Source organism: Chaetodon auriga, chromosome 6, assembly GCF_051107435.1.
Source record: "Chaetodon auriga isolate fChaAug3 chromosome 6, fChaAug3.hap1, whole genome shotgun sequence".
Taxonomy (NCBI): domain Eukaryota; kingdom Metazoa; phylum Chordata; class Actinopteri; order Chaetodontiformes; family Chaetodontidae; genus Chaetodon; species Chaetodon auriga.
The window spans coordinates 14444078-14732435 of NC_135079.1; the positions used below are offsets into that span (position 1 = coordinate 14444078).

A 288358-nucleotide genomic window follows, 5' to 3' on the forward strand; every position below is an offset into this window, starting at 1 on the left:
TCTTTACTTGGTACAAGAACCTTTCTTGTTTTCTCAGAATGAGATTTGTCACACCTTGACCCATAAAACAGATTGTTTATCTTGAAAATTAATTTAAGCTCAGAAATAACTTAATTAACTTTTGCGTTCACCCATGTGATTGTTGAAACTCATGTGGCGCCATCACCAGACAGATGGGCCTGACAAGACAAGATGAATTTGTCTATTATTCACTGCTAATCCATCAGACTCAGGTAAACTAGATTGCTGATGTTTTACATTGTGAAGGAGCCAGTTATGTAGCATGCAGTTGGTATATTCTCTTTGCAGTCTCACTGTCTGGCTTATTCACCCAGCAGGGAGAACCCAGATCTAATTTGCAGGGGAATTTTGATATTCTAGATTTGATATTCTGTCCTGATACATTAGATAACAGTAAACCTAAAGCGGTGGACTTTTAGCCACATAACAAACTGACTCCTTCGATATTTAAGAGCATACATTTGAGCACAAGTGAGAACATAAATTATGTATAACTTAATTTATGATACAGTTGGTCTTCTGGGATTATAGATAGCTCCTCATGAAATGGATTCCTTTCAGTATTATGTAAGTCTTAAAAAGTGTTTTCAGCAGCTAATCCTAATACCTGCATAATGCATAAAAATGCATTAAAATTGCCATCTTGTCCACAATGAAGTATGGGGGAAGACAATGAATGTGATCTTAAAAGTAAATCTGAACACAGAAAATGTTGTATGTGGTAATCAATGTAATGGATTGATTTGATTCAAATTCAGTGGGGAAAAGGACTCTTACGTTTCTGTTGAGTGTTCCTCTGTTTGTAAAAGTTGCAAAATCTAATTAAAAAAATAGTGGACTACATTTTAGAGTGTCATCTATTCTCAAAAAGTGAATATATATATATGTATAATTTTAAACTAAGAATGAGTTTCCTCAGAATGCTCTGCTTTCATGTTCTGCTGTGTTTTCTTGTTTTCATACTCTTTCTAACCTCTCACCTTGCCCTAACCTTCTCTACTCCTACTACTTTTCCTTTCACTGATTTCTTTTCTCTCATGCTTTCTCTGCTCTCTCTCACCCTCTCTCCCACCTACAGTGCACTCTCTTCTTTTCTTAATCCTTCCCTCTCTCTCTCTCTCTCTCTCTCTCTCTCTCTCTCTCTTACACTCTGACTGTGCTGTCTGCCTCAGCTGTTCTCAGTTGCACTGTGTGCCTTGTGCTGTGGGGACTGGGCAGAGCTGCGCTGAGTGGGGCTGAACTAGTCCAGAGCAGTGTTAAGTAGAGAGAGAGAGAGAGAGAGAGACAGAGACAGAGAGGGATAGATAGAAAGTAGGAGCGCGAGTGAGTCAGTGCAGATTGTGCTTACAAAGCAGACTGGATTAACAGCTGAAACAAACTGGACCTGTTTTTCTCTCTTTAGCTAAAGGTGGAGACGCAGCGGCAACGTGGATGGCTGCTTAGACAGAGCTTCATGCTGCTTAGGCACAAGGACAGAAAGCTATGGCAGTCGTACCCAGACCCTCTCACTCTTCCCAGCATTTAGTATGGTTAAGATCTCTTATTTGTGCTTAGTTTGGCTAAGTTAACTTTGGACTTACTGGTGTTGGAGGCTCACTTTGCAGTGACATTGACCCATAACCCCAACTCTGCTTCGCAGGTTCTGTGTCCCCTGGAGTTGGACTCTAATTTTGGCTTTTGACCCCTGGAACAGGAAAGGGTTTTTTGATTTGGCAGGGGACGAGACCTGCTGAGAACCAGACTGGACTGACCCGCCAGCATTTATTCATAATCACTGGACAGCAGGAACATTTCTTCTACCAGCATTTCTTCTGCTACACCAGATCTGAGACTGAGAGCACTGGAGGCGTGTATTTGAAGGATCTTGCTGGCATCTATTGCCCCAGGACCATGGGCTCTTTCTGGGGCAGCATTATGCTGCTGTGTGGGGTGGTTCTGCTCAGGACGGAGGGCAGCAGAGCCCAACAGACCAAGAACAATGTCCCCCGACTAAAACTCTCCTATAAAGGTGAGTTGCTTGCGTTTGTATTGTCTGCTATAAATGATAAATCTCTTACTGATTCAGTGCCTTACTATTTTGTCTGAGCTTATGTATGTCCTAGAGCCTTGCCCCCCTGATTTTGTAGATTCCTAAACTACATATGGTGTACTGTTACGGTGAAGTGGGTACTAGTAAAGCAGTGTCTACAGAAGTTGTAGTAGCTGTGATATCTTACATATCCCTGTGAGGCACCTGTAAAAATACAAAGTAAACACAGTTGAAAGAAGCTGATTTTTTACAAGGCTTGTTGAGCTTTATGGCTTATCAGGTGTATGCTCTGGGTGTGTGACGTGTGATGTGCGTGATCATCTGCATGTCTCCAAAGCCAAGTTCCCATTTAACGTTCATTCAGCCATGCAGATAACTCTTCCAAATATAGTATCTGTGTTCTGTTACATTCAGTATAGCTGGAAAAAGCAAAAAAATGTGTTGTTCTCATGGAAACATTGTGGAAGTGTTAAAAAATAGATGGTACTAAACTGGTTCAGCAAAACAATCAGCTGGGACTAATAAATAGGAATTAATAATATATAATTCACCCTCATGCCAAGAAGAGAGCAGTTTAGTGGAATTCAGGAAAGTAACTTCACCTGCCAAATCAGAGGAAGCGCTCATGTCTAAGTGTTTATTAGAGACGTCTGTCTCTGATGCAGTCTCTCTTCCTGTCTCCCTGTCCCCATTTTGATCAACTGCTGTTGTCAGTATTGCAATGAAAAGTGGTGCCAGACATGGACTCCCTGGCAGTTGAGCGTCATTTATCCCCCTCTCCCTTTCTTTTTTATTTTTTCCTGGATGTCATTTTTCCGCTCCGTTTTTTCCTGCATGGTAATTATACTCAGGATGAATGGTGCAGGTCTGTTTCAGCAGATGGCTTTCCCAAAGAGAAATGCTTCTCGCTCAGCACTGGGAGATCCATAATTATACACACAAGCATGCACATACACACATACACACACACACACACACACACACACACACACGTGCACGCACACACACATAAATACATGGCCATCTGTAGATAGCTAATGATAACTGTGAGCATATCAGTCATTTAAAACAACATGCTGTCAGTTTGGTGAAACACGCCCATGCAGTGATATCTCTATTAGGTGTCAGGCCTTCAGGTAGCAGCTTGGCTGCAGTTATTTCAGTTATTTGACTGAAAGCTCTACATTCAATAATTCCATTAGATCTCATTCACATTTAGACTGGTGGGGACAATGTTTGGGATCATCCCTGGCTGAGGACTTCCAGCCAGATGACAGTGGGGAGGTATCATTTCCATGCCTGCAATGTGGTAGAAATATTATTCATACAATACTGTAGAATTTCATCAAACATTATCCACTGTAAGTCCCATTAGGCAAGTGACACGGGATTACTGCATTATGAATCATTTATATCATCATATAAATTATTTATTACCCCTGTGATAGGTGAGGCAGACTCAGATTTACTCATGGAGAGGAAGAAATCAGATGATTCACTGTGGTGAATTGCAGAACAGTACTCGCCTGAGAAGTTGCCCTGTCCTGAGCAAGGAAGGTCTCATCTGTGGCGCATGGGACTGTGAGGTGCAGGAACTCTGACCCCTACAGGTCACTGGGAATACAGGGGAAATCTGTGTGTGTCCAAATGAACGTGTCTGTCTCGGTGCAGGCGTCCACACACTTCCACATGTTTTTGACTCTACTGAAGACTTCACTCCTATGAACACAGTGGGGAGGTGTTTATCTTGAAAGCGTGAACCTGACCAGCAGCCTGCTCCATCACAGTATGATCCTCAGTGAACACCATTAGGGTCTCTCAAGCATTACATATTCACTTTTCTAACCAACCAGCACACACATACACACCCACACTCACATCCCAAACCTCCCTTCTTTGAAATCTTTGAAAGGCGGGGTCGAGGCCAGAAGGGCAGTGGAGTAGGGGGAAAGATAACAATGGTACCCCATGGCTACCTAAACATGAGCTAAGGTCCAACTGTATCAACAACTAAGTGACTGGGTGATGATGATGTAGCGGGAGGCCGTAGAGTTACAGTGCACCACAGCACCATAAATAGTCACATCACATATGTTGTACTTCAACATAAACTGATATGAGATTGATTCACACCCCGGGGGAAATGGATGCACTAGGGAGTAAACAGAAATCCATATGGTTTGCAAGTTTATGAGCCACAAGAAGTGGAACACACGTTGTTTACTGTCCAGGGAAGGCAAGAGAGGGTACTTTAGTTTTATAGGAGGTGGGTGTACAGCCAAAAGTGCTCCTTCACTTCGACCTGTCCACCTCTTTCCTGAGCAGAGCCAAGGGCTTGCGCACAAGCGCACACACATATCCACACAGACGTACGGGCAAATACAGTCACAGCAGCCCAGCTGAATTCTTACTCTTGAATACCAAGTAGAGCCAAGAAAACTGAAACTACAGTCTGAACTTTTTGGTTTTGCTCACAAAATTCCTCTTGTATGTTCAGCTGTTTTTGTTTTTTGTGTTGTGTTTTCATTGCGGTTTGGATTGACTTTTAATCACTGTTGGAGAATGGAGAAGTTCTCTTAAACTCTTTTAATCCATAAGCACGTTAAGAATCTTCGGAGAGGAGTTGGGTTTCTTATGATGTGCACAGTATAAACTCCGGCTGGCCCTGAATGGCCATGGGAAGGTATCCTGTGCACCCTGGAGGCTTTCTCAGGTTTTGAATTGTCGATTCCTCTCCAGCTGCAGGCGTGTTCAGGATCTGTTGAGCAGTGTTCAGTAATTGTTTGACGTCTTTCTGCAGGAGCTCTAAGAGGAATCTTTGTAGTCATTTGACTAAGTCATCATCTCTACTGGTTGCAAAGTAAAATTTTCTGAAGAATAAATTCACTTTTTTTCACTCCGCTGAATACGTCATACTCACATAATCTCCAGTGCATATGGCTATCGGCTGATGAACAGGCATTGTGTGACACACGACTGGACAATATGGTTGAAGCCAATGTCATAAAATCAGTAAGACCATTTCCAAATATCAATACAAATCACAATATGGCAAATGTACGTAAAATCACATTTAAAATGATCAAACTAAAACGCAGCGAACTTTGTTCCATATGACACATTACATCGGACAAAACTCAACAAAAACTGGGCTGTAACTACATTTAATACGGAATTATTAATTCCAACTACAAATGATTTTGTAAAACAATAACAGAGGTGACGATACATGCCTATATTGAATCATTGCCCTGCTGTAAATACACAACTAATTCAACTTGACACTGAACAAATTACTTGACTGATGAAGCTTTGTGCTGTTTTCCCTCAGGCACGGATGAATCAGAGACTGAATACACTTTAAGCGACACACTGCTACGTTGTGTTTTGCCAGTGTGCGATCACACACTCAGTCATGAGAACGGCGAACATCAGTGAAGCTACTGAACCGGGGCCAAACAACAGTGTTCCCACATACAGTGCGGCCACACGTGGGTTATTGTTAAGATGTGTTTCTGCTTTTTCTTAGGAGGCACTTAGATAACACTTCCCGTGCCCTCCAGTCGAGAAAGAGAGAAAGACGTAGAGAATGTAGGCTAAAAGAGTTTATTTTTATCAGTCTCACATGGGACTGTTGATTCTTTGCATCCATTCCATCTGCCCCCTTATTTCACTCTATCGCTTTCTCTCTCACTTTCCATTTTGCTCTCTCTGTCCTTCAATCACAGATTCATTGTTAGAGAATATAGTAGTGGTAAGGCAGAAAGAGGGATTGAAATAGACAGAAAGGCAGTTGGTAAAAGTGTTTTTTTTTTCCAAATAAATGGAGGGGCATGAAAGAGAAAGTAGGCAAAAAAAACAGCTGTTGAAAAGTGACATTTGCTGGATTCTTGACAGGCCTCTTTCAACAGTTAACGGGAAAAGAGAAAATTTGTAAAATATGGCAGGGCAGCAGCTGACACCTGTTACAGCTCACATATTTGCCTATTCACCTGTCTTTATGTCTCCGACTCTCTGCCTGCCTGTTTGTTTGTCTGCCTGAAAGTGTCTGTGCCTCTTTTAATACATGTTCCATGAGGCACAATATTAAACAATATTATTCCTGTGAATAATTAGTCACAGAGCTTGCAGTGTGTCAACACTGCTCGGATGAAAACTTGTTTTTTTGGTTTGAAGTTCCAGGTTCAACAGGAGAAAAATGTTGCTTTATCCATACGCAAGGTGTCAGCCCATTGTATATTTAACCAGAGGGGACACCAGTTCAGACATGTATCGGCTGTTAGCCCTGGCGTAGCTTGGAAACATCCTGTTTCTAACACACATCACATGATGCTCCATAAACATACGCACAGATCCACACACACAATACCCATAGAGTATCTATCTCTGGATGAATAGCTTTTAATAACTTAGCAGTAGTCTCTGTTGAATGGTCTGTTGCCATGGACACTACTCCCATAGACAGTTTCCACAAACCAGAAGATGTGTGTATGTGTGTGTGGTGGGTGGATGTGGTGATGGTGGGATGTGGTTTGAGGAGAAGTGAAGTGCAGTCATTGTGTCTGTGCAGTTATCCTCCTTGACACATTGCTGTTTATCAAACAAGCGTGTCATGCTGCGGGCAATTACTTCTTTCCTTTAGATAAACAGATCATATACAAATTAGACAGACACACTGTTTGTGTTGTTGCTGCTTTATGTTAAAGACCAGGAGGGCTCTTTCCATTTTGCTTTTCCAGGTGACTCACCAATGTGCAATTTTTGTGTGTGTATAATTACCTTGCTGGGTGTCAGGTAGTAGGAAAGAATTTGCTACAACATGCAAAAATGTAAGTATTTCCGAGTTCTGTGCAACAAAAGTAAAAATATTATTTGTGGAGGATGGCTGTGCTCTGTCTTCTTCTTTCCCTCCCACACACAAATGCAGCCTTTGTGCAGGTGAAAGAGGGTCAGGGGTAGCAGGTGGGTGTTATTGTGCTGTCAGTGAAGGGCTTACAGTGGATCCACTAATGATTGATCACCAAGGCTACAGAGGAACATAAATCTAGGACACATCTTTGGATTGGGCTGAGCAATACTGTTACTGCAACTTTTTATGACCTTGAGCTTCTTTCCATTCTGAAGACAGTGGCTGTGTTATGTGCAGCCCAACAATCCCTTTAAAAAATAAAAGTACTAATATACCAACATTGTGTCAAATCAAGCAGTAGTTACAGACACATAGAGACACTTCACACAAGCTGATATTGTAAATATCTGCAGGCTCTGAGGGAATAGTAATTAAAATCGTGTTAGGTATTCATAAAACTGCTTTGGCTTGAGTTGCGATTGTATGTCTTACCAGCTTTTCGGTTTGGAACCAGTCCCATTATTTATGTGTCTGAGTGGTTACAGACTAGATCTGTTCAAGAACACTTTCAAATCCTCATGGACTTAGTAAGGCAGGTTTAGATGTCAACTTCTCAGAAGACTTTGGAGAGGAGAGCCTGTCACACTGTGCCATTTAGGTGACTAAATCTCTGCCCGTCAGTGCTGAGGCACATGAAACCAGCTAAATCGCCTTGGTAATGGCAATAAAGACAGGATGTCAACCCATTGTACATTACCATCCTGTGTGTACAGTTAGTGTGCATGTGTCCATGTCCATTTACATCAATGCATTTATGTGAAAAAAAATAAGGTTTGTGTTTGACTGAATGTCAGAGCCAAAATGTTACACGAAGACAAGAAAGTTTGTAACCAGAGCCCAGAGGTTCTCTGTTTTTTTCCTTTCTCTTCCACAGCTGTGTCTTCTCACCTTTTAACATTTTTCCTTTTTCAAATCCAGCTTAGTTTTCTTCCCATTTATCACTTCTTTCTATTTTTCACTTCCTGTTAATGGCTATTGTTACCAGCTTACAGGCTCCATAAAGTGAATACTTTTAAACTCAGCTCTCCAAAGCCTAAAGTCCAAAGTGAATTACATTATAATACAAAATGTTGATTTGATATGTGTTTCATTGTATTTGTATGTATTTCCATAGTATGTTTTCTTTTATTATATCCACCAGTGATTTTTCCTTTTATTTTGATGATAAAAGGTGAATGGTTGATAGTGAGTCTACAATTATTTCTCATGTTGCTTTTTCTCTGCAGTCTCCTGTCATTACACAAGACAAAATTGGCCCACAAATGGATCTGAAATTAATTAAAAAAACATTTTTCATGCTCACATTACAGCTGCCAAAGTTTTGTTGGACAGCTTCATGACCTACGTTTTAACCTGGAAATTATTCAAATTTGCGAGTTTATGAATGAGTAAAAGCATTCAGTGTGATGCCCTCTCTTCTCCAGTTTTCTTTTCTTTTATCCCAGCGTTGCTCCAGCTTGTGTCCTCATTCTCTCGGGTTCTGACACACTTCATCGGGGAGGGGGGGGCATTTTCCTCGCTAAAACATTCATGAACGTTTTTGTTATTTACTCCCTGAGAACGACTGAGAGAGAAAGAGACAGAGAGAGAGAGAGAGCACCAAAGGAACCAGTTTTCCTCTGCTCCATAACTCTCCACCCTTTTGTGTGGGTGGTCAATGGGAGGGGGTCATAGGGTGGTTAGACTTGGCAGGTGAGAACAAAATGTGAGAAGGACAGAGCGTGAATGTGTTTGTGTGTGTGCATATGTTACAAAAAAGTGTGATAATGCCATAGCCATAATGCCACCTTTAGAGGTCGTTACGGTAATGAGATCCTCAAAGTCTGTTTGTGACAAGTTTGGCTTTCCGCTGTGAAAGCAAATGTCGCTTCTTTGCCAGACTTGGCAGACCATTGCATTACACTGCAAAACGTGAGCTGTAGCCCATAGTAACGTGTCCTAATTGCTGATGCGGTTTAGAGTAATCCAGCAGTTTGAACTATGAAATATTAGCAGAGTCATATGACATTACATATTCCTCCCAGTTTTCCACTGTGAGTGTACCAAGTTCTGCTTGGCTGCTCTGGTCAAGGTCACATCCCCATGCAGACAGTTTGATCACTGGCTCCCAGTGCTGGTATTACCTGCCCAGTCCAATTTGGCTTGGCAGTGGTTTTCACTATCTGTCAATTGCCTTGCTTGGCAAAACTCTTAGTCCTGAGATCATTTGTAAAGGGAATGGAAGCTTTTACAACAACAACACAACATCTACAAAAAATAAAAAAAAAACACATGAAAAGCAGCGAGGGAGGCTTTGACACAAGAAAAGAAGCGGGCAAGTCTATTAGGGACGTAGCCAAACATTTTCTAATGTATTCAGTCTACCCTCGTGGCATAAAGCAGTGATCCTCAAACTGTCAGCGTATGTGGAACATTACAACTGAGCAGGCAGACTAGTGAATAGAGAGGTGAACCTGTGGTCACAGAAAATCTAGGTGGTTGGAAATGTTGAAAGCTTTCTAAAAGTAAGGCTGCGTTTTTCAAACAGACTCTGGAAATTTAATAGAATAATTGAAAGACATCTCGACCTGGTGGATTTTTCTTCAACTTTCGTGGTGCCCGCAGTTACTGTGATTTTCACAAAGTGATTATCATATTATGCTGATCATCATTTTTCTTTCCATTTTTCTCTGCAGACATGTTGGAGTCCAACAACCTTGTGACGTTCGAAGGCCTGGCCAACAGTTCGGCTTACCACACCTTCCTGCTGGACGAGGAGAAAGGGAGACTGGTGGTGGGAGCCAAGGACCACATCTTCTCTTTTAACCTCCTCAACGTCAGCAGAGACTATGCACAGGTGAAACCGATGTTGGATTTTCAGTCAGTCTTTCTGGTGGTTGCATCCAGTCGCAGTATCCATTTATCACCAGTGTAAGTCTGTTTGCGTTGCTGACCGACTTAATATCTCCTTGAGTGTGCATCTCCATCCAGAGTGCCAGTCAGGGGCTCAGGTATCTTGGGAACTTTCTTTTCTGTTTCTACAGAAAAGTGCCTCATGAATATTTCAGACCAGGGCTGTCGCACACGATCACACGCTGTGCCAGGCATGTTAGCTGCTCTCTGCACACCTGGATGAATAATGGAGTAAACTGAAACAAAGTGGATAACAAATCGCACTGTGACCTCTACAACCCTCACATACACACATGCGTGCACACAAGCTGTAGTTGTATAGACTCACTCTGTAAAATTGATTTTTGGAGAGAGGGTGATTCTTCTCTAACATGTACAGGAACTGTGTTTCTGTTTGCAGATCCCCTGGCCAGCTTCACCCACCAGAAGAGATGAATGCAAGTGGGCAGGAAAAGATCTCTCGGTAAGAGCTAAAACCATCCATTTTGCAAGTGGGTGTCAGCAGTTTGCCGCTCCACTCCCACAGATGTTTGGAAAATGTCTTAGTTCTCATGTACTATGAAAGATGTGCAACTCTGTAGGTCTCGAAGTAAACCTCACTAGTAGCTGCACTGGGATTAAATGGAATGTGTGCTCCATATATATGTCATTTTAATCCTAGATGATTTTTTTTTTTTATCTTTCAATTTGTTGTTTATACCCGTGTGTTGACATAGACAATCCGTCATATGGACAACACACCACCAAGGTCACCATAGGTCTCATCATAATCTCAGAGCCAAGATTGAGACCATCATTTGACCTTAATCACTTATCAAGCCTCTGGACACTCCACTTAATAGAGTGTGGTCCGGGAAATCACTGTGCTTTCTGCCAGACCCTCTGGTATAACAGTACTGCATGAATAATGACTGCTGTCATATATTCAGGGATCACAGGCATTAGTGTTCCCATCTTATTAAACTGTAATTTTCCATGTTTCTCTCTTTGTGCTCTGACATTTCTGTGTGTTCGTAAGTCCAAATCTTTTCAGGTATTCTCAGACTAACCTCAGGGAGCACATTAAAACTGGACACGGCCTTAATTGGTTTGCTTTAAAACTGATCATTTCAGACAGAATAGTTTGCAGTATTTGAAGTGGAAATACTAGATTAATTTAATTTGAATTAAAGGATTTGGTGTCACCCAATCAGAGTAGATTATTGTGGCTGCCTTTTAGGACTTACACTGCATCAGTTTAACTAGTCAAGTTAAAGTTTTCCCTAAACTACCTAAGACCCACCTTAATGAAGAGCATTCTTCTCATCCTGTGCTCTGTAGTAATATATTTGAGAACAAAACACAAACACCTAATCATCTGGGTAATCTAAAACTGTAATTGTTTTGGATAATTACTTATTAAATTCAATTAGCTCAAGCTAAGACTGGATCTGAAACAAAAGGAAAAAAAAATGCTCCAGGGCTTCTTCAGACTCTTAACCTCATTCAACCCTTGCATGACAAGCCAAGCATCACATCACCCCGTATCTGGCCAAGTGCAGTTTTAAAGCAGCTTGTATGGCGTGGTGAAACTCTGTGTTTACACGCTGAGAGGTTGTCTCTGCTCCCTGTGAGCTGTGTTACGAATTCTGTCTTCAATAGGGCCTAAGGCAATAGGCTGCAATGTGAAATCATGGCAATGCTGTTTGTGCCTCAGTTCACTGCCTGGGCATTGGCCAGAGCGGGGCTAGCTCTCATGCCCTTCTACCCTCCCCTATGGCTGAGTTGAAGCGCCATGAAGTCCTTTGTGTGTTTTCTGTAAACATTGTGGCAGGGATGAATAAGGTGCCCTGAGGGGTGGTCTTTCTGTTATAGAATCGGAGGAGAGTGAGAATTAAAGGGAGGTGGAAAGAGATGGAAGTGAGTCCAGTGATGCTCCCTGATGTACTGTAAGCAAACACTTCTGGAGACGAAGCAGAGGGGAAAGAAAGGGATGGATGAGTGTGAAAGGTGTGAAAGTGCACCCACAAGAGAAAAGGGAAAGCTGCAGTCATTCGATGGCCTCACAAATGTGCACAAAGTGCATGCCAATTATGAAAATCCTTAAGCAAATTGTTGACCAAGCAGCATAAGGGAAAACTGAATAGCTGTTAAGGGTCGACATTTTGTCTGTGCTTCCTGCTGCACATGTAGTTCCATATGTCTAATTCTTTTCCTCATCTGAGCCATATGCAGAACATTTGCTTATTGAATTGTGAGTATGATTTTTTTAAAAGATGTCTACACACTATTAATGATGCTTTAAGGATTTTATTACCAAAGACTCAATAATGTGTATGACATGATGGACAAACCTGTGTGGTTTGAGTCAACTTGTTTCCATCATGCTGGATATTCAGAGGTATGACAGGAATCACAGTGCAAAGAGATCATGGCGATACTTAAATGTTGATTACTGGGATAAACTCGGCCACGCGGGCCATATGAATCCAAGGAAAGACAGCTGCTTAAATGACAACAAAAGCTTATACTAACAGAGGCTGTTTTCTACTGATGACCCAGTAAAGCCAGATAAACTTAGTCATGCATAATTTGTGGTGCTATTCTTTTTTTTTTTTTCTTCATGTTTTTTCTTTCTGAATATATGATGACACATTCAGTTTTATTTGAGGTCAGGTCTGCTCAGGCACGTGCTGCCAGAGCACGAGGAAATGTGCCATATGGCAGTGGAGCAATGCACACAACCCATACAGATGCCTGTTGTGCCACACACACAAAGACACACACAAGGGAATGATTAAATAAACTACATCTGCAATATTTCAAGTGCTAAGTAAGTACGAAGCATTTAAGTCAGCGAGTCCAGAAAACAGTCAGTCAGTCCAAAAGACAAGTATTAAGAGCCCAGCAATATGCAGAATCAAGAAAATCACTTCTGTATTCTCTAGTGACAGAGTGACAGCAAGCTAACGCTGGTCTGCATTACTCGGAACAGGATTATTATGGTTGACTTTTATTGACTTCTTCTTTTGTTATTCTGCAGTCTAATTCCCTCCTGAATGGATTTCACAATCATTCCATGGGAAATTACACAGCTCATGTGCATAAAACCTGTGAAACGCGTGATGAAAGATGTCACAGAGTTCAGAGAGACTCAAGTGTGTCAGGGTGGATATGGGGCAGGGAGTACAGGATGTACATGAAGTGAAAAAAAATACAGAGTCATGGATGAGAATGTCATTAGTCCGGTCATCATATTATTTTCAGAAGTATTACTCAGCACAGCGCTGGGGTTTGTAAGCCATTCTCTGGGGAATTACAGTAGATTACAGTAAGCTTCGCTCTCCCTTATCATCACAGATCTCTCTATTTAAGTATTGGATTTTCCTCTGTGACATGTGCCCTTAGTGAGGTCTGAACTTCCTATTTATCCAGCAGTTTCACCACTTTTTTTATCTAACCCCAATGTCCCAGTGCTATCACAACTACCTTTTGGACAACCATGACCCTACAGAAAACCATAGCTTTAACATCCTCCTTCATTTGTTCTCTGTCTCTGGTCCATCAGAGGGAGTGCTCGAATTTCATCAAGGTGTTGCAGCCCTTCAACCAGACCCATCTGTATGTGTGTGGGACAGGAGCCTTCCACCCTGTGTGCTCTTACCTGGAGGTGGGCAAGAAACCAGAGGTAAAGGGGATATAACATTTTCTTTACTGCCCCCACTTGTTGCTAAGAAAAAAAAAAAAAAAAAGCATGTTTGTGCTAAGAAATAAAAGCTGCTCTAAGTTTCATATAGTAGTAAAGTTTAAGTATTTAAAGTTGTGAAGGATCGTGTCTGGTTGGGTGTGAGTGCATTTGCTGTCTAATAAATGATTTGCTAAGTACATAAAAATGGTTACATTCAGCAAAATGAGGTGGAAAATTAAACACAGGGTTTCATAGTCTGTGGGATTTCCAATTCATCACCCTAATATGGAACTGCTGTATGTGTATGTGTGTGTTCACTTGAGTATGAGCAAAGGAAATTGCTCTCTTCTCCTCCAAATGTCACTGAGTCAGACTTATAAATGTGCGTTTCCTATTCATTAGCGGGCTATTTACAGACAATTAGAGGCAGGAAATTTCTCTGAGAAAAGCCATCTACTGCATATAGATCATAACCTACAAATGTGATTTATCGTATGGGTTTTCTGCGAGTGTCAAGGTCACCAAGTCACAGAGAGTGATGAGATTTATTGTGTTCATTCTCAGTGCCTGGAAAAAAGGTTTAAAATTGCAGCAAGTTTCCACAGATTTCTCCTTTTGTTTACTCCATTGTGTGGCAAGGTCACATACTGACTTCTTTATATAACTGTCTAAAGCAAAATCATGCATATTAAGGTACATATTTAAAGTAACTTGCTGACAGCTGCACTTTGCATCTCATTTTGCAGTGATTCACTATGAAACATTTGGAAACGTCATGCTTTGGACTAAATTTTTACACACCTTTTTTGGGGGGTCTTATGAAATGCTCATGTTCATAAAATACTACAGTTTTCTCCCAACTCAGATGTCATGCTGTGCTGATAGCACAATGGGTTCCCCAGAGAGAATATTCATATCCACGCTCTTTTTGCCTGTATAATTTGCATCCTCAGTGCCAGAAAATAAAGTGAATGCCTGCATTTTATAGTTCACTACAACTCCTGTGACTTTCTGTCTCCTAATGTCCAGGACAGCCTGTTCAAACTTGAGCCTCACGTAGAAAATGGCCGAGGGAAAAGTCCCTATGATCCCAAGTTGCTCACTGCCTCCATGCTAATTGGTGAGTTTAAGACCGGATGTACTGTGCTGTTCTGTGTGTTAGAGCTAGGTCATATAAAAACCTGGGAGTCCTGAAAACACCCTTCGCCTTACTCTTTCATTTCAGCAGATATATAGGATGTAAAATAAATGTGAATAACAGTACAGGACACTCCTCTCATTCATTACCAGTGGATCTGCTCTGTAGTTTGTATTTACGCACTGGGAACCCCTCATTGGCAGTACTGTAAACTCTATTTCAATCTGAACTGACATCCTTTAAGTGTTGGGTGTGCATGGCAGATGACACTTAATTGAATTTTCTTTGCAGTGAATCCCCATTTCTGGCAACTAAAGCAGGATTATGCGAGCATGTCTTTTGTCTCTACCCCCAATTATTGCCAGTCACATTGTGTTATATCACACCGTTTAACCTAGCAGATGGCCATTTTCCAGCCCATCACCTCTCATCTTCTCTCCCCTTTCTCTCTCCCCTCTCACCAGCATTATTATGTACTCCCCCTGTCTCACACCTCTGTCCTGTCCCTCCTCATCTGTCCCTCCATCCGTTCATCCTTCCCTTGTGTCCCTTCTCAGCCCTGCCTACTGTGTTAATGTCAATTTCACACTCCTGATGTTCATCACGTCCATCACTGTGTTCTCTCAGGACACCAAGTCTACCTGTCCTGCTAAGCCCCTGTACAATTCCTCAGACTAGCTCAGACTTTGCACCTGCAGCACTGGGGAGAAATCTTCCCAGACTGTTTCTTCATCCAGTGTTGTAACACTAACAAACAAATTCCTCTTACTGTTAGATGGGGAACTGTATGCCGGGACATCAGCTGACTTCATGGGGCGGGACTTTGCCATCTTTCGCACACTCGGGAAGCATCATCCAATCAGGACAGAGCAGCATGACTCCCGATGGCTAAATGGTGAGGAAAAAAAAGAAAATTGTGGCTAAATCTTTGATCATGTTCATGATTCATTTCAAAAATACAATACTTTTTGGCTTCTTGGTTTTTGAAAGCAACTCTTGGCTGGTTTACATCCTATTCTGTTATTCCCCCATTTTTTTTTTATCTGTATGCTACCATCATGTCTTTAAATTAGTAGCTTTAATATAGCTTCCCATTTTTATGCAGATAACACTCAGCTGTACTCATATGCCAAGCACGATGATCTCAGCAAACTAATCTAACTAACTAATCTTAAGGACTGCGGGGACATGGACTACGGACCAGAACATTTTCTCAATTCAAATGAAAATAAAACTGAAGTCCCTTATTATTGGCACTCCATTGATCCTGCAGCAGTCTCTAGGACTTTAATCAAGCTATATTCAATAAGAATTCAATTGTCTCATTTTATTCTTGTCTCCATTTTTCTGCTCATAGCAAAAAATCATATTTTATCTTTTGAAACACTGATACATGCCTTTGTGTCTTCACAACTATTCTCATTCATTATAATCATGTTTCAGCCTAGGAGCTCTATCTTGTCTGCAGGAAATTGCTCAAAATATTGCAATCTGTCTTCTAACAAAGACAAAGTGCAAGGAGCACATTACTCAAGCGTTGGCTTCTCTCCATTGGCTGCCAGTGGAGTTTGGAATTCAATATAAAGCTTTTGTTATTCAGCCAAGCTCACATGATGTAGCCCCTGAGTACATTTACCAGTTGTCACTGTATAGTCTCCTCAAATCTAAGGTTGGCTTTGCAGTACCTACTGGATTTTTCCAGTACTGGGCTTAAAATGACAGAAATTTCTCTCCTGCTAAAGTGCTAAATGAATAAACACTGTGAGACAAAACAGAATTATTGACTCACATGTCTTCCTTTATCTCGATGTGTGTGCCTATGCCTTGCAGATCCCAGGTTTGTGGGTGTTCATCTGATTCCGGAGAGCGATAACCCAGAAGATGACAAAATCTACCTCTTCTTCAAAGAGAACGCTATGGATGGAGAGCATGCTGGGAAGGCCACACACGCTCGCATTGGACAGCTCTGCAAAGTACGCATACTCACATTAGCACACAGCCACATATCCAAGCAAAGGCACACTCACACAAGCTGGCTCCCACAAAGGAAAATTCACACACACACAAAAGGAGAGAGACAAAGACACACGCTCTTTCACACAGACATTATGTGAAATAGCTTCTGTATCTGGAAAAACACTTGACGGGTGTCTGAGTGGCTTTCATAATGGCAGGATTCAGGGGCTGTTATCTGTGATTATTTTTAGCCTGCTGAAGAGTGGGCTTTGTTGTGTGTGGTACAAATGCCCCTAAAGACAGAAACCTGAGAGAAATGTTAAATGTCACCAGAACCTGAGAGGCAAAGACGCTGTCAATGGCACCACTGTTATCTTTGGCTTTGGCACTGATTGGGTCTGCTACACCCTCCAGCTGCAGGGAATGGTAATGTTAAATCGCTGTCCTTGTATCAGCTTTCACGTTCCAAATCCTATTCTTGTTCATTAAGCAGGAATCCACCCAGCTGACTGCAGATCAGTGAGCGATGTCCAGCCCCAGTCTCCCATTTAACTGCATATCGTGCCTCTGTCATAACAGCCTGATTGCCCAGAATGTCAGGAATCTGCTGTGCTCCACACAGGACAAGCCATCCATTATGCAAGATATGCGTTAATTTGGGCCTATGCACATTTGGTTGCATTCTAATTCATAAATCAATACCGAGTGGGATACGTTTTTATGAGCCAGCACTTTGTGCCTCTGTGTTTGCGTGCGATGCTCTCGAAAACAAACACTATACTGTGAGGCACAGACACATAAGGGCGTGTGCTGGAACATACAGTACTTCTTCACACCATCTGAAAATCCGTTATTCACCATGGGAAAAGCATTTTAAAGAGGCAAATATGGATGTACAGTTGATTGACAAGCTTGTTTAGTAATTAGGAGAAAACACATCCCATACGAAAATTTCAACGAAAAGTTTGTCATATAGTCTGCTTAATGTGTTTTCAATAAGCTTTCTGGAGTATATCTTCTAAAATGAGCTGTCAGTGTGTTGTGTGTAAGCTTCACATCTATTTAGTGGAAAGAATCTGTCAGTGCAAGGGCTATTAAAAACAGATGGTAAGTTTCTTCGGGAAATGCATCATCATACAGTATGACCAACAAATGCCACCATTTATCATAGAAGCTCTGTATTATATTTGAGATATTACCTCATGATTTGACCCATTAACAGCCTTACAAGCTGTCTGTTGCAGCTTTGAAAGAAGTTGAAAGCTTGCATATGTTCTAATCCGGACGTCTCTAAATGTTCCTTAATAAACTCAAGTGCAAGTTCAAAGTTTTATGAACGTAATGTTTAAGTTTAATTACCAGTTCTCCTGAATGACCAAGCTTTGAAAGGCTTCTTCCACTTCTTTCCATATCTGCTTTATAATATGAAGGATAAGATTTTAGTATGCTTTAAAAGACATAAGAGGGGGGAAATGACAGCATCTCTGGCATAGGGACGGCAGTTCTCATGCTCTATATCCAAGCAGCAAGAGAATGCCTCACCTCATTCAGCCAAAGGGTAATGAGGCATATATTCAGAGCTCAGCAGCAGAGTATGAAATTAGGCAATAAAAGTCCTCCATTAACATTATATATCTGATGCATTTTCTTTTCCTTTTCACAAAACATAAAGCTGCAAATAAACACAAAAAAATAAAGAAAGCTGTTTAAGAATACTATGATGTATTATTACATGCTAAAGGAAGAGGTGGAAAGTTACTGTGGAAAATAAAACGTTGATTGTTGTAATTTCCAAATAAATGAACCTCCCTGCTGAATGTCTTCATGTGATCTGTCCAACAGAATGACCTGGGAGGTCACAGGAGTCTGGTAAATAAGTGGACCACCTTCTTGAAGGCTCGTCTTATTTGCTCAGTGCCTGGCAGTAATGGAATAGACACACACTTTGATGAACTGCGTGAGTGATTGCTCCAGCGCCATAATAAAACGAGTTTGCACGTTATGTCCTGAAGATGAAATGCAGCCTTTTCAGTGGAGAATATGTCTGTAATATATCGTGTCTTCACTTTCAGAGGATGTTTTTCTCATGAGCACAAAGGATCCCAAGAGCCCTATCATCTATGCAGTATTTACTACTTCCAGGTACTGTGGATGACATCAAAATACTTTTGGTCACAACTGCTGATTGCATGACCCAGATTTTAAAAAAGAACGTGCCCTTTCCTTATAAGGCTTATTATTTCTTCCCATTAGCAACATCTTCAAAGGTTCAGCTGTGTGTATGTACAGCATGACAGACATTAGGAGAGTCTTCCTTGGTCCCTACGCTCATAGAGATGGACCCAATTACCAGTGGGTGCCCTTCCAGGGACGTGTTCCCTACCCACGTCCTGGCACAGTGAGTACAGCGTACTCTGTGTTATGATCTGAGCTTGAAAGTCAATTCTCATTTATGTGCGGTAATGTAAGTGTAATTTTCTTTTCTCTGTAGTGCCCAAGCAAGACATTTGGAGGATTTGATACAACCAAGGACCTTCCTGACGAAGTGGTTACCTTTGCCAGAAGCCACCCAGCCATGTTCAACCCTGTCTACCCCATTAACAATCGGCCAATCATAGTCAAAACAGATGTGGACTACCAGTTCACCCAGATAGTGGTGGATAAAGTAGAAGCAGAAGATGGCCAGTATGATGTCATGTTCATCGGCACAGGTATGCATACTGTATGCTGTAAAAAGCAAATTGTTGAGTAAATTATTAACTGATTGAAATAGATAGGTATATACAAAATAATAAATATTAACTCAAGACATTTTGCATTCATCATGTGCTAGACATGGGGACGATACTGAAAGTGGTGTCCATCCCCAGAGGCTCCTGGCATGACTTGGAGGAAGTCCTATTGGAAGAAATGACTGTTTTCAGAGTAGGTTATTCTCTTTTCACCTATATTACTTGTCCAGGTTAAAGAGTTTTCAAATCAATCTGATCTACTGTGATTTTGTTATTTTTTACAGGAGCCAACAGCCATAACAGCAATGGAGCTTTCAACTAAACAGGTATTGATTGTGCTTTTTATGGCATGCAAAAGGGAACTATTGCAGAACAAAGCACTGTAGTCACAGAGATGTCAAGCTTAGATCAAGATAATTCTGCCTCTTTAGGAGAAACATAAGGAGAAACATATAGAGATATGGATCATAATGAAAAAAGTAACTACTGTTTTTGCATGTGTGCATCTGAAAAACCTGTCTGTTGGAGAGTGAAAGCTTTTCCTGTAGATGGCACACCTTAATGCACAGAACAAAGACGCACTTGTCTGCTTTTAAACACTTTGTGATGAAACACCTTATCACACAAAGATCTCAATTGTTGGCTTTTCAGCGTCAGTTAGCTCATCAACTTAAGTGGCAGGCACAGACAAAACAAGTCAGCTAATTGACAGGTAGGAGGGTGCTGAGCACCTGTAGCAGGATGGTCTGTCCACATTCCTCACTTTTATTGTTGCTTCTCTGAGAAACTTAAGCTAAGCCAAACGTAGGTACATTACTCAAAACACACCACCCATTGAGACTTAAAACCTGAATTGTTGCTCAGAAGATATCTGATATTGAAAATTGAGTCTTTCTCTCTTTTACCTGCACAGCAACAACTGTACCTGGGCTCAGACATTGGTGTGTCCCAGATGCCTTTGCATCGGTGTGAGGTTTATGGGAAAGCCTGTGCTGAATGCTGCCTGGCGAGGGACCCTTACTGTGCATGGGATGGCACCGAGTGCTCCAGATACTTTCCAATGGCTAAGAGGTACTGAATACAAACTCCACATTCATACTCCTGCCATTGTGTTTTACAAGCTGCTCAACACCTTGTACTCAGCAACTCATCAGCGCTTCAAAATATTGACCAGGTACTTTTGAAGTTTGCCTACACTACAATAAAATGCAATATGATACCTTGCATGTTATTGTATTCTATTGCATTGTGCTATTGTGTCAGGCTGAATTTGATTGCATGCTTTGGATAAATCAATACGTTCTTGAACGGAAACACGCTCTAAGCACCACACTTTGGATGTGATGCGTGTTCATCTGGTATATTTGTGCTCTGCATAAGGGCAACCTGCTTTGGATTTAAACATGTTTAACTTTTTGTTTAACATAAATAGAAGTGTTTTTACATAGATATTGAGGACATATGCAGTCAGACAATTCAGGGAGCTAGAGACAGGGCACACTTAAAGTGCAGGCTTTGTATATTTGCCAAAAACCCCTAAAGGTAAAGGCATCGTGTTTCTACGAGAAACCTCGAAATATAACCTGCCTAATTTGTTTACTGTAAATTAAAACCAATGGTAGTGATGTCTGGAGGCTGTCTGGGTGAACCAGGGGTGAGGTGGGTGTCAGAGGTTCGGTGGAAATGTGGTTGTAGTAGTGGACTGATCCGTATGTGTTCATGCATGTGTGCTCTGTGTGCAGCCTCCCACTCACAGCTCCATGGGGCTTATTGATTTGAATGTTAGCTGTACAGTATCCTGTTCTCGCTGTTAGTTGGACTCCAGAGTCCAACATTCAAAAATAAGAAAGCCAGAGGAAACTCTCACCTCGAATTATCAACATACCAGTGCTGGGTTGGAACAATGGGAAGCTGAGGGGGAGAAGTTTTCAGTTTGCTATGGTGTCTCCATAGTTTCTTCAATTGTTGTTTACAGAAAATATCCTCAAGCTTATGTTTGACACCGTACTTGAAACCCCATCTCTTTTGCATCTGCAACCCGGACCAATGACAAGCTGAAATGATTGATTGGGTTTGAATTCCTCTGTCATATTCACCCTATAATTAAAGCTTTACTACGATACTATGGGCTGCCTGCCGTTAGTTTATCTATTTGTGTTGGCCTCCGCTATTGCTGCACATCCAAACCACACTCACATACACACCTACACACACAAACTCCCTGAATACACATATTCTTTCTCTCTCACACACGAAGAAACCAGTGTGTCTGCTGACTCATGAAGGTGTTTATGTTTGTCTTTCTGCAGGAGAACAAGGAGACAGGATATCAGGAATGGAGACCCACTCACACAATGCTCAGATCTGCAACACCATGGTACATAAATGAGACAAATGTGTTTTACAAACTGCATATAATCAAGGCAGTGTGCATTAAACCTTTTTTTTATACATATGCTGGTTTTAGATCCGACATTATTACCCTGACTAATAACATATAATTTGCAAATGATATATTGAAGCAAATAACAATTTGAGCTTGTCAATTTTCCAACTGCATCACACAGAGAGCTTTTGCTTTGAGAATTTATGTCTTATTTGAACGTAAAAATGGTCCCAAAGCTGCTGCTGGCCTTTCCTGAAGCGGATGAATGCGTGTGGTGCTGTGTCTCTGCGTTTTATGTGTTTTTCTGGTGGTGTGAAGATTAGAGTCGGTCCATGTGAAGCTTATAATTAACATGGTCAGGATTCCTCCAAGTCTCCTCTCTGTCGCCAAGCCCTCCACTCTACTGCCCTGTTAGTGGTCTTAGGACTCATACTGCTCTCATTCTCTTGATTATACATTTCTTTCATTTAACTGAAAAGAATAAAAAAAAATTTATTGAATGCTGCTGATTTGAGGAGGAGGAACACACAAAAAATATGGTTACCTGTTGGTACCCACTCAGTAAGCACCAACACTTTTGATTGTACTTTTTAGCTAAATATTCCACATGCCAAACATAGCACTCTATAAAGAAAATAATTAAAGAAAAAAAAAAAAGTTATGGGAAAAAGAGGGAGCAACAACATACTGTAGCAAACTTTACTAGAGTCTGAACTGTTAAATTTACAACAGGATTGAGGAGATGAATAAGAGGAACACTGACCTTACAATGCTAAAGGGCTTGGACTGTATAGCACTGCACGAACTTGACTGCATAAACCACAGATTTTCCAGTTGCTACAATGACTGTTTCTGTGGTGGGATCTGCCTTATCTGCACATGATTGAGTGTGATAAGAAAAGAGATGGGAAAATGGGAGAAAATAATGTAAAATGCAGTAAAACCAAAACCAGGTCCTTAAGTTTTTTACATTTCAGCCAGAGAAAAGCGTTTTATGCAGAAAATCTCAAAAGCTGGCTGTAAAGCTGTCTTTGCCTGTAAAATAAATCAGCTGTCACATTAAGCTGTTACCACAACTTTAATACCTCTGACAAGGTAGAAAAATAATTCGCTTTTACAAACTTGTTTGACTGCTAATGTATTCTTGATTTTTTTTTTTTTTTTAATCTAGATGAACTAAGTGGGCAGACGACTCTCCTGGATAAATCTGTGTACGGTGTGGAAAACAGCAGCACTTTTCTTGAGTGCAGTCCGAAATCCCAGAGAGCCATGACATATTGGCAGTATCAGCACTCTACTGATGACCGCAAACAAGAGGTTGGCACTACCTCAGCATGCTCTTTGTTGGAATAGATTCAGATATAATTGTCTGCAGAGCACATAAATGGATATCTGGAACTTTATAATGAAGATTTCTTTTACGATGATTCAGTATCATGTTTTATGAATATAAAGAGCCATAGTTTATTTATTCAAGTGAAATACATTTTGTGTCATCAAAAAACCATGAGGCATAGCTGATTAGATTTTTGAGAATTGTTGAGTCTCATATCTTTCCACCTCTCTCTCTCTCTCTGTCCTTCACTTTGTCTCTATCGCGTCTGATTTCCTCATTCTCTAGATCAAATCAGAAGAACGTTTCATCCGCACAGACCAGGGCCTCCTGATTCGCACACTTAACAAGAAGGATTCTGGGATCTATCTGTGCCAGGCGGTGGAGCATGGCTTCATGCAGACACTTCTGAAGGTGACCTTAGAGGTCATTGACACCGAGCGCCTGGAGGATCTGCTACATCGTGACGAAGAGGCCGCAGCTGGTGCCCCTGCCCAGGACCGTTCCCCACCTCAAGAAACTCCCAATCAAAAGCTGTGGTACAGAGACTTCCTGTCTTTGGTCAACCACCCGACTCTGAACAGCGTGGACGAGTTCTGTGAGCAGGTTTGGAAAAGGGAGAGGAAGCACCGGAGGCAGAAAGCTCACCTGGTGCAGCAAGTACAAATGCACCAGCAGCACCAGCAGCAGCAGCAGAAGGCTGCGGTGAACCCTCACACCCACATGCATGCTCAAGGGCTGGCAGCCAAGTGGAAACACCTGCAAGAGAGGCAGAAGGGACGCAACCGCAGGACCCATGAACTAGAGAGGGCCCCCCGCAGTGTGTGACCTATAAACCTTGACTTTTAACACCCAAACCTGAATCCACACCCAGTTCTCATTCTGTAACCCTGATTAACTTACCCACCTTTCTCCGTCATACTGAGATACAGACTTCTTCCATAAAGAATGGAAAGAAAAGTTAAACTGGAAAAAGGTAATACTACCCTGATCTGCCAGCTGGTGCATTCTGTGCGTGGGCAGCCATGTTTACAATACGCGAGTACAGAGGACTGCAGGAACCAGGATGTTTTATCACGCCAGACCATTGGAGCATATTATCTCAGCTGGCCTCTGTGGCCTGAACACTGCAGAGGGACAGTGTCAAACAGAACAAGAGCTGCTTACATATACCCACCCTATAGACATGACTGCCTCCATGTTGAGATGGCTGTGTCAAAGGCATTGTCTCATGGCATGCTAGTTAGGTGTCTTTATCAGTGTGAATCTAAAGTAGATACCTAAAAATACCTGATAATATCTTTTCTACTTCACAAATATGAAAGAAGAAGAGGTGGGAGTCTACTAAAAACAGTGTGGAGAGTAAATGGACTTGCAGTGGAATTACAAGCACAAAATAATTGAAGCTCATGGAAAGCACAGGATGGGATATTTGGTCATTTTTGGTATTATAAATGGTTAGATCAGTCAACACGAGGAAGAAAAATGCCCAAGCACTGCAAGAAACTGGGAGCAACAGTCACCATTTGTCAACAAATATAATTATGTAGCTAAAATGTGTAAATACTGTATTCTATTACATCTCCTCATACTAAAGGGAATGACTTACAGTTGTCTTGTTTCTTTATGTTGTTTCCCCAGATAGAAATTTATTTAAGAAAAAGCATTTCAAAAGCAGTTGTAAACAGGGAGATTGTGTGTCTGTGTGTCTACGCCTTACATAAGCTTCCCAAACAAAGTCAGGTTTAATTATTCTATTTTGTTTATCTTTTTTTTTTTTTTTTTTTTTTTTTTAAATCATCAGATTCCTTCCATCATCTCAGTGTACAAAATGCCACACTGAGTTCTTCCATGTTCATTTAATTTGTATACACTTTGTTTCCACTACATGTGTATTTATTGATATATCGTTGTGTACATTGTGAAGATATTTTTCAATGTGCAGTCTTATTTTTCTTGCATTTTTTTCATTTGGTTTGACTAATTCAAATTACATCACAGAGCTTTTAACATGACTGTATTATCACAAATACTGTAGTAAGACTGGAGGTTACTTAATAATATTGCTCAATATTACATGCATCACATATCAAATGCACTGGCCAGGTGACCAGGTATCCATACTGTACATTTTTTCCACACTTATTGCCTCATATCATATTCTCCACAGGCAGTGCGGTGTAAAAACTTCATTTCAATGCATGTAACATAAAAAAAAAATCCTCTTTTTTCTGATTATAACAATCATTTATTGTACAATGCACACACACAAACACAAACCTGGAATGTAGCTGTGAACATTATGTAAATATAAATATTATGGTCTATGTTTGACAGATATGACACTGTGTACTAGTGCATGTGAATACTATCGTAGTGTTCCTGTTTTGCTATAGCAATGATATACTGGTGTTGTCACCGTTATTCTGTTGTTTGCTTATACAGTACACAATATTAACTATTTCAAAGATGTATATACTATTTCTGTTAGGACTCTAAACTGTATAATTGATAATTCCTGAAGTAGGTATTAATAAAAAGATGAACAAGATCTAAACATGATCTCACTGCGGATTTAAATGTCCACAGACCAGTTAACAACAATGAACAACAACATTGAACAATGTCAGTTGAGCATTGCAACACATCAGTATGTCAGATGACCTTGTCTGGTGAGTGTTTGCAAACCTCGTCTGCATTTGGAAGCCATGACGGAGGATGATGGGAAACAGCTGGAGCCGGCCAGCTAGAGAAAGCGATTTTAGGCAAGATGAGTGGAACAGTGGAGTTGTGGAACTTTCAGTAGAGATGGGGCACAAGATACGATCATCACTATACAGAGAAAGGGGCGCCTCACTGCATCTGTCATGGACATACAATGAAAGTGAGGAAATGAAGTGCTGCTGCTGCTGCTGCTTTTTGGCATCATGATGGTGATGGTGGTGATGTATTCTACTGATCTAATAAATGTCTCTTCATAAAGTGCTGGTTTCATTAAATCTATTTTTAATGTGGCCATGTCCTGCTGCTATCATGATATGTTGTTCGTGAAAAGAAAGGTTTCCTGTCGCGTAGATGATCAGATTAGATTTTGGAGTACCTTGCTGCATATATCTCCATAATAATGAGAAAAAGTTTGAGAAACTTGTATGACTTACCCTTAATATTGGGATTTATTATATTATGCTGTACTTGTCTGTAATGTCCTGACAAGTACTGTATACTGACATAGAAAAATGGGCTAATTAATGTTTTAATTAGCTGAATTAACATAACCGATAATATATTAAAATCAAACTAGTTAAAGAAGACTATTAGTGAGCTCAAGTGCCTCTTATAGTGTGTATTGAAAAGTGAAGCTGTGTAATATGATGCGCCTCAGGCAGTAGTGGAATTACTGTAAGTTGTTATTAAGACCTTGATGTGTGATGTGATGTGAATAATACATGAGATCCCCTACAGTTTCTCACTGAAACCCAGCTGCTGTATTTGCATATCAACAGGAGTTGGTGGCTGAAGATCCAGTATAACTTTGGCTTTCCAATCAAATATCAGTTCTCAGGGGTTTGAAAATACTAAATTTCAATTGGCCCTGCAACAAAATCTAAACTGTGTTTTACTACTGCCCTCTGGTGGTTGTCATAGAAAAACACAGAATCCCATACAGTACATTGGGAAAAAATTATTTCACATTTTCCATCTGTTTGTAAAGACTATAGCCATTGCTGTTGGTGCTTGGTATAGATATGGTAGCCCTGAAGCTGCAGTTGGAAACACAATAGACTCATAATAGAGCATCTGTTGACACCTTCGGTCACCTTTGATCCAAGGTCAAAGGTCAGTCAGCATGTGTCTCGCCTGGATGTTGACCTTCACCTCTGTAGTCAGTTCAACTGCTGCTGTGGGAGCTCAGGAGTTTCAGTCCTAACTGCCTCAAATGCTTCAAAGGGAACATTAGTGAGATGTTCTAGTGTTGATAGTTATAGAACACACACACACACGCATACCAACACACACATACACAAACAATAGTGCCATACATATATATGCGCATGAAGAAATAAATATGGACTATATTAATTTTTAGTGGCTTTCATGACATTTGAAATGAGCTGCTGTTGTTATTTAGATGCACCACTATATGTGAGCTGAGTGACTGTATGTGTGGGTATGTGTGTGCATGGCTCAGACATGAGATGCTCTTGACTATGGTCTGTCATTGCTAAACTTTGAAATGACAATATTACCATACCATACATACATGAACATTTTATGAGATTTTGCCATTGATATTTAGCCCTATAAACTGCAAATGCAGAGAGTACTTGAGCAGACACAGAGAGGCGTGATTGGATGGAAAACTGAACCATACAGTACATACTTGGGCTGTGTCATCATAGGGTCTAAGCAAAGTAAAGCTTTTCAGAGCTTTTGCTCATCTGCCTGCATACACAAAGGTCCTCAACAGGATTGCTCTTTGGCAGCGCACTCACACCTGCAACACAGAGCATGGCTGCCCTCTGGTGGCTGAGGGGATCTCTTTCAATACAGTTGAGCTTTACCATCCCACTTTGCCTTATGGAAAATTGCAGCTCCCCCTTTGACTCCCAGCCAAGGCCATGGATGAGTGAGAAGGGCCTCCCTGATACTCACACAAAGGACCACTACACCCAGTGGAAAAACTGACATGTGAGTGGCAGAGTGGAAGAGCAAGAATACAAGGATTAGGGAGAAGATGAGAACCTTCTTGCTGCTGTTTTCATTGCATTGAAACTTCTGCAAGATTATTAGTCAGTAAAGCTGTTTCAGTTTTGTTTCAAACTTTTTGGTAAGAGTTGCATTCATCACAGACACATCGTCACACTAACCACACTTTCAGTTATTACTTAATGAATTTAATTTATCAGATTAAAGAAAATCACAAGATTAGATGTCACGTAGAAACTGAATATTTGGAGGAGAACTTCAAAGAAACTTAAATATGATTACTCACCTTGCCTGTTTCTTCCTCCCGTATAGGCTCTTAACAAGAAAGGTGTGGATTAGGAGTCATCTGGCAGGCAGCTGAGTGAAGACACACAGGGCATTAGACTCTTTCCCTCAGACACTCATCATCTTTTACTGCAGCTGCATCCTTTACTGCAGCTATGGGGAAGAGACATCAGTGGATCCTCCCTATCAGGAGGCTTGGAAAAAGTGTAATGGAGCAGAGGTAGAGTCATTTATTTTACACTAGTGACAATAGACTGGGTCAGTGCTTCACGGGGCCCAGCAGGGTTCTGCTGGAGACACGCACACACATGGAGAGATGACTGGTGCGTTCCAGCTGGTCTGTTCTGGGTCACCGTGAGAGACAACATGTTGGTTTATCTGGAAGACTGATGGAAATTCCAAAATACATCCATATAGTTGTTGATGTTTGGATCATAATGCAAACCACAGACGTGGATACTCCCAACAGTTTAGCTATTTTCTTAAAGGAGGACACGCCACGCACGTGGAGACGTGGAGAGAGTTGCATCACCCTCAGAGCCTCAGTGCAGCCAAACACGAGCCACTCAGCCACAACACGTCTGACATTTACTCAAGTAAAGAATGACCCCTGACAGCATCCACCCCATTAGCCAGGCGAGAAATATCATTCATATGTCATAACTCAGTTCTGCCGCTTTATAGCAGAATGCGGTACTATCACAGCACTCAGCGAGTGAGGTAATGATCTTTTTTTTTTTTTTTTTCCTCCAGCTGTCACTTATCAACAGCTTGTAGATTTCTGGCAGTGTCCCTGCCTGCGTCATAGAGTCAATACTGGTGGTGGAAGTGTGTGTATGTGAGCGTGAGCGTGAGTAGGGAGTGGGGAGATATTTTCTGGAAAACTTAATTTTGCAGGCTGGAGGGGGGCGCTCACTAGATCATGGATGGATAATGCTTTGAAGCGTGGTCAGGTTCGTGTGTGTCTGTGTGCTGCTCTCCATCAGACTTTGGTAGCGTGTTCGTGTTGTGTTAGCATGCAGGGGCGCATCCCTTGCCTGGGGTAAAACTGAGGACAGTGTATTTAGCTGTGGCAGCTTGGCAGTGGTAGCGTTGGTGCTGTGCTGTACAGCTGGCAGGAACCTCGCGTGCCTCTCTGCTATGAGTGACAGCATGGCATGAGAAATTTAGACTTGTGGTATGACAAGACCTTTAGCTCATTTCCTATGTGGAAAAGAGCTGCTCAAATGTTATTTTTCATGTCGGTCACATGCACAGAGTCTACTTACTCTCATGGAATAAACGGATTGATATTATGGACATTTATTTCACAACACATGCCAATATAGCCTACTGTATCATAACTTATATAACCGCAATTCCAAAACAGCTGGAACGCAAAGCATATAACATATATATAGAATGTGACAATTTGCTAATCCCTTTTGACATAGACAAGACAATATATTTAATGTCTGACCTCCCTAACTTCATTGATTGACGTAAATATCTGCTTATTCTGGTGCGAGCAAGACGTTTCAAACAAGTTGGGACAGGAGCAACACCTAGAACACCTGTTTGGAACATTCCACAGGTAAACAGGTTCATTGGTAACAGGTCATACTGTCAGGATTGGGGATGAAAGGGGGAATGCTGGCAAATGACTGCATTTTTTTTAATTTATGTTTTGCACAGCATTTTTTCTTTTATTCAGATATTTGCCATTATTATTTTCATTGTTATTATTCACAATAAAGGACATGCAAGCTTAGCATACACACACAGAAAAACACTTCTAAACCTTATATAAATTGTGGCAGCTAAGCCATGACACAACAAAACTACACTATAATTTGTGGGCTAAAACCCCTAATCTGTCATCTCAACAGTCACTATTTCAATTTTTATAGTTCACAAATATAAAACTCATTCTTTAATCAGATGATCTGTCAATTGTTCTTTTTTTCCCCAACAGACACTTGAGTCAGTTTTTGAACATCTTACAGATCAAGTAAACAGAAGAAAAGTCAAGTCTTTTCTTTCTTCACCTTTACTAGCTCCACTTGACTCACTTCTCAACATACAATTACACTGGAATAAACTTCACAGTGAATGGTGAATCATTCAAGGTCTGTTTGTAAGCTCCTTGAATTGTTTATCCAGTGGCAATGATGTATAAGACCAGTAAGTCAGTGTATGTGTACAGCAGTGCAATATTAGCATTGCCAAGAATGGGAGTCTGAATGAACCTAAATGAGAATGTGATTGTGAGTGTTTATCTATCATGGTCCGCTGGATGGAAGACAATGTGGATGAGTGTGCATTGAAGACATTGCAAGAAAAAAAGTCAAATTCTGGTTTATTCATGATACTATGTTTTTGGTAAAGTGTGTTATTACACAAAAGAGAATGCAGAAAAAAGGTAAAATTAAGGAAAATATGGCTGATATCAGACTAAAGGCTTGGGAGGGGCCAACAAAAACAAAGCACGACAGTTGCTGAAAGAAGCTGGCCTTGGGCTTGACCATAGATGACCCTGAGATGGGTCAAAGGTCTGTGCACCAAAGAGCAGACGTCAATTTATCCTGAGATGTACGTCTTGGCCTGCCGTGCGTCTGACTTGTTGTTTGGCTGCTCCCTTCCACACTTCTAATCTGTAACTGAGTGAGGTCTGCTTAAGTGAGGGTTGGCTGGAACTTCTGGAACGCGTCAAGCGGCGGAAAGCTTAGCTCCGTGTCAGTCTGGCTCAGCCCTGCTTACTGAATATTAGAAAAAGATAAAGAATCAGTGACTTGTCATTTCAGAGCCGAACAAAAATGTGTCAGAAAGGCCTGATTCTCAGTTCTGTATGTTAATACACCATGAGCAAAGACTTTCCTGAACTGAATCCAATTTATAAAATTGCCAAAAGTTTTCAAGAATTTGCAAGTATACACAAATAAATCCCTATCTCCTGCTCCCTCCCATGTATGACCCCTTCCTCCATGTGAAAAATTTGTTGATGCAAGTTATGATAAATTAGAGACTTCACAGAACTTAAACACTCACCACCCAAATCCATCTCCGTCAACACAGTTTAGCCATTGCAGCCGTATAGAATGTGCACAAACAAACACTTTACCATTTATGTAAAACATTGTTATGCTATCTCAGTCGGGATGTAATTAAAACCTTTCTGTGGCATAAACAGATGTTTGTCAGCATACATTTGCATTTCTCAATCTACAGCACACAGAACTTTATGTGCTTACAAAGCAGCGCTAATGTGCCAAGAATGAGAAATGCACATTCATAATTAATTTCCTTTATGGCTTCCACTGTCTTCAATTCTCTTTCAAGCCGGAAAAGGAATAGCAACATACAGGAGTACATAAAAGACTGCCAGTGATCAAGTTTCACTCTTTTAGCACTCTGCAAATAAATTCCAAACACTTTATGCGAAACACGTGTGCTTGCTCAGTCTTGTTGTACTGATACAGTACAGCTACCAGTAAAATCATTGTTTTGGCCAAAGTTACAAAGGTTTACCTTTCCTATCTTGTTTGAAAGGAAAATTGTATGTTTAAATTTATTCTGCCACCTCTCTAGCTTTGCTTTCTCTCTACAATAGGCATCGCAGGACTAGAAGAATGCGTACATATGCCATTGACAGGTTAACACAGTTGATTGAGTATTTTATTAATCCCAGTGTGAAACTGTCTTGTTACGGCAGCCAAGTGATGTCAATCACAGAACAAAAAGAAGACAGACAGCATATGGACACAGTTCAAAGTGTAGTAAAAATCAGACATGCCACTGCACAGAGATCTGTCTGATTGTTAAAATTCAGGTGTGGGGAGGTTTTCAAATAGTTTGCTGGGCTGCAAGGCTTTGGTCTTGGACATTCAGAAAGTGGGTTGTTTTCTCAGAGTGCTTTGATTTATCGATAGCTGTCAGGACGCCGGGATAATTTTCAAGCAAAAGTGCTGTTTAACTGAAGCTTTGATTGCAGGTGTTAGATTCAAGCTGTTTTCTTGTCTAAATTTAACCATTAGCTAACTTTTTCATGTGGCGAACACATGAAAATAGCACATCTGTTTTCTGCTGTTGCCACGTTATCCAATTAGTGGTCGAGGGAAGAAATTTTCTCTGCCACCACATAGTCTACTGTTCACAGTTCATGCTGGTTGTGTGATGCCATGCTGATGAGCCACACTGGTGGCTCAAACTATGTGACCAAAAACAAGTGTGTTTTGTTCCAGGAAAAGTGTTTGTCAGTTGACATGAAGTCTTGACTGTTGCCTGTTTTTTGACTTTGAAAACCCAAGTGTTTACCTCCAGTTCCCCTCAGAGTCAAAGTGGATCTTGCCTTGGTTTTTGTGGCACTGTAATTATCGACACATGAACTGGCAAACAAAGGCGGCGGAGGTTGCAGAGGCATGAAACAATCACACCAGTCTTACTGGCATTGCTCTGAATAGAGCCACATTGACGTCAATATAAAACTGTAATTTATTAATGAGTTTATAGCTTGTGCCTCTATTTTATTTGTAAGAATTCAGTGAGATGGAAGTTTAGGGGACTGCGAAAAAGAGGCGCATATTAGAGTTATAGGAATTGTACACCATCATGGGGAATACTCTCAGTCAAGCCCTGTCTCATAGAAATAATGTATATATAGAAGTTATTAGCAACAGTAAATATGATCTGATTTTTGACTTAATGTCAACTGAATTACACTTTGTGACAACATAATGAGGAAATGTTGAATAATTAACGTACTGTGCAAGTTGGAGAAATGTGGATATTGAACGTATGTCCACTGACAATGCATTTCGTAAGCATAATGTAGTGAAATTGTTCTTCATATCACATAACATTGACTGTAGAGGTATGTAAAGACAATGTCACATTTTGTAGTTTTTGTCTGGGTCCCTGCCAAATCTGACCAGTGATGACATGCTGGGCCACATGGCGAGGTGGTGTCCACCAAATGATGTGGGCTTTGTAGATAATTGGTGAACTTTCTGGAGACACGGCATTCATCTCAGGAGCCGCTCTTATATCTAGAAATGTGACTTAATCTGAGTTTATTAGAGACCCAAAGCCATGACAACCCAGAGCTGAGACCGGGAGGCAGAGCTGTAGAACTACACACTTTGCTGTGTTTCCATAAGAGTTTAGAGTTTAGAGTATTACCTACCAATCACCCAAGCGAGAATGTGTCTGTTCAATGATTTCGTCATCTAAACCATCAACCTGTCTCAGACCCCATTGGCCGCTTGAAGAAATTTCACACTTAATTGGCACATCTTGACTTCATTCACCACAGTACCTTTAAATTAGATGTAATCAAACCTCTTCTTGAAAAGCCTACTCTTGATCCAGGGGTTTTTGGCAACTATAGAACAATATCTCACCTCGCCCGTCTCTCTAAAATCCATGAGAAAGCAGTTGCAAATGAATTGTGTGCCTTTCTATGTAACATCAGTTCATTGGAGGATTTCAATCAGGATTTAAGGACTAAGATCAGGAACAGGAATCAAGAACATCATAGCACCGACACAGCAGTTAGAAATTACCTTCTAATTGTATAAGACAAGGGACTTGGCTTGTGAAACTAACTGCTTTAAGTCCGATTTATCAGATTGATTTCATTTTGGACATGTTTTAAGTGATTCTTCCATGCATGCCGAAGTTCATCATGGAGTTCAAGGTCCTGTGCATGGACCAACTCTATTCACCCTGTATATGCTTCCTTTAGGTGATATTATCAAGAAGCACACCATAAACTTTTATTGCTGTGCAGATAATACCCAGTTATATTTATCAATGAAGCCAGATGAAACCAATCATTTCAGTACTCACATACACACTAAGCATGTATGAAGGACATTTCTGCTACTGAACTCAGATGATAAAGTTACAGTACTTGGCCCTGAACACCTTAGAAACTCACTATCTAATAATAAAGCTAGTCTGGATGGCATTGTCCTGGACTCCAGCACCACTGGAAGGACCTTGAAGTTATCTTTGATCAGGATATGTCCTTTAACTGACACATAAAACAAGCTTCAAGGACTGCCTTTTTTTTACCTGCGTAACACTGCAAAAATCAAGCACATCCTTTCTCAAATTGATACAGAAAAACTCGCCCTCACATTTGTGACTTCCAAGGTGAATTATTGCAATTCCTTATTATTGGCCTGCCCAAGTGCATCCCTAAAGACTCTCCAGCTGATTCAGAAGGGTAGCACTAACTGAAATTGTAATCTTTCCCCAACCTTAACTGAAGTGCTTTTGTTGCCTAAACCTAACTGCAGTCTGGACATGAACCCTGGATTCTGGTGTCACAGACTTGCACTTTGTAGAGTAAGACCGCCAACCACCCTGACCACCTCCCTGTGATTACGTTTGTCAGCACAACGTAATTGTGAAAGCATATTTGGTGTATATAAACGAAATTTCTAGGAGACAGGGTTGCTCAATCACTTTCTTGGCTTAGATGAAAAGATTGATGCCACTCTCATGATTGTATGGTAAATGTGAGGCAGCCAGCTATCTTAGCTTACCACAACGGCTGGAAATGAGGAGAACATAACCCCTTGTAAAACCACAATGTGTTGTTTTTGCCCTTTAGTTTTGTATGGATGAATCAAGTGAAAAATAACGTGTCAATTAGAGAGCTTTGGAGCTGGATTTTGTTACCTTTGGAAAAAGCCAGGCAAGCTATTTCCCCTTTTGTCTTTGTGCTAAATAAGCTAACTAGCTGCTGGCTGTGGCTTCGTATATGACAGACAAACATTAGACTGGTTTCAGTCTTCTCATCTAACTCGGTTAGAAAGCTGACAAGCATAGTTCCCCACATGTTGAACTATTCCTTTAAGATATAATACATTTGGCCCAACTGGGGAAAAATGCAAAGGCTGCCTTTGTTTTTCCAAGGTTACGATACTGCCTACCACATTCTTGTGTGTATGTGTGTGCGTACACATGTCTACACATACAGTATATCGGCTTACTTGTGTTTCTCTGGTATATGTCTCAATGTGATGTACAAGACTCTTGAAGGTTATTAATCAGGGTTGGGGAGAAACGTAAACTCAGTGACATCTGCAGATGGATTAACAGGAGAGTTGGACACAGGTCACTGATAATGCCATTCAAAGCAGTCAGAGTGATATAGTGCAGGTTAACAGGTTAACTGATAGCTCTGCCAGAAAGAACAACACATCTGTAACAAACATTATCCTGAATACCCTCCACCCGATTCTCATCTTCCCACTCACATTCTTACCCGCCTTTAACACATACTAAATGCCAAGCGATGGGTGCAACTGCAGCACAGTGAAACTCAAGGGTCATCTCACACCTCTGTCCTCTTGACTGGTAAAACCCGAATGTTGATGTGGAGGCAGTTTGGTACTTGTAGGAGGACAAAAATGCAGGAAACAACACTAGCTCATAATTTACTATGACAGACATACCAGCTTACAGATACACCCAAAGTATGACTCACACTCTTAATTCACGGATGTGGATGCTATATTTACTAAGGATTTAAGCATTTGGTCTCAATTACACTAATTTTGTTTTCACATTTCTTTCTACATCAAACAGGAGTTTCCCTTTTTTTACATAGTTGAATGTGTATTTGTCAGATTGGTTGAATAATTAATGACAGTGTTTAAACACCAGAACTGGCTTTTATTGGTCACAAACAATTCCATATTGGATTTAGGAACTCCTGAGCCACATCAAAGCAGACTGGGAGCAGAGAAAAGTGTCACAGCATTTCCCTTGTCGCAGCAGCGCATGGTGGTCTTCTGCCCTGGAGCAGGATGGGAGCGCTCTTATTCCGTTTACATGTCGCTATTCATATTTCATAGACATAGAGGTGTATGCATAAACATACAGTATGCATGACGTTTCACACACATAGATGGGCACCGTGTACATTTACACCCAGAGTCACACTGAAAAAAGTTGTTTTTCCACTTAGTGGAGGCAGAGGTTTTGCTTCAGCACATATTCAAAATGTTGTCTGAATTGATGCAATGTACAAGACCGTCATTTCCCCACATTCATTCAAACCCAACTGCTTTTCCACATATCCACCCTTGTGTTTAAGCTTTAGTGTTGAATGAAATGTGTGTGACATTTCTGCCTGTGAATAAATCACAAACCAGCAAGCTAGAAAAAAACAGCCGTTAAGTACATGTTGAAGGCAGATGTTTAGTCTGTAATTGTCACCATTATTATTCCATCAATCTCTATTTTGTCTCGTAACAGTGATCATAGCTGTGCATGTTTAAGATAAATTGTCAAGACAGACTAGACTATATCAAAAAAGGCTTTTCAAGTGGCCTGTTTTTTCAATCTTAAACTTTTTCACATAAACACATTCATGTCACTGTGCCAAGTATGACGGATGACAGTGCACAGGAGGATAAATGGGTGCTTCCACAGGTCCATGAGTTTTTTCGCTCTGTGCAAGAACACGACAAAATTCACCTGAGAGTACATAAACACAGACACACAATATGCATGCATTCATAAGCTGACACCCACACTGACACACACACACACCTGTAGATTATGTGACGGTTACCATGATGATGGATGAGGCCAGATGGTCATGTCCACGTATCACTCCAGAGGCGGAACCCACTCCTCCTCTTCACCATCTATAACTGCAGAGCACTGGCCTGGGCTGCGTTTCCCATTACTAATCCTAAGAAATATGTCCTCAGAGCCAACTCACAGGAAGCAACGAAAGCCAAAATGGTCACCATGTAGCTTTTTGCTGATAGCACTTTTGTAACCACCTGAGCATGGATGATACACTTTGGTTTTCTGGCACTACATTTGGCAAAGAGAGAATGTATTTACCACGCTTTGGTGCCATGGACAGTCATGCGAAACATGCACCTACTTAGGCCCTCACCTGAGGGTTAGCAACACTCAGTGGGAGAGATTTTAGGAAATAATGGAGTGTAACTGAACATATACAGACTTCTTTCCACTTATCTATAACCATATGTTAAAAGTGGTTACAAGTATGACTTCATATGCATGAAGGTGTTCACAGTGGGCTTCATACCATAATGTTCACACTCAGCAGACACAGCTAAGCCAACCATAACACACCTGGCTTCTCAGTCAGACTAGGCCTGCACCTCATCGGCCGCCGCCTGCCTCTGTCCCAGTTCATTCATCTGCGGTGAACGGTGGCTCCCTCTCACTGCGTGGTATCCCACACTGTGCAACATGACCTCTCTGATAGAATGTCCAAACTGCACAAATAGAATAAACATTTGTGTCTTGGTGAGGTTTTCTTACCTAGCCACTCAACTTATATCACATACCCTAATCACTGATGTACAGCTACCTGTCTTCAAATTCTGACTGATGGCTCCGTAGTCAGTTTGTGCCACAGGGATAAACTTCAGAGGCCATATGATAGCCACCTGTGTAAACGGTAGTATCTCTGGCTCTGAAACACTGGATCCTCAGAGTGCTGCTTCTGTTGCTGTGGGAGACAAGGGGCCTGACCTCTCTTTAGCAGAGGGGAGCCCTGCAGGCGGTCACTGGTAGACATTTGGTAACATACACACAGTTTCATGCATAAATGCATGTATGTATACTGACCCAGTAAAACCTTGCTTGCTTGCTTTAAATCCCTTTACCTCTTTCCTTTCTTACTCTATTTCACTGTAACACTTAAGTTGAGTGCACATAACGGTTATGCATGCATGCATAAACAGTGTGTATCTTGCCAGGCAGGGGGGTCAGGAGTGGTGTATATGTCTGTCTCTGTGGGTCAAACAGGAGGCGAGGGAGGCTTCTATGGAACAGGGGCGGATATTGACACAGCATTAACATGAATGAAAATATTTTCTGTGTTCAGAGAGCATGAAAGGAACACCGGCAGACATTTGGACATGGCCTATTCAAACAAACACTGGACATCAGCACTCCATCAAACAGTCTTTTCACGCACCTTCCTAAAACAGCACCTAAAAGAAGGAACGTTCATTGATGTTACAGGCTTCGGGTTATGTTTTGTGACCATGAATCTAATCATCTTTGAAATTTGACGCATTCACAGAGCTCAGATAATGCAGAGCAAGTATCTCTGCAGTGCACTACATGCTGAATAAATGTTCTAGGTGTTGGAGGAATCCCAGGGACCCATGTAAGAGGACAGAATTTCAATTTGGAGATGGACAGAAAGTCGTTGTATGGCTGCTGTATAGGAGGGCTGCCATGGGTACAAGGTATTAGTGCAGTCAGAATCATACTAATGGAAACATCAATGGTGGAAAGTACTACACAAATCAAGAAAAGGGGAGGGAAGCAGGGACAGGGGAGGGAGGGGTGGTTAAAATAGGAGTGGAAAGGTGGGGGATTGAGCTGTTGCTGTTGCTCTTTCTGGTTTCTGACTGATTACTGCTATTAGACCGGGTGAAGGAAGGAGAGACCCATTCAGTCACAGAGGGGCCAATGTGAGTGAATGGATGCTGTGCCTGCTGGCCTGTGTACATTAGCCTCTTTAAATGGCTATTAATCTGATGTAGAAGCTTAAGATATCGGAAATGAAAATCTTCCAGGGCACCTTTCATCAGGATGTGAGGCTAAAATATGCTCTTACATTAATGCTTGGGTTCAAAGTGACGAAATGGTGTGTCATAGTCCGTCAGATAGTGTCAGCTCCATGGGAAGCTGACATTGAACAGTTGTCTCACCCTCAACAACAGATGAGAGGCTATAATTGCACCAGGCAATGGAATAACAGAGATAGTATATGTTACGAGACCTCCACACACACAAAGTCCTTCTGTTCTGGCAGGGAACAGGTGCAACGTGGGAGTTGGAGTTATCAGATCTCAGGGTGGTGCAAGGGGGTGGGGGTGCAGCTGCTACAACCAACCGCAATCATTTCCAATTTCATATTACTGTATGTGTCTTAATTTATAGGCTCGCCATTTATTGATGGGTATACATTCACACTCGCATTCACACTGCATTCATCACTCTTTCATTTCTCTGCCTCCCCATTTAGCTATTCACCCTCTTTATTCAGTAAAATATGCCTGCTGCTGTCTGTGCACGAGTTTGTGATATTGTTGCAGTTTCATTTTTGCTGTTAATCAATGGAAAGATCCTAATTATGAACATGTTTATTGGGAAATGTTTTCATCATATCACTGTTTTGCAAATCAAAAAACCACAATGTGAACCAGACACAGAACAAGAGAGAACTTTTTTTTTTTTCTTTCGCAGACTTCCATTTTAGGGATCAGCATGACTTAATGTTGGTGTCACCACACAGTCATGAGAAAGAGACAGAGAGAAACAGATGGATGACAGAGAGCTTTACGGGAGACACACAGCGCTCTGCTCCGGTAACAGGACTCCTGTGGGACTTTCCTGTGGGGATATGTTCAAATTCAATTATGACTCCAGTCATACCTTTTTTTTCTTCTTGAGAGCGTGTTTCAGATTCAGAAAGCTGTGGACCTTGAGACAAAACAAAAGACTACAAGGACACACCACAAGACTGCATGTCAATGAGTTCAGCATTAATATTTTACACAATACTGACAATACCTGAATGCCTGAACTCACCAGGACTCACAGGTACACATGGACAAACAGTACTGGAAACAGAGACAGATTCTGAGCCATTCTGACAGAATACAGCAGCAGAGAAAGAAACACAAAAAAGTGGAAAAGGCAGACAGACAGGCACATTATGATACATTAAGGAAGGACGCACCGGACACAAGGGCAAACTAATAACTAGGTTTTACAGAACTGAAGAGTGTGGGAGATTGGGAGATAGACAAACAGAAGGACAGATTAAATGGGACGGGAGAGGAAAATTGCCATGAAAGAAACCTTGCACATAAAAATCCATGGTAACAGTGATAATGACTATCCACACGGAAACAAACACAAAGAGGGCAATAATTGAAAATGAAAGAAGTGCCAGAGTTAAGAGGCTGAAAACCTTGGCCCAGGTCCATGTTAATGCAGCGGAGGTGGGAGGTGGTGAAGGAGGAGGGGAAGGGGAGAGGAGAAGCAAGGGGTGGTCTGTAGAGTGACATGAGAGGCAGCGTTTCTCAGAGGAGCCAGGGAGAGTTTTACAGAGCCTGCCTGGGAGACACAGCGCACTTAATCCAACTGCCTGGGAGGGAGAGGGAGATCTCGAGACGATCTAGAGGAAGGAGGTGGCAATTTTCAGCCCTTCAGGCTGATATACACTCCCCACGTTAACAACCACACACACAGGCTTTTCCTCAGACACACCACACCATGGCAGGTGGCCTCTACCCAGATCAGTGGCTGTGGTAGGAGCCATCTTAACTGAGTCACTGAGGTTTGAGCTGAGGTTTGGATCCTCCCTGACTGCTCGAGCGTGAGCAGAGTTAGGAGCTAGAGCTTCACTTTCTTCCCCAGTGCAGAGAGACGGCACGCCAGGCACGAGGCTCCCCACTCCTCCCCTCTCCCACTCTGCCTTTTCCTGGGCTCCTGTCCAGAAAATGACTGGCTCCAGTGGACCCAAGAGGAGGTACGCAGCCTGAGGATACAGTACAACAGCTCCAGCCTTGCCTGCCTGCCTGCCTGCTTGCCTGCTGGGACAGACAAATGCATTGAGGTTTTACAAAGCAGCAGCTCCTTCACCTTTGTGGGATTCTTAGATTTGTTTCATTTTTTATTTTTGTCTGTCATCAGATCAGAAATCTGAGCTGGGCAAACAGACAGACAAACAAACAGACGGACTGACATATGGACAGAGAGCAGTGGGCACTGCGGCATGAATGTAGCAACTGGACTTCTCTTCTCCCTGGTTACTAAGACCAAACAAGCATAGTAGCCAGAGCACTATCCTGTCCACCGAGGTAGTGGGTGGATGCAGCTTTCAGCAGACTGCTATAGGGGAAAGCAGAGACTGTATAGAAGCTGCAGAGATACACCCAGTTGATCCACATTGTGGTGATCATCAGAAAAAGGACCAAGTAGACCTTTGCTGGATGGTTATGTCAGAGATCTCTTGTTGAATATTGCTTGCGGGAACTTGCACGGCAAAGAACTGTCTTTCTTTTCATGGACTTTGCTGTCCATATTGAGTGGGCTTCCAGGATTACGGTGTAGATGAGCGTGGAGTGTGCGTCTCAATGAGGATGGCAGAGTGCATGAGGACTGTGTATCTGACACTGATGCTGCTGTATCTTGTTCTGCTGGTCACGGCTCAAGCAGCCCACAGCATCTACCCGAGGATACGGCTCTCGCACAAAGGTAAGTGTGTGTTTCTTTAATTTACCTACTTTGGCAACAAATGGTGATGCTGCACACATTAAAATGCTCTGCTGTGATGCACCAATATAAAAGGCAAAGACAACGTGTTCAGGTGATGCTGTATAATGTGTGAAACTGTCCAGAATAGTTAATGCAGCCTCAACAGAAACTAACATTCTCTGCTCAGTGCCTTCATTGCAGATTGAGAATAAGACAAGTGTCACAGGACAGAAATTTTCACACTTTAATAGACCTCTACTCTCAATTTACAGCACCACTGCTATTACTTAAATGTTACTTATACCCATCTATACTGATTTAAGAAGTTATATCTGTCACTTTCAAATGTGTAAAATACAAGAACATACTGTATGTGCGCAAAAAAGTAGTGTCATCAAAGCAAAGTCAGAGCAGCAGCATCTTCTGTGAGTGAGCAAAGGAAGCCGCAGGTAATCAGTAACATGTAATCAGGAGGTCAGTGAAGATTTATGTTAAAGCCTGAGAGAAAAAGTCAGCATGCACATTGGATCTGAGACGACTGACTTCTGCTCTGACAGACTTTTTTTCTCTCACTGTTGATGTTCAAGGAGCCTCCTTGTAGTTTGTTTTGATCCCTTGGCCATGGTGGCTGAGAATCCACAATGTGTCTTTCTCTCATGCCATAGCGGCAGAGAGATGGAGGACTTTTTTTTTTTTTTTTTTTGGGCCATGTTTATATGTCTGAGAGAGGGAAAAGTGTTTGTGTGTGTCCCTTTATGTGTGTGAGGGAGCGTGTGATGTGGATGGGCATGCACTGGAATGCGGACTGATTGTTGTGTATCTCCTACAATAATGGGGGTTTTTAATCTTTTTTATCTTATCTAGATAAAACTATTGTGTAAACACTGCCTTTTTCTCACAGTTTCTTTGATCTCAATAGCAACAGAAGGTGATGAATCCACATAAGCCCGTTAGTCATGGTTGAATATAAGTGTGGAATTTGGTTGGTCAATAACTCATAAATACACTGCTGTGAGTCTGTTATGAGAGGTAACAAGTCTGGCTCCTCAGTTACATCCATGAGGGGGGTTTGTTGTTTTCCAATGAAAAGTAATGGCAATGGAAGTAGAATCTGAGTGAATTTGAAATAGGGCTGTGCAATATGACAATATACATCATGTGATGACAGAAAAAGGTGGAGAATTTCACGTTAATCATTTATTTTGTTGTGTCACAAATCGCACGAATCATTTCAGTCCGTACTTACATTTTACACCGAGATTTGTTTTGTTTGCAATTATAGTGGAAAAGTGTTTTCTATTTAGCTTTTCATATTTTACACATTAAATATCTATCTTTTATTAGATGCTAAAAGGAAAATTTGCAAAAAAAAAAAAAAAAAAAGGGCTCTAAAGAAAAGTGAGAATCAAATATGGCTAAGTTTCTATTCATATGTCAGGTATATAATTAAAAATGTAACAAGAAATATTTTATATAAACTATTTATTCATTGAATTTGCAGAAATTGTGCTATGTCATGATACGTATCGTTATCAGGATATGAAATGATCAGTATCAGGATATGAGAATTTGGTCATATCGCTAAGCCCTGATTTGAAAGAGTAAAACAAGAAAAATTGACTTTTTTCTACTTTGGCTGTAGTTCATACGTCAACAAACCTGAGCAGATCAGTTCTGATGTGCTTAGTCATAAATGGCACATCATTTTTTTTATGATCATGACTTTCACATATCAGCCAATTCATTAACCACCTGAGGGGAAAGCTACTACAGTGATTGACATCCCCCCATCCACCCCCTCTGTTTCTCTCTCTCTCTCTCTCTCTCTCTCTCTCTCTCTCTCTCTCTCTCTCTCTCTCTCTCTCTCTGTCTCTCTCTCTCATATCTGATACATGTTCTGGCTAGCACAGAGTGCTGTGAGAAGGCTTGGATCCTATCATTATGGAATGAAAAACATCTAAGCCTTAATATATGCCTCATGGGCTCTGCCAGTGAATTTTGCACACACCCTTGAGTTCACATAAACTCACACACACACGTATGTGCACAAGCAGAATAGCGTGAATTCTTCGCACACCAATGACTTGGATGAGGTTCAGGGAGATTGAGAGTGATGCAGTTTTAACTATTCACCCTTAGGACTAAGAAAATATTATCATAACATCTAGTATCAAGACAGAGTGGAAAAACTAGATTTTCCTGTTTGAGAGAAAAATTGATTAAGGGAAAGAAATGTTAGTTATATCAGTACAGAAATATTTTTAACCTGCATCTGGTCAGATGGGCAGCATCTGTGCTGGATCAATACAAATCTCAATAAATTGTCAGATCAACTTTCTCCTGGTTTCTGGGAATGAATTCCTCTGAGCACGTTGTCATGTGCTTCAAGGACGACCTTACTGCCATGTAGTATGAATCTCTGCTCGCTTTGATGTTGGCCACACCTCACACTTGGTGTGGAATGGTTAGTGCTCTCTCTTTCATCTACTCCTCATCTTCTTGTCTAGACTTCATGGACCAGTGAAGATTTTTCCAGATTTCCACATTTGTTTCACTTTCATCCCAGTCAGTCTTTCATTTGCTTACACCCCCAATTAACTCCAGTTCCAAAAGGTTGTTGCCTAAATCACACAGAGTATTGAGTTACGATGGCAGACTCGCTTTGGAGAGAATTGAGGCAAATAGCTTCCAAAGACCTTAAATGCAGGCTAAAGATGGTAATACAGCTAAATGCCTTGGACTTTTGGCCAATTAAAGTCCCTAAATCCTGGATTATTGTACATAGAAATGCCCTGCAGGGAGATGCGCTCGCCATACAACAGAAATTAAAACATGTTGTTAGTTTTGTTCTAATTTTTGTGTTTTTTGACTCAGATCCATGTGATTTGGTTCTGCATCATCCAAGGATCTTGGCAGCAGTTTCAGATCTCCAGGCCTGTGGTGGCCTGTGGAGTGAAATGAGCTCTTCTTTCAGGACAATCATCAATTCGGCTGCTAATGAAGCTGTTGCGCAGCTAGCATGTGTCAGAGTCCCGGCACGCTGCAGGTAGATGGCTGGGCTTATGTTGCTGCCTCTCCAGCACTGTCATCATGCTTGGCTTGAGCTGCAGAGAGTGTGATACAACACTTTTCATATTAGTGATGATCTAATCAGATCAAAGTCACTTCCAAAAACTCTTCACTTCTGCACACTTCAATATGACCGCTAATAATAGTTTGCACATTGCATTTAGTCACATTGATTAGTTTCAGCTCAGCTGTGATTTATGAGCAAATCAGGATAATGCATTCCTGGTTTAGTAAAACTTTAAATTTCACCGAACCCACATGATAGATATCTGTCCAGAGTTGCTCTGGCAGTATGCGCTCACAGGAACCATTATGTGATAAAGAAAACAGAGAAACATTAGAACAAATGTTTTTATGTGTGAGACAAAGAGTCTGTGTGCTCTCACTCCTGTTTGAAGGAAAAAAAAAAATCCCAAAAAAGTTTCCCAGATTCCTGAGAAATAACACGAGTTGGCAGGTTATTATTGCAGACAGGCTTGTCTCTCCTAAAACATGTCTGAGTTTAGCGAAAGTGTTCATGAGGGCAGCTATAGCGGACGCACAGAGTAAAACTTGACCATTTCAGCATGTCTGCCAAAGCCGTGTTTACATAAAGGTCATAACCGTTTAGTTTGTAAATATTTTCCTTCCGCAGGTTTGTGATGGTGAATTAACTTATTGTGATACAAAGCTGTTCTGACAGGGTTAACATCATACTGTATATGTTCACTTGTGTAAATAAACACATGCGCTTCCTCTATTTCAACGCAACATTTCCCTCATAGAATATTTAAACAGAGGATGGTTAAAGCACTTGACAGCTGAATTTACTCATATACTACGTGCATATACGAGTGTGCGAGACATACTGTATACTCTTCTATCCTTATATCTCCTATATTCTAAGAATGCGGGTGAATACACTGGTCAGTGCGACTCCTTTAGACTTTGCTTTCCCCAGCACTCACTGTAAAACTGTGAGATTTAAGCAGAAAGGAGCAGAGGTACATGCATGTGTGAACACAGGGATTAGACAGGTAGCAATTACTGACGTATGAAACCCCCTTTTGAGCTATAATTTCAAACCTTCCTCTCCAGACAAGAAAAAGCTCTCTCCATATATTTTACAACCGTGAAATGACGTGGCTGTAGGTGACTTTCTTTCTGAGGGTGAGATGGGGAATACCAGTATGGCCTTAAGTTGTGTCTGCCTGAAATGAAATGAAGGGGGGATTTTTTTTTTTTTTCTATATAAAACTAATGTGCAAAGCGAGGAGTTCCATCAAATTTCTTCCGCCTACATGTGCAGGAAACTTATAATTAACATTTAGCACATTGGATCGTGGCCATAGGGCAGTCACAGACCTTATATCAAACCACTGGAAAATGGAGGGTATGGTGATGATTAGATAAATCACACCTTTTAGGTCAGCGAAGGAAAATGATATTTTTTCAACCCCCGTCCCCCCACCCTCACCTCTCTCTCTGCCGCTCTCTCGCTTTCTCATTTTGCCTGTGTACGTCTCAGCCTCCTTTTCTCTCCCATTGTGTTATGTGTGTGCTCTCCTGTTCATTAATGAGATGTCCAGAGGGGAAGGCAGCTGGTGAAACTCTAATATCCTTTCTGACCTTTCCCCAGTGAAGGGACTAGGGAGAGGAGATGAGTTAAGTTTGTGAAATGGGAAAAGGAAAGAAGGAACAATTGTCTGAGCCTTCGGAGAGTATGTTGCAATGATATAACAGAGGGGAAAAAAAGAGGATGAAGGATGACAAGTGAGGTGAGCACTTGACACAGAAAATGGCAAGTAGATATTGTTCATTGTGGGCTGGGAGTTTAGAGCAAACCAAAGCTTGTTTTCCTCTATTTTGCCATCCAGAGAGGAAACAAAGAGCAGAACCGTTCATTCAGAAGGCTGCAGAAGTTGTTGGTTAAACTTAGAATAACATTCAAAGTGAAATAAACAGAAGAGCTAATGCATGAACAAATGTAACAAAGAAACCTGTATGCAATTTTAAGTTAGTTCAGTGAGCAAACCTCTTTCTTCTTCCACGCAAACTACAGTTCATATGAAAACAGGTCTACACTTTTGACATATACAGTAGCTATGCATAGGCACACAGTAAGCCACATCAATAAGTAATTCATCTGGGCTCTGAGGTCATGTATATGCATGGTTGAGGCATTATAGTTTGGACCAGATGGGGTTAGACTTTGATCAAATATCTGTCAAATGTGGAACATTCCTTTATTTGGAAAGCATATTAAAAGTTGACACATACTATTTGTGCATTTTGAAATTAAGAGCCATCAGTTCTCAAGGTATTGTCCTGATTTCTCACGTCAGTCAGGATACAGACTCATTCTCGGTCTTCATTACAGAGAAACATAAGTTGCTCTCTTCTCGAACTCACATCCTGCTCGGACACTCCATGTGGCTTTCATTTTGCTCTGTGACATCATTCCCCTCCCCACTCACAAGAGAATACGGGAACACAAGGCTGTATACCGATAATGGCATAACACCCCAGTTCTCCAGCTCCTGACCCCACCCCCATGGGCTCCACAGTCTCACTCAGGCCCCGACGGCATGAGGAGAACAGACTCCCCTCTTATTCTTGCCCCCTTCAACTCCAGCCCACTCTAATAATTCTCTTTGTTTCTGTTCCAGCACAAGTGCCATTACTCAATAAGTAACCCACCGTAGACTTATTTCTCTGGAAATTTGAGATTGCCAGCCACAAGTTTAATTTCAGACATGAAATGTGTGCTGCGTATTGGCAATAGATCAAATTATGATATCAAATTTAATTTGTGTTTCTAAGTTTGCTGGGGAATGTTTTTTTTATGAAGTCCCATGTGCATTTATCTTGCTTTCTTTGACTAAACCCCACTGTTAAGAGACTTATAATCAAAAGTCAATTACTACTGCACACACACAAACAAACACACACACACATACACACACATTGTTCTTGTGCAGCAAAACAATGTTTCCATACACGGATAAAGAGGAGATCACAACGTTTATTTTGATTTCACTTCACCAAATCTTCTCAGGAATCTCTCAGCACTCCTCAGACAGCCGACGAAAGTGTCTGTCTTGAGGGAGTACTTTTTCTCTGTGTCCTCCGTTTGATGTGGGATCACAGTAGGGCCATGTGTCTCCCTGGTCCAGTTGCTGATGGAGAAACCTCCTTTCGGCTCCTTAGCTGACGGCTAAGGAGCCCTCGCTGGCTGCAGATGGCGATAAAAAACTTGGAGAGGAAAGAGGAGATGGAGGAAATGCGGAAATCCCCCCTTTCCCTTCTTCAGTCTGAGTAAGGCTGCAACTGTCTGTGACTGGTGCACATAATGACAGAGGAGAAACCTTTTAAATAGCATTGTGCACTCTGAAGCATCTTTCAGTGTGTCAGTGTAATCACATTCACCAATTGTGTTTTACAGTAACTGTAATCAAATATAATTAAGCTGATTATTCAACACCTTCTTTTATTACGAATGTGATTATAGTTTACTCTCACATTTGTATATTGGTGGGAAATAAATGTACTTTCTTTCTTTCTTTCTTTCTTTCTTTCGGTCTTTCTTTCTTTCGGTCTTTCTTTCAATTTCAGGTTTCAAGTTGGTTACTGTTTGTTTAATTGCTTGGGCTTGTCATGGAAACATTCAAGTTCAGAGCTGAACACTATATATGCAAAATATCAAATATGTAAACAAAATTGTAGAATGAAATGTATCTGTAGTTGTGTTTGCGTGTGTTTGTGTGTGTGTGTGTGCGTGTGTGTATGTGTGAGAGGGAGAACTTGTGCATCTCTGTTTGCGGATGTGTGTCCATGTACAGCACATCAGCTGCCGCTCATCATTATTAACAAAGACAAGTGAAAAGTGGATGGAAAAAAGGGTTTGGCTTATCCGCTGTTTACTCCATCACTTTAAATAGCAGTCCACGTCTGTCATCTGAATAAGTGGTAGCAGATTTGACTTCACATAAAGAAGGAGCTGATTGTGTGAGAGCGGGGCCTGACACTTGTTTAAAAGCAGGACTGTGATCCAAGTTCAGCTTAACTTCAGAGGGAACTGTGAAGAGACCGAGAGGGGAGACGTGTGTGTGTGTGTGTGTGTGTGTGTGTGTGAGAGAGAGAGAGAGAGAGAGAGAGAGAGATAGAGAGAGAGAGAGAAAGAGCTCCAAGTGAGTGTGGATTAGATAATTACAGGAAGCATGTCTGAGCCCTGGCAGAACACCACTGCCACATCCCCTCGCTCTCTGCCACCTAGCCACCCGAGATCTAATGCTACTAAAACAAACAGTCGCTTGTCTCCAACAAAGAAATCTTAATAGCAACAAAATATACACAGTCACCCACTCCTCTGTGGATGCCTAATCCTACGTTAAACAAATAAAACCTTCCACAGAATCTATGCTGTTGCTAAGAGCAATCTACAAAAATGGGATAAACACTCTCTCCTCCTACCTTGGAGATCAAGTATCACTAAAAATACACAGATGCTAGGAAAACAAATCATACAGTTACCCCCTGCAACCCCGGCATGTGGAGACATCTTAGCATTATTTGAGGTAGCTGGTTGGTTTTGCAGCCATGCGTCTAGAGCTGATGGCTTTTCCTCCTCATTTAAAGGCAGTTTTCTGACGAGTAGAGTGTGCATGGAAGTAGAACAAATAGAGAGACAGTCTGACAGTCTGTGCAATGCTGGTGCTATAAATTTGATCACAAACCCTGCCTTGTCGGCTTGAATCTGTCACAGGGTTCAAAAGCTCTGCTAATGCACACCAGATCCCCCTTTCTTCTTTTACAAGGACACCCGGTCTAACCCGGTCATGTGTTAATGAAAGGTTTTCAGGCCAGTGCAACCCAGAGGAAAGGCACACCTCTGAGGCTTCACTTAGTTTAAATCCTTCACCCTCAACTGCTCCAGAAGCTCAGCGAGAGCAGGTACGGAGGAGCAGCCTGTCAGGTTCAATCGGGTAGACGCATCTGGCTGTGTTGCATGTGTGTACGCATGTTGTGTGGTTATTCTGATGAGTGTGTGTTTATATGTAATGACATTTGGTCGGCTGCTTCCTTTGGAGAGAAGGATTTCAAATCACCTACAGCAAGGCTGACAGGGAGTGGCTGCTGATCTCAAACGAATGGCCGATAAAGAGACCGGTTCCGTTTCCTGTCTGATAAAACTTGCTTCCGCCTGGAAAGAGACCACAGGATACTGTGCACATCAAATGTCCCTCCCATTAATCATAACATCTTTCCCAGGATTCATATCCCGCTTCTTTCATCGAAGCTTCTGCAAAGTGTCAAGGGTTAGCTGCAGTAGTCCTTAAAGCAATTTATTGCAACGTGCTGGTCCACGGGAGGTCGAGTTTGAGCTCCCTGTATACTTTTATGCCGTCTGCATTTTTACTGATGATAAAAACAAGATGTGTTATAGTTATATTCGACCAAGGCAACGAGGCGTAGCTGAATTGAGAGAGAGGAGGCATAGGTGCCACATGAGAGGAGGAGATGAGATGGAAAGATAACCCTGCTGTTGCTCTCTGCTCTCTTGGGGGAAGAATGAATCAGAAACACATGTTGCAATGTGCCCTTGGCCATGGGAGCAGTTGGGACTCAGACGCAGGTTACTGGAGAAGTTACAAATCCCTTGAGGAAGGGGTTTGGTCCAATTTGATCTTGCTGGTTAGTACAGGCAAGAAGCAAGATGAGAATCTGTGTTTGAAATGAAACTGTCTATGTCTAAGCAGCGAGCTATCCTTACCTAAATTGCAGACTTACATTGTGTTGCTATAATCATTTCGTCTTTTCTCTCTCTGTTTGTGTTGTTGTCTGTAGAGCTTTGGCAGCTGAACAGGACCTGGGTGTTCCATGGACATGGAGCATCTCTTCAGCCCCAGACCATGATGCTGGATGAGGGCCGTGAAAGACTTTATGTTGGGGCCAAGAATACTCTGTTCTCCCTTAGCCTGGACCGGGTTAACACTCACCAGAGAGAGGTAAGCCTGTTGTCATCTGTCCCTGCCTGTTAGGAAGTGAAACATTGAATTCACACACCCACAGGGCAACAAGTGCATGTGCATGTCTTCATATGAAACGGTACTTTTTTTTAATATGAGTCTTTTAATGAGAAACTGAGAAGGTGGCAGAATAACCCTGTGAGATTATTACGCGGTAGAGATAATGGTTGTTAGGTCAAATTTTCTATGCATGTACAAAATATTACAGAATTTTTTTTCTTTTTTATTTAAGGTGGAACAACACTATTTTAAATGAGTGCTTTTCTTTCAGATCCAGTGGGCCAGTACAGACTCTCAGATAGAGGAGTGTTTGATGAAGGGTAGGGAAAAGGTAAGGGGCACCCTCTACATGATAATATTCAAATAGCAACATTGAGAGCATCTCAATTGGTAGTATTGCTGAGGTTGATTTTCAGTGGGAAAGCTCAAATACCCAGTTGATAATGTGCATTATAGCATCATTAATTTATTATATGCTGTAGGTAGATAAATCCATGATAGAGAGACATGCTGTCAGTATGTATGGATTGATTTACATATCTCATTGTGCCAATTAACCTTTGTTTGACCTGAAGTATTGATGTTATTGATGTTGCAGTAAAAGCCTGGCATTTGCCATTGCACCATTTTCTCTGCTTGGCCTCAAACTGCCCTCGTGACCCCTCTCCCACTCACCCTCCCTCCTCCGAACCCCACCTTACCCACCACTTCATCTCTGTATCTCTTCCAACAGCCAGAGTGTGCAAACTACATCAAGATCTTGCAACAGTATAACCAGACCCATTTGCTGGTCTGTGGAACAGGAGCTTTTAACCCCATCTGTGCCCTGGTCAGAGTAGGACACACCGCGCAGGTGAGTCCCAGAGACAGAATTAGAGTTTGGCTTACCAACTAAATATTCAAGTGGTATTCAAAGGGTTCCTCCTGCCAGAGATCTTTTCAAAGTAATACAGCACATTGACATTATTTGACTGTTCATCCCTGGTGGATATTTCTAATCATGCTTTCTCTGTCTTTGTCTGCTTTAAAAACGGCCGTTGCCTGTAGTGAGCATCAGATTTTCCCTGCAAAGGGCTGGCAGCAAAACAGACGATTATTCTGATGAAAATGTTGCAGATTTCTTCATGATACCGTCAGCCAAATTTCCCATTGTGCCCCTCTACTCTACACTCTTTAGCTGTAGCCAAAACCTTCTTCGCACTGTTTTGATAATGTTTTTGCCAGGAGCTGCTTGAATTGTTAGTATAGCTTGGACAGCTGAGCCTCTAAACGTTTAGCATGTGCTGCTGTAGTTGAGTTCATCTTCCTAACAACCAATGAATGTGCAATGTGAGGTGGAGATGGGAAAGACTGTGAGTACGAGAGGATGGCATTTTTGTTTTCCTCGCAGCAAGAACTGTTTGTTGTGTCAGTCCCATTCCCCATTTGTATAAAAAAAAAAAGCTGACACCAGTATGCACGGTACAGGTAAAGAGGGAGGACAGGCCAGGTGCGGCTTTCTGTAGCAACAGGTTTGAAGTCAGAAAAGACTGATTTCCTGTCTCACTCAGGGGTCAGATCTAATGTGTGTGTGTCAGCTGCCTGAGTGAGATTGGTGAGTGTTTTGCGTGCATACTGGTGTCCATGTGAAATTGCCTGCAAACATCTGAGTGAGCATGTTTGTCTCCAGTATGACACCTATAACCCAGATGTCAAACATGGAAAAGTCCTATGTGTGAGTGTGTGTGTGTGTGTGTGTGTGTGTGTGTGTTACATAGTCAGCAAGTGAGGAGGGGAGAAGGTTTCCACCCTGCATTCCAACAGTGGTCCTTTAGGTCGACCAGTCCAGGAACCAAGCTCAACCATCTCTCATACCACTGGAATGCTCATAGACTGGGCAAAGCTGGATCAGTATAAGCAACCTAATCTCTCTATGAGACATAAATTTCATACTTGGTATATAAGATTACATCTAGTCTACAATTAGCATTAAGCTGGAGCTGAATAATATTTAGATAACAATAAACTATGATAGAAAATATTATTGTCAATTATCAAGCCAGGCACTGACTAACAGATCATGTGTCAATGCGCTGCCAGCCCGGACATACAAAACAGCCCACATTTCAGAGTACTGCTTGCCGAGTAATATTGATCAGAGCTACTTCACCTATTTTCCGTTTGGTTTTGATAGACCACAGTCCGTGATGGATGAGTTTAACCCAGAATTTGACTTCTGTAGTCAGGGTGGCAGTCACAGCACAGTAGGGTTCCTTGGCTACTCATAAATCAATATATGACACCCCCTCTGATCTGCCTGTGACAGTCATAAACACTGTGGTGGCCCACAGCATATGAGCTGTGGTTCTAGAGGGAGTTCAGTGTGTGTGTGTGTGTGTGTGTGTGTGTGTGTGTGTGTGTGTGTGTGTGTGTGTGTTTCTGCTACCCGCTGTGCTGTGTGTAAGAAGATCAGAGGAGTAGAAGTAGTGAACTCTTTGTGATATAAGAGCAGAGAATAATTGGTTCTACACATTCAGACAACAGTCCTTCATTTGGTCATCCATCACTCCTTGTCTCATCTGTCCTTCCTCCTCCTTCTCATCCATCACTTTCTGATCCCTCCTCTCTCTAATTCACTTCAATCTGTCTCTCCATCATCTACTGGGGTTTGTCTGGATGTCGCTAAAGCCTTTGCAAGGAAATACCTTTTGAGTGTGTGCCTGTGCTATTTATATTCATGCATATTGTGTATAAATAACTGTATCTGTGTGTGTGTGTGTGTGTGTGTGTGTGTGTGTGTGTGTGTGTGTGTGTGTGCTGCCCTTAGGACAGGCAGTTTGCTCTTGAAGAAGACAGTGTAATGAGTGGCAGAGGACGCTGTCCATACGATCCCAACAGTCCCTGCACATCAACGCTCTCCAGTAAGACACTGCTCCCTCTATCACTCATCACCTCACCATCGGCTGAGCTAAAAGCACAGTTGTGGGACCACAATGCATGTTTTCATTTCAGGTGGATGAATACATGCCATGCAGTACACTGAAGACATTTGCTCACTTTGATGACCTCGAACAAGTCAATAGTGCCATCTTGTGGTTCTTTTCCATGTCAGCATTTCAATCACAACAAATGAAAGGCTGCACTTTTAATGACATTCAACGATACACATTGTGTGTGTGTGTGTGTGTGTGTGTGTGTGTGTGTGTGTGTGTGTGTGTGTGTGTGTGCATAGGAGGAGAGCTGTACATCGGCCTGTACACTGACTACTGGGAGAATGACGGCGCTTTGTGTCGACTTAACAACCAGACCTACACGCGGACTGAAAGAGATGACAGGCAGCAGCTCAGTGGTTGGTGTATATTACAGGAAAATGACTACATTTCCCTTTAAATTCAACAGAGTTCAAACAGATATAGACTATGAGGTAACAAATCCTGAGTATGTTTTCAAAAATATATCAAAACAGCATGGCAGAAAAGAAAAGAAGATGCAATTCACGTGGGTTGTTCCGTAGTATAAATGTTTTGTATGTATATTCCTTCCTAAACCTGTTTTCATGATTGATGATAAAATTGAATAAGTTGGTTATTAGATGTTAGACAAATATTACTTTTAACAGATTCCTACCATAAAATTACAAGCTCATATCAGTCATTTGCTCTGGCAGGCGTACCTTTTATTACAAATTCTTCTCCCTACAGAGCCTAAATTCGTGGGGTCAGCAGTTATTCCTGACAACGATGACAGGGATGATGATAAAGTTTACTTCTTCTTCACTGAGCGGGAGACGGATGCTGAGGGACTGAACAAGGCTGTATATACTCGTGTTGGACGAGTCTGTGCGGTGAGAATACAAATGCCGTCGAAACATTTCTGGGCATGATTCAGCCAAAGTGTTGCACTCACATTCTGTGTGTCCCTCCATCTCTCAGAATGATCAAGGAGGCCAGAGGATGCTGGTGAATAGGTGGAGCTCCTTCCTGAAAACTCGTCTTATCTGCTCTGTGGCTGGACCAAATGGCATTGATACACACTTTGATGATCTCGGTAGGGCTACAAAAGAGACTGGACTGCTTGCATGCCACCACCTTTCCCAAGCTGTTAGGAGTAATCTTAAAACTGATTTACAGCAGTGCTTTGAGCTAAATGCTGATGTCACCATGCTAACATGCTCACAGTGACAGAACCAACATGATGCTGATGTTCAGCAGGTGTAATGTTTACCATGTTGACCAGGTTGAACTAACAAACATCAGCTCAATTCCACATCTGTTGTTTTAGAGGATGTGTTTGTTCTCAAGAACAAGGACGGAAAAAACCCAGAAATCTTTGGCCTCTTTAGCACAACGAGGTGAGTGGAGGACGAAATCAGTGTTTCATCATGCAGCCACAATTCTATCCTCCTTCAAATCAGTAATAAGACCTCCTTTTGCAGCGCGGTGTTTAAAGGCTATGCAGTGTGTGTCTATCGCATGGAGGATATCAGAGCAGCCTTTAATGGTCCATTTGCCTACCGAGAGCGACCTGAGCATCACTGGACACCGTATGAGGACAGAGTCCCCTACCCTCGACCAGGATCTGTAAGTCTTTAAGTCTCTAATAAAGGTGTGTTCATAGGATTACCCTTCCTGATGCACCACAACATTATGCATTCACTGCACTCTCTGTTAGATGGGTCTATGACAGACGAGCAGTGAGAGTGACAGTGTCTAGAGCATGTAGGACAGCTCTGGTGAATGTCAGCACTGTTGTCGCTACCTCAGCAGGTCATACAGGGACAGTCAGAGCCAGACTACAGCATGTCAGCTTTTCTTCTACATAGAGTGCCAGCGCAGTTAATGACCCTCTTCTGTCCCCGTCCCTGCCCCTTCCTTTACTCTGTCACATCATCATCTCTTTAACAGTGTGCCAGTAAGGTGAACGGAGGCGGCTTCTCCAGCTCGAAGGAATTTCCTGATGAGGTTTTGCGGTTTGTGCGTTCTCATCCCGTAATGTATCGTCCAGTCCTTCCCCAGCACCGCAGACCTGTCCTGCTGCAGACAGAAGCAGGCACGAGAAAGCTGACCCAGATCGCTGTGGACAGAGTCCAAGCCCAGGATGGACACTACCATGTTCTGTACATCGGCACTGGTACATACACTGTGAAGAATGAATTCATGCATGCTTCTGCTTGATGCAGAGTGCCATGCATGACTCAAAGTATGCATGTTGCTACTTGCAAATCAGACAAACAGGAGATGCTCTGGACATTTGGGTGGACAAGCACACGTGACGTGACATTTTGATGGCATGAAGTCATATATTAAAAAAATATATTTGTGAAATATATTGTTGGAGACACATTTCAAACTGAATTTTTGCACCAGTTGTGGAAAAAAAGAGAAGGGTTTTATGCAATTATCAGTAAAACTTTTGCCTATGTAACTTTACTGTCTTCTTCCATTAGATGACTCAGTGGTGCTGAAAGTTATCACCATCTACAACAAAGACACAGACACTATGGAGGAGGTGCTGCTGGAAGAGCTGCAAGTATTCAAGGTACTCTATTTTTAGGAACAGCATGTAAAAGCAAGTAGATTTTGTAACCAAGCAAATTCTGCATTTCACTGCATGCATTTCATAGTTTATTATTGGTGCAGTTACACAATAAGAGATCTTTCTCTTGGGGGGCAGAACAGACCCTTTTTTGAAATCAGTGATTGCTTTCCATCATGAAAGGAGCACAAGTATGATTGTGCAGACAGCCTGCTGGGAGATCTTCAGAATGATTTAAATATATTTAGATCAGTCACATTTGAAAACTAGCCTTCAAGCAGCGGCTGGTGACATTTTAATTAAGACCTGATTTGGGATGGATAGAAGCATGACGGGAAGCCAGTTTCTTTGTTAATCTGTCCTTTAGCATATCAGATTCAACTGATGCAACATCATTTTTGAACAACAGTAAAATGTTTCCTATTTGCAGGTGCCAGCACCAATAAGAGAGATCATAATATCTCCTAAAAGGGTAAGAGGACATCTGAATTCAATACTATTGTTTGTTCATGCAATACTGTTGTTTAGCCACAAGATGTTAACATTGCAACATTTTTCATTGCTTTGCATTGACATAATGTATGTGCTGTGGCCTGCTTGTGGCAAAGTAAAACAAGACACATATATAAACTTTGATTCCAAACAAACTTTGTCTTGCTATTAATGGTCCATGTTGGCTCCACAGCAACAGCTGTATGTGGGGTCAGAGGTGGGCGTGGCCCAGGTCAGACTGCATCAGTGTGACCTCTATGGCTCAGAATGTGCTGATTGTTGTCTGGCCAGAGACCCCTACTGTGCCTGGGATGGTCTCACCTGCTCTAGATACTACCCTGCTGGAGTCTACACCAAAAGGTACAACAGCACGCACACACACACACACACACACACACTCCAAGACAGGACACATCTTTTTCTGTTTGTGTGATATCAGCTCTTCACACCTTTACCAGCGCACTTCTGTGCCATCATAGCATTTTGCCCTGAATGTCACAATGCTCTGAGGCAGAGGTTTATCAAGTCAGTATCACAGACTCTGAGAGACATGCCAGCCAGGTGTTATGTAACGCCTATCAGTATGCACTTGATCATCCTCTTTTCCTCTCTCTTTGCTTTCTTTCTCTCTTTCCTTTCACCCACCTCTTGCTCTTTGATCACATGTTCAAAATTACTCTCTCTCTACTTCCCTCGCTCCCATTTCAGCAGACGATTCAGGCGGCAGGATGTTCGCCATGGCAACGCCGTCCAGCTGTGCAATGGGCTGCAAATTGATGGTTAGTGTATAAAATGACTCTGTGATGTGTGTGTATGGCCATGCTTGTGTGTATTTACCGGTATTGCAAAATTTTGTCAGATAAATAGTTGTGTGCAAGCAAGGAAATTATGCAGTTCTTCAGAAGCACCAGACTGAATATGAAAAAAAAAAAAAAAGAACTCCTCATGTGCCATTGCAGTTAGAGGTGAGAGAGGTCTGTGTGCTTGGCAGTAGACCCACTCTATATATATATAATGAAAGGTCATGGCAGTTCCTTGCCATGTCTCTCGCCTCACTGTCTTTTATGACGTGTGCGTGTGTGTTCATGTGTAGATGAACAATGGCACAGAGCGGAGGAGAGGCTGGTGTATGGCGTGGAGAGCAACAGCACTTTACTGGCGTGTGTCCCCAGATCACTTCAAGCTAAGGTCCTTTGGTTCTTACAGAAAGGAGGAGAGAAACATGAGGTGAGTTTAATGGACCTATACACGAAAAAAAAAATACAAATGTAAACGTGCTGAAGTAATATTGCACCACAATCGCAGATGTGAAAAGATAAAACATGCTGGAAAAACAAAAGTGGCAGGAGGTGAAGTGGTGAAACTCTAAGGGTCAGTTGATTGAAATCATATTTGGCACTTAGTCCTCGTACTCCACTCTCACTATTTTTCCTCTCACCCCTAGAGATCTGTCTAGTGATGCAGATAGATTGTGATTTCTTCTGCTACTTCAGTGCGATTGGGGTGAAAGTTCGTGGACCATCCTGAGTAACTGGGAATTGTTTCTTGAAAAGAAAACATAAAATCTTTCGATGCATAGACCCAAGGAAAATGTCAGTCTCCTCAACTGTACTTTTACTGGGGTAGTGACTCAAGCCTCTGTGCAATATGCTGTATCTCAAAACCTTGGAAAATGCATTTGAATGACTCAGAACTAACCAAGAACTGTTAAAATGTTTCTATCTCAGATATAAAGATGTAAACATTATATTTAAATATGCAGCGTATACTACAGCAAAAAGAAATCTGGACTGATTATACACCACACAGAACCTTAAGCACAGAGACACTGTATTAAGTGAACTATTGAAGTACTACCATCCCTTAATTTCCTTTACTTCCTTTAGCTCTTTAAGTTTTTTAATTAAAAATCTTCTGGGGAGAAGAACAAATGCAGCAGCAGTGCAGCAACTATCTGAATGGCTCAACTTAAATAATGGCTACATCAATGGCTGGAAAAAAATAATCACTTTTTTTGCCCTCCGTGTAGGTTCGAGGTGATGAGCGTGTTATCATGACCTCCTACGGGCTGCTGTTTCTACGAGTCAGAAGCTCCGATGCGGGCGTGTATGTGTGCCAGACTGTGGAACACGGATACGTGCACACATTGTTACGTGTCTCTCTACACGTGCTCAGAGGGGAGAGGGTGGAGGCAGCGATCCACCGGGCTAATGATGGGGAGGGAGAGAAAGCTGCAGCTCCGTGCCACTCCTCCATGAGCCTGCCACCAGGCCCGAGCATGAGCCCCAGGGCTCTGGTGCCATCCTCGGTCCCGGGCCCCCACTCCAGGCTGTGGTACAAGGAGTTTCTCCAGCTGATTGGCTACGGGGATGCCCAGAGAGTAGAAGAGTACTGCGAGAGAGTGTGGTGCTCAGATAAAAAACGTAAAAAGACCAAAAGGAAGTATGCTCCTCCAGGTGGCGAGAAGAGAGGGAAAGGGAGAGCAGAGGAGAATTCCCACCGAGCGCCAAGACACACCTTGGACACCTGAGGAGAACAGAAAGTGACTGCACATACACACAGACGCACACACACTCATACACACACACACTCTCTAAAGGTCAGACTCACTCAGTGTTTGCACCATGTAAAAGGCTTTCACTTTGCTTTCAACAAGAGTAGTAACAGCAGTGGCAGGTTGCCTAGCTTTTGTAGATACATTTATCACTTAGTAGTTGGTGATGTTTCCACTTGTTTTAAGAAGCAACATTTTGCCTTTTTGTGTGGGGTAAACTGATTATCTGGTGCAGACCCTGGGTGAATACTATGAATGTTAGTGTCAGTACAGAGCAGAGGACCTGGGAGGAGATGGATGACCGATTCAGTGACGTTGCCTCTGATCTGAAGAGACAGAATATAATATGTCAAATCCTGTGGACCGACCCAGCCCAACCCAGCTGCCAATCCAAGCGCACACAGAGACTGCTACACGAAACCTCTGCTCCACCTCTCATTCAATGGCTCAACGTGACAAAGTCTTACTGTATCTGTTATGAGAGAAAACAGCTATGTTAAAGGTAATGGCCTTCTAATCCTTTTTGGTAATATGATAACTTATTTTCTTGGTCTCTACTTTGAGTTCTGTAGTTGTTTAGATGTCGTAAACTGGAAAATATAGTGATGTTGTTTTTGTACAGTGAAAAATGCTTTGGGCTTTATGATACTGCTCATTTGATTATAATGTGGTCATGGCTGTGGTACGTGTGGTTCCAGTGGCCACAGTGCATACAGTAAGATGTTGCAATGCCACTATTATGGATATCTGAGGCATGTTTTAGTTATAATTATGCTCTCAATGGAAATACCTACTATTTAAGCACTTGTGAAAACGGTTACAATAGATGAAAAGTGGTCCTATCAGTGGATATTGTTATTATTGAGTGTCTACATTTACAATCGTGATCAAATGTACCAACAGTATTGTGTGTATTGTATGTTTTATTTATCTAAAAATGAGGGTAGTCTTTGCGTGCACATCACATTACTCACTCTCCCTTCCTCTCTCTATCACCTCTTCCTCCGATTTTGTTTGTCTGTAACGATGCTGCAGATGGGATTCATAATTACCACCACAAACAACAATGTAGAACACCACAATTTGCTCAGAAGAAAAAAAAAGACAAATAAACGTTAGGGTGACCAGCCAAGTGTGTCATTAGTCAAACTGATGAGTCAACCGCATGAACATTCGGTTAATTCTGAGACGACAGATACATCAAACAATCTGATGTTACTCTGAAATGAAATGTAGTAGCTGTGCTAATAATAGAGTGGAGGATCGCTTCTTTTTCCATGTCGTGCCTTATTGATCTCTTCATTTTGTCACTTTTTTGTCTCTACCACATTCATAATGTGGTAAAAAAAAAAAAAAAACAATTGTTTGGTCTCTGTCATGGCCTCATATCCTCTCTCACCAATGTCCTTGAACATTCTTCAACTATAGATTGGAAATACTTTGCTTATAAATACCTGCCATTAAAAGAAGATGGACCATCCTTCCCTGGTGTCACCTCTGTGGTTTAGCCGTCAATAATGAAAAAGTACACTGGGTGTCCGTGTGTGCACACACCCACGCACCCACACACACACACACACACACACACACACACACACACACACATATTGAGAGGCCACTGAAGAAGAAAGGAAGAGGTAGAGAGAGAGTCTTGTGCAGCAGTCAGTTTACAACAGAAAGAAGTGAGATATTTTCAGAATAATGCAATGGTGTGGTTTTAATTTCAGCAGGCAAATAAACATAATGTAAAAGAAGTTGCTTTGCTTGCTAATGTTGTGGAATGTGCCCTATGATGATGAAACCCGGAATCTAGTACAACCAGTAAGGACTGGTTGTGATTTTGTTTCACAGTGAGCTGGGATACACTGGGACGCCGTACTCATTCAAATTCTGTCTGGGTCTACCTGAGTCGGCAGGGTGCTGAAGGCATTTGAGAATGCAATTCATGCTGCTGATTTATTCCACATGGCTACCATAGCAACAGGCTCTGAACCAGTTCAGCTCCCCTCCTCATCAAAGCTCCCTCTCCTCTCTCTGTCAAGTTTTAACACTGTTACTCTGGCCCCTGGGCCCCTCTAGCCAATGGTCCCTGTAGCAACTCATACATCACCCTCTAATGTATGAGACTGGCCCTCTTAGTTAAGCTGCCTTCTTTACCTTTGGGACCAAAGTTGGCATTTGACTGCTGGATGGAGCTCCTGACCCTACCGATAGATGCCATCTGAGCATCTTTGGGACTACACGCTTGAATCTGTAGCTGCACATATTCGTCCCAAATCATACATTTCAAGGTTCAAGAGGTGACGTTTAATGTAACGAAGTGCTATAAATCAATTCATTGATGTACAAAAGGAGCAAAAGGCCAAAGGCCACACCATAAACAAGCTGCTGTTCATTTTTCTGTGACTGTGTGACGATGACCATGCGTATCCTTTTTCTCTACTGGCGTCCCTCTCCCTCCTTCCTGCAGGTCTTTGTTGTCCCCACACAGCGCAGTTTCTATCAGGAGCCAATGCACCAGAACACTATATTACAAGTTAAAATGTCAGAGGCAAGGAGAGGTTATGAGGCAGTAGAAAATTAACACTGGATGAACAGCAAACAAGCTTCTACAGCTAGTAACACTCCTCATGCTGTCACTACACACAGTATACTGCATGTGTACATGTTTCTGATACGTTTGCATGCAAGTCTTTATGCGTATGTCTGCGTAAATGAGGATGAAAGCCAGGCTGATATGAACAGATAGCTCTCTCTCTCTCTCTCTCTTTCCCTCTGTCCTTCCTCTGATTTAGGTTTATCAGTGACACGCAAAGCTAAACCTCATAAATACGTCTGAAGCACACCCCCATGGCAAAATGTCTCTTACTGTCATACCATTCACTTCATTTTTACTTCATTAAGTCTCCCTTTTTTTTCTTTCATCATGACCTCTAAGAATACATCAAATCCATGGAGAAATAAATTGTTGTTCATATTCTAGCTTCTCAGCATTCATATAGATCGTCACGACAGCAATGCTGTTGCACTGCAGTGGTTTTCATATTTCAGAAAATTCACCGTGCGGCATTTGCTCACATCTATGACCATTTTAGAATCATTTTTAGAGTACTGTTGTATGTGTTCAGACAGAATTTATCTCTAGATCTTGGCACATAGGTGTGACAAGTGGAGGTTATACATCAAATACAATACTCTCCGTATCGAAAAGTGATCCGATAAGCAAAGAGGAACTACTATCAGTTGTGACACAGGCAATAGCTTGTCCTGCATATAAGGTCTGGACAGAGGCTGCAGGTTTACATTTGTTAGCAATAAACATGATCATGACACACACACACACACACACACACACACACACACACATAAACAGATAAGCACACAAAATACAGGGAATCTGATATAATATAGACATCAACACACTGTACACACAAGCAGTGTGTCAACATGTACTGTGTGTTATCTCGCTGACACAGCTGTCACTGAGGTACATTTTTTTTCCACTCAGCACTCAGTACATTCAATAACCAGCACAGAGAGGTTGGACTGACCCCAAGCTAAAAATAATTTTGGGCTCATGTCTATTTGTGTCCCACATTTACCTTCCAAAAGCATACACGGAACCCACACAACCTAATAAAAATTCAGCCCATTCATTCAACATGATTCACTGGGCTGCACGTGTGCATGAGCCACTCCACGATATCCCCTGCATGTATAAAAGATGCCTACCACCAATCATCCTGTGATGTTTCCCACAGCTCACATACCTCACAACACACAAGAGGCACAGAAAGCAGGCGAGGGAGTGAGAAAGATGGGAGGCGTAGATCATCTGGCTTTTTCCTACTGCTGATAGCCAGGGGAAAGCAGAGAAGAGAGAGTGAGTCAGTGAGAGAGAAAGTGTGAAGTGATTGAAGCAGTGACAAGGAAACAGAGAGAAAAAGGATAGAACAGAGGAACTTGTACCCGGGGAGGTGTGTGACGTTAAGCTCTGCACTCTCCTCACCTTTGGGTTTTTCCTCTCATGAGACCAAAATGTCTTTGAATTATATCGCTGCCTTATCCTGCAACCTTAACTCGAAGTCTGCAAAGAGAAGTGGGACAGGTGCCTGATGCCGGTGAGAAACACAGAGCCCTAAAACGCAGTGAAAGCAAACATGTAGATAGGTATAAATTAGTAATGCTGTTTATCACAGCTAAAAAATAACAACAGTTTGTTGTCATTGTCATGAGTTTTTGTTTTTTGGAACGCATTTCCAACAGAATGTCTGAATATATATCCATCTGTGCAACTTTCATCTGGGTGGATGTCTCTGGGTTTGCATGCATTAAAGTACGTTATGTTCAGTGGAAGTTATGCAGATGCCGTGAATGTGTGACGCATGAACGCTGTGTCATTAATCTGGGTGTAATCACTACATTTGTGTCCCCGTGGGGGTTGTTCTCTCCTCTAATCCGTCTCTTTATCCCTGCATCTTTCTCGTTACATCACTCTGACCTTTGCTCTGTGGCAGCTCCGACAGCTGGCCGAGGCTGTTCAACAACAAAAAGCACGTGCAGTCAATCAACACACCATATTGACTCTACGTGTTGGGGGAAAAATAGGAAGAGCAGAAGTCAGAAAGTGCAGCACTGGGCACAGAAGGCTACACCACAATACACGTTCTGTGGTTTCACTGGAGGATCACTTTCAAAAGCATGATTATATTATACAGCCATATGAAATATGAATGCTTTGAGCTCCACACTCATGCAACATAGTAGCAAGAATTCCTCTATACTATTACAGGAAATCCCAAAAGATTTTTATAGCTGTAGAAAAGCATGTATTGAATATTCAAGGTCTTGCATTTGAATAAGTAAGCAAATATTGAAGGGAACCAGCATATTTGCCTGTACTGGAGAGGGTTGGGTGATGACTGAGCTGCTCTACTCATCTTATCAATATGCCCAATTTGATATTCTGTCTCTCAGTGTGTCTATATTTATGTGTATGTGTGGACTTAATTTTTTCAGTCAATAAGCGGAACTGCCCTTGAGAGCGGAAGGGAATGTCGAGGATGTTTGGACATCTTTCTGTCTTCAAAATCAAAAAATAATAATCAAAAAGTAACTTTTGAAGGACAGTGATATTTTAATGGACATGACTGTGTAGCTTTGACCCACTGTAGAGAGGAGATAAGAGATGAGAAAAACAAAGCATGAGGCAACATTTTATCCAACGCTGAATTTGCCAGGCTCCCTGACTCAAAGCTGAATTGGGAGACGCTGCCTAAGGCTGCAAGGTACCGATAGATGTTCCAACAGCAAAGGCAGAATTTCTCCCACAGAAAAAATAAGGATTTATATGAGTGATCTAATTAAAAGCATTAAGCAGATTGTTCATCCCTTATGACATTTTCAGGGACATTCTTCAAAGCATCTTGTAGAACACTTATACTTTGTAAGTGATTAAGGTAGATTTGACTCAAATACACCACTGATTAACTCTCAGCTTTGCTTTCGCTGCCCAGCTCTTGCTACATAGACGACTACCGTAGAAAAGGCTGTCAAACACAATCTAATTTTGCATTATCTGCCTCAACAGTGCATAAAAAGACTTCATCAAATGTCTGCATTTGCAAATAATATGCGTACAAACCGGTTATGCCTGTATGTATTAAAGTGTTTTTAAAGATTTGCTTGAGTTACTTTTTCTCACTGTCCCTCAACCAAAGCAATTGTATGTGCAGCACCAGTCTGAGCTGACAGCATTTCATGATAACACAAACAAGTCAACTATGAAATTAATTCCCCCAATGGAAAGCTACTATTGCAAAGGTATTAGATACTGTATAATGTGTATCTTTGTCTGTAGCCTATTACAAATTCTCTGACATTGAAAATAAACTCTTTCAGTCGTGCTGCCTGTTTTTCCATATCTGAGGTCAGTTATGGCTCAGTATCTACAAAGGGGGGTATGCTTTTCTGTATTCTGTCATTATTATACTACGCTCATTCATTCTGAGAGAGCGTTTGCAACTCATCTAAAATACTGTATTCAGAATTTTGTAACAAAATTAAATTTGCATATGATTTTTCATGCACACTATGATGTAAAATGCAGTAAGCAACATCACTTCTTTACTTACTGTTCCTTACTCTACAAAGGCAATGTGCTATTTGCATTTCTGCTTTCCACTGTAATATCTCAATCATTTTAGGCTATCTGTGTATCTGTGCAGTCATTGCACATCACCAAAAGTTTCCATTTTTATGGCATTCTTGTCATTTAGAAGTTAACGGTAGACATGAGTCTTGTTTCAAGTCATATACATTTTTTCTCGTTTCAACGGCAATTATGAATGCATGCATTTGATGGAAGTGGATCATGTCACAGTCCTGAATGCAGACGAGCACTGTAAATAAATAAGATGGAAGCAGAGTAAATGCATACATGTGCCCTAGTTCTTTCTACCCTGGTTATATATCTGTATATCAAATGGTGCTGGTCGATAGTAATACCTATTTCAATAGACAAACATGGCAAGCACACTATGGCATTATATTATACAAACAGCTGCAGAGACTCTGGGAGAACATGAACAGGCCTCATGTTTTTGCACTGATCTACACCTGGTAATTGACTTTGTACTCACAATTTAGCAACCCAGCCTGCTTGCACTCAAGTGGGGGATTTGCTGTATCCAGGTGTGGGTGCATGACAGTTACACTTGAAACTGAGCTGCATAAACTTGAAAAATGATCCTGAAAATGGACTGTTCAAAGATTTTATGGGCCACTGTTTTCAGTGAATACATCAGGCACCAATAACATGGCAATGTGTGTGCATTATAGCAGCAGGCAGCTGGGAGCCTGTGGTTGGTGGTGAATATTTGATGAGAGAATGGATCCTCTCTCTGGGCAGGTTGAGTACAGTGTGCATACTCAATCGCACACATACACACACATGCAGGCCTACACATATGTACACACACACACCAAGTGGTGCAGTTTCTTTGCTGTGCCTCAGTCTCATGCCAAGCAGGTGCCAGTGAAGGTGATATAAGAGTATTCTGCATAACTCATGATGAAAAGCACACCAGAAAGCGATGCCTCCTGCTCTCCATGCTTTCCATCTTAGAAATCATTAGGACACACTCTCATGCACACATGCAAGGTCATCTTCTCTTTTTCACCAGTAGCTTTCAAGTGGCGAGAGAGGAATACTAAGAGAGAGTGAAAGACAAATATGTCCAGAAATTGAGCAATTACAACTGCACTTGCGCATTCATTCATATTAATCTCTGCCACACTATTTGTAGCATGCCACACTTAGAGGAATGTACCAGTATTTCTGGATGTTTTAGCCCATTTATTACAGGCTTGTGTGATTTTTTTTCTGTGACACTGCAGTGCACACTATCCAAATAAATGTGCACTTTCAACCGCATTAGCATACTTTAACATAGAGGGGGTAACAAATCTCTGACAACAGAACAATCACATGTTGTGTTCATTTTGATAGACTAAAGCAAGTTTCAAGCCTTTGCAAGTATTTTTCATGCTGTTGTGAATTGAACAGAAGCATTCTAGTGGTAAAAACCATGTGAAGTATGTTCGTTGTAACATGCTAAATGCTAAGTAGACTTGAGAAGTGTGAACCGTTTAAGATATCGGCCTAAATGAGCTGGTTCATAAATTGTTGCTCACACTGACTTAGTAATGAGAAGGTGAATATAGGAAAAGTGCATGCCTGTAAACCTTTAGTAACAATACCATTTAATTTGAAATTTGAATTTCTTGGAAAGCAAAATATGCACTATGGGCACAGTATCTTCCTTCTACCTGAATAAAGTTTGCCTCTGACACTGTACACTGGGTAGGCAGGAGTCTTCAGGTAGTCTAAAACCCCATCTTCTTTTACACCTCTTCAATTATATACAGCCTACTGTCTGGACCTCTACAGACATTCTGATGTCCATCTCTCTGCCAAACAGCAAACAATTCTGTTCACCAAACAGCAATACACCTTGCACTGCAGGTAGACAGTCATTGTACATCTGTCTATTCAGTGGTTAGGTGAATACATTTGGTCGGTTTCAGTGATTTTCTGTCACATGGTTAAAATTTGGACTCCACAGACGTCCCCTGCCATAAAAAGGAAGAAGAGAAGACAATGTGGATGTGTGCAATTTCCGTTTATTTTACATATTAGAAGCTACCGTACAAATATTAGATGTGTCTGATGCAAGAAAGACAGTGAGGACTTTGAAGTCGAGGCATTTGCCAGTTCTAAGAAAAGCTTACATTCGTGTCTACCTTCCTTTTCTATTTAAAGCATCATTGAGACTCCTTGTCAACTCCATTCCTGATCTAACATCTGCTGGTGATTCTCTCATCTTTATAGCATTTATCAATTCTGTGTCCTCATTTCCATTCTCAGACTAGATATATTTTTATCCTGCAGACTCTTTTCTATTTTCATTCGCTCCCATCCCTCTCTCCCTTTCCAGCCTGACTCTGATCAGCTGTGATTCCCTGCTCACTGATTTGCAGGGTTTGGGGGCGTGAACTGAGCTATCCTTCGAATTCTCCCATGACATGGCAGCAGAGGGAGGGGCTGGTGGACATAAGGATAGAGGAAGTAGCGATAAGCGTGCACTGATGTCTTGGGGACACTGTTTCTTTAAGAGTATTTTTAGTAGGCAGATAGCAGTGGTCACTGGTCAGGAAAAAAAGGCTGGGTGGCTTTAGAGACTTATGAAGTGTTCCAGCATGATGCTGAGTGAGGAAGGAAGAAGGCAAAGCAGAAACCATGCTCCCATGTGACACAGCAGACTGCCAAGGCTTGGTAACTCTACCTGCGTATCATGCGCATTCTAACACAATTAAGTTATCAGTCAGTCAATTACGTTGTTGGAACGTTTATAATGTGTGACAAAGTACTGGATTGAATCCGTCTATGAATGACCAGGTGTCCAATCGAAAAAAGGACCCATGATGAACCAACTTGTTTTTTTCCAATATGCTTTACTTCATGTTATTTAAGCGCCAATTAAAGACAATCGAAGTCAATATATTGCTCCTCATATTGTCTTAATTATATCATACAAAACAAAACAGCAGATCTCATTACACAAGCTCCACCTTGTCTTAAATGCCGTAGCTGAAACCCAGTTTTTCAAAAGTCAGCTATTCTGTGTTATCATTTTGGTGCATTCCACCAGTGTTTTGCCTCCACCTAGAGAGTAGTGTTGTGAGTCCATATTTTTCCTCTCCTCGGGGCAGATATGTAAATTTAATGACACTGGCAAAGTGTCTGTGATCAAGTTACTGTATAGATTACATGGTGACCCTGCCAAACACACAGGCACAGAGACCTAGAGACCTAGAGAGGACGGCCATACACCTCCATGCAGGTTACCGCTCCACACTGCTCCGGCCCTGCTCCAGAGAAAACCATGCCGGGAAAAAACTGCTTTGCCTTCCTCAAGGGTCAGCGCCACAGGTGTGTCTTTTTGCAAACTAGTACCAAAATACTTTAAAAAAAAAGACATTTGTAAGTGACTGTTTGGCTGTTGTTGTTGTGGAAGCTGCAGTCTCATCCATGGGAATTACAGCTGAGGGAGTTGGAAACTGCTCAGCAGCATTATGCTCCAGTGTGTCGGCTTAATTAAAATGAGAGCGAGATAAGTACTGCTTCTGAGCTCTGTTTGTTTGAATGTGTTTGTGCACGAGAGAGCCAGCTAGAGAGAGAGAGAGAGAGAGAGAGAGAGAAAGAAAGAGAGAGAGAGAGAGAGAGAGAGAGAGAGAGAGAGAGAGAGAGATGGGTGTGTGGGTGCTGGGATTGGGCTCGGCTGTACAGAGAAGAATACAAATGCTGGTTTAATGTGATGTCTTTCTAATGGTGTATGCCTGAGTGAGCAGAAAGGCAATGCTCACAGGGAAGAGAACCACAGAGGTACCTGGTCAAATGTCAGGCAGGACATGCCCTCATGTCTATATTGATGTTTGGAAAATGGAAATCAGGTATAAGTACATTAATAGCTAGCATTAATGGAGTCTGGGATTGTTTCTTGGCAGCAAAGTGACTTGATGGTATGCACTGCTAGCAAGCAGGTCCTGGGTTCAAACCCACAGGGGTTTCCTCCCACAGTCTTGCAGGATAGGTGCACTGCAAACTCAACTTCTAAAAGGTCTGTAGGTGTGAATGTATTTGTCTGTATGTGACCTGCGAGGGACTGGTGACCTGTCCAGGTTATAGCCCACCTCCCTATAGGCTTCAGACACCCGAACCTTGAACAGGATAGGTGTCTTCTCATGGAGATCAGCTTTCAATTTCAGCTATACAGCGTGTACTAGAGTTCCTTTGTGCTTCATTTGAATGTAAACTGGAAGCATACAAGGTCTTGGAGAAGCCCTCAGGCCTATCATTGAACAGCTAACACTGTTTGGTAACACTCGTCATCATTAATATTCAACCATTATGTCAAGGTCTGCCTTTTCTAGATGTGGATGCTAAATGTATAGCTTAACAGACAAAACTGTCTGACTTGAAAGGATGTGGAAAGAAGCATATCACTACAAGCTTCTGGTAAAATAAATGCGGGCCTTGTGTCCCAGTTGGGCTGCTAAATCACACCACACAGAGGGAAGCAGAGCAACTGTTGCTGTTCATCTTTTGAATTTCCTGCTGAGAATTCGGTCTGTTTTCTTGGGAATCTGCTTGAATGGAAAAGAATAATAAAAAGAAAGATAATAAAAAAGACCTTTGAAAGGAATTTTTTATCTCAGTCCCTCATGCAAATTTACTCACGACACATGTGGTAAAGCCAGACAAAGAAACCCGCAGGTGAAACATGTTTTAATACTCAAGCTTTCCAAAATGTTCCCCATGAGCATTGGGGTCTGTCTTTACGAATGAGTGATGCTGTTAAAGTCTGTGATGCTTCAGCTGTGTGAGTGCGGGATTTAAGTCCAGCCTGGCATTATCAGAGAGTGCGTGGGAGAAAAAAGGATGGTGACAGTGGAGATTGTAGTTATTGCATTTAAACTGACAAGCGGGGAGAGATCAAAAGAAAAGAACATGATGGTAGCGCATCTGGTGATTGCCTGCTGTCTTACTGTCTTACATAATATTGTTGACTGACAAACACGACTCACTTGCGGAGTGGGATGAAAACAGTTTAACAACATCAAAAACATTAATGTTAAACTGATTTTTTTTTCTTTGTTTGCTGGCATGTGCTTTAAGGTAGCAGGCCAAGGGACCACAGTTATGCATTCTTCTCATATATCCATCCATACAAAACATACACTTACATCTCCCACCAGATAATATTTAATAATAGCATGCATTGACATAAGTTCTGTTCTAATACTGTGTAAAAACAGAAAGAGGATCGTCACTTATTATGTCCACTGAAATTATTTTTACCACCAGATTGTGACGATGAGGTAAATATAAGTAGTCTAAGATTACTTAAAGGATTTCCGGCCCAACTAGGAGCCCACAGCAAAGCTACAGCCGATATCCCCAGATGGAGATTGTGCTGATGAATGTTTCCTGTGTGTGTATGTGCGTGTGTGTGTGTGTGTGTGTATGTGTGTCTGCAACGAAGCCAAATCTGGCACTTTCCAAAGAGACCATAGTGGTTGTGCTGCTCACACATCACGCATGACGTAACTCTTCCACACGCCCACACACCACTTGCTCTCCATCCGTCCCACACATCTCACTCACGCTTAGAACATACTGAATAGGAATTTAGCTACTGTGTGTCGTGTGTAAATTTGCATGTGAGCGTGGGGACATGTGTCAGTTGAAAAAGTCTAGATTACTGTTGAATTATCTTTCTTATGGCAGATGGGTGATCTATAGAGGTGAGAATTGTTTTTCTTTATTCTACTTTGTGGTTCATTACCCTCTTGCTCTTAAATCAAGATTTCTAAACCTCTAGATTGTATTTTGGAAATCAGTTAAATGAAGTGTAGAATGCAGATGTTTTATTTTAACACCCACAGGAGTATACAATGTGCTATGTTCACTGTATGAGCTTTCTTTAGCACAATTTTTAAGGGTTTCCTTTTCAAGAATCATGGTCAGTTCATGGTTGGACAGACGTCTCGGCACTCATCTGCCTTGAGTTGGAAGGAGAAAGGAAGAAAGCCAGAAAGCCAGCAAGTTTTTTCTTTATCACTGTGACGGCTGCACAGGATAAGATTCCCCAGATTGTCTCTTTGCATCACATCTGGTCTGGAGAAAAACTCTTGTGGAAGAAATGTCAGAATTAGAGGGCCAGCACAGGAAAAGGAGAAAGGTTACAAAGACTGAAGAGGTGCTTGGTGCTCACTTCCTATTACATACATGTCTATTAAGTATTCTATAACTAAAATGCAACCTTTAATTCAGGTCCAAGAGGAAATGTCTAGACGGCATATGCACATTGCAAGAATTGATGCACACTGAAGGATGGCATCTACTAAGAATGTACTTGCTAATGCTAAATAAGGCAACATGTGATTATCTGTAGACAGTGGATGCCCAGACATTTGCTTTACAAGCGTATTGACTGATGTCCAAAACTGGAAGCTATGTGGTTTATATCCAGCATACTGCATGGTGTTGCAGCTCTGGAGCAAGTCTATATGGGAAAAGTAATTAATTTTTTTTTCTATACAGACAAAGACAAAGAAATATAAAAGGGCATTTTAATGAGAATTCTGAGATGTAATGAGCTGTGCTGTGTGCGCGTACTTAGACTCGGTTGAAGGATGGATGATGTTTAAGATATATATGATGGAGATATCCTCTCCGTGTATGAGTGATAATATTTCTGGCTTCATCATCTGAGGTATAGACATCTTCATAAGGACAAAGGGGACATGGTCAGCTCATTTTCAGTGATGACCTGGCATGCAGCTGTATCTACATATGTGAAAACATGGATGTGAACATTGAGTGCTAAATACAAGAAAATAGGAGACAGAAGTGTTTACAATCAATCCATACATTAAATATAGCGTGCCTCATTAGTGCTGTGTGTAAATGTATGTCCAGTGTACGCTATAAAACAGAACATGATAGATGGTATTCAAAGTGAACTGAATACATCTGATTCTCCTCTCATGGCTCAGCACACTTGCAGCTGAAATCACATTATCTCTCTATACCACTCATGATCACTGCAGTGACATTTCAGATATGTCAACGGCCGCTGAGAAAAAGTGGATCACGCCATGCAGGAGGGTAAATCTTACGGGCTTCGCCGGTGATCACACGTGACTCCGGGGAAATAAATCGCCTTGTCCCCTTTAATTTCAATTTCCGTGCGTGATATATATTATGATCACCTGTCAGATGCGGCGCCTGCGCACTGGAATGGGAGGCGGAGTGGATGCTGATCGCTCTCTATCCGCTGCCCTGTGCCCTCCATCCCACGGCGATCAGACAGACACGGACAGGGGATATCCAGGAGGTTTGGTCGAGGATAGGGAGTCAGATCTGCTGTTAAAGAAGGTACATTTCCCTTCGGTTTCACTGGAATACCGCGCTGCACTGTTTGACATTGTGACCGTGGAGGGTGAAGGATGCTCGGCTGCAGGATGGGAGGAGATGAGTGGGGGGACACGGAGCGGATAACAGATGGCATTTCGGGAGATGACAGGGATTTTGCTGGGTTTCCTCGCTGATTTAGGCTGCTTTCAAATAATTCACGACTGTACAACATTTAGACTTCCGAAATCTTAACAAGCTCCTGGTCAAGGGCACACAAATAGGTGATAATGTGTTTTTTGTATTTTTTTGTATTTTGTATTTTGTAAGTCCGCTCAGCCGTGCGCTCGGAGCTGTCACCTCGTACCCTCTGCGGACTACCATGTTATCGGGTTTAGAGTGGTCCTGTGTAATGCTGCTTTTTGCATTTCGACAAAACGCTTGGGATACACCAGAGCCACTTCACCGCTTCTGGGTGAAGCACTGCTGCTAGTGGGCAGAGCGTAGTAGACGTGCAAATCCAGCTGTTAGATTACATATACAGACAAATACTCTTCACAGACTTGTACTGCATTTGATGTTGGAAAGTATTCACCTCTCATGCATTATTTGATGGGCCCCTACCCGGATGTGCCTGCAGTTTCTCCAGAGAGAGCGCTAGATGTCCTGTGTTTACTCGTCTTTGCTGCTGTAAAACATGTCCTGCGTGAGATTTCTCACTCGGTGCCTTTTGGGTGATGAATGAAGAAAAAACCGAGGATGTGATTGTAGCAGAGACATTCTTTGACAGTGGCAGAAAAAATAGTAATCTGGACCTTTGAGTCCTGCTCGAATGGTCATTTGAATTGGGCTTGTAGTATCCTGAGCGGTGTTGCTGTGTATTGTATGTCTGGCTGAAAGCGATCTCTGAGGTTTGTGTACGCTGTGATCAACAGAGCGGCTCTGACCCTGTCCATGGTCCTGAAAGCAACAGTCTGCGCGGAGTGAATCAAAGTGAGGCTGCATCATTGATGGCATTCTCCGTGTAGAGGCGACGATTGCTATGCAAATGATGATCGTTTCAGCCACGATGACAGTAAATTCTATTTGTCAGGCACTGTAGTGTGTCACCGGCGCTGTCACATTTACAGCGTATTCAAATGTAGAATTCCAGTGTTGTAAAATGTGCAGTTTACAGATTTAGGTAAAGACGCACCCCTCTAAACAGGAGCAGTTAACCACATGATATTATGTAACACGTTGATACTCTCCTAAGTAGAGTTATTAAAAATAACTTGATTACAAATTTGTCTCAATATGTAAAGAGAGAATCAAAAACCCACCTTAAATGGTGAATCATCGGTTGAATGATATTAGGTTTCCTCGGCATCTGCATGCTACTCATGCTGTGCTGTTGCAGCAGGTTTTGTTTACTAGACAATGTATTGGCTCAGACAGATACTGTAAATGTGGTTCACAAATTCTCACACTCTCTTTCATTATCCCTCCCTCTTGTCTTGTTCCCTGTCATCTCACACTTCCTCTCTTTTTCTCATGCATTTAGGAAGCCTGATGTAGATGCAGAGCCACAAGAGAGCCCAGGGAGCAGCAGCAGCAGCAGCAGTAGCGGCAGCAGTGGGGCTGTAGATGCCCTCTCCACAGCTCCGGCCCCAGCCCCCCCCCAGGCCTCTGCGGGAGAGCCAGGACAGAGAGGAGACAGCCCCTGCTCTGACTCTGACAGTCCTGTAGATTCCAGCTCCTGGGAGGAAGAGGAGGAGGAGGAGGAGGAGGACGAGGACGAGGAGGACGAAGAGGAGGGGGAGGAGGAAGACCCCACTATGTTCTCCTCCAAATTCCTTAGTGGGGCCAACCCCCTTAATGCTGTGTCCTCTGCTGTGAATAAGTTTGGTTTATTTGGAGATGATGGGGAGGCGAATAAAAATCAGAAATCACCTTCCCAGCAAGGGGGGAAGCCACCTGGAGGGCAGCAGCAAGGAGCAGGTCCTGAAAAAGGCCCTCAACAGCAGCAGGGACCCCAAAAAGCAAGCCAGGGCCCCCCTATGCAAAAGAGCCAGCCATCTCCTAAGCAAGGATCGCCACAGCTGCATGGGAATGGACAGGCTGGAGCCCCAAACAAGCCTGGTGACCAACAAGCTGCTCCAAAGGCAGGGACACAGCCTGAAGCCCAGCTTAAAGGAGAGCCACAAAAAATTCCACCTCATGGTTCACCTAAGCCCGGAGCTCAACAACAGATTCTGTCAAAAAGTGGAGCACAGCCAGAATCTCCAAAGGTGTCATCACAACAACAGGTTCCACCTAAGACAGGAATGCAAAAAGCACCCTCTAAGACTGGTGCACAGCAGCAAGAACCAGCAAAGACAGGGTTGCAAGAGTCCACAAAGACTGGGTCACAAAAAACTGGCTCACAGCAAGGGTCACCCAAAGTAGGACAGCAACAGCAGGGGTCACCAAGAATTGGACAGCAACAACAGGGCTCGCCTAAAGTGTCACAGCAGCAACAGGGTTCCCCTAAAGTTGCACAGCAACAACAGGGCTCATCAAAGGTGGGACAGCAACAGCAAGGCCTCAGGACTACTCCCCAGCAGCAGGACTCTAATACGCCTGGGCCTCAGCAACAAGGCCGTAAAGGATCTGGTGCACCTGGCCAGTCCCAGGCAGGGTCTTCATCACCGGGTGTAACCAAAGCTGGAACTCAGTCAAAAGCAGTAGCCAAGTCCCTTTGTCCAGTGTGTAAGACAACAGAACTTAACATGCATACCAAGGAACCACCGAACCATAAAACCTGTACACAGTGTAAAACTGAAGTGTGCAGCTTGTGTGGCTTCAGCCCTCCAGACTCTGACGTAAGTTGTGGCTTAGTATTTTGTTTGTGTATCATTTCTTTTCTATATTCTTATGTTTTATATTCATTTCTTTAACACATAGTATATTACAATAGATTTATTTTAAAATATACAACACCTTTCTCAGCCTGTCTTGAATCAAGATAAAATGAACAAGGAATCATTCAATAGCAAAAGTTGTTTGTAATGTAATGTCACTTAACTATTTTTGTGAACTGTTTATATGTTAGAAATTGCATGTTTAGGTTGTATTTCTCTCTTGTGCTTTGTGGGATTTAGTAATTCATCATTGTCAAAATGTATGTATCTTATTTTTTGTATAGGGCCGTGAGTGGCTTTGTCTTACCTGCCAGATACAGAGAGCTCAAGGAACTTCTGAACCACTGGGACCTTCCATGAAAAAGCCCACGCCCAAAAACATTTCTGCTACTCAAAACCAGACACCATCTCCTGCTGCACCTGTCAAAAAAGAGACATCAGTACCAGGTTCACCTCAGAAAACGCAGTCTACAGTGGCAAAAGCGCCAGCTAAGGATGAAGCTACTAAAGGGCCAGAAAGTCAAAAACAGGCCAGCCCAGCATCTGTTCAGAAAATGACACCTGAGACCCAGAGATCAGGGTCTCAAAAGGCAGACCAGGCTAGTAAAACTGCACGCAAGCAAAGTGGTGCCACCCCTGCTCCCCAGCAGGAATCAGGAGGTTTATTTGGCTTTGGTGGTACTAAAACTGAAGCTACAAAGCCAGTAACTGGGAAGATGTTTGGTTTTGGTTCCTCCATTTTCAGTTCTGCATCTACTTTGATAGCCTCAGCTGTTCAGGATGAGCCTAAAACCACACCACCAGTTTCTCCCAAAATGCAGTCTGCAAAGGAGTCACCTGCGGTCCAAAAGTCACTGCAAGACAAGAAACAAGAGCAACCCCAGCAAGCAAAGGCCCTTCCAGCAGGACAGGACAAAGTGGACAAAGCTGCATCGGAGACTCCCAAGGCTGCAGCAGCAGTCTCCCACAGTGTTCCTAGAGCAGGCCAATCTGCTTGTCCACTCTGTAACACGGTGCTAAACATTGGCTCAAAGGATCCTCCCAACTACAACACCTGCACTGAATGCAAAAGCACTGTGTGCAACCAATGTGGATTTAACCCCATGCCAAACATGAAAGAGGTAAGACACATGTGATATTGATTAAATAAACTAATAAATGCATGAATGAATGGAGAACTGAAGAATGGGAGGAAAATAGATTTCAAAATTGGATCTCAAAAAGTTTACATCACTATAAAATTTTATAGTTTCTGAGGGAAATTGATTTTATTTCCTGAGTGATCTGATTGGTCCTACAAAGCATGTCTGTTACATTAGTGCCTCTGTGTCATACAGTACTGCAACATCCTTATGATACTTGTGAATGAAGCTCTTTGAAGCTGTTAAATTCCCTTTTGATGTTCAGAGTGGCTGCTTTCATTTAATTGTTTGGAGTGTTATTCCCAAATTGTATAACTCATTTGACGACTAGATGACAAAGCAGCACTCATTTTCAAGGTACAGTTCAACTTATGATGGAGGCATATTTTAGAAATATTTTTCTTCTCATGAAATTACATTAACAGATGAATTAGACCAAACAGAGTATTTGTATTCTCTGTGCAGACCTGTTAGAATGCTCAGTCCTTGGACAGAAGCTGAAAAGTTTTTTCATTTTTATTCCATGTTTTATTCACAGTGTCTCCAGTCTCTAAAGTTTGAATGTTGTGTTTACAAACAGTGACCGACTATTTCTACATAGTATACCTATAAAAACTGTATGCAAAAATGCAAGTACACATACACACCACATGCACACACATATCTCATGGGGATTGACTTGTAGGGAATGCCACATACAGGATAAATAGGCATAGCATGTTCCAGGCTATCTGACACACAAAGGGTTTGACACTTGACTCTGTAATTCAATGCACAGTTAGTAGGCTACCTTGCCAAGGACAGTCCAAGGCTACGTAATCTTGTGATACTGCTTAAACTACTGGGTGAAAAGGTGCTCTGTGAAAGTGGATGTTTTATCATGTATAGTTTAAACCAATGAAACATAAATTTTTATCTTAAGCTTACTTAAAGCTTAAGCTTACTTTTGCACTTTTATGATAATAGAATTAGTTGATCAAATTTAGCTTTAAGCACATTTAACATGTTATGCAATTTTATTTAATACTCTTTTAGACAGTGGATGTTGAAAAAAGCACAAATAAGGTCAAAGCCGGGTGGTGTGTTTCTTATATTTTATTGAGATTACGCATGCCCCATCAAGTCCTGCCTTCAACTAAATTGACGATTCTTTTTATTCGTTTGGGTGTGTTTTTTAATTTAGAGCTTTCATTATGGTTTGTTATTATTGAGGCTTGTATTTGTATAATTTGTTTATTTGTTGTGTTCTTAAGGGAAAGGAGTGGCTTTGTCTAAACTGCCAGGTGAAACGGGCTGCTGGTGGAACTGAACCTCAGAAAGACACAACTTTACAAAAGACTTCTGCACCAGGCTCTCCTCAGAGGAAAGTATCTACACCAGCTGCACAACCCTCCAAGGGTGAAGCTGCTAAACAACCAGACAGTAACAGAAAGGCCAGCCCAGCCCCTGGTCAGAAAACACCACAGGAGAGCCAGAAGACAGGTCCTCAGAAAAAAACAGACCAGACAAGCCAAACTGCACAAAAGCAGGGAAATGCCACTTCAGCTACACAGCAAGAGTCAGGAGGGCTCTTTGGTTTTGGTGGTCCTAAAAGTCAGACCGATGCTGCAAAGCCTGCAGAGTCAGTGACTGGGAAGATGTTTGGTTTTGGTTCCTCCATTTTCAGTTCTGCATCCACTTTGATTTCCTCATCAGTTCAAGATGAGCCCAAAACTACACCACCAGTTTCTCCCAAAATGCCTGCTGCAAAGGAGTCCCAATCCCCCACTGCCAAGAAACTAGAACAGGAGAAGAAAGTCATTTCCAAAGCAGGCCAGTCTACCTGTCCTCTCTGTAAACTGGAACTCAACGTGGGCTCAAAAGATCCTCCCAACTACAACACGTGTACAGTGTGCAAAAACACTGTCTGTAACCAATGTGGGTTCAATCCCATGCCAAATGTTAAGGAGGTAAGATAATAAGAACACTGTAGATTGTGAAAAATGACTTCAACAATGATTGTTATGTACATTATGTCTTTTTCATATCATTTGATTGGGATGCTGTGTGAAACATAAATAAAACAGAATGTGATAATTTTCAAATGAAAACAGTACAAGATAATATTTGTCAACTTAACATCAACTTAATTGATTTTTGTAAATATGCGCTTATTCTGAATTTGATGCCGGCAATATATTTCAAACAAGTTGGGACAATGGCAACAACAGACTGGAAAAGTCCCAAACACCTGTTTGGGACATTCCACAGGTAAATAGGTTAATTGGTAACAGGTGATAGAATCATGATTGCGTATGAATGGGGCATCCTCAAAGTTCATTTGCAAATGATTGCATTCTGTGTTTATTAACATTTTATACAGCATCACATTTTTTGGGAATTGGGTTTACGATCAATGTATTGTTAGAGATAAAATACATTCCATTGTACAACAAGACTGATCTAAATTTTGCTCTAATGTAGGTGAAGGAGTGGTTATGTCTCAACTGTCAAATGCAGAGAGCACTTGGAGCATCTGAGCCTCCAGGAACTCCAATGATGAAACTCCAGGCCTCACCAAATAAAGTCACCGTATCTGCCAATGCCCAAAATAAGGAAACTCCCCCTCTTAATAAACCTCAAAAGAAAGACATTCCAACAACTGCTGAATCTAAAATAAAGATGACCTCTGCACCAGGCTCCCCACAGAGAAAGCCATCAGCACCAGCAGAGCAGCCAGCAAAGGCTGAAGTAGTGAAAGAACCAGAAGGTATGAAACAGGTCGGCCTAGCTGCCGGTCAGAAAACACCACAGGAGGGCCGAAAGACAGGTCCTCAGAAACCACTAGACCAGACAAGTCAAACTGGGCAGAAACAGAAGAATGCTACCTCAACTACACAAGAGGAATATGGAGGGCTCTTTGGATTTGGTGGTCCTAAACCTCAACCTGATTCTGCAAAGCCTGCTGAATCACTGGGTGGAAAAATGTTTGGCTTTGGTTCCTCCATCTTCAGTTCTGCATCCACTTTAATAAACTCAGCTGCCTATGATGATTCCAAAACGACACCACCAGTTTCTCCCAAGATGCCTGCGACACAGGCAACCAAATCACCTCTTAGTCAGAAAGAGGAGCAGAAGAAACTAGAGAAAGTCCAACAGCCCAAGAGCTCTCCGTTGCTACAAGCCAAAGTAGAAAAAGCTCCGTCAGAGCCTTCACAAGATGCAGCTGCTTCCCCAGCTGTTCCCAAGACAAGCCAATCTACCTGTCCACTCTGTAAGGTGGAGCTCAACTTTGGCTCCAAGGAACCACCCAACTACAACAAATGCACTGAATGCAAGAAGACTGTCTGTAACCAATGTGGATTTAATCCAATGCCAAATGTGTCAGAGGTAATAAAGCAATAAATCACAAAATTTCGAAATTACAAAAACACATTTTGAAATTATAATAGAATATGAATTAAGGGAAATATCTAATTATAATTGAACAGGAACACATTATCTTTACATTATACATCTTGATATAGTTAAGTGATTGCATGCAAGTGATGTAAATGTTTCATGTTTTAATTTGACACATTTTCTTGTTGCAGGTAAAAGAATGGTTGTGCCTGAACTGTCAGATGCAGAGAGCCCTTAGTGCATCTGAACTCACAGCTCCTCCTGTGAAACCTCAGAATGCAGCTAACAAAATGTCTCCATCTGCAGTACATCAGAAAATAACAGCTCCTAATCAAATGGAAACTCTAAAGAATGAATCAGCAAAATCTGATGTACCTTCAAAGATGGAGACTACAGTCGCTGATACATTTCAAAAGAAAGGGAGCTCCACACCAGGCTCTCCTCAAAAGACACAATTTACAGCAGCAACACGGGCAACTAAAGTGGTTAAAGGACCACAAAGTGAGACACAGGCTAGCCCAACTCCAGGTCAGAAAACTCCTCTGGGTATCGTGGAGGCATCAGGCTCTCAGAAACCAGCTGACCAGACAAATCAACCCGAACTGAAACAGAGTAAGGTCACCCCAGATACACAGCAGGAGTCAGGAAACCTATTTGGTTTGAGTAGTCCTAAAACAAGACCTGATGCTTCAAAAACAACAGAGTCCATGACAGGGAAGATGTTTGGCTTTGGCTCCTCCATTTTCAGCTCAGCCTCCACTTTGATAACATCAGCTGTTCATGAAGAATCACGCACTACACCACCAGGCTCTCGTAAGATGTCTGCACCAGCACAAGTCTCTCCCAAGATGTCAGCCGTGCCCAGGATTTCTCCTAAAACGACACCGACAGTTTCTCCCAAAATGTCACCAGCAAGAGAGTCTAAAACTTTGACTCAGAAGCCAGAACTGAAGAAGGAGCCAGAGGAATCCCAACAGAGCAAGCAGGACAAAGCTCCATCGCAGCCACCCAAAGTGGTGACAATGTCCCATAAAACAGGTGAGGCCACCTGTCCACTGTGTAAGGTGGAGCTTAACATCGGCTCCAAGGACCCTCCAAACTACAACACCTGTACTGAGTGCAAGACCACTGTCTGTACCCAATGTGGATTTAACCCAATGCCTATAGGAGAGGTAAGTAAAGGAATACCATCCTCTGTGACCAAAGATAATAATTCTTTATATACAATATGTATTTACAGTCAGCTCATCTAAAATGATATATGTTTACTGATCTGTGATTTGTGACCCGTTTGTGATGACCTCATTGACCAGTTTGCTTGTCTAAATACCCAAGTTGTTGTGAATTCCTGCAATTCCCAATTCCAAAGCAACACATAACCAGATGTCTGCTGTATTTCAGGTGAAAGAGTGGCTGTGTCTTAACTGCCAGATGAAAAGAGCAGTTGGGGCATCTGAGCCCCTAGGGCCTCCCACAATGAAGTCCCAAACATCACCCAGTAAAGTTCCTTCACCTGCTGCAGTCCAGTTGAAGGATTCCTCCAAACCAATTACAACTCAAAAGAAGGACAGTCCAATTCCTGCTGTACAAAAGAAGGAGACCTCAGAACCAGTCTCACCACAGAGAAAACAGTCTTTGCCATCAGTGCAGTCAGGCAAACCTGATGCTGCTATTGCATCATCGAAACAGGCCAGCCCAGCACCTGATCATAAAACACCACAGGAAAGACAGAAGGCAGGTCCAAAGCAGCCACCAGATCAGGCAATGCAACCTGGATCTAAGCAAAGTGATGCCACTGCAGCTACACAGCAAGAGTCAGGGAGCTTCTTTGGCTTTGGTGGTCCTAAATCTCAACCTGATGCAACAAAACCTGCAGTGACTGGGAAAATGTTTGGCTTTGGTTCTTCCATCTTCAGTTCTGCATCTACTTTGATAACCTCAGCTGTTCAGGACCAGACCAAAACTACTCCACCAGTTTCTCCCAAGATGTCTCCTGCAAAAGAGATCAAGTCCCCTGGTGCCCAGAAGCTGGAGCAGCAGAAGAAAACAGAGCCATCCCAGCAGACCAAGACACCTCCATCAGCACAGGACAAATTGGACAAAGCCCAGTCAGAGCCCCCAAAGCCTGCAGCAGCTTCCCAAGTAGCTGTAAAACCCAGCCAATCGATGTGTCCACTCTGTAAGGTCGAACTCAATGTGGGTTCCAAGGATTCCCCCAACTACAATACCTGCACTAAATGCAAGAACACTGTCTGTAACCAGTGTGGATTTAACCCTATGCCAAATGAAACAGCGGTAAGACTAATTAACACAAATATATTTGTTTTTACAATTTCATTCTCTGTTTGACAGTTGGAAGACTGTAAAGAGTGACACCACATTTACCTTTTTTGAATGTGTCTCCTACTGGCTTTTTATTGTGTTCAAATTATGTATGTCTTTGTTCATTTTTTTCTGGAATATATTAAATTGGATTTTTTTATTTATTTAACTCTGAAATTTCAAATTAGTCCCTGTAACAGTAAGTAATTATACTCGGATTACCTAACAATTTATGATGGAACATTTTTTTTTCTTTCTTTCTTTTTTGTTTTTTAGGTAAAGGAGTGGCTATGTCTCACCTGCCAGATGGAGCATGCTCTTGGAGTGACAAAGCCCTCAGGAGTCACTTCTGTCAACTCTCAGATACCTGCAAAACCTCAAACGAAAGACATCATCAGCCCAGCTGAGCCAGAAAAGAAAGAGTCATCAGCACCACATTCACCTCAGAGGAAACTATCTGCAACAGCACAGCCAACTACAGCTGAGATTGCTAATAAACCAGATGGTCAGAAACAGCCCAGTCCAATTCCTTCTCAGAAAAGGCCACAGGAGTCCCAGAAAACAGCAGGGCCTAACAAAACACCAGACCAGACAAGGAAAACTGAACGCAAGCAGAGTAACGCCAGTACAGCGATACAGCAAGAGTCAGGAGGCTTCTTTGGTTTTGGTGGTGGTAAAGCTCAACCCGATGCTGCAAAGCCAGCAGAGTCAGTGACTGGAAAAATGTTTGGTTTTGGTTCTTCCATCTTCAGTTCTGCATCCACTTTAATTACCTCAGCTGTTCAGGACCAGCCCAAGACCACTCCACCAGTTTCTCCTAAGATGTCCCCAGCAAAAGAGATCAAATCCCCTGCTGCCCAGAAGAAGGACCAACAAAAGAAGCCAGAACCACCCCAAGAGACCAAGACACCTCCATTGGTACAGGCCAAAGTGGACAAAGCTCCATCAGAGCCTCCAAAGCCTGCAACAGTGTCCGAAGCCATTGTGAAATCAGGCCAGTCCACCTGTCCACTCTGTAAAGTCAAACTCAGTATGGGATCCAAGGATTCCCCTAACTACAGTACCTGCACTGAATGCAAGAACACTGTCTGTAACCAGTGTGGATTTAACCCCATGCCAAATGAGACAGAAGTAAGTAAAATCACTCAAGCTGTAGCCTTGTAGCATATCAATGTTGCGTATCAGTGGTGTATATTCCTTATAATATCTCAATTTCCATATATATGCTTTATTTCACACTCAAAATATGTATTCCAAATATCTAAAAATGTATGATGTTTTGTAAGTAAAATATAAGAAATGCATAAGTGACTTTTGTTGTGCTATACCATAATGTTATCATACAAATGCTTTAATGCCTTACAGACAAACTTAACTCAGAATAATATGATTTTCTCTACAGATGAAGGAGTGGTTGTGTCTAACTTGTCAAATGCAAAGAGCTCTCAGAGCATCTGAATCAGTACAGCCTCCACTAATGAAACCACAGGCATCACCCAACAAAGTGTCCACACCTACTGTTGTTGCCACTCAAAAGAAAGACATTATTTCCACACAAAAAACAGAAGTGCCAGACATAAATCAGAAGGAATCATTTCAAATGGATATTACCCAAACATCAACCCCTGCCCCACTGCAAGCAAAGGAGACCCCAGTTGCTGTTTCAGCCCTGACAAAAGAGGAGACAACTGCTTCACCACCTACCAAGGAGGTTCCACCCTCCACTGCCTCTACCACCAAAGAGATTACAGCTGAAGTGTCAGACCTCAATAAACCACTGCCTACTCAAGCTCTTCCCATCATCACAGATATTGAAAAATCTCTCCAGAACAAAAAGGAAATAACTCCAAGTTACCCTGCAACTAAAGAAGTATCAGAAAAGAAAGAGGAGAAAGCTGAAATAATTCAGAAATCAGCTGATAAGCCAGTCACATCCACTGATGAAGTACAGCCCAAGCAAGACCTAAACAAAGAATCCAATGCTGTTGGAACATCTCTTGCCAAATCTGCTACTCCAGAGGCACAGCCAATAAATCAAGAATCAGGAGGTTTCACCAGCTTTGGTAGTCCTAAATCTCAGCGTGGTGCCTCAAAAACAGCTGAAGCAGTGACTGGGAAGATGTTGGGATTTGGTTCATCCCTCTTCAGCTCAGCATCCACCTTGATAACATCTGCAGTTCAGGAGACCCGCACAACACCACAAAGTTCACGTAAAATGTCTGCCCCAGCGCAAGTCTCTGACAGAGTGTCAGCTTCGCAGATTTCTCCAAAGTCCAGCCCCCCAGTTTCTCCAAAGATAACTTCAGTCAAGGAGGCCAAATCACCTGCTGCTCAGAAACCACATCCGGAAAAGACACAAGACCAACCTCAGCAGGCAAAGGCTCCTCCATCAGGAGAGGCCAAAGTCGACAGGGATCCATTAGAGCCTGCAAAACCAGTAGCCTCCCAAACTGCTCCTAAAGTGGGCCAGTCTACGTGTCCACTCTGTAAAGTGGAACTGAACATGGGCTCCGAAGATCTTCCTAATTACAACATCTGCACTGAATGCAAAACCAATGTCTGCAACAAATGTGGATTTAGCCCTGTGCCAAATTTAACAGAGGTATTTAAATGACTAAATACTGAACTTCATTTAAATTAATTTCCTCATTTAACATTTTTGGTCAGCAGATAATAATTTATTTTTTTTGGGGTTTGTTGTTTTTGTTGTATTTTTGGTTGAAATTTTGAAATAGAGAAAACTGTAAAAGTGATCAAATCTAAACTGATTTTCCTTGTTTACATTTTCTTTTAATTTGGGGGGCAATTTTTTGTTTTCTTCAATCACGAAGTACTTATTTGGACCAATATATAAAAGCACTGTTTTGAGTATTGGCCATTAACAAAAGTAAGGAATTTTACTCATGTTTTGTGTTTGTTTTTCAGGTGAAGGAATGGCTTTGTCTCAACTGCCAGATGCAAAGAGCACTTGGAGCTTCTGAACCTCCAGGTCTTCCCATGATAAAGCCTCAACCCTCACCAAGCAAAGAGGTCCCTTCTACCACACAGAAGCAAGAGACCTCAATGTCAACTTCTCAGGAAGACACCCCTAAATCAATCTCACCCAGAAATGAGTTAGTTAATGTTGCCACAACCAAAGAAAATGAATACTCAGCCCTTGACGCACCAACAAAGAAAGTTACCCCTACAGCTGCTTCGTTGCCTGACAAAACTGTTCCATCCACTATCTCAAAGACTGAAGTTTTGACGGCTTCACAAAAGCTTTCAGGAGAGACACTCAAAGGACAACCTGGTACACCCCAGCAAGAGCCTCCAAAAGCTGTGACATCTGTTGCCAAGTCTGCTCCTCCACCAGATCGAGATGCAGGAAAGACACCCCCAAAAGAGCCTCCAAAAGCTGTGACTTCTACTGCTGAGTCTGGTCCTCCACCAGAACGAGAAGTGGGAAAGACACCCCCACAAGAGCCTCCAAAAACTGTTACTTCTACTGCTAAGTCTGTTCCTCCACCAAATCGAGAAGTGGGAAAGACAGTCCCACAACAACCTCCAAAAGCTGGTACATCTCCAGCCAAATCTGTACCACCACAAGCTCAGCCTGCAAAACAGGAGTCAGGAGGCTTCTTTGGTTTTGGTGGTGGCAAACCACAGCCTACTGCAGCACAGGCTGCTGGGTCAGTGACTGGAAAGATGTTTGGCTTTGGGTCATCTTTCCTAAGCTCTGCATCCAATTTGATAACCTCAGCTGTCCAGGATGAACCTAAAAGTACACCACCAACTCCACGTAAGATGTCCACTACATCCCATGTCTCTCCAAAAACTACTCCACCAGCCTCTCCTAAAACATTGCCTGCAAAGGACGCCAAGCCACCTGCTGTCCAGAAAGCTGAGAAGAAGCCAGAGAAACCACAGCAGGAAAGGACTCCTTCAACAGTACAAACTAAAGTGGATAAAGCTCCATTAGAGCCCCCCAAGGCACCGACAGACATGGAGGGTGCTCCAAATGTAGATTTGTCCATCTGTCCACTCTGTAAAGTCGACCTCAATATGGGCTCCAAAGATCCTCCCAACTACAACACTTGCACAGAATGCAAGACTACTGTCTGCAACCAATGTGGATTTAATCCGATGCCAAATGTGGCTGAGGTAAATCAAAGTATTCCCTTTGCTTTGACTTACAGTTCTTTTCAAGAAAGTATAGAAAACATTTATTTATTTATTTATTGATAGAAATAATAATTATTGTAATAATTCTAAGTGCATTTAACTGCTAAAACAAGGAGTTTTGATTTAACTCATAATCTCTTGCAAATGAACACTAACATCTTGAGATGCATGGGTTTACTAACCTCATAGTTTATATAGCAGGTTCATTCTGTTCATCCTATCTGTAACTATAAATGCCACACCCACATGAATAATAAATCAGCAGATTTTACCTTTAGAATGGGTGTGATTATAGTTCATATAAAATAATGATCGATGAATAAACACATTTGAATGAACTCTTAATTAAATTTGTCCTCCAGGATTTGTCCCACAAAACAGTGTTGCCTTTTTTTTTATTTCCAACAATGAATTATACATTTTATTGCACTTGGTTTTTCAGGTGAAGGAATGGCTTTGTCTGAACTGCCAAATGCAGAGAGCCGTTGGAGCATCTGAGCCCACTGGACATCTTGTAGTGAAGCTACAGCCCTCCCAAAGCAAGATTTTTACACCCCCTGGTTCTGAACAGAAGGACATACCGACATTAGTTGAGGAAGATAAATCAACAGAATCTTCAGCAGTCAAAAAAGAGGACACTCAAGCACTTCTACATGAAAAAGAGACTCCTAAAGCTAAGATTCCATTGCCAACTGCAGTCCAAAAGACGGAAACACCTCGACGTGGGTCTATGCAAAAGACACAGGTCCTTTCGGGTACTGAACAAGGACAAGGCCAGAGTGTTGCTGGCCAGCAGCAGCTTGTTGAAAAATCCCCACAAGTCCCACTTTCCCAAACTGCAAAGCCAGAAGTCATCTCAGGTCTTGCGAAACAAGAAGCTGGGAAACCACCACAGCAGCCCACAAAATCTGCAACCCCTGCTGTCAAATCTGCACCACCACCAGCTCAGCCTGCAAAGCAGGAGTCAGGAGGCTTCTTTGGTTTTGGTGGTCCAAAAGCACAACCTGCTGCTTCAAAGTCTGCTGAGTCAGTAACTGGGAAGATGTTTGGCTTTGGGTCATCTTTCTTGAGCTCTGCATCTACATTGATATCCTCAGCTGTTCAGGATGACCCTAAAACTACACCACCTACTCCACGTAAGATGTCCATTACAGCTCATGTTTCCCCTAAAGCTACACCTCCAGTTTCTCCGAAGATGTCCCCTGCAAAGGAGACCAAACCACCGTCTGTACAGAAATCAGAGCCACCTCAACAGGCCAGGCCCGCTTCATTAGCACAGGCCAATGTAGAGAAAGCTCCATCAAAACCTCCAAAATCCACAGAAGTGACTCAAGTTGCTCCTAAAGCAGTTCTGTCCACTTGTCCACTTTGTAAGGTTGAACTCAACATGGGTTCCAAGGATCCTCCCAATTACAACAACTGCACTGAATGCAAAACCACTGTCTGCAACCTTTGTGGATTTAACCCCATGCCTCACACAGCAGCGGTAAGTGCAATAGCTTTTATTTTTTCATTATTACATTATTTTCATGCCAATTTTAAGGAGTGTTTTAGGTTTGGTCCTGAAAAATTAACCCTTATGATTTTGAACTCAAATTCTGTGATCACAGGAGTAATTATTATGACTTAGTTTTACTGACTGTAATGGCCACCAGTTTTCAGTTTTTACACCTGACACACCATACTTAACATCATTTTATGAAACGGTTTATTTGATAGTTCTTATTAATTGAAGAGCACTATAATAATATGCTTGTTATTGTTGTTTCTTGTTCATTCTTCCACAGTTAAGCACATTTTAATTTGAGTTGGAGGGTGCAAGCAGTAGAACTGATTTTTAGTCCTTTTTGGTCTTTTTACATTGTGGAATATTCCTCTGTGATATAAGGGGTGGAAAAACTTGGAGATCGGCTTTCATATAGCCTTTTATTTATATTGAAAAATTTGAACACAACAGAATATAATTTTGTTCCACTGTTGATTTGATTTTCTTGACAAAATCCACGAAGGTGTGGTGGAATAATAAATGAAGGTGCTACAGAAGAGAAAACACTGTATATGGAGACTGTGCTTGAATTGGTTTTCAGACTATGACTTTGACCAGAGGTCTGTGTGCTGTTAATCAATGTAACCTATGTGAATTATTGACCTCCTATGAGAGGTTCTCAAACAAAATTTTACACATACTAAAATGCAGTCTATGTAGTGGCTGCTATCCCTCCACTAGAGTGGCCACAGTTGTGACATAACAACTCATGAGAAGAGTGCTTCAGCAGACCAGCACGCTGAAAATGTATTAAAGTGATTGAGGGTTGTGCAACAGCATTAGTGAGATGGGATCTGCCACCATAGCAGACCAGGGAATCTCCAGCCCCCCGTGAGAGATCTGAGATGGCAAAGCCCTGTGATATGCCAATAAGCAGAGGTGAAACGGATTAAGTCCAACACGACACAGTGCAGTACATTAGAGCAGCAGACATTTCCTTTCAGGCCATCTGTCTCTCACAGATCAGTGGCTCCATGTAATTCAACAGTTTCCCCTTCATTACATGTGGGTGGCTGTAGTACATGTGCATACCTGCTTTGTGATGTACCCACAAATGCAGGTCATTGTTGAATGCAAGACAGTGTACCCTAGTCTTTTCAGATCCTACCTAAGGTGCAGTAATATTTCCTTTTAGAACAGCTCATATTTTCTTGTCGGGTTGGTCTGTTTTTTTCTGCTAGACTGTTTTAACCCTAACAGTTAATGCTTTAACTCATTTAAAAATAGCTTTTGTCGGACTCATCTGTGATTTGGTGAGCTCTTTATTCTTTGCTCATAGTTGTATCAGTGGTCATTCATGTTAATCATTTTACTTTGGCTTTTGAATATGGTCATCTTTGATGCTAATACTTTCATAAGGTGAAGTCCTATTAAACAGGAGAAAAGGTTAGCGTTATTAAATCCCAAAAATATGCAACAGATGCATTTATTGAAGTATTGTGAACATTTAATACATTTTTGGCAAAAGCAAATTCCTACTTTCCATTCCTCTTGCATTCTGTTGACTCTAAGTAAACAACAAAATCCATCTCTGCAGTGATTGAGTGAATGTGAGCTTTCTTTCTCCTAATTTCTTCATTTCTGCCTTGAATTTGTTTTCCCAGAGAGAGATTAACACACACGCCGCCCAAATGGCAGATAATTATGGAAAAATAACACCGAAAGAGATGTGTCTCTTATGTAATTGACAATTCTCACATATTTGGTGGATACCAGAGAGGGGGAAGAGCCTCAGAATACAGGTTGGATGGGGGGAGGGATTCATTCCTCTTAATAGCAGAGGAAAACAGAAATAGCTTGGCCTTAGCACAACTGAATAGGATGAGCTGCTATACTTACTGCTGCCCTATGACCTTCATCATCCAAACTGCTGTGACTGCTGGTTGTCTGTCATGAATGTGCGTGGCTCTTTAATAGAAGGGCAGAAATGCTTCCTTTTAAAATATGAAAAGGACATGAGGTTCAAAAGAAGGGGAGGCCACTTCAGTCAAAGTGAGTGCCAGCAGCAACTCTATCCATTTTTCCTTTTGCCCATTCTGCTTCAGCTGATGCCATCAAAAGCCTGGGACTGGCTGTTGTCAGATAAGTAGGACACACGTGTGTCGTGGTTTGTCAGCTAAAGCTTTGTGTGTGGCAGACAAGACAGTATCATAGTTCCTCAGCATTTTTTTAAATGTTACTATGTGGCCACATCTTGGGCTCTTCACCTCATATTTTGTCCTGAAATAGTAGTTTATTATAATATCAATTGGAGGAATGTGCCTACCAATCAAAGGTACCAGCAGCTGGCATTATGCAAAGATTCCATGACACACTGATTCATGACAAGATGTATTATCTCTGACACAGGCCAGCAGAGACTACCCTTAAACCTGCAACCTAACACTTCTGGAGCCTACCTGCCACATCCTTACTGTTTTTTCTCATCCTTTTTAGAAGGTACAATGAGTCTAGCAGAGCTAAAATTGAGTAGACTCATGCTTTGGACTTGATGCTGCAATAGCCCATTCTTGAAATTATTATTAATTTTAATATTTAAATCATTGTTGTATGTATTTACTGCTACTGGTCTTCAGTTGAGATTATTCTATTGGTCAATTTGCTTTAGAAAGGACAGAGTATGTTTGATGTTTCTGTGACGCCTATCCATCAAGCTGAAATGATTTCCCTAAATCTGAAAATAGGATCTATGTTGCTATTTCAATACATGCTGTGGCTTTCTGTCATAAAAAGAAAATAGGGCCTCACTTAAGAGATCCAGCTTTGTTAATGTACCGCCTAGTGTCTTTGCTTTCTATTTATGCTCCATGCTCTCATTACCTCTTCACCCCACTGCACTTTGCCATCAGGGGAAAGTTTGCTGATGCGCCATTTGACAGCTTGCAAAAAGAGCGGGGTGTATATCCTTGTCTTTAGAATGAAGCACTCTGCTTATTACAGATTAGTAGGTCAACATTCTGTATTATCAGAGGGCTTGATTTATGAGGAGTTCTGCTCTGTGGGGGCTGCTGAAAGCCAAGTATATTAGCCAGCTACAGCTTGTGCCAAAGGCATCTGCCAGAAAATCAATAAGGAACTTACCAGCTCCAGTATCAACAGCAGGAAAACACTGATGAGAGGCTGGGAAATAGTGCTGTAGTCCACACTTCAAAGGCAGCCAGTTCAGTCTAGCTTTCATAAAATGTAAATCTCAGGACCACTTGGATACTGAGTGACTGGTGTCTCATAGGAATATGTGGGTTTGTACAAATGATACAAACTCAAATTACTGGATTGATTCATTAACATGGAAATGCAAGAGTGACAGGCCTTTCCTGAGAAGAGCAGCATAATTTTATGTTTGATTCACAATGTCTTTGTTATTGTTGAACCACACACACACACCTGTCGTACCGTAATGCTGATAGTGAGCAAGACTTATTTCCTTTATCAGTCATCTGCAGTGCATGGTGGGATGTGCCAAATGCATATGTAAGATATGAATACCAATAAACCAATTTGTATGAACGTATAACATATTGAGGTATCTTAAAAGTCAATGTTTGAAGGTAATTTCTGCCCAATGTGAAAGGGTTCTTTTCCTAAGGTGCTGCTTAAGACATTTGCTGTAATAAAAGTGAACTAGGCAATTCTTTATAAAGCTCTGCAGATCCAGCCTAATGCAGCATGCCTGTGTGTCAAGAGCATAATTTCCTGACTGCTGTCATTGTGAAGGTCTGGTAATCCAGCTCACAGGCTAATCGTAGAGAGCAGCCTTTCCCACAGCTCTCTGCTTGGGGCTCCTGCTCTTTACTCATAAAACAGATTTAATTAGACAAAAGGATGATGGCGACTTTCCAAACCCTGTGGCTCTGATGCATGGCCCTGGGACTGAGTGGCTGTGAGGCAGTGACTGGCACTGGACAGGGATGTGATGAGATTACGTCTTTTTGTTGACTGAGGTTTTTTTTTTTTCATTCTGATTTGGAATTAGCAGGTCAATTGAGTTATCAGATGTAAGGTTGGTGCAGTGGTGGTGTGTAAATGTTTCACCTCTTGGCTGATTTGTTTGGCATTCATTTGGCATATAATACACAATGCAGGAGTGCAACCCTTCATTTGCATTCTTCTGTAATTGCTCTGTCCATGTTCTTCACTTGGGTTGATAAAGGTTATTTATCATGCTGAGACTTGGACCTGTTTGGTAACAGCACCTAGAGAGGTGTGAGGGGCAGGACCATATTTAGATTACAAGAGAGAAGGAGAATACAGGGGACCAGCAGAAACACTCAGGAATGTAAGGCCATGGCTCAGCCATCTGCAAACACTGCTGCTGGATTCTTCTCTGTCAGTCTTAGTTCATAGCTCCTTTCAAGTTTGAGGAAGAGTAGAAGCTGAATGGGGAATACGCCACAATGCCAGATTTTAATGAGTTATGCAACCTGTGTCTTGGCAACCTGTGTATTGTTAATATGTGTTAATTTCAGAGTGCAGTTATCTTCAGTTGTTGAAAATCAATTTAGGTTAAGCTGCTTTGATGCAATTGATTTGTGGCATGGCAGTGATAGATATGCTAAGAATGTGAAAACCTACTGTAATCAGCTTTCTCATATCAGTCTTTCTTGAGGAATTATGAAATTGATCTGATTTTTACATCCACATGCTCCTCTGTCTACAATGGAACAAAAAAAAATATGAACTGTTTTTTCCTCATATTGTCTCAAATTATGGTTATCCATCTCATGATTTTTTTTAATAAGAAAAAAGAGACTTTTAAATACTTCTCCAAGTGTTCCTCCAAAATGAAAATTACAATTATATACAGGTGTAACTATTTATTATAGATACCATTAGTGCATATGAGCTGCCTTTTATTGTGCAACACCTATAAGATGGTCAGTAAAGTAGGAAGAGCTGGAGTTTGTTATCATTAATTAATCATTTGAATGGCCTCGAGAGTGGCATGATTTTGCTGATTAGCATATGTATGCAACAGGAGCACGTTCCTTGTTAGACGTGATTACAACAAGCATGACAGAGGATGGGCAGGACAAGTAGAGGGGTGTGTGCGAATTAAGTTTGTGATGATGACAAAAATGATTAGCTATAATTATCAACTCTATTTAATCAACTCTTTTTACTCAAGGAAAACTGATTTATGAGCTATTCTGTGTTCAAGCTAAACTAGATACAATGCACTGCAGTGTCGTGACTTAAAAAAATAAATTTTATGTGGACCTTAACTGTTAAACATCAGTGAAGCTGATCTTGCGTCAGTTCACATGAAATTGAGGTTTAAACGATTTATTGGTTGACATGATTATCAGCATCATGCACTATGCTGATGAGGCTTTGTTTGTCACTGTTGGAAACCAATAGGATTATGATATTTTCCGAAGTGAACCACAACAAAAGCATCTCACTATCAATCAAATTAGATACTATATGCCAGTATCAGCATTCATTAGCTGTAATTCTGTTTGGAGTAGTCATTGAAAATGAATACAGCAATGCAGCTCAGAGTGCTTTTCTTGCAGTGTTGCTGCTGCCCACAGTCTCAGGGACTTAAAAAAATGTTTATATTTACATGCTTTATTTGCAGTAAATGTATGCTAACATGCGTTTATCTGTAAACAAAATTGAAAAAAAATTGAAGTTTAAAACAATAATAACCCTTCACTATAATAGTTATAATGACCCTTGGTGGAACAAATAAATGACACATTACTTCAAGAGATATTTTGCCAGTCCCCTTTAAATGTTCCCTCCAGCTTTGTTTTTGTTTATGGGGGGGGGGGGGGGGATGAAATGTCCAGCACAGCTGGATTGTAAAAGAAGGCCTAAGACAGGGTATGACAGAGGTAGATTACATCATTTACCAAAGCTCAAATAGGCACATGAGCCCATGAACTGTGTTTTTCATTTACGTCACTGCTTCCTGAGTCAGGGCTAATCTCCAAGATGAAATGTAGATATTTTGAGACACATTTAGATACTTCTCCTGTTGATAAAATGCACAACTATTAGTGTTCACATGTGGTTCTATAATTAAGATGTATGAAATGTGTGTGGGTTCTAATTGTTAATCTCATGGATAAAGCGTTTAAAACTTAATGGTTTCACAAACAGGATATGTGTGCGATGTAATCTCCTCCTCGGTCCTGTGTACCAGAACTGCTCTCCCTGGCTCTGCAGAGGCAGGCGCATTGCTGTGATTTGGTCTGCTAGGTTGCTACAGACACACTGTTTTATCTATTGACAGCTTATGCCTTCGTCTCCTCCTCAACTGTCCATTAATGGATCTTAGATGTGATAAGAAATACGTCTTCAGAGGATTACATTTTTAAAGTAATTGCATTGCTTATAAAATGTGATTAGCTCTTTTGCAAGGTAAGCATTTCTATTGCTGTTTTACAAGTATCGCAATTTATAACAGAGGGCATGTTAATATTAGGGATGACGAGCTTCTATTGAAAATGTTATTTATGATAAAAATTTCTCTGTAAATGGGTTAGATGTTTTAATTGTCCAGCAACAGTAGTGTGGAGTGAAGACTGAATTTATATTACTTTGAGTGCTATGGCATTACTCAGCATAAGAGACTGTGCTGGATTGTACCACATTCTTATCTATAACAAGTCAAAGATGTCTTTCGTGGTTGAAAATGTGAAAACCTTGAGTTATTATCCAGTGCAACACACAATACCTTATTGCCATGGCACATATGACATTGTGCACAGATTGTTTTTTAACTAATTTGTCTCATCTATATAATTGCAACTTACAAATTGCAGTCTAAGACCTAAATGTGCCCTCAAAACACATAATTGTAACCTATTACTTATAGTAATACTAAGGCTACACACCAGACAACTAAGTAGAGTTTTTTTTGTTTTGTTTTTTTTAAATGTTTGTTTGTGTCTATAGTTTTTGGACTGGAGTTAAATGAGATAAGATAGTCTTATTCCAGTAATTAGGCTTGTTTTCAGAAAATTCTCCTCCACAAAGAAGTTGGTGCTATGTTACAATGAAAACTAACATTCCAGTCTCATGCAGTTCCTGGTCAGGCTGCTTCTCAGGCTTTGATTTTAATGTTTGCTGGCTTTTGCAATGGAATCTTCAGTTCTCAGTCTGTCCACTCTCTCATTGCTGTTATCATGTCCATAAGTATGAATAAAATACCAAAATGAAAAATAGGATTTAATCAAAATTTGTACCTATCTTTTGTTAATTTGTTTATTAACATTTTAAAATGTAGATTGCTGACCCTCCACTAATGTACTGTCTCTGCACAGCACACACACAATGAAATGGAGAAAATACACTGTATTTCTAGGTTATGTGTATCTATTTAACAAAAAAAAAAAAAGAAAAAAAAAGTTCCAACCAATTTCATGAAACAATTGCGCCATTGGAGTTCAGTAGTACAAACTAAATAGGATACATGCTTGCTGTGATTAGTTTTTAGAAAATTTTAATTCAGTGTGACCTTACATCAAGGATATTACCATTTATAGCAAATGCATTGTACCGTTGCTCTGTTTTGCAATAGTGAAAGTAGCATGTTGCAAAAGTCATGGTGGTGCTGTTAACCCATATGAATATGATTGTATGTTACTAGTTAGTTGGTAGCCAAGCAACTGATGAATGAGCCACTGATAACAAGGCATGAATTCAGTGCTCTGTCTGGAATAACACAATGGTTTAGTTATCTTGCTGAACAAATAAATAACTATTGAATAGGCTACAATTAGCCTAATCACATTGGCTTTGTGGAATAGCTTAATCCTGATCAGTGAAATAGGCTCATTCAGATCAGGCATTTCCTAATAAGCCCTGCTTTTCATATCTTCATATAGATATAATAATTGTGATCTGATGTGAAAACTGCAAAATTCTGATTTAGCATCAACTGAAAACATAACTGAAAGTCTTCAGTTATGTGATATACCACAGGTCACAAAATAACTAATTGGGCCTGTAAAATGGTTTTATGTCATTTGCGGAATAGCGTGTTTTCTAATCATGTGTTGTGTTTGTTTGATCACAGAAGGAATGGCTGTGTCTGAACTGCCAGACTCAAAGGGCTTTGCTGGGACAGTTGGGAGACTTGGGAAAAATGCCCCAACCTTCACCTGTATCTGCCAAACCAGAGACCCAGGCCACACCTGTGACCAAGCAGGGAGAACCGACACCTGCGGCCACAAAATCAAAGCCCACACCTGCCCCCATCGAGGTCGTACCAACAGTTCCAACCCCAAAAGCGAAGATGGAACCTACATCTGTCAAGATGGAAACCATGGCCACAGCAGCCTCTGCACATGGCGAGCTTGAGACCACACTCAAACCCACAACAGCAGAGGTTTCAGCTGTTACTTCAGAAAAACAGCCTTTAGTAGCATCCACAGCAGAACCCATTTCACCCGCTGTTGTCCCTGTGCAACACGAAGTAGTAACATCAAAGGCTGATATGCCAAACACAGATGTTCCCAAGACTGTAACAGTTGGAGATAAAGAAGGGGGCATGAAAATGGAACTCAGTGTGACAGATTATCCCAAAATTGAAGAGTCTAAACCGGACCTTTCACAAGTCAAAGTTGAAGAAGGTTTTGCTGTACCTTCCTCTTTTCCAGTAACTGAGGATACAGTTCTCCCCACCTCCCCTATTGCTGCAGAGGTTGCCCTGGATGGGGTTGTTCCAGTGACTGAAACACAGATAGAATTGTCTGCACCCGAGAAGGTTATTAAGGAAGTACAGTCTGATGATCATATCAAACTGACAGAGCCAACAAAATCTTTACAAGAAGTTGAGGCGCAACCAGAGTCTCAAGAACCACAGCTGGTGTTGGAGGTAGAGCCAGTCATGACAACTGACAGCAAGGAGGTAGCTGATAAACTGGATGAAAAGATTACTGATGTCACTTCAACTCTAGAGACCCAACCAGCATCTGCAACGGACATCATCACAAAAGTAAGAATGGATCCCTTTGGGGGAAAAAACAAAACAAAACGATTGTATTGACAAATCAAACATGTATAAAAGAAAATAAATTAGATACAATGGAGAGCAATAATGTCATCACTGCCCTCTTGGCTATACATTCTCCATATTGATTCAAATTTACTTGAAGATTAACCATGCATTTTCTTTTAAATTTCAAGGTAACTGATTCCTAGGTGTGTTGAAATTCATTTTGGCTACAACACTAACAAACTGTGCATCCTATGTTATGTTTACTCTAATAATAGGGGAGACTGGTATTGAAAAAAAGAGGCACAAAAAGGTTTATAATAACTTTCATTATTTGTTCACCCATCATTTGTTAGTTTACTTCACCCCTAATTTTTATTATATGATGGCATTAATATGGCTATTGTGATGACACCAAAAACTTGTGATGGAGCTTTCGTATTGTTGTTGAAAGACATGCCTTACAACTAGTGAGATTTCAATTGTACTGATTAACTTGAGAGGGGCTTACATTTTGTTGAGCAGCTTATTTCTGTCTTTTCTGCAATATTTTAACTGTTATTGCTTATTTTTTATTGACAAGACTGGTGAACAATGCATCTTTCCACTGAATTAGACCATTTTCTGAATTATGTTTAATAACATGCTGCAGTTAGAAGTAAAAACAAGATAAAATATCTGTCAATGAAAGTCTCATTCTGTCATTGAGGTTTTCTTTTCTTCTTCTGTTTTTTTCTTTCTCATTTTTAGGAGCAAGATGAAACCAAGGAAAATTTTGTCCCTGCAGTTGCTGCTAAACCTGAATCTAAAGCAGAGGATCATGATGAAGATCAACCCCACATTTTACCCATATCGCAGGAACTGGAAGAGGGGCAGGTGGTCAGTGATACAAGTACAAATGATATAAATACCTATCCATCCATGCCAGCAAAAGAGGAGGTTAAAGCTGAGAGAAGGCGCTTAAGTTTCCAAGCAATGGATGAAAGCAGTGAAAGTGAGCTCACGCCTTCACCCTCACCTAAAGTCCAGAGGAGAAGGCTGAAGGTGAGCAATATTTCATCCAGCAGTGAGGACATCAAAACTGAAAGTGCGGACTCTGTGATGGAAGATGAAGAGTTTATCCGCAGACAGATAATGGGCATGGGTGACGAAGAAGAAATGTCTCTTTCAGAAGATGAAAAAGAAAAGAATTTGGCAAAAGAGGAAGCTACAAAGGAAGCTGAGCTTGATAATGCTTCAGTAACACCCAAATCACTTCCTAGAATAAGTAGCACAGATAAAGACGACAGTCCAGCCAGGGAAAAAGCCCTCCAGAAAACTGACACTGCAATTACTCAAGAAGTTCCTGAAACAATGTCCAGTGCTACTTTCAAGAAAGCTATTCCAGTCATGAGACAGAGACAAAGCACTGATGAAGAAGTTGAGAGCATCACAGAATCCCTGTCAAAGGGATCATCTAGTGTTCAGGCATCTAGCTTTACTCCAGGATCTTCTCCTACATCAGCCTCATCTCTGGAGGAGGACAGTGATAGCAGCCCCAGTCACAGGAAAATCGGTGGGGACAAACAGCATCGCAAAGGTAAGCACAGGCAACCAACCCAGCCTCTCCCTACTATTGAAGACTCCTCTGAGGATGAAAAGATGAGGGAGGAGGAGAAGTCTAGAAAAGACAAAGATGAACTTAAGGTCCATGGCCAACCACTGTCTCCAACTGAAGATGTGTCCTCCACAGAGGATCTGAGGCAAGTCACTGTAATGGATGAAACCAGTAGAACATCTGGCTCTGAGTATTCTGCCAGTATAGAATCAGAACCAGAGGCTAGTCGGGCTGTACAGAGGGGACGTAAGCCTTCACCAACAGTGATACCATACACTTCTTCTGATCAATTTAAAGACAATGATACTGTAACAAAATCATTGAAGAGCGCTGAAGAAGCGTATGAGGAAATTATTCAGAAGACAAAAGCTATTCCAGGGGAGAGTCCACCTGATATTGAGCCCCTCTATGGAGGAATGGCGATAGAGGACTATCTTTATGAATCCTTAGTTGAGGAGTCTGAAATTAAGATGAGTGACTCTCAAGAGGAAGAGCTCAAGCAAGATACTAGTTCAGAATCTCTCAAAAAACTCAGGTCTCCAGAGGAGGTTTATGAAGAGATGATGCAGAAAAAGAGAGAACTGATGATGATAGAGCAAGAGTTTCAACAGGCCCAGACAGCCATGGAATCTTTCTCATTGGGGGCTTCAGCCGTTGGGCCTCCTTCGGTTGCTGAGACCTGCACAGTATCCATACCCACAGAAGACACGTCTCTCACTGCACAAATTGATATGCCTCTTGTAGGCACTGAAACTTCCAGCGAAGTGCCAGTGAAGAAAAAGAAACGGCCAGCTCCACCACGCCCCTCTGAACCTCCTAAGCGCACTGAGGTTACTGTTGTTCCCAGTATTCCTAGTGGATCTATAGGTTTTGTTAGGCCTATGGTTCCTCAAGATCCTGCGCTACGAAAGGCATTGTTCCCTATACCAGACCTCAAGATTACTCAGTGCTCATCTGGGGAGGAAGAGGATGACAGTCTTGCAGATGAGTATGGTGTTGGTATGTCCTCTGACATTACACCCAGTGATGACTCTGAGACAAAAGAAGATCCAATCATAAGCCCACCTTTGTCTGAAACAGCTGAGATGGAGCCTATCTGTGTGGTCTGTGAAATTCCTGAGCCAAAACCTATTCCAACTCCAATATCAGCCCCAGAACTCACCACTACACCTTCTCCTGTGTCACCAGTGTCACCACCAACTTCACCAGCCACTCCAGATTCCAGTTTGGCTTCTAATGCTACATCTTCATCCTCATTCCAAGCTCAAACACCTGTTTCACCAGATTCAACTCCACTGTCTACACCAACACCTCCAACTTCATTTGTAACCCAATCACCTCCAGAGATCTTGCCACAGTCACCTACCACCACTGCAGCGATAACATCTACCGGGGGCTCAGCCTATCGTCCCCCTTCAGCCACAGTTATAGTTACAATACCAGATGTGGTGTCAGCTCAAACAACTGCCGACGTTCAAGTTATGGCTTCTGCAGCTGAAGCCCCAACTCCAGCAGTAGTGGAGATGTCTACTCCTGTACCTGTTGTGGTTCAAATGCCAGACTTAGTTTCATCTCCATCTCAGGTGGCTATAGAGGCTTCAGCTGTTATACAGGTCTCAGCACCAAGTCCAGCACCTGTTGTTGTTTCAGCTCAACCTACAGTCCTAGTCACAGCTACACCTATTGCAGTCTCCACTCAAGCTTCAGCCCATGTTGTTTCTACTTCTGTCAGTCTGGCCTCATCCCCAGGGCCAGTCATAGTCCAGATGCCTGACTTAGTTTCAACTACATCTCCAATCTGTGCACAATCCCCTCTACCAGTCTCAGCGCTAATAACTACCCCATCTCAAGCCGAAGCCAAAGTGGTACACTCAGTCCCTGTACAACCAGCCGTCCCATCTATGAGCCCAGTAGTAGTCCCAGCTCAAGCTCCAACAGCTCAGGTGAATGCACCAGCTCCAACATCAACTACTATAGTCAAAAAGAAGGTCCCACCCCCTCCTCCCCCTCGGTCAACTTCAGTGTCATTACCTGAGCCTAATGCAGAGCTGCCACTTATAAGGACTGTTCAGCGTGTCACCCCTACTGTAACTACTACTGTAGCTATGGGAACCACAGTGACTGGCCAGCCAATGCAGTCAGTAGTCGTGGATATACAGCCAAGAATGGAAGAAATACAACCAGATAGCATGGCTGTACCTCAATTGGTGACCCCAACCAGACAAGGGCATGTAGTCATCATAGTGCCCAGTGCGGAAAACATATCTTTGCTCCCACAAGATAAAAGGCTAATTACTTCCACTCCTTCTCTGCCACAAAGTAGTCAAATAGCCACACACCCAGCTTCAAATATTCCCAGCACAGATACAACTTCACTACCCACTAAGATGTCAGCAGCGCCAGTGGCTTCAACTCCACCACTTCCACCTAAACCTATAGCAGGGACAAAAGTTATAGATACTGTAGAAATACCTGTGGCAGATACACCTCCACCAGCACCCACTACATTGCCTAAGCCAACTGTTTATCCTAAGCCACCGGTTTCCACTGCAGTGACAATTGCTACAGCAACAGTTGGCCCTAGTCAAACCACCAAGCCTCCTCCACCCATACCACCTAAACCTGTATCAATTCCAGCAGGACTGGTTTTCAGCCACAAGCCAGGAGAGAGTATCAAGCCACCTCTTCCTGTGGTCCCCAAAGCTGCAACATTACCCAGGACAAAAGAACCTCCAAATGCTCTGTCACTTAGCTTGACACAACCTGTGGAGTCCAAGTTGGGTGCAACATCTCCTAAGTCACCTTTGTCTCCTAGACATGCCAAATGTTTGCAAACCTATGTTGTGATAACCCTTCCATCTGAACCTGGCTCACCAACAGAGGGCATTACAGTCCAGGCACCTGTAAGACGAAGCTCCATACCATCTACAAAAGTATTAGGGGTACGGACCACACCTTCAGAGCAGAAAACACCCACTGAGGCATTCTCAGCACAGGCTACAGTTAGGAGAGCCTCTGTCCCCACTGTAAGGCACCCACCTCCAATACCCACAGCTCCAAATGTGGCAGTAGAGCAAGTAACACCCTCTGAGGTAGTAACTGCTAAAGTGCAAGCCAGGAGGGACTCTGTGCCTTCTGTAGTGCAACCATCACCATCTGTGGCCAATGTCATTACTGTGTCATCAGGCCAGGACACATCTATTCAAGCACATAGTGTACCTCTACCAATTAAGAAACCATATGTGCAACAACAATCAATTACTCAGTCACTGCCACCACCCAAAGCAATGTCTGAGGTCAACACTATACCCACAGAGCAGAAGATTCTTATTCAACCACTAACAGTCCAAGCCACAGCAAGAGTACAGTGTGCACCATCTGTTGCTCAGCATCCAGACTTCGCCACTGAGGTCATAACTGTTCCACCGGAGGTTTCAGCCGAAGCACTTGTTCCTGATGCCCCCATACCAACTGTATTTGTGCAACCACAGCCTCTGACAAATGTTGTTACTATAGCATTGCAGCCTGAGGTACCTTTAGATGCATTAGTTCCCCAGGAGAGACCAGCTGAAATCTCCTCAACTGTTCTTCACCCACAGATTGAAACTCAAATAGAAATGCTACAAAAAGAAGAGGAAATGCTGACTGATATCATTGTCACTGAGGCAGTTGTAAGATCGTCTATACCAGGAGTGAGTCAGCAAATTCCCGTTCAACAGCAAGTTACAGTAGTTGAAGGTTTCAACAACACTCTCACCATTGCTGAACTCCCATCAGTACCACAAATTATTCAGCCTTTTGAAGTTCTGCCTTTGGTGACAGAGCAGCTATTCACACAGCAACCACCTCTTGTAGCTGAAGATGTGGCCCTCCCAACGAAGTTTGAATTACCAACAGAGATTATTACAACTGACTCTGCCGTTAGGGTACCAGGAGTAGCAACAGTATTTCCAGTGCCTCATCCTGTACCTGTAGTAGCTGAAGTTACCCCAGCATCTGAAGTAGTTAGATTAATGTCACTTCAAGAAGTGGCAGTACAGCCAGAAGTCCCTCGTATTACTTATATTCCACAAGTCTATGGAGGAAATACATCCTCTGTCATGTCACATTCAACACCACCATTGGAGGTCATAGCATTGCAGCCTGAACATGAAAAATCCAGAGAGAGTATAACAAAGGATGTTGATCAAAGAAGAGCTTCAATACCATCATCAGTGATGCAGATTCAGGCAGTGGCTGGGATGCCATTTGGAGTTTTGGCAACTGAAGAAACTGCCAGCAGGAGCACATCTATATCATCCATGGTGCCGACACCATACAGTACAAGTGAGATATTTACTTGTCCTGCAGAATATGAAACTCCCACACAGGTGGTTACAAGTGAAGCCTTTGCTGCCACCAGGAGAGAATCTATAACCATGCAGCACTCATTGCCATTGGCACAAGTAATAAACATGCCAGCTGAAAGAGATATTTCTATTGATGGCCATGCTGTTCAAGTCCCCTACAGGAGAGGATCTATTCCTTCAACAGAACAAAGACCACAGGTATTAACCTATTCAGCGGAATATGATCACCCTCTGGAGATAATAACTACTGAGGCATACACCAGGAGAACCTCAATACCCACTGCACAGGACATTCCACAGGGTGTATCTGTGGCTCCAGTCACAATCACTAAAATTCAGCAGGAGTCTATTGAGAGCCAAGAGATTCGAGGACCAGAAAAGGTCGTCTCCAGTATGAGTCACATGTATTCTTCTTCAATTTCCACCTCAGGCCAGCCTCCTGAAAGCCTGCCAAGCCTGGTCACTCAGGTGGTCACCACTGAGGTCCAGAGGACCACTGTTTCTGTTGTCCATGAAAGACTTCCACAGGTCCCTGCACCCAGTGTAGCAATCACAATACAACCAGACATAGCTAAAGTCCAACCTCTGCCAAAACAGAATGGGAAGATTATCTACCCTGGTGATGTTATAGATTTGCGTACCATGAAGGTTGGTGTGAAGATGACTGAACAAGGCATGGACCTGACACCACCCGAGTCATGTCGACAGTCTATTTCAAGTGACTCTAGTGGACGTCAAATCACAGCAGTTCAGCCTGAGATAGTAAATCTCAGTGCAGAGATCACCCCTGCAACCACACTGTCTGTTGTCACTGACAGCATCACAATAGTCACATGTACAGCAACCATTGCCTCATATAACAACACCCCAGCAGAGAAACCACTTGATTTGCAAGGCCCTGTCACTTCATTGCCTCTGCCTCTCACCACATACAAACCATTCGAACCACTAGCACAGATTGTATACAGACCTGTGAACTCCCATGCTGTAGTCAGTGCTGTAGCATCCACAGCGCAAGACATACCCATTAATCTTTCTTTTGGAGTCTCCACAGGAGGCAAAAAGCCAGTCACTTCAGCCCCAGCAACTCTTAGCAATGGGGATACTATCCTTTCTCTAGAGGCTACAGGGGCCATGGATTTGTCAAACTATAGACCAGTGAGAGCTTTGGTAGCTTTGTCTGGCACAAGCCCAGGAGTGGTGACCACTGTTGTAGAGGATGATGGGACTCCAGTGGATCTTACAGCTGGAAGGAGGAGTGTGTGTTGTGATGTCATTTACAAGCTACCATTTACAGGAAGCTGCAGAACACAGCCCCCGGTTACAACTCAACCCGAAAACCGTTTTGGTTATAGAGATGACCACTACCAATATGATAATACTGGACTGTATGGTATCAAAGGCATGAATGGTATAAAAGCCTCAATGTCTGAGACCAACCTGACAGATGCAGGACTGTTCTCCTATGATCCCAAGAATGACCATGACTATCTCAATGGATCTTCAGATGCTGCTATAGACCTCACTGCTGCCAAACTTTCTGCTGGTGAGTATGGGGGTATTAATGCATGTTTACAGGTTTTTTATGATTATTCTATATGCTTGTATTATAGGCTTGCGCTGGATTGATTTAAGATGTGCCTCTACTCTTTAAGTTATATTGTTTAGGTTCAATAAGTTGCTTACATAGACATATATAGGTGTTTTGTGTTTATTAATCCATGATTTCCTTTAATTGTTCCATTTGCTTTGCTGTTTAATGTGCATGATTTCATTGAATATTAAAACCTGCTTGTTTTTGTTTTCTTTTGTCTTTATACAGATGCATGTGTGTGCCTGCGTGTGCTCCCTCAATATTTTGGTTTTGCTTCTTGCTAGCCAAAATGACTGCAGATATGCATGTGCAATGCAAGTCTTCTTAAATGCAAATTGCATGACCCTCAACTCATATATAGTACAGTATGTTTGTTTCTGAAATTATAATGTATTTGATTAAGTAAAATCTACTTATACCTTTTACTGTGGCAGGTAAAGCCCTAGACTACACTAGCAAAGCTACTGGAGGTTACCCTGGGATGACTACTGCTCCATACTCTGAGGTCCCTGCAGCTGGGTTTGGTGTAAATAGTGTCCTAAGAACCTCAGATGGAATAGTTTACTCCTCTGTTTCTGCCCCAGTTCCATCCACGTATGCAATTACAACTCAACCGGGCTCCATCTTTAGCACTACCCTAACACCTACATCAACAGTCCAGAACCAGTCATTACCACATCCATATGGTTTCATTCCTAGTACAGACCCAGGACAGATAATTCCTTTCGAAACAGGAATACCTAAGGAGCTCCTACCCACTGCTTTGGCTGACATCATAACTGGCTATCCAGACATGTACTCAGACACTACCTTGGAAGCAATTGCTGCCTCTCTGGATGCCTTAGCCTCCTCCCCAATTTTCCCTGGCTTAGACAACACCAAGATGGCCCAGTATCAGATGGAAAGGGAGTTTCTAGAGCTAGAAAAGCTTAAGCAGCTATGTCTTGCTGAGGAGTTGGAGTGGGAGAGGCAGGAGATCCAGCGTTACCGTGAACAGGAGCAGCTTATGGTCCAAAGGGAGCTTGAGGAGCTTCAGGCTCTGAAACAGCAGCTTCTTCTACAGCAAGAGGAAGAGCACCATGCCCACATGGTGGCCCAACAGGAGACCTATGCCCAGCAGAAAGAGCAGTTGCAGCAAATCCAACAACTCCAACTACAACTCCAGCGCCAGCTAGATGAGCACTATGGTAGTACTGGTACCACAGGGAACCTCCTAGATGCTAAATATGCGGGAGTAGGAGACAGTGGCCAGTACTGGCCTGTGAAAGATGAGTCTGCTATTCCATCTATTGGGACACAGTTTGATGAAAGTCAGGACCAGCTTAATTTAGTGAAGAAGCTTCAAGCTGATCAGGACACAGGGAAAAAAATAATTGATAGTGGAGTGCAGACAGATGATGAAGATTCAGCAGAGAAGCAGCATGTAGGAAGGAGAAAGAAGAATAAAAGAAATATTGATAGCTCAGCTCAGACGGATGATGAGGACCAAGATGAATGGGATGCGCCCACAAAAGCTCGACGACGCTCTCGAAAACATAGCAGTGATGGGAAACATGGCACCAAGGTCTCTAGCATTGCTATCCAAACAGTGGCTGAGATATCTGTCCAGACTGACCACTCTGGAACTATCAAACGGCCCCATGTTCAGATGGACACTAAGGTAGAAATCATCAAGCATATCTCAGCTCCAGAGAACTCTCAGAGAGGAGGCAGTCTCAGCTGTCAGACAGACTCAGACAGAAGGCACACACCTATTGAGGTGGGCTACAGCAGTCACCTAACAACAGATGTCCCTTCTAAGTCTAAAGTCTTCTACAATCCAGTCTCCCCCCTGTCCCCGGAAAAGTCACTTGGAGGACAGAGAATGTTGACAGCTGACCCAACCAGATTTTCCTCTGGCCCTCGGATATTAAAGGCTGGTCAGAAGTCTCTATCTGATCCTAAATCCCTTAGTCCTACCACAGAAGACAGGATGGGTGGATACTATGCAGACAGCTATTCTGTAAGTCATAGCAGAATATAAATGGGAAAAAAACTCTTACCATTATTGCTAACAATAATTCTGTTTTCTATCCTCACTCAATGAGTGACAGATTTATGATTTGTTTCTGTGTTCTAGGCTCGAGGCTCTCCCTCTGGTACGGGTAAGAAGGTAAAGCGCACACTACCAGACCCCCCTCCTGAAGATGATTCTCTGACAGGACGGTCAGGCTACAGTACCAACTCCGCTCGTCGCCGTCTTGCCCGCAGTACGACAATGGCCCGGGCAAAGATCCTGCAGGACATTGACAAGGAGCTTGATCTGGTGGAGAGAGAATCTTCTAAGCTTCGCAAGAAACAGGCTGAACTAGATGAAGAGGAAAAGGAGATTGATGCCAAGCTACGGTGAGATGCAGCCAATTTAACATCAACACAATTCAGCATATAGACTTGCACTTTTGTTTAGATGTCCCTACACCATTAATTAAAATAAATTATGCTAGTAACCAGATAATATGTTGTAAATTGATTACAGCCATAGCATTGCATTCATTCCTCTCATGCAATCATTATTCCTAATTCATCTGCATGATTCCCCTCTTACCTTGATAGCTTATTGGCTAAAAGGCTGCCTTGACATCACTCAGTGAGACCTCTCCACACTCACACATAGTAAAAGGTACTACTGTGTGAGAACCCAGAACATTACAAAAGAGTTGTTAGGGCTAAAATTGTAAAAGAATATGTACCCTTTTTTCATAGGTACCTGGAGATGGGCATCAACCGGCGTAAGGAAGCTTTGCTGAAGGAGAGAGAGAAGAGAGAGCGGGCCTATCTCCAGGGGGTGGCTGAGGAAAGAGACTACATGTCAGACAGTGAGGTCAGCAACATCAGAGAGGCCAGGGGTGATGGCTTGGAGCGACCACGGACAGCTCCCCAGTCGGAATTTGACCAATTCATACCCCCGCAGACAGAAGCTGATTCCCAGTACAACACACTAACAAGTCCCTACTCTCATTATGCCCAGTATGTTCCCCAGACCCAAACCACCAGTCACTACACCCAACAAAACCTGTATCAGCAGCAGTCCCTTTACCACCAACAGGTGTCTCCTTACCCAACCCTGTCCCTCTCCCAGGCTCAACCAAGCAGCTATCAACATGCTCTGCTCTTGCAGCAGGGGAAGCAGCGTCAAACCACCCTGTCTGATTTAGAACCTAAGATCACCACCAACTATGAAGTGATGCGAAACCAGCCTCTGCTCATTGTGCCAACCTCCACAGAAAGCGGCTATGGTGTTGCTCACCTGGGGGGCAAGTATGGCAACTTGGACTTGCGACTGGGGCTAGAGGAAAGGAGCATGGCCTCTAGTCCCATGTCAAGCATTTCTGCTGATTCTTTTTATGCCGATATTGATCACCACAATGCTAGGAACTACGTGCTGATAGAGGACATAGGGGAACTCACTAAAGCCTCAACCGGGCTGAGCAACACTGGCTTGGGTTCTGGATTCAACCTGCCTGATAAGGAGTTGTCCAAGACAGACAGATTACTCAGGGCAGCAGAAGTCAGGCGCACAGCAGAGGTAAATACTGTACTGTTACATTATTTTACTTTGCTCATCTCCTCATGTATATCTTGATTTTAATTTGCTTTTTAGGTTGCAGTTCCATAAATCCATCGCATACAAAATTTCAAAATTTGAGAACATTGCAATGCTGATTTTTTATTCCAGTGATGCAACCGTTATAGCCTGTTTAGAATATAGCATGTGTATTGGCCAAATAGATGCCAATGTCTATGAAAAGTATTCATTTGTTCCTTAAGGTTCAGCCCTTGCACACTTTGCATTTGTCAAAATAGACACAAATTTGGAAGACAGTAGCCCTGTGCAACATACCTCATTCAAACCCTATTAATAAGAAACAATTACAAACAAGTGTAGACACAATGGACACAATCAGTCTGGCTCCATCTGTATTTACTATGTGTTATTGGTGACTTATAATTGAGATATATGTAACACACATAAAATGTATTATTATTATTATTATCTGAGTTTAATTCACATTACTGCTGAGAAAATGCTAAATGTGTGGCATGTCCCTGTTCCCTTTTAGGTGGCAGATTTTTTAGGCTCATCTCGGCTTCAGGGTTATAGTAAAGGAGAAGATGACACAATGGAGGAGCCATATGAGCTGAAGCTACTGAAGCAGCAGATCAAGCAGGAGTTCAGGCGAGGAACTGAGGGACTAGAACACTTAACAGGCCTGGGCCTGCCCCAGTATCTCCCCAGTGATAGCAGTTTTCGCCACTTCCCTAAAGGAGAAAAATATAGCATTGGCAGGCTCACACTTGAAAAACAGGCTGCAAAGCAACTCCCAGCAGCTGTGCTTTACCAGAAACAGATGAAGAACAAAAAGGCCCTAATAGACCCAAAGGCCATTACTAAATTTTCCCCAATTCAGGAGAGTAGGGACCTGGAGCCGGACTTTGCAAGCTACATGGGATCTGGGGCCTCCTCTGTGACCAATCTGGCTGCCACGGCTAGGTTGCTTCAGGATGAGATTACATTTGGGCTAAGAAAGAACTTGTCGGAGCAGCAAAAATACTTGGGCTCCTCTCTGGGGGCCAACCTAGCTGGTTCTCTAAATCTTGGGCAGTCCCTTGGACTGGGATCTGCTATCAGGGCCACTGCCCAGGATGATGGCACCTACCCAAGTGGCACCCGTTCCCGACCCTCATCACGTCCCTCTTCCCGTCCCTCTTCTGTCTATGGCTTGGATCTATCTATCAAACGGGACCTATCCAGCTCCTCACTTAGACTTAAAACAGAAGGAGAGGTTCTGGATGCAGCATTTGCCCCTGGGGTGGCCAGAGCAAAGCCTACCAGTTTACCAATCAGCCAAAGTCGGGGACGCATCCCCATTGTGGCTCAGAACTCCGAGGAAGAGAGTCCTCTGAGCCCAGTGGGGCAGCCTATGGGTATGGCTAGAGCCTCAGCTGGACCTCTCCCTCCCATCTCTGCTGACTCCAGGGACCAATTTGGGTCTAGCCATTCCCTTCCAGAGGTACAGCAGCATATGAGGGAGGAATCTCGGACACGTGGCTATGATCGAGACATCGCATTCATCATGGATGACTTGCAAGGTGCCATGTCTGATAGTGAAGGTAAATGGAGCCTGAGACTTTTGCAACAACTTGACTGTGTGGATCTGCTTGTCATGCATGCTAATGCTGAGTGGTCTTACTGACTTTGTGCATTAACTGGTTCTTTCTCAACCATCAGTTCTCCAGATAATTGTTGTTGGTTTTTCGTTACTATATTTCCCTCTGTCACAGTAAATGTCACATTAGATGTTTGCATGTTATTTAATTTCTTTTGAAACTCTTCCTCACCAATACATAATACTCTGATGACCTGAGTTTATGTATGTCACTAATCAGTTCTATCCAAGTTTGTTCTGTGATTTCATTAGCATGCTTTGTCTTTTTTTTTTTTTTTTTTTTTCCCCAAAATGGCTTTACTCCTTCATATTCAAATTATGATCCTTACTTTTAAAAACACAGTGGTAGCATGATTAGTATGCACAAAAACTCTGGGCTTGGACTTCATTCATGTTGTCCACATTATGGCTGACTTATTTTCAGTAAGAGCCCAACATTTGTTGAAAATCTGACCAATACATATTTTACAGTCACCCTAAACATTTCAAGTATCTACACTGGACACATTCAGTGAATGCATGGTAGATATACAGCCGTGTCTCCTAGAAATTATGTGTATGTAGAACTAATTAAGAATAGCAAATGTAATGTAATGCTGACTGAATTCCGCCTTATATCAACATAGTGAGGAAATGTCTTTAATTAACCTACCTGGAAAGGAACAAAAATGTCGATACTGAATGTATGTTTTATGACAACATATTTCATTTGTCTTCCACCTAAATAGGCAGTCTTGCAATGCACGATCCACTCGCACTGACTGCAGAGTTACTTAACTTTTTTATGGTTATGTTTAGGCAGTGACAGCAATTGGTTAATGTTTAGGTAAGATCATGGTCAGTTTTAACACAGAAAAAGTCAGCATTGATTACAATCTTTCCTTAACCTTAACCAAGGTGGTTTTGCTGCCTAAACCTAGCCACAGTCTGGACGCAAACCTTTCATTCTGGTGTCACAGTCCTGCACTATGTATGCAAACCATCCACCCAACCACATCCCTGCTACTCCAGTGCTTTACATAAAATATACTGTTTCATTCGATCAAACATAATCCAGGCAGCAATTACTTTTGTCAGGACATATAATGTAATTATTAATGCAGATTTGTTTTATATAATTGTAATTTCAAGGAGACAGGGTTGAGATATAACACAGTTGTTGGGAATTCAATCATACATAAATATTCATGTTGAGACAAGTTTTGGGACATAATGGCACACAAGGGCACTTATTTGGAAACTTACTTACAGGGCTAGAATGTCAGAGTATTTTTTTTAATATTTGTGATACCAAGACAAACTTTTAGTACAAATTAAATACAAAATAAAAGTTGGGAGTTTTGAAAAAGTCCTAATGTGTAATGTGTAAGTCATTCGTAAATAATAAAAATCATGTTTAAACACAACAGTGTAATATTTAACTATCTTCTCATATGTGAAGTGCCTCATAAACATAAATCATGCAAACTTATTCAGTATATGACTTAAGTATTTCAAAATGTTTGGTTAATGGCATTTAGAGGGTTTGAGATGCTGTATAGACTATGTGGAAGCTATCTTAGCTGCAGAAGCCTGAAATAAAGGACTTTAACATGAAGGTATGACAAGGAGTGTCAAGGGATTCTCTCTTTTTCAAACCCTTCCCCCAGCAATCTGCAGAATAAAATAGTGTCTTTGTGAGAAGTAGGCCATCGCCTCAGAAAAAAAGTATATTTTCTAATGCATCCTTTCAGCTATTTTGGAAAACAACTTGCAGCAGTAAGTTTAAAGGAATACTGCTGAATCATGGTTCCTGGAGGTGCAGGCTAGGCATTGGCTTTGGGTGGGTACTTCTGTCAAACTCCTGGCAAGTCAGTGATACACACCTACCAATTTAAAAATAATCCAATTTGCAGGAGTTGTTATGTGTACAGATATGCAATGACTTTCTCTCAAGGACTACCATGCAGTTATGTGTACAGTTGGAAAATTAAATTTAACATCATATTAATGTGTCACATTTGTGTTGTGTTAACTGTATGTCTTTGTTTTTATCATAGATCTTTAATTTTCTGTATCTGATTTTGCATCCTTGCATGTTGTGTAATACGTCCATTTTCCAATTCCATCTTAATAAAGTGAATATTTTCTGCTTGTTGGTTGTTGCTGTGGATGTCTCATTGCTATGTGAGACTTCTATGTCCCCTACTGATTGACTGCCAATATTGACAATCACCATCTCTTTTAAGTGTGGGATTGGTAGTGTTCCATTAGGTTAGGTAAACCCATTTCTCTAGATATCAATATTCCATATGAAAAGTTAGTTCATTATTTATAAGATTTAATTGGGTACAGTATGTTATGCATTTAGTAGTAATAAATAAACTTAGACAATGCTAAAAAACAATATGAAAGGCTAATGACTTTTGCAAAACACTTGCCTGATTAGTTTAAGAGAGTTTCATGTGATCCACATCGATTATCATATAGCTATTACAATGCGTAACAGTAACAAATATGTTTAGCATTGTTTCTGGACCGTTTACAAGGAATTAGTATAAATAAATTCTTGATATGAAGGTGATATTTGTCCTGCCCCCATGTAAAAGTGTCCATCTGCCTTGATTACAGCACTAAGTGAGTCCATGCTGGCTTTGAACAGAGATGATGCCAGAATCTTTCATGAAAGTATCAGACACGGTAGAGTATCTTACAGTACTAGATGAACGCCCTTGCATTCATGGTAATACTATGGATCAGTGATATGATAATTGATAGATGCTTTTTCCCTAAAATGTATTGTACCTGTTTTTCACAATGCTTCTGCTTAAATTTACAAACTGACAGGGTAGTAATATCAGACTTGCAGTGATTTCAAGCATGCATCTTATATTGACTACTGCTTTCAGTGCATGTGCTGTAGTATTGTCACAATGCAAATCTAGAAAGTTGATGTAGTTTGTTAGATTAATAACAATATGTTGAACGCATTTCTGAAAAAAACATATAACTTTGTACCCCAGCTGGAGGCCCAAACTGGAATATAGAAGGTGAGACAGCATCTTAATTTCCATATAGTTACAATAGAGACTGTGTGCCTCCATGCTCCACATCATGGTTCTGAATGATCCACTTCTCTGGTTGATTTTTGTAAACATACCAGACTCATTCTTGAATGACCCACATCACAATAGTGTGCAATACATGTCATTTAGCTTATCTCTAGTAGTTGACATGTCAGATCCATTTTGGAATGAAGCCCATCATAATGACACTAGGTATCTTTTATGTGTCATATACTGTAGTGACTTCAGTTATACTCCATTCTGGAATGGCTGCACATCACAGTGGTTCTGTAAGCATATCAGATCCATTTCCAGTATTCATGTTCATGCACTTTTGCAAAAAATCACGTGTATCTTGTGTGATCATGCATAAGTGTTGCCACAAAAATATGTTCGAATTCCTATTGAGTGCAAATATGTCATTCGCTCCAAATTTTAGAGAATTCTGAAGGTCGATGTTGCCACTGATTCTAGATCAGACAACTCTAATACTGATAAGAACTGATAACTGCTCTTTAATCTGTGACATGTAGATAACAGGCAACATTTACCTTCAGCATAAATGGTCATCAGGCTGCTGCTCTCCATCGTCACTGGTGCATCTCCTTGGTGGAATTAGATCACTCATAATACAAAGGGACATTTGGCAGACTTGCACATTCTATCCTTTGTGACAATTGCATTGAACACCAAAGTGATGAGTCACATATGTAGTATAGAACATTTTCCATCAACCTGCCTCGTTGCCATGGCTATAGATTATTTTTACTTCAGATATTTAAAGTTTTCCAAGCTTTGCAATAAATGTGGTGCAAGACATCCAATATCTTTCAGATGTTACATATCATGCTTAAAAGGTATTAGATGTCTGATGAGCTTTGGGGGGCTTTCACAGCGCACTGCACTGACAGCACTTACATACATAAATACATTAACATAGTACAGTGCCACTTCACAATTTTGAGGTTATATATGTGTGGTCATAAGCTACAGTGGAATGCAATGATTTTGATACTGTGTAGATATTTCTCCCCCTTCACCTCAAATTATGTTATCAAGAAAAACTATGGGGCAAACAACAGTTTGAAAATAGCTATATAAAAGAGGTTTATGACTAATATTATGATCATTGTGATCATTGTGATTATTATAGTTATGATGATGATGATGATGATGATAATGATGATGATGATGATGATGATGATGATGATGATGATTATAAAAACACACAATGGGACAACTCCAACCCACAGTGTTTCAACCAAAATGATTAAATATCATAATACATATTTTCCTAGGGCTTCTTTCAACAACAATGTTTCATATAAAGCAGCTATGAAAATGTGGACGAAAAAGTGCCCTCACACTCAGAGGCATTGCATGGTATCAAATGCATGCCAAACCTAAAATGCTCTTCAGATTTATTCATCCTTCATACAGTGTTTGCAGCGATCATTTGATCTCACAGACGGCCTGGATAGAGTGGAACAGAGTTTATACTTCTTTGCTTTCACCTATCCAGTCAGGACAGATCAGAGATCTTCCTGCATTTGAGCAGACGGACATGGATGTGTGACAAACTTTGTGATGAATACTAGAAACTTTTTTCAAAGCTTGATTGCAAGATTGATCTCTGCCCAAGCTTTCATTATCATGCGTAAAACAGAGATTTATCAAGCTATCTATAGTTACAGTAGATGTGTGTTTATGTGTACATGGCTTTTAACCACTACCTCTCCCTGGCCAGCCTACCACCTGAGGAGAGAGGACACAGACTGGTTTGATAAGCCAAGAGAAGGACATCCGCAGAGCGGAAACATGTCAGACAGGCGACAGGTGAGATCCAAGCCAACAACATTCAGCTTCACACTATTCTGCTTTCTCAGTATGTAAACCTGAGATGTTTTCTGAAAGCAAACCTACTTTCTTCATGCTGTAAATTCCTTGAAATCTCTCTCAGATGAAACTGGTCCCTTATGCCTTCCCTCACACTCGCATCAAGCTTAAGAGAGACCTGAAGGACACCAGCGTGTCAGGTAAGGCAAACATAGAACACGCAGACATATCATACGCAGCCATTTTTGATCACAGCTTTGCTGATTAAGATTTGTATGTTTGCTTTTCCCTCAGGGAATGGACTTGGCATCCGTGTGGTGGGTGGCAAGGAGATTCCAGGGAGCCGAGGAGAGATTGGAGCATATATTGCCAAGGTTATCCCTGGTGGTGTGGCAGAGCAAACAGGAAAAGTTGTAGAGGGTAAGGAGACAATGAGAAAAGGAAGTGGTACTGTTTACTGTTGAAATGCTCAGTGAGTTTCTTAGATTTTATTTTTTGGGAGGTTTGGAATATTAAGAAAAAAGTAAAAGAAAATAGAAAAATATTAATATTATTTAATATAAAATATTAATGTTGTAAATGCAAATCTTTAAGCTATTATCAATTCTAGAGCCATGTAAGCCTTCAGTAAAAATGCCTGCCTGAATCACTGAATTCCAGATGGAGATGTGAGAGGCTGCTGCAGCCTTCTGTGTTGCGGTCTGTCACGTCTCATTCCCTGACACATCACATCCAAACACAGAAAAAGCCTGTCAACTCACCCTCCACAGCACTGGGCTATGTTAGTCATTAGGCTATATTTAGCATTGTTATAGACACACAAATACACAAAGTCAGGCACCAACAAACACACATACACAGTAATCATCTGTATGAATGTACAAATCTCTATTTGTACTTGAAGTTATTAGAATTTTCAAATGATTGATCTTCTAATGCGTATTGTTTTGACAGAGAAGAGCCTGAATATTAATGGTAGTTCCCACGATTTGAGTATATTTTTAGGACAGAGTTGTAGTCTCTCTCTTCAATGGGTGCAACACCATAGGCACTGCCACGGCTTTGCTATTGCACAAGGGAGGGGGTGAGGGACAGATCACCTCGTGGATTTCCTCTTCTGCATCTGGTCTGATGTATTTCATTCTTTTTGTTGATGCTGTTGTTTGAAAATGATACGATCGAAAAGGTTAGACTGTGGCATTATTAGTTAATATCAAAGAAATAAAAATTGTGGTCAACCTGGCAATGATTACTTTCGAGCATGTGCTGAATTGCATCTATGCAAATGTGATGTTTGTGCTTCACTGAAAGAGAATGGCAGCAGAGCATGCCTTCAGGTGCAAGGAGAAATAAAGTGGGGGAGGATGAGGTGAATTATATATAGAGAGAAGAGGGATTAATCTAATGAGCACTGGCTTGGCAGAAGGACACGGAAATATTAATTCAAGCCTTTATTGTCACAGCAGCTGGTGAGTTGCTTCGTAAGCAGAAGTCGAATCTGAAGACCAGTTTTCAGTTGTGTAAGTCGGGCCTCGTACAGCTCTGGCCTTGGGTTGGAAGTTTGAGTTTGCTGTGTGCTGATTTTTGTATATTATCTCATTAATATACACATTTTATTATTGCATTTTGAAGTGTGTTGTTGTGTCTCACTTCTTTTACTTCTGATATACCGTTCTTTGTTTCACCAAAAACAAATAAGATTGTGTGCAACGCCCTGGTTTCATGTTGCTGAGTTGTGTGTGCTAGAATGATGCAGTGTCAAACTCAACACAAAAGCCAAATTGAAAATTAGATTAGTAAAATTTTCCCCCGGGTGTACTACAAATTGAAGAATTACATCTGCTATTTGGGCATGTGAGCTGCACGATCCAGACATGTTTCATATTTAGAGACGGGGTGAAATGAGTTCGCCACAGGCTGTAATATGTTGTCTGGAATTGACAACACCCTTTTGTCTCTGAATCTGCTTGTTTGCCTTTATCACACCACAGGAATGCAGGTGTTGGAGTGGAACGGAGTCCCTCTGACGGCAAAGACTTATGAAGAGGTGCAGTGCATCATGGGCCAGCCATGTGCAGAGGCGGAGCTCTGTGTGAGACTGTGAGTTGCATCTGTCATCGTTTACCCCTCTGTCCCACTGAAACTCCTACATCTTTAGTCTCAATATGGTAACCGTGCACCCATGTACACCTTCTCTCCTCCCTCCTTTCCCCTCTCTTCATTCCACACCCCTCCATCTGACAAATATCACTGTACGACTGATTACTGCTAAGATACACTGGTTGATATTCCATCATAAATTTCCTGTATGGATCCAAACAGCGACCTTAATATGCTGTCTGACCCTGAGCACCCACAAGCCCTGGAGCACCATGTCCAGCTTAAGGCTGGTATGTACAAGGATTTGTTGATACGTCTGCATGCATGCATGTATCTGTGTACCTATTTCACATAAACACAAAATGCATAACTATACATACTTGTCTTAGTAGGTGGGCAGCGTTCCCCTGGTGTGGACCCTAAGCAGTTGGCCGCAGAACTGCAGAAGGTGTCCCAGCAGCAGGGTCCAGGTATTGCTGGAACAGGGGTTGGGCCTGGGGGTTTGGGGGTACTCTCTGCACTGGAGCGCTCTGCCCTCCTCCACTCAGGCACTGGATCAGCTGCCTCCAGTGGGGTACCAAGCCCCGGCCAGCCTGCATCCCCTGCCATAAACAAGAAACAACGACACAAGGTAGTGGACTTGTTAGCATGCTTTCTGCAAGCTCATCTCAGACTCGCTCCTCAGCTGAGAAGAGTTCAGTTCACAATGTGATGACAAGAAGGAATGTAGTAAACAACTGATTCATATGTCAGTGGTTGATACATTGTGTAAAATATATATCTATTCTGAATGAATAATAGTATGAATCTGATTTAAGCTGCAGTCTGTGGAACTGTGTGTGATCTATCATGCACATCCATTAGTATTGCATCACACACTATTACAAAGGGGAGGTTGCATGTGAAGGTCAAATGGCATGACAGTGTTCATCAGAGAGTGACAGGCCAATTACAGTGGAACAAGAAAATTGTGTGGTGCAGTGCATGACCCCGGGTGTGCGTTTAAACGTGTCAAAGCCATGCCACACTGACAGAGCAAAGAGGATGCATTATGTAACACAAATGATATCAAATATGGAACAGAGAGTATAAATATATGGGTAGATTGGAAATTGTCGATAGTAAAATAGCCTATTTCTATTAATGTCTAAGCACTTCAAATAATTGATTAACCTTCTCAAACTTCACTGGAGGACTTTTCCAGTCAATTACACAGCTCAGATAGTCAAATCTCTCCTGAGGCTCATAGATCCATCGAGAAATCTTTACTCGGCACCTTTTCTACAAGGACCACCCATTCATCTGTAAGGTGACAATATTTCAAGAGAGAAGTCAGAGCACCATTTACTGCAACCTAATCCCAGGTTAATGGCTTAAGTCTGATATGGACTTGTCATTGTGGGTCAGGTCAAGACCATCAGCATTGTCTGCATCTATTTGACTAATCAGGAAACAATTCTTTTACACCCATATTATGTTCTTCCCTACTTCTTTGTAGCCAACAGAGGCAATGAAGCTACCTCATGCCATCACAGGAGAAATTCAGGTATGAAAACACGAAAACTATGAGAGACTTATTTTTTTCTGTCGCTGTCGTTTGATCATTCTCACACAGCCTCCCCTCCGCTCTTTTTCCCTCAGCTCCAGATCAACTATGACAGGAACCTAGGAAACCTGATCGTCCACGTCCTGCAGGCTAGAAACCTGGCCCCGAGGGACAACGATAGCTACTCCGACCCTTTTGTCAAGGTTTACCTCTTACCAGGAAGAGGGTGAGCTCTGAGTTTGTTTGAGTCTTCCCAAATGTCTGGTCTGTGTCTCCCTTTCTGCTTCTGTGTCTGTCTTGTTTTCTCTCCCCCTCTTTCTTTCTGACTTTGTATTGATTGTGCTGTATGGAACTGACTAACTACTTGAGTTTGAATGAGAGAATGGGACTGGACATGGTGGCATGAGGCAGTCATTTGTAGTGTAATGTGACTCTATCTCTATGAATCAATAGATGGGTGTTAGACTTTATACAAAGCAGTGAGAGGAGATCTTTTGCCATATAATACGTCAAATTAAGGGGTTGTAGACAGCCTGCGTGTGTGCAAACATTCTCTGCAGTATGCTGTAGTCGCAAACTCTTTCTTACTCTGTCCACTTTTGACAGAAGTGAGTATTTTAGTATTATCCTGTGGTATTATATCCTGGGCTTCCTCCTCCAGCCCTGTCTGCTCCACTGTGTTCCTAAGAGCCAGTGAATAGCAAGAGAAAGGATCGATACAGACTTTATCTGCTCTGTAACAGTATCTGCTCTTGGATAATGACCCCATCAGACCTGTTTACGAGACAATACACCATCTCTACCTCCACGCTGTATAGGTTAGAAACGAAAGGTCCGTATGAGAGCACTTTTGTTCTCCTGCTGCTTCATTTGAAGAGCATTTTGAATGGTGTTTCTTTGACATTAGCTGTAAAGTGCACAGCCGCAGTATCTCGACAACGGCTCAGAATAGTGAATTAGTCATTCACCCATGAAGCAGTTGTAATCACTGTGAGGGGTTTTTTTTTTTTTTTTTTTTTTTGGTCTTTAGTCACGTATATTGCTCTGGCACAAAAACAGTGATACACCCTGCAGAGAACATTGATTGCCTCAGCTCTTTATCCTTTACTGCCTTTTCTTTGAGCTCTCAGGGCTTCTCTGACTGTTTTTTGTGTTTTTGCTTTTCTTGTTTGTGATATCTGCCCTCCTCTTCCTCTTCTGGACTCCCTCAGCCAAGTCATGGTTGTCCAGAATGCAAGGTAGTGTGGTGCTGATCTTTGCTTTTCGTTGGTGTTTTTCTTTCTGTGAATTATGTCTCCAAAGTGGTTTTCCATCCTTTTGTTGTGGCCTTTGTTGTTCGTCCAATTATCTGCTGTATTTCATGGTGTTTAAGAACACTCCTATCATTGCTTTTTTCTCTCTGCCTCTCACTTTTAACTCTTGTCAGTTTTTATCTCTGAAGTAATTTTTTGTAAAACCAAACAAGACAGTTAAATACTTTTTTCTGATGTCTCCACAACAGGAGACTGACTAGTTTACAAGCTTCAATTCAGTCCACATTTATTGAGTGCATCACAGTCTGGTGAATGTTTGCCATGGGGCCAGGCAGGGGAAGAGATTTTTTAATTTACGACTGACAACCAATCATTCTGAATATCATGACTTATCAGTGCTGATAACAAGAGAAGAACCAGGTATGCCCAGAAGACCATGAACCCAGAATGGAACCAGACTGTCATCTACAAGAACATTCATTTGGAGCAGGTACTGTGCAGAATGGAAATCACACACACGCACACACACACAGTGCAGTCTGTGCACACACACACAAACTTTCACTCTTGTCTTGCTTGTGCAGTTACTGTATGTGCTGTGGGCCATTTTGGGTGAAGTGGATGCCTTATACTGTTATTAGGATTCTGTCCTCATGTCTCGTCCCCCAAGCTGTTCTCAGCATCCCTGTGCAACCTCTTATCAGCACTCCCAAGACTAAAGTTAACTGCCATCATTTCGGCTCTCACACAGTCTCTACACAGACAGCATAACTGCGTGACATTTTCACAAAAAGAGTGCTCGAAACTTTATAATCATGTGTCTGTGTGCTCGTCTGTCGCTGTGCAAGTGTTAACTGTGTACATGGGTGCTGGTGTTCCTGGGTGTCTGTGTTTTCTAGGAGCATGTGTTGTTTGTGACAGAGACACTACCCAGACAGTAATTACAGCTCTGAGGGATGAGTGCAGATGTGGTAGCTGTAGTGGTCAGAGAGTAGAGGCCTTCTGTAAAGAGAGAGGATTCATCGGCTCCTCTGGGGCTGCCTTCTGTTAATCGCATCTCCTGACTGGCCGGAGCAGCCTTAAAAAACTGCTACATCAATCACCCCCCCCCACCCCCAAGAATTTCCATCTCCTCCCACACATTCCTATACACACATGCACATTCACAAGTATATACACACATGCATAGATATATATTGGAAATAACCAAACCTAATGTAACTCTTCGTTTCTTTGCTAATTACAATAAATTGCAGGTTTGCATTCATTCATGCACGTACAGTGTGCCTAAGCTGTTTGCTATCATTCTTCCTCCACCCACCCACACACAAACACAGGCAGCCTCACGGATACACATTTCTCTCCCGCACACATACATATGCACGCAAGACCTGTCATTATAATCTGTGCCCCTCTCTCCTCTTCTTCACTCCTTCTATCCAGTTAAAGAAAAAGACGCTGGAGGTGACAGTGTGGGACTATGACAGATCCTCCTCCAATGACTTCCTTGGAGAAGTGAGTGCTTTCGGAATCTGAGTCCCATGTCGGAAAATGTCAAATGCATTTAATTTTTATCCAACACAAAAGGTTTCTGCTGCTTTATTTTTCCTATGGACCAGCGTTTCTGAAAACAACTTAATACTATTTGTATTATCCCTCTCTCTCCTCTCATAAACTCTGAAGCTTTGTTTCATGCCTATAAATCGGAATAGTCAACAGTGCTTTTATCTTCTGCTAAATGCATTATGCCTTCGGAAAGGGACAAATTCTTATCCTTGTGATTTAGCAAATCTTTATTTACCTTCATACAAATTCCTCTCCTTGTTGTATCAGTCAGTCTTTTTCTACATGTTATTCTTGAGTGTTGACCTTATTTTTTCCTTCTCTAAATGTCACCGTGTATCTATGTGTTTGTGCGTGTGTGCATGTTAATTGTGTCCCAGGTGTTGATTGACTTGTCGAACACGGCCCAGCTCGACAACACTCCTCGCTGGCTGCCTTTAAAGGAGCAGAGTGAGAGCATTGAGCACAGCAGAGCCCACCATGCTGCTCAAGGCCCACCAGGTTCTGGGTCAGGTCAAGGTCATGGTCAGGGACACGGCCAGGGGTATATGTCAGTGCCTGGGATGGGGCCTGGGCATGGTATGGGTCAAACACCAGGAGACGGGAGTCATGATTCACCTAAAAACTCTGTAATCAAGAGCCGAAGCCATGGGATCTTCCCTGATCCAGGCAAAGGTAAAAGAGCTCCATGAATCAGTTTTTCTGTATTTTCCTGACTCAACACTGTGATATTAGTATTATTATTAGCAAGATTCCTTTTGGCGACAAAAAGTGTCATTTATAAGGTGGTCACTCAGTTGTCATAGGGATAGAAGCTGTTACCATAGAAACAAAAATGCAAATCAATTGTTGGCAGTTGTAATTACACTCCATGTGCTTGTCAACTGCTACATGGTATAATTAGGGCCACTGGAGCAGAAAATATTAAATGCTGTGAACAGTTTTGATTTATTTTCATCTACATCTTTTCTCTCTTGTCCCATTAGCAGTTTTAACCCTGTATTTCATCCTCCACCAGACATGCAGATGCTGCCTTTGGAAAAGTCACACAGCAGCCCAGGCAGCTCAAAGTCTTCCTCTGATGGGCAGCTGCGCTCCCATGGCCCCTCCCGAAGCCAAAGCAAGAGCAGCGTCACTCAGGCCCACCTTGAGGATGCTGGGATAGCCATTGCTGCCGCCGAGGCTGCCGTGCAACAGTCCCGCCTGCAACCAAGTAAATCCCGCCCCTACCCATGATACACCTCCTGTGACATGCCTCCTTTTTCCTGCGCATGCAAGCTTTGTTGAGATCGTTTGATGAAAACCTAAACCGCTGTGCGTTCACCTCCCTAACATGACACCTTTGCCTTCTGCTCTCCTCGTCTGACTTTTTTCTCTGAGGGCAAAGTGATTTGGTTTGATCAATAATCTTAGTTTAATTTTTCCTCCTCCAAGTTAAGTAAATCTTATTAAGTTTGTTACCAAGCAAAATCTATGGCGTACAAAAAAAGACAAATAGCTGAGATATATCAAAACCTAAACTTGTTGTAAAATCTTATTTTATTCAGTCCTTAAATGTAAAATTAAATATTTATAAATCTGGCACATTCGGTGCACTAAATATTCCAAATACAGCTTTTGACATTTTCCATCTGATTAACATTTTTGCTGCCTATTTGAGTATCTTGAGTAGGACATAAACTTTATATGTAATTGTGAGTAAATAACACAGCAAAAAAGTTACACAATTTATAGCAAAACTAAGGAATTAATATATTCCATTAGCTCTGAAATAAGAGCCCCAGATTCCTCTGTTTCTACATGAATTGTGCATGTGCCAATCCCAAGCATATGGTTTCTACAGACCCCAGTGTGGCAATCTCCAACCCCAGTATAGAAACCAAACTGGGATGGCAATCCCTCACATGTATTGTACCATATTAACATGATAAAAACAATATCCTTTGATGTTTATGCATAATATTTAGTGTGATGTCCTCAAAATGAAGAGCTATGTTGTCACCCCTCTCTGCGATAAGTTAGCCCAGTGTCAGAGCTACTTAAGCATGCAGTGCAGCTTCCCTGGCTACTGTTCCCTGGCCACTGAGGATTTTGTGATGCTGCAGTATCTCTCTGTGTGTGCATGTGTGTGCCATATGAATGAACCCTTTGAAAAGTCACAGAACACACACACAGACGCAGGCAGTTATGGCACACAGCCTCCCCTCCCTACCTGATCCTCTCCCAAACCCATCGCCTAAAACAAAGGGGACACAAATGTGAGGCTGAACCAGTCAAACCAGGAAACACAGACACACCAAGATGTTCAAAAGTCAACAGGAGGCTCACTCTGCACTCACCAGCCAATGAGAGTAAAGCGGCCAGCTTACCATGAGGGGAACAGAAGTGTCAAGGGAAGGTGAGGCAACATAGGAAAAATGTGCTCATAAATATTATTAAACATAATACAATCAAACTAAAAACTAAAAAACAGAAACAAAGTTAAGTCTATCATAAAACCAAATGTGTAAATAATTGTAACAAATTAATTCTCATTTAATAATTTTCATGTAAGTCTGTGAATGTCTGAGATTGTGCATGCGTGTCTTTTTTTGCTGTTGTCGTTACTTTTGTTGTTGATGTGATTATGTTTTCATGGCTACAGAAACATAATGCCCAGTTACTGAGTCACAGATTGCGACATGATCTAACTACAGCAGTCATTTCAAAGCAAATACAGGCAGTGGACCTTGAAGGCAAAGAATGTATCCACCTTTAGTCTAGACAGAAACATTTCACATATTCCCTGAACTAATCTCGCTCTTTCATACTGTATGAGCATAACTGAACAGCAGCCAGGAGCCGAGAACAAATTGTTAAATCTCTGAAAGACCATCCATATTGTCTTACGCTAAATTCATTTCCATGTGCGAATTAAACTCAGTGACCTTCATTTATTTCTGGTGAGAGGGATTTGGTGTGGCTGTTATGAGTTAACCGAGGTTACACACTGCACTGCTAAATGCAAGGACAGGGTGTCATCTGCATTAATGTGCTCCTCCCCTGATATTCTGTTATGAGATGCTCAGTCAAAATTATGTGTGACAGACAGTGTCGGTGATTGATAGCTGCGGGTGTGTGTTTCAGCATATCTGTTGGACATGCATGCATGTGTGGTAAAAGCTGAGTCAATGAAGACGCGCTGTGTTTGTTGCAGTACAATAGATAGATAGATAGATAGATAGATAGATAGATAGATAGATAGATATTTCCTCACCATCACACTCACTCTTGCCACCCTCAGGACCAGGACACCGACTGGGTGATGTCTCAGGGTCAGTGGTGCTGTCTGCCCCGAGTCTTGTGGGAGATGCCTACGGAGATCTGGATGCGGAAGAAGGGGCAGGCACAGGAGTGGACAGTGCCATCTTTCAAGTGCCACGCATGTAAGACCATCTGGGGCAAATGTTTTGTGTGCATCCATTGAAGCTTAAGGCTGGCAGTAATGCAAATTATTGCATTGTCTTTGAATATGTGTGATGATGTCACATTTTCTTGTGAAAAAAGCAGTTTTCATATATGTTTTTTTCACAGTGGTAAGACTATTCCTAACGGCACCGACAAAAATCAACTAGGGACCCCAGAAAATGAAGGCAAGTGCAAGAAATGTCCTCTGTCTCCAGTGAAAACACTACTGAGGCTATGATTTATGATGCTTTAGTTCTTGGTGGTTTGTCTCCATCTGCTGGATATTTTGTATAATGACACTATTTTTTTTTTTCAACTCAGCCACTCATTCAACCACCTAATAAACTGTAATTCGTAATGACCCTATTCAATTGTGGTGTCAAATGCTCAGTCAAGTCCTTTGTTAACAATATTTACCCAGCCTAATGACTTAATGCATTGCTTGGGATGGTGGAAGAGAATTGGATGTCACACTATCCTGCCCGCTGTCATAACTATATCTACGTTTCATGTAGCTCAGGTGTCATGATGCCTCCCTTCCATCTCTAGTTTCAATTTGTAACAAAAAGCCAAAGGTCCTCCTAGGCTGTAGCCTGGCAGCTGTTACACAGTGGAGGGTCAGGGGGTCATTTCCATGGTGCCTGAAGACTCCTTTAACACATTTGACTCTGCATGTCTTTTGTAAAAACCCAAAAGCTTCAATAAGAGACACATGACACTGACAGATATTCTCTCACCTGGTTACATTCGGCTGTGAGCCCAGGTTTAGTGATGCATTGTTAAGTAATTTAAACAGTCTTTAGTGACACGAGGAGGAGAACATGCTTTTCTGTGAAACTAGGAATCGGCCTGCAGAAACTCAGCGCAGGGTTCAGACAAGGCTATCTAAATAAAGAAATCCCCAACTTTATTCTAACAAGTGATCATTCACATCCCTCTGTCGCTGCTTTTAGGTGGTAAAACACAAGTGATGGGGGAGATCAAGGTTGCTCTCAAGAAGGAGGTGAAGACAGAAGGGGACCAGCTGGTCTTGGAGATCCTTCAATGCAGAAACATCACGTACAAGTTCAAGAGCCCAGACCACCTGCCAGGTCTGGAAGTAGTGTGTATTTGTGCACATGCATGAGTGCGAGTATATGGGTGTGCGGTTTTCCAAAAATTTTGGATAGTTTGCAGGTTCACTAAGTCACATTCATGATTTGTCTAATTTGCCTTCAGACCTGTATGTGAAGCTGTATGTGGTGAATGTAGCCACTCAGAAGAGGATCATCAAGAAGAAGACCAGAGTTTGTCGACATGACAGAGAGCCCTCTTTTAATGAGACCTTCAGATTCCCCCTCAACCCGACTGGACACTCCATACAGGTACCACAGCACCCACATCAGACAGCTGCAGACTGACACACTCTATGGCTCTCAAACATAATGTCACATATTTTGCATATCTGGCTGACCTGATAACCATAGACCACAAACTGTCTGTATGGATTTGTAGTAATTTGAGGTGAATCATTGAATTGCTCCAGTTCAGTATTACATAACATCCAGGTTTTTGCTGTTGCTCCAAAATGACTCAATACAGCTAATTTAAACTGGAAGCTTGTAACATCTGACAAAACAAGTCTTAAAAGTCATTATGCAGAGTTTTAGAAACTGGTCTGCTGTCCCATGTAGCAGGTGGGAGATTGCAGGATATGAACATCTAAGCTGCAGCTGAAGGAAAATGAATGGAAATGTGTCGCAAATATTAGCATGTTTATTTATAGTCTTGTTTTAATTCAGGACAATACTAAAATGCTTCATCTTGATTTAAAGGCTAAACTTGTTTATTTCTGGGTAGGTATGCACTGATCAATAGATCAGACTTTGTTGTCTTGTAACCACTTTGCTCAGTGTTACTTGCATTATTCATGCTGGATAATACGATTTTCCCTGCTCACTTTTCAAGATGGAACGACCAAACACAAAACAGAATAAGCCTTGACGCTGCTGTTTCTCTCTCCGATGTATTTCTAGCTTTTCTTAGTGTCCAATGGAGGCAAGTTCATGAAGAAGACCCTGATAGGGGAAGCCTACATCTGGCTGGATAAGGTGGACATGAGGAAGAGAGTGGTCAGCTGGCACAAGCTGTTTGTCAGCTCCACTCAGACCAACCCCTGAACACCACACCAAAAACACGCAGGTGCGATAGATCAACGAAAGGTGAAGCCAGAATGTACTAATGCAGAGATCTGATATGACTAAAAGATGAACACGAGAAAAAAAGAGGACATAAAAAGATCCATTCAATACCTCCATTCTTCCTTTACTTCCTCAGTTCATACGTTCTAAGAAGGAGGGAGTTATGTGCTAATACCATAACAACTGTATCAGTCCAACACTGCCAGCACACATGTCCACCTCCTCCCATGTCGAGTCTCTGCTGGCTGTGGACTTTGCTTGTAGGACACAAACATGCAAATGACACAGCGGGCACTGAAACAGACTTAGCAGCAATATGGCTTTGAGAGCAGTGATGTTTTTCTTACCATAGTTCCAATTCCATGACCCTTATGACAATTTGTTGTTTTGGTGCTGCGCAACTGAGCTAACATATCTATCAGAGGGAAAGACGAAAAAAAAAAAAAAAAGTTGAATTTGACTTCATGATCACGGTCATCAACTGAATTAGCATTGTGTTTTCTTCATATTGTTGTCATGCCCAAATGATGGTTGTGATGTGCGTGGACATCAGTGGTCTTTGAAATATTTAATGAAGGAATGCATTATGTTTTTGTACGTTAGTCTTTTGTGTAAAAAGAGAACAGAATGACAAAGCTTATTGTATGTAGAACAGAGTCAGACGGTTGACTTTTGCTATGAGATGAAGATAAAATGTACAGCACTTCAGATTGTAGATATACATGCAGATTACAGAGCATATCAGAGAATCACATTGTACAGTGTGATGTTTATATAAACACAAAGATATCAGATGCAGAATATATCTAAATACAATATACAGAATAAGAGTTTTCTTGTCACTATATATAATAAAATAGACATATGATCTCTGTTAGAGTGAGGCTGTGGGTGGCGCACTGACAATCCAGACGGATACTTTAGTCTATGGTGTAGGCAGTCTTAATAGCTGTAATGTGAATGTGGACCTATGTGAGCTCAAGGATGTTCATGAAAAACAGCTCCTTCGGTCATCTGATCACACTGATGCACCACAGATTACTCAACGGGGCTGTGACAGAATCTGGTCGAGGTCAACATCCAGTGACATATTGCTATTTCCCTGGCATGCCATTGTCTAGGGCAGGGCAGAACAACAATAAAATGAACAGCGTGTTTCGAAATCCAAATCACACGCTGTGTTGAATGTTACAAGCCGAGTGAAGAGGATGACAAGAGTTTATCACATCTGTGTCACGTGTACAACATTTTACGTCAAGGCTGATGTAGTTGCTCAGAGTATGCGAATATTTATTTCCGTGTAGCCCATCACGTAATTACACTGTTGGAGAGACATGTAATTCGCACAACTTGTGTCAAAACCATACGTAGATTCGCAACTGTCATTACCTCCGTGTGACAGCGCTGCTTTCTGTGTCCTAGTAAAGCCCCCTCGTCTGAGTTTTACCTAAAAATAATTTCAAAATGAAGAAAAAAAACTCTTCCAACCAGTCAAATGTCGAGGTTCCTCTGTGTGTCTGGCTGTGCTGTAAAACTAACTATGCTGTTTTGTGTCAGTGATCCCGTTGCAACACAGTGAACCAGCCTCTTTCACTGCCTGTGACCAAAACACTCACTCAGGCCCTCTGGGGTTCAGTCATATTCAAGTCAGAAGAACACATGGGGCCAAGTCTCAGTACTAATGTGGAGCAGGTGACCGATGTATTCATCTCGTCATGTTTGGCCACCACATCTGCAGAATAAAAAAAAGCACTACCAAGTGACCCTCAGAGCTACTGTCAGTGCATTTAGGCATATCACAGGGCTGATGCAATATTTGTAAGGATTAAATATAACAGAGGAAACAACAAACACACTTAGATCAAGATGTCACTTAAATCTTATAGCAAAGGATGACAAAAAAAAAAAAGAGGAGAATACCATAAGGAAGAGAACATGGCTGATTTTTCAGATAATTATTTTGCTGTGCCAATCTCTCTTTTTTGTTGTTGTTGTTGTTTTTTTTAATTCCAGACCCATTGGTTCTTAATTCTATGCAACACAGATGTGTTTGAATGCGTTTGTTTTTTTGGAACTAAATGTTATATCTGTGAACACATCGTCTAAATATGTCTTATAGAAAAAGAACTTTAATTTGTACATCATTGAAAGAAAATATTAACTATATTGATTTTTTTACTGATTTTAATATAACCTGATGTTAGCAGCTGCTAACATCTACATGGAGCTTGTGCACTTTATTATTACATTGTTGATTTCCTTGTCTCATTTTAACTGTCATGACATTGAAGATTATGTGTTTTGTGTTGCTGCACTGAAATGAACTGAATCATGGTGTGCGTGGTGGCAGAAAATATTGTGGTGTGCATTTTGTATCTATGTGGCAAAAGAAAAACATGCAGGCACGGTGGGGTTCCTAAACACAATGCACAATGTGGGGAGAAATGACCTTACCACATCATGCTCATAGTCTACTTAACAGTCTGTGTACAAAGTACAGTAAATAAGACATATTCCCTCAATGCTCAGTCATGACTGTTTAACCCCTCGTGTTTCATTAGACTTCCCTCAAGCTAAATACTGTTTGTTCAGATCAGCTGTTGCCTGTAATTGTGAAACCATCCATTTGTTGTTGTTCTGAGGGGTGTGAATGTGACTCAAGTCCTTTGACATGTGTACATAAAGTGTTTATTTTCTACAAAGATTGAATGTTTATATTGTCCGAAGTTTGAGCATGTGAGTGTTGAAAAAAAAAAAATCACAAAAGACTTATTGTACAGCAATGCGTGTCAATAGTTGTATAAGGGGAGTTGACTGTGTAATCAAAACATGTGCTGTCAACCAATGACTATCTGTGCAACCACGTCCCGTATACGGCTGAAACAACACAAAGGGAAAAAAAATCTATTCAACTTCAATAGTTGTCTGAGACTTTATGTTTTGGATGTTGCATGTTTTGTTGATGGTTTGTCAGTATATTTTGCCTACAGATTATGTTTAAAAAGAGACAGAATATGTATAGATTTATCTGTATGCTGACTGGAAAGAAATATGCTTGTAAAATTGTCTTGTTTTTCACTCTGTGTAAAAACAAAGAATCTAATGTTATGGTTTTGTGGTTGTACACAGGATGTGTTGAGATATTATGCAAATTGTGCTGTAAAAAATCAGCTGTTTCCCCTGAGTCTAAAGAATAAATATTAAGAAGAGCTATATTACACATGCAGAGTTGAGCCTGGTTTTGTTTTTGGTTCTGAAACTGAATTTTGAAGAACGTATATTAAATTTTTTTGTTCTTACATGGGGACTAAAAAGCTTTTTCAATGAAAAGACCTGAGCAGACATTTTGACTTGTCACAGTGGGAAAAACAACACAGCGGTCTGCCACAGTGTCATTCTTGATTCTACCTTCAGATGGAGCCAAAGTAATGCATGTTCTAGCTTTCATTGAGGATTCATTTGCAGAAACAAAGTAACCTGCAACATTTTCTTCTTTGGGCAGTTAGATAATCATTTATTGATAAGACCTCGTCAACGGCAAGTGCATTTCATTTGTGATCCTCAGTGGAACTTGAAAGTACTGATATATTCACAGAGTGGCAAATCTGGCCTCGCTGCAAGTTTGCAGTGCCTCTGTGCTTAACACAGGCATCTTTTGAATATTTAATCATGATGTTTTCAGTAATATAGTACAATATTTTAATCAAATAAGATTAATTATAGTCCATATCACCATCTCTAAAAAAGATTAAAAATTCTGTGCATATGCTTTGCCTTTCTTTTTATTGAGTTTAAAGTCAGCGCATGACTAATGTTAAGTAGAAACAAACTAAAATGTCACCGATTTACTTCAATTAATCAATTATTCAGTTAAATTATTCTTTAGTAATCCCTGTTGGGAAATTCTCTGCATTGAACCCATATGTATTTCCTTTCCCCCTAACACTTCAGACAACAACATATCCATGCTTGGCCATTCATGTGATGCTTTATTTAGCTGTAATGTGAAGTCATGGTCAGACTGAGACTGGGCTGTTTGACTGTTGTAGAGGAGAGCTTCCTGGTTGTAACAGAAGAGGACGGTATCAGGGCAAAGAATAACACCAATAATTATAATAATGTCACAAACTGTGGGATCAATAAAGTCTTATCTTATCTTATCTTATCTTACCTGCTCCTACTGCGGTCTCGTTACTCCAATGACATGTTTGTTTTTGTTTCAGTTATTGTTTTATTTTTATGTCTGTGTTCAGTTTGACAGTATGCGTTCAGTTCCTGTGGTCGACCTTTTTAGAAGATTCTTTCACTTTCTTTTTCACACGTCAACGAAATTCACAAATATTTTTACCCAGTGACTTCTTTGTCATCTACGTACAACAGCAGAATGTGCTTATGTGTATTTTAACAGCCATAGATTCCATTTTAATTCACTTCCCTCTTTAATGACTCAGACTTCTTTACCAGTTCTAAAAAGTGCTTTGATGGTTTAATGGCAACATGCCAAGCAAGCAGGAGTTCAGAGGTCAAACAAAGCAGCCAAAAAACTGATCACTGTAGCTTTCTTTTGTTTGTTTGTTTAATTAAATTGTGATCCTGATGTGACAAATGAAGAATTGGTAAATCTGAATTGAAGATAAGTCAAAAGCCTGGATACACCTTCTCAAACATGACGAGGAGACTGGAAATTTATAAATGATCATTGGAACTTGCTGTCATACTTACTGCTTTGTAAGCATTTTGTTAAAATACATTATAACTGCAACATTGTGCTGCAGTGTTGGGCTTCTTTTGCACACTTTGCTCTTGAATTACTTTTTTATTTTCTTTTTCTTTTTTGATGGTTCGGTAGGTTTGTGAGTGCCTTTTTCTTTGGTTTGAATTATTTCACACAGACTATCTTGCATTGTTTTCCCTGTTGTTTGCTGTTTTGGCTTTAGTCTGCAATGAGTGATCTCAGCTCCAGTTTGCCATCCTTTGTCATCTACACACTCTGCTTGAATCACAGTTGTGTTGTAAAACCATTAACTGCAATAATCAAGGGTATTAAAAAAATAATCTTCCATCCTTCCATCCATCCATCCATCTATCTTGAGGCATTCCAAAGCCATATGAGATATATAACTTGCCCATTTCTTGTTCTGGGTCAGCCCAAGGGTATCTTAGCAGCTGGACATCCCTTGAAGGTGCCTTGGGGGCATAATCAGTTGCCTGAACCACAAACTGGCTGCTTTCGACACACAGAGACACACATCCTTTCGACGTGAAGGAGCACTGGCTCTACTCCAAGCTCCCTTTCGATGTCAGAGCTCCTTACCCTGTCTCCAACGGTCAGCCTGGCCACTTTACAGAAGAAACTCATTTGGTGGTGCTGACTCTCATCCTGTTTGCTACACGCTCAACAGCAAACTGCCAACTGCCCCAGTACATCCTGGAGGTCACAGTCTGATGAAGCCAACAGAGCCACATCATCTGCAAAGAGTAGAGAGCAATTCCAAGTTTCCCATCTGCACAGTCACCTCCTTCTTCTTTTCTCCATTGAGATATGCCTTGAGATCCTGTTTGGTCAGTTACAGCCTCCTTTTCAGCACCCTGGAATAAGCTTCATAAAAGAGGATGAGCAGTTTGATGGCCCAGTGATAGGAGCACACAATCTGGCACTCTTTTCAAAAATGGGAAGCACCAACCTAGACTGCCGAGTCTTTATGTTCTGCCTCTTCCACAGAGGATGTGCTGGTCAGGCTCAGGAGTTCCTCAAATATCCTCAGTTATGGTCAGCAGTTCTACCCTGCTGCACACAGCCTGAGCCAAGCTTTCCCTTCCTGAGTTGTTTGATGGTTTGCCAGAACTTCCTTGAGGCCAAGACCTTCTCCCTAGGGTCCCCAATCTCCTCTGACTCCTGGGTTCTTGTTTTGGCAACCACCGAAGCCCCAGCCCTTCTGGCCTCCCAGTACATATTTGCTGCTTCAGGAGACCTATAGGCCAACCAAGCTTTAGAGGCCTCTTCCTTCATCTTAACGGCCTCCTTCACAGCTGGTGTCCGCCAGTGGATTCTTAGGTTGCTGCCACAACGGATTGCACATAAGTGGTTTTTGCATAAATCTGTCCCATCAGTCTGGTTTTTACCAACTGTGCAGTACAGAAGTTGCTAATCTGAGGTTAGTTGCTGATGTTTTTATGTGTGTTGACTCTGTTAGTCACTCTACTGTAGTTCAACATGGCCACCACGTTTGATACCAACTTTCATTGATCTTACAGGACTGATCTACAGATGTTTACTTTGGCTTAATTAAACTGCCCTGAAGTTGATTTCTTATTTTCCATGTTGGGTGGGCAAATGGCAGCTTACTACTTGGCTGAATTTTATTACATTTGGATATGCTTCCCCTTGGTTTATTAACTGTTATAATGATCACACCAATCAGTCTGAGCACCCTGCATCTGGATATCCTGCTTTTCTGCTTTCAAATATTAGATATATTTTTTAGATTGTGTTCATTGTTACATGATCAGTGGAAAGATAAGCATTTTGTTTAGATATATGCACAGGAATGAAAAAGCAGGTGCAGATCCTGGCTTTAAATCTTTTTTTTTTTATCTTTCGTATCTAAAAATATGTTCCAAACTGACATGTTCTAGTGTGCAGCTGCTTTTAAGCTTTGTTCTTCAACAACTGATTCTTGTGATTCCTATAAATGACCTCCAGATGGCAGTATGCTCTATCAAATGAACTCAACCGTCACTGTGCAGTATTAAGTCCTATTTGACCAGCAGTGCTTTCACACATTATTATATTAGCATCATTGCCATGTCCACAGGTGGTTCCCTCTTATGAAGTCAAGGTTAGCCTATTATGCTGATATTTAAAAAGGCTATTGTGCGCTCATCCATTCTGTACCCATTAATATGTTTAAAGAATAATTGTTTATATTGATTGGGAATAACCACTTTATGTGGAGTGAAAAACGCAGGACTATAGGGCAAACCAGGTCATTAGCCTTACATGTCAAGCAAAACTGTTACATTTTGAATTCTTTTTTTATACAAGTGAATCTTGTAATAGTTGATAATTTAAGTCATGTAATCATATGGACTATGGATTATGTTTGTGCTGCCAGGTTCTTTAGACAGAGATACACTGTCTGTCTATGTTTGTCTGACAGATGCCATTAATATTATTCTGTTATTCTGGTCTGCACTTCTTCCACTATATGTAAGGAGAGATGTAGCAGCTCGAGCATTAGTCTGACACCTCTTCCTGTTTGCGACATAATGTGAGATGCTCCAAATTAATTAGAAAAAGTATTGAATGGAGAAGTCTGTAGAGGAGGCCTTTGCTATTATGAGTTCTCACCACTTACTAACTTTTCTCCACCCAATCGGCAGGTGCATCTGTTCCTGTGCTGGGGGAAATGAGTGTGAGAAAGGTGTGGTGAGAGAGAATGCTGAGAGGGTGATGTGACAGGGAGAGAAGGGATGAGCATAGTGGAGAAACTGAGGGGGAAAGAGCAATAGTGCAGTAGAGTGAGAGCAGGCCGAGAGTTGTGGATGGGAGAGACAAAGAGGGATGGGGGGTGATGGAGGAGGGGAGGGTGAGAGGACACGAGAGATGGTGTGTGGTTGCCAGGCAACGATTGATAACCAAATCCCCAAGCATCCTGCTTGTGCTGCCCTGCCCTCCCTCCAGGCCTGACTTACACACACACATGGACGAACACACACACAGACACACACGCACAAACACACATGCACGCATGCACAGACACACAGAAACACATTAGGTTTATTTTCTCTTCTCGTTTTGTTATTCAATTATTCAATAAATTCAAAATCTAGATGCTCAGAAAACATGATTTTAGATACTGCAGTGGTGCAGGAGCTTGTATTGTATGTATCATTTATACATTTGTGTTGGGATGCACAGCACATCGCCACAAATTCAATCTTATAAAACAGGTATGATTGATGGCGCTGAGATTTATTGGGCTTTTACTGTACTTTGCTCATAAGGTTTTACACAGTATGTGTGAAATCAATAGATCTGTCACACTGCTGAAGCACTCATTCCCATGTGGGACAGTTTCTCTGCTTGCTGCCACTCATGCAACCAGTATGACTGATTGCAACGAGCAAAGATTGTGCTATCAAAGCCAGTAAATTCTCCCATCCCTGCAGGTTGTAGGAATTGACAGGTTGTAGGGCATTTTAAAGAGCCAACCCTACATCTGTATTCAGCGTGCGGGCGCTCGTGTGTGTGGTACCTGTAGTCAGACCCTCCTTTTAGCAGGTGTTTCTTTATAGAGGTAAAAAACGATTTGTTGCTCCCAACATGGAATGCTGTACACCTCGAGCAAAGGAAAAAATAGGCTTTCTGATGCTTTTTGGACCCAAATAAATACCAGAGCTGCTTTTGAAATATAACAGAGATGTTTCTATTTATGGGATCATGTATCAAGTCTACAATTATTCTGTTTTATACTATACAAAAGCAGAGATAGTGTGAATTGCATTAGGTCAAGTCATTACAGAGTGTCACATTACAAGATAAAAGGAGCATATGTGAATTTTCTTTCGGTAGATTGAAGGGGGGGCAACAGGGTGAGAGAGGGAGGGATAGAGAGAGAAAGGAAGAGAGAGAGAGAGAGAGAGAGAGAGAGAGAGAGAGAGAGAGAGGGGAAGAGAGAGAGAGAGACTGAGATCTCCAGCTTCAGTACCTGTTAGAGCGCTGGATGGTCCGGTGATCAGATTAGAGGCGTCAGGGTTCGTTAATCTGTGAGGGAGCGACAGACTGCCACTCACGCTGCTCCTGCACACCGCTCCCATTCATCGGCGGCGAAGGGGAGCGGAGCACATTTGGTGTTGACGCGCGTCGGGGAATTTCCGTCCCCCCCCCCCGTCCCCCCTCCCCCTTTTTTTTTTTTTTTTTTTTTTTTTTTTTTCACAATGGATACCTGCAGGGTACGAGCCTGGGTGCTTCTGTTCCTGTTATGGCAGGACGGTTCTTTGGCATCGCAGTTTCCGACACAGCTCATGTAAGTATAGCCCCTGTAATCCAATTTCTAGTAGGAAATGTTGTGGTTTGCGGACTCCTTGTTTCAAGTGCCCGTCGTTTAGAGAGTATTACGTTAAACGAGCCACTCAAGGTGTGCAGGCTGTACAGTACGTGCGCGCTTGGGGGTGGGAGAGTGGGGTGGGCAGGTCGTTTCATTCATGCACCAGTGGTCACTTGAGGAAGACGCATTTGGGGGTAGACAATACCTCAGCTGCCCTGTGGCTGCTCGCCTCCAGGCGGTGATTAATGCTGGTTACCATAGCCAGCAGTTCGTCGCCGGTGGATGGCTGTGGCCACTGAGCGCCGCGACAGCTCCTCTGTGAAGTTGTTGAGGAGTTACCAGCGGCTTCGCCCAGCCCTCATCCTTTATTTAAAATAACAGAACTGCCCCTTGCGAGTTTGGAGTTTATTCGTTCCGCTGTAAAAACAGAATAATGTTGTGCGCAAATATAGCAAAACAACTCCATTAGTCAGATGTTCGTTTGTATTTTAGATAAGTAGGGCAAATTCCACACAAAGTTCTCTTGAAATCCAGTTCACATTCAGGATGTTTGCATTGTTCAGCTGAACACCTAATTCAGCCCCCTACAGCTTTAAATGCCCAACCAGTCATTTTGCGACCTTATAAATTCGAGGTCTATTCACATACTGTGTAATTAAAGAGCTTGAGTCACAGATGGAAAATCAGCATGGTGTGTTTACAGCATTAAACAAAACTTTAGCCTCAGAAACGATTTACCTGTGACGTGAGCGTTAAAAGACCCGTCCATCCCCTTGGGAATCATAACAGTTTTTAGTTTAGATGTTTTTCCAGGGCTCTACCTTTACATGTATACTTATATACTTACTTTTATTCATTATTCATCACTGAGAAATTAGAAATAAGACAAATTCTTCTCAGTGTAATACAAGTGCTGATATTTGAACTCTGAAGGTACAGGTCACAAATGCTTCTCCTTCTGCTGCAGGTTGGATTGCTGTGGCATAAAATATACACTCTTATGGCAACATAGCATTTGACAGAACAGATACTTATATTTGTGAGAGATGAAAACGCTTGTGATTGAGTGAGCAAGGGTCTGAAGTCAATTCAATTAGATGCTTTGTATTTACAAAATCATCTTGCAGGTAAAATTGATTGAAATGGTGCATAAAATTAAAAACAAGACAAAAAAAAAAAAAGCTTTCGCCAACTACACCTTTCAACCACGTTGCGTCTGTATATTTTGCAACATGAAGATCTCAAATGCTTCTTTTGGATTCAAGTGCTAAAAAAAACCTTGCAGGCCCCAGCATCCATTCTAATTGCATGTTGCACTGGAAGCTGACAGTCTGCCTTGGGTTTACTATTGTAATGGGGACCATTCAGTATCACCATCTTCATATTTCCATGGCCTCTCTCCTTTTCTGAACCGTTGCTGGAGTCAGTTTCCATTAGAAGCAGGGGAGGTTGTGGAGGGGTCTTCTTTTGAATGATCTTTTTTTTGAGTATTTCAGTGTGAAGTAACAAGCAGTAAATATATATAAAATCAGCAAATGTACATAATTGTGTCCATTTTCAGTTCTATGTGTCTATCTGCGTGACTAAGGATACAAGAGGAATATAGTATTTAATCATGGCTGTAATATGTCTGCAAGGAAAATGGGTTTCTGTTTGGAGTGTGCATGATGATGAGCTGCAATAGTGTTTGAACTTAGACGTGAGCCAAAATAAATTAAAAACTGAATACAACAACCCATTCATCAAGTGCACTCTCCTGGATTACACTGATCAAACGGAGAGCAAGAAAGAGAAAGAGAGAGAGAGAACACAGATTATGTAAAGGTAATTTTGCAAAATGTAACCAGCTGGTTTGGTGCCTCTTTATGATCCTAAATAGCTCTGTTGTACAGGTAAATACTCGGGAAATGAAACATTTTGTCCTACCTTAAATGTCTAGAGAAACATTTCAAAGTAAATAAAAACAAGAAAGGTACAAATACCATCTCGTGGGATTTTTTGAGTTTGTAACAATGAACTCATGTTGGCTGTTCCAGAAATAGTTCAGAACAAGATCATCAACAAGCCTGCCCAGGTTGCAAATCTGAGCTGATAATTGCTGCAGGAAAGTCAGAGGATGGTCAGAGATTGATCCTCCACATATGAAGGTACTTTTTATTATCTGGGTCAGGCTGGAGAAGGACTGAATTGGCCTCTTGGGTGTTAGTGTTTAGGCTACAGAGCGTGAGCACAGCACCTCGGGTTGTTTTGGTGCATTACTGTTGGTGTTTCCATGCCTCATTCTGCTCTGCTGTCTGGACTGGACCACTTCTGTCTTAGCCTCTGTAATGATGTGTAATTAGACTGTAGTTTAACACAGCCACCAATTGAGATACACAGTATGGACCAGCTCATTACTCTCTCCAGTGCCAAAGCGATAGTACCACAACATCTGTCTCTCTCTTTCTTGTATTGTCTCTCCGCCTCTCTTTCTGTTTTGCTCTCATTTGCTCTTCCTGTGTCTGAAAAACAATGTAGGGCAGTGTCTGACCCAGTTGCCATTTGCATGTGTATTTGTGTGTGTGTGTGTGTGTGTGTGTGTGTGTGTGTGTGTGTGTGTGTGTTTAATTATCCAGCGTTGTACTAGAGGCTGCAGTAATGAAAGCCCAGCAACCAGAGCAGAAACATTTTGCTACCTCAGCTCAACGACTTTATTAGTGTTAAGGCATCTCCGAAATGTTATTTTAGCCTGTGAAAAGAGCTTAGTGTGATGACAATAAGATAATAGCATCACTGTAGTTCACCTAATTAGTATTCATATGTAAACAGCTAAAATTAGATACACTACTCTCTGGCAGGAGGAGATCTGACTTCACATATCCGTCCTGATGCGTTGAGAGCAGGCCTCATCTAATGGTATTTATGAAGCACGGCCATTAGACTAGGTTTGAGACCTCAAGGGATGGTTGGAAATGCATGATTTAAGGATGAGGCATTAATGTGCAGAGGTTTTCCATGCCTATGGATAATGCAACTGTGCCTAAACCTTAACTGCTTAAAGGCCAATTTAACAAGAGGATTTGACTGTAAATACTCATATAAAGCAACAGGCCGACGGCTTTGGGGACTAGGAGCATTACTTCCTATTTTATGGTCCTTTACTGTATATGATGAGCTAAATGTGCACTTTACAGTCACCACTTCTTTGTCTGCACACACACAAGGCAAATGCACATTGAAAGGATTCAGTATCATGAAAATTGGGCTGAGCTATTCTGCAGATGAGACACTTTTATGAAGCCTTTGATATATGAAATATTCTAAATAGATTTTGAAAAAAGGAAACAACAAGAAAAAAGTCCAAGTCATTTATATTGGACATGCAGAAGAGCACATGCCCACATATCGCACCTCCTGGGTTTTCTCATCCATTTGTCAACACCTGAGAGTTTTTGTTATAGAGATTTACACTGGTAGCAGTAGATTGCACAGAAGTTAAACTCCGGAGAGACGGCCCTCCGCTTCCCTGAATGTCAAGTTCCTAGATGCACAAACACACACTTGCACACACAAGCACACACTCACACACATAAACTCTAACTCACAATTGACTTGTCAATGCTTCAGGCTTTGAGAGCTTAAGGGTCCAAGGTCCACTAAAATGCCTTACAATCAGTTTGCTGTTAGTAGATTTGGGGACAAAGGAAGGGTGGGGCGGAGTGGAGGAGGGAAGAGGATGCAGAGAAGAGAATCTAAGAGGACAGAAGAGAGTGAAGGAGAGATGGGAAGAGTAACTGTAACTATTCTGTAGCACAAATCATAGAAAATTTAGCCAAGCATGTTCACATTAAAGGAAGCTGAATGGTGGTGTTGCTCTCAAACACACACTCAGTGTGCACATGCAGCACCTGTTTCATCAGCAGAATAAGAAAAAAGTGTAATTTAACAGACTAATCATAGGGTTAATAATAATAAGAAAATAAAGAAATGCATCTTAAAATAGATGGAAGTGTAAGTATGAGTAGTATTAGAGTGTGATTAGTGTAGACTGCGAGACATGAAGACCAATTAGTCACTAGTGGCAAATATTACTGATACTAAAACCACTTGAGAAAACAATCTCACCACAAGGTCTATGTAGCAGCTATTCTGGAGCTTTTGATCAGACTGTATCACACAATCTTCATCAGCAGATAGAATTTGCTGTAATGGACTTAAACATTTAAGCCTGAGACGTCCTCAGAATGAACGGGAGGTTGAACATCTACTCGTTCATGACAACTGGGCACGCTCCGTCTGCTGAAGAAGATCATGTGACATGATCATATTGTTTTCTCAACTGCTGTTTCCAAGATCAAGAATTAACTTTGAAGTTTAATATTCAATAAAGCTGTGTATCAGTACCTTCTTTGTCACATTATGATATATCTTTTCCTTTAATATTGATTGTTGTTGTTGTGTAATATTGATCAATTAGTGTGCTAGTTTTACAGTAGCAATTGAGAAAACAGTGTCCACTAACATATTAAAAGGGTATGCCAAATGTTGGGAATTCACTCTAATGGATCATTGTCAAAAAAGAAAATATTCTGATTAATATAAACAGAAAATGTGCATATGAATGCAGATTAATTTTAAAAAAAAAAGCTAACAAAAAGTTAAATCGTTAGCTAAAACAGTAGCTCAATACTACTTGGACTACAAGCGGACTACAAATGGAAACTAGAGTACTTAGAGTTATGAAAATCTCATCCCTTTCCTCCAGATTCCACATTCATAGCTGGACATCTATGTTAGTTTGCCTTCACGAAGCCATCAAGCTCTGCCAATCCTCAGTCTGCAGTGTTGTCCACAACCCCTAAACCATCTGGCTTTGGGAATTAAGAGATAGAAGTTGAATTATGGCTGACCCTGCTCTAATTTCTCTACCTACCCTCTCTTTTCCTAAACAGTTTCACACTGTGCTATCCCCTCAGGAATTACCCACTCTTGCAAAGTGTCTCATCTTTCTCCACAAGCAAACTTCCTCAGAATTTGCCCCATCCATTGTGGGTTTTGTTTCCCTGATGCATCTTTGCCATTTCTCTTCTGACGTCTTGATCATCTGTACCTTTCTTTCTTTATCTTACCACCTCCCTCAGCTGCATCGAGCATCAGAGTAAATGTTTTGCACACATACTGTAACTTGCATCACACCCATCACACTGCTGCAATGACAGTTTTTGAGAAATACTTTCAGGGTATGCATATCTCTTTTTCTGTTTATTATAGCTTGTTTATGTGAGGATAATGTCTCTTTGCCACTGGGAAGGGTCACAGCTGAGTCTGTGTTAGTGCGAATGCATGGCAATGAGAGCATCTGTATCCCATGCCAATCTGTTATCACTCTCATACAATATTAATGGCACCGTGTTAGTGTGCATGCGTATGCGTGTGCACGCATGGTAGCTTATATGGAGAATGAATGCATCCACATGCACACGCATGCACAAGTATTTTGCTCCGACAAGCTTCTCATACCAGGTACGCCTCAAGATGATGATTCAAGTCACCGTGTAACTTAACGCATAATGTCTTTGGTCTTTGTCAGTCCTCTCTCATATATCTCTATCCATGGCCCCTGTGTGCAGGAGGCATGGAGTGATATATCATGTCAGTATATTATAATGCAAGAGCTTATTATTGTCTGACAAGATGATTGGAGGAAGCTGAGAGGAAGGAATAATCCAGTGTGTGGCACCAGCAGGCTGGACCCCATAATGCCTGGAGCTCTTTGATATACAGAGAAGCACGATGGTCTTGCCACCTCCCACCTCTGGCCTGTCCACTCACATCACTGTCACTAGTCGCAACACCGGCTGACACGTACCTGATTGGCTGACTTCATGTTTGAACCCTCAGAGAATAATCGCATTGGTTGACATCCAATGACACACATGTGATTGAACGACATTGTGTTTGTTCCCAGTGATTCCGGCAATGATTGGTTGACATTTTGCTTGACCTATAGGAGTGATTTTCTTTGTGCTTTTTTTGTTTTTACACTCTGTGTCCAGATGGTCTTGTTAGACGGTAGATGTAAGATAACTTCACTGACAGTTTAATTGCGCTGTGAAGTGTCTGTGATGTCTCTTCGAAACTGTTTGCATCTGAGTTACAAGATTGGTTGTGTGCAATGCTTTGTCCCGTAGGATTAAAGAATGGGTTGATCAGATGCAGAAAGAGCTTGTCACCCTGGCAGACACGGCCACAGCCGGGAAGAGCCTCACGCAGGTATAAACACTCAAACACAATACACACACACGCATAAAGAAAGAGCACAATCCAAATTTAACACTGCTATGGACCCCCCTCAAATCAGTGCATCAGAGAATCATGTTTAATTTTCAGTAAAATTCTATAAAATGTTTTAAAAGGAAATAAAACATATATTCCTGACACATGAATATTTCTTGAATCACCGTGTGTGTGATTTGATATGTTCACTACTGTCTATTTTTGTTTAGATTTTTCAGAGAAACCAACACCTGTACAGTGTGGAGCAAAACGACGCAGAGGAGCTGGTGGCCAGAGCAGCCACAAAAATTGAACAGCTGCTGCGGAAGAGGTCTGCTGCCTTGGAGGTAAGATTCACCCCACTTAGAGGAACCTACTGTCAGGTTTTAATTTCCATTGGTTTAGAGCTGCACAGGATGAGAGCTTTATCACAAAAAAGTTTACCATCTGCTTCTTGTTAAGACATTGTTGACTTGAACATCTGCATTCTGGAACCAAAGTGTGTGCGGTGAACCATGTGTTTCATCCGCTTTTTGGTTCAGCCCTTGGCGATTGCGTTAATCACGTCTCAGTTTGTACTGAGAAGCATAAGTTAGAAGAAAAAAACAAATGCTTTGAAGATGTTTTGTAGGACTGTAGGTTTTTAACATTTGTGACAATTAATTAGACTCATTAGATTATCAAAACGCATGATAGAACAGCGTTCCGTTGCAAATTCTCCGTTGAAATGAACAAGCCAAGTGTATTTAGTTTATATGTGAATGTTGATAGACCGACTGTACAGCTACTAGACTCCTGAATAGATAGAAGAGGGTAAAAAATGAAAAGAGATTTTAACTTTGCACTGGAAAATATGCCTGTTCTCAGCAGTGAGACTTCAAAAACTAGATAGACCTGGATTGAACCCACAACACTGTGCCTGAGGGCTTTAGCTGAAGAGTAGTAGAGTTAGTGAGAAATGTAATTCTGAAACATAGTAAAAATATTACTATGCAATACATCTTTTTTTTTTCTTTTTTTAAATGTCTTTGTATGTTTTGCATTTAGAGGACAAGTTTACAACCCTGAACCAATCATTGCTATATTCAACAACAATAAATGAAATTGAGTTGGATATCTAATGATCTCTGAAGCTCATTGCCAAAATGATATAAAATGATAAATAATTTTTTTTTGGATAAATTCTAGTTGTAAACTGAAAATAACACTTCTGTAATTATAATTATGTAAACAAAGAATTCACATGTTATTGCCCAAAACATAAAGCATCTCATTACAGTTACACCACCATCTGGCTGCTTATTTTAATTATTTGTCTGGCTGAGGTTTCACACTAATTTTCCAAGTGATTGCTGTGAGTTTGGTCGAGATGATCCTTCAAATTAAGGAAGTCACATTCAAAACATTTTAATCATTTTCTGGCTAACACTCTCCCTGGTCCTCCTCCATACCGAAAGGCTTCCTGTGAGGGAAACAAATATTCAGAATTAGTTGAAATCAACCTCCATAATTCTGGAGGCCTTGACATCGTCACAAGCTGTTATCTGAAAGATGTGGTCACTTTATAACAGCCACTAATATTTCTGTGGTGAGGTGAAATGCTTATAACACGTCATGAAATTGCGTGACTTTATGGATGATAGTTTGTAAAATGCAATAACAACAGTGGGTGAAGTATGCACACAAAAGAGTAGAAATCAAGGACTGAGATCTTCATTCTGCAGGATTCAATGTGATAATGAGAGCTTTGACCCTGGGGATGTTCTTTCTGTCTCCCCTGTTCATTTTTTTTACTCAGAAGTGGGTCAGAGATGCTCATCTATATCAGGAGTTTGAACTGTTTTTATACATTCAGAGGGAGTTCACAGCACCCTTCACTCTGTCTTTATAAGGCATCACCATTGTTGTCTAATTAGTAATGGAGAGGGAGTATTTATGAATGTTCATAAACACATCTCCTGCCAAGTGTCTGTCTTGTGTATGTTAAGTAAACACCCTGGTCTTCTTATCATTTTTCCGAGCACTGGTGCCATGAGATGCGTAAGCAGTGAGGAGAAAATTGGCTTCAGTGTGTGTTTTGCAGGGGTCGGGTGTGTTCGTGTAAATGTGTTTTTGTGTGTGTTAAGGGTAGGTGGTAGGAGGCAGGCTAGGGGTCAGCTAGCCTGATGCTGACAGTCCATCCAGCCTACGGACATCGATCACTTCTCACTCTTTATTGCTTCTTTGCGTCTCATCCTCTCCTACAAGTAACCTCAAGGCACACTGATATTGAATTCTCTGTCCTGAGATGTATGGATGGGGAGGTAAATGGATGAATGGATGATGTGAAAGAAGGGCAATTGCATGAACCTGATTGATGCGCGGAGACATGCGCAGATGAACAAAAGATGGGTGAACATGATGGCACAGGAAAAAAAAAGATGCTTTGAGCTAGTATTGTAAGAGATTTCCTCTTTTGAGATTCTCTCTAGGACTTTCAAATATCAGTGACAACAAACATCAGCAAACTCAGATCAGAACTCATGCATACAGTGTCCCAGCAGATTTTGTAGTTGTGCTTTGAGCTGATTTTTCTCTTACCAATCTTCTAAGTTAAATGACGGGATTTGGCAGTAAAGTGTATCAGACAGAGTACCGGAAGAGAATCTTCATTGCAGCTGGGAGATCCTTTCTTGTTCAGTGCCTTTGATATAAGGTTGGGAGTGACTCTCAATGTCAACATAATTGGAGATAGCCCAAGGCGCTTGAGCCACTTTCACTTAGTTGTCAACTGCTTTCAAACTTTCATCCTCCCTTTGCCTCGACGTCTTTCTCTCTCTTTCGTCCTCTGTGAATTTCTGTCTCTGATCTCTAACTCTGCATGATGGATGACCTTTGAAAGGCCACAGTTTACCTAGCCACAGGTGTGTGGAATAAGTGTGCGTCTATGTGGGTCTACTCATGCTTCCATAAATAAGTGTGTGGCAGAGTGTAACATGCATTATTAATGAGTACTTGGCTGCACACTGTTAGGAGAGATCGCTTTATCAAAGGTTTTGCAATGTATACTGGGGTTTGATCTCAACAGGAAACACACACACTTACACACATTAGTGCAGGAAGGGGGGTGCTGAAGGGGGTGCAGCCCCTCTCCTCCTGGCCAGAGAGAAACAGAATGGAAATGTAATTTTACCCTTTTGAATAATCTTTGCCAAAAATAATTTTAGCCATTTATGTGCTTGTGTATGCATTGTGTAGTATGAAAAAGAGGGTCAGTTTGAAGGATGAGCAAACATCTGGTATATATCTGCTATCCTGACATGCCTTCAGCTCAACTAAACGTTTAGAGGAGCTGCTTAACATAACTGACCCGAGAAAATGAAGGCTCAGAAGAAATAGCACATGCCTGCAATTTAAACAGTCCAACTAAATATTAGCCTATATGGAAAAAAGGGACACAGTGTCCAGTAGTGAGAGTGCTGCTGAATGTCATCTGCACATCCACAGGCACATTTATGCAAAATTTACACAGTTTTTTATGCTGCCTTCACCCTTTCAATCCAGTGTATTCTATTTTGTTGAATCTCAGTGTGTGCACAGTAAATAGCCAGTGCACTACCAACCTGTGCAGGTAAGGAGATGAAAATAATGCTGTGTGCAGAGAAAAGTGCTGACAGCTGTGCGTGGTCATCTACGGTATCTTAAACACAACCCATCAATACTGAATTTAGGCCCACACAGTAAGTGGTAATCAGCGAGTATGAGTTGTATTGTAATATTATATTCTGATTTAACTATAGAAAATCTACTCCTGTCAATTATTTATTCTAAATATTCATGCATGTGTGCATCTCAGCTATAGCCATACTGAAAATGTGTTCTTTTGTGAATGCTACACACAAACAAACAGATGGTTGGATGGCTGGTGCGCTTCTTTACCAAGTGATCATTATAATAACTTAACTGTGGCCTGTGCTGAGTTAATATAACTTTATGCTTATGAGACATTAATGATAGGTAGGGTGGTGCAAAAATGGTATAAGCGTTCAATAGCTCTATTGCTCCACCTGTGAGCTTAATTTACATAGTCATTGGTTTTTATTATAGGCCACACATAGTGTATGCCTATCTACTTCACCTTCCTGTAATGAAGTCCATTGACCTGAGTTTGTTGTTATTAAAGGAACAAGTAATGTGGCAATTGCTACAGACAGCAGTGTTTCAGAAAGAGAGAGAGAGAGAGAGAGAGAGAGAGAGAGAGAGAGAGAGAGAGAGAGAGAGAGAGAGAGAGAGAGATGACTCTGAAAACTTTTGTCAAGTAGTTGACCACATAGTGAAAGTGTGTGAAGTGCCCAAGGCTAGATCCAATTACTTCAACCCATCACTCCCTCCTCCATCCGTTCTCCCTTTGTCTTGCTGTCTGTGTACACTGTAATTAAAAACTTATTTATTGATGCTGCAGAACTGTTAAGGCAAAAGTCAAACAGATAAAACACTGGAGAGACATCTATGCATGCTCACACATCAAGGTATTGTTCATAATCCTCCTCTCTCTCGTTCTCTCTCTCTAACAACCGGCAGTTGTTTCTGCTGCAGTTGTTTGCCTTTGTTTGAAAAATCTGCATGAACTGTGTGTGTGTTTCTGTGTGTGTATTTGTGTGTACTGTGTGTGTGTGTGTGTGTGTGTGTGTGTGTGTGTGTGTGTGTGTGTGTGTGCGTGTGCAATTCCCTTCTCTTCTCCTGGGGTGAAGGACTATCCAGTGACTAATGAGCCAGTCTACAACATTACTTAAAGTAATACCTCAACCAGCACCACTAAAACTCAACAGGACACAGGTGGCCCTGTACTGTGCATGTGAGTGTGTGTCTGGACTATGTGTGTGTAGGTTAAAGAGTGTGCTTTTCAAAATGACACATCTTCCATTTCCAATGCTGGCATCATGATTACTGGCGGGCAGCTTAAGTTTATTAGTCAAATGGAAAGATGGGCTTATGAACTAGGAACGGTTTACTGGATGCAATAATCTGTGTAATAAAAAATGGACACGAAGTGATTACTATTATTTAATAATGTCAGACTTCAGCAGTAGAAACCTTGACAATCGCTTCTGTTATCAGCTTGAAAAGTGATTACCTTGAATTCTGACAGTAAAAGTTGCCTTCAGTGATGATCCATATTCACTGCAGGATAAATATAACAAAAAGTCCACTGAAATTCTCAAACCAGACCTTCAGCAGAATCCACTTCTTTGCTCTTGATGAAATCAGTATGTTCCAAACACTCCTAGTCACCAGAATATGGCTAAATACACTGCACTCCTTAAAGCTCTGAAGCTTTGCGTAATAGGGTATGCATGCGTGTTAGATGTCAGTCATACTTCTGATCTCTCTCCAAAATTAATGTAACTATTACTTTGAAATCCTGACAAGTATATCTGCCCTCATTGTCCTTTGACTTATGAAGTAGGGGGCATATCTTAATTTGCACCGGTACAATTTTAAGGCCCCATGCCTCACCCAGTCTCAACCCATAACATCAAGGCTGCAGGGTGTAATTCCACCATTATGCACTTTTACTTTTATAAAATGCTTTAGTTGCCACCATAGGATTCCACAAAAATGTCATAGACACAACATAATTGCCTTGTATGGTGTTTTTGCAATTTGCATCTCCATACAAGGTAAAATCTCAAGGAATTTCTGCCTGGTATGTACAGCTACATACATTCATAAAGTTATTACTGTATATTGTATTGAAGGCTTCAGTAATACACAGTATGTTAAACTGTTTACAGGGACCATCTTACTGGAAAAGCTAATATTATTCTCATTATAAAACTGCTTAAAATGTCTTGCAAAAACAATAATTCTCTGAAATATGTACATTGAAATCCCAGATTACATTACACAGATTTCCGTCATCATTTTTCGTGAATGAGTCAGCTCGCAACAAACCTGATTCCTGACCTGCTAGCCTCTGTATCATTAGCTCCCAGCCTGCCTGCCCAGATCCTGTATTTCCTTAACCCTATAAGTCTTCAACTAACCATTTCAGGAGCCATCCTGATGTCCAGTGGCAATCTTTCATTGAGTCTTGCCAAGTCATTTTCAGGTGGTACCCTTGTGGAGCCCCCAGAAGAATATGTGGTCCCTGTCAACCCTCTGTGGTTTTACTTTGCTGCCTAGTTCCTTAGCCTAGCTAGCCTCTCAGCTACTACCACCGGGCCTCCACTGCTCAGCGCCACGGCTGACCACCAGCCAGATCTCCCTGATCTCCCATTGGCCACCTGCAACCTGTATCCTATTTTCTGTTTCCTGACTCCTGGAACCTGATTCTGAATCTGGACGTGTCTGCTTGTCTACACCTCGTTCCCTGCCACATTCCTGTTACCTGTGGACTCTCAGTTCCTTCTGTTCAGATTTCTAACCATGCCAGTAAGGCTATGTACCTTAATTTTATCAATAAATCCCTGAGCTGTTCCTATCTATCTGATTCTTTGAATTTAGGTCCTATTTCTTGCTTTTGTTTTTGTCCTGTTTCTTGTTTTTGTATATTCTTTGTACCACTGTGGATTGTACAAGCAGTTGGCTCTCCACTTTTGATTTCACCTTGAAGTCTACATTAAAGAGGAACATAGGTGAAAACATGCGCCTGGCTATTATGCAGACCTTTACAGAAACGTGTATTGTGGTTCCATGTAAAAAAACGCAATCTGTTATCTCCATTCTTCCATCTATTTAGTTTAAGCATATCTGGAATAATTGTCAGACACTAAACGATTCAGCATTGCCTCTCAGACCATCTCCTTATACTGTAAACAGGAGACAGAAATCTTTTCTTTCCAAATTCTAACCATGTTTACAACTCTATCATGTGATTGTCTCCTTTATAATGTTGTCATCTTCAGAATTCCTTAAGTAATGCTAAACAGTTATCCACCTCTCTTTATTTAGACATTTGTGTTAAGTGTTTGGTGTGTTATTTGTGCGTGTGTTAAATAGAGTCTTTGTACCCCAGGTGTTGGACCATATTTTTATTAATCTGTTTCCAGCTGTCACAATGTTAAAATAATGAGCGCAAGATGTGACATTATGATGTGTGTGTGTGTGTGTGTGTGTGTGTGTGTGTGTGTGTGTGTGTGTACGCACGTGCCAATGTAACATAGTAATGAACAGAGGCTATGATATGATCAGAGATATCCCAGTCTCCGGAGCAGATGTTACTCAACCTCCCATCTCTGCTCTGCACTGATCATATTAAGCAGACAAGAAGTGTTCGCATATGTCTGTCTGTGTGCTTACATCCATGTTGATATATATATGTGTGATAGATAGAAATAGAGAGAGTGGGGAAGAGCAGTGCAGAAAGGGAATTCTAAGTAGACTCACAGAAGGCCAGGGACAAGTGTCAAATGCATTCATCAAGAAGAAATCCACACTGTTGGTGGATCAAAACATGCTCAAGGTTACATGTGAATACTTGATTTGGAGACAGTCGCTGTCACTGTGAAGAGAAGCAGCTTTTCATATCTAATAATAATAAACAGTAATTAAAAATGACACATAATATTTTTGAGAATAAATATTTCAATGCTTTTTATAATTACTGTAATTGAGATGCGACAAGATGATTAGTAGCTTCAGACACTGTTGCTACTACACTTCTGTCATGTTTTTCTGTTTGTGTTTGTTTTTACAGTTTGTCTTACAGAAAGTACCAAGTGCTTTGGAATTTTTCCACCATTTTATCTGTTTTGCTTTTGTCTGAAAGGGCACCCAATATGAAGGAGTTAGTTCTAACGAATGCCTTGATAATGGCCAATAAATAATTCACTAGTCCTCCGTAGATTAGTTAAAGGACGTTAATTGTAACAACACTGGGAGTGCAAACGTTGAGATCATTTGACCATTTATTTCAAGAAAAGGACTCCAGTCATGATAAAAGGATAAAAATGTCTAAAAAAAATAATTAAGTAACAATTTCTTTAACATTTACAACTGTAGACATGATGATTAAACCCCTTTATTAAAGTGCCTATAATCGACATTTTTAGAATAACTATGTATCTAATGACATTGTATAACAGTATGAAATGTGATGCCTGCAGTGATAAACCTCCAGAAAATTATCACCTGAATCTGCAGCTGCCCTCAGTCAGTCAGCTACCTGCTCAGCACCAAATGACAGACAAAGTTAACAACTTGCTGATGAACGTAGTGCAGCATTGAGAATCTCAAAACCAGATATTCCCTCAGGAGTTGGTGGAGACCAAAACCCAAGCTAAAATAGTGATAGTGACCACAAACTCGACTCCAAATGAATGATAATGTTGCTCTGTAACTATAATGGCAATATTACTAAATAGCATGCATAATAAACACTAGCCAAGAGGATTTTTCACAACCTGATGACTCAGATTGTTCCTGTCAAAATCAGTAAATGATTAATTAACCATTAAATCCATTAGGTCCATCGTAAGCCCTATATAAAGAATGGCTTTTTTGAAAGTCCCTTTATCATTTACCTTTTGAATTAGAACATGGTGACTCTCAGTGTTGTAAAGAAAGAAAGAAACAATCTAAATTGTCTGAAGTTGACAATAGAGATACACACATCTTTGAGATCCACGCATGAGAGCAAAAGAGCAAAAGAGAGCAAATGAGACGGGGAGCAGCTGCAGATTTACTGTTCCTGTCGGAGGGTCTGGCCTCTGAGAAAAGCCATGTGGAGAGCAGCACGGCTCTCCCCTGGGCTCTCACAGCTGCAGTTACCTCTGCTCTTTCTCTCTTGTCTAATGCTCTCTTTCTCCCTTTACTCATCTCGCCTCCCTCTCCTTCCATCCCTGCATCCCTCACTTTTGGTCTCCCTGCTTCGCCAGTCCACTGTATCTCTCCTGCGTCCAGCTCCTGACCTTTTTGCTACTGTTCTCTGTCAAACTGGAATTTGCAATAAATCTTACATCTCCTGACCTCTTCTCACTCTCATCATACCCCCTCCATTCTTCTACTGCATATCTGTTCTCATTCACTCCAACGCTCCTCTTTACTCCTCTGTGCTCTTCTGCATTAGTTCTCTCTCTCTGTCTCCTCTGTTCTGTTTGACTCTGTCTGCCCACCTCCACTGTTCTCCATTTATTCTTTCTCCTAAGTCTGTTACCAGCTCATCTTTTTTTTTTGTTTCCCGTTCTTCTATTATTACACCTTACTAACACAAAGTATGTATTAGACAGGCACACAGGAGGATGCATTTTTTTTTTCCTTTTCACAGGAACTAAACTAATGCGTTTTGGTGAAGGCCTCCATCATTCTTTAGGGAAAAACCTCCACCCACTCTTGTATCTGTATCTTTATCATCCCACTGCTCATTCTCATAAGCCAAGTTTTACTGAGAACTATGAACACTGTGATCATGCTGAGCGAGAGTATTGTTTTCTCTCTTTGTGCTGTCATTTCCGTTAATCCATCTGCTCATAATTTACGTCTCCCCCTCTTCCCTTTTCATACTCCTCTCTTCTGCTTTTCATACTACCCCTTCACATCTCCCCCATTTTTATTTTTTTGCCATCCCTTTGAGTTCAGACTCATTACGGCGAATATGTAACCAGCTTTCATGAATGTGGACACGTTGTCAGAAACGAGGAAAGGAAAGATAAGACTGGATATGAGTGTTAATGATCTTTTAGACTGTTACTACTCTTGTGAGTATTGCTTTTTTGTCTGGGGGAGAAGGCAGTGTGCTCCAAATGGCCCATTGATTTCAGCCATGTGGAGCCTTTAGAAACACATGCACACAATTACATGCACACACACACACACACACACACACACACACACACACACACACACACACACACACACACACAGGGAGTCTGGGAGACTCTGTGAGGTTGAGCAGAGCCTGTCTCATCTACCCTGTCTATCCTTTAAGCTGTGCTCTGCTTTCTCACTAAATGCATGGTGGGCTGCTGGGCTGCCCTGGCAGAATGACAACTAATACTGGTGAGAAAAGGGCAGAAATTTCCCTCTGTGGGGTGAGCAGATAGGACTCCACTGCCATCCAACACTCAGGCCAGCTCCAAACATTTCTCTGCTCTCTATGGCTGCAGTGTAATTATCTCATACATCAGTGTGCATGAAGAGTGGAAGGTGTATGAAATGAGAAATATCATTTTATGTGCCCTGTTTGGCTGTTGGAATATTGATAGGCACAACAGTTGCTGCGGTCATCATTCGGCCATTTTTATGTTCAACTGGGGTTATGATATAGCCAACCAACATGTATCAGCAATGCTGCCTGCACATAGTATTGGATGTTTGGTTGTTTTTTCCCCTGGTATTAGATTTCATGATTCTTACGATTCCTTCTCCTATTTGCTCTTTTTTTCCACTGAAGCACCTCATTCCATAAACTATCTCGCTTCCCTAAGTCCATAGACCCAACTCTGGGTCTCCTTGTATCCATGTATACTTCTTTCCCCATTAAGGCTGCAGGGGACCAGTGGCTCTCCAGTGAAGTCTCCAGTGGTCAACCAGTGACAGAGTGAACTCATTATGGTGTGGAGGTGGGGCATCCAGACCACAATAAGTGAGAGAAGGACTAATGAGCAGTTAGATCTATGGGGAGTGTGTTATGCACTCCCATTAACTAAACCCTTGTAGTGTTAAATTTGTGTTTCAACGGAGCAACGCTGGCTTCTAATCAATTGTCAGCAACAGCAACTTGCAGTAGCTCTGTAATGAACTGTTATGCCAGTTTAGAGAGGTTAGCTGTCACTCATAGAGCGGGGCTCATCAAGCCAAGGCTCTGTAGCATTTGATTGTGGCACTGCTTTCTTTGGGTAGCCTGATAACCTCTCTGTGTGTACGTGTTTGACAAAGAGTATGAGAGGGATACAGAGAAAAAAGAGGCAGAAAAGAGAAGGATAATTAGGTATCTTTCCTTACACAAACCCCTCCTCACCCTCCTCCCTATCTCCCAGAGGGGAGAGGAGCCTCGTCAAAGCCCTGTCATGAATTTTTAACAACCCTGTCGGTCTGCTCTCTTACGAGGTGTGGGTGCGTGTATGTGCGGATTTGCATGTGCATGTTCACATACAGGAAGTGTGTGAGGGACAAGAGTATATTGACACAAAATGCTGTAGTCCTATATTTTCCATTAATGTCACAGAAATTGCTAGAGTATGATGCATGATGTATCAAGTATTGAGCAGCTGTTGCTTATACTCATGTATCATATCACATACATCGCGCTGCAAGGGACCCAAAGGGAGATCTGTGATCAATATCCATATGTCCATGTACTGCTGTTCTACAAAGACTATGCATATGTGTTTAGCAAATAGAACATATTTTGAGAGAAGGTCTGGATTTATGCATGAGTGAAGCTCAGTTAGCTCGGTGGTGTGACATTAACATGATGTTGATGTTACAGTGACATTAGCTGACATTAACCTAATGACAAGACCTCTTGCACTTGGCTTTTCCAGCATGGATATGAACCGCTGCTCCCGTTTTCCCTCTGGTGGGACATTATTACAGCTTTAAATCTTTTCTTTTTTCATGAAACACTTATGGAATGAAATTATGAAGAACCAGGATTTTGTTTGCAGCTGAGGTGTCACTGATTTTAATTATTAATCAGAAAATAATGAGATTTTATACAACCATTCAGTTCCACCTGGAATTCCCTCATATTTTTTTTTTTGTTAAAACCTCTGAAAACACAGTTAAACATTGGTAAAGCATTCTTGTGCTGATACTTGTTTTTGCAGGGTTCGATCTTGTTTGTTCAGGGGTACCAGCAGCACAGAGACACGTATGACCAGCACAAGATTCCAAATTACAGCTTACTCATATAATTGTTATTCTTTAATTAGAGCTCTTGATTGAGATGTTAATCTCCAGATGGAATCACTTGAAATAGTTTCACCACCGTCAATGTCTGGTGAAAGCAAGCGTCAGCGTCGAGCGTTTGATAGACACAATGTCTAAATTGAAAACACATGATTCAGAACTTGATGCAGTGATGGAACTTGTTATTTTTGTGCATGATGAACATGGTGCGTAATAATTTCATGATCCACTATTTCGTGTTGGCATGTGTGTCTGTGTGGTTGTTTATGGTTCAGATGGGGTGTATATTTAGCTGCTGACAGCCAGTGCAGAGGAGGTGGAGACAGGTCTGGAACAGAGCCCAGGACTGGAGGCCAAAGGGATGGGACTGTTGATCAAGAATGGAACTATTGCCGACAGCAGACACATGGTCATAGGCACGCACGTACACATTCATTCCCGCACTCAGTAAAAGCACAGAATAACATATACTATAAACATCTCATCCAGTTATTGCTCACGCACAGATCCGACATGCCTGATGTTAGACTTTCTTCCTTGCAAAGTCCAGCAGATGGATATCAGATGGAGATTCGGCTATAAATAGCCATAAAACTTCATCAATTCTAATTGCCTCAGTTAATTTAAAATACATCCCTGAGAGGAGCTTCTCTGAGGCTATGGTAACCATGCTGTTGTGAAGGAAGTCAGACAGCTGGGTTTATTCAAGGGCAATCCTTTTCTCCACGGGGTTGTCATTAGTCAGTACAGTCGGAGAAGGGCAGGCCAGGGCCAGGCTAAGGTTTGATCTTTGTGGATTTACCTGGGTGAACATACACACAGTCTTGTGGAAGAGTGTCAGTGTCTGTTTTGTTTCTCTGCCCGCTGCTTGCCTTTGGATCTCGCTGTTCTTTTATTCTAACTCCTTACCTCATATCTGTTCACAAAGCATTAGTAGTGGAATTTGAGCAAAATCTTTAAAAATGTATGAAACTGTTTAGTTAGTTCACACATCAACTGTAAAATGTAGAAATCAGATCTCTCTCTCTGCCTCCCCCTTTGTCTATGTGTCATAGCGTTCTTGTTAGTGTTGCTCTCAGTTTTGACCTCATTTTTCCCACAAAGGAAAGATGGAATCAAACTGTGAAAGATCATAAGGAAAGCCTGTCGAGGCTTCAATGTATGTGCAATTGGAAAGCAATGTCAAAATATCGCACAATTTCAAGTACAATACTGCACTCGTGATGTTTCGGTAATAAATAAATACTTCACTGGATGTCTACAGAGCGGTTAAGCCAGCCATTAGTTCCCAGTTTGATATATATAGGCTGTTTAGTTTGTGCTCACCGTTTTCATTGCTTGTATCATGTAAGAAATGTTCTCCTGCGATAAATGTACTGCTCTTACCACTGTTCTCTTCTTCTCTATCGCTTCTCGGTGTGAGTGTGTGTGCATGTCAGAGAGATGTGCAGAGCAAAGGTGAAGTTAATTACATTTATATCCCCCTGTTATTGAGTTGTATCCAATTTGATTGACAGCCACTCAGGTGGTAATCTATTTGCACTTGACTTTATTCAATGTTTTGCCATTTCTTACTCCCCCATTCCCCCATTTCTCTTCATTTCTCTCTCTTTTGTGCCCAACACACACACACACACACACACACACACACACACACACACACACACACGCACACCTCCTACAATACAACATTTTCATTCTGACAGTATGGCCCTCGGTAGTGTGGCCTTTAGCGGACGGTGCTGTAAAACGGCGATAGCCCTGTGAGGGAGATCGTAATCATTTCTCTGCCTCTGGGATGGTCTCCATAGTGCTTTTTAACATGCTCTCTTTTGCTCAGGTTTTCTATAATTAGACTGACGCTGTGAATGAGGCATACCTTGTGCAGTTTCCAATCTAAATCCCTGTCATATTTCACTCCCCAGAAACTGGCCACAGCTGCTGAGAACTTCCAGATGGAGTATCAGTGGAAAGACGAGTTTGAGGTAACAGAGGGAAACAAAAACACAGACACACACACACACTGACGGGAATAAGTGCATAAACACATCTATTATGTTACATTGCATTATGTGTATCTGTATGTGGGTAAAACACAGGGAGATGCGCACACACAAACATTAATGGTCATGCACATAGTCTGGATTTACTGGCCATAAATTAATTTCATTGTTTGAATAGGTTTAATCTGTTTGCGTCTGTGTGTCGTTAGCAGTGATTACAGCTCCATTAGTAAATAGGTTTATTGCACATTATACACTGTATTATGACACTTTATGCCCCTCATTTCAGATGACAGATTCTCTGCTTTCTAAGAACAACAGTGGCAGACAATTATAAGGCAGAGTAAAGGTGGTCATGAAAAATGCGTGTCACAGACATCAGCAGTGAATTGCTATATTGCTTTCTCAATGGCAGGAAAATGCTTCCCTGGAGCATTGCAAATGGCTGCAGGCACACAGACACAGATGTAAAAAGAGGAACACTCTGCACACTCAGCTTAACTCATACAGTATTCATACAATCGGTAGCAAGGGCCAGTGTCTTCATTAACATAAAACTGGAGAATTTACTGATGGAGTTGTCTGCCAACAAAATAAAGAACTATTTAGAAATGGAGCAAGCATTTCATGATTATATAAATGTTACACTTCTTCGTGCAACACCCTAAAGCAGCCTCAAAATGATATTTGCGCTTCTATGTGACTTGTTTACAGGATGATGAAATCGCCTACTACAACGCAAAGGACAATGTGAGTGTGCTTTTTTTTCCCCCCTTCTGTGTATTTGCTCTGCTTCCATTTTAGCCCCTGCAAACACACGGGTCACACACAAACATGGGAAGTAATATGCTTTTGCTACACTGCACCCTCTCTCTCCTGTCCTCCCTTTCACCTCCTCGTCTTCCCTCCTCTCCTCCATTTTCCTTTTCTTATTCACCACATTCATGCCTTTTTTTTTTTTTTCCACCCTGGCTTTCTATCATTGCCTCAGCCTTTTGCTGCATTCCCTCCCTATTTTGCCTCCTCTCCAGGCTTTTCTTCCAGAGTAGCTTCCTCTCCGTCATCCCTCCTCCCACCCTTTCTCAGGTGAAGAGGTTTCTGCCATGTTTCTCCTCTAATTGACAGATGAGATGTATGAGCTGGCTACACTGTTGCTTTATTAGGAAGTAACTGCTCGCACTCCCTCTCCCTCCCCCCTCTTGCTTTTTGTCTCTCTCTCCACTTCACTACCTCGCTCCCTCCCCACCCTGCATTCTTTCCTCCATATCTCATCATGCTTTTCTTCATATATTTCCCTGTCTGCACTGCTCTCATTGATGTAAATTGGTGAATGCACAGTAGGAGTTATAAATCTCCACAAGGGGCACAGACAATCTGGCTGTATCCTGCTACTCCTCCCAAGTGAAAACGATAAAAAAGAGAAAAAGCAAGATATCATGAAGCATATAGTCAGTGACGCCATATTTTCTTAAATGAGCTGGGAGGAAGTGAAAAGTGCAGCGATGACATTATCACATCAGACAGGAGTTGATGAGGATGTATAGTCTTTGAGGTCCTGTGCTTTTAAATAAACCCACAAATTGTTTCATGCATGCAGTGATGCTTCAGCAAATTGAATAAAGAGGCTTTGTATGACTCCTTAAACCTACGGTCAGCATTTACTGTCTGCGTCTTGTTTTTTTTTTTATTTTTCCTCCCTCAGCTGGATGCAAATGAGACAGAGGGAAGGAAATACAGGATTCGACCGGACTTTAAAGAGGACCTGTCATTTAAACGTTTGACTGATCACAACCACACGGCTGTCCACATTCCCACCGACATCTATGATGGCTGTGAGTACACACGCACACACAAACCTGAGTGGTATCCATGGATACAGCTGACACACCAGCCCATTATGAAATGTCGTTTACAGATTGTGCCTCTAGCAAATTGGCCCATGGCTAAATGATGGTTTAAAAAAGTGATACAGCATAATAGGATCTTCTCCTGTACTGTACTGCCTCCTGGTTAGCCGTGTGTCCTTTCCATGTAAATGAACTGAGGGTCCTAACTGGAATGAATTGATATGTGCTTTTAGCCTTTGTCTGAGCAAAGCTCAAACACGAGCCATTTATTCTTTTTTTTTTTTAATCTGAAGAGAGGTTTTGATAATGAGTCTTTCGATTCAACCTTTTCATGTGTCCTGAGGCTTTGAGTTAATAGCTCTGAAGCATAATCATAAATAAAAAGTGTGATGGATGTGAAGTCTAGCCTGTGATCACACTTAATGTGTGCTATACTTGACTGTATTTTTTTTACATACTGTAGGTTTTCTACATCCGCAGCAGGTTTTATTTGGAAATGTATCTCTTCATTGTGTTTATACCTATACTTAGTTATACTCCCTGTTAATGCGATTTTCTGTGAAATCAGAAAAGGTGGCTAAATGGTTTCCCTAAACTGCATCCCTGCTTGTGATTATGAAACTGTAATATCAAAGCTGAAATAAATCAGCGTGCTTGCTCCATCCAACCAGCATTTTTACAACCAAGTAAGGATTTTTCATTGTAAAATACAATCTGGGCCAGTATCTGTTTGATGGCCCTGTGTTTGCTTTATGTCGTCAGTTGCATTTGAGCTGTCTGGCATTGATTTAAGACTATGATGAAACATATCTGTTGCAGAATGTATTTGCCCTGTTTGTCCTAAAACTACATTTCTGATCATTTCCTCATCAACCGGTGACATTTACCTTGAGTGGTTCAGAATAATTTGATTCTCTTGAGTCACTTTGACATTAGCACAGCTCAAGTTGAATGTCAATGACTTAAGGATGGTCTGTTGAATATCTTAACTGTGGTCTGAATTATGTATTCTAACCGCTTTCTTTTCTTCTATTTTTACATTTTAAGCTCTTGGGTGATGCTCTGATCAATGAGTGAGCAATATAGTGTTCAGTGCCTTGCTCAAAGACACTTCAGCAGGACACATGGTTCATGATGGGGTTGAACATGAGTCCAATTACAGGATAGTTTCTGTAACCAGCAGGCTCCACTGTTGCTGCCTGGCTTGTGTTTGTGTATTTTTATCGGTGGCTGTGTGAGACTGGGTATCTGTGTCTGTGTGTACGTGTTTAGATATTCACTAATTAGCGTGCAGTGGGATGTGGTGCGTCAGCAGTGACTTGGAGGGACAGCAGAGTGGAGTGACTTCCTCTGCATGGCCCTCAGCCTGCTGGGGAACCGTCTGGCCCCAAGGTTACGCACTTCACCTTTCCGCTAACCCCAAACACAGGGGCAGAAATGAGGGATTGCAATGGGCACACACTGTTGTCAGAGTCTGTTATTTGCAAAAGTGCAAGCCTGGTTTATTAGCATGCTTTTGAACTCATTGTGACTTTGTCATTTTTTCCCTGAGACACCTCTCTGGCTATAATCTGGGCAGTGTGCCATGACTCCTCACACTCCTTTTCTCTCAAAGATGCTGTTTATTGGTAGCCTGTGATGAGTATGCATAGATACGCTGAGCTGCTGGGACCTATCCAGGGCTGAAATCTGATTAGAGCAAGATGAAAGAATCTATAGGTGTGTGTGAGGACCCAAAACTAGTAGCTCTCTAAGGTATTGGGTCACAGTCTCAGTTATGGGGTCTGCAAAGCCAGTTCCGACAAGTTTATTTTGAGGTTGAGACAAGGTTTGAGGGTTTAGGTTAGAATTAGTTCTGCTAAGGGTTAGGAATGTATTATTAATGTATTCAAAGAGGAGTCCCCGGATGAACAACAAGGAGCATTTGTGTGCCTTTGAATGTGCACACACTCATATACTCTGTCAGATATGAGCACACATGCAGGAGTATGTATTTTCCATGCCTGGAGAAGGCATACGTTATTGAGATTTCAGCTCTCCAATTTGATCTCCACCCTATAAATATTCCAGGAATAGCCTTTGCTCAGCTGGAGAAAATTGGATTTTCTGGGTAAAGTGGGAGGAAAGTTTATGAAATCACCTTCTATAGGCAGCGGCACGTCACATGGGTGAGACCAGTGTAGAAGAGGAAACTGAGACGTTTAGATGACAGAAAGATCACAAAAGCCACATCTGTTGGTCCAGTGAAGGACAAGGTGTGAGATAGAGGGAGAGATACCCACACAGAAAAGACTGGAAAGGTTGAGTTCAGCTGTGCTGCTTTTGAATACAGGCGCTGAAGATGTATGTATACAATATATATGACACCCCAGGGCAAGACATAGGTATATAAATCATTTTGAAGTATATGATATTTCTCATCTTCAAGATAGCATGCTAGCCAGCTAGTAGCTTTTCTCTTCCACAAGCACAGAACAAAATAGCTGACAAGAGAGACAGCAACACTCAGAGAGGCAGAAAGAGAGGATTTTGTTACATTTGGGCAGAACCAGGTTCTCCCCTGTTTCCTGTCTTTGTGCTAAGCTAAGCGAATGGGCTCTCGTTAGCGTACAGACATAATAGTGGTATTGATCTTCTCATCTAACTCTTGACAAAAAGGTACATATAGTAATTTCCCAAATTGTCAGAATCAGTTTTCTTTAGTTGAGCTATAGTGTTCTTTTCAAGACAAAAGGTACATGATGACTGAGTGTATGTGGGATGGACTACTTATCCTTAATTAAGGCAGTGAAAAATAATGTACCCTTTAATGTTAAAAAAAGCTTATCTATGTTGTATTTGTTCGTGAATTATATTGCATCCCTGATATCCCACTGAGATGAAGTCATCACAGGGTGTAGATTCACTGTGGCATCAAAGCCATGCCGAGTGCAGCCTGGGAATTCATTAGTGTCAGTGGCAATATGGGCAACTAGAGGATATCCCTTATGAAGCAGCTTATTAAATATTGTGGCTAAGTCAGGAGTACTCAAAACCAATGGAAACATTAAAAAGCAACATATTACTTCTGGGTTAGATGTTTTTGGTTTGCTTGCTTACTGTACTTCAGTTTGTTAGCCTAGAGGATGTGTGTATGTGTGTGTATCTTCTGTGTTTGACTATCTAGCTATTTGGCTAAATCTAAATAGGTATGAGTGGGCCTGTGTGAAGCTGGTTACCTGCCTAGGCCTACTTGTCTGTTTCCATCAGTCTTCACTGAAAAATCACACATGCAGTTTTTAATTTTTTCATTATCTAACAAGGGCTGTGGCGTTACTTTCTCTCCCTCTCCCTTTAAAATTCTACTCTCTCTCTCAATCTCTCTCTCTCTCTCTTTTTCTATAATAAAAAAACATGCACTCCTGGCAACCAAGGCTTCATTAACTCGGCCCTCCAGAGGCATGCATGCAAATGAACAGTGTTTGCTTTGCACATCAATGGGCCACGTCACACTCAATACAGGATACCAATCTATCTCACACGCATGCACACATACACATATAGATGTACACATAAAGGCATATATAAACTGCTGTATTAGTGTAAAGAAAGAGAAGACAATCAAGGAAGGAAGAAGAAGAGCAGCAGAGATACGGAGCATGGATAGAGTTGGGGCAGCATGTGCTGTGTCTCCATCCATCATAGTGAGTGTTATGTGGCTCTGAGCTGTCTGGGTGCTGTGTCATTACATCCATAATGCCTGTTGCCTCTCACAACACACACTATCAATCACACGCATGCACACATACAGACAGACACGCACGCACAAACACACATCGGGTGTTTCAGGTAAAATTAAACACAGTTTGATTTTTATCAGTGCAAACCCATTACTTGCCAAAAACCCATTCCTCAGTATTTCTTACTAAATACCGGCACTGGCTGGGTGTGCTGGCCTAATATTTGCTTGTGTGTCCCGCTGGGCCAGTGGGCTGACACTGAGTGAGCTTGTGCATGTGAATCTTAATGAATGTGTTAATCTGGGTTGTCCACATGTCTTTGACACTCTACAGTGGCTTGCTTACCTACACTGCTGTATCCTTACATGCACAGACATGCACAAATTCACAGAGTTGTGGAAAATCAACATCTGATCTCAGTAATATGCTCTATACTTTTTGACATGTATGTGTTTGTCTATGTGTGGGTTTGTGTGGATTTCTAGCCACCATTGTGCTGAATGAGCTGAACTGGACGGAGGCATTGGAGGAAGTGTTCAGAAAGAACAGAGAGGATGACCCGACCCTTCTCTGGCAGGTGTTTGGTAGCGCTACAGGCCTGGCTCGCTACTACCCAGGTAAAAAAAACAAACGAACAAATGTCTGACATTTATCATAGAGGAAAGTCCCTGACTGATCATTTGGCCTCTTTAAGTTGTTTGTGTATCTGCTAATATCACAACGAAGCTATGTGTGTTTCCTTATCAAATCAGAGGTGCACTCAGCTGACTATTGTTTGGTTGATGAGATAAGATACAGCATGTGGGTTCTTCTGATCAGAACTAAAAACATCCAGGGAATATATACACAAGTCTGCTTTGTTCATACATCACTCAGCAAAGAGGTGCAATAAATAATCCCAATTGCTCAGATTGTCATGATTTTATATGCGGTACCAGATAGTGTCATACTGTCTTTAACTGCATTACTCCAGTGTTGCTCTCTGTCGTGAGTGTTTTCTCTGCCAAGCCATTTCTATTCATGAGATTCTCTGTCATCATAGACTCTGTATAGCTTTATGGGAAAAGTTTATGTCTAATATTCATGAATTTTCATTGGCCCAGAATTTATTCCTCTTTGTTCTTTCTTTCTTTCTTTCTTTCTTTTTTTTTTTTTTTTTTTTTTACCTCTTAGCATGCGTGATAAGCAGTCACACGCCCTCATACTGGCTTGTTTTTATGGTGTCCCTCACTAATAGCATACGGATAGAAAGCAGCAGATTTTTTTCAAAGCAAGCGAATCTGGTGCGCCATGCTTTACCGCTCAGATGAATATTCTTTCTTCATCCCTGCTGTTTACCTCTTCATGAATAATTTTATCCAGCATTATACATGTTATAATGTAGATGGTGTCAAAAATGTTGGATTCTGTCACGCAAGCTAACCGTCATTATGGCACAAATGTAAGAATCTTTTTTTAGAACCTCCCAAAATGTGTCCTTGCTTAACTGCATGATATGACTGACAGCAAATAGACACTGCTAGGCTGAATATGACACTGCATATTGCCTGATATTTGCAGATCAACACTTACAGTCTGACAGTTAGAGGTGTCAGAAAACAATCCAAAATAGGAATTTGGTGGTTTATTCTCTTTAATTATGGAAACAATATTATAAACACACATCTCATCTCCTCCTAAAGCCTCTCCCTGGATGGATGCTCGTAAGACCCCAAGTAAGATCGACCTGTATGACGTCCGCAGGAGGCCATGGTAAGAAAACTGCTAGAAAAACTGCAGGAAGCATAACATTTAGTCAACGTAGGTCAGAATTCAAACCCAAAATTTCAATTTTTATGCATTTAGGTGTAATCATGATTGTTTACTGTTATGTAATTGCTTCTTTAATCATTTGAATGTAGGCGTTTATGATGAGAAATAAATGTTTCATCTAGTTGTACAACCTCATTTCCAAAAAGGTTAGGACGCTGTGTAAAACACAAATAAAAACAAAATGCAATCATCTGTTTATCGTCAACGGTGTTATGAAGTGTTCCTGAGCCCATGTAGTAATATCCTTCATGCAATCATGTGTTCACAAAGTGTTGAACCTCTTTCCATCCTCGTTTGTGAACGACTGAGCTTTTCCAGGATGCCCCTTTCATACCCAATCATGATACTGTCACCTGTTACCAATGAACCTGTTTACCTGTGGAATGTTCCAAACAGGTGTTTTTGGAGCGTTCCACTACTTCTCCCATCTTCTGTTTCTCCTGTCCCAACATGTTTCAAACAAGTCAAATTCAGAACAAGCCATGTTTTATTTACGTTTTACACAGCATCCCAATTTTTGTGGAAAGGGGGTTATAGTAAGTGTAGGAAGTGCATGAAGGACTGGGTAATAATTCAGTATCATGGCCCATCAGCTGTCTACATTGTATATGACATTTTAAATGTAGCTCAAAGCTCGAAAAAAGTTAGCAAGTTGATTTTTAGTCGAGGCTTTTTTTGTGTGATGTAATGCATATCCTTACAAGTATTCTCATCAGCATTGTATATGTATGTAACACACTGAAAAATATGACTCAAAGTGTATTCATAGTGTTGTGATCAAAGTAAATTACTGTGTAAATTGTTGGATGAGAATTTGTGTCTGAGACCAGCTTGTCTTTCATTCATTCATGCTCATCTAGGTACATTCAAGGAGCCGCCTCACCCAAAGATATGCTAATCCTTGTGGATGCGTGAGTGACTTTATAACCTCCTTGATCCATAACCTTCTCACATCTGTCATGATTTCCCCTGACTATAATACGATCCTAGATTTGCCACATAATGTAATGCATTTCGCAAAGCATTTCTAATTACACTGCGTAAAATCTCACAGGACAAGAACTGAGCTGACAGATTGCAGTGTAAAGGTGTTTTTTTATTATTATTATTATTATGTATTTATTTTTGCGTTGTCGTTGTTGTAGAAGCGGGAGTGTGTCCGGCTTGACTCTCAAACTGATCAGGACCTCTGTCAGTGAGATGCTGGAGACTCTGTCTGATGACGACTACGTCAATGTGGTTTATGTGAGTATTATCAAACCCTGCACTTGCTGAGCGTTGGGTGGTCTGTTTGTGCGAGGCGACGGGGGGTATGGCGCTTGCTGAGGAAAGGGACAGAGTGATGGACAGATTCAGAATGTACGCATTAGATGCATTTGACACTTTGCAGATACACACATGAAGACTCTGTGCACGTGCACACGCGTACACAACACATGGCCACACACACATACACACACAAGACAGACAGAGAGATGGATGACAAGTAATGAAATATGGATTTCTCTCAGGTCTGGCCACCCTGAAACAGACCTTTAATGAAATATCCACTGCTCTATTTGGTGTACAGGATTAAAACTCTGCCCTACATGCCTCCATCACACCTCCTTACCCATAGGTGTGTACGTGTGTGTGTGCATGTGTGTACATTCCCACCTTTCCTAAAGGAATTAAAGTTCCACCTCTGACTGGAGTGAACCCTCGGAAACACTCATTCATCACCCTCTTGATCTCTCCATCACTCTTTCCTTTCATCACTGAGGCTCAACATTTCACCTTATACCTCGATTCATCTCTTTGTGTCAATGCATGATCTCCCTGCACGCTGCACGCCTCCCCTCTACTATATACAATGCCTCAACTTTCCTCCTTTCACTGCTCCCACTTTCTTTCCCTTCATTTTTGCTTTTCTCGCCCACCAATCACTTCCTTCGTTCTCCCCCTCCACCTTTTCATTCTCCGACCATCTATTCTAGGCCTTCCACGCTTGTGATTACACTCCGAAAGAGCCAATCAGGAGAATGTGTGATGCGTAGATGGGTGCCTGTGGAGGTGTTTATTGAGATGGGTCTTTATAGAGATTGGGGCTGTCTTCGTTTTCCTTGCACAAAAACAGCCATTCAGACTCTGTTTCCTCTCTCCAGGGACCCTTTGTCTTGGGCACAATGTATTCAGTTTCACGGTGGACTTGTGATTCTGCAAAGATGTGCAATTACCGGAATCTGTCGAAGAGCTCAGTGTGTGTGCGTGTGTGTATGTGTGTGTGTGTCAAGAAAGTGAGACGGAGTGAGATTTGTTCAAAAAGTTCAAGACAGTCTTGACTTGCAACTTTTTTCTTTCATTTGTTTGAATTGTTTCCCCACAATCCTGAACTATAGTGCTGTGTTTAAATGCGTAAGTGATCCGAGGACCATGCAAGCCATGCATGGATGTGTTCAGGTAGCACTGGGCAATTCAAATTTTATTTTCAATACCAATTTCAATATCAATTCTTGCATTTATGAAAACAACATAAAGTTATCATTGCGTTGGATTCCGTTTTGCAATGATGCTCTCAGACTCACTCTAAGCCAGGCTGACTTGGCACGCTGTTACGTTACGGGTGCTTGGAGTGGTCAAAAAGGATGAGAGAGTTCCATTTCAGCAATCCTTTCTCACATTTTCCATACCAAATATCATTATTATTAATCATTATTAATATTATTCTTATTGTTACTATTTCAAAACATGTATTTTAGTTTTCAGTTTAATGATATTTAAACTTAAAGGAAATTTTAAAAATAAATAAAATAAATTAAGTTAAATAAATGCATCATCTTTCCAATCGGTAATCTTAAATAATTGTGATCGTATCCATGTGAAAGTGCTAAAGGATAATGTAAGTTTATAAAATCTGGTATCTGTCTATATTGGAGACAGTGCTATAATCAAGTTCAACAGTGTAAGAAAAGTGAGCAGTTAGACCGTCAGACAGGTTGTAAATAAGCCAACAGTTTAGCCAGATTATCCAAACCACCAAGTTTGGACGTGTTTTGAAGCCTTGAGTTTGGCATTATGGCTGTCACCATCTTTTTTTTTTTTTTTTTTTTGAGCCAGAAGTGACCATATTTGGATGACAGGGTGGAGCTGGGGAGGGTACACATCAGTACACCTCTATCCTAATTGGATCTGACTAAGAACCTAAGGACACGCTGTAGTAGCAACTTGTCAATCACAAGGTAGCCACGCCCTAAAGCATACGCTGCGCTAAACTGACTCTAAACCAGACCATAAATTACAAAATGACCACCATGTTGAATTGAAGAAGATGGGAAACTAGTGACTGAGACCATAGACTCATTAGGAAACTGTTTAGTGAGGTAATCAATCAAGTGAGAACTTGGGTCATTTTTCATAAGCGTACATACAATCAGACATCTCTTTGCTGCTGGTGGAGTCGCCCCCTGCTGGCCATTAGAACGAACTGTCTGTTTCTCTCTGTCATTGACTCACTTACTCACACACACCCACACACACACACATGCACCGCGCCCTATGTCTGGACCTGAGGGTGTTGTAACCTGACACTAAATCATTAATCTCTGATATTACCCATAAATCCTTCCTCATTAAGAGTAGCCCAGGGACTAAGTTGGCATTTGGTCATGGAAGATGCTCGCACACTTCCTCGACAGCTGCGATAGGTCAGAAGAATTCAGATGGCTGTTTCTTTCCACTCATTCTTTCCCTTTCTGTCCTCATCCTCTGTTTTTTTTTATTTTTTTCACTTGTGTTCTTGCTTTCCCTCACCCTCCCGCCTCACTGAGCCTCCGTCACTTTTATCCAGCCTGTTCAGCCGTGTTAGCTGGTGTCAGTGCTGTTAGCCAGCGTCAGTCCAGGCAAGCCAGAGCACCAAACCAGAGTAGCAGAGAGTCCAGCGGGATTAGGGCTTGACGATTAGCTTCTCTCTTGTGTCATCACTAATCCATTCCCAAGGCCAGGACCATCACACGCACACACACAAGAGCTGTTGTAATAGGATCACAAGGGAACAGTGGAATCTGTAGTAGATTGTATTCATTTGTGTGCAAGGCCAATAACGGTATCTTACAAAGCAAGAATGTGTTTTATTGGTAATTACACTATCATTTTATTTTTTTCCATTTCTATTATAATGGTCTTCTCTACAAAAATAGTATCTTTCAAACCAGAATGTGATTGATGTGCAGCATATGTACACCACGTGAGCTCATTATTTTCTATATGTGATACACCTTCTCACTTTCCTCCTTTTAAATCCTGAATTCACACCTCCCCCCTTCTCTTTTTCTGTCCTTTTCCTGTCACTTTCTGCTCCTCACCCTCCCACAGTCCCGTCTCACCTTCCTCACTTCTCCTTTTAATAGATTGTGTGATAAGATCCCCAACTGCTCTACGGGGGCAATTATGTGAACGTGTGTGTGTGTGTGAGTTTGTGTGTGTTTACGTGCTGTTGCTTTGATCCAGTCCTTTCGTCACAGCCGTCGTCATTCTGCCTTAGAGATGTGTATATCTGTTATTGTCAATGTAAAAGGAACTTCAAGGCTATGAGGCTCATTGGAAAAACACACACACACACACACAGTCATAGACACCCACACACACATATAGTCAGGGCTCTTGTTGCCTCCTTGCTTGTCTGTGTAGATCAGTGTTTTCAGCTTCACTATTGGCCATCTCACAGAGACACATTGATTAGTGGAGATCGATGAGGCGCAGTATTGTTTTAGAAGAGTTCTGCAACACAATAGCTGTGCTAGTTTACTATACTGCTGTCCTTTGTCCTTCCTATACCAATATTATGTATTCTGTTCTTTTATATGAGTTATTCTGTCGTGTACTTATCGTCATTGAGAGCTCTTTGAACCTGTCCTTTCTGTCCATCCTGGACAATCTAAGAGGTTCCATTCAGATATTTTACAATGAAAATCAGTCGGACTTGGAGCACAGTTCAGTGTGAATGAGGCAGGCTTTTGGTTAATGCTCGGTGGCGTGTGTGTGCATATGTGTGCTGAGGTGTGGAAATGAGGAGGTCTCACCCTTAAAAAAAAAAAAAGATGGTGTTGCTGCCTAACCTTGTTCTTATATAGCAAAATCTTGTTTCCATGGGTACCGAATCGTTGAGCTCAGAGGATGTGAAGCAATTAGTGGGGCTTGATGAATGTGTCTGTTTACCACTGCTTGATAACAGCCAAGGCCAGGTGGGAGTGTTTGTGTGTGTGCGCTGCATTTGTATCATTTGTTTGAGGTGCACACATGTTGTATCCATATGAATAATTTGTAGGTCACAACTCATTGCCTCTGTTTCCCAGTTTAACACCAGGGTGAAGAAGACGGCGTGTTTCGACCATCTGGTTCAAGCCAACGTTCGGAACAAGAAGCTGCTGAAGGACGCTGTACAGAACATCACAGCTAAAGGGATTACAAACTACACAAAAGGCTTTGAGTTTGCTTTTGAGCAGCTCTCTGCGGTAAGATAAAAGTTCCCTCATTTTGTTAATGAAAAAACATTTAGTCTCTTTTAAGCTGTGACTGAGAGCAGACGAGGCTTAAAACAAGTTTTGAATGAATGTTACACCCTGATGCCTCCATATTGTCGGCAGCAGCAGAGCATTGTCTTTCACTGCCATCTGCTGGTTGAATGTATTACCTCGACTCAACTGTCCTGACAATGAGGAAAATATTAGACTAGTCACAGATGAATGACCACTCTGACACCACTCTGAAGCATCATCCTCAAGGGGGGTTATTTGACTGTACTGCTTAAAGTTATGAGTGTTAAAGTCTGAACTTGGTCTACCACAGAAGAATACAGACGCAGTACTAGAGGATATGTGACATAATTAGGTGTGATTTTACAGGAACTTTTAACAAGACTGACTAGACTTCAGACTAAGTCTGAAGACTTAGTCTGAAGTCTAAGTCTGAAGTTTAGTAGTTCCTAGAAGCTGCAAAGTTCATAACACCCCATAGTTTGATGGCTTCAGTTCCATCCTGGGCTCTTTACTACGTGTCTTCCCTGCTCTCTCTCTGCAGTTATCCCTATCAATAAAGCAGAAATTCTCCAAAATCTAAAAAAGAACAGTCTGCAATGGACTATAAGTCTGATAAAAAAAAAAAGCAAAGTTCTTGAGGTCACCAAAGATAATTGGGTTCATCCTCTTGGGGCCATGCCTGTTTACAGAATAATATTAATGTGAACCGTTATTTGTTGATGATGTATGAGATTGTTAATTGATGTTGATTAGATTTTGAGAAGATGACACCAGACAATGATCAAAGCATCAAGTATGGCAAAGTTTATAATGGTGTGAGTCAATATCTTTACTTAGGCCAAAGTAAGATGAACCAGCAGACCAACCAAAATTGTTCTTATTATATGGTGCCACTGGCTGAAAATAAATTGCACGTTAATCAGAAAATCTTCATGTTTTCCTTTGACCAGACTAATGTGAGCAGAGCAAACTGCAACAAGATCATCATGCTGTTTACCGATGGAGGAGAGGAAAGAGCTCAGGCCATACTGGAGAAGTACAATGCTGATAAAAAGGTACGTTGATGACACACAAAACGCACGCACACGCACATACTGGTTGATTTTATCTATGTGGATGTGCTCCTGTTGTAGTTTTTGTAAGACTCAGCTTTTTGAAGCTCCCTTTGGGCTGCAACTTCCGTGTGCATTTCCTCACAACCCAAAAGTTTATGCAGAAGGCAGATTAGGTTTTCTCCATAAAATATGAAACAAAGACGTACACACACACACACACACACACACACACACACACACACACACACACACACACACACACACACAAATCACAAATGTGCACAAGGTTGAGGAGAGGTTGTGCACACATCATTACGATAACAGCACATACAGCTGAGCATTTTTTAAACGGAAAAAGAAATTGATCTAAAATACGTTACGACTGCATTATATGTTTACGAATATTAAAGAGAAATTAGAAAATATATATATATAATTTGTTCTACCATAAGGGTGGCACAGTGGCGCAGCAGGTAGTGCGCGTGCCTCACAGCAAGAAGGTTGCTGGTTTGAACCCTGGGTCGGGCAGGGCCTTTCTGTGTGAAGTTTGCATGTTCTTCCCGTGCATGCGTGGGTTCTCTCCGGGCACTCCGGCTTCCTCCCACAGACCAAAAACATGCTCGTTAGGTTAATTGGTCTCCAAATTGTCCATAGGTGTGAGTGTGAGTGTGTGAGTTGTCTGTCTGTGTGTCTGTATATGTAGCCCTGCGATCGGCTGGCGACCGGTTCAGGGTGTACCCTGCCTCTTGCCCATTGCTAGCTGGGATAGGCTCCAGCCCCCCGCAACCCCGAAATGGGATGCGCGGGTAAAGAAGATGAATGAATGAATGAATGTTCTACCATAACTATAAAGAATATTTAAGTATTTATTGAGATGTCATGATAAATATTGTTGAATTGAATCTGCTCCAGGTGAGGATCTTTACCTTCTCAGTAGGACAGCACAACTATGATAAAGGACCCATTCAGTGGATGGCCTGCTCCAATAAAGGTACAGCACACATCAGTTATCAGTTTGTTATCAGTTTGTTACAGTCCTCAGTCTGCACAAGCAAGACGTCTGGATATCAATCAACTTTGTTTTTCTGAGTTTGATAAGTCACCTGACACTAAGCAAAGAGCCATGCTGAGGCAGACGTCACTATAGAATTGCAGGTTGTTTGTGGCGTTAAGTGTCTGTTAAATGGTCATGTCTGCTAATTTATGCAGGTTACTTCTATGAGATTCCGTCCATTGGAGCCATCAGAATAAACACACAGGTTAGAGCCTGATTTATCGTGTTTGTCTTTAAGCACTTAACATTTTGTTGGCGCAGAAGCATTAATCTGGAAAATATGTTGTCCAATGTAGGAGTACCTGGACGTCCTAGGAAGACCCATGGTTCTGGCAGACAAGCAGGCCAAACAAGTCCAGTGGACTAATGTATACCTCGATGCTCTGGTATCACACTTTCTGTGTCTTATAATTTATTTTACAAGTTGAATGACGCAGAAATAATGTTAATTTTATAATCCTGAATTGACTAACTCTTTTGCTTGACCCTCCATCAGGAACTGGGTCTGGTCATCACTGGCACACTACCTGTCTTCAACAAAACGAAGACCAAAGATGACAGGAATGGCGAGGTGCAGTTAATAAATGCTCGAACACGCGATGAGTGATGAGTCAGCGGTAGCAGGACCTGATGAATACATGCTTTACCTCATCCTCATTGTCTCATTCTTTCTCTCAGCACCAGAATCAGTTGATTCTAGGCGTGATGGGGATTGATGTGTCTCTGGATGACATCAAGAAGCTCACACCACGCTTCACAGTGAGTTTAACACCTCATATTGATCACATATGTGATCGCACGCACGCAGGCGAACACATTTATCAAACCGAGTCCTGTGACTTGCTCACTTTTGAAGAACTTGTGCAGCTTTCCCTCTGGTGCAATTAATAGATGGTGTGATTCCATTAGACATCTAATGTCTATGTAAAATCATGCACACATGAAAAATGTCCTTGTCATTAATTACAGCATGTTAGACAACCATTTTCAATTGTCTTGCCATTATACTCTACATGCACTGACACAAAAAATGAATGTCCCTCCCCTCTGTCCATTTTTTGCTTCAGATTGGCCCAAATGGATACTACTTTGCCATTGATCCCAATGGATACGTCCTGCTGCACCCCAATCTCCAGCCAAAGGTATGGCATCTGGCCCTGTGCGTCGCTCTCTGACTATTCCACGTGGTTGAATAATATGCAGGCTAGCAGATGGTGCAGGCTCTTTTCAAACTTTTCCATGTGCCGTCACCTCATCAATCTTCATGAAAAGAATTCATTCCCCATTTAGAGTATGACTTGATATCATCAGTTCTCAGATGTCGGCGAGAAGGTCACCCATTACCATGTGAGATAAAAAAGATATGTAGACTTGGCAGCAAACTGCCATATATGTTTAAGAATGAAGGATAAGAAGGGGCACTGTGGCATATAATAGAGATGATGTGTTTTAAAGTGAAAGTAGATCACCCCAGAATATAATTTAATTTGGGAATGTATCATGCAAGTGATGTTTGTTTTTTTTTTTCTTATTTACATTGATTAATATGTTTTTTTTTTTTGTTGTTTTTTGGGGAAGGTAGTCTTTACTGCAGTTTCAGCTCACTTTTAGCTAATTCAATTCATTGAACATTTTTTATTTGTTAACTTCTTTAAGCAGGTTTACAGCAAGGCTCAAAGTTCACCAAAACTTCAAGTGGTAAAATTGTCACTTACTACATCGATTTTAAGCTGCCTTTCTTGACGAGCCAAATGCCCTTAGTAGTGTTACAACAACTCGAATAAATGCAGCATTATTTCAAGCCACAGACAGCTATTAGGATGTGACCCGGCAAAACGTTGAGGTTCCAAACTGCTTCCTTCAGCCCGAGGCAAACAGGTTCTGACAGGCTGCACAGTGACCATGTGCTGCCCAGGACTGAGCTCTGTGTTTGGGGGCATGATGTTTCAGAGTGCCACCTCCCTGAATCTGAAACAGTCCATCCTTTGGGAACGAACATCCCATCCATCAATCTACAACTCTCTAATACATCACGACAAACACTTATGGATCCAATTATTTAAATTCTGAGTGTAATAGGTTTTATTGGCTTGGTAATTTACATGTCAAAGCACAATAAATCAAGGATTAGTATATGCTGTAACTATGACTCAAGGCTCCTGGAAGTTACATGGAGAGGACATGTTACTCATACAGAGACACTGGGGAAAAAACTGGTCCATATTTAAAAAGAGAAAAAATAATTCAATTGTGTTGTTAAGTAGATTATGTCTATATGTTTATGTCCTTCTGCTATAACCTTTTAATGCAGCAGTAAGAGTGCTTGCAAAACTGCATTGTCTCTCTTAAAGGGGACTTCCCTCTTGTCCTTTGTCACCTCCCAATCTTTTCACCCAGACTGAAACACTTAACTCCAGACAAAGCTCTATGTGTGTGTGTGTGTGTGTGTGTGTGTGTGTGTGTGACACGTCCAAAGTGCATCACTGTCCATCTTTTCATAATTTTCCCAGAAAAGGATTCGTAACAGGAAGCTCAGGCTCAATAATAAGTATGCGGTCACTTTTCATGAGGTGAGACGAAGCAGAAGTCCTGTAGATTGCAGAAGTAGTCCCTAAAGGTAGCCATGTAAAGCTTTCTGTATTGTAGTCCCATAGATATAGTTTTCAACAGATGCAGTAGCAGTCACTGTAGATACTCATTACTTTTTGCAGGGGACATTATGTCTCTATTATGTGATCTACTCCCCTGTGTGTTACGCTTTGCGTCTTTTTCTATGTGCACATTCCTTGCTGTGCTTTGATTTTAGAGGCGCAGCTCGCATATGTGGGCACTGGAGAGAATAGATTGTGAAGAGGACTGAGGATTGTATCGGACAGTATTTCAGGTTTCATCTCAAATGTATACAAAGCAATGTCAGCTGAGAGCAACCCTAGTGTTATAACACAGACGCACACACACAAAGGCACTGTCGGAATTATCTCAGTTTAATGTAGCATTCAAGAAGGACAGCACTGTAGCATTGTTATTATTTTTGTCTTCTCATAAACCCTCTGCATTGTGTGTGTGTGTGTGTGTGTGTGTGTGTGTGTGTGTGTGTGTGTAAGGCTTGGAGGGCTGACGTCAATCATTCTTTGTCTCATTGAATCAGCCAAATGGGAGATGGTGTGAATACTGATGGTGACCTTGGGCCCTTTGAACATTTCCCATGTCTCATCTCTCTCTGTCTCAGCAGCGGCTCTCTCTGTATTTGTATTATGTTTGTACATATTTCATATTCATCACACAAATCTCCCCAGTTGCAGCAGCATTTTTATTTTGATCTCACACCCCAGCTCACCTCAACAAATCTCAGCTGACATTCCCTCACTCTCGCATCCTTTCTTTTTAATCTTGCTGCTCTTCTTTCCTCACTCCTTATCCCTCATTTGATGTTTTTAACTTTGCTGTTCACACCATCCAGCGTTCCCGTTCTCATTCCTTTTATATTCTCTCCTTTCTTTCTTGTGCATGTTTGATGTTTCATTCTGTGTACCTCTTGATCTTTTATTCTTTCTTTTCTCATTTTCATGTTGAGATGCTTCATCTTAATCGCCTTCCTTTGCTGCTGCATTTCATTTCACTTACCATCAAATGTAAGGAACTCATCTCATGCCATTTAGTTGATTGAGTATTTTTGAGCATTTTGAGTTTATTGCTTCTCTTGTCCATGCACTGATTCATTCAGACCTTATATTTTTCTCATTCCCTTTCCTCTCTTTAAAGTTTAAATGCATAATTGTTGATTTTCAGAGCCAATGTTTGCATATGTCAACATAAAAACAAGAAACTATGTAGAAAACACCACATCAGCACAAGCACTGCATGCTCTCACCACGTCACCCCACATTGCAAGGCGCAGAGTGAACAAACGCTGTGGAGGACAGACTGGTATCAGATTCCACGTACTGCTGTTTTATAGAGAAGCACTAGATTACTGCTACCATTTTATACCACCATAAAGCCACTCAGACGTATAGGGTTTTTAAGAGAGGACATTAATAGGGTCCAGTGTCACTTTGTATCAAATCTGATTCAGCTGCGTCTGGTGTCACAGATATGTTGTCAAAACGCTGCCATATGGTACCCTCTATTTTTATTCCATGGATTTGATTAGATTCATGTGTTCAGAAAAGATGATTGGCATTGCTCCTGAATTGAATACAAAAGAACATTGTGTCTCAAATAATTAAAATAAACCATTTGCTATTGAACGCTGTGGCAGTATAATGCAGACACAGACTATTCCTCTCTATGGCTGTTTGCCATAGTAAGATTGGATAACGGTCCATTGCATTTTATAACATTTTGCTTTATCAACTCATCAGGTTTTAGATAGAATGATATGAAAGATGGTTATTACATAATAAACTTTGGTTCCAGCCAAAAGCTAAGCCTAAAATAAAGGGTATTTCTTTGTTTTGTTCACATCAAGTGTGTTGTGTGTCGTCAGATTTGTTTGTGTGTAGTATTTTTTAATTTTCTAACACTTAAGAAATGAAATATCATCCTGTCCGCAGAATCCTAAATTCCAGGAACCTGTTACCCTAGACTTCCTGGATGCTGAGCTGGAGAATGACATCAAAGTGGAGGTAGAGTGTGCACATACATGGAACTTCCCCCTTCATACACACAAACACACATACACACACACTCAAGCAAAGGTACAAAGGTGCGTACTCATCCAGCCAGGTATTCAGGTGCCATATGTCTCATGTCTCCTCATAAAACTATCATGATCAGTCCCTGCAAGTGATTTACTGACTGTCTTTAACTCGTTAGTACGAGCTTATGAGACCGAAAGCTTTCAAATCAGCTGTTACGCAGTGAATCACACGGAGCTACATGTCTGTTTCTTCCCTGCAGATCAGGAGAATGATGATTGATGGAGAGACGGGCGAGCGTACCATTCACACTCTGGTGAAAACTCAGGATGAGGTAAGAGAAAATAGTGGGGGGGCGTAACATGTTACAGTGGAGTATGTTGGGGAATGTTAAATTTGATTCTTTTGTAGAGGTCTCCCATCATGCTTCTGATCCGTAGCTGCATATTCTGCAGAAATGCTGCAGAGATATTCTAAGACATTGTAAAATAGACAAACTTAGGCTGAAATAATATATTTTCAGAGTGCAGCATTTTATCCGTTATACAAAGGAAAAAGTGAGTCTTCTGTTAAAAGTCATATAAATATACTGTTGTCACTCGGCCTATTATAATCAGCTAATTCATTAACAATAAGGAAGCAGTTAGTTTTAATATTTATCATGTAACATTTTGTCAGGCGTTTTATGTTTCTGTATTCAAAGTTGTCGTGTTCCCTGCTAGATATTGTTCACTGTTGTTTGCATTAATTAAGTTCATCTTCCAGTGAGGATGTCTTAGAATATCTGTCCACTAAAACAAAGTAAAGACAAACATAGAGAGAAAACTCAAATGAGCTGCTGGCTATGTGCCAGACTTCCTTGTTTTTACCTGGATTATACACGGATGTTTTTAATTGGAATCATCCGATAATTTTACTTTTTAAAATAAACACTGATAATGTCCTGGATTGTTTTCTGAACAATAAACCATACAAAACAGCATTACTTGGATTAAAATAACAAAGCACTTCTGAATGCTGATTCCTGTGTGTCATCTTTGGCAGAGGTACATAGATAGAGGAATCAGGACCTACACATGGGGACCAGTCAATGGAACAGATTACAGGTGAGCCATCTCAGCAATTTTGTAATATTTCTTTATGGTGTATCACAAGTAACCTGCCTCTGTCACTTAATACAATTCACCACTGAGAGCACTCCAGCTGTTGAAGGACACAACTTAAGCCAACAGGGGTCACTCTCCTGTTTCTAACACCAGGCTCTGCTTGGTTAATGGGAAATACATTGAAGAGACATCTTTTGCATTTCACTGAACATACGGAAAAGCATACCTTTCTGCCAAACATGGAAACCTTTAGTAGTTGTGTATTTTTGCTCTTGATTGATAGAAATTCCCTGGATTCACGTGTAACTAGAGAATTTAAAATCACTCCACAGTTGGAAAACATTGCATGCTTTCAATCAACCTTTGAATTGAAACTCAGAAGAGCTCCAGTTTCCTGAAACAAATGATTCACCCAAATGACCTCCGACTGCAGAATTCTGTCGTCAGTGTGACTGCGGTTGTTTTTTTTCTGCAGCCTGGCTCTTGTTCTGCCTAAATACAGTGAACACTTCATTCAAGCTAAACTGGGGGATGACATGAAACAAGCTATGTGTGAGTATGGCATGCACGCTCATGACAAATAGCGTGCAAACAAATCAGTCTGACAGAATTTGCTGATGCCTCACACCAACTCCCATGCATACTTTCTTTGGGTCATACTCTTGAGTATCTCCACTTGCTATGTATCACTCCTTGCTAGCTGGAACCACAAACACTCCTTTGTATTTGCAGCTCAGATCAGTGGATCCCCACTGTGCTTTTCTTTTGTAGTGTAACCCACTGGTCAGTCGCCCCGCACTCCCACACACACTCATCCACATGCTCTCCCTCTCCCAGACCCAGCCCAGGCGCTAGCTCTTTTGATCTTGTCTACATTTTGCTCTTCTCTCCTTCTTTACTCCCCTCTTCTGGCCCTCCTTCTGGCTTGGATGAAGACGAAACCTCCCACACCTCCTCTCGTTGCTCATTATTGCCTCTCCTACCAATTTTTTTTCTTTCTCACTCCACCCTTTACACTGTGTTTCAGTGGCCAATTCCATCTCTCTACCTCCCCGTCCTTAAGTCCATCTTTTCTTTCCAAAATGTTTTGTGGAGGAACAGGCTCCAATCCAAGCTCGACAGACTGAATAGTTTTCTCTGTCTGTTTCTCTGTTTTTCTCTTTCTATCTGTAAACCTGTCCTCACCTCATTCTCTTTATTCCTGCTAAATACCCCACCCTTTTTCGTCTTCTTCAGCTTTTTTTTTTTTTTTTTTCCACCCTGTTTGTGCTCTCAAAGCTGCCTCGCTGTATGATACACTCTGGCTGCTTCTCAGCTCAGAGCAAAGAAAATAATCACAAGGACAAAAACTCAAAATTCAAATATGCACATATACTGTACGTGCAACTGTTACTCTCCATACAGTTCTTTGTATTTTGATTCTGATGCAAATTATTCTTTCCCATCCTCCTTCCTCCTCCTGCTTGGAATTTTACAGCTTCTTCTTGGGGCAAGTATTCACTATCCTGTGTCCTCTGTCTCCCTCTTGCCAGCGTTTTCCCTGCATAAGCATGTTTGTCCTCTCTGTTTGCATAATTATAAATGGATGGATGAAGTAATGGATGGATGGATGGATAGATGGATGGACAGGCTCTGAAGTATGAAGGCTTAATCATGTCTTTATAGATGCATGGGTGGACAGTCGCTTTGATCACGGGATATAATTAGGAGAAAAACACCAGATTCAGCACATAACCATCTGGCTTTAGTGGATTTTTCTTAACTTTGATGTGAGGCCACAAAGCATAAACGCCTAATGGTGCAGTTATTCCTACAGATGAGATTTTGACTGAGTGTTTCAGCCTCTGTATCACTCCCTCTCTGCCATAACGAGTCTGTCACTGTGCCATAAAGACTGTCAGAACGTTTACAGGCCTGTTAAAGAAAGTAACACACCATGCCTAGCTGCCACAGCCTACTCAGATGGGGAGTTTGGGACTCTAAAGTTCTCTGTACAGCCATATAGAGTTTCACACTGGAGCCAGACCACCAATACCTCGATTCACCTTACCACTGCCCTGCACTAGGTGGTTCCTGCAGCCACTTGTCCTCCTAATACCTTAGGGAGGGTCCCTAGCCAAGGGTATGATGGTTGAACATACTGTGTGTTTTTTTCATCCATATAGCAGGCATGCTGCATGCATTGAATAAATGACCTAATGCTGGGGTTGAAGAGATGGTGACAGAGAAGTAAAGAGCAAGAAAAAAGAGAGAGAATGTATGGTGTAGAAAGCAATTGGACATAGAGACACCCTTCCCAGTCTATAGAGACAGAGGGACAATGAATCTGCCCGTTATGTTTTATGTGAAGGACATTGTTTCATCGCGCACCAGATTTCCATGACCCCGAGGAAACTCCGTCCTCAGTAATTTTTTTCGCAGACTGCACCAAGACTCAATATATTTTAAAGCCAATGTCCAAAATGTCTTCATTTTAAGAGACCAGTGAATGATGGCCATTGGTGCCTGTCATGTCATTTATGAGATAAGAATCACCAGACAGTGTTTTAAATGAAATCCAGATCCAGGGCAGACAAAGCATAGAGTGGAAGGAATTTTCTTTATTACTTCTGTATGTTTACATGTTGTTTCCTCGCATGCTTATGCTATAGTCTGACCATTTCCTGTTCTGCATTTCTAAGAACTCACTCAGATTTTTCTTTTTTACTTAGAGTTTGTCCGTGAGATCCAATGTTCTTTCACTGCAGTTGTATTGTCGTATTTTATTACCTACTTTGGGAATATTTACAATTTTCAGCATATTTTCCAAGGTATGACATCATTTATCAGATGATGAATGCGTTTTTATCACCCTTTGTCTCTCCTACTTTCTCCTCTCCTCATCTCTTTCTCTCTGGGGTCACAACAGGTCAAGAAGGCAAGTATTTCTCACTCAGTTATTCTCTCATACCTCCCCACTGCGACTCCATTCACACTCTTTACCTTAATCCATCACCTCATTTCTGTCCAATATTTTATGTGTCTGTGTGTGTGCGTGCATATGCATGTGTCTAGAATGCACAACTGTGTCCATGTATTGCTCACCGGCATTTCTTAAAACTGAATATGATCACCCCCTTGTCAAGTGTTTCTGGCTTCATGTAGTCATCCCACAGAACCTAATCCGCAGTGTGTAATATCCACAATCTCACTGCAGTATGGGCCTAAACCAGGTGTTTTTTGTGTTTTCAAAAGCGATGGAAACCATACAGCTGGAGAAGTTTGATGAGTTTGGTTACACCTACATAGCTCCAAGGTGAGTGATCCCGGCGCTCTTGTAAAAGCCACTTTCACTATACAGGAGCAAACAAGGGGCTGAGATTGAAACTGATCAATACTGTTTCTTCAGGGAGTACTGCAAGGAGCTGAAGTTGTCACTCAACAACACCCAGTTTCTCCTCGACTTCAGCCAGTTCATTGACAGATACACTCCAGATGCATGTGAGTCATGCATCTTTCTCACTGTTGTTTCCCTTGACACATCTGCACAAGTTGTCATGTCAGTTTGCTGCACTGTTCGCATTCTTATAATACCACTGACCCACACAGTGTCACTTAAATCAATACACAGTGGGTTGCATTGCTGCGTATGCAGTAATGAGAGTGGAAGTTTGTTTGTATGTATGGATGCGTGATGTGTTTTACCAGCACTCATGGTGGAATTTTCCACTGTGATATCACGACGGTCAACATCTGAAGGTCAGAGCATGACTTTGATCATTAGATTAGTATCGTCTAACCAGAGTGACGTCAGCCTCATCCACTGAGTTTCCTAGAAGCCCGATGCTGTCATGCTACACAATGACTCACGATGCTTGATTTGTCATCATCTAATGGATCGTTCCCTCTCGTATGGCTTACCACCATCATCCAGCTAATGGATCTAGGTATCCTTGATCCATTTTAACCCGAGGTCAAGCCACATGCCTAAGCATTAATGCTTTTCTTGTTGATGTCTGTGCAGCATGTTCTCACAATTCATTTAAACATAGTCTTCTGAAAAGCAGTTTTTGAGAAGCATTTTTCTCGGCGGTGGGGTTTGAACTCGATACCTCTGTGTCATCTGTCTCCTAAAGCTACATCAGCCAAACCTTCACAAAGCAGTGTCTGCTGTCTGACTGCCTAATGGTCAGTCAGAGAAGACTTACACAAACATGTCTCCCTGCTGGATGTTTTCCTGACAAGTGCCATGAGATCATTTATCCAGGGACAAGATTTGGCTGAACACAACTGCTGCTTTTCAGCCTGACTTTGAACTTACACATACACTTAATCATTCTTCATCTCAGTATTCTTACTGGTTGCCGTTGAGCAGATCTACTGAAAAAAGAACGCTGGGTTAAGTGCAGTGCTTAGTGGCACACCAATAGAAGTTCTTGTGCAAACTAAAAACATAGTGTATTCATCTTTCCCATCCAGATTTGTAAACAATAGGCTGTCATTGCCTCCATATTTCCCTTCTAAGTGCTGCCATTGTGGTGCTGCAATGTTCACAATATGTGAAATGTATCTTGTCTTTAATCCATAGGTAATGTGTCCCTGGTGAGTCGACTAATCCTAGATGCAGGTCTGACAGCTGAACTGGTTAAACTTTGGAACGAGCAGACAGTGTGAGTGCCAAACCTTTATGTTTTCTGTTTTAAGCGATGCGAAAATGTATTTCTTCTTACGTGCAAATCTGCGTCGCATGTGTACACCATTGCTTTGTACAACCATAGCTGATGCTCATTTCACGCGCAATTTACTGACTAACCAAGCCAGACAAGTTCTTTCTTTTCTACTTTGGGTGATTCGATCATGTCTAACTAGTGAAACGCGATGAAAGCAAAGTGCAAAATGCATATCACACCCAACCATACTGAGCTCTGCCAAACATGCTCTTTTGAGAGGAGAATAAAATAATTACATCAGTGTGTTTCCTTTCATGGTATGCCCACTTGTCTGAAATAATCTCAACACACACTCACACACACACTGCAGGGTATCTGTTCAACATTAGGACATATAGAGACAAGTGACTGCAGCCATAACACGATTTGTGTCACGTCTGCAGTTTGGTCTCACAGTTCACAAACACTTTCTCTAATATGTGTGATTGGCTTTGAAGTTTGATTGGCTGTTGTTTTCCATGTTCTCAGGGATGGGATAGTGGCCAGGTTTGTAGCCACAGATGGAGGAATCACAAGGGTCTACCCAAGAAGGTACTCTCCTCTCCGACTCAGTTTCTCCTCCAGCTTTAGCTCTGGCATTGTAAAATATCACCGAAAGCTTTGCCCAAATATCTGCTGGTGTAAATGTGTGAGATGAAAATGGATACAGACTGTAATACTCCCAGGCTTGAGTGCTTTTGGCTGCTTTACTCACCTGCTCCACTGGGTTATTTTCCAGAACGTAGAGGATTAGACGCTTTCAGCTGAACTCCCAGAGCTTGCCAGGCCAGAACAGGACATGGGTCAAATCCACAGATCCAGCAGCCAAATGCAGCTCATTTTCCTCAATTTCCTTGCTGCTACTTTAGTCTGAGCTCCACATGGGGGTTCCACTTGGTCAGAATATAACATTCCAGCTGAAGACGAATGCATATTCCTCCTGACAATAAAACATGAAATACAATCAGTTATTGCTTTTACTGGATCGTGCCTTTGACATATATCAACTGGATTGGGTGTGACTCTTATTTCAATGACTAACATTTGGCTGCAGATTAAAATAAGGATTGTTCCGATAGATCAAACGCATTTACTTGGTGTTTTATGCCTATAATGGTCCATATATAATATTACGTGACTATGTTAATGTTTTCAGTGCTGGGGAAGAGTGGACCGAGAATCCTGAGACATATGAGTCCAGCTTCTACAAAAGGACCTTGGACAATGAAATTTATATTTTCACAGCTCCATCTTTCAACAGTAAGTTTTCCGAAAGATTCGAATGTGTGTGTGCGTGTGGATGTGTGTGTGTACATGTACATTTCTGTGCATGAGGATCTTCACTGTGGCCTGGCACTGAGCCTATCCTGCTCTCTGCCTTTGGACGTCATCCCAACCCTACTGGCAAAGATCACACTCTCAGGCCTCTGATATCACTCTCTTTATCCTTCTCCTTTTCACGCTGTGTCTTTCAGCGATCACCCCCGCCTCCCCTCCTTTCCTCCTGCCCTGTATACTTCCTGTTATCTGCACTGATCTCTCTAGCAGACATCAGGACAGGCAAATGTCAGTGTAATGTAGCCGTGCTTACAGCTACACTTGACTGGATTAACACATGTACTGGCTTCACAGACTCCACTCCACTCACATAAATTACAAGCAGCTAAAAATGAATGGAATTTCCCACAATGGTTAGCCATTATTCATATTTAACTGTGATTCACATTCTGAAATGTTCTCTGCCATGTACTTTTAAACATGATTTCAGTTAAATTGCCACGATTATCAGTTCCCTTGTGCATCCCTTCTCAATTGCAGCGGAGAGCAGGGAGCTCGTATCTGAGTCAGGTATTCTAGTGAGCAAAGCAGTGGACCTCACGATTGATGAAGTCACACTCAAACCAGCAGGTCAGTCTTGCTAATATCAGACTGATTGCTTCTTGTGATGCAGCATCAATGAAAAGACTCACTGGCTACCTCTGCTTGTTTTGTGGTTTGTTTTGTAGTGGTGGGAGTGAAACTCAACGTCTCATTCTGGATGAACAGTTTCATGAATGCTACGCTGAAAGTCAATGTAAGTCATGTTAATGAGGTTTATTTGCGCTGTATACATTATCTCTGACACCTCTATTTATTGGTCTACAGGACTAATTTCTTTGTTGGCTCACTTTTTACCTTTTAGTGCAAGGATGAGATCTGTGGCTGTCTGAGGAATGACAAGGTACAGCAATGCAGTTTACTGAATCTAAACTGAGAACTTGTGTTTGTTTTGAACTCATTGTCTCTTCTCTAGGATGTTTTTTCCTTACCGTGGTTGTGCTAACAGCCTTGATTAGGAATCTAACGTTACCTTACAGCAGAAAACCATCATGATAAGACCTTTGCTACAGCTTGATTAGTATCTATTTTTAAAATACTGAGACTTGATTTTCAATTGCACCTAAAACTCATTGTTTTACCTTGCAGCATGTAGACTGTGTGATCCTGGACGATGGGGGATTTCTTCTCATGTCCAATCAGGATGAGTATATTAGCCTGGTGAGTTAACAGTAACCATTTTCTTCACCTTATCGTGAGCATGTATGCTTCAACTATCTATTGTCTTTCTCTAAATGATCAGTCAGTGATGATAAACCATCACATAATAAAACATCTGTAGTCACGTAGCCTGTTCTAAAGTGCAAATCAAAGACTGCCAGAATTCATATTTCTTACTTTTCTCTACCTTTCTACGTACATAGCTCCTCTTTCCTTTGTCACAGGGATCCATCAATGTCATATAGAGGTCAAATAAGGGGCTTATGACTCAGCTAAGTTATGAGAATGGTAGCTCTGAGCTGTTTGAAAGCTCCTGTAGGACAGCAGTACATCCACGTCTCTGGTAAAGTAAAGCACTAGCCACAAAAGGAGGATCAAAGGGAGGGTTCTGATGGGTTTTAGCCAGTCATGGAAGCTGTGGTGAAGTGAGTCCCCTGTGTATACAACAAGTCAGCTCTGTTGTGTTAACTCCACTTTTTCAGGCTGCTATAGGCCCCTGTGTGTCAGTGGTAGGATATACAGCAGGTTTGGAAACATTTCATGTCAGCCATGACAGGACTTCTGCTGTCTTTGATCATTCTACCATCACAGTGTCTGGCAGAGAGTTTACGGTCTTTAAGCGTTTGAATAAGCACCCTCCTATCTTTTTTGCACATCTTGTGAAACATTTGGTGTCAGTTGGGACTGTGCAGTTTTTTTTTTTTGGCTGTATCAGTGCCGTTGTAGAACAGTAGGCATGTATTGTAACCATAGTTCTATGATCATAGCCAGAGCCCTTTCTCAGGGCTAAGTTACTCCTCTTTACAGATCATCTTTGCATATCAGCTTATCAAACATTTTCATACACTTTATATGTTCGGCCAGTTAGAATAAGCTTATTCATTCCTGTGAAGCCTGTCCCTATAAAAGAAGTCCAGTAACCCGATTGCTCATCCACTCGGTATTCAGCTACTTGTGAAACTACCTAACCTGACATGCCAGATGGTTTGTTACACAGAACCATCTGGGAAGTCATCCTTGGAAACTGTTTGGAAAAGGTCAAGCCCTTTCAAAAATACTTGGCAGATGATTGGATGAACCATCTGTCTATCACCAGCGACAACGGGCTAACTTCAACCAATCAGATCCACGACCCATGTGATTTAGTGGGAGAGAGAAACTCTTGCTGAAGCCCTTGGGGAGATGAGCAAAAACATCTTTTCCATCAAGAAAAACCTTCAGTGCAGTTCTTTGCTCTTCTTTCAATGAAGAAATACTCTCCAGTTCAGATGTAACTGATGCTATAGCAACATCAAGGCTAACCTCTTTAGGAACCGCCATTGACAGTCATGCTGTCCTCACACCTAAACTATGCCAAGCGTTGCCAGCTGGCTGCCGGTAGTTCCTCATAGGATGCTGATTGGTTCAGAACCGTGGTTCAGCCACAAGTGCATAACTTGAAGCCAGGTAAGATGGATTCTTGGCTCACCTGATCTCTCAAATTCAGCCACCTTGAAAGGTAAGAAACTACCTGTTCTGACTGTAATCATAGGGTTATAAATATGTAACATTCTATGTTAGACAGGCGTCACCTTTAAACTCGTCTTTTCCTTCACAATATAACATAAGCCTGACTGACTGCAGAAGCAAAGTGGAAGAGCGATGGGGTGACTACCTTCCCTTTATGGACTTGCTACAAAATGGTTGAATGGGCTCATCCTGACTGGCTAAGCATGTAAATGTAAATTTCCAGTGCAGTGCTGTGCAGCGGTCAATGGCTAAGCCTATAAAGCTCTGCCGGAGGAAATAATACACCGCCTTATGTTTTGTTTGTACAAGCAGAGTCTTACACTGCTTTTATTGTTTGTTTGTTTTGTGCGTGTGTGTGTTTGGGTGCATGAAATCGTCTAGATAGGTCAGTTCTTTGGCGAGGTGGATCCTGTGTTGATGATCAACCTGGTCAACACCTCGCTGTATTCTTTCAACAAGACCTATGACTACCAGTCTGTCTGCGACCCAGAGAGAGACAGCAAGGCTGCAGCAGGACCCCGCTCTGTCTATGTGGTGAGATACTCACTCACACAAGCCGTCAAACAGCAGTCACTCCCTCTCAGATTATTACTGTTTACGTGTTTATGTATATACTGTGCTTAGCCCTCAATCTACATGCTGGTATGGATGGGAAAACTGTTGATAGAAGCTTGTGCTGATTCTTGATTCTTCCGGTTTCTAATATTATGATTGTGTATTGTATTTGTTTTTGGTTTCTAGATTCACAATAGTAATATAAAAGAGCCAAATAAAAAAAGAAAATCATGAATCATGCCTGAATGATGTTTTTTCCACCCCTATCTGTTTTATTTTGGAATTTCTTTTCCTGCCCTTCTCCAGCCTACCATTGCAGACTTGCTCAGTATTGGCTGGTGGGCCTCCAGCGCTGCCTGGTGAGTGTACAGTTTATGTGTTTTCTGTGTTTTATTTCTTGCCCTTTTTGTGTTTGTCTGTGTGTGTGTTTTAGAGTAGGAGTACATTTGTACTTCAGGGTAGAAGTTTGTTTGGGAGTGGGCTTGTATGTTGTTGAGGGGCCGTGTAGGACAAGGGCAGTTACACAACGTTGTGCTGCATCACCGTCTGTATGGCTGTCCAACGACAATATAACCAGATTTTGAAAATAGAATGACTGATCCTTCCCTTGACATTTACATCACCAGTGACTCTAGCCTTAGACAGATGTGTGGCTGTTATTAAATAGTGTTTAGTTGTTCAGTGTAAGTAAGTTAAAGATGGTCGGTTGACTCATCCATGTGACTCATTTCTTTTTTCATGCTCTGTGTCTAGGTCGATACTCCAGCAGCTCTTCTTTGGTCTCATGTTTCCCAACCTTCTAGAAGCAGGTGAGCAACAAAAGCTGTGATTGTGTAAAGTGTAACCATCAGCCGTATTTACAGTAGATGAGGAAAACAGTACTTTAATCCCTTTCACGACTTTCTCACTCTGTTTTTCTTCGTTAAACCTATTTCTTATGTCCAGCGGAGTCAGCAGATGAAGACATACCAGATGCCATGTTTAAGGAAAGCTGCATCACAGAGCAGACTCAGTACTTCTTTGACAATGATGAAAGATCCTACTCAGGTGTTCTGGACTGTGGAAACTGTTCCCGGTATGTGAGCGTTTCTTCGTTGGGTTGTTTGTGCGCAAATCTGTATTGTGTGCTTCCATTTCAGTGGCTCAGTCCACTGTAAATGCATTGTGTTATTAAAAATATGCCACCTCTTACTGTATGGTCTTCCTGGACATCCTTGTGTTTAATGGTCTGCGGGGATGAGTCCAGAATAGGGTTAGTTTCCTGGCCTTTTTCTGTTTTCCAGCCTGATTTCAGGCAGCTGTTTTCTGATGAGTTCTGATCAGACCCAGATTACCTTGATCTGTCAGTGACCGGAATTGCAGAGGGAAGCACAAAAGCTCTTTTATCTGGTTTTCTTCCTTTGCTCTCTGGCTACACTTCAAACTCACTAATACACACATTCACAGACCACTGCACATTTACTTTGCTCTAACCTCCTTTTGTGTCAATTTGGGCTGTCTGAGGGGGTTAAATATGGCTGTAATTACTGGGCGTTATGAGTCCCACGTGTCTGGTGCTTTACTCCCCAATGTTAACGACTGTAGACACAGAAACTTTCATGATGACCATAAAAAGCCAATCACAAGGGGACAGAGGAGGTATGAATGTGTACGTATGTGCACAACTGCACACGTACCTGCATGTGCATGCAGCATATACTGTGTACTCTATATACAAATTCAATCTTTTGTAGAGAATTGTTATTCGAGTTGCATGATATACTTGCACCACAGGAACATTACTGTATGAATACTGCATAGAGTCTTTTTTACCAGAATGTGTGTGCGGCCATGTGTGCTTTCTAGGATGTATCGCGCCGAGAAGCTGCCAAACACCAACCTAGTGTTCCTGATCACGGATGCCAAGGCAACGTGTTTGTCATGTGACCCCAGGCCGCTACGACAGGCTGAGCAGCCCTGTATCCTTTCACTCAACTCGTAAAAATCGAACATTGAGTTACACTTCCTTTTTACTTTCCAGTCCTCCATCCATCACCCTTATGACAGGGCTTTAAACTCTCAATACAAGGACACACACCTAAGGAGTTTGCAGTAGGTCCCCCCTGAACATTCACGGGTGAACAGTAAACCAGATGCACGGCATATGAAAGCCTGTCTCACATTACTCCCAGATTAGATTTCTTTGTTAAAAGTCATGCGGTCTGCATGCTGCCATCAGGTTGAATTAAGCTTCCTGCTGGTGTAAGGCTACAGGTGTCATCATCAGAGGTCACCATGGGGTCACAACAAGGGCCTCCAGTTGCTAACAAGGATACCACTCAACGCACACACACACACACACACACACACACACACACACACACGCACACACACACACACGCACACACACACACACACACACACACACACACACACACACACACACACACACACACACAAACTGACAGACATATAGTGCACACATGTTGCTCTAGCAAACACCTATGACATGGCTTAATGATGAAGATTAATTTAAATGTCATCCTAACAATAGTGTTTATGTTGTCAGGGACACAATGGCAAAATGCCTTGCAATCGCTGGCATCATAATAATGCTAAACCACATAGAGTGTAATTATTTCTAGGACTGCCTTTCCTCATTCTTTTCTTTATCTCTCTTAGATGTAAATAGAAGATCAGCAAATATCTGGAAGATAAAAAAAAACAGGGAATCTCCAGCCAAAGCTGATGAGCTGGAACTACATGAGGCTTTTTGGCAGGGAAACTGAGAGTCAGCATATCATTAAATTGCTGTGGTTAAAAGTGTTAAAAGTGCACTGTTGATGGTAAATCAAATTTTCCTGAGAGTGTCTGTTCAGCCGAAGGTCCAGACCCGTGCGAGCTGGCTCAGAATCCAAGATACCGCAAAGGGCCGGATGTGTGTTTTGACAACAATGAAAATGTAAGACGCGACCGCACACGTGCCTTTGTGCAGAGAATAATCTGGAAACAGCTCTATTAGGCAGGCTTCACAGTTGGCCTCTGTCAATTTCTGCCTGGGTTTCATCAGTGCTCAGCGCTGTTGGCAGCTTGCTCTTCCACTCTGATCCATACTTGATTTATTCCCTCAGTTTATTCTTTATTTATTGATTTATAGTTATTTTTATTTCATTGATTTTGCATGCAATTATCACTCAATTGTTTTTATTTCTCTTGTTTAATGCGCTCTCTTCACTCATAATTTGCCATTCATGTTCTGTGATTCTCATTTTTGTGCATCCCACTGGCTGCTGCTCTTGTCTGGCAGGATGAGCCCTTGTGTCCAATCAGCAGAGGTTCGACATTGAGCCCCACACCTCTCCTGTTGTTTCTGGTGCTAAGTTCAGGGTCAGTGTCCTCACACAGCTTCATGCAGCTTCATTACTAGCTTATTAACCTCTATGATTTTTTACTGTTCCTGGAACACAGCAATGTGCTTGGCAAGGGCAAATCACTACAATGTCATGCCAATCCTGCCACATTTAATATTTCTTAATATTTCTTATGTAATTTGCTGGATAATATCTGCATCATTACTCATTAACCTATTTTAGAAGCATTCAGGCCACTTTCTTACGCATTCATATAATTTGAGGAGGAAATGGCCCACTAGAATAAGAAAATAACGCACTGTAATAACAAACAGTTGGAATGCATTTCTTTGTTGCATGCCTGTCAACCCTTACACAAAGCTACATGTCTCTTTGCCATCTTTTTTTTTTTTTTTTTGGTTTGGTTTGGTTTTAGTTTTTCATATCTTTTTACCCTAACAGATGGAGAGCATACTAAATCTTGGCAGTTGAAGTATTAAATGAATAGCAAACAAAAAAAACTGTATGTAAGTATGTAAGAACATTTGGATGTATTTTGCCTCTAACTGAGGTCGTTTAGGGTTTCAGCGATTACAATGCAATATTCAGACATGACTCAGACAGTAGCAAATGTGCGCATGTTGATTTCCTTGAAAAGACCTGATGGAAGTTTATATATTGGACCATTTGAGCTAAATCAGTAAAACAAAGGAGCGAGGTGGATAAATCATGTGTGAGATCATTACATCACCACCCAACTTTGAACAGTTTATGAAACGTCAAAATATTTGGAAAAAATATTTCCCATATCTTTGTGAACTCAGCCTTTCATTGTCCTCTAAAGGCGTAGATCATACACATAACAGGCCACTAATTCATGCGCCTGCATGTTTATATTGTGGAGAGGCTGTGTTGGGAAGCAAAGGGAAGGGGACGAATGGCTGAGGAAGTGGATGAACAGAGTAAAAGCAAGCCGTCTCCCTTTTCCTCTTTCCATCTCTCCCATTTTGGCTCAGCTCCTCACAGGGAGACAGTTTGTGTCCAGGCCTGTTCATTTTGTCACTGGTGTAAACAGAGGAAGCTCCACATGGCTTTCCTGCCCTTTGAATGCAGAAGACTCCCACCTCTTTCTGCTAGGCCTTTGGCATGCACGGATATCCTGAATACTCCCATCAAGTACAAAAAAGCCACACACTGCAGTAGGCAGGTGCATGTGCATAGACACACACGCACGAAAAGCAGAATGAGGTCTGGGACACCTCTGTAACTGCAACAGAGCATTTAAATTAATAATTCATTTTAGGAAATAGGCTTGTTTGCTTTCTTTCCAGGAGTTAGATGAGAAGACTGATAGATATCTGTTTGCTTAGCACACAGACTGAAAACAGCTAGCCTGGCCCTGCATGCAGTTAAGACATAGTCTGGCACATTTTCTCTGTAGGACCATAAGTTGTTTTGTAGGGATTAAACAAATGAGGCACGTCTTAATTATTAAGCATTTTAGGTGCTGGTAGGTGGATTTGTTACCTTTCTAACTCTCTGCAAGAAAGTGAATAGATGTATTGCCTGAAATGTCAAACTATGCCTTTAAAATGACCTATAGACTTACATATAAGCTGTATTGTAATATGATAAGATACCAATGAATAAGATACAGTGCAATTGTGTACTGCTCATTATTGTTAGGAGCAGGCATAGCGATGATGGTGCTAGTTATAGTGGAGCTAGAGACTTTTTATCAAACTGACTGACAACTGATTCGTCCAACAGGAAGATGATTCTGACTGTGGAGGAGGGACCTGCCTGAGCCCGTGTCTTTTGCCAATGCTTGGGCTCCAACTGCTGCTTTTGTGGCTCATCACATCTTTACAACACTCATGACCCCTACACAGACAGACAGACACACACACACACACACACACACACACACTGATCATCATCTCATTTCAAGAGGCCAGACCATGCTCCAGTTATGCCGTCCAGGATGTATGCAGATTATTTGCAACAAGACATTTTTATCAGCGTTTCCATTTTCCAATGCCAAAGGGTGCTCATTGATTTCCTCCTTGTCATTTTCAAAAATAGGGACACATTTAATGTGCTCAGCTGCATTCATTTCCATGATATACTTAATACTGGTGCAAGAGTAAGAGCTAACCAAACCCTTTAATTCTGCCTAATTTGTTTCTCTGATTTATTTAGCGGAGGTTGAAGAGTCGTCCCACTATGCCAACTAAATATCATTCAAAGACTGAATGTTCACTGACAGCGTTGATTTGTGTAGATGTCGATATTGTTTGTTGCTGATTATATTATTGCGTATGAATCATTATGCTGTAATGATTTTATTTTGGCAACCAGTGCAACTATGAAGAATATCCCTTTTGTTTGAGTGTTTTTAAATGTATTGTACCTATCTATTTATCATTTCTTGGGTACTCAGAATCAACTAGCATTTCATGACTAGTTAGGTCTTGTATTGTAGCAGCATGTGCTCAGTACAGAGCTAAAGACAACACCAATACTCTGACACCAAAGCTCCACACAGTATTAAGGACCGCAGATGCACAAAAACCTACTACACAGAATCTGCAGGCTAGTTTATTTTAAGAGATTCCTCAGATGTGGGTGCACATCAGTATTCAAGTTAGGGCGTTAGCTAGGTAGATAGTGAGATCAGAGAGCACCCATTTTCAAATCTATTAGGATATTACAATTTCAAATATGTTTGTACTTGGTCTGACAGCTTTGGTTGTCTTCAATTTGATGCATCAAATTCCCAGTGCCTACATAGTAGCTCAAACAGTCTGTTATCTGAATGAAGCAATGCATCTGAGTTGTATTCTTACCGTGTGCGCTTCTACGCTAATGCTTGCTGCAGCACAGCAGAGAGGGTAGCCCTTGCAGTGACGTGTCGGTAGATCAGAAAAATGGGCCAAAACTGCTGCAGTTCTAATTTATGTGGCCCAGACAACAATAGAAGCAACCAGTGATTTTGATTGTGGGAGAGGAATATAATGTTCTTCCACGGTCAAAACAAACCGAAACCAGACTCGAGCTCGCGTTCCAACACTCTCTTTATTAGTCCTGTTTCTGTTACCTTTCCGGATCACCAGTCTCAGGAGCCAAGATGACTTGTGAATGAGATCAGCATAACAAAATGACTGTTTGTTTTTCTTCTCCTCGCTGTTCTCCTCCTTATGCTTGTTTCCTCTTTGTGTTGCTCTATAAGTGCTGTGAAGCAGACGCTGAAGGCTCAGTGTCGAAAAGCTGCAATGTCATGGGATGAGCTTGTTCTGTGTTTGAACGCTGTCTGTACCCACGGTCAGCATCAGGGCCTGTTGGAGAGAACTTTGAGAATACACTCTGTACCGCTGGTAATTTTGCATTGCCTTACTTTACCATAAGTCATAAAGATCACTCATAAGTGTTTCAGTTTTCCTCTTTTTTAGCCATTTGGACTATTAAAGTTGAGTTCTCTCCACTTCGCCGTCATGGTGACCTGATGGTGTTGAGTGTTCAGGTTATGCCTGCCTATCAAAGTCGCGTGTTGACTTGTGTATTACCCCGGGGGTCCCGTGTCTATGTGCAGGCATGTGCGTGTCCCTCTGATATCTGATTGTGCTTTAATACTGTATATGAATTACTCTTTTGTGGAACTTGACTAGCCTGAATAAATTTTGTATACATTTGTACACTAATACTATTTACTGTATAAAAGAGAAAACGAAAGAAGAGAAAAATGTTTATAATATGGTGTTGATTATTGTGCAAATATAATATATTCACAATAAAAGTGTTGTATTGTTATGACCCGAGGTGCTCCTTTTCTTTCCGTCACATCTGGCCATGTTGCTTTGGCTCCACTGGGAGCACACCAAACATGTCATCCTTCCTGCACAAAGAGACAGCTGCTGAGACTGGGAAGTGCATCTGCATCTGAGTTTCACTGTTTTTGTGTATGAAGTAAGTGTGGATGATTGCTGCTTTGTCACTGCCTGGTAAAATAAAATCATTTCGAACCTTTGTGATAGGGTGTAGACAGACGTATGCTATGTTGCACATGTAACCACACTCAGCAGTCACGGTGTGCTATTTTTGGTTTTGATCAAAATGTGTATATGTTGTGATTTTTTGATTATATAAATAAAACTGACTGGACTTGACACTTCTATATCACTGCAAGAAGGTGCGAAGTTAAACCAGTGAACGTCAGCAAAAGCAGAGATTGATAGGATAAGCTTAAGTTAGGCATTCATACGGGCTGCTTAATGTGTTTACTGCTGAGGATTAATGAATGGAAATATGGACATGTTTGAAGTTTCAAAGAAGCTGCAATTCCTTTTCCTTTTCCAACAACCTTTAATCTCATTTATAATGAGGTTGCTTCACCATAAAACCACACTGGGCCAAATATGAGTGCCTATAGCACACACACACATTAATGTACAGGTGAAAAGGCCACCCTGGAGGATACTTAATTGCACTTTTAAAAAATTCCATGAACCAGTTATTTCCTGTTTGCTGTTCTTCCTCTTTCATCCTGGAGTGCAAACCAGCACATACACACACACACACACACACACACACACACACACACACACACACATTTTCAAATGAATGAGAAGGACTGAGACTGAGGAGTGAGAAGAGCAACAGAAGCTCCCTCCAAATGAAAAGCTTCACTGTACGTGTGGTGACACAACATGGCAGACTGTGTCCCAGTGAGTTCTGACTGAGGCCTTATCCCTGTGTTTCTAATTTTGTGACGCCTCTGGAAACATTATTGACACAGACAGCTCTGCCATCTCCTGCCCGGAGCAGCAGTAGAAAGCCAGATGCTTGCACCAGAGTTACAGAGTAGTTGTATAATACTTGACGGTATTTGTGTTTATCTGATGGTAATCTAAGAATCAATATGGCCACAGTTTTAAGTGGAGAGTATAAAGACGTTTGTTTTTCTTGGAGATGTGTCAGACTGGGAGGTCTTCGTATGTGTGCTATATGGTGATATTTAGAAGGGAGGTTGTAACGGGATACTCTTGTAAATGGGGATGAGGTCGTAGCCTTTAACATGCCTTGCTTAAGAAGTTACAGACGCAGGAAAAGCGAGGACAAGTTCTGCATCTCTTTTCAATTTGTGATTTAGAATACTTCGTAAGTCACAAAACCACAAGAAGAGAATGAATTAACTCCACTTAACATAAAAGTCGCACATAAAATGAAAACTCACTTGTTTTTGTGTTTTGTTTTTTAAACAGCTTGTTTCTTATTTTTGTAGTTCTGGGCATCGATCCTTTCACTAATGAAAACTCACTCAGTTTGATTGCTGACATATGGGGTCGCAGAGTGCTGTGCTAATCATGGCTTAACTGAGTCAGTTGCAACAGCTTCCCTTTTTTTTTTTTTTTCTCCGTTCGATGCTAACTTCTTATTTTCCCTCTGTTAGACAGTTGCCTGTCAAAAGTGACATCAGACATGGTTGGACAGCAAGAGGGGATGAAATGCAATAAGGCTTGCAGACCAGAATCAAACCGTGGGATTGCAGTCTCGGCATGAGTCTCAGACCACTGGCCAAACACAAAACAAGTCTATATTTTTACCACCTTATTTAAACCATTTGTTTGGAAAAGAAAATGAAGTTAAAATCATGACGTAGTCTGTTAGAAATGCTTCATTTTTTGTTCTTCTGGTTTAACTTTGAACGACCACACTTGCAGAATATAGCAAACGTGTGCACGTGTTGATTTTCAAAGGATGATTACAATAAACAGTTTAGGATCGTCCTTTCTTTTGCATCAAAATGAGTCAATTGGGTTGAATTAGGGATTTGTTAACTGCATGTCTGAATGCTAAACTTCATTCTGACCTGTTCTTTTCAATCAAGATGTTGATGCAATTGTTCTATTATTATTATGATGTCCAACACAACAATGATTCATACAAGAGAGGCATTTAATTTGAGTGACAGGGTTTTTTTTAACTTCTTTAACAAGTACCATTTTTCAAATACAATTTTTCAGCTTTTCATTTTTGTCTGCTGATCCAACACATATTTGCGCTGAACACCAATGGTGTTGGGTTTCCCAAGAGCAGACATTTTACCCAGTCTTAATCCTTCAGAGCTGGAACTGTATGACTCATTGGTGGTTATTTTAGAGTCTGAGAGTGGCTTTTTGGGTTTGTTCCATTAATTGCAGGAAGTGACACATGAGATTGATGCTGCATCAACAACATGACCCATGACTGGATCTGCAAGCATCAGCATGTCATTAGTAAACTCCTTTAAAGTTCATTAACATTATTTTGATAGTAATACCACATCCATTTGCGTAGGTTTACCAGCAAATGCTATTTTTGGAACAGTACTGCAACCCAATGACGCTTTGATTGTACCATTAGCGCCACATTTAGTCCCAACACTCTCAGCAGCCTCTGGGTCATGACACTCCTGGGGCAGTCAACCCAAGTCTTAATAAGCCTCCCTCAATCTGGTAACTATGATGTGGTTTACATTAGCTGCAAGATTTTTTTTAATTGGCACCATTTGCTTTTTTTCTAAATATGAAAAAGTGTACACTTCCTGTAAGCAGCAATGGAAGGTCACAGTTTTTCCGTCACCATAAAACACAGCAGAGCCAAGGGCATCGGGGTCACTGAGGTCCTGTAGTGAAACTCTGACATCCTGTAAAAGAAGCTAAAATTATTCCTTACGGTGCATTGAAGACTTCCAGCACTGTCGGCGACTGCTGTCTGATTGAGAGCATGGTTACATCTACTGTGTGTTTTCCTGTATGAGACACATTCTTTCTCCCCAGACTTGGATCAAACAGTATTTGGAGATAAATCTTAATGTTTTCGCTAACCATTATGAAACTCTTAATGGGTTTTGTTTGCCACAAAAGGAAAATACAGATAGTGTCAAATAAGTTCTTAATCACAAAAAAAGGATCCTAAATAGGCGTCAGATATTTTCCTGTGATTGTTCAAACTTTTTGGCACCTGTTCTTACAAACCCCCACCCGACCTGGCAACAACGTAAGCCAAAGAAAACCCTAAAATATATTTGCAAAATGGAGAGGAGAAAGATAGTGTGAGACAAACTGAGGGTTGGAAAGAACACCAAACACAGACTTGGCTTGGATTATCAGGAAATGCCATGGCCTTTTCCAAACCCATAAACATAACCACACACTTGTCTTTTCTCACTACCTTGGTTTTTCCCTCTTCTCTTCTCTCAGATTGTAAGCATGCTGTACATGCGTCCGAGTGTGTGTGCGCTCAGCGTGATTGGCAGGCATAACACTAGAAAACTTCGTCCAGGTGAACAGTCTCAACGGGACACATTCCATTCCAGCCCAGATTGGGGACTGATTTGTGGATTTTTCTCTGTGTTTAGAGTGAGGCCTAACATACATTAACTGGTAACATGAGGTGTTAGATTTGCAGGGGGCATGTGCATTCACCAGGGTTAAAGAATATGCATCATTCTCTCAGTGGGATCAGGGATTTTGTGAAGTCTCTTTACTAAGAATTTCTTGTTACTATGATATCTAAACCCATAAGGTGCTTTAAAGGTATCCTGAGTTTTTTTAGGCACTAATAATGTAATGGAGCAATGTTCTAACCATTTTTTTTTTTTTTTTTTTTTTTGTATCATGCACTCATACAAAAAAATGTACATGCATGCGTGTGAGCATGCAGGCCTCTTGATACACATTTCTGCTGCTGGTTCCAAGCTTTTCCACTGACTGACAGTTGTTGGTGACAACAAGCACAGAAATATCCACAAACGCAAGGATGAGCAAGACTGCAAGGTAGCGACCGGTCACATCACGCTGATACATTACGTTCCATTAAATACTAGAAAAACCTCTAGTCTCAGAATAACTATTTGACCTAACACTCTTCTCTGATGAAGAAAATATAAACCAAATAGCTCATATTGTACAACAGCTGCATGCGCTATGTGCAAATTAAATGATGAGATATTCATGGTGCCCAGAGGATGAATTGACTCTAGTTATCCTGCCATATCCTGCCATTTGTTAAATAGCACTAAACACAAAGTGCAACCGATGCTATGGGAATGTTGTTATTTTTGCAGATGTTTGGTCATAAACCAAAGTCTTTGACAAACTGCAATTTTGACTTGATGATGGTTCGATGATAGACTGTTGTTCATCCTCTGGGAACCATGAATGTCAGTACCGTTTTGCCCCCAACATCTGGTACATGTTGAGATTCTTTATTCCATAAGTGAACCCTCTGGCCAGCTGGTGGCGCTAGAGAGAAATCAGAGAGCCACTAAAGTCTGTGAGATTCATCCTCATTCAGTAGTGATGTGTGTTTCTTTCTTTGATTTTTTTCCCCAAGTCCCATAAAAACATGCTCACAAAAATGACAAAAGAAAAGATCATCAAAAAACAAGATAGATCAACAGACAGGAAGAGAGTGAAATACATCACATGATTGTGCTTGCACACTCTTTGGTGAGTGTTGCCCCACCGGCAAGTTTGTTTTGCAAAGGGGTGGAGTGGTAGAACTTTAACAGCTGGCTCCTAAAGACCCCACAGGGCATGTTTATGTGTTTTCATGCTTCAAGTTACCTGTGTGCGTGTCTGGCGAATCACTCAGGTGGGTTCTGAAGACCCAGGCTGTCCCGCTTGCCCTACGCCATGTTCACCATCAACATGTTAATTACACATATGAGGTCTGACACAGACACATGTGGGATGAAATGTACCTGCTGGCCCAGAGCGACTTTTTTCCCCTTCGTTCTTTAATTTTACCGACCAGCCTCCCTCCCCTGTGTGTCTCCAGTTCTGCGTGAGTCATGTGGGGGTAAATTAGCAGTAAGCAGCAGACAAGACAAGCTGACTGTTAGCAGATGTGTAAGAAATGAGGAAACACAGGTTTAGGCACTATTTTAAGACCTGCTCTCCCCTTTCCCCTTTTCCTCAGGCAGTGTTTTGGTTTCCTATCTTGGCTTTCATTTTGTGGCCAAGCAGTAATTATTCTTTTGTAGTGATAGACGAATTTGGAATTCTACAAAGTATTTCACTTCATGCCAAATTCCAGGTTTTGGATATTCACTTTGGTGGCATGTATTGTATTTAATCACTTTACTGTTTTAGAGATCTTCACTGATTAGAGTAGATTTTATGGAATTCAATTCATTGTGACAAATTTTATTTTTAGTAACTCTGATTCAATTTCAAGCTCTAATTAGCAGGTTCCAAAGGGAAGTATAGATACTAGGCCGAGTGTAGACCACTGTGTTCAGGAAGGTTGTTTCAAAAATAAACATTTGTATCTGAAAGCGAGACAATAGCTAGCTACAAAATAGTCCTTCCTTTACAATACAGTGTATAAATACATAAACAATATAGGCTGTGCATGTAAGCATGACTTATTTGTGTGTGTTTTCCAGTTTGTTTTGGTTTTGTGCATCTCTGAGTGACTGACATCTGCTGTCAAAGGGCTGGCACAAAAGAGTGTGCGTGGGATGGTGATGTGTTTGTGGGACACACTTCATGTGTACCATGCTAAAGGATGTGTCATTTAAACAGTTATGGTTTGCATGGATATACAAACTCACAAGGCCATGTTGTTGATGAATTGTTCCAAGGTTCTGTCTCAAATGTTCACATCAACACCCATAAACACAAGAGGAGGGACGGACAAAAGGCTGAATAGGGACTGTGCACTGAGAACTGGACATGTTCTGTTGAACTGAAATGGTTGGTGTGTCTTTACTCAATGTCTGGCAACATAAGAATCATCTTGTTAAAGTGTGTGACTGCATTTATAGTATTTGTTGTAAGTTTTACTCACAAAAATATAATCACAAAAAAAAAAAAAAATTAAATCCCAAGCTCTTTCCAAGACACATCTGCAGACATGATAGCTTTGTTAAATTTGGAATGATTCAGCACATTGGCGGTGAGTCATTAGTAAAACCTTGCTCTCGACTTTCTGTGATCGATGGTATAAGTTTCAGTATGTCAGCGACAATGAGGAAAGCAGTTGTTCACTGTTAGAGAGTGAATTATCGGAAAGAAAAATCCATGACATATTGAGTGGCTCATATCTGTTATGGTCCTCTGATCCTCTTTAAAGCTATTTCTAGGGATGTGTTAGTGACTCACTCTGCTTATATGCATAATAATGAAGATGTGGTAAAACTCCAGCTTTACATTTCTGTCTGCTGCCCACTCTCCAGCTTTTTTTCACAATCTGAAAAATCACATGGAAATGTGACTTGAAGGCAGACCACATGGCTGCAATGAAAATAAAAAAAAAGTCTGGTTTTACACAAGTTTTATCTGAGAAGCCATATTTTCAAACTGTTTGTATGGACAGATTGTGCGTGTACGTAGTTTATTTGTGTTAACTGTCAGCAGATCTCAATTACGAGCAGTGACTACAATCACATGCACTGACAACAGGAAGTGTGTGTTTGTTTAAAGGAGGATCTCTTGACACAGTATCTGTGTTTACAGCATCGAGGGCCACCACACTGTCATCACTAACCCCAACACACACACAAAACACACACACACAACTCCTGAATGTCTTTCTTTCCTCATTAGAGTGAAATACCTGAGCCACCTCTACTCCGTACTCCCATACTTCCTCAATTCCACTTTCCTTATCTCTCCCTGTCTCACTCACTACTATCATACTGTCTGGCCCCTATTCCTGTCGCCTCTTCTTTCAAATTTCCATTTCGCTCCATCCTTTGTACATAAGGTCATACGGTTGAAGTCTGGAAGAGAGGCTGGAATGAGTTGAGGTCACAATAAAGTCCAACTAATTTGCTGTAATGAAAACATGCCCATACGGATGCATTCACTCAGATACATGCACAAAAGACTAATAGTATGCAACACATGACTTGCAAAATGCACACTAAACTTCCAAACAAATCTGCAGGAAGTCTATTAATACTCAGCACACTCCACAAATATGCGCTCAGACAAAGCAGCCTTGAGCACACTGGTCTGTATTGTACCCTCCTGCTACAGTCAATCCATTTTTCTCACATTGCTCTTCATCTACACCCTCTCAGTATCAACTTCTTCATTTTCCATATCATCTCCATCTCCCACTGAACTTCCTCCCTCCATTACCAGCTGCATGAAGATATGAAGTTTCTGGCAATAACCAGCCACAGATGTGAGGAGTCTTGAATGGTGACGGCACTCATATGTGCGAGCAGTGGGCTACCGGGTCTTTCTAATTTCCATCTTCTAGCAGAAGCCGTGGCTCTCTCAGACGCAGTGAAAACACCCACTGAATTCTTGCTCGGAGAGTCAGTAATGAGATTGTGGTGATGAGGGCTTTTTGTTGCAAGCTCAAACTGCTGAAGGTTATCCAGTCATCTGCTGCTCGTTATGTATGAGCATGCGTGTTTGTGAATGCGAGTGGAAAGACAGAGGGAAAAGAGGCCGAATGCATGTTTGCCTGCAGGAAACAGCATATGTGGTTGCATTGCATGTGTATGTACCATAAAGAAAGGTTGGAGAAAGAGAAAGAAACTGAGAAACAAGGAGACTCGTGCTCCGCTCCAGTGAAAGTATCTGACTCATGGATGATTGTTTATTGTTGCGAATGACTCTGTGGTCCTCTCAGGAAGCTGCAGGAGCATTACTCATTGAACCAGAGAGAAGACAGAGATGGAGTCCGTCTCCTCCTGCTTATTTATCCACCTATTTCTCTGTTTTGTCGTGTGTACATGCTATCAGTTGAAGGAAAATACCAGGAATCCCCCAATGCAGTAACCCCCAGTCTTACACTGTGATAACTTATGTGATTTCTATTTACTGCATCCCATCTAACTGTCACTGGAGGACAGGAGAGCTGCCCTGTTACTGCCGCATCAGAGACATTTAGAGAAAATGCCAAGGCCAGCAAAGTGTCACGTCTCCTATCTCATGCTGTCATCACTGGAAATAGAGATGACACTCAAGAGATGGATTGTCCTCATCCACCCCCCACCAGCAACTTCACTTCTTATCTGACACAGGGAGGAAGGAGGAAAGTAGTGTAAACAACCCTGCACACTTACATCCCCACTGAGTTTCCAGTTGCTGACAAGTGCCTGCCAATATCAGCTTCACTTTAGAAACAGTGCTGCTTGGTGATGTGAAAAAAAAAAAAAAAAAAAAAAAAAGATACAAGAAGATGATTGAGTGGGATGCTGCTGCGTGACAAAGAGGGATGGACAGAATCAGCTGAATAAAAACAATTATTATTATTATCGTATTCTTCAAATTGTTGTTTTGAATAAATAGATATTGCACAGATCAGAGTGTTCAGATGTTTTATATGTTTATATATTCAATCGCAGCTCTCAGCACTGTAAGACTTATGTTACATTCTGAGGAGGCCTTATAACTCTTTGTACTGTATGAATAGCATGCTGTTGGGCAGATTTTCTGTGGTTTTGAATGGTGTACATGGAAAGACACAAAGGTGGGGGAACAAAGTTTGACACAGACAGAAAGAAAGAACCACAATCTGTTTGCGATGTAATATTTCTGATAATAGGATGTTTTGGTTATCGAGTGTGATAATAGGTAATAACCTAATGACACACACAAACATAAAGAGCAACATAAAAATAATGAGGATATGAAATCATGTTGCTATTTTCAGCAGTCACTGGTGATTTGTCAATATTGCATGTGACATTCAGGCCAATTAAGAACGCTTAATTGAGAATTGAAGGGAGTGCAGATGGATAAAGAGATACAAAGAGTCGGAGAGAAAGACAAGGCGAGAGAGCGAGAGAGAGATAAAGTCATACACACGCACAGAGAGAGAGGGAGGGAGGGCGGGAGGGAGGCGAGGAAGTACTTAGAGAGGAGACGCATCATCTGTGCAGTGGTGGAAGCAACATCCCCCGGTTGCAGTCCGACAGCGCAGCAAACAGCATTTTCACAAATTGTTTCAGGAACTGTTGCTTCGTGACGCGGCGATGTGGATTTACAAGCTTATTTTCGGACTCTTCATCATCATTTCTTCTTCTGGTAAGTTTGGCGAAAACCATCCAGAGCTGCTCGGGTCGCTCCCTGATGTCTGCCACTGGGCAGGAGCTGGTGCTGAACGCATTTGTTTGCGCTCCGTGTAAAACAGAGTGCCAAACATTAGTTAACAGCGGCTTTATTAATTCAGGCTAACTTTATTATCTTGTGTTGTATGTAATATGCCGACTATCCATCTACAGTGTTGGTATTTACAATGCATATGAGTATTGCCGGTGCTTAAAAAAACGCTCATTTTTCCCATCTAATTCTAAGAAGACAGTTAAGTTAAGTGATTCTTTGTGTCTGAGCTCAGTCATGAGAACATTTCTTAAGTTGGCCATTCCTGGAAGAAACAATCATCTTATGGACAGAGAGGAAAACGATGCTTTTGCCATTACTGATGATCCAGCAGATGCGTTTAATCCCTGTAGTGCGCATAACACCGCAGAGGGACGCATTAAGACATACATTATCTGACTGGATCACGAGATAAATACACTCTGTGATGAACTGAATAGATACAACCCACTGTCCCGCAACCTGACCTATATTAAAATCAAATTAGTGGTTCAGTCATCCTGTAGTCCTAACAGAGTGCGATTTTGCGGCTCATTGCGCGTAGGCACTCAGGCAGAGAAACTGCCGAGCCGGTGAACTCAAGTTGAGGATCGGACAAACATGATGCCTCCGGTCCTCTGCCATCATCAGATTGCTCACCACATACCCAAACACCCAAATACTGGATTTGATCCCCCCCCCGTGTTGTTAAAAGCTCTTGAATGGACTGAAGTGGATATAGGCAGAGAGTTGAAACAGGTGGGAGTAGGAGAAAGGAGGAGGTGGCATGAGTTTTCTGTCTAAAATGTAAATGTCTAACTGGCTCTTTGATTTTGCAGAGAACCTGCCATGAACTGAGGCCCCATGCAGACACAGCACAGAGTCCCCTCACAGTGTGTGACTGTGTGTGTCAGCCTCGGTTTCACTGGGGCCAGTGATAAATGACTGTGCATCCTATTAGGTCCTGTAGATTAATAACAGTTAAAGTAGACTAATTCTCACATTGTAATGCTGTTGCCCAGTGTTCTCAGTCTAGCTGGGCTCATTAACAGATTATCCACACTGTGTCCCAGACCACAGAGAAGGCTTTGCTAATTTGTTTGTGTGCATGTTTAATGATAATTAACCCTGTATATCAACTTAGAAATAAAATGCAATTTAATTTTCCTAATATAAACGGAACATGGTACAGACAAAAGGTAAAATAAAATAAAACAAACCTTGAAGTGGACAGACTGGTGGAAAAGCTGGCAAGTTGTTAGACTAACAAAACAGAAAACCAGAATGTGTCTGGTTTGACCACAGCTTGTCCACTGCCTGGTGTGGCTTTGAGCAAAGCGCAGCTCTAATTTACAGTAAGTGGCTGCTAAACTTGTAACTGTAAATACTGCTGAGTGGTCATGAACATGTTATGCTATTGTGTATCAGAGAGCAGAAGAAATGCGCTCCAGGACTACCAGAGGACTGATGGCATACGACTGGTTGTCGTGTCTCCTGATTCCTCCCACCTGACCAAAAGCAGGAAGCTGAGCATGGCCAAGTGTGCCAAAGCCTGCAGCCGCAATAGAAGACTCCCCTTCACCTGCAGGTATGTCTGCTCTTAGTTTAGTTTATTTATAGTGAAAATACTACTACATTCCATAGAAAATAAGAATTACAGTGCAGGGGAGGAAGGAGGCCTAAAAGACTTCTGCAGCGTCTCCCCCTTACTTAAACAAATAAAAAATGATTCATCAAAAGAATAAAGACAAACAAACAAAATACACAAAGCACAAACAATATCTATAAACACAAAACACTGAAGGAAGCAGAAACAGTAGTAAAAGAAAAGAAAGTAACAGAGAGCAAAGCTAGAATAAGCAGATATGTACAGAATTATATCACCAAGACGAAATAAGAAATGTTCTTATGTCATTACGCCTTCAGCTGCAGATAAGGTAATGAGAACAGCTATCAAAACACAAAGAGTGAAGTGGTGGTTCCTCAAGTTTCTTAGTTATGCTTTTCACAGATATAATGCATTGTTATCCCCCTGTTGTTACCCCCCGGTTTCACAGGCCTCCAAACCACTTTGCATACTCATTTAACAGTGGTGTTAATTGCCCTCAGTGGCCTTTTGCTTCAAGAAGCTACAGAAAGCTGACCATTATGTATTTCACTCTTCCCGTATTCTGTCTTGCTCCTTTCCTTTCCTCTTTATTCTCCAGAGCGTTCCTCTATGATCATAAAAACAGGAAATGCCAGTGGCTGTCGTTCGACAGGAACTCACCAGGAACTCAGAGCCAACAGGACTTCAACTACCAACTCTATCAAAAGAAAGGTGCCCTCTGCTGTTCCAGCTTTTCTCTCTACCAGCTGATACTAAAGTGGTGTCTCCCCGTGTCACCACACCTTTCCGTCTGCATAGGCTCACTTCAAGTCAGCAACACCACTTGGTTGTTTCAAAATATGCATGAGAACTTTATAACTCAGAGTGATGTTAGCTTTGTGATCCCTCAAGAGAAAGACAAGGAAGGGCAAGGACCATTGTCATGTTTATTGTGTCGCAGCACATTATGGCTCATTTTCTGTCATTAAGCAGTGTTTGTGTAAACAATGGAAACCCCCCACCCCACTTGACTATGACTGACCACAACAGTGAACGCGCAAGCTGTGTAGCCTATTTTACTGGATCCAAATGTTTTGCACAAGATTAGGAAAACAGATTTGGCTTTTGGCATTGCTGTGGCCTTGTTAAGCTCAGCATTATAGTTGAACATGTCCTTCTGTCTGTTTTCTTCATCATGTGCACTGGCTCTGTGTACACAACACTGCGATCAGGTCGTTGGCTCATCTTACTTACTCGCTCTGTTTTACTGTTCTCTCTCTTTCGCTCCTCATCCTCGTCTGTCTTTCAGACTATGTTAGGGAGTGCATTGTGGGCACAGGTCAGAGCTACAGGGGGCGAAGGTCGGTGACAGTGAGTGGGATCCTGTGCCAGGCCTGGGCCTCTCCCATCCCTCATGAGCACAAGTAAGAACCTAATGCTCTTTTCACCACAATGTCAAACTAAATAGTGTTAAAGCTGCTTCTTACTATTAGTGCTGGCCTGTTTGTGATGCAATTAGCTAGTAGCCAGGGGCTAGTCTGTATGCGTGTGTATGTGTATATGAGTATGATATATTAGGGGTTGATTAGGCTCCTGGGAGAAGCCATTTATCAGAACTGACCTCATTGTAACGCTTTACAGAGTCACAGATCATTTCCTGCTGTGGCCCTACTGTTTATCTAGGTGTGTGTGTGTGTGTGTGTGTGTGTGTGTGTGTGTGTGTGTGTATGTGCAAATATGTGTGTGTTTTACTGGGATTAGGATCATTTCTAATATGAAGTCTATGGTTAAGCTCTACGTACATCCACGTAAAGTACATTTTTCAACATGTAGGCTTACTTTCTGACAAAGTATAGCTCCCAATTGAAAGCAAGCCAATTAAGTGGAGTTTAAAAAGAAACGATGCAAGTGAAGCAATGCCTTTTGTAGGATTACGAAAGTCAAATTAGCGCTGATCTTCAGTAATTGCCCGGTAAGCAATGAGATAACAGCACTTATCCTTTACAAAATTGTCTAACAGGGTATTAAGTCTCATATTCAGTCTATTGTAGATACGGTTTATCTTAAGTCAAATAAATTGCAATCATTAATTCTGAAATGTGACAATATGTAGCTCCACTGTTAACAAGAAAACACATGACATCCAATTGAAGGTGAAGGTCTATGGTGTCTCTGCAGTGTAATATTTTGTGTCAATGGAGGACAATGTTGGAAAAACACAAAGAACTGAGAAGAAAATACCAGTAAAATAATGACAAAGTTTATCATGTGCCAGGTATTAATAACCATCAGAGAACCTTACACACGACACCTCATCTTCGACCTTTGCTATGCCTGAATATCATGCTAGCTCCTTTTCTCTCCACTCCCCTCTACTCAGAGGTATTAAATGCCTTTGAAAAGCTTTGTAGTGAGTTGTCACTGCAGCAGATGGATCAAAGAGGCCACTGCACGTTCGTACCTTCTGTGAACCTGCTTTATCAGACTGCCATTAGTGTCTCTGTAGATCAGGCAATTAAACCCAGGCGCTTTGTATGTTTTATCAGTCAGCTTACAGGCATGGGAGACTCTGGCGCGCACACACACACACACACACACACACACACACACACACACACACACACGCAGAGAACTGAAGAAATTGCATTTTTATCAGTAAAAGGTTTCTCCTCTTTTTTGATTGCCCGGTAAAGGCCTTCTCATCTGTCCCTGTCATTACCCACTACACTGACAGACTACTTCAGAACTTTATCTTTTCATCATTATGTGGAAAAACACAGCTTGACTCAAAGACCGCGCGAAGGTCCATCATCGCAACTTGTGACCACAGCATGTGCTTGCCTGATGTAGAAGAAATGAGTCATTTGTCAGTGTGTTTACACTACATTCAGAACCAGCCTCATGGAAAACTAACATTGCTTCAACATATTTAAGTGTTTTCTGTCATTAATAACATCATGTCATGGACGGTTCAATCCTTTAGCATTGCTGTCAGTTACTTTTACACTTTTACACTTTCGCTGGTCATGTTGAGGGGCAGCTTTCAGCCATCAAAGTTAAGCAGCCTGAGTAGAGAATTCGTCATCCTGCTGGAGTTATAAAGAAGACAACAGAAACTGTGGCCTTGGATTTTCAAAAACAGGTTGCTCTGCATGCTAGCTGAAACATTTGGCAACCGGTCTTGGTACATGTGTCTGTTTGTGTAACTGCGGCTCTGCTCCTGACAGATTCATGTCTAAGAGGTTCAGGAAGAAGGACCTCAGAGAAAACTACTGTCGCAACCCAGACAACTCCACCGTTGGGCCGTGGTGCTTTACCACTGACCCCCGTCCACACCTCAGACACCAGGAGTGCGGCATACCACAGTGTTCACAGGGTAGGCTACACACACAGACACACACAAAATATGTTCTGCATCCATCTAAGTGGACATTGATCTTAAAATAATGCCCATTTCATTGTTGCAAATTGCCGACTGATGCTTGATCATCTGAAATGAGCCGCAGCAAATTAGGCAATCACATAGTGCCATGGACTGAGCAATGCTGGCTCTAACTCTGCTCTACATCTGTGTGCATATATGTGTGTGTGGGGCACAGGTTTTCTTTATTTGCAGAGGCCAGCTGCAGCTGTTTCCAGGTGTGTGGTTCAGTTTATGCTGTCCCCTCTCATTCCATCAGGTTCAGGTTTTGTAAATGGTTTGAACCTAAAGAGGCTGGCGTTGGAATGTTAGAGGATATTAATCCCTTGTCGTCTCCTATAGATAAATTGTTAGCTATTTTATCCAACCCTGTGGCACACACGGGAGGAAACCGTTGAGTTTGAGTTATGGGTTTGTACAAGTAAAACTTTGATATTTTTCTGGTTGTGATGAAAGAAAAACACTTTCCCACCAGTGTTTCAGCCTCTATGTTCTATCACACAATATTACTGTCAGGCACTGATGTCTTCCTGAAGACAGGGATGATAATGACCTCTGTTATCTAATCTCGGGGGATTCATGCTGTCAGAGGGGTTGTTTCCTCTGCATGTATGACACTGGATCACGTTAATGAGGAACCAGGCTGTGGGTCGATATAACTGGATGGGAATCTTTCTTGCTGTCCAGCGCGCATATGGTGTCCCACTGGGTTATCACAAGTTGTACAACAGAGATAATGACTTTTTATTTTGATAGAAAGCCTGCGTTCATTCAGAAGAAAATGACTGGAAGGGTTTCTCCAGAAATTAGCTGGTCCTAATGGGAAACATACACACAGACACACAAGCATGCCGTGTGCAAGCACTCACACACACATGCAGCCAGTGGTATTAAATGTGCTCTGTCATGACAGCAGTGGACTTATGAACATCTGTTTCTAATATGCGTGTTCTCTGTTGTTTACACTAGACAGTGTGTACTACTCACCATGCAACAAATGGTACCTTTCCTGCTTCAAAGAGATCCTTGCCTTCGTTAGTGTGACACATAATATGTGCTTTCATACATTAAGTGTATTTATATGTATATAATGTCTGAAGTTAAGGGAGATCTAAGAAGTATTTCTAAAGGGTTTTGCTGCAAAATGTTACATAACCACGCTGGGGCACAAAATCATGACCTAAAACGCATTAAAGTGGATGAATCACTATGTCTTAAGTTTATTGCTTTTGTCAACCCATTACTACACTACTAAAAGTACCATGAGTTATTGTCATTCTCTGCTCTTAATCATTTGTCATTTTGATGGTGTGATTCTGTTTCACCAAGCTGTTGCTTGTGTGTTTGTGGATTTGTGTGCTGTGCGTGCGCATGTGTGTGTGTGTGTGTGTGTGTGTGTGTGTCATTGCTGCATAGTTGAGTGTATGAACTGTAATGGGGAAGATTACAGAGGACCCATGGACCACACAGAAAGTGGAAAGGAATGCCAGCGCTGGGACCTGGATGGACCACACAAACACCTGTACCACCCTGAGAGGTAACACAAAGTCACACTCATGCATGCATCTACATCACTCTAAATTGTGCATGCTCAATCACACTTAAGCGCACACACATGGATACATGTAATTTAATAGCAAAAAGCATGAGAATACTTTATGTAATAATAAGTTCATATAGTAATTTCTTGTGAGTAACTCTGGAGATGAAGTGGTTTGGAGCCTTTCCCTGAAGGAATGCTATGAGAATCCAGTGTGTAATTGTGTGTTTTTAGGAGCACTATGCTGGGAAAACTCTTCATTCTGACTTAATTGGCCCAAATTCCTTTAAGCTCTCAGCAAATTATAAAGCAGACTCGTATCCAGCCATGAGATAAGCTTATACCTATGTTAGGGAGGCTATATATTTAAGTCTGTATAAGTATTCCTCACAAGATCTTTGTTTGTGTGTGCCTGTGCGTCTGTGTCAGAAGAGAGTTCCAGCTAGTGAGATGGCAGGTGGTCTGGATTAGTTGGGACTCGTTAACACATCCTTAATCATCCCAGTGTTTGTGTAAACGAGGTCCCAGACTGCTCATAGCACTAATGTAATGAGAGGGTCCCACAGCCTGATACTGCACGCCTTGAAGCTGGAGGCCTGGAGGGATGTGGGACTCTGGGATGACTTACTGTCGAACACCTGTAGTGGTGCAGCCTATTATCTTCCTCACTCCCCTGAGCTCTGAACAGATTCACAGATGGAGTCCTTGCACCATTCCAGTTATTAATGCTTCTGTTGCGTGCGGTGGTGAATTGTCTCTCTACTTCTGCTCTGTCCTCCTAAGGATTCTGAAGTAGAATGGAAACATGATTCTCTTTTCTGGTACCTCTGGGCTTTAAGAGTGATGTGACAATTAGGGTCTTGTGCCACTGTTACTTGGCTTCACGTTAGAGAGTGCTATGGGTTGTGCAAGAGTGTGATAGCTGTTTTGGGCTCTGCTTTTCGATCTCATGTAGTTTTTGTCCAAGCGCTGAGGTTGTCATATTGCATTTTTTGTATTAGGTACCCTGACAAGGGCCTGGATGATAACTATTGTAGGAACCCAGACGGACGCCACAGACCCTGGTGCTTTACTACTGACCCAAACACGCCCTGGGAGTACTGCAACATCAAAGTTTGTGGTAAGCATTAGTGCATGTTTGTGTGTGGTTGAATGCATTAGAATTTGTTGTACATGTTCAGTGGGTGTGTTTGTGTTCCTTACAGGCCCATGAAGTGTGACTGACTGAGACAGAATTTACAGCTTCCTGTACATTTAATTTTACCACTCCTCTCATTGGCTTATATTATGGACTACACACATAAACACATGCACACACACACACACACACACACACACACACACACGCACAGAGTTCCCCTCTTAGCTTTGGCTCTCTGTTATGTCTTCTCTAATAGCCAGAATGTTTATTTTTCCCTTGCGCCACTGGCCTGCTGTTTATTGTTCTATGCCAGCTCTTATGTGTGGTGGTCAAACTGCACAGGGCTCAGTTACTGTTCCACATTAACCTCCTGTTACACATGCAGACACAACACCAGGGTCACACACACACTACAAGCAGATCACTTTCATTTCACCTCATACACTTAGTGTAAGCAGTGTGATTGATGTGTTAGAGCGAGGTGCATGTGTCATGTCTGGCTTCGTGTTTCCTGTGCCTTTACACTTAAAGCAGCAGATACTGTACACTTTAAGCTGACCTATAATCAGTGACGAGGCTGCCACTGTGGTCCTCAAGAACATAAAACAGGGAGATCATGGGTGTTTTTGTTGGGTTCAGCTTCTCTCTCCTGAGTCTGTGACTGGCCTGTTTGCCTGTTAGAATCATCAGCGGTCCTGGCACCGTGTTTACTAGCTGGCACTCCTCCATGTGGACCCAGTGATTCACTGTTCCCCCCTGCTCTTTCTTCTCTAAAAGTTGCTCTCTCTCTCTCTCTCTCTCTCTCTCTCTCTCTCTCTCTCTGTTTCACTCTCTGTGTCTCTCACTCTCTGATATGGAAGTTTGTTGGGAACAGATCAAGTTTACGACCCAGTTAGTCTTAATCAAAACAAGGCAGAGAGGAGAGAGCAGGAGACAGAGAGACAAACTGTTCTTTTGTCTAGGCCTGCTCGTTTGTTTACTGTAACAACTAGTGCATATCTATTTTTAGACATATTATATGGACAGAAAATGTCTGTTTTAGAGTCTTGAAGATCTGCAGCTTTACACATTGTGGGATACAATCATGCACAATGTTCAGGCTAATGAACTTGCGTTACTTGTACATAATGAGCAGGCCTTCTACAAAGGAAAATAGAGCAGATAAGATTTCCTGCCTTGTTTTTCTAATTTTGACCATATCAGCCTCATTATGCTGTAGGTTTTCAAAAGCCGTCGTGTGAGCTATTCTTTGGAGAGCAGGTGGCCAAAACACTGAGGTTGTTAAGCTATTAATCATGTCAAAGACAATGTCACTTTGAATATTTCCTCAATGCTAAATCATTTATTTTTTTTTTATCAATGTTTAGAATTATTTGTACATGTAAAACAACAGCCTGATTATAACAAAATAAAGGAAAGTATTTGCAACTCTCATGTAAACAATTCAAAACCTGAGGGTGTGGGCGCGATGGAATTTTTGGACCAATGGATTTGAGCAGGTCTCGGTCTGTTACAGTCTGGACCAGTTGGTGCTGACAGTTGGCCGATAAAATCCTGCATTCTATGATTTTTACAACTGGAGTCGGGACCTCTGCATCACGTGTGTGAGTGGGAGATAATAATAGAAGGGCAAGCAAATGGAAAAACGTGTGCTGTGCCATGCGTGTCAGAGTATTATTATATAATCTATAGTCCGGTTCATCGAGGTTTTAGTGCAGTGCCACGGTTCATCTGAAGTTCACCTCCCTCTTTGAAAGTCCACTAACCTCCAACTCTCTCTGCAGTTCACAGTCCTTGTTTCCCAAATCTCTTCATCCACCATTTCAACCTAATTTAGCTTTTATCAGTGTCTTTGCCTTTCCCGTGCAAATCGCAGCTGAAATAATTTTTGTTAAATGTTGTTTTCTAATTTGGTACAATCACATGAAAATTCGTGCTGATGTGGACTTTGGGGTCTGCCTATCGTGACACGACTGTAATTATAGGCTACCTGTAAAGAAATAAGTCGTTAAATGTGGGGAGTTTAATCTTTGTAGGTTTCAATAATCTTAAAGGGCTGTTCCCAGTTTAAGGTTTTCTCATTTTCTGTAAGCATAAATTGTCTTCCTGAATGTTTGTTTTCATTTACGGCATATGCTTTAGTCTGATTTCTTTCAGTGTTTTAACCCTGTACATCTGCTTCAAAGGCCATTGAGTCGATGCCTTTGAGAAAAGAGCAGCAGGGTTAGCCAATGTGGAAATATAAAGCTTGTTGTTTGGGGCGATGTTGAAACATCTTTCATGTTTTGACTATAAGACCACAAGATCTAGGGCCTTAACTACTTAACTGTTTTTTATTACCTTGTAAAACACATCTAAGCTTGGGATGGTGGAAAAGGCTGAAGAACTGTTAAGACCTTAATCAAACCATTTCCTTAATATGACACCTTTTCTGTACGCTACCTTGACCAACATCATCCAGACCTTGATATATATATGCTCTTTCATAGAAACACCTCCTAAAAGTAATGTGGTGGAAACAACCGAGTGTTACCAGGGCAGAGGAGAGGGTTACAGGGGGACAGTCGATGTGATGCCAACTGGACTCACCTGCCAACGCTGGGACTCTCAGTATCCCCACAACCACACATTTATACCTCAAGCCTACCCCTGCAAGTGAGTCAGACTCTCACATAAGACATGCATCCACTCACTCACCCACCTGCATGCACTTACAGCAGATTACTGGATGACTTTCTCTGTGTTTTCCAGAGACCTGAGAGAAAACTACTGTCGGAATCCAGATGGCCAAGAATTCCCCTGGTGCTTCACTACGGACCCAAGAGTCCGCACAATGTTTTGTACCAACATCCCTCAATGCGGCACCCCAAACAAGCCCAGTGGTGAGAGACTCAACAGCTTTGTTTGACACTCAAAAAAGGACTGGAAAAAATGAATTTCTGTACATCCGAAGCAGAGAAACGTTCTGCATCTTCATATTTTGTGAACCGTGGTGTTCACATGAGACCCTGTTACCGCACATATTTGCTCGAAACCATGTTGCCTTCATCCCTGTGGAGAACTGTAGCCCTATAGGGCTGTGGGAAGGACTGACCGCCACGCCTCACATAAACCAACTCTGACAGCAGCTCAGGATCGTCAGGTCTCACTGGACATTGAAAGATGGAGTGGAAGGATTAGTGCTGGATGGGATTTTTTCTGGGGTAGCAAGAGATTTAGAAGCAAAAGATGTAGATCTATGGCTGAGTACACAAATGCAAATTTCCCTAGGGATTTTAGGGATACGTCTTTGAGGTTATCTGGCCTTGCATTGGGATTATAAACCCTCTCTGAGGTTGTGTTGTGGTCTACCCTCAAGGGTTGAAAATGTTCCCACACAGAAGTGACGTGAAGGGTGACAGGCAGCTTCAAAACCTTTGGCATCATTGTGGACGACTTCTTTGTGTTCCCAGCTCTACATATTCTAGATCCAGTGACAACCACGATAGCTCAGAAACTTAGAGCTCCTTTTATTCTTTTGTACATAATTGAGTAGTTCAGTTTTTTTCATAGTCTGTAGTACAACAATACAGTATGTCAAATAATGCACAAAAACTATTGTTGTGGTGATGCAGGTTTATTGAGGCTTAGTAATGTTGAGCACTGTCACTGCCTATTATGCATGTTTTTTGTTCAAAGCTGTTTGTTCATACAGACGTGAAGTATGTGTCCAGAATACCCGTCTCATTTTATTTCTTGTTTTTGTCCAAATACAGACTGCTATGAAGGTTTCGGAGAGAATTACCAAGGAGAGCTGTCAAGGACTAGATCAAACCTGCCCTGTGCTCCCTGGAGAGACCACAGCAACAGGTCGTCCCTCTGGATCCCTGCTACTTTCTAACCTAATAACTTTCCCAAACTCCACTGTGATGTATAAAACAGACCTGCACCATCAATAAACTGCAGACAAGTGCCTCGGCCTAAAATAGAGATCAAGATGTCACTCAGTTTGAGTATGCGTAACCCATCAGAGAATCAAACATAGTGTAGAGGGTTTTTTAAAAAAAAGCTCAATGGGATCAAAGGAAACCAGTGATAATGAGCAGGAATATGCAAATTTCATGGATTTCAACAGATAAAAGAATGCTTAAGAAATTAACTCTTTGAGATACAAGTTTGCGCAGGACAGCCTGAGTGTTCAGCAGAATGTGTCTCCGTTTTCGAGAACCATGTGTGCGAACCTGAGACGTGGTGGTTAGTGCAGGGAGGCGCCCTATTATTGACCTCTTGTTAAGTCGTATTGTTGTTAACGGATCAAGTCAGGCCTCTTGTTTCTCAAAGGAGAAAACGGCTCCTGCGGGTGCCGTGACTGGCCTCTCCAGCATCTCTTAATGGCTAGAGAAGTGTTTCCCTGAAGATGACCTAACTCAGCAGGAATGGCTCCCAGTGATAACTTGGCTGGGGGATATACACTTCACTCCTCACCTTTGACCCCAAACCCCTCCTTTGCAGGAGCACTTCAAAGCCAATCAGCTCCACTGCTTGGCTCCTGCCCAGGGGTCAAAAGTCAGGGTTAGGGAGTCACAGTGAGAGCTGGCTGTTGGGCTAGCTGTTAGAAATACAACACACACAAACACAGATTTAGAAATCTGGATTGCTGTGATTTGGTACCCAGCGCTCCTCTCCCTCTTTGTCTCCCTTTTCCCTTACATTTCTTCACCTTATTGGTCAAGGGATTCAGTGTGGGAAAGAATTCTGTGTGTGGTTTTAAAATTCTTATGAGAAAACCCTCATGTGTGGGATAAGTCTGCATGAGCGTGTGTTAAATATGTGAGTGTAGGTGGGTGCATACTGTCTCAGTGAGTAATTCCTTTGCAGATCACCTTCTTATCTCGTCCGAAGAGACAGAGCCTACACAGCTGTGTAGTTTGACTGTCCAGATCCTATCTGCCTAAATTTGTTCCGCTTTTACTAATAGTTATAAATCACCAGTAAATCCTTTTTCCTTTCATCAACAAGCGAATTATTTCCCTTCAAGGGACAAAAAAAAAAAAAATTCCCTTTGTTTTGAAAATTGTCTTTGGGGCTTACTGAATGTTGATGAAAGATAAGTTATTGGATCTCTTTTGTTTGTGTGTTTGTCTAGTGGTGAGAGAGGCATGCTGATGGCCGGCCTGGAGGGAAACTACTGCAGAAACCCTGATAAAGACAAACATGGTCCCTGGTGTTACACCAACAACTCTGCCATTCCCTGGGACTACTGCCATGTAAAACCATGTGAGTGAATGGAAAAGTGTGCGTGGAACACCTTCACAGAGGCACACGATCACACACATAAAACAATCAGACTGTGTGGGATTGAAAGTTTGCCATACTTCTTGATCTAAGGTAGAAAATTTTGGGTTTGTTTGCACTTCATCTGGTGGTCTGTCTCGCTTACACACGTACACACCTACGCACTTACACATACACACACACACACACACACACACACACACACACACACACTCTTTATTTGCAGTGTGTAGATCTGTCTACACTCCTAGGTCAGTGTGTGTCAGGGGAGATTCACAACTCATGTGGTAGACAAGGGAGGGCTCCTTCTAACTATTCCCACATGGACCAAGAGCCAGAGGCATCATGACTGTGTGCCTGTGTGTGTGTGAGCGTCTGTGTGTTTGCCTGTGTCTTCGATCATGATTGTGTGTTGGTGGCATTGTGTTTCTATCAAAGCTACACAGGTATCCACGGTTCTTCTGGCAAATAAAAATCAATTTTCTATAAAGTTTTTTTTTTTTTTTTTTTTAAATCAGCAGTTAAAGGACCATATCTGTGATTTTAGCAATTCCAGCCTTTTCATTGTTTATACTTTACATCACAGGTATGCTGCTTTCTTTTATAAATTTTAATGTGTAATGTCTGTCGCTGTGAGGCATCTTGTTAAACTTCTGTTAATGTTGTGAGGTAGTGAGGCAACTATATTATAATGTGGACAACAAATTAAACTTGATGATCACTATGATGGATTGCGCAGCATACGCAGGCTATGTACTGCAAACTGTACAGAAATCAATGGAAACGAGTTCCTGTCCTGGAACTAGAGGAGAGGTGTATTGAAAATTTTTGAGCTAAAAAGATACAACTTGCAAACAGATACAGTTGTATGGTCCTTTGAGGCTTGTTGCAATCAAAGCTCTCCAGATTTGAAAATAATTATCATGACATGTCAGACGAACACAAGGGACCCGGTGGCTGTGGCTCTATGAAATTTACACCCCAGTGTGAGGTCTCTTCTTATCTTGTATCAGTTAATACTCACTGATCCCTTGTTTGTCTGCTCTCCTCTCTGCAGGTGATGCTTCACAGAACACCATTCCACTGGGTGAGTGTCCCTGTCAGCTCGTCTGTCTGTCTGTGTTTGAGAGTGGCTCAGCTGCTGATCTGTATTTGATAGCCTCCAAGGCAAGTGGTGATATTTCCAGAACTTGATTTGGTCCCTTTTATATCTGGCTATCATGGTACATGATGCAGGACATTATTTTGCCATGGTGGCATCTGTTTCTGTGTGTGTGTGTGTATGTGCTGGTCCACATCTGTAACTCAGTTGTCTGCACATAATAATTCAAGAATGAACCCCTCAATCTCTTGACATATAGATTTCAAATTTTACCCATCTGATATATGAACATGTTTGATAATTACCTTAATTAAAGGCCTCATCGGTTTATCTGGTTATGTTTCATATGTAGTGTAATGATGATTATGGTGGATCATTAGGCAGCTCAAGAGCCTTGCATTAAACAATATGTCACCATTAATCACAGTATATCTGTGCATGTGAATGCATATTCATGTCTTAAATTAAATGTATATTATACACCTATGACATGCGATGTATTGAAATATTGAGTGTGTGTGTGTTTGTGTGTGTTTCTGCTTTTCCAGGTGAGCTGTCATCTGTGGGGTGTTTTGTCCATAAGAGAACCAGGATCGTGGGAGGAGGTCCAGTGGGCATATCAGACGGCAGCTGGATGGTCAGCATACAGAAAGGGTACGGCAGTGCATTTAAAATTCTACACATTTTCCTCCACCACTGAAGAAGAACAGTAGGCCATCCTGCCCAGACGACTGCTGAATTCTTAAAAAGTTCAGTGGATTTGTTTTTTTGTCTTTTCATCTTTGTTTTCAGCAGCAGGTTCAAATGCTGTTCCGCTATGCTCAGACACACATGCATGCAAACATTTGAGCAAATGTTTTTTGTTTTTTTTTCTATTGGTTTTAGAGTAGCCTCCTGGATGTCATACATTTATAATCCATCAGGCGTGTCATAAAGACTCACCTAATTACAAGAAGCCAATTATTGGTCACAAATGGCAGTTTTGACTTGTCCAAAGCTCACATTCACAGTATAAATTTTACTTAGCTTACTTAGAAATTTATAAAACTCTTATTTCCGCAAATATTGCAAAGTCAAAATTCTAAAATCCACATATCTGATAGTTAGCATGGCTGTCTATACTGCAAATGCTACACATTGTATTGTTACTAACATTGTATTGTTAGGTTTCATAGTATCAATTTCATAGGTTCCTGTGACTTCCCAATATACATTTTTAAGAATGACTGCATGAGTTCATGTATGTGTTTCACAGCTTCTAACATTCTAGAGTTGTCCTCAATGTGCCGTTTGTGTTTTGTGCTCTTTTCAGGTCGATGCACTGGTGTGGGGGTTCACTAATACGAGAGGAGTGGGTGCTCACTGACAGACAGTGCTTCTCTTCATGGTAACTTCAGTGCTTGCTGTCTGTTAATGTCATTTCTTTCCTTTTGCTTGAACCTTGAACTGTCAGTGCGTTTTCTTTTTTACCCTCAGCGTATTAAATGTAAGATTTATTTGTTCAGCTCATATGAATTTCTCTATATTCAAGGACAAGTGCCTAACCAACTCTTTTCAGTTGCAACTGCCTGTCCTGATCAGTCTGAGCTTGTAGAGAGAAATAAATGGAGAATATTTTATTAAGTATTAAATCTGTCTTGTGCCTCTGCAGTGTTCCAGACCTCAGTGAGTATCGGGTGTGGCTGGGAGTCTCAGATATTCGAGAGGGTGCTCCTGACTGGTCCAAGAGACAGGAAGTCAGCATTGCACATGTGATATGTGGTCCTGAGGGCTCCAGTTTAGCTCTCATAAGGCTGTCTAAGTGAGTACCTGGAAAAATAATCTCAAAGATATACTGATATAGAGTTGTGTGTCATGTTGATCATGCTTTGTATTTTCTGTGTTCATTAAATATGTCTAGGCCTGCGCTTCCTGCAGACAATGTCCATACAATTCAGCTACCTGTGGCTGGATGCTCCATCCCAGAAGGAAGATTATGTAAAATGTATGGATGGGGAGAGACCAAAGGTACTGATTTTCTATATTCTAAATTCACTACAGCCATTGCATATATACATACTCTCCAGGTCTCCCAGGTTTGCAATATATTGCATTTATATTGCATTTCTCCTGCAGCAGTCCTGGATTATTCTATGCATTTTTTAATGATATAAAGTGGAGGTGCAAAAAGCACATTGTAACACAATGCTCTGTTAAATAATTGGTTGCTGTATAGTTTTTGCCACATGTTTCTTAACCCTGGGTCAGCACAGCTTGTTGGGTGACTTGATATACAGACCAAAGAAGATTGATATTTTTAATAAAAGTTAAAATGTGCCATGATTTCTGTAAAAACTATCCAGACTTCATGCCTTGCTGCTGAAACTGGAAATGTACTAAATATGATATTGCACTCTATTATATTTATGTTACATTACAAAAACGTAACCTGAAGAGTTTCAGGATGCTAACAGATCAGACACCATAAAGTGCAACCTTGAACTCTTTCAGGCACTGGCCACGATGACATACTGAAGGCGGTCAACCTGCCCATTGTCAGTAATGAGAGGTGTAGAGAGATGCACAGAGGGAACCTCCACATCACCAACACCAAGATCTGTGCAGGTGGCAAGAGGAATGAGGGAGTGTGTGAGGTAAACTGTTGCTTGGTCATGTTCTTTCTGTAGTGAGGTGTTTTACCATTTAAACATGAGGCCAAATAACAATTTCAGTGGAAAAGTCCACACTATAATTCACATGGTATGTTCAGTCCTTGTTGGTAAACAAGACCAGGCCTGCAGACCTTTGGATAAAGTAATTGTTCTCAGTGTGAATTTATGAGAGCATTTGCGCCTTGGTTCAACACAGTCCTTTCAGAGCTCAGTTTGATCCAAATCTCAAACAAATGTTCTTTCAATCTGTAGGCTTAGTATTCAGTCTGTTGTAAATAGAGCAGCTGGAGACTGTTGCACTAAATTTCATCAGTGATCAAAGCCTTGGTTTTGTGGTTTCTAGCTTTGAAAGAGAGCTGTCCATGTTCACAAATACTGATGGTGCTGTCTGTCACTGAGAGCATGAAAATGCATTTTGCTTTCATTCATGCCTGTCATAAATGCAAACACTGATGATAGCCATTTCTCAACTAGTGACATAGAAAAATGTGCCATCTATTTCTTCTTTTGCAGAGGGATTATGGCGGGCCTCTTGTGTGTCAGGATGGTGAGATCAGGGTTATTGTGGGAGTGAGTGTCCATGGCAGAGGCTGTGCTCGGGCCAACCAGCCTGGCATCTTCATCAATGTGCCCTTCTACACACAGTGGATCTACAAGGTCTTCAAATATTACCCCAACCCTCAGATCGCCTAGGGACTCGATAGAGACTAAAAGAGAACTGGAGGCCTAAATCAAACCTAGAGCCTCTGCTTCTGTACATCCAGCGGTGCACTCAGGACACCTAGTTTCTATGTTTTTCAGACCTACATAGCCCACAGATCAATAAGAATCTGATCCAAGGATGCACCCTTGATAGATGAATGGATGGGAAAACACTGTGAACAGATCATAATCAGATAGAATCATTGATGGTTGATTGATGATAATTATGAAGAGAATAAGTTGACACTGTTCATATCTTACACATTGGAAATGAACTGCTGGAGCAGCTACTAATAAAAGAAGGGACCTGATATAAGTTGAATGTTACCATAACAAAGGAGGGTATCTTTGATTGAGTTGGGAGCAGACCAGGCTAACAAAAAATTCATTTTGTCCATTTTCCATGGTTTTCTTTTGGTAGCAAATCCACCAGAGTGGTATGTGTGCATGTGAATACTCTTGATTCCTGGCATTACTTGAATGTTTTTGAAGACCAAAGTGCAGTGGTTCAGCAGCTCCCTCTGTAGAGTACATCAATGGGCCACTTCGAAAACTATCCAGTGGTAGGGCAATGTTAAGGGCACTCTTACCAAGCATCTCCAGGGGCTTAGATAAAGTGGTCCTTACTGTACATAGTATTTTAATGAGTGTATTTGTGACACTCTAAAGGTGATTTGGGTCTTATAGATCTATGACAAGAGAAATGAATGTCGAGGTAGGCAGATAAATGATGTACAGTGTGTTATCTACATTTCAGCTCTCTGTTTTCTGTCTCAGTGTCGGAAACAGCCAATTAAACTTCAGTATTTTAATGTTATCACAAAGCCACTGACTGTATATATGAACGTGCTCTTTGCATCCTGTGTAGATGAAAGGAAAGTATGTCCGGTCAGCATTTGTAGAATTTGAAAAAAGCAGAAAATGTAACATTAATATGTACACATGTGCGCTTTCTATACAAAATTGAATATTTCCTTAAAACCAAGCGTTAAACCATTGTGTTTGTGTGTGTGTGCATCTGTTTTTATACATTTTTTCTGCAGCAGTGTCAGTATGCAAAAAGAAAACTGCAGGAGTGTGTGTGTGTGTGTGTGTGTGTGTGTGTGTGTGTGTGTGTGTGCGCGTGCGCGTGTGCGTGTGTGTGTGTGTGTGTGTGTCTGTGTGTGCATGCACGTTTGAGCCAGAGCTGAATGAATTATCCTCTCCCCACACTCAGACCTTGGCAGACCTCCAATTCCAATCCACTCTGGTTATTAGCGTCACAAAGTCTGTCACTTCAAACTTTGTCATGGAAAAGAAGAGATGGTCTTTGCAACTGCATTGTCTGTAATGGAAGCTTCACTGAGATGACTGAATGGCCCTTGAAACAAATTAACACATCTCTTTTAGCAGTGTAAATGATTGAAATGGCTTTATATTATAACCACATTATGTTTGTAAGCGTGAAAAATGTTTCTCTGTGGATGTGTGCGCACTGAAAGATGCTGCAAGCTGCTATAATCTACAGGTTGTACAGTAATGTCCCATTTTCTCTGTATAATGTACATTCACTATAAATTTCATGTCATTTTATCCGATATGCTAAATGTTAAACCCAGTTTCAGCAAATATTTGAAATGTTTTATGATGCCTTTCACGATATTAAATGTTTTTTTTTTTTTTTTTAATCAGTGAGTCTCCTCTCCATTTCATGTTTTCAATGTTGCATTCTCTGAATGCCCTATTTGAGTGCTCTGAATGCAAATGTGTATAGTCTCAGTTCTCCTGCTTGTTGTATAATTAAGTCCAGGCTGTTGTACTTCCCCACCAGAAGATGGCACCACAGTAGCACAGAGACTATACAGATGTCTCAGTAATTTTGCTAATCTTTCTCTCACTCTCTCTCTCTCTCTCTGTCTCACACACGCATACACTCTCATCGACTAACATGCAGACACAGACGCACACGCACATAATTACACACAGCATCCATTTCATGTCGTGTAGCTGTTCTTGATCAAGTACAGTGGCAGTATTCTGCTGTCACCCTATTCAGTTTATTATACAGAGTGAAAGATAGATATAAGGGGAAAAGAGTGTGTATGTGTGAGTGCGTGTGTGTGTGTGTGTGTGTGTGTGTGTGTGAGAAGAGGAGTGAGTGAAGGTGAAAGAGCGCAGGAAAGCGGGGATTGAGAACTGGAGATTAATCGTGCATCCATTGATGCAGTATTAAGGAACTTATGGAGCAAGCAGAAAATACATGGGGATCGACATTTTCTGTTGCCATGCACACTGTGTGCACTATGCACTCATGCTGACACAACACACACGTACACCCTACACACACACACACACACACACACACACACACACACACACACACACACAAACAGGGCGTTCTGTGATAACAGCCACTATAGAAGCATCAAAGGGAGATGAAGTGTAAGAAGTTTGCTTTAATCTTCAGGTCAGCTGGATGGACAGCAAGACAGAAAATGTAGACATAAACAAGAAGACGGACAGAAGCACAACTGCAAACACACACACACACACACACACACACACACACACACACACACACACACACTCACACCGAATGAGTGGCTGACTTGACCCTGGCTCAGTGCACCTACAGCATACATGAGGCTAATGATCCACAGAACATGGCTTATGTCAGGGCTGTTCACGCTGGCGAGAAAGCATTTGTGTGTGTGTGTGTATCAGAGAGAGAGAGAGAGAGAGAGAGAGAGAGAGAGAGAACAGACTGAGAAATGCCCCTTCACTCATGAAGCAAAGAGCTCTGTCTTTCATTGGTCCAATTTATCAAAATGGTTTGATTACACACGTTGAGTCATATTTGCAAAGGTGGAATCAAGAAAAAAATGACTTGACAGTACTGCGGTAACAGTTTAAGAAGTCAAGAGAGACAGGAACAGATGTTTTGTGGTATCACAGCTACAGTATGAATTTTCAGTATGTTGAAAGGTTGTGATTCTGTCCCTCTTCCAAACCTGTAATGCAGTATGGGACACAGAAGGGACAAGCACAGTTTGTACCCGAGAAGTCACCTGTTGTGCTGTTCATGTACGGCTGCACCAACAGATTCAGACTGAGTTGGTGTAATGGACAAATGTGGCATTTCCAGATAAATTCCAAGCTAAATCTCTAGCTGGCTGGCCATTGAAATTCAAACAAAGTAGCAGGGTACTCTCACATGCTGCCACAGTTGGCTGATGATTGCATGCAGAGATCTAAGCGCGACTGGTGGCGCCTCAGTCCCTCCATATGTGTGTGTTACGTGTGTGACCGAGTGAAAGAGAGAGAGAGAGAGAGAGAGTGGTTGAGGGAAAGAGGGAAAATGAAAGAGAGAGAGACTGATTATTCCAGGGAAAGGCTTTTATAAGCCACAGGACTCCCATTACAGATCATTGAGCTTCAGACTTAGTTAAGAATATCTTTCATAATCTAATTGGGTTGTCTTTGTAATGTCATTTAACCTCTTTTTAGGCACTTTATCCCATCTCTGTGGACTCCTCAGTTTTAGGGCTCTGTCTCTGTGTGTGTGCATACTAAGTATCACGTGTAGGATTACTACAGTTGATGCAGAAGGGGTGTGTGTGTGTGTGTGTGTGGGATGATAGTAAAGCTTTTAAAATGATCCTTCCCGTATCAGTATTTCATCCTGTAACTTGACACACCTTTCTATCCTCACACTTAGTTTACCAGAAAGATGATCTTTACTTTTTTTAGTATGTCAAGTCAAAAACTATCAGACAGTCAAACACAGCAGAGACACTTTAAATGTATTGTCCTTTTGTACAGTTTGTATGAATTACATGAGCAACATCACATTGAATTGCAGCTTTTCTCCGGGGACAAATGTGTATGGAGTTTTCTCACAACTTACAAATGTGCTTGCACACTATAGTGCCTGTTATTAAGATTCCTTCCAACTTACAAAATAAGATTTTATTGAGCTTGCCAGAAATTTTAGAGCAATCTATATGTGCAGCATACACAATAGAGCACAACGCTCATGAAATTAACTGTCCAAATCAAGCCAAGTGTTCAATAAACTTGCCGGGGACTGACAGACTAACTGCCTGACTGACGTCTCATTGTTGAAATGCTCATGTGTGAGATGAGGCGTGCAGCAAGCAAACTCGAGAAGAAAATGGGCAGCAAATAGTCATTAATCACTTGTGGTGAAATGAGCTCTTTTCAGCTTTTCCTTTGGTATAGTGCATGATCTCATTATACTTTTTACTATACATATTAGTTTCATTTCTGAGATGGATTATCAGCTGCACTGACTACAGCATTCCTTTTTGGTTTTCTTAAAGGCACTGCAACAATTACTTTTTATATCAACAATGGATGAAACAGGCATGTATGATGTGAAAGAGGTTACTCAAAATGAAGAACCACAGGAATTAGCACCTGACCCTGATATGTCTGACAAGATAAGGCAGAGACGGAATAGGATGCACAAGAAAGAGTCAACAATATCTGCAGAGTTGAAAGGTGAGTGTGAATTTGCTTCCAACAATCAGATGTGTAGTCACAAACATTGAGCTTCCATCTTACTTGTGGGCGCACATGTTTTTCAGTGCTGTAGCAGCTTGCTTTCTAATCATACAACTAGACTGAACCAGGCTTGCCAAGTCCTGTTTTATAATCATTTGGAAATCCAGTTCTTAATGTTACCACAACTCAACTCTCGGTCCCAGCTTTGAGAGATCTTTCAGGAACAGTGATGGGGTACTTCAGTGTGGTCGCATTGTTTAGAAAAGCTAACTTGTGTCCAAAAAGTCCCCGCTTTATATTTCTGGAATTAGAAAATCTGGCAGAAAGAAGCATGAGTAAAGTGCTCTATCTTTGCTCAGCAACTGCTTTGCAAACACCCCAGAGAAAAGCAGTTAATCCCCAACTGTTCAAATGAAGCTGCTCATCGGCCAATAAATTGATATACATTCATACTGGGCAGCAATCAGGTGTGGATACATATAAAATCCTGGACTTAGACTTTTCATAACACACCTGGTTAAATAGAGGATTAAATTTAAAATGCTTAGAACTGGGAATGAAATGTTCTGTCTTGGGCAGTATTTTTCACCAGTGCGCACAGAATTTTGGTTGTCAAGCTCAGATAATTTAGTCTCACAAAACCTTGCCTGCGGTTCAATCTGAGTCTTTTTTTTTTTTTTCGTGACATCTCAAGGTCTGGATCAATGGGTGCGGTAAATCAGTCGCCGTGGCAGTGGCTGTGTTGATATTAATCATTAGTTATTCAATCAGGACCCCAGGAGGCAACACGACAGACTGAGAGACAGACAGGGAGGCACGCAGACACACAGCAGGGTGAATCATCAGAGGTAGGGGGAGGCTGGGGGACATTAAATGGCATAGTCTGTGAGATCACCGAGTCTCAAAGTGACATCCAACTTCTGAGTTTCTGCCCAAAAGTCTTCCTCGCATCAAAAATGTCATTCCATATGGAAAACTGATTTGACGATGATGAGATTTTTTTCTTATTTCTGCTGGCGTAAGTCTGCACTGTCTGTCATGTAATGTAACTTTTGATTCAAGGGGTGTCCAAATGATGTATTCGCACAATCTCATCCATTATGCTGTAACATGCATTTTTAAAAGGAAGTGATCAGCTATTCCACCAATCTTTTGTCTGTCAATCTGTCTGACAGTCTTTTGCCTCTTTCCCTTTCACCTTGCCACTATCTGTCTGAGTCTTTCTATCAGAGACGCAGGGATGTTTTATCAGGGTAAAGTACACCACAGTGCAGTAATATCTCCCGAGACAGCTAGGGAGCTGATAGGTATCACTCTACAAACAGGCTGTTCCTCCCAGGACTCTACACAGAGATAATGTGCTGCTTTCTCTTCCTCCTATTTTCCCTTCTGTCTGTCTCTGCCTTTGACTCTGTATGAGACCGACTTTTCCTTTTTTTTCTGTCTGTCTGCGCCTCTCTCCACCTCTCTCTGTATGTATCTTTCTCCGTCTCCTTTTTTCTATCTATCTCTCTCTGTCAGGGTGATCTCATGGGGATAGAGGTGTGTTACCTCTCCCAGTTGGAGATTCTGCAGATATTAGCCTTCTGTGTTCTGTCTAACCCAGGCTGGAATTAGAAACACCACCCCCTGTGTGAGTGCTGTATTCAGGTACAGTGGAATTGCAGTGCTGAGGGTATAGGTGCGTTTGCGTGCGTTTGTGTTGGGTGCCAGCTGTCCTACAGTGTGTGTGTGTGTCTAGTGCGTCACCCTGCTTTCTCCGGCCCAGGTTCCCAGCTGTGTTCGGCATATGGTAACCATGGAAAACAGGCTACAGATAAGGCTATGTATGCCACCAACTACACTTTGACGTCATCAACCTCCTCTCCACTCCTCTCCTCCTTTGCTTGTTCTTCGACCCTCCTTTCATTTTGAAAATTTTTTCTTCCATCCATCAGGCTACGTGTTACAGGGAAAAATGACCCACACTGTTAAATAAACTCACCAACAGGCACATGTCTGATGAATTTCGAGAACTCCCCCGCTGTAATGCAGGAAATTTCACGTCCTCTAAATAGTCCCACATTTTCTTATATTTCATAAAAGGGTAAATATGAACAGTGTGTTGTGTGGAATTGAGTGTCAAGCAATCTGATTCGTTGATCCAGCTTGAGATTCCACAGAGAGTTAACAACAACAGCCATGCTCGCAGCCTTGTGAGGATGTACTCAGGCACAACAGTGCTACGAGCTATATGCTAATACCAGCACGCTAACATGCTTGTAAAGACTGCTGAATGCAAACATTTTGATCCTAAGCAGGGATAATGTTTAGCATGTTCGCTCCTTCTGTTAGCATGCTAACATTTGATGATTAACACTAAACACAAAGTACAGCTGAAGCTGGTGATAATGTCAAGTTCAGAAGGCATTTGGTGATAAACTAAAGAACTGGACAAACTGGACCTGATGATGGTGCTAGGAGTGTTAAGCTTACCTACCTTATTTGCCTAAGAATTAAAAAAAAATAAAAAGATCATTCTTTCATCAGACTCAATTCTTATAAACAACATTAATTGCCTTGCATAAGGAGGCAGGAGAAGGAGAGATAAGAAAAAAACAAACATGTATTTCAGTTATATCTAATTTGAAGCTAAATTATATATCTGCATAAATATGTGTGTGCACTTGCATATTTGCATGTATGTGTTGTCACGGGACACATTTTGAACTCTGCTCACTAATCGTTCCTTTTAAGATGAGGTCAAAGAGTGCTGGCCCAGCACTGGCCTCTGAATTGGCTCACGGCAACACACTTAAAGTAATTTGTGCTCTGCTCATTTATCGAACGGTGGCACAGAAACCACTTCCTCTTGTTCCCTTCTCCTCTCTCTCTCTTCCTGTGGCTCTCACTGAACCCTAAGCCCATATGAATAATGTTGGTAGGTGTCCTTTGAACTTGAGTAAAGAGAACAGTGCTCTGTGATGCCCGTGTCTCTTCCCCACCACTATATACAATACAAGCCCCTCTCCTCCAGCAGAGACTGACTGTGCTAATGTCAAACCTTGGAGTAAACTGCTGCGCTGAAAGGCTGAAGATTGCCGGGTCTTGTGGTCACATGGCTACATCTCCAACTATAACAAAGGGGACAAGCTATGGATCCAAATGCTCAGAGCCATTATGCACCTTGTCCATCCCCATGGCCTCAGCAAAAATGAGCTGAATGATTTTAGCTGTTAATATGATAATCAATTATACATGTGTCAGAGCTAATGGCCTCAGCCAACACAAAAGGACATCAATGTTGAACTGAAAGACCAAAGGAATTATTAGAGGAAGCATTATTTCCCAAGGATACTAGAGAGGATTAAACTGCAGGGCTTGTGGGAGACTGGAATTGTTTTTCCTCTCCCTGGGGTTATCTCAGGTAACAACTATTCAAGTATTATTAAAGAGCTAAAAATGGCCCATACAGTTATAGCAACCTGAATTCAGGCGCCAAGGGGTGTTTGCCTGTGTGTGTGTGTGTGTGTGTGTGTGTGTGGGTGGTGCATGTGCGTATGTGCATATGCCGTGATTGTGCATGTGCCTTTGCATTCATGTGTGAGGATGCCCTTGGAGACCGGTGTTTGTGTGTGTGGCACTGTGTGTGCTGATGGAGGCAGTTGGTAGTCGGGATATGTGTCTAAGAAGAAATCAGGGTGAGAAGACCTCCTTAAATGTGCACAGCTCTGCAGAAAGCAACTTTGGCATTTTGTGCTGGAGCACAGCAAATAAGCACCCGATAAGTAGGTCTATTTTGTCACTGCAAACACTGCATATATTCCACCGTGTTGAGCAGTATTTTTCAGTGATATTTTGTTTGTTGTGCATTCCGAATGCGCAATCTGCTCCAAATATGGTTTGTGTCTGTCACAGCATGTTATCAAATCAAGACTTTTATCTCTCCCTCTGCAGTTTCTATCTAAGTCTTACTAAGTTCATTACTGTGCCACTACTTCATGTTTAAATGTAGGATTTAACAGACATGTACTTAAACACACAGCCACACAGACACACTCAGGCATAGACCACATGCGCTAAGTGACGGCACTCTACAGCAGAATTATACCCAGAATGTCTCTCTTCATGTGGATTGACCTCTTTCTTTCCCTCTCTGCTCTACTCTCTCTCTTATCAGCCCCCACTTGCATACAGGCATTCAGTCTTTTATTATGGCATTGACTCTGCTCTCTTTAAATGTAAACAAGATTTAATGTCTTTTTATGTATGTTCATGTGTGGTGGTACTGAGAGGCAGAGTGCTTTGGACATGGAAGAAATCAGGTCAATCACCAGTACTGCTCATTATCCTGCACTATAATGGCAGACATCCACAGACATGGTTGACATTTATTGCTACTCCTGATGATAGTAAGAGAGCACAGCAGCTGTGTCTTTGTGCCTGTTGAAGCTTGTATGATGTATTAATCTCTTCACGTCGATGGTTGCGTCCTTGTGGGCATATAGTAAATACAACTGTACAAAGTAAGTGCATGTGTGAGCATGTCCCCTGATCTGTCTCATGCTCATGTGAGTGAGTACAGTATGTGTCTGCAGCATCTGCCCGCGCTCTTGCATGCATGCATAAGTTCGTGTATGCATGTCTTCTCCTTCAGGCCATATTCTCTGCAATCTCATCCTTACTGATCCGATGCGGGTTGAGTGCTGGTGACCTTGTGGAGTCTCACTGGTGCCTAACGCCAAACGAGCTGCTGGCTCGACTCAGATCTCTTGCTACAGTCACACTGCCGGCTGTTTAACTTCCCAGGTCTGCTTCATGTCTTCCATCCAAAGCATGTGGAAGACACTCCAGCATATGCCGTGTGCCAGTGATGCTGCCACCACTGGATGCAAAAGCGTTGCATCTTGTTAAAAAGAGCTGTATTTGTTGGTTTTAACATAAAAGATTTAAGTATTCATTACAACAAATAACTATCAGCTAACTAACATATGCCATGTTGTGTACTTTACTCTGTCTCACTTTAATCTTTGAGTCTCTTCTGAGGCAGGCAGTATGTGTCCCACTGAGTGCTGACTGTATGTGACTAAAGCTGATGTGAGTATTACTAGACAGCTCCACAGCTACCTGTGTTCTTGTCCCTCTTCTCTGGCCTGCTCCCTGGTGAGAGCCACTGAGTTCACCTGAAGTTCGCTGCACTCTGTGAAATCTTGTCTGTTGGCGTTTGTGTTGCGATTAGCCTGCCAGGCTGCAGAAAGCCGCGGGCCCTTGAGTACTTGATTGCATTCCAAATTAGCCTCCTCTGTGTTACTTTCTACCCTCTGTATCCTCTCTACTCCATTTCCTCTTCTAATGTTAGTTTTGGTTTCATTTTTACAGCGTGTTTGTTTGCAAGAGGGTCTTTTTGCCCCCATTGAGACTGTCAGCTTAGTTCATACCACTCATGGATTGGAGAAATGCCCAGTTATTTATCTCTCTTAGGGAATGGGTGGGGAGAATAAAACACAGATAAGCAAACATTGCTTGGGCCTGATCATTTTCATGCAGATCAGATCTGTGGAGATGTTATCTTTGAAAAGGAAATAAGGAGCTGCATCTTTATTTATTCAGCATCATTTATTCTGTTTTGAGTGTCAGTGCTATTTAATATGTATTAAGTGACTAGTGGCTATAACATAGTGGTGGCATCACCTTGTATCATGACATTTCTAATTGCAGAATTTCGAACATTTTCTGCTTACATTTGTGTTGTCACTGTAATCTTTATGGAGATGGTAAGGCAGTGGCTTAACCTGGCACCAGAACTGTGTCCATTTCAATAACTAAGGTTATCCACTGTGACTCTGCTTTAATACCTCCTGATGTCAGCTGTATAAATGGCCATCATACTGAAGAGAGGGCAATTGCGAGGCACAGCTTTAGCACCTTTCCACAGTTGGGCAAGCCACAAGTAGACGCAAGGTGCTTATGTAAGAGGCCACTGTGTAAACATATAACACCCATAGGAAACCTAGAAACACTACCATCTGGCAAATGAGCAATCCCAGGATTTGCCAACACCACCAGTCATGCTGACAAGCAGAGAGGTGGAGGCTTTCTGTTTATTATATAATAACATTTACTATACTGCTCGGTAAGATTTATGATACTATAAACCAAGATGGTGTACTTTTTTCAACCACAACAGGCAACTGTGAAAGTGTTAATACATGGATACGTCTTACCACCTGGACCTGGGACATATGAAAAGTGGGTCTCTGTTTGGCCATGTTTCCTGTCACTGAAACAAATGAACAGCTCCTCTGAGCATGTTTAAGAGGCTGACTGCTCCACATAGCATGTTCTACATTGCTTATCTGTCATTTTAAGGTCAAGTGCGGATAAACAGAGATGTGATCTCATAAAATCCATTTTTAGAAAAGATATTTCACAAGCATCACAAGGACCTTATCACGGCCTCTCAGAGCACTGGATATTTATGAGAAAATGCCCAGGACACCCTTGCCAAACACTTTTTTGCTCATCTAAACTGTACACAGGAGCTATTTCATTTATATTTAGACATTAAAAACTGAAATATGAATGAATATTCCAAACCTTCTGATTAGCTTCACATGTCACATTCTGATACATACCTGTAATGTTACTGAAAGTTTTGATGTGATTTTGAAGGCAGAAGAATCTCTATCTGTAAATGTGTGTGCATGCATGTGTGTATGTACAGTATGTATATATGTCTCTGTCGCTGTAGTCTGTTAACTTGGATTTATCATAGTGTTGTTGGAGGACTCACATTGGCCCACTTCTCTCCTCTGACCAGCCTGCACCCAGTTGACCATTTGCTTCAGATGTCTCTGCCTCCTCCTCTCAAAATAAGCCAGCGCACTCTCCAGACAAGTTATAATGTAATGTGTTATATAATATCTGTTAAAAAATGCCACACTCAAAAGCATGTGACCTTCAAAAACAGCAAAACTGAGGGGGAGATAGTTATGCAGAAGATAAAAAAACTGGAAGAGAGAGATCTATTTGGCCACTCTTAAAGCCAAGTTAAAATAAGGATATACTGAGTTGTGTAATTCTTTAGAAGTGATACACACAGACTTTAACCCTGCATAAAAATTGCAGCCTCCGTTTGAAGGCCAGTATGTCGATCCAGGGGGGCGTCCAGTAAAACAGATTAACCAGGCTCAGCTATTGCCAGATCATCATCTGACAAGGCATTGTAGTGGCCAATCAGATACAGGCAAGCACACATTCATGGTGGACTACTTTGTAACAAGAACACAGTATTTCTTCTCTTTACCTTGCAATCATCTGGACAAAAGATCAAATAATTTCCTCTGTGATAACTTTCCAGACCAGTAAAATCTTTACTCCTTCAGATTCATGGATCTATTATTCAAATCGACATATTGGACCTTATTTCATGTCTCACTAGTATCTGAATATTGGAACGTCACCACTGGGCTGAATGAAGAGGGGCCAACATGCAAAGACTAAAGCCTGATAAAGAACTTAGACAAGAACAAAGAAATAGTGCCAAAACTTCATCATGCATTGCAAATTACACGTAAGTGTGAAATCTGTCTTGAATCCAAATCCTGGTTTTCCATGGGCCAAGACCCACAGGAACTCAGGGGATCCCCTTTGATGCAGCTATGACATCACCAAGGATACAAGAATCAAGGACACCTCCTCCACATCGCCTTTCCATGTGATGTTAAGTTGATTTAAGCAGATATCCTGCTTCTGATCAGACTTTGAACTTTAATTAGCCTCGGCAACTGTTCTTTAATTCACTGCACGACTATGTTTACTGAACACGTTTTTATCCTGGAAGAGATCAAATGTATGTGGAACCAGGATCTCATGTTTGCCTACAGAAGGAAGACATGGATTTCCTGCTTTCCTCAAGAGAGAGAAGGATAACTTGTAGGCCCCACTTACCTTCAATGAGGTCAACTTTCCACTGTTTCCTCCGCTGCCTACAAGGACCAGCCTGCCGTTAAACAGCCAACAAAGTGACACAACGGCCCTGTCATTGTCTGAGCTTGAAGAAATGCTGCCGAATGCATCAGATGAACAACACACACTGTAACCGTTACCTGGACCAATCTCAAGTAAAGCTTTTGTCTGGGTAGTGACAGGTTAATAATAGTATGACTGTAAGCTTCATTGTTGTGTAAGCTTTCCTGTATTGTGAAATTAACGGACCACCAACCAACAGAGTTTTGTTTACTGTTGCTTTGGAATATTTCAATTATTGCGCCTGCTGCTTGTTGTGAGCTTAGCACATTACATCGATTGTGTGTCCAACGTTGTCATGCTTCGCGTTAGTTTTCTGCCACAATGATAAGCCAGTAAGCTGCGGTTGGTTAAAGGACCAGTGCCACAGCTGACAAACCCGAGTTCACATGCTGGGTTTGTGAGTGATAAAAGAGAAAGTTACTGTGTCCTTCTACAGCAGTTAAGAGCTCTTTTGCTTCCCCCAAGTGCCTTTCTCTCTCTCCTTCACTAACACACACAAACGCCCACAAGCTTTCACCCACATTCACACACCTTAAGTGCAAGGATAGTGTGGTAGCATAACTCGGCTTTGCTCCCCACCATCTTGTTGTCAGAGACATGCAAGCACGTCCTCCGTTGTGCTTCTCATATCTCTTTGTCAAGCTTTGCTGTCTTGAACCTTGTATGATGTAGCTTCTGCTGTTATATCCACCATCTTGCCTTCTGTCTCTCCCCCTTTTCCCTCTCCCCCTCACACACACACACACACACACACACACACACACACACACACACACACACACACACACACACACACACACACACACACACGCTCATACTCACGTGTGCCGTACACTTGCTTTTCTGTCTTTATGCTAGGTAGTGTAGTTGCTTGTGCTCTAGTTAGACAATAGACATTTATTGATTGAGGGATTATTGATTGGTGATTAGCACTGCTGAAGTTAAATAAACACTATTGTACATTTGACAAGCAGTTGTCTGTGACTATAGGGTTAGGGTTAGTGTGTGTGTTGTTGCAACAGCTTGTGAGGGTCAGTACTTGAATTCAATCCTTCACTTTTCACCTGATAAATGTAAAATCATATTTTAAAAATTGGCATTTTAAGTGATTGACTCTTTCATGAGTCCAGACTGTTATTAGTCCCTGGTTTTATTAACTATCCTTAACATCTGTCAGTAACCAAACCTACTTGTACCAGTTCCCAACATTAAGCAACACAACCCTACCAATGCAACCCCTTACATTTTAAGGCAGGATTGTTCTTGGTCTGAATGCACACTTAGTGGCAACATACGGTGTGAATTGATCTAAATGTTTGATGCAACTATTTGAGTAAATTAGGGGTGAGAACATACCAGTACACACACACATGCACCAGCACTGTCATCTGTGTCAGCTCTTGGGGCAGTGTGACTGGGATGGATACGGGGTTAGCTGCAGCAGTTGCCTAGTAACAGTATGGTTGACCAGGGGTGTGTTTGTGCTGGTGGTCGGGGCAAGCTGCAGGTCAGGTCATTGAGATAATGAGTGTGCTCAATAGTCTTCACTGCATTGGTCAATTCTCGTCAATTACCTCTTATCTCTGCTTCAGCACTGTGTAATGAACATTTCCATTGAAGAGCTATCAGTCAAAACAAAGATATGATTGAAATTTCCGGGAAATAAAATAGAATTTTCTATGTTTTTGCTCTCATCCATGAAGATAATGAAATCTTTCTTTCGGACTACCAAAAACATCTCCTTCTACACATTAAGAACATGTTTGCAGTTAATAATGTCTATTCATCATTTGATACAGGGTATTGGATTCCCTTCATAGCACAGTGGTAACATTGACTGAAAAATATGAGAAATTGTCAGCAGTATTGGTATTCTTCATTTTCAGTCAACACATACAAAAGTCAATACATCACTCCTATATTTCTAAACATTGTTCTCAAATCATCTTGCCTTAGGATCCATAATTATCCATGGTCAATACATCAAGTCTTCAAATTAAAGTACTAATTTATTCTGTGGAATTAAATATGAACAAGGGAAGTGCACCGTAAAGACAGAAAATGCAAGCAGACTGAATTAACTATTAACTTGAAACCTAATGGGAAAAGCCATGGCACAACAATGCTGCTATTACAGAGAGAAACAATATATCTAATACATAAGCATATCAGATCGACAACAGGTAATCAATCAGGTAATCAAATGACCATCACTTCAATCAGTGACTGTATTTTCTTGTCTTGCATAGAAGAAAAGGTCACTATCATTCAAAATGCTTGGCCAAAAAGACACAAAAACACATGACTTGCATGCTAGTGATCTGTCATGTTAAGTCAAAGACTCAGCTCTTGTACCAGAGTCATAATCAGTCACATATCTGTTTGGTCTTTTGTCCTACTTGTGCACCTCTGTGAAAAAAAAGTAAAGCTGAGAGATATTTTTCAAAACAGGATTATAAAACCAGATAAGTGCAAAATAATTATGCTTGTGATAATGCTGTATATCCTGGTGCTCCTGATTTGCATCTGTACGACAAAATGTGAATATTAGCTTTAGGTGCATGATTCAGTCATGCATATTGATGGATGATAATAATAATCTTGCTAATTCTGCTTTGTAAAATACCCCCTTGGGGATGCTTTCTGTTTTTGATAAGTGTGGTTTCTCAGGATAGGCTTTGATGGCTTCATGCTATTATGAGACTCCTTGAAATTGCAATGCAAAAATAAATGCACTCTACTGTTTTTGTCAGAACAAAAAGAGTCTTGTTCTATTTCAAACATGCTTCACTCACTACTGTACTCAACAATAGGTTTGACCTTTCCCATACTGTACATGCACTGTACATGTCCAGCTGATAAAGATAAGCCTATGAGGGCTGTCCCAATAAAAGAGCAGTTGTGACCTCATTCATAATTCACTCTTCTGCAGCAACTTCAACATAATGGACAACTGGCCCTGAAATGTCAGGATTGGAGGTATCTGGTGGATGCCCTGCACTCCCTGGATGGATCCTTTGGAGCCTTTATCTTGGACTCTGTTCATTAGTGCCAGAGGTGGGGGCTGGATTCAGCACACCTATAACATCATCTTCCCCTCGCAGTAAGGCCCCCTGTCTCCTCCTCAGATTCTAGTTCAATGAAATCACATGGCGGCAATGAAGAGCAGGGGGAGCCACAGGATCCTGTATTTGGCTGTGCCTCCCGCTATGGCTTCCAATCCATATCTGGCTGAATGAAGTCAGACCCAGCAGCCCACCCTGATGGTGATGAAGGTGGCAAGGATGATGAGCATAACAACTGGGAGGATGCAGTGATCACACCTCCCAACCAGCCAAGCTTAAAACATGATTGGTTGTAAGATGGCCTGGCCTTGTAGCCACTTCCTGGAAGCCCCTTCAACATGTCAGCAATGATGTAAGTGCCCCTACCTTCTTAATAAGTAATGTATTCCCTCAGGAAAAAGACATGATTTGAATCGTCAAATGTCAGAGGGCAGCACTGGAGAAGCACAAGTTAACCAGCTGCTGTGAGAATTTGATTCGTTTTGATTTCGCTACTTCAGCTGACTTGCAGCGCATTTAAGCTCTGATAGCTATGCTCACTGAAAAACCGTGTTTCAAAATAAAAGCACTTGAAGTTAAAACCTTGACCCACTGGAATGCACCCTGTGCAGTTTAGAGTGACAGAGCTAAGACATCCTTCATTAAAAAAAACATTTGTGAACATATGCAGACCTTTACCATGGCACCAACACAAACATAAACAAAGTGCTTTGCTTGTGGAGCATTCCAAAAATAGATCTAGTCTTATTTTATTGTAAAGTGGTTCAGATTAAAGCATCCTCTAAATGGCTTGCATTATCTTAATTGTCCAATCTTGTTCGTACTTTTTGTTTGTGAAAAGCAAAGACACATAACACATAAATGACGGCTTGTTTTTTTGGGATCAAACAGATTACTCTTTAACAAGTAACAGCTACAAAATGCCTTCAGATATTAAAAACGTTAAGGATGTCTACTCCAATGAGTTAAACTGATTCATGAAGCCAGTGATTTTTAAAGTAGACTCAGAGATGCTGTGCCAGAGTGACTACACCTGAGGCTTGTCTGTGTCTGGAAACCTGGTTTGAGGTTGTGTGTGTGTGTGTGTATATCTTACTGTCACTGTGGGGACATAAACCTGTTCGCACAGTGACATTGTGCAGACTCCCCTCTTATGTCGATCTTATGGAGACACACAACACAAGTCCTCATGGTGTAAATTAATAAATTTTAGGGTGAAGAATTGGGTTAAGGTTAAGATAAAGGGCAGGTTTAGATTAAAGTTAGGGCAAGGCAAGCAGTGATTGTGCTTATGGTTAGCGTAAGTCTCCAGGAAATGAATGTACGTCTATGTAATGTCCCCAAAAGTGATGGAAATACAACTGTGTGTGCGGGTGTGTATGTATCCACAAAGAATGTGTCCTTCTCCAAAGCCTATTGACCTAACACCGCTGTCTACAACCTGTAGTGTTTGTGGCTGTGGGAATGTTTGTGTTTGAGATGGTGAGCATGTGAATGTGCGTGCATGTGTGCGTGTGTGTCTGTCATTGGCAGAGGTCATGTCAGAGAGGTGATCTTTATCTGCTGTGCCTGATCATGTCCACTATCTATGCTTCTGTGTCACAATTCAAGATAGTGCCTATCAGAGCTAAGGAAGACAGTGTGGCTTAGGCTGCCTTTATAGATCAGAGAGCAGAGGACACTTAAGGTTTATCAAGATTTCTATATTTACATAAGCCAGTGTTTAACCTCGTTATGTGTGACATGACAAAACCAGGGGCTGTGGGCAGGGGAGAAATAACGGTTCAGACAGTACATCACAACAGTGAGGCTGCTCTGAGATTGAAGACTGTCCCAGGTACACACACACACACACACACACACACACACACACACACACACACACACACACACAATCTGCAACCCTGTAAAAATAACAGACCTCTCTTTTTGGAGGTGTGCCTGTGTGTCTGTCTCTGTCACAGAAGTTCTCATGTCCTTATTGGCATTAATCAAGAGTTATGAGTGTGTGAGTGACAGTAATGACTGGCCTACAAACATGGATGTGCTATTAGGCCACAACGAAGTATAATATGAATACAAACACAGCAATCAGCCTCTTGTTGCTACGGTGTTATGATAATAATCATATTACTACTATATTAAAGAGACAGCAAGCTGCTCTGTCTTCATCAAGCAATTGCTGACTGGATCTCAGTGACCAATGTGTGCAGAGGAAAACTCATTATTATTCCGAAGAGGAGAGGTCAGCTGGGGCCACAAAACACTACCGAGATTTAGATAGCGAGAGTGGGTGGAGGGACGGGGAGAGAAGGAGAATGTTTTCAATGAAACAGAAAAGCTAAATTGCAGCTGAGCCTTAGAGTCTGGTGAGTCATATATCTAGACAAATACAGCATGAGAGAAATGAACAGGGGAGTAAGACAAGGAGAGTAAAAGGGAGAGAGAGGAAGGTGGGAGGGTGGGGGTGGTTTGGGGGAGGAAAATGCCCTATGGACTTTAGAAATACAGGCACAGGTTTTTTTCTCGGGCAGCATACTGTAGCGGGTCTGTTTTTACACATCCAAATGGAGAAAACAGTCAGACACATGAGCAGAAAATAACAATGTAGCAGCTGAATTATTTCTATTTTTTTTTTATCCAACCAGTGTATATTTAGATCACTGCAAAATAACACATCTATTTTGTTTGCTTGTCACAATTACATTCATGTCAGCTTGTACGTATTTGGATTTTTTCAGACAGCAAAACTATAATAATTAATGCGAACAAGGATTGGATTGAAAAAGAAAAAAAAAAAAACAGGAGCAGCTTTCCCTCTCCTTTGATAAACAGAAATAATAATTGGCAGTTTCATTTTTTCCCACCACCAAACAGTCAAAATACACTCACTCAACTCTGGCACAGATAAAACGATCAGGCACAAAGCTCGGTTCAGATTGTTCAAACTGTTAAGTCTATTAAGTTGTTCTGACCTACCAGCTGGATTTATAGTGCAGGAGGTGCACAAAGCAGCAGGAAGGTGAGGAATTACCATCAAGTGGTTATTAAATCAACAAATGGGACAAAAAGGACATCTTACTGTGCGCACCTTGCAAGGCATCTGGATTTGTGAGATCACAAGATCAGGTGATGTCAGAATCCATCTTGCCAGACTGTGGCAACAGGGCATTTGGACAAATCAGCCTCCTATGAGAACTACTACAAGCTAAGGGCGGGTGTGGTTTTATGAGTGCGACTATTCATTCAAAGACAGCAATGGCGGCTCCTAAAGACATTAGCTTAGATGCTGCTATAGCATCAGTTATATCAGAAGTGGAGAGTATTTCATCATCGATGGAAAAGATGTTAGCTTGTGACAGACAGTGATAGACAATCACCTGCAAAGTATTTTTTGAATGTGCGCACTTTTCCAAACAGTTTCCATGGACAACTTCCCAGATAGTTCTGTGTAGCAAACTATCCGGTGTGTCAGGTTAACTACATGGCTCAAATGGACACGATGATGGTAAGTGGATTTGAAACAGTGGTTACAAAGCTTTGCAAAAATGTGTCACAACATTGTGTCAAAGTAGCGAGGTCACACGTTTTCAGCACATAAAGGTACGTTGTATCAAATTGCCTCAAATCATTTTGCAAGTTTAACATCTTGGGGAGTCTGAGTGAATTTGTGGTGCTTCAGAGAGAGTGAGGAGATTTAGGTTTAATTAAGGGTGAGAGAACAAGGTACACTGACATTACCATTGAACAGAATTTAAAAATTCCCAAACAGTGAATCATTTTGCTAAATAATTACTTCAAATGGTTCCAGGAAGTTTCTCCCATGTGACAGTAAGACCTGCTGTATCACAGAAATATGCTAACACTATAAACGGTCTGCAGTAACAGGCTTTTTGATGGAGTCAGGTTACACTGGCTGCTTCATTATCACCTTCTTCTTCTTTGTCAAATTGGTTGACAGAATGGTAACTGTTTTATAAAGCAGCCGTTTTATAAAATGTTCTGACCTCATAAATGGTACAGGACTAAATCTCTGGTTTGGAGTGATTGTGCAGGTGTTGCCCTTCTTCATTACTCTTTTGATGCCATTTTCCAGCAGCCATGCACCAAACACGGCCATGCTACTGCTAGACTTCAAGTCCTTTCCATTTAGAGTCTACATTATGTACATTCATCGCTCATGGTCACTGTGAACACAAACTCCCACACATTGTAATTGTCATTGCATACATTCTTTTGTATATATTTTTTTATTGTTTATCTCATATTTTTGCACTTCGTATTGTTCAGTCTTTTTTTTTATTTATTTTTCATTTTTTGTCTTTTTGACCTTGTTGAGCTGTATGTCTTCTTTCCTATACAAGTACATTGAGTGTAATGTTTAAACCGGAATCAGATTCCTTGTATGTGCACACATATTTGGCCAATAAAGCTGAATGTGGTTGTGACTTAGTACATTTCCCAGTTTGATGACACTTTTAAAACAAGCATGTGTCAGTCTCAGAGACAGTGATGGAGAAAGAAGGAAGACAGAGAGGGAAGAAGAGGAACACGACTTATTTTTAAATGTAATACCTGATTGTGTTGTGACGATGCATTTAATACATACTGTAAACTGAAAAAGAAATTTTACTGTCATTATTGTGAGTAATAGTTTTTTTTAACATAGAAGAATTGTCTTTCAAATGCAGTCAGTGTTGGAAAAAAACATTTTTCCATTTCAGACAGTCTTCAACTGTTGCTGTAACAACCGGCAGACTCTGCATGGTAAACCACCACATTAATAATATTAATAAGTAATATTGCCTGTTAAATAACTAAACAATGACTGAAATATTGGCTGAACTCTGATATGTGTGCAGTTCTTTGCTGTGCTCGCTGACTGCTTACTTTCACTAAATCATCTAACCTTGCACAAATTGTTTAATTGCTATTTCTAAACAAGAGCTGTGGGACTCTTCAACTCTGGTTCCTGTCAGCATTGTTATTTTCTTCAAGATCCTGTTGAAAGTCCACCTACTGCGGCGCAGCTCAGACTAGCTCAGATGTTCTTTATGGACTTGGGCTGAAATATTACCCTGATAGTTTTATCCTGTGAGTTAAACTTGACATCCAGTTTACTGTGGTAGCCAGAAGAGCACCAGACAGCAATATGTGCTAGTATAAGTTGGTGTGTGTGTGTGTGTGTGTGTGTGTGTTTGAGTGAGAGAGAGACACACACACACAGAAAAAGACAGATTCTACACCACTATAACTTAGGAAGGTTTGACCACTTGGTTGGATAAATAGCAATTTATGCCTCAGCAAGATATATATAAGTGATATATGGGTAAGAGTTACTTGTGCTCTCCCATCTCTCTCCGTCTTCCTCTCTCTCCCGCTCTCTCTCTCTCTCTTTCCTGGTGATCGTGACTGTACTGACAAAAGCTCTCATCTGGGGAAGTTGGTTGCTCTCCATGTGCAGACACCCTGGTTGCCGGGGAAACCAGCCTAAAGTTGTGAGCAAGAGGCGGCACAGGCCTCTGCAGTGCAGCAGAAAAACAGCAGCACAAGCCTGTAGCTGGAGTGACGGCATACACAGCAGCACTCATCACGATACACACAGTCACACAGTTCTCCAAACTCAGGGTCTCTCTCTCTCTCTCGCACACACACACCTGAAGAAATAAAACACACTTAACAGCTTTAGTTGGTATGTAGGAGGATTTCACTGTGGCTGGAGCTGGTGGCTGGTTAACATCAACAAGTCCCTTGGAAATCAGAGTGTGAGAAACTCCTAGAGTAAACACTTGATGTTCACTGTGTGTGTGTGTAGCTGGAGCGGAAAATGTGCTATTACACAAGAGCTAAGCCAAACAAATATACAGGAGACCAGATAAACATATTTGTCCTAGGAAAATTGAACAGCACACAAGAGCAATTATTGCTTTGCCAAAGGGCACCTTCGCGGTAGCTGCCTCACGATCGCATTTTTTCACACTTTCCAGGGATTCACATCAGCAACACTCATATCTGTCTAATGTCCCAGGTACAGTTCTCCAGCTGTCTGGTCATGTTGGACACTATTTAAAGAAAAACAAGTCACACCATCATATGTTTGTTTTTGAAGGGACATCTCGAGGCCTTGAGTTTAGATTTTAAGCTAATCCACCTCTGTCACAGGCGGGTCCAGCGTGGACCTGTGTGGAGACTATAACCTCAAATTAATACATGAAACAAAGAGAAATATTTGCAGCGTGCTTTCTACAGTGTTTTTCACTGTTTGACTGGTGCTTATTTAATTTGATTGAACTCATAATAATAGCTGTTGTGGATGCAAACACATTAATTTGCATTTTCTTTTGCCTATTTTCTCTAAACTCCATTTAAATGTGCACTTTATTGGGATGGAAACCTAGCTATAGGCCCTACAACAAACAGGACTCATAATCTACTTATAGTAATAACTGACTGAGTCTACCACCATGCTCGGTGCAGCAGTGCTTTGAGCTTTGCTCTGATTGGCAGCAAACACATTCATTATTTTCACCATGTAGTGTGTGGAAAGGATATTTATTCTATCATTTCCCAGAGACATGGAAATGTGCAGTTGCTTTGATTTATACATCCTTCCATTATATGAAAAGCAGGAGAAATCCTTGAACATGTTGTTCTTATATTGTGTACACACACACACACACACACACACACACACACACACACATCTATCACACTGATCTTTGTCCCTATTGCAATCGCAATTCTAATGCACTCCCAAATGTAATATGTGAAGACAAAATATGCATAGAGCTGATATTTGCTCTCTCTGATCTCTACACTGCCCAAACCAAAACACAAAGCTCAGCGCAATGGATAACCAGGGAGAACCAGATGTTACAGGTGGATGCTCGGACGGAGTAGGGATTTTTGAATCTAAGTATTATGTATCATGACCAGCAGTAGGCAGAAGCATACAAAGTGAGCACTGAGGCAGCAGCATGGCCATGCAGATTAAAGGAGTGAGCACTGGAGTCAGCTTTAACAGACTGCCCTTTTTGACAGTTATTAAAGGTACTGTCAACTGTGAGTGTAGCGGCACATTTCCAGTCGTCTGCCCAAACTGGCCTTACAGTTGTTTGTCTCAACCATAATTCTGATGTGGACTCGAGATGGTCAAAGAGGGGCTGCCAGTTTTTGACAAAATTAACCATACACTTACAAAGTGTGTATTCAATCTTTTCTAATTCGATAAAATGAGGAACATCTCTGATCCAAATCTCATGGGATGTAAGAGAGAATGACATCCAACAAAGTAATAAAATCGTCTAGCCAGTAGGGTCAAGAGGGTCACAAGGTCTGCTCTGATTTTTGGCAGGACCACTGTATCTGGTATTACCCCAAAGAGTGCTCTTGATGCAGCTGGAGCGAAGTGCACCTGAAGCATGCCTGATAACGTTTCAAGAATATGATGATATGTGGATCAGTGAGGCAGGAGCTTGTACAACCAGGGTTAATATTATATCACATTAGTCTGAGTTTTGTCCGGTGAGAACAGTGTATGATTCTACGTTGGATTAGACCATGTTTGACACATATTCTAGATGAAATGTGGACCAGGAGAAGAATATTGTCCCATCTCAGTTTGACAGTCCCTGTAAAAATAGTTATTTTTCCCCTCCAGATTGTGATGGGAGTAACAGTTTCATAGAATCATATTCATGATTCTGAAACAGCTTTAAGCAGTCTGATGTGTGAAAAGTGAAAATGTGGCAATGTAACTCTTACATTCAGCCAGATGAGTCTTAAGATGCAGTGTAGTCATGTAAAATCTCACTGTCCTACTTAGCATTTTCTCAGGTTTCCAGGTTAATTTAGGCAATCTGCTCCAATCCATGTCTATCTCTATGGAGAAAGGCACTACTTAAAAGCAAATCCTGTATGCAGTATTTCTAACCACTGGTTTATGTGGTACACACCTAACGTGGCTCAAATTTCTACCATCTAATAAGCCATTCAATGCAATGATTCCCCAAATTTTCACTGTTCTGTTGTCATCTCAGCCAATCTGCACTACAGCCTTTTTGTCAGTTTTATATTTGACAACCGTCAAACATTTGGAATCAACTGTCTGCTGCGGGAAGAGAAAAAATAACTCCATGGAGGAGTCATCTGTCCTGTCAACCGTGCATCCATGTTCAAGTCCCTATTATGAACCAGGGAACCAGCGAATCTAAAAAAAAATTCAGTTACAGTCGCTTAGAGACATTGTGTCAGCTAAGACTCAAGGCCTCCTCTCCTTTGCTCTGCTCTCCTCCTAATTTCTCCTCCCTCCCTGCCTCTGTGTGTGTGTGTGTGTGTGTGTGTGTGTACATTGTATTGGGCTTCATAATGCTGACGGGCAGAATGAGAGCAGAGGGAAGCTCAGAAAATGAGAGAGAAGGAGAGACAGAAAGGAAGAGAGGGTAGAGGATGCAGGGAGGGTGGGTCGCCTGTCAGTCACAGCCCAAACCTTATCATTTACAAAAAGACAAAGATAGTGAAAGAGAGGGTGTGTGTGCATGTGTGTATGTGTGTGTCTCAGTGTCTGTAAGTACAGTAGGTGAGAGGAAAATTAATAACAAGAAAACAGAGTTGCATCTAAATTAAGTGTATTTGTCAGCAAATGCCAGTCATTGTGTGCGGCCCCTGGCATTGTTATTGTGAGGAGCGTTGCCTTGCATATTTTAGCCGAGATTGATATTGTTTGTGGTGATTGAGATACATGAGCCTTGTTAGCAAGGCTGTCTACATGTGGTGTAAGGTTTGCCTCCCACTCTACTTTCTGTCTATTTACATGATCATCCAGCGAGACAATGAGGTTACAAAAAAAAAAAAAAAATCAGGGAGAAAAAGAGAAAACCACCGGCGTGATAAGAGCAACTCTAAACTGGCTTTAATAGGTTGGGTGTGTGCTTTGATTAATGGATCAGGAAAGTCAGACATGTATCAGCACTTTTCATTAAAGAGGCAAAGCCATGCACTTCACAATACTGTTTGCAGCATCTGAGACACAAGCTAAAATCTCATTCAAGGCGCCGAAATATTGACGTGTCTGCCGAGTTTTATCTGCGTACATGCGCCTTGCAAAACCTTTTCGGTGCCTTGCTCCTGTTAGCAGCTGTTATCATCTGTCCTCTCTCTGCTAAAGGTGGCTTGTGGCCTAAGCAGGACATGAGTATCTGCCCTTGACCTTTTCTTGCCTATTAACATCCTCTCCTCCACCCATTAAGGGCAGGGGAACGAGATGGAAGAAAGGGCAGCTCAGGGGAAGAGAGGTTGAGGTGTGGGTGGGTGTGAAATGGGAAAGAGAATCAGTGTATGTGTGTGTGTGTGTGCTTGTGCGTGTGTGTGTCCTGCTGATCAGCAGTGTTCACTCCGCAGGAGTCCAAAGTGAACAGCGTTGCCTTCAGGAGCAGAGTAATATATTCAGCTGATGAGCTCTGCTGTGCACTGTAAAGTGTTCCTTCCAACGTGTTCCTGTGAGCTTTCCCAGGGTGATACATGAATAAACACTCTCAGGGCTCCCATGACTCTTCCTTCAAGAAGCAGAATATTTTATACTGTGTTTTTTTTTTTTTTTTTTTGGGGGGGGGGGGGGGGGTCGTGCTAATCTGATCAGCTGCAATTTTACAACATTAAATACTGGGTTTTGTAACATTTTCGGAATAAGTGGATGAATTGTGTGCTGGCTGTATGGATATCATGTGTGCATTTGAGAGACGGACAGACGGACGGACAGACAGACACAACAGGATACAAAGGGCTGGCTGTATTTCATGAGTTGGTCCTTATTTCCTGAATGTGGCAAGCACCAACTTGGAATATCAATGAAGCTTCACTCTCTCACAGCAAAGACCATATCAATAGATAGATAGTTGTATATATGCTGTACACATGTGTGTAGTATACTGTACATTATTCAGCTCTAGCCTGCAGTCTCTGCCCAGCTGCAGCCATAGGCCAAACAGCAGTTTACTGTTTCTAAACAAACTTACACACATACACACTCTTGCTTGGGGGCGAGCTCTTAAATTGGATTGAGACTACAAACTGATCAAAGCAGTTTGTTGCAGGATTGATGCTACTGGGAGTCCTAACCTGCTTATAAGAAAGCTTCCCAAACCCAGGCTGACCCACCCCACCCCCTTCTCTCCAACCACACACACACACACACACACACACACACACACACACACACACACGTTAGGTTTTCACCACATTTGGGGACATTACATAGACTAACATTTATTTCGACCCAAGTCTTCACCCTAAAACGTAATGATTTACATTATGGGGACCTGCATTTTGTCCCCACAAGTAAGGCCAGCCCTTACAATGTGACTGTGTAAACAGATTTATGTGAGCAATACATGGGCACACGCACGCACGCACACACACACACACACACACACACACACACACGCACACACACACACGCGCGCACACACACACACTGTTGTTCTTGTACAATGTTCTTTTTAGGACTGTGTTGCCATGTGATTCATACACTGTCTGAGCAAACACTCATGCAGCTAAAGAAAGAGGGGGTGAATCTGACTATCTGTGTGTGTGTGCATGGCCATGGTAATGATTAATACTCACATCAAGCAAACTGATGTCTGACGCCTTGGGAGTGTGAAGGCTTTTGGCTCCATACATCGGTACGCATGTTTCTGATAGATTGTGTTTACGTCTGTTTGGCTGATGCTTATCTGGTGAGGTTGTGTGATCGGTTAAAAAGTTCAAAAATAAAAGCATCATTTATATCAAACGTTGGTGCTGAATTGTGTATATATAGACTAACATAAGATGAGCTCCCAGTATAAACATGGTCTTTATTTTTAACACCAACCTGCCTACAGAGACATACAGGTATGCACATTCCGCACACATATAATCTCTCTTTTGTTGATCGAAAATACACCATCAGCAAAGTAATATTGCCATGGAGATGGCAAGTACCAATTTTGTCTGCCCACCCAGACAGCTGTTTACATCTCAGTCATACGTTGCTATGAGGACTGTTCTGTTGAAAACTCCTCAAGCCCACATACAGTATGATCACACAGGATTCTGGGTATACTGTATAATTTTATAACAGTCTCTGAAGTGATGCCATTGGCCTGATTTCCAGTCTAATTCTAACATGCCCAAGCTAGCGTTTCCCAGAGGAACCTGGCCAGATCAACCATGAGAGTCTGAGCAAAAGAGTTAGCCTCTGTGGCATACTGTATGATTCACTGCTAAAGACTCCAGCTCAGCTACACAGGCTCAGGAATTTCTGTCGTTGTGTGTATACCATGATACTTTTTCTGTTTTCAACTTAATGATTAAAGGATTTATTCCTTTCTGAGCAGTGCTTCGGTACAGCAGGACCAGTTTGCATTTTGCAAGCCCCCCAAAAGAGGCACTGTTTTTGGATACAAACCCCAGTCTGCAGAGTGAAAGTCCGGCCATCATCCACCCTGACCACCTCCCTGCAGCATGCATGCAGTACGAAAATGAAGCACTTACCCGGCTTGCCAAAATGTTGGCTTGAAAGATAATCTGGGCAGTTAGTGTGTGAACTTGGAAAACAAATTAGTGTTAAATGACTGCAGTTTGTAGAAGACAGGGTGGGCTAAAATAAAATGCCACTATTTTGGACATGATGTCACAAAGATATTTTGTCTGATCCGTAGTGTTAGGTCAGTCTTAATTTTGCTTAAGTTCATCTAATGCCAGTTAGACAGCTTCACAAAAATAAAGACAGATGAAAGTTAGCCTCCTTAAACCCCAGACTAATGCTGAACTTACTTGTTTACATGGTAACATGGTTTGTTAACATTGTTGTGATGTGAGCAATGAGTCAGTTTTCATTTTACCAAGGAAACTCTCCCGAGCCTGACCAACAAGTTGCTAATTTTCACAGAGATTTTGATGTTTGAAGTAAACACTACTAACTTCCTACCTTTTTATTCTATATAAAGACTGAAAATAATGAGCCTCATCTGCAGCCAGCTGGGACTGACTGAAAGCTACTCATAACTTCATGGTAAATTAAGAAAAATGCCTCTATCTCTCTGTCTTTGTTGTTTCTCAGTGCTCTTTATCTGTCTCTTATATTTAGTCCTTCTTTCCATACTGATTCAAGATTGATCATCCCTGATTGAACATGGAAGTAAATATGCAGACAAGCACAAAGCCTTCTCACGCACATAATGCATTCCTTAGCCCCTTGCTCGAACCTTAACCGTTGCGACAAAATGCCTAATCCCAACCCTGATCCTCACCTAATTCTAACCTAAACCTTAAAACCAAATCTTAGCCTTCAAACAGTTCCTTCAAGGTCTGTCTGAAGGCAAGGACCATCCAGAATGCCATCACTCTCCAAAAATGTCCTCTCTTCCAAGGTCTAAAACTCAAATTGGTTCTCATAAGGATAGCAGTACAAATACACACACTCATACACACACAAACTCACAAGTGTGCACACCATTGTGTCAGAAGAGCAAAGCGTAGTAGTATGTAGCCAGCAGTGATATGTATGGTTAATGTAATTTACTCAGCGCATACCACCCAGAGATATTTTATCTGATTCTGCTACTGAGAGCGCTGCATAGTAACACATTAGCAGACAGTACGCCCCATTGCCTCCATTTAAAGTCTTGATCTGATGCCATTTAATATCCAGGTGATATGCTATGGAAAATTCCAAGAAGTTCCATTTTTTTTCGCGGAGTTTCCTGTCTGGACTGTCACAGAAACTCAAGAGACTGTTCTGTCAATGAAGCCAGTGCCCAGCCAACCCGCCCGCCCACCCATACTCTCTCTCTCCCACACACACACACACACACACACACACACACACACCCTTCTTCCCTCTACTCTCACTCTCTCCCTGTTCTGTGTTAGAAAGATGCGTCAGTGGGACAATAATGGAGCGCAGAGGCATATGAGTGAGTCCTGAGATGACAGAGAGGCTGGCGTCCCCAAATCCCCCTCTACTGCACCATGGCTCTTTGTCATGGTATAATCCTCCCTCACCCACTGAGAGGCCGAGAAGGAGATTCAGAGAGAGAGGAGAAGCCGGAACAAGACAGGGAAAAAAACAAAAACAAAACATATTTAATGGATGAATAGTTATAGCTGATCAACAAATGGCAGAGGTAGTTAAAAGAATAATAGAGAATGGATTTAAAGGGGGTGAGCTATGTTGCGAGGGAGTCACTTAAAGAAAACAGCTTGAGGGAAAGGGTATGACTCAGCTGCATAGGCAATTAGGACAAGGTGCAATTCTTAGACAGAATCCAAATTAAAGAAAGGCATTTAGAAACTGTGCATGTGAGACAGAGAGAGAGAGAGAGTGGCCGTTGTGTGTGGGTAGAAGAGGAGCAAACGAAAAAGAGGGAGGGAGCCAAAATGGAAATAAGAAAGAGTGGAAGACTAAGGCAATTAGCTCGTTTGAGTTGACAGAGCCGAACCAGAGTGTTTGGAAGTGATAAGGTAGTGAATGTGCAGCACAGGCAGAAGTCGAAACAACTGCGTCTTCTCATCCCCCTATTAATACCACCGACACGCCATTGAACACTCTTGTTTCCAACTTAGTCATTTCTAAGCATACACACATACACTCATACACACACACACACACACACACACACACACACACACACACACACACAGAGGCCTCGAGCACATTTGCTGGTGCTAATGGTCTGCGTAATTCAAACACAACAGAATTAATGTAGGAATAAAAACACATTTATGCCCCCTGTGTTTACCGGCAGTTTATTTCGAAGCTGATAGCTTGAATTTGTGATAGTGATTTGGAGGGTAATTTTCTGTGTATTAAGATAAATACTTCTCCTGAGAACACATTTTTTCTCCCACATACAGTATAAAATCTGCACTCAGACTTGTAACCTCTCATTCTCACTTTTTTCGATATGCTGTGGACAAATTGGTCCTCGATTAACAGTCAGCTACACTATGCGCACAATTGCCATTTATCAAGCTTTCATTCACTGATAGACTGTGTGATGAAGCGTCTTTATTGGCTCACATAAAACATACCGAGGCCAACATATCGCACCATTCACACAAACACCAGCGTGTGCTGCACAACCCTGATTTGTTCTGATGCCATAATGAACAAGATTACAGCATTGTTGTGAGCTGCTTCATTTATGTGAAGATTATGTTTCAGTGATCGCAAACAGATGACAAACAGATGACAGTGACCTGTGCTTAACAGCTGCTCTATACCTTGTTCAGATAAAACACATTGCGTAATATTTTGCGCATCAAGTCGCACGTGCTGTTCACAAATGATCTCTTGTCAAGGCAGTAATGAGAGCTGTAGCATGATGGTTGAGTAATCAGCTAACCAGTTTATTGAAATAGTTTGTAGAAGGTCAAACATATACAATTGTCTGTAGCTGGACTCCACAAAGCCGCTTAAAGTAACAAAACACATCTGCAACAAAGCCTAGATTTATCAGTACAGTTATTTTGCCTCTAAAACTGCTCTCTGAAATGAGTGAATGCAGGTCATACGGTTAAGGTGAGAGGCTAGTGTGTTTCCACTCATGTTTTCAGACTCAGCTTGTTGAAGCATGCATCAACATTCAAGTCCAGAAAAAAAAAGCCATTTAATTTGAAAATCAAAGCGCTTGTTGTCATGAGATTTAAAAAACAAAAAAATCAGATCCCAAAAGCAATAAAAATGAATCTTATGTTTTATGATTTCACAGCCAGGAGCTAGTTATGCAACTTGAGAGCCACAGGCTGTGAACAACGACTAGCTTTCCTGCAGATCTCCTCCTCATTAACTTAACATAAACACATCTCTTGTCCTTTAGCTTGCTAGGGATAAGTACACTGCTAACATCAGTTTGCAGGCTCGAGAGCTAATTAGCCAATCGACCGCAGCATATTAAACAGCCTGTAAACATACCTGCAAATATCACTTCAGTCTGTTAAGATGCTGCCGTGCTTCTTACTCCTCAATACTTCTGATGACTACTGTTGGCCTGCTTCGCTGTGGTAGTAAGGGGTGATAGTTTATCATTTCAGTGGGCACGCATGATTTTTAAAGTAGAAGAGATCTGATTTAGGGATGTTTGACAGAAGAGTCTATCAACTATGGCTTCATAGTGGCACAAAAATGTAAAGCTGTGTTTTTGAGGGTAAGATTTGCAGGTATCTTATATGGCCAAAGGAAGGCAATAGGACAAGGCTGTAATTATAATATACACTGGAGGGACATATCCCCCATTTTTCAATTATGCTGGCTATCATATAGGCAGCAGGGTTAGAGCACTAACATTAGCTATCATAGCTACGATACCTGGAAAGTAATGGTTCAGTGGTTCAGGGCCCAGTGTTGACTCCATGGCGACGGTCTTGCCACTAACAATTTAGCAGCTTGCATATGTGATCATATTTTTGATAAGAAGCTGCATATTCTTGCATCCCGCTGTGCAAAGTAGTTGTTGCTCACGTTTATTGCTAAAAGCTCATCACTTGCCTTATCTGCCTAACATTAAATCCCTCCAGTGGTTTCACAGGATATAATCCCTTTTAGGGGAGACTTTTATTTCAAAATGTCAGAAAGGAGTTTCATTTTTCATTAACAGCAACTTCACACAGACAGGGCAAAAGGAAAAGAGCAATTGTTTCCAATAAATTAATCTGTGCATTTTAATGCAATTTTCGTATTTAAAAAATGGAGCAGTGAGTATTGCATGACGTGTTGTACTGATGAAATGTATGATATGGAAATCTAGTTTGTCCTAAATTATTTGCACAAGCCATAATACCGCATGTACTGTGAGACCATTATTTGATTGTCGGCTTTTAATTGAGAAATAATTGTACTTGATATTTCATTCAGTTGACCTCCTGGGAGAGCAGCTACATTGGTGGTTACAATGACAACAGGGCTGTTTACTGAAACCTAACTCTGACTCAGTATTACAGTATTTCTTTTGGGATGACCCTGGAAAACATAAGTACATTACAGCAAACAGTCTTTGCTTCAGTACATTTCTCCACGTTGATAACATAGTGAAGAGAGGGGTGAGTTAATTGCCTGAAAACAATCTAGTAAGTAAATGAAAAAAAAATGTTGATTTTGCAGGTACTTTCAAACACTATAAAAAATTAATGTTGTGTCGTATATGTCACCCGCCACTGATTGCTCCCTGTTGGCTGTAATGGCAATGCATGACCAAAGTAACTTTCATTATAGAGTGAACTAGAGATCAGCTCATCATCACATCTAATCTTTTGTCTTTGTTGCGCTGGATAAAAGGAAATCTCTGATTCAGAGGTGAAAAATGAGCTATATTTTCTACCGCTGCAGTGATTGGCCAGATGAAGGGATTGGGAAATTGGAGAGCATTTTGACTCAACTGTCTGATTTTTGAAGAGAATAGAGGATGATACTAACCATATGTTTGGCATGTATCTCAAGTAAAAGCCTCCTTCCCCTAATGGAGCTCAGCAGATGATCAAACAGGAGGATTATCTTACATACTTACTGTGCATCCTCTCCTCTTTTTCTCACTCACAACTTCATCAGCTGACTGAAGGCTTTCATTGCCTCAGCTAAACCAATCGCATTTTGCCACAACCTCTGTGAGCCAATCATCTTGTTGCTGTCAGACTTAAAAACTGTTCTCTTCTCTGCTGCTGTCAGCTGTCATTTCAGTCTCAGATCGATGTGACCCTCCACCACCCCACCTCCAGTTTTCATCACATCCAGCACCCGTGGGTCCTTCCACTGACCGGATCACAAGTCCCACATGTCATCAGGACGTCACGATGTGGTCTAATCGGCAAAGACTCCTTTCATATTTCTTCAACTTTGCTGTGCGCCACGTTGATTAAATTAATTTAATTACTGTTTAAGCTTCTTTTTCAGCTGAAAGCTTTGAAGATTAAAATTACCAAACACTTGAATCCACTGGTTAATGCTAATGCCACCTCTAAAGGATTAAAGCTTTATTTTTATTGTTACCTGAGTGGAAAAAAAAAAAAATCTAATTTTCCTACATTCCTATAGGCTGGGGGCTGAGAGTGCCTGAGCTTTGGCTGATGGCACTGAAACATCTTAAAGAGGTTGCCAGTTGAAGGGCGAACTCACACACAGAAACACATTCACACTCACATTCACACCTACACGTAATTTGGAGTCTGCAGCGCACACGGTCAGCTTGTGTTTGGATTGTGAAAGAAAGCTGAAGCACCCCGATGAAGCACGACCACGGGGAGGCCGTGAAAGCTTCACACAGACACAAAGAGGGCAGAGATTCAAACTGAGGACTGTTTTGCTTTGCTGCTTAAGTTTTCGACAACAGTATTTTATCAGTGGTGAAAAATATTTAATATTCAAAACACCACAACTCACTTTAAAATAATCCAATATAGTCATGATATTCATGCATGCATATAACATGACACTTTCCTTCACAATGCCTGCCGGTGTCTCAGGTCTTGTTGGACCACTTTGACTACTGTTACCACATTTCAAAGAAAATGGTGTTTAGCATATTTGAACCCTTGAACCCTAAAATTATTCTCAAAGCACTTATGGGAGCAGAATATGTAAGACAACCCAGCTAAGTTCTTTCAAATTTAGCTGAAAATGCTCTGTTCGTGACTTAACTATTTCATGTCCAGCATTTTACTGCTTGGTGTGTTTTCTTTTCAGCCCTCTATGCCTGTTTCTTAGTCTTTTAAGCATTATTCTTTAAGTCTTATGAAATATTTTATTCACAATAGAAAAAACTTTACAATTTTAGAAAAACACAACGTGAAATCAGACATCCTGTACTTCACACGATGACACCTGAGGGATAGAGCAGAAAGCTTTGGAAATAGTAAGTAATCCTTCAGTTAATTATCGCAGTAAACGTGGAAAATATGAAATAACACAAGCTAGAAATTCACCGGTGGCCACTATGTGCAGTACTACAAATTATTTGAAATAACTATTAGCTGCAAGCAGCAGTGATCGAGGTCCAAGCAGATTGTAAAAAAGAAAAAAAACAACTGTTAAATTTGATATTTCTGATGTCATTTTTTGATTTGATGAATTTTGACTCAAGGCCAGGCCATTTTTTCAATAATTACAAAAACATAAAGTCAAGTATTACAGCATAACCTTGAAGTTAATGATTGTCATTTTATGTGCCTGAGTAGTGTGTGGAACTTGTAATTTTAGCAGAGAAAAAAATTTAATTATATATTTGTCACGGACATTGGGAATTTAATTTTGAAAATTGCGAAGGTTGCACAGGATGTGGTAACTTTTAAACCATAAGAGTTCACGAACCTGTAGAAAGCTGTAGAAAATGGGATTTTGAGAAAACTGGGAAGAAGTGGCGAAAATTGACATTTTTGGAGCAGAAGACCATTAGAGGAAAGATGCAGATGAACTGGGAGACTGAGATGATCTAAGAATTTTGACTTTGAGTCAAACCGTTTCAGAGATAATTGGGGAAAGGTAAACCTGATTGTTACAGCGCCACCTTGAGGTCAGTGAGTATCATTATATGAGCCTGAGTAGCGGGGAAAATTTGCAACCCACCTGCCCATTTGGTGACTTTTGGTCGTAAAGTTTTTGCTGAACACTGTTAGCGGACAAAGAAGAAGAAACAATTACTTTGTTTACATGCATAAAATATTCTGTTTTTGCTCTTATTAGGAAAAGGATAATATTCCTGATGAGCTGTTTACATGGCTAATGAAAATCATTATTCCACTAATATTCCTGTTTACATGCAGCCATGCTAACTCTGATTAACAAACACAGCCTCCCTCTTTCATTCATTCTTGAAAAGGTCGGTGTTGTGATATTTGCATATATCAAAAACCTGTTGATATCCAAGTCTTTCATAATGTTTAAAAGAAGGTGTTTAGGGCAAGCGTGTGTGTCGCAAGCTGCAGTAAAAACCTCAAATGAGACGCATATTCCAAATGTCATTGAGAACAAAAACAACAGGGCTCAAGAAGCGAGCGTCGCTGCTAAATATGACTAACAGGAGTAGTAATAGTAATAGTTAGACTGTACCTTTCACAAAATATAGCTCAAGTGTGTCGGAGGATACTTCCTTCATGTGGGGCCTCACTTGTGTGACAAGCTAACATTATTTTCAGGCATTTGCATTTTACTAAAGTCAGTAAACAGCCTTACCTTCATCCATGATTTTTGGACCTATCACTCCAAGTGAAAAATGCTTCCTCACTTTAATTCTCATAGGGTTTGGTGTCATGTCATTCAGCACAGTTCACTACTGACTTTCATTTTACATTAGCAAAGAGCACAACAGCTGTCTAGTTTAATGATGCCATGTATTCAGGTTCACCTAATGTGCCTTATATACAACTGATTTCGGATATTTCACTGAATGCCATTTGACAGCGTCCAGAAAAACACATAGAACTTGTTGCAGTCAACTTTTGGTTGTGTTAACAGTCTTTGTTTTCCTCTTTAGCTTGTAGTCTACTAAGAAATTCTCATGCTTTGATGCACAAAAAGTCAATTTTTACAAGCACACGTAGTTGTTGTTTTGTCTCATAAGTGATCTGTAAATATATTTTATGTCTTCTATGCTTGGCCCCTCACCTGCGTAAACAGGAATGCTCTACCACCATACAGAAAGAATAAAGTGGGTACTGCTGCATTTGTACCATCATGGTGTTTTATGGTGGAAGTTCCTTTGAAGACAAGTGGTAATATTTTATTAAATCGTGAAACCTGATAAACTTGATAAATTGTTTCATCAAATTGCCTCATAACAATGAACTGTCATCACAGCTCTGCTTTGTGTGATTTGTTAAACAGCATAAATGATTACTTTTTCCTTTTTCACATCACTCTCGCCTATCTGCCACAGCCTGATCTCAACACATACCAGCCAGTGAATAGGCCCATTGAGCTCTATTTGGAGTGGCTGTCTAACCAAGGTCCTCAAAGTAAATATGAATACAGTACATTCTGTCAGGGTCACAGTAAGCTCCCTATTCACACAGCCCCATGTCTACCACAATTTCCTCAACAGCCAATCACCATTGCACTGGAATCCAGGGAAACCATAGCAACCGCGAGGCCTTGGATGTTATTGGCAGGGTCAATCGAGTGAAAGAGAAAAGAGACGGAAGTCAAGTTTAAAGAAAAAAGCCAACTGAATCTATGCTACTGCCAAAGCTGCCACTGAGCTGTGGAGATTTGACAGCGAGTCTGTTGATGAACCTGCTATGAGCTCAAATAGACATTATTTGAATGGCTCATTGGCTTGATGCAGCTCACAAAGTCTCTATGTACTGTTTGAAATTTCACTGAATTGTCTGTCTCTGTCTCTCTCTCTCACACTCCTGCAATATGTCTGGGTTGGTTAGTGGTGAGTCACCCATCTTGCTCACTCTGAGACAAGGAGATTGGTGCCAGGTACGTGAATGATAGAGTGTGATGTTTTTGTGATGTTTGAAGATCTGCTGTATTTGTATTTACTGTAGTCGTGTTTCCTTCACTGAAAGAAATAAAGTCTAACATAAACATTGCGCAAAGTACATAGTGGAAACTGAAGGGAATAAAGAAAATACCACCAACACTTGTTTTATGTAATACAGTCCAATACAACGGTGCTCCACACTGAAGTTTCAAAACTGCATACTGTATGCACCTGAAACTTGGTCTAAAATCGCAAGAATTTCTCTCTGCCGTTAAAAAGCTCTGACGAAGCAAGAACCGAATTTTAAGTTAACCAAAAAAAAAAAAAAAAAAAGGAGGGGGGAAGTCCTTAGTCCTAAATGAAAAAGAGTTCAACACTTCGAGAAATCTCACTGAAATGAAATAACCAGAACGATTTTAACTTTGTCAGATAATGGTGTTTTCATGTAGCACTACATCACTTTTGTTCAGAGGGTGATTAAGAAAATGGGTTTTCAGGGTTCTTTAAACTTCACAAAGAAGAATTTATTACAGAGCCTCAGCACTGGATTGCAAAGGTGTCTCTGTTCCTGTGTGAACCCCATGTACAGGGATATGATAATCACTAAAAATGAAAAATTACATTTAATTAAAGCTCTGTACCGCATCCACTGCAGCACTTAGTGTGGTCTGTTCTTTGTGCATCCATGTTTCTTTTCGGATTCTTTCCTTTATTTTGTTGTTTTTGTTTGTCTCTCAGCATGTGTTCATGCATGCGCTCTGCTTTAACCTCCCCAACAGTGAGTGGGAGAGGTTAAAATAACAGAACAATGGCTGTCACTGCCATGGAGGACACTCTCTTTCTCACTCACACTCACACACACACAAGTTAGAGACAGACGGACAGACAGACTGACTGATAGAGAAAGAGACCTCCAGGAACAACTTCCAGCTGCCACCCCTTATCCAGAGCTGCACTGGTCCAAAGAGAGCATACTGGCCTACATTACAATGACACTGACATATACTGTACAGCAGTACACAGAGACTGTGTGTCTGCTTTCAGGAAGCATAACGATAGTGTCATATTTTATATTGTGTATATCTATATATCTATATACCTATCTTTCTCTCTCTCTCTCTCTCTCTCTATATATATATATATATATATATATATCTCCTGTTTTGTGGACATGCATACATAATATGTGTGTGTGCCAGGGCTGTGCATGTTTATGTTTTATCCTGCAGTGAATCAGGGCAGAGGTGAGTGGCTTGAACTGAACGTCCTTCCCTATTAAAATAAAGTGAGGCCAGTCTCATACCTTCTCCAGTGTGTGACAGAAACTAGGCATCAGCCATAATTTGTTCATACTCTCAAAGGAATCATAATCTGACAGCATCATTTTTTTTTGGGGGGGGGGGGGGATAAGGTCACTCACCTCACCTGGTGCACACAGCCACATCGAGGAACTGACGGCAAGCTGTGACTCACAAAATATAAAAGTCTGTTTCTCCTTCCTTCCATATTTTGCTGAAGTAATTCAAAGAATTGTTTTGCAGTGTAATTAGACAAAAAAACTCTTTGTTTGTTTTCTAACTTAATGTGCATACAGTATTTTCTTTGTTAATTATGTCGAGGAAGTGTTTGGAAAATTGCATCAGTGGTAAAATAGAAAAAGCTATGAAGCACTGACGACTGAAAATCAGACTGGTTAGCACTGGTAATTATTTAGGTAGACTATTTGTAGATTTTGTGTGTGTTTGTGTGTGTATGTTGATTTGTGTGACAGACTAACATTTGGCTCTTCTCTCCCACTAATCCCACTGTCTTTGCTGTCTTGTTTTAACTCAACCCAAAAACCAAGGGCCAGTACTTGAAAAACAATACAACAGAGACTGTAAAACTGTCTTTGATTCAACCTTATTAATGTCTTCAAAATTCACATTTTCAGTGTGTTCACATTCCATTTTTCTTGTCAAACAAATCTAGGTTTATTTTGTTTCAACTGTCTTTTATGGGTGGCTCAAATTCCAGGGCCATTTTGTAACCGAACAGAATGAGCCCTCTTAATTCCTGTTATAAAAATTTGTATTTATCATTTGTTGTAGAAACTTGGAAATTTAGGTTGGTAGACATTTAAGAGTGTGAGTGAAGGCTGAGGCCAAGCAAAAGTATAGCGCTATGGTAAAAGAGTGCAGTCAGGTGTAAGCTGACTAATCAAGCGTTGAGAGAGGGATGAGAATTGAGTCTAGGCCATTTCTCACTCCTAAGAGGACCATGGATCATTTCTTACAATCCTTTTGTGGGCACAAAAAGGCATCAGTCAGTGGAGAAACTGTGACAGAATTGCTGTGGCCTGCCACCTGACCAACACCTCTTACTGCTGGGGGACTTCATTAACAGATATGGATCTTGAGGCTCAAGGACTTGTTCCCAGCAAACCCTTAACCTCATAGAATGCCGGCCATAGAGCCTTATCCTGGCCCCTTTCATGTTGTCTCTGCAGATCCTATCTATCTCGAGTGAGACAAACTATATAGTGGCAGTTTAGCCATTCTTTTCACCTCCTCCATCCCCTGCCAATATGGATAGCATGAGCCTCTGACACACTGCGTACTTCAAAAAGATGCATCACGTCTTTGGGTAAATCTTTATCAGTAGCCCATTGGCTGAAAATCAATTGGAGGGGGAAAAAAGGTGGGCATTAGTGAGCATGCTCCAAAAGACTACACAAATATGTGACAGTGGCTGTGCCAAACAGATAACATGAGAAAGTGAGAGAGGGAGAGAGTGAGAGGCTGCCTTAAAACACAACCTATCCGTGTTATATTGAGGGGGTTTCAGTCAATGATTTTAAGTCAATTAGCGAGTGATAAAAAGGAAAGGACAGAGAAAGGGAGACGGCAGCAGTTATGACAAGATATCTTCACAGCTCATTTGCAACAAGGCAACATACAGCCGCATATGACTGACTCAGCTGCTGGAGATAAGACAGCAGCCACCCCAGAGAAAAGATTCACATGAACTCTAGTGCTGTTGTCAGGGGAGGACTATTGTCTGGGCCCTTGTTTTCAGCGGTTAACACAATGGCTATTCCACTCCAGCTCTCAGCCTCTTCACCCTCGACACTGGTGCAGCAAACTTGAATCGACTGAATGGTTGATAGTATTATGTTAATTCCAGACCTGCCTCCCCTTTTGCTTTTAACACTGAAGAGGAGGAGGAAGAAAAAAGACGAAAGGAAGTAGTTGTCAGTGCGCCTGTATGTGGCTGGTTATCAGGCACATTAAAAGGCTTTACAAACAGCCAGTAGACTCTTATGAAGCAGCTAGCATGGCCAGAGCCACGCTGCGCTGAGGAAATAATAAGAGTCTGCTCTTTTTCAACCCACACATACTGTAACAACCAAGAACATTCTGTTTTGTCAAAGCAGAGCAGCCATCACATTCTGACAGTGATTGAATATTCAGCAGTGTATTGCGCTCACATGTTGAAGAAAATTAAGAAACACTTGACAAGTCATGGGAGTTCCATCTGCTTGTTGAGGCCCACCTGTACTCACACACTGCCAGGTGTGCTGGCAGAAAATACTAGCACCTCTCCATCCATCCATTCAGAGCTGAGGAAACCTCCAAAATGAAAATATCATTGGAGGTGTTTCCTTTATGTCTGCAATATCTTACGTATCTTATTTTGTTTATATGTACAGTCCATCCTTTTTGAATAATTTTCAAACATTAAAACAAACTTCTGAGAAAACTGACTCCCACTCAACCTGTATTCCAGACTGTTACATAATGGATGCCCCTGTTTTGTTTTACTGCACCAGAAGAGTGTCTACTGTAATGCAGTCATCTTATTGTGAATGTCACAGAAAATATGCACATATATATACATGTGGTAACATAATTTTCAACCAGTGCCTCACAGCACATTATTAACCGTCTCTTGATGGTACAGTAAGTCCAGCCCGGGGGTTTTAAATGAAGTCGTGGGATTCCTGACAATTCACCATGCTCCATAATTATCACAGGGGTCATACTGTAATTTCCTTCTTATCCCCAAATAGCCTCGGCAGGGGCACTTATGTATTGCAACATAAACCTTTTAAATGACCAGTAACCTGCAGGGTTGAATAGCATTTGTTGAAATCAGAACAAAAAAACACAGATAGCTGTAGTATACTGTAAGGTCATTGGTAAGGTGGTTCAGTCACCACAGAGACTAGGCACACTTATTCATGGCAGCTGACCTTTTAACTGCATGACGTCAAGACAATGCGTCAGAAATACATTGACACATACAGCAACTGCAAAAAATAGATAATAAAGATAATCAAAATCAGTCTGCTTTCCCATTGTTAGGTGATATATTTTGATATATTTAGATTGCATTCTCAAAGTACTTGCTTTGCTGAAGTAGGCTCGTGTTGTACCTCATATCATGATGAACCAGCCACAACTGTTTTTCTTCTCATTAAAAAGACGAAATATCTTTGTTTTTTTCTTCTTCTTCTTTTTTTTTTTTTTTTACTTGATGAATGTCAGAGTCAGATAGGAACTAAAACCTGCACATAAGCATGAAAGGAAAAGAAACCCACAAACTGTAGAACTGTGGGATACATGTATTTTTCCCCTTCACAGTCACTGAGAAATCAATGTTAAAAACTAAGCTGAGGCATCAAAGACCAACAGCCTATCTGACCTGCATAGAGCCCCACTGTGGGGTATAATGCAGCATTGTACACCAGTTACTTAAAGACCCATTCATGCAGACACTAAGTAAATGCATAGGACCGTAAGATGGGGCGTTTGGGGTAGGATACGATTTACAATACTGCCTCCAGCCTTTACGATTGAACAACTTACACACAAATGGAAATATATTCAGAGAGAAGAAAAAACATCAGATGAAAGTGTTTCTGATTAGAGAAATACAAACCAAAGGTTTTTATTTTTCATAGCCTCCTTTGTCTCTCCATAAAAATAGTGTTGCTCAAAATAAACTGTGTAAAGAAAAAGAAAAAGAAAGTCATGTTTCAATGTAGTCCATGGAAAAGCCCCAGTATCAGACATTCATGTTGTTTCACTTCAATCCTCTGTTTTTTTCTCTCCAAAAGCAGAACGGTCAGCAAAGCCCTGTATCACTGCACCACATGTCTGTTCCTTTGAAAAATTAGCATCGGAATGAGCCCTTGCAGAGACAAGTCAGGCAACTGCTGTAATGCATTACTAAATTAGCCCTAAACACTACACAAGCCATTAAGAAGCATGTAAAACCTAAGGGAAAAGAAATAATACAAAATGCAACCAATAACAGAACAAAGTATTTGCAACAACTGTTATTAGCCTGCACTTCATCTTTGCCAGTTAAACCAGTGGGGAATCATGTGCATACTAAATTAACATGTTTAGATACGCTACAACTAAGAAGCACTGGCACGGTCAAATAAATGCAGCTTAGCTCCAGCAAACAGAGGGTTAAACCTTAGCTGCAGAAATTCACTGCAGTCCAAAAGCATTTGGCTGATAGCTACTGAACAGCACATTCTATCTGTGCCATTACGCTGCTATCCTTGGACAAATGTTTCTATCTATCTAGATTTTGCTTGTGTGTCTTTTTGTGTTCCTAAGTCTGGAAATACCATTTTATTGCATATAATATTTGGCACAGTAAGAACTGGAGCTTACATTGGGGCTGTATTTAGAAACTGGTGCCTGTATAAAGAGTTTTTTACTGCATCCTAAATATGGTCAATAAAACAAACTAAATGCCTCTTTTCCTACAGTAGACAGTACCACCTTCTATTATCAGTCACAAAAGCAATTCAGTATCTTTGTCTTTTTTTTTAAATAGAAGTCACCAGTTATTAGAAAATAGTTTCAAATTACTTTCTTTTCTAATATAATCTGCATGTCTCACCACTGCCTGATGGTAGATTCATTTATATATATTTGTATTTTTTCATATTTATATACTTATGTATAGGCATGTACAAGAAACAAAAAACTGTCTCTGTTTTGCACTTCTGTACAAAAGAAAGTTACCGTTTTGTTCTTTGTGCATTCTATTGCATGGACTGGTGAGCAGATGGGTGGAGAGGAGAGGTTGGGGCAGAGTCAGAGATAGATCCATAGGGAGCATTACTCAGATTTGGGTCTCTTGAACCTTCTCCTTGCCGTGAGTAGTCTTAATGACGTAGGGATCAGCAATGGTGCTGATGTGGCTGTGATGCTGTCTCACTGAGCGATGAAGAGAGTTGTTCTGGGTCCAGTGGGCTCCGTAGCCCCCTTGGCGGGATGAGGAGGAGGAGGACACATACCCAGGCTTAAAGGTGTTGCTGTTGTGTTCCACTAATGTAGGCAGTACCAACCCTGTGTCATCAGAGCCACTAGATCCGGAGGTGGGTGGTGGAACAGGAGGAACCTCTTCCTCCATCTGTATGATTTCTATGGTCCTGGCTGCTGCCACAGTGCTCCTCTGTTGATGCCGCTTACGCAACTTATAGAATGCTATCAACATGGCAGCTGCCAGCAAGGTAACAGCAACAAAACAGCCAATGATGATTTTGGTGGTTTTCATCACCTCATCCAGGCTGGCGGCTGGCCCACTAGGGACTCTGGCAGTGGGGACTGACACCTGCCTTGGAGTCTGAGTGTTTTCGAACAGCACAGTAGGTGTGGAGATGAAGACGGGCTGAAACACAGAGGGTGAGGCAGGGACAGTTGGCTTGGGTTTAGGGGTCTCCTCCACTGTGGGCTCCAAAACTTCCACTGTTACGGTGGTAAAATAGGACAGATTAGACGTGTTGAGTTCGGCATTGCTGACATTTAGGTAGGCTGAAGCATTGGAATTTCCTGCCATGTTGCTCACCATGCAGGTGTAGACCCCCGTGTCTGATGGGAGAACATTGGAGAAGTTGAGTGTCCCGTCATTAAGGACAGATATCCGTGGATGAGCTGAGCCATGGGTCAATACAGTCCCATTGGGGAGAAGCCATCGGACTGAGCTCATGGCAGCTGTGCGACACTTCAGTTCTGCCACCCTCGCAGCCGAGATGTTCAGATCTCTAGGCGCATCGAGTATGAATGGTGCCGAACACTGAAAGGTGGTCTGATCAACTTCCACGAGGTATCGTCCTCTCATGTGGGCGGGGGTGTGGCAGCGTCCACAGCAGGTGGAATTTGTGGGAATGTATTCTCTAAGCCACCAGGAGAGCCACACTACATCACAGTCACATCGCCAAGGGTTGTGATGCAGGTGTAACTCCACCAGGTACTGTAGAGGGGTGAAGAGGTTATGAGGGAGGGATGACAGGTTATTATGGGCTAAGTTTAGCTCCACCAAGGCTGTAATGTCATCAAATGCGTTCCTCTCAATGGTAGTGATGGCAGAGTTCATAATCCACAGTTTACGTAAATTCTTAAGCCCACGGAAGGCTCCAGGCTTCAGTTCTGGGAAAACATTCTCTGATATTTCTAGTTCCTCCAATCCCAACAGTGGAGAAAGATGGGGAAACTCCCGCAGGTTGCACATCCCCAAGTTGAGGTACTTGAGGTTTTGAAGGCCCTCGAATGCCCCATCAGAGATGTACTCCAACTTCCTCAGTTCTCCCAGGTCCAGTCTCATGAGGGAGGGGACACGGTTGAAGGCATAAGAGGGGATGCTCTCAATGGGATTGTTTCTGAGCCACAACTCTCTCAACTTTGACAGGTACTCAAAAGCTCCACTGGGTATGACAGTCAGTCTGTTGTCGAACAGCTCCAGAGTATTGAGACTGGTCAGGCCATTGAAGGCCCCCACTTCAATCTGTCTGATAGCATTTCTGCCCAACTGCAGAACCTCCAGGTGATGCAGGTGCCTGAAGGTATCTGCCTGAATGGTCTCTATGCTGTTTTCCATCAGGTTCAGGTACCTGGTGTTGGCTGGGATGTTCGGAGGAACCCTAATCAGCCCTCGGCGGGTACACACCACCTTGTTGAGCTGGTTAGTGCAGGAGCACACACCTGGACAGTTCTGTGGGTTAGCCGAGCCCAACGCAGGGCCTGTGGACTGGCACATACTGAGAGCAGGCACCATGAGGGAGAGCACGGCAAGCAGGGCTGCGTTCCAGGTAGGCTGCACACTAACCTGGCCCAGAGGACTCATGGTGTGGAGGGCTCATTATTCTGCATGGCGGGGGGAGACGGCACACACCAGAGGACAGACCACCCTAGCCTGGCTGGAGCAACTCAAGGCTCCCAAGTTCCATCGACAGTGCAGGGAGATGCTACATCAAAATTGGTGTGTGAGAGAGAGAAGGGAAAAAAAGAGGACCGTGAGGGAGACAGAGTGAGAGAGATTAATACAAGAGAAATAGCAGAGGAAAAGCAGTGCAGCAATGCAAGAAAAAGGTTGAATAACAGTGTCAGTGACGTACCTCATTAGTTTGGAAGTGGTCCTTTTTGCCTCTTTCCAAATGTTAAAAGCAACAGTCATGCATCATGTTCATTTATAATTCCCTTCCATGGAAAGACATGAGATTGATGTTTTCTTGTTTTCCCTTTCTGAAAAAGTGAGGTGGCCCTCTATTAGTCAAGGGTACAAAATGGCTCCTGGTATTAAAGACTGAGAACAGCATGAAAAGCACTCACAGGCAGAGGTAAGGCCATGAAGGCTTGGCAGGTGCCTGGATCCCTTCTGCCCCCACTAACTGCCCCCCTGCCAGGCTGCAGACTCCAAAATGCAGCTCCACTGTGGATAAATCACAATGATCCATAACGCAGTAAAACGCGACAGAGGAAGAGAGAAGTGGTGACCAACTAAAATAAATAAAAATCCCCAGTTCTGTCGGCTCCTGATACATGTGTTGGCTTGTCGGCTGGTCGCCTGTTTGGTGGAGAGACCTCCCTCACTGTGACTTTGCCAAGGGCTACTCGGTCGCTGATTAGCCCCGTTGTGACAGAGACTGAGAGACGGAAAAAGGCTAAAGAACTCCCGGCACAGTCATCCCCCTCTCCTCTCCTCCTCTGTGTTCCTCTTGCTTCCTCCCAATGTTGGGCTGGCCCTGGTCAGAGCAGCTGCAGGCTGCCGTGTGCACAGTTAGCAGTAATCCGTCTATTCCTCCTGGGGGGAGGGGGGAGTTGGGGGTGGTGGGAGAGATGGTGGCGCTGGGTGGGGGGTGGAGAAGGGGATGCGCTGCACTGTTGGAGCTTCGCAAAAGGCTGTCGGAAGAGAGAGAGAGAGAGAGAGAGCACTCTTGTCCTCTTCTGCAATGAGAGAAAAGAGAGAGGATGACGCTGGGAGGATGTGTGTGGAAGTGGGCTCCGTATCTGTATCCAAAAACAGAGAAAGGTATTAAAGATTCTTCTCTCCACTCGCTGTTTGTCCCCTAGGCTGTCTCCTGCAGTGTTCCTCTGCTTGCTTATTTGTTAGTTTTTCTCCAGGGCTGAGGTAGTAAGTTGTGGCAGTTAGCCATGTGTGTGGCTGTCAGACTTGCGGCTGGCTGGTTGACTACTGCAGTAGCCAGAGTAGAACAGAGAGAGAGAGAGAGGGAGAGAGAGAGGAAAAGAGAGACAGAAGAGAGAGATTGTGAGAAGGAGAGAGAGAGCCAGTGACAGATCAAGAGCAAGAGAAAGATAGAGTGCGCGAAGGAGAGAGTGTGTGTGAGAGAGAGAGAGATGGAGAGGAGGAGGCACGCGAGCACTCAAACAGGCAGCCCACCGTCACAGAAGCAGCAGGAGCAGCATTCTAATCCACATCTCCTCTTCTTGTTTATTCTCCAATCTCTCTCTTTTCTCTATTCCCCCCTCCGTGTCGGTGTTGCAGGCAGCAAAGATGCTCGCTCTGCCCCCTCCCTTTGTCCTTCAGTGGGAACGTGAATGTACTGCTGACGCACTCCTCTCAGCTGCTCAGCCAGCCTCAGAGCAGTGCATTGGTTTGATGCAGTGTTCCTGTGTATTAACACATTCAACCTCCCCTCCTCCCGTATCCCTCCTTCTCCCACCCCTCACTGTAACTCTCTTTTCCTCTCTCTCTCTCTTTCTGTCTGTTTCTCACGTGTTCTGTCCCTCGCCTTCTTTCTGTACTCTCACTCTCTTGATCACTTTACCTGTGCCAGTCTTCCCCTCTCTGTTGCTGTCTTTCTACACACCGCCACCCCCCAACCTATCGTTAAAATTGAAAGCCTCCCATTCCAATGTATCATACAGAGACAAGAGGTCAGACTCTACTCCAACTCCAGAGTGGTTTTGTGTTCTGTCTCTCTCTGTATCGTGAGCGCAGCAGTGTGCCAGTGTTTTCCAGTGGAGATGCGGCTTGCTGCTATTCCTCATCTCTTGTAAGCCACAGTTTGGTGAGTGTTTCCCTCATGAATTATTACCATAAAGGACAAACAGTGTTGATTGTTTTATCTGTTTTTCTTGTTTTCTTTGTTTTTTTTCAGTAGTAGAGGATTTATCGTGTGTGAGTGTTTTGTGGGTGGAGGGGTTGGGTTGGGGTCCGTGACATCATAGAGGACTGAAATGCTGACTCCGCTTCTCCGTGTCTGCTGGGCAGTCTTCTCTTCAGGGAGGAGAAAGATGAAAGAGCTTGCACACAGTTATCTCTTAGAAAGATGAGAGAGAAAGACGGGGAGATAGAGGAAAAGAGACTTACAGAGAGAGGCGGGGGGGTGGGGGGGGTGGGGCTGGGGGAGATATATCCACGTCCTTGGTGAAATAGGGAAAAGGATCCTATAGAAGGAAGAGAGAAATTAGATAAATAGGGATAGGGAAGAAGGATGAGGGAGACAGATGAGGGAACATACTGCATAGTAGCCTTCTCAGTGAAATAGCACAGAAAGGCAGAGAAAAAGAAGGATGAGGAGTAGGGACGAGGAGTAGGTGGGATGAGAGGAGTGTTGATAGTGTTGGATTAAGCATCATTTGAATGCAGGAGAAGGAGTCTCCCTCTCTGCCTTCGGTTAATGATCACAGCCCCCCCCCTCTTGTCACATACATGTATTTATTTGCTGTTGTGGTTGTGATCCATAGAAAGAGAAAATACTTTAAATAAATGTGCCAGTGTCAATTCCAATTTTAATTCCAATTCATGAAATAAATAGGACATGACTGGATTTTTGCATTCCCCTGTGTAAAGATGTTATTGAAAAATTCATGCTCCGTGTCCACATTGGACCATAAAGAGGATGAAGTGATACTGAAGCTAATTTAAATGGATGCAAGGTACAGCTTACTCAAGTAGAGCATGAGGACTAATGCATTAGTTTTACTGTATGTGATCCCTTGTTTGTGTTAACCACGACATGAATATCAATAAAATATTACACTAAATAAAACATAATTCTCAGTATTATCTTCTGGATACTTCTCAATAAAGTATTTAAAAGAATGTTACTCTTCTCTATGCATTTCACTTGCAACACATTCATTCTAATCATGCTGCATTCATGTCACTTGTCAAAAACAATTATCTCTTACCTGTCAGAAAACTGAAGCAACGCGGACATAATGTGCTTGGACTTTTAACCTTCAGCAGACTAGATCGACCGAGAGAATGCGTTCTAGCCCTACTATGCTTTCTAATTGTATCATGTAGAGTTTAAAGTAATGCATTTCTGTGCACACATGTTTTTTATATTGCATACGTGTCTCATGACAGCATGGCTTTATCTTTATGTCCATACTAAGTGGGTGGTTTTGCATTTTAAAACTGCAAGAGAAGAAGAAACTGATGATAATGATGATGATTGGAACCTTATTATTTGATATGTTTTTTTTTTTGTCATCACAAAATAATTAGGGTTGACAAAAATGGTCAGTACTGATGCTATTGATAAAACCACCATTTGGAATAAATATAACATATTCTTTGCACGTCACACAAGTATTTGGTGTGAAATTATGGGTTATGACTTTGAATTAAAGAAGATTGGAGACTGTCCATTGATCTCCATTAGGAGCAATGCCACTGTGTGTGTAACAAAGGGAATGAGTGTAACTTCTATCTCACAGTTTGTTTTATGCATCAAAGAATGGCTTTAAGAGAGCTGAAATGATAGATGAAAAACAAAAGGATGAATGAAAAAACTCACTAACGTCTGTGTTTTTCAGAGGCAACATGCCAGCTAGACTAGAAAAGCCTCTAAAAAATTGTGCCAAGTGCAGCTCATGTACCTGTTCTATTCCAATTAGATATGAGGGGAGATAACTATTAGTTAAGGTGGTGCAGGCAGGGTTGGTCTGATAATTGATGGTCATGGTTGTAGCTGCTGTGTTAATGCTATTACAGGGGGCATGTGCATGGAAAGGTCAGTTAGCACACTGACGTTTCCTCTTGCTGGCTTTATGGCTCTCTCTCTCTCTCTCTCTCTCTCTCTCCACCTCTCTGTCTTTTTCTCTCTGTCCCCCTTCTGTTTGCATGGCTCCATGGGGTATCAGAGTAAGAAATGTCAGCCACAGTCTGTGTGTAGTCCAGTACTCCATCTAAATATGTGATATCTGGTTCGGGATGAGAATTTATTGCCATCTGAAAATTAATATATAGTGTGTGGTAAATCATACAGAATTTTATGGAATTACTCTGCAGTATGATATAGCATCTTGTGCTACAGTGTGTCAATTTCACAATATTACAGTCATAAATAAAAATAAAAAAAAGATTTTCTTTCCAATATATTTGTATGTTTTGAGCTGGGTGGGACATCTGTTCAGCTAATTTCTTTGGGTCTTTCAGATCGAAATATACAATACAACAACAGTGGCCACACCAGGCAAGTCATTGATTTGTCTGATCAAAATATTCCAGAGAGGTTTTTTTTCCCCGCACTGATCATCAAAGTAGTGCACCATAACCGTCATTTCTGCTTCTACTCTTCTTTCATTAGGAATATGTAGATATCACAGTGTCATTATTCTGTTAATGGAAACCTTCTATCGCTTGGCAAGCATATGGAGCAGTCAGCTGCCTTTTTTCACCAAACTGCACGGTGTATAAGTAAGTTATTGAACCATTCACAGGAAAAGCTTATCATAGTCTATTGTGTCTGTATGCTTAGTTTTCCTGTTCTGCACATCATCTGTAAATATTGGAGCTGAACTAACCTACAAAAGTGCAAAAGGTTTTCCACAAATCTTAAGCATCTTCAAGACAAAAAGGGAAGAAACTACTGAACCTTAAAAATATTGATAAGAGCTGAACAGATAAGGACAAGTCCAAGAAAGAACAGACTCCTGCTTTTATTAACTTTAAACTGACATAACAGTGATTGCTACCAAGCAGAGAAACAAGCACATGGAATTATACCAGCATATTTCAACCATCTGAGCCACTCATCTCTGTTACCTTAAATGCATGGTTGAATAGACTTAATCAGATCAAATGTGGAACTATTCCCTGACCTGTTCAATCACAGCTGGGCATATGTGAAGCAGGTTCTCCTTGTGGACATGTTATGATGTAGTCTGAATCTGTGGACTCAGGGGAACAAGCCCCTGATGTGGGACACTGAGTGTTGGCAAAAACCCCCTGCCCCATTGCAGCAGCTGCCAAACATCAAACTCACTTTGTTACTCTGTCATGGTAACCGGCAGGTTATGTCCACCTCCCTGCAAGAGGGGAAATCTTTGGCCACAACATCCATTACGATGCAGCTCCAAACAGGCAAAAACGACGAGGCATCCCAAGGCAGACAAGACTCAGTCCTTCTGAGGGGTTGAGAGTGTGGTTACAATTGTTGAGGGGTGTGGGTCAATACCACACCGGGGTGGAGGGGGCTGGTGCTAAACATCGTTGGGCTAAAAGCAGTGTGGTGTAGGAAAGAGTGGGTCAGGTCAATACTGAGCGAGTGACATCCTGCACTACCAAGCTGCGTCAGGGTTAGAGGGGAAATTGAATGTTGCAGGAAGTTGAATCCACAGTTAAAAATGTGTGTGTCTGTGACCCAATTAGCCTGTGTGGGCTGTTACCATCACTGAAGGTTCAAGCTATGACGTTAGATGGCACTGGGAGTGCTGCAAGTTAGCTGTAATGACAGTGTTGCTTCATAGGTCTGCTGCTAATAATAACGCACTCAATCTACTACTTTACCTGTCCTGACGTTGCTCACTCTTACTGCTGACATCAGAAACAAGGTGATGACTGGGAGCAGCTGTTCCTCCTGAAGCCAATGAGGGTTAAAAGCTGCAGGCATGCGTTGCTAGCTGACCCCATGGTCACAGGCCAAACACATATTCTATTGAGCCATAAGGGTCAAGACTCCCATAGACCTGCAGTCCCCCAGTCTGACACCGTGGTTTGCAGCACAGGAGCACCGCAGGGGACCGTGCTCTCTCCAGTCCTGTTCACGACATTGCTATCATGGGCTGTATCAGGAGTGGACAGGAGGAGGAGTACAGGACACTGATCCAGGACTTTGTCACATGGTGCGACCTCAACACCACCAAGACCAGGGAGATGGTGGTGGACTTCAGGATGCCCAGGCCTCATCCGGAGCCTGTGACCATCAAAGGGGACTGAGTGGAGTTTGTACAGACCTACAAATATCTGGGAGTGCAGCTGGATGGTAAAATGGACTGGACTGCCAACACAGATGCTCTATGCAGGAGAGGACAGAGCCGATTGTACTTCCTCAGAAGGCTGGCATCCTTCAACATCTGCAAAAAGATGCTGCAGATGTTCTACCAGACTGTGGTGGCAAGTGCCCTCTTCTACGCAGCAATGTGCTGGGGAGGCAGCATCAAAAAGAGGGACTCTACACGTCTGGACAAACTGGTATGGAAGGCGGGCTCTGTTGTGGGCACAGAGCTGGACAGCCTGACATCTGTGGCAGAGCGACGGGCGCTGAGCAGGCTCCTGTCAATCATGGACAATCCACTGCATCCGCTACACAGCGTCATCTCCAGGCAGAGGAGCCACTTCAGTGACAGGCTGCTGTCACTGTCTTGCTCCACTGACAGACTGAGGAGGTCGTTCCTCCCCTATGCCATGCAGATCTTTAACTCCACTGAGGGGGAGGACGTTAAACAATAATGTCCACATTCCTCAATGTTCTGAATGGAATCTGTACAACACTCTGTTCAACATGCACCTTAACTTGCATTCTGGTTGCACTGGATATTTAAACTCTGGACATCTCATTTAAACTCATGTAAACACTGGACATTTAAACTTGCATTCTGTTGCACTGGACACTTCTACTTTTAATTCTGTTTGCACTGGACATTTCTACTTTTAATTCTGTTTGCACTGGACATTTGGACATTTTTACTTTTAACTTTTAATTCTTTGCTTGCTTGCTTTTGGATTATTTATTGCATGCCTTTTATTTGTGGAATATGCTGGAACTTGTGAATTTCCCTTGGGGATGAAGAAAGTATCTATCTATCTATCTAGACTGTGGCTGATTCTGCTACTGCCAGCCGCTGAAGCTAGCATTACCACATCCGCATTACGATGACCAGCCCCTGCTAACGCTAATAGCACTCTTGGAGCCATTCAGCAGTAGGGCAGGCAAAACAACATCTATTGCTTAGTTACTGTTAGTGACTGTTTTACCAGTGCAGCTTCACCTCGTTCTGTAGTTAGAACTGACAGATCTAATTAGCTGCTAGCATTAGCCATTACTTTGCCTTCGCTACTGCTCGATGTCTCTTGGCTCCTGTGGATCCCTTGCCACTCAGTCTGTGCTTAGTGTGGCAGGTCAGCAAAGTGCTGGAGCAGCATTTGGCCTGAGAATAGAGGAGTAAGAGAGAGGAGACCGGTGGAAGCAGATCAATGTGGCCTGTATTCATTAACCCTCGCTCACGGCTCCCTTCCCACCCCATTCACAACCCCGCCATTTTAGGACGGCAGGAGGTGATTTATTAGCTGTCCTGGCTCAGTCAGCACCATCGACCCACAGTCTGAGGAGAGTTGACTCACACCAGGACATACCGATTCCCTCACTGTGGGCTGAACTCACTGAGTGATCCAACATCATTCAAAGAGGAACCATGCTGGAGGAAGCACGATGATCAAAATATATTCATTTCTATGTTCAAACTTTGTCACAGGCAGGAGGGCCACGGGGCCATACATGGGTGTTATATTCATTTAAACTGTGTCTTGATGCAGTAAGGGCAAATTCTATGTTCCTTCCAGTGCAAAAAAAGTAAAATTCCTCCTGAAGTGAGTGTGAAGGCAGGTGACAGGTGTTACTAGATGACCCTTGTGGTTAGCACACATGCTACTTAGCACTGGTATAAAGGGAATCTGCGACGAGATTCTGCAGTAGACCAGTTTTGTCAGCACTTTTTATTGTGACACCAACACAGTTTTACAGGTGCAGTGAAGTTTATTTGTTTATTTATTTTTAATATTGTTTGTTTTTTACATTTTACATGATCTGGTAATATACATATACATACAATTGTCTCATTGATGTTTGAACTGTCAATATAGGCATGGAGCTCTGGCAGATATGGAAAAGTAAAACTATGGCAATAGGTGGATCATGGGGACAGGAAGGAGCAGGGAAGTGTTATCTTACCCTTGTTTGCCAGTGTCAGGTTGCTGTCTGTGCAACAAAGCTCTTGGTAGAACTGAAGTCTATGTGCAGTAAAATTATTCTGTGCAAATAAAATTGTATTTGAATTAATGAATTCTGTTTTTATTCAAAACTCGTTTTAAGAGTAATTTGTTTTTCAACAATAACTAATATTTTAAGGAGCATCAGTTTGATGCTGGTTTTATTCATATTTTATGACCCCACGCACATAAACTGCTTGTTTAAGAGGCCTTTTCATCTGGTGGGTTTACTAGACTTCATTTCAGCACCAGGAGCTGTCCACAGTCTGACCTGTTCAACATCCTGGTGCAGAATGAGACCCAACTACCGGTCGGTTACAAAATGTGAACTACATGCATTAAATGTGAATTATATACAGTACTTTGCATATGAGCAGTGCCCCAGTGTCTGGACTATCACTCACACACATGTAATGTCCATGCAAACCTAATGAGAAAAGGGTTTTTTTTTTTTTCTCCTGTTCGGGGAACAGATTTACACAGGCTTTTTTCTCAGTCCCAGGGTTGCACCTGGTTTCACTTTTGCATAAATACATGTTGAATACATGTAAATTCCATTCATCCATCCAGGATTTCAAATTAAAGAGCAGATATATGGATTTTGTTTTAAGACAACGGATAGCTGTTATGATGTCAGCTAAAGATGGTGATCCTCAGACTGCGTTCACTCAACGAATCTCGCAAAACTGTCCATTGTTCAGGTTTATTCTTCTGTTGCAGATGTGTAACCTCTAAAAATCAAACATGTCTCTTAAATATATCATGGTTGCATCTGTAAACTATGTGAATGAATACAATAAAAATGTTTTGCAAAACAAGACTAAACAAACAGGTCATATGTGGACATCTGAGGCCGATCTGATGCAGAAAGTGTTGAGTGCGAGTAAGCCATAATGGAGTTTGGCAATGCAAATAGGTGCATCTGTCAATTAAAGCCCATGTTGTGTTTCCATGTTGTCTTGCTAATCTTTCCTCTACACTCTAACAGCTGACCATTTTGTTTTGTAAATCCGTCAAGCAGAAGTCACATCTTGTCTAACAAACAGCTTTTACTTGAAACAATGCAGCTTAATGGATTTTATTGATTTCCCACAACTGAGAACACAGTAGGTATTTGGTGGTATGGACACACTTCGACCAGTGAAGGGGGTCAGATCCTGATCCCATGCTGCTCTCACAGGGGGAATGTGAGCATTAGGTGAAAAACCAGTCACTGCATGGTTGTCATAGAACAATTGGTGTCCATTAGTGATTGTGCTGCTGCTAAAATTCCTTATCAATACACAATTGCTTAATTGCTTTCAATAAATACCATCAACAATATGGGCTACGTTGCTATTGTATGAGTCCTTTGTTTAAAAAAAAAGTAATGTTAGCGACATGAGGAATGCTGATAACAGTGATTATGACAGTAAACACTATTAATCAGAGCTGCACGCTTCTGAGGAAAATAAAAAAAAAAAAATACAGGCCCTCAGGAAATTAGCTTTCAACAGGTTGTGGTATTTATCTATTTTTGTTTTCACGTCTGGATGCTCAAACCCAATTAATTATATTTGTGTATCCCATTAGCGCTGTGATTGATTTTGTGAGGTTGAAATAAAACGCGTCAATCCTTACTTCCCATGTGCAAAGACTGCGTTTCTAGACAGAGCTCTCTTTGTTTGCAGACTGATGACCTTCATCACACACTCGTTTGTATGTCAGTGCGTGTGGGCGGGGGGTTGGGTGAGTGTGTATATGCTGCATGCGGTCTTTAAAACTGCAACTTGATTGTAGTAACCTGCAGTACTACGCGTTATGCAGAGCCCACAGGAAAGAAAGAGTTGCTCATTCAGATTTTGAAAGTCTGCTGAGCCAAGTTGGTTTAAGTACAGCCTTGTACGCTGGGTCACAACCCCGAACGCAAAGCTGTTGCTCACCATGCAGAACAGGGGAGTTACATTTATTTGCCATTAAAGATTTAAGAGCCCTTTGTACAGCGCTGGAAATATTACTACTGATTTGAAGAAAGTGGTCCTGGTCCTCCTCTCAATGGGCACAAAAAAGAGAAAGACCACTTTCACAAATGAGTCACAGAGCAAATTTTCGCCAGTCCCTCTTTGTGACGAGCGTACACTTAAGTGTGCACACAGATACACATCCCACTTTGCTGGAGATGTATGAAGGCAGTGTGTTGGATGGACTCCCTCACCTCTCATATGCAAATAACTTTCCCCCATGCAGCTCTGTGATTGGCTTGCTGTTATTAATATTCTGCCAGCGTGTGACTTCGTTAGCCCGGAGTTACTGTGCCAACAGGCAGCACTAAAAAGGGACTTTGTCAATGTTTGATGTCTCGTGAAGTGATGCAGTGTGTGTGTGTGTGTGTGTGTGTGTGTGTGTGTGTGTGTGTGTGCGCGTGTGCGCATGTGTGTGTGCATGTGTTTGTGTGACTGTTTTCTAAGGCGATTCAAATTTGGACAGTGGGAGACACTATTCCCCACTGACATCAGATTGAGGAGGATAGTGGCTATCTGCTTCTGAATATGACTGTAATAAAATTCTCTGTATGAACACCCATTTTGTCCCATCTCTGTGGGGTAGCCAGCCACACGGCAGGCTCCATCCTGTCTCTCGAATCACAAGGTTTAAGTAGAGGTCTGGCTTAGGGACTCTGTCAAGGCAAAATTTCAAGCTATTGTTTTTCATCCATTTAACTCTGGGCCACTGCCAAGAATGCCTGTGCTTGTAAACAACACACAACTTCAGTTGAATCATACAAGCCAAACTAGAGCATATATAGGAATGTGATGTGAAGCCTAAACTAGCCATGACATATTTGCCTGTGGCCAGCCTTCAGTCACCCGTCGTCACACTAAGTCGCTCTGTCACTGCCGTATTTCAACAATGACAGCATGAGCAGTGTGTTCTCAAAACAGATCATAAGGTTTGTCACGACAAGTGTAGTACGGTCTCTCTGCTGTGTGTATGCAGGTGTTTAGTGGGTGTGCGTGTGTGTGTGTGTGTGTGTTTGTGTGTGCGAAGGTACAGTAAATCCCCTAAACTGGAGCTTGTGACCCTCAGTAATACATTTCCTTTGGCAGAGCAGTTCTGGATTTCCCCCCAGGTGCCCCATGGTTTCGTAGAGAGAAAAGTGTGGGGCAGCATTTTCTAAATTGAAGTCAATACCAATCGGCCATTTATCTACAAGCACCCTGACGCTAAGGGCATCTAAAGGCGCATGTGTACACAAACACACACACACACAGAGCCACACACACAGCTGAGCTTTCATTCCAGAAGCTGAATAAATGATTTACAGCCAACAATAATCTTAAAATGAAACTAATTTTCTTAATCCTAGCTCATTCAAATGTTGCCCATTCTCTAGAAGACTCCTATTGTATGTCGGCTTGTTTGTATCAAGCTCCCAGGGCCAAGTTTCTTAGGAAAGGGATTGTTTCTTAGGAAACAAGAGGATTTAACAATACAGAAACTAATTACTCCTCTTCACCCTTGAATTGCACAGACTATTGGAACTACAGCAATAAAGGGGCACATTATGCATACAGCAGCAGTCAGCTTTCATACATCTTTGTACTCCATACATCCTGAAGATGTTGAGTCATCATGATGGAGCTCTCTCTCTCTCTCTCTCTCTCTCTCTCTCTCTCTCTCTCTCTCTCTCTCTCTCTCTCTCTCTCTCTCCCTGGATTTATAACATAATGTCTTAGTGTATTACAAGATACAAAAACATCAGTGATCCACCTTCTTTGTGTAGAGGAAAGGTTTGCATGTTTTAAAAATTTCAAAAATTATGACCAACTGGACAGACCAATCAGGTAGCTTGTTGTTTTCCTTGGCTTCCCATTCACAGAAGGTTCAGAATGAATTAACAAACTAATTAAAACATTCTGTTACAAAAATCAATCCATTATTTATTTGTTTATGTGTTATGTGAAGTTATGCATATGTGCCTCATTTTTCTTCTTTTTTATTAAAATCATTCAACTAAATCATTTGTGCTTGCATTTACTCTTTCTGAGGATTTAGAAGATTTAAGTGATTTTATATGCTGAGTTTCAGAGTTTATGGTGGAAAGAGGGGACGATTTTGTTTTCCTCCCTTTAAACAAAGGGATTATAAGTCACAGAGGGTTTTCAGTCAATTAAATGCCAAAACGCACTGAAACCCACTGTGGCCATCTATAATAGAAATGTGAGGTTAAGACATGAGGTGTTACGTGTTAGAAAAAAATATTTGAAAAATGTGTGGAAATGAAAAAAGAGGCTTTCTTGTTCATGTCTAGAAAGAAAACAAGAAGATGGATGAAAGGAGGGATCAAGGACACCATTTCTCAGTGTCTCTTAACGTCACATACTGTATAGTGTTGATTATCTGATTTTGTTGTCTTGCATGGACTCAAAGCAGAGACACTGGTAAGGAGTTCAGTCTAGACTGTGAGTTGTAGAATGTGTATTCTGACAACATATTGTGGTGCTATATAACAATTAGCACCATACTGCACTAGAAGAACTGCTGTCAGACAACTTAAATGCAGACCAAAGACCACGGACCTCCCACCCAGTACAAAGTGTTTGTCACCATACCTCCCTGCAGCAATCTGGTGTTTCCTCCATGCATCATTTGAAATATTGTGCACTGTTTACCTCATTTCATCACAGCTTTAAAATGTCCCCAAATATGTGAGTGTACATGTTTACCTGCTTTTCTTCCCAGAGGCTGTTTTGCTCAATTTCTGCATGATGTTCGACTCAGTGAATAGTAGCACAGCTGTCATCCCAGTGATTGGGCTATAAGATCCTGAAGAAGAAAAAAAGAAGCACGAATGAAAAATCACCAGCAAAACAATAACAGCATAACTATAAGAATAATGTCACCTTAAAATAAAACAAATAAACCAGGAAATTAAGATAAAAACTGATCCATGCGGTCAAAATTTTACTTTTGTACTTCTCCGAGAAACTTACTACCCACACACTAAGTCTGTGTCTCAGCATACTGCACTTGTCAGACCAGTGTAAATGCAAAGCAATGACTATTGATTGTGTGACTGTATTCTGTAGATTTGTCCCGCATGTTTCTGCAGAGTGCAGCTACATTTGTTGTGTAATTTCTCCATGAGCTCCTTTATTATGAGAGGCACTCTGCATGTTCTACACTGATCTATATTCAGGGCCTAACCCTGCTCTTTGTGATGGGGATTACGCGCTCTAGAGGCAGGGTAATTTGATATCCATTGATTGAGTCAAGAGCCAATATGAAATTGAGAAATTGTAGTTATTGCTATTGATTTTAATAACTAGGCTGTTACAGTTCATTCAGTGCTGCTCTAGTCAATACAGAAAGTGAACTGTTTCCCCTCTTCTGAGAGAAAGACTGCCCGATCCAGTGGCATTGTGTGTTACTGTGAAATATGCACTGATACTGTTATAACAGTGCCCTCTGCTATTGCTCATTACAGTACATTGCAGCATGATAACCAATTATTAAGACAGTCGCAGTAATTAGACGATGACACATTAACACTGTTTAAAAAAAAAACTACAGTGTATGAAGTGAGCTATTATGTGTAAAATTAATGGTTTTGGTGTGTATGCTAGCCATTATCGCTCCCTCTGCATGCATTTATAGTACTGCACATATTCTGTTTAAGCCCTTTCAATAACCCCACAAAGCCTGTTAATTTAGTTTAGTCCATGGAGACCTTCACTCAAAGTTTCTACTGATCCATATTTAAGTAGTTATTGGTTTCAGGCTCCCTTAGGAGTTTGTATTCATTACAGGTTGCAGTAGAAGTGTAGACTGTAGGTATCTCATGAAATTGTCTGTAAAGAATGTTCCAGATTTTGTTCTGGAATTCTGTATTTTATCAATAATGTTTTTATGCATTATGATCAGAATCATTGGGTTCCAGTCATTGGAGGAGTATTTTCTAAAGTGTTCAGCAGTCTCTGCAAAGTATGTCTCAAGTATATTTTTCCCTAGTCCAGGAGAGAGTAGTGGGAGTCTGAGCCTTAGGCAAGAAACTCTGGGCGGACAGTGAGGTGTAAGGCTGAATACATGCTGGAGAAGTTGAAGCCAGTGTTGCCTTAATTTTCACAACAATGCAGAAAACATTTGACAGCATGAGACAGGTAGAGAGGAGAGAGAGGCAGCAGAGGCAAGAGGAAATTACTGTGTATCAGGTATGAATGGTGAGAAATCATTTGTTTTCTAATAATCGGACGTGTAGTCACAAGCATTACCATTTGGACATCGCTTTTCGCTGCGTCGAGCAAAGAGCAATGCAAAGCAGGGTTTGGCGAGCTGGGCACAAGCTCACCGAGCGGTACACTGTGCTAACAGACGAGGCTGTGGGCACAGCAGTGATTTGAGCTAAATGCTAATGTCTGAGTGACAATGGCATGCGCTGATGTTTTGTAGGTATGTTTAATAGTTCCTATCTTAGTTTAATGTGTTAGTATGCTAACATTGCTCACTGGCACCAAACACAAAGTATAGTTTATAGTCATTAGTTTTGCAGGTGGTATTTGCTCATGAGGTAGACTGGATGGTCCACTAATCACAGGGATGGCAGTGATTCCTCTGTGATCCACTTTCAACACAGAGGTCTACATTAAAAACATGTCCAACAGTTCAGACAACAGAAAGACATTGATTAAAGGTTCTAGTGTCTGCCAAAAAAAAAAAAAAAAGACGAAAATAATAAATTAATTAGTTAAATCATTGATGAAGAAATCCTCGTCAAAATAAGATGTGTTGTTTTAACAAATGGTGAATTTTTAACTAGTAGAAGAGGAAATTCTGACAGAGAACTTTTTCATGGATATAATGAAATAACTACAGCTTTTACACCAACCAAAGGCCATAATTATGATTTCCCATTATCATGATGTTTAATGATGACACAAACGATGATCACGACAGAGCTGACGATGGCTGGTGTCAGGATTATAATGATGTCAAGAGTAATTCTGACAGCGGCTGTATTCAATAAAGATGATAATTCCTGAAAAGTTCAGTGTTTAATTTATCACCAATGTATAGAACATGTGTCTAATGTTGAAGGTGTGACATTTGTCCAACAACATATCAATCTTTGTAGCGTGAAGATGGTTGCTGTTCTGCATAGAGCGATGCAGAGCTTGTGATTGTGCAGTGAGAGGCAATCCCTGCTAAGGATACAAAGCATGGCTACTGCAGCTGTAAGTGGGAATGAATAGAGGGGTAATTTGATGGGAGCCACTTTTCTCCCCACCACATTTAAAACCCCATTACACTAACACCCACTGTGAATACCCCACAGGTCCTTTTGAGATGAGTGAGCTGTATAGGTCACACACCCATACAAATGCATACAGAGCATGCTGCAGTTTACCTCAACAACCAGTGTTGAAACAAAAAGGTTGTACTGCAATAACAAGCTTAAATAAATGTGCCATGGCATCATGCTTACTAGACCATGAACAATTCTGAGCCTTTCAAAGGTTATATCACACACGTAGTCTCTCTCTCTCTGTCTTCTCCCTGTCTTTTCTCTTCTCTCTCTTTCGTTCACACACATTCACACCCACACACACCTGTCACCGAGGCCCATTAGCACCCATGCTGAGGTTCTGTTTGGCTTTTTGACTCAGGCACAGAAGACCCCCTGTGAGGAGAGGGACTGGCACTGTCTCCCGCTGCCTCCCCTCCTCAACTGTAAACAGTGAGCGGAACGACAGCTAAAAGAGACGCTACTGTACCACAAACAGAACAGTGACACTTTACAGTATGGTACAGAAAAATGTGAGTAGTGGCAAAAGCAAAGAACAGACTGACAAACAACCTGATCATCAATTACTCATAAGTAATTCCTCAGTTACTCAGAATCTAGGGTTATATATTGAAAGTGATGAGTTAGCAGAGAACAGAATGTATACATAATACATTAATGAATCATTGGGTGAGTTGAATCTGTGATTCCTTAATAACAAAGCAGAAATGGCAGGATTTTTATTGTATTGTTGATATGTATTGATATTTCAGATTGATTCTGTGTACTCATATGAAGAGTATATACATTCATGTTCACATTCACTTCATACATTGTACAGTTGGACACATGCAAAGCTAACCTTGGTCATATATTATACTACAGACATTATATATTTATGACTGGCTTTAAGAACAACACTGCAGAAATGTATTCTCCATTGGTGAGCTGTGGCTCCTTCTGTCAGTGCACCTTTTCATCTGATTCTTTTCTTCAGTGGCATCACCTCCTCAACATTTAAACAGGCAGTTCACAACTGGAAATACTGGAAATTAATCTTACATAAAACTAAATCTACCCAAGATGAACATTTTTAATTATAAACTTGAGAACAATTTGGAAATAGGAAATCAACAGGGGAAAGTCTCAACATCGTCTCTCATTGCCAACAGCTCCTCCAGCAACTTTCTGTGCTACTTAGTGCTGCTAACGTTTATGCAAAATCCCTAAAAGGGACCCACTACAATATATTGTGTTGTGTACATTCACTGTTATAATGAGTCAACATGAAGATATGTGAGTGGTGGATCTGAAGCTTTGCACAGTATTTACCAGTGTAAACGAGTGCCGCTGGAGTTGAGGCCAAATGTGAATGGTTGTTAAACCCTCTGGGGAGAAATGTGTGACATGTGACACCTTCAACGACTGTTGTCAGGAGCACTATGAACCAGTTGGTATCAATGACCTTGATAATGACCCCACAGAGGTTAAATACTTGGGACTCCCCACCAATCAGGTAGAAATGAAGAAGCTCATTGGAGGAGAGGTGAAACATTTTTAAGTATCTACAACCAAGATGAGTTGCCCTAAATCCAGCTCTTCTTGGATAACCATGCCCAGGATGACTGTTCCTGTTTCAGCTCACTGTTCGGTAAACACTCATTTTGCCTGGAGAGGTTACAGCAGAGAAAATCACTTCAGCAGACCACAACTCTTCTTGTGACTTGCTATTGGGTTACTACTACTACTTACTATTGCCCAACATGTCACTCAAAACCTCAAGCCAACACAACATGTCTGTTGTCAAATGGCGAACACCCTTTACTGCAGCTACATAGAACTTAGTCACTTAATTCCTTTTATTTTCGAGATCATATTTCCAGCACCTGAAGTGTGGCCAAAACTCTTTATGTATTGCTGCACAAAATTATATTCTTTGGTCACCAATTGAGGCTGAACACAAATTGTCCAACAAGCCTATGCAGCAAGTAGCCTAGTTAATATTTCTGCAACATAAAGCTACCCTACATGTAGCTCTGCTAACATAGCATGGCTGTCAGTTGTCCGTAATTATTTGTTCAACAGTTCAAGAGTCCTGGCACTACAGTGATCAGAGGTGTTATGCATTGCTGGAATAAAGCTGTACTTCTGCTGGGCTTTGGTGAACAGTGATCATGTCTTTCATAAAACAGCTGAACTCCACACTTAACTCGACAAATACTCTGCTTAATATATTTATATTTAAGGTGTCAACATCAATAATGCTCCAGAATATGACTTGAGTGTGAAGATGACTACTATGTTGTCTGAATATTATGCAGCAATATCCTGCTGTTTCTGGTTTGTTAATGAGGAACTAATTGTGAATTCTTGTTCCTTAGTAACTACTCATATTTTTGTACACCATATTGTAAAACAAATACAGTAGCCTATAACACAAGCATGCACATGGCCACAGTCACACAGAGCAGCCCTGCAGTGTGGGATCACCTTCACAGGATTACAACTGAATTTCATTTAGTGCACATGGACCACTTGGTGATCGATTCGACAGTATTAAGAGTGGCAGAGGTGTAAAAGCACAAATGGCTTGCAGGTACGTGTGTTTCTGCACATGCATGTTGGAAAGTGTCTGCTCGTGTGTGTGGGACTGCTGTCTTGTCTGTGTGAGATCTACTGTGTAGGTGTATGTGGAGAGGGAAAATATCAATATGTTACAGGATTGTTTTTTTTCTCACCGTTGTTATCTTTGCTTTCCCACCTCCATTACACCCCCATCAGCCTTGGATGGATTAAATCAGCAATAAAGACCTCCATCCATGTCTCTGTAAAAGACATGAGACACATTAACAGCACGCACACGCAACAAGCAGTCCTCTATTCAGAGGCGGATTTTACAACATCCATATTTGTTCTGCCTGCTGTTTTGTTTTGTACATCTTAAGGTGTGCATGGTTGTGTTCTCATACATGCATCCGTGTGTTTGTGTGTGCGAAAACAGCCGAGATGCAGCAGGAAAGACAAGGGAAATGTGCTAGTCACAGCACCTTGGGCAGTGCACATTCAGATGCTTGGCAAATGATTAGAAATGGTTTTTATTGACATTGTAAATGCGTTTTACACAGGCAATAGGCTGCCAAGGGGATAAAAGACTCATGCTATCAAAGCCACGTGTGGCAGGCCTCCCACAACGTAGGACTGTGTGTGTGCTCTCGTGTGAGTGTGTGCCTCTGTCTGAGTGTTTTCCGTAGCTTTTCTTTTAATTATTCCCCTTGCGAATTAGCTGAGGAATAGGAGACCGGCTATGCAATGTTGAGTATCTTTGCCTGGGAATTATCTGTTTAGTCTGTTCCGTTTGATCTTCAGGAATAAGTCATTAGTTTGCAAGCAATCTGCTCCCTCTCCATCCCTCCCTTTTACTCCCTTTCTCTTCTTTGACTCCTCCCCTGTGTGGTGTCTTTATTTAGGCAGTTTCTTTTGGAGCTGGGTGACTCAAATTGCCCAGTTACATAACAAAAAAAAGGGTAAGGACATGACTAGAAAGGAGGGTTCGGTAAGGACATGGTTAACAGACAAGATAGCGAGAGAACGAGTGAAAGATGGAGAATGTGAATCCTTACTTCCAGCTGATCAGGGAAATGAAATGAAGGGGTACATTGTACAGTACATTGCACATGGTGAGAGGAGGCCGCTTCTTTTAGCTGCAAGGCACGAGCAAAGATTAAACGTGTGTGTGTGTGTGTGTATGTTTGTGTGTGGTGCTCAAACAGGGTGCAGATAAGGAGATTGTTAACACTGGATGAAGAGCAACCATTAGATGGTAATTGGCTGACCAGATGCTCCTCTCGCTGCATACAAATTACAGTCTTTAACTTCGCCATGCCTCTGGCTTACTTTGTGCCATTACTGGTTAGTGTATATACAATTGGAGCCTTCACTCAGAAGTATAATTCAACTATTTTAAGGACCCATGCTGTACCAATCTTCCTAGACCACAACAATCTTTGATGTTTTGCTCTGTGCAACTGTGACAGTCAAGTGTTTATCAGTGATGTTGTTGCCTCTGTGTCTGAGATACAAGACTTTGTTATCCAGCACTTTAAATGTTTCAGAAAAAAAAAAAAAAAAACATTAGGGGTGAAAGTCTATCTCCCTCTTACTCTGTGCTGTTTGCTTGGTGTTTCAGGGTTACTCAGAGCACTTTCTAAGTCTTTTTCAGACAGGGTGCCAAACGGTGTCGATGCCAAGAGAAGCATTAGCAGACCCTGCGCAGTCTCCCCCACCCCAAATGGATATTAATAAACCCAGCTCCATCTAGCATCAACCAGTCCCACTTCTTCTTCCTCTCCATCCCTTCTAATCCCCTCCTATCTTGCACTCCATCCTCCTTTTCGTTTTCTGTCTCCAGTCCTTTTCCCCTTAAGTGTCAATAACTCTTGCTTGCAACACACACACGCACACACACACAGACTTAGACACACACAGGCAGTAGTTGCAGTGTCAGGCTTTCCACAGGGGCTGGTATAGTTATATAGTAGACTCTGTGGGTTTAGTAAAATCCTCATTAGGACTCAGTGTAGGTGTGAGCATCCCTGCTGCTGTCTCACAACAAACTGCTTAGCTCAACAGAATACTCACAAACACACACACACAGCTGCGCATGGACCAAACAAAGAGGAGAGACAGACACTGATATAGAAGGCAGGAAGCATTCACTTCTATAAATATGCACACTCACACCCAATGTATGTTGATTATACTAATGTATGCCCCCACCCGTCTTCCAACATCTCAAACGCACACTTACTAACAAACAGAAACTGTTAGTGCCGTTGTGCGGTGACATTTTAATGGAGGATGACGTCTCCCCCTAATTAATGTCAGTCAGGATGGAGAAGTATTCAAAAATAACTCTTTGAATGAGGTCTCGTACACTGCAGTGCCATCACCGTGGTAAACCAATTATTATATCCACAGACGATCATCATATCCGTCATCATTTTGAATCTGATTTGACCTGGATGGTGCTGACAAAGGTATTTGTGTGGATTTTTGAAATGTTAGACTTTTATTTCTGGCGACGAGAACTCTGTCACTCAGTTTTAAAGGCAAAATCAATCTTGTAAAAAGTTGCACAGTTGCTATGTTTGCTGCCATTTTCAAAAAAAAAAAAACAGAATCTGGTGGTTCTACATCATGTGCTAGGGGGAGTAAACTGCTCAGTATGTACAAATTGAGTGGTGGTGGGGGAGTAAAGCAAGTACAAGATGTTACTGGCATTAACCAGTGAGCATCTTCCATCGCCATTTGTACAGTTCTAAACTTGAAACCGGCTTAGCGCTGAAAGTTGATGACAGAGCCAAGTGACATTAGGCTCATCGTCTTACTGGACGAGAGACATGTTCAAAACTTGTTAAAACAACTCCTTATAGATCACTGAACAGCAGGTCCATCTTTGGGAGCAGAGAAATGAGAATACAACAGCAATCCAAAACCTTGGCCTGCATAATGATCCTGAAAAGAACTGCAGAGAGTTAACAGTATTTAGGGACCAAGTCATGAAATGTCAGCCTTTGTAGTTCAACAAGGCGAATAGGCAAAATGTAAGAATTTGATATATTGCATATATAATGAATTGTAAAAGTTTTCCATGTCTACAGTGTTTCCATTTAATGATTTTTTCTGCCCTGCTCAGCATGCTATTGTGTCACCAAGTCCCCCGCCATGCCTGAAATGTGTGAAAGGTCCACCCATTTACATAACTGTTTAAAGACTCCATGGCTGTTAAATGTCAATTACACACTCATTAAATTTGAGATTTTTTTTTTTTTAAGATAGGAAAAATAAAACAAATAGTTAGTTATCCTTTTTAATTTGTTTTCACTGTATGTCCTCTACATCACATTTAATGAAAGCAGCCGCTTCAGATTGCACATGCATTTCTTTTCATTAGTAGAAATAAGAGAATTGCTCTGGGATTTCTCTTTAAAGATCAATATGAAATGAACTGCTCCTTCTTTTTCACATACCTTGGTAATGAAAAACATTTTTAATATTGCATGTACATAGTGTAGTATTATCAGTATGATGGTAAGTTCTGCTTGTTGGAAAACATTAATTAAACCCATATTCATCATTTCCTTTTCAAAGGAACTACTACTGGTGGGTTCTTAAAGTTAACAGAGACTCTGCAGCACTACTGTGGGATCCAGCCCGCAGCAGGAAACTAATACCTGCTACTAACCTCAACAAGTCTACAATCTTTGTGACACAAATATAAGAGCTACAAAAATATTCATGTTTATATGTAAATTCTTGCAAAACCAAATGGCCATAATTGGGTTGAAGCACGTCAGGCTGCATCTACCTGATTACAGCTGATAGCTCCACATGAGAGCACGTATCCAGCATGTCAGCAGAGTGCAGTGCCTAATGATGTCTCCATCTATTCTAGACAATAGCTGCAGATGTTTAGTTACAAGTTAAACATTTACGATATAGGTGTAGCATACGTGAGGATGATTGCTTCGCCTGAGCGATTGCAGAGAACACCTGTGCAGGCTGCACATTGTGAAAGACACAGACATGACGAGCACACACGCACGCACGCAGAAGAATTAGCATGCACTTAAACGCACTTGTGTGAGCTCTTTTGTCTGTATCTCTCTCACACTTCCACATACACACATGCACTTACACTTGAAGGGCTGCTCATTTGGCTAACAGACCTCATTACACGGGTGGGTGGACCATCGACCCCTAGGTGGAGGAATTAAAGAAATCTCCCTTTTCTTCTCTTTCATCCAGAACGTGTGACATAATGTCCTGGAGTTATTTACCTGCTCTCTGTAGCATGGCAGCTAATCTCACCTGAAGCCCCAAGACCTTGCACGTGTCAGCTGAAATATCTGCAACAAAATTAGGTGGACAGACTGATGTTTTCAAAATCTGTCTGCGATTTCAGAGAGTAAGAATCTGACATTTGACAATTTTGCACAGTGATAATGAGCTTCTTGATGATACTCATAACAAGGAAATGACACACTACTCAGGGAACATAATGTTTTGTCAAGAAAGCATACAACGTTTCCAGTGATGCCGTTTGAACAGCAATTAAAGGGACACTTTACCAATTTTGCAAGCCAAAGTTACCAGGAGTACTACATAACTGTGAAAACAATTGCATATTGCCTCCTGTGTCTCTGGATGGAGCTTTGTGAAATTGATCCCACGCAGGGAAGATCTTACAAAAGATGTTACCAAGTTGCATTATGGGAAGCACAGGGTCCATTTTGTTAAGCCTGTATTTTTTTTTTTTTTCTGCAAAAATAGGATCAAAACTCATATTTTTTCAGTGCCACATCAAATATATTTTGTTAAGAACAATCAAGAGCAAAAATATTAATAAATGAATACTTAATCTATCTTCAACCTGTAACTATAGAAATCATTCCAGAAAAACAATACACACATTACCTTCATCTCCTCTACTCACACAAACTGAAGGATGTAGGAGGTTGTGTTCACAAGATGTTGAAATGTGTTTGCTGGCCATCACATCTAATAACTGATCAGAGCCCCTTCCCACTATACCAGCTAAAAGCATGTGCTGTTTGTGTCAGATTTTGACACGTACACATGCAAATCAATACACACCTGAGCAACAGATGTGCACACATGTGATATGGTATGCTAATTTCACCTCATATCGCCTCAGGGCCAGTTTAGACATTATTTATATTTGGCAATTCAAGTCTGATGACAGTGTTACTTCTATTTATTCTAATTGTAAGGCAATCAAGGGTTCCAGATGTGTCCTGAAGACTGCGGGCCTGTTATACAATCTGTGGCCGCAGCCATGGAGACTGAAATTATCATGACAACACTAATTAACATGATGACAACCAGTTAAATCCCCACCACAGCTGGGCTCTGGTCAACATAGTAACACATCACAGCCAAGTGTTCTTGACATCCTTTCCAGAACATTGGGCATAGTGTCCCACACAAATGCTCCATCTCACACACCAACACCCCCCCGCACACACTGCTCACTAGGGCTGCACACACACATGAACACAGAGATATATACTGTCGCCACACACACAATTATAGGCCTTAGGAGGAGTATATGTGTGACTGGATTTTGGAACAGCTTGGAGCCATGTCTCATCTTTTGTGACCTCCCAGCTGCAGGCCAGTGGAGAGAAAACTATCAAATCAATGAAGCTTGGTGAGGCGAGTGTGTGTTTGTGTGTGACCGCGCGTATATATCACAGCTGCACATGTGACCATCAAACGCCTTGGGGGAAAAATACATCAGGTTAGATTGGACCTTATTACTCACTCTCCCTCCCTTCAGTCATACTCTCAGCTTCCTTCCTTCATTGAGAAATCGCCAAGTGACTTTGAGGTCACTTTTGGTCAGCACCATTTCTCATATCTCCTCCCTTCCTTCTCTCCCATCTACTTCTGCTCATATATTGCATCCCTCAACCTCCCACCCTGAAGCCCACATCTCCACTAAAGATGTCAGACAATGGTTTCACACTGATCAAATGAGACAGTGTGTCAGTTCCATCACAAGCCACAGGGAACAGTAGGAGCAAGTGAAATTGTTTGTGAGTGTGTGTTAGAGAGCGAGAGCCTGCGCATAGATGTGTGGTAATATGCTTGTGTGTGTGTGTGTGTGTGTGTGTGTGTGTGTGTGTGTGTGGACTTGTATTACTCATGTTGTGGGGACATAAATCTATTTACACTGTCACATTGTTGGGACTTGCCTCCTTTCTGGGGACAAAACGCAAGTCTGTATAACATAATCATTACATTTTAAAGTGAATACTTTGGTTAGGTTCGGTTAGGGGAAGGGTTAGGAAAGTAATAGTTACGATAAGTCTCCAGGAAATGAACGTAAGTTTATGCAATGTCCCCAAAAGTGATGGAAACACGACTGTGTGAGTGTGTGCACGCATGGGCA

At 41.6% G+C, this 288358-nt stretch overlaps 6 protein-coding genes across 8 annotated transcripts; 5 read left to right on the forward strand and 1 right to left on the reverse strand.

The window, feature by feature from the left end:
• The first annotated feature begins 1232 nt into the window (after positions 1-1232).
• On the forward strand, positions 1233-26048 carry sema3ab (sema domain, immunoglobulin domain (Ig), short basic domain, secreted, (semaphorin) 3Ab). The gene is made up of 17 exons (XM_076732257.1): positions 1233-2029; positions 9635-9795; positions 10252-10314; positions 13399-13518; positions 14548-14638; positions 15432-15551; positions 16487-16629; positions 18455-18569; positions 18685-18754; positions 18866-19010; positions 19104-19323; positions 19446-19537; positions 19629-19670; positions 20258-20415; positions 21654-21721; positions 22902-23047; positions 23352-26048. Exons 1-17 carry the CDS (start codon positions 1912-1914, stop codon positions 23889-23891), a joined length of 2412 nt encoding a protein of 803 aa, XP_076588372.1. The 5' UTR covers positions 1233-1911; the 3' UTR covers positions 23892-26048.
• Positions 26049-40432: 14384 nt separating this feature from the next.
• On the forward strand, positions 40433-60435 carry sema3e (sema domain, immunoglobulin domain (Ig), short basic domain, secreted, (semaphorin) 3E). 2 transcript variants are annotated; one of them, XM_076732259.1, is made up of 17 exons: positions 40433-41318; positions 50214-50374; positions 50667-50726; positions 51129-51248; positions 53202-53295; positions 53607-53723; positions 54076-54218; positions 54307-54421; positions 54656-54725; positions 54810-54954; positions 55279-55504; positions 55821-55912; positions 56340-56381; positions 56595-56761; positions 57113-57180; positions 57495-57628; positions 58431-60435. In XM_076732259.1, the coding sequence occupies exons 1-17, from the start codon at positions 41198-41200 to the stop codon at positions 58929-58931; spliced, it is 2376 nt and encodes a 791-aa protein (XP_076588374.1). In that variant the 5' UTR covers positions 40433-41197; the 3' UTR covers positions 58932-60435. The 2 variants fall into 2 exon arrangements, with proteins under 2 accessions (XP_076588374.1, XP_076588373.1); XM_076732258.1 differs by having other exon boundaries at positions 40434-41318; positions 57110-57180.
• An 11865-nt stretch (positions 60436-72300) lies between these two features.
• Positions 72301-129758, forward strand: pclob (piccolo presynaptic cytomatrix protein b). Its single transcript, XM_076732472.1, has 39 exons — positions 72301-72459; positions 73371-73459; positions 73979-74948; positions 74979-75278; positions 75602-76438; positions 77713-78408; positions 78923-79828; positions 80032-81012; positions 81242-82135; positions 82439-83293; positions 83565-84764; positions 85088-86305; positions 86769-87812; positions 95902-96822; positions 97573-104314; positions 104797-106364; positions 106482-106747; positions 107105-107927; positions 108463-109513; positions 112180-112248; positions 112572-112598; positions 114361-114449; positions 114574-114649; positions 114744-114869; positions 116441-116549; positions 116772-116839; positions 116939-117180; positions 118048-118095; positions 118191-118321; positions 119307-119333; positions 119745-119838; positions 120792-120863; positions 121292-121586; positions 121930-122124; positions 124195-124336; positions 124485-124543; positions 125312-125449; positions 125577-125722; positions 126374-129758. Exons 1-39 carry the CDS (start codon positions 72301-72303, stop codon positions 126515-126517), a joined length of 23817 nt encoding a protein of 7938 aa, XP_076588587.1. The 3' UTR covers positions 126518-129758.
• A 5583-nt stretch (positions 129759-135341) lies between these two features.
• On the forward strand, positions 135342-192084 carry LOC143321779 (voltage-dependent calcium channel subunit alpha-2/delta-1). The gene is made up of 39 exons (XM_076732417.1): positions 135342-135567; positions 141759-141840; positions 142074-142190; positions 155601-155660; positions 156393-156428; positions 157381-157510; positions 161730-161861; positions 162927-162996; positions 163917-163967; positions 164202-164301; positions 168387-168545; positions 169520-169624; positions 170537-170615; positions 170834-170883; positions 170975-171064; positions 171175-171249; positions 171357-171437; positions 171746-171820; positions 173189-173248; positions 175250-175306; positions 175581-175652; positions 176363-176424; positions 176900-176976; positions 179659-179719; positions 179813-179904; positions 180992-181073; positions 181602-181664; positions 182269-182372; positions 182931-183020; positions 183119-183186; positions 183295-183333; positions 183579-183650; positions 185541-185693; positions 186021-186073; positions 186468-186523; positions 186660-186789; positions 187560-187672; positions 188573-188655; positions 190814-192084. The coding sequence occupies exons 1-39, from the start codon at positions 135479-135481 to the stop codon at positions 190922-190924; spliced, it is 3279 nt and encodes a 1092-aa protein (XP_076588532.1). The 5' UTR covers positions 135342-135478; the 3' UTR covers positions 190925-192084.
• Positions 192085-201948: 9864 nt separating this feature from the next.
• On the forward strand, positions 201949-221178 carry hgfb (hepatocyte growth factor b). Its single transcript, XM_076734149.1, has 18 exons — positions 201949-202080; positions 203563-203722; positions 204342-204454; positions 205032-205146; positions 206950-207098; positions 208560-208680; positions 209685-209803; positions 212314-212479; positions 212576-212706; positions 213580-213673; positions 214950-215080; positions 216156-216185; positions 216749-216854; positions 217513-217587; positions 217852-218001; positions 218101-218207; positions 218691-218833; positions 219365-221178. The coding sequence occupies exons 1-18, from the start codon at positions 202029-202031 to the stop codon at positions 219542-219544; spliced, it is 2142 nt and encodes a 713-aa protein (XP_076590264.1). The 5' UTR covers positions 201949-202028; the 3' UTR covers positions 219545-221178.
• A 39006-nt stretch (positions 221179-260184) lies between these two features.
• lrrc4.2 (leucine rich repeat containing 4.2) lies at positions 260185-265498 on the reverse strand. Of its 2 annotated transcripts, XM_076732854.1 has the most exons (3): positions 264209-265413; positions 263995-264121; positions 260185-263844 (listed from the first exon to the last, which is right to left on the reverse strand). In XM_076732854.1, the coding sequence occupies exon 3, from the start codon at positions 263721-263723 to the stop codon at positions 261723-261725; it is 2001 nt and encodes a 666-aa protein (XP_076588969.1). In that variant the 5' UTR covers positions 263724-263844; positions 263995-264121; positions 264209-265413; the 3' UTR covers positions 260185-261722. The 2 variants fall into 2 exon arrangements, with proteins under 2 accessions (XP_076588969.1, XP_076588968.1); XM_076732853.1 differs by having other exon boundaries at positions 263995-265498.
• Between the last annotated feature and the right edge of the window lie 22860 nt (positions 265499-288358).

Bases quoted from the DNA above. Each gene is read 5' to 3' on its own strand.
- sema3ab (XM_076732257.1), top strand. From the start codon at position 1,912: ATGGGCTCTTTCTGGGGCAGCATTATGCTGCTGTGTGGGGTGGTTCTG. The intron at 2,030-9,634 runs GTGAGTTGCTTG...TTTTCTCTGCAG, and splicing joins ACTAAAACTCTCCTATAAAG to ACATGTTGGAGTCCAACAAC. The intron at 18,755-18,865 runs GTACTGTGGATG...TCTTCCCATTAG, and splicing joins GCAGTATTTACTACTTCCAG to CAACATCTTCAAAGGTTCAG.
- sema3e (XM_076732258.1), top strand. From the start codon at position 41,198: ATGAGGATGGCAGAGTGCATGAGGACTGTGTATCTGACACTGATGCTG. The intron at 50,727-51,128 runs GTAAGGGGCACC...CTCTTCCAACAG, and splicing joins TGATGAAGGGTAGGGAAAAG to CCAGAGTGTGCAAACTACAT. The intron at 53,724-54,075 runs GTTGGTGTATAT...TTCTCCCTACAG, and splicing joins TGACAGGCAGCAGCTCAGTG to AGCCTAAATTCGTGGGGTCA.
- pclob (XM_076732472.1), top strand. From the start codon at position 72,301: ATGCGGCGCCTGCGCACTGGAATGGGAGGCGGAGTGGATGCTGATCGC. The intron at 79,829-80,031 runs GTAATAAAGCAA...TTCTTGTTGCAG, and splicing joins CAATGCCAAATGTGTCAGAG to GTAAAAGAATGGTTGTGCCT. The intron at 86,306-86,768 runs GTAAATCAAAGT...TTGGTTTTTCAG, and splicing joins CGATGCCAAATGTGGCTGAG to GTGAAGGAATGGCTTTGTCT.
- LOC143321779 (XM_076732417.1), top strand. From the start codon at position 135,479: ATGGATACCTGCAGGGTACGAGCCTGGGTGCTTCTGTTCCTGTTATGG. The intron at 182,373-182,930 runs GTAAGTTTTCCG...TCTCAATTGCAG, and splicing joins CACAGCTCCATCTTTCAACA to CGGAGAGCAGGGAGCTCGTA. The intron at 183,334-183,578 runs GTACAGCAATGC...TTTACCTTGCAG, and splicing joins GCTGTCTGAGGAATGACAAG to CATGTAGACTGTGTGATCCT.
- hgfb (XM_076734149.1), top strand. From the start codon at position 202,029: ATGTGGATTTACAAGCTTATTTTCGGACTCTTCATCATCATTTCTTCT. The intron at 212,480-212,575 runs GTGAGTCAGACT...TGTGTTTTCCAG, and splicing joins CCTCAAGCCTACCCCTGCAA to AGACCTGAGAGAAAACTACT. The intron at 216,855-217,512 runs GTACGGCAGTGC...TGCTCTTTTCAG, and splicing joins ATGGTCAGCATACAGAAAGG to GTCGATGCACTGGTGTGGGG.
- lrrc4.2 (XM_076732853.1), bottom strand. From the start codon at position 263,723: ATGAGTCCTCTGGGCCAGGTTAGTGTGCAGCCTACCTGGAACGCAGCC.